We start from the raw sequence: 288,358 nt of genomic DNA on the forward strand, positions 1-288,358 counted from the left end.
AGCAATAAATAACCCAAAAAGTCACAATAAATAGTACAAATCACAGTGACAAATATGCATTGAACTATAAAGGGAATATCTGGCAAGTGCCCCAGAATCACCAAAATGCAATAATTAATCACAGCCATGATTGAATGTACTAGAGTAAACGATCTATGGTTAATTCATTGGTTCTAACATGGTTACCAAGCTCATGGTTTCTAAATCATGAATTCACATAATTTAAATAAAAGAACAGTATAATTTCTTTGAATCAAAACAAAAGAGAAAATGAAAAGAAGAAAGGGAGTTAAACAAATAACAAAATATAACTGAAAAAAGGAAGAAAGAATAAGCTGAAACAGAAGACAAAAAAGAAGGAATAATATCCTTTGAAAGTAAGATTGAAATAGATACCGCCAGGGAAACATGAAACAGATAGGTGTAGAGGTGACTAATTAACAAACTGCAATTCAACACAGGACATGACCATAAGGTCAAATACAAAGTTTACAAAAAATTGTGCAGGTCTTCACTCGTATTCATCCCATTTGGCATTTTGGTGTCAAGTAAAAGAATGAATGAGGATTCTAACTGACAAAGCTGTCTCTCTCTGTTACCCCCACGAATTGAGGGGGGCACTGCCCCAATAACAAAATATTTTAAGTCACAGATTTTGTTGGAGTGAATGGCTTTAAAATGACGGGCCACAGGGTATGTGGAATCCGAGTTAACAATCGCACGAAGGTGTTGCAAGATGCGATTGAAAACCGGTAATTTGGTGCTGCCCACATATTTAAGATGACAGGTGCATTCAAGCACATAAACTGCAAAGTCCGTACGACAAGTATAGTGATGTTTTATTTGTACTGGAATTGTGCTAAATGCTGTGTTGTATTCGGAAACATTGATTCCGAATTTACAAGCACGGCATGATGTACATTTAAAGAAGCCAGAACGTGACAACCAAGTGATTTTTTCCGTAACTTCAGGATTGGATTTAACCAAAGCATCCCTCATAGAGGGCGACCTCCTGAATGTAATATTGGGTAGTTCGGGCAGCAAAAATTTGAGAGTCATGTCTGTCAGAACAATAGGCCAATGTTTGTAAATAATACTGCGAAAGGTCCTATGTTGTTTACAGAAAGTGGTAATTAATCTTAGGGGTTGCATGGCCTCATTTGTTACTTCTCTCCCAATGGGTGTGGTCTGGGGTTGTTCAGTGGGAAGGCAGAGTTCCCGAGAGCAAAGATTGGCTTTGTCAAGAGCTTTTTTGAGGTTGAGTTGTTTATAACCTCGGGCAAGGAACCGGTCAAAAGCTTCCTTCTGACATTGTTCTAAGTCAGATTGGCGGCTACAAATTTGCCGTAGGCGGAGAAATTCCCCATAGGGTATACTGAGTATGAGATGAGGTGGATGAGCACTGCTGGCATGTAGGATGGAGTTGCCAGCAGTGGTTTTTCTGTGTAGTTTTGTTTCTATATGGTTGTCTAAAATGAAGACCTCCACATCCAGAAATTCCACCCTCTCATTACTGATGTTCGCCGTAAACTGTAGGTTCATAGTGTTGATGTTGATAGAATTAACGAAAGAGAAAGCCTCTTCCTTGGATCCTTCCCAAACGATAAAAATATCGTCAATGTACCTGCCATAATACCGGATATGTGAATCCCACATGGTCTTATGTGTGACTTTGAGGACATGTTCCTCCCACCAACCCACCAAAAGGCAGGCATAGGTTGGAGAAAAACATGCCCCCATAGCCACTCCCCTTAGTTGCTTGTACAAAACTTTATTGAAAAGAAACACATTGTTGTTGAGGCAGAGGTCAATCATTTGGAGAAGCATCATGTTGTGGTCTTTGAAGTTGATAGAGCGAGAATCCAAAAATTTTTTAACAGCTATCAACCCTTGTGAGTGTAAAATGCTGGTGTATAAGGAAGCAATGTCAAGCGTAATAAGCATAAAGTTGGGTTGCCAAAAAACAGCTTGTATTTTCTTCAAAAAATCACCTTTGTCCTTGATAAAGGACGGCAGAGCAATCATATGTGACTGAAGAAAATAATCGACATATTTTGACATGGCTTCCAAAAGACTGTTCCTGGCAGAGATGATGGGTCTGCCAGGTATGGGTTAAACCCCTTTGTGCACTTTGGGGATAAAGTATAGGGTGGCTGTAGTTGGGAAATCATTTTTGAGAAACAAGTACTCATTTTTGGAAAGAAGCCCCATTCTTTTCCATTGTGTCAGAAGGGAGGAAACAGATTTTTTGATTTCTGTGAGATAGTCTCGGCCTACTTTGCAATAGCAGTTCGTATCAGATAAGTGGCGTTGTGCCTCCTGAAGATAATCATTTTTAGGCCATAGAACTATGTTACCTCCCTTGTCAGCACCCATAACCACAATCTGACCATTATCACGAATCTTTTTGATCAATGCCCAATAGTTCCTTAGTTTCAAATTAGTTTTACCACACTTAGAGTAAGTAGACAAATTTAATTTTTTCAAGTCATCAATTACCATGTCAATAAACACATCTACAGAGTCTTTAGGCATAACTGGGTAGAAACAAGAAGGAGGACGAAACGGGCTGGCAGCCGCCATTCCCGTATTGATTCCTTCAAGATGTTCAGAGTCATTGTCAGGTACTGGATGGTCCGAGTTTTCCTTGGCCAAGGATTGCATCATTTGAAGCATATCTAAGTCCCGGACTTGTAGTACATCCAACATAGTGTCAGGGGTAGTGGCCCCTTTTGTAGATTTGTTCAGTTGGAAAAATTTCTTAAGCTTGATTTTTCGGATAAATTTATAGATGTCAATGCGAGACTGTTTATATGAAAAGTTGGACTCAGGACAAAAAGATAGACCCAGCATTAATAGTTGTTTTTCAGCTTTAGTCAATACAGTGTCCGTTAAATTAATAATGGTGTTGTCATGAGAGTCTAACGTTTCCATCTCCGTCCTCCTCTGCCCCTGTTTGATGGTCTTGAGGCGTTGCCTGCGCCTCTCTCTCCGACGCTGCCTGATACTGCGTTGGTTTGGCTCTGGGGATTTCTGGGGCGGAGGGTTGCTCGCCTGTCCATAGTTAAAAAATTAAGCTCTTCTCCTAGAGTGTGTCTAGTTACCAATGTACTGGGAATAGTTGATGTACCGGGGCCTTCATCCGAATCCTCGCTGGTGAGAGAGGTGGTATCAGATTCAACTTCAATAGTAGTGTTATCATTGCCATCATAGTTACGGTTATGTGGGACCTGATCAGTATATATATATATATATATATATATATATATATATATATATATATATATATTTATATATATATATATGTATTCACTGAAAAAACCATAAGTTTCAGAGACGTTATAGTTAGAAATTAGCATTTAAAAAAGCTTTGAAATTCTCTGAAAAAACCATAGGTTTCAGACACGTTATAGTTAGTAATTAGCATTTAAAAAACCTTAGAAATTCACAGAAAAAACCATAGGTTTCAGGGGTGTTATAGTTAGCTGGACATTTCACTCGTACAAAACCATAGAAATTCGCGCGCCCATAATGCACTGCTGATGATGTCACATATTACATCATTCATGACATGGTCAGTGAAATCACTGATGACATCACTGATGACATTATCCAGTGAATGTGGTTTAGTTTGAAATTTAAATATGTATTATATATATACCAATCTGTATTGAAGATTGAGTGAATATATAACTGGATGGAGGATTTAGTAGCTGTCTGACTGTCTGTTTAAGTGAGTAATTAAAAGTGTCTCACTTAAATACATGGATTAGTAACTAAACTATGTGAATGTGTGCATCACTGTCTCTGTTGTTGTATAACATGATGCATCAGTTGGTCACTAACTACATGAGTGTGTATATTAGTTATTGATTAGTTGGGTGAGTATTTGTATGGGACACTGAGTTTGTGTGTGGTTGGATGGGGTGTGTGTAACTCTATCCATAGATGTGTGAATGGTTGACTGACTAGGTGTATAGGTTTAAGAGTGCATGTGGAAACCGCTGTTTGGGTGACTGAGTGTATTTATTTGTGTGTTGGTGAGCGAATATATGTTTTAGTTGTACATCTTCAACAAAGTAAAAAAATAAAAGGCATTGTATGTGAGAGTTGGTGTATATAAATAAGTATATATAAGAGTCAGTGATTGTGAGAGTAACTATATGAATGAGTGTATAATTGTAATGGTGATTTTTTAACATATTTACTATGAGTTACTATGTGTTTGAATAAATGAGGTGTTGTGTGTATAATTGTGTAAGTGAGTAAATGTAAGTGTGATTAATTTTTTTCATGAGTGAGTAGGATGACTGCATAACCGACTAAGATGACTGTTGATGTGTCAATGTCTATATATGTGTATAAGTGCATTTGATAGTGTTCTATTAATTAGTGACTGCATGTATAAGTGATTCTGTTGTTGAATAGGTAGTTGTGTGTGTAGACTTAGGAATCAGTGAGTGGGTACGTAGTAACTGGTATTGGTGTGTCAATGGTTTCAAATATGATACTCTGTATTTTACAGTGAGTGATGAAAGGTTATACTAGTGTATGATGAGGTGCATCAGATTGTCACGTGGATGATGTCATCAGTGATGTCATCAGTGATGTCATTTGAGATGTCATCAGTGATGTCACTGACCATGTCATGAATGATGTAATATGTGACATCATCAGCAGTGCATTGCGGGTGAGCGAGTTATAGTTATCAGAACTAACTATAACAGAGGAATTTCTATGGTTTTGTGCGAGTGAAATGTCCAGCTAACTAAAACACCCCTGAAGCCTGTGGTTTTTTCTGTGAATTTCTAAGGTTTTTTAAATGCTAATTTCTAACTATAACGTCTCTGAAACCTATGGTTTTTTCAGTGAATTTCAAAGCTTTTTTAAATCCTAATTTCTAACTATAACGTCTCTGAAACCTATGGTTTTCTCAGTGAATTTCAAAGGTTTTTTAAATGCTAATTTTTAAGCGTAATAGTAGTTATACCTATTTTTTGTACTGATTTTCTACAGTTTTTTAACTGTTTATTTATAAATATTTTATTCATTAAATACCAATATATATTTTTCAGAAAATTGCAAAAAAAATAAAAATAAACTTAAAACTGAAATATTGTTTAATTTTTTTGTTTTATTTTTTTATTTTAATATATTTATATTATTTTCTTTTTGAAAAAAAAAATTCCAATTTTTTTTCGGAGTCGCGCACCCAAAGCGTACACATCATGGTGGGTGCCCGGATTCTAGCCGCCATTTTAGAAACGTCGTGAAGGATCTGCGTACGGTGAACGACGGCTGCGTGTTTTTCAGTTACATCATATACATTTAATATTACGTTGTGTGCGCGATTGGTATGCGACCAGTCCCCGACTCCTGCTCCCGTGCATTCGCGACACATGCGCATTACGGCATGCGATGCTTGCGCGGTGGCGGGTCCTGCGTGACGTCATATACGTGCTGGGGCGCGCTGGGTACTCGACTCCCGCGAAATTTGTTTATGTTCTAAAATGATATGTATGTGTATTTAATATACATATTAGAGCAAGAGACTATCTAAGATAGTCATAAAAATAATATATTTGTACTTATAATAAACTTATATTATTTTTAAATATATTTTCGCGAAGTCGCGTCGGGTGCGTGCTTCGTGAGCGCAGAGTGAGCGGATCCCATGTGCACTAAAAAAAAAAGATTTCATTGGTTCATAACATTTCCCACTGTAACTGTTGAAGGACCTCACCCATTTTAATTATTCTTGTTGGAGCATCTTTTTCTCCTACAAGAACCCTTTTTGCTTGTTTTTTTTGGTGTTTTTCAAAAAATATCAAACAAAATGGCATCTGGACAACAGCAGGAGGAAGTATCTTCTGAAGAAGAATTCTTGCAGGAGGCACCACGTCCACAGAGGCCGGAATCTGTCGTGTGGAAATTCTTTACTTTTCCACGTGGAGAGAAGAAAGTCAATGCGAGAAAGGTGACGTACAAAATTTGTGACCGAGTCCTGTCAAGAGGCAGTGAAAAAAAATACTCTTGTGGCACTGCTTCTATGTACAAGAATCTCCGGGCCACACATCCTCTCAATCTTGCTCGGGAGGAAATGAGGCGAGCTGCTTTGAACCCCTCACCTGCTGAGGCAAGTAGATCTGGAGCGTCCTTAGGAACACCTGCAATGGACATTGGGCCAGAATTCACCTTTCTCGAGCAACACTGCGTGAAGTGTAAGAAACTTATATGCTTCGGTGAGCAGTCGATGGATGCAGTTTGTGATGCGCAACGCAACCATCGTTGTTAATTTTTGGGTTTTTGGAATGATAAGTAATTCCATATGTTTCATGTTTTATTTGTTCTTTTTTTGTTCATTTTTTGAAAAAAACAAAAAAAATACAAAATTGTTCCATTTTTTTTTTAAAAAATACAAAAATAAAAAGAAGAAAAAAAGGTTCTTTTCAGAACTACCTTATCTGGTTATAGAAAGAACTATAATTGCAAAGTAATGTGTGAAAGTTTGGTTGAATATATGTATACAGCATGATTGACAAAGAATGCATTAGTAGTGTATGGTGAATTTATAGGTGAAGATTTATGAGGAAGTATTGCAGTGTGACACTGCAAGCTCTTTAGCTGCACTGCACTGTGGCCCTTCCGAAGCACAGGGATGTGACATATGTACATGAATATGTTGCAACTCTGTGCTTCCCTCTGCACTGCTGCACAAATTGCAGCCATGCGGTGACACAGGCAACCTTGCACCATGGTGCAAGGATGTCTGTGTCGTGTGAAGATTGTTTTTGTGCAGGAAGGGACACCTTCCTGCACAAAAACAATTGGTAAAGGCATTTTCCTCTTTCAATGTATGCTGTGGAATGCAGCATGCATTGAAAGAGGAAAAAATGAGGAGAAATGAAAACAATTCTCCTCGTTGCGCCTTGCTACACCAACTCTAGGATGGCGCAGCATTCACACACATCTCCAGATTTACGATTTCTCATAAATCTGGAGATGTGTCTTGTCTATGGGTGTTGCGTGGGAACACCCACAGCAACACCTATGAGACGCCCCTTCAACGCAAAGTTCTGTGTTTGAAGGGGTCGTATTTCTAAGGAGAGGAAAAACCACGCAGGGTGGCTTTTCCTCTCATTGTAAATTTGAAGGAGTGCCTGGCGGCATCACTACGTTACAAAAAGTGACGTACTGGTGGCGCAGGGTGCTTGTAAATCTGCCCCATAAGTGCTTAGGTATTGGCAGACTGATACAATAAGAACATAGTGCTGGATGGGTGATTGAAGAATTGCATGAGACTGACAGGAGGTATCCTACGCTGCATGGGTACTACTTCAGTATTTAATGGAGTGGACCAATAGTATGTATCTGCTTAGAGATTTGTAGGGATTATGCACAGAACATTTTATGTGTACTTGTGTTGGTGCCTAGGTCATTTTATAAGAATACCACTAGTAACTTGAATGATGACAGTGCTGCAAACAGAGTGAACACTTAATTTATAAGTGCTTACGTATTGGTGGAGTGATAGGATAAGTAGATAGGGGTAGATAAGTGTTTAAAGAAGTGCATGGGACAGACTGGACGATTCCTACACTGCATGAGTACTAACTGGGTATTTAGAAGTGTGTATCAATAGTATGTAGCTAGTTAGAGGTCTGCTTGGATAGTGCACACAATATTATAGATGTACTTGTGTTAGTAGCTAGGCCATTCCATAAGTTCATGACTAGTAACTAGAATAATTAGAGTATTACAAACAGAGTGTATAGTGAATTTATAAGTGCTTAGGTATTGGTGGAGTAATAGGATAAGTAGATAGTGCTGGATGGGTGATTGGAGAAATGCATGGGACAGACAGGAGGATTCCTACACGGCATAGGTACTAACTGGGTATTTAGAAGAGCGTATCAATAGTTTGTAGCTGGTTAGAGGTGTGCATGCATAGTGTACAAAATATTGTACCTGCACTTGTGTTATTGGCTAGGCCATTCCTTAAGTATATGACTAATAACTGGAGTAATTTCAGTGCTGTAAAGAGAGTGCATGCTAAATGTATTAGTGCTTAGGTATTGGCAGAGTGAGAGGATACGTAGATAGTGCCGGATGGTTGAATGGAGAAGTGGATGGGACAGACAGAAGGATTCCTAGACTGCATAGGTACTAAGTGAGTATTTAAAAGACTGTATCAAAGCTATGTAGCTGATTAGAGGTCTGCATGCACAGTGCACAGAATATTGTAGCTGTACTAGTATTGGTGTGTCTATGGTTTCGAGAATGGTAGTCTGTATTTTAGGGTGTGAGGAGGTGCATCAGATGATCACGTAGATGATGTCATCAGTGATGTCATTTGAGATGTCATCAGTGATGTCACTGACCATGTCATGAGTGATGTAATATGTGACGTCATCAGCAGTGCATTACTTTAATCCAAAAAGCTGGCGGCCATATTGGCCTAGTCACGATGTGAAAATTCAAGAATTTATACAATGAAGAAAAGATAACAAGTGTTAATATGCACACAATGTCATTTCAGTATATTTTGCCCCGTGACCGCCATACCTGTATGTTCGTCAACGTGACTTATTCAAAATAGACATACTTAGAATTGCAAGCATCAACATAAACAATGGACTACACATTACTTTAAAGTGAAAGGCTATCGGCCATATTAATCTGGGCACGTTGCGTATTCTTACACGAAAAAAAAGGAAAAAAAGGGGTGTTAATATACACACACTATCCCTAAATAACGATCTAGGGATTATAGTTCCATTCCATTCACAGCTCATTAGAGATGTCATGAGTGATGTCATGAGTGATGCAACTGACCATGTCATGAATGATGTAATGTCTGAGGTCATTAGCAGTACATTGCGGGGGCGTAAGTTATAGTTAGCCCAGGTAACTATAACTGCTGAATTTCACTGGTTGTGTATGAGTGAAATCTGAGTCTAACTATACCGTCCCTGTAAGCTTTGTTTTTTTCAGCAAATTTCTAGTTTTTTTTTAACGTTCAGTAAGATGCATATCACAATGGATGGTGGGGGGTTGGAAGGAGGGCCTGGCATTGTGCTGCCCCCACCTAAGCTTGCTGCTCCTGTCTTCCCTCCTCCTAGCCATCCATTGTCCAAGTCCATGTCCCTGCTCCCATATTACAGCCCTGTGTGGCCGTTGTTCTGCCACTGGCTTTCCCGCCTTCTCTGAACAGTTAGCTTGCTGTCCCATCCACCTCCTCCCTATCCTCTGTTGTCTGAATCCATGGACTAGCCTCCTCCCTCCTGCCATGCATGGTCTGATGTGCTGCCACTGCCCTCCATTTGTGTATTATACAGAGAAAGACCCCTTTACCAACCAAAGGGATGAGGTACACTTGGCAAGTTATAAGCAAATTCCCTTTAGAATGCACCTAAAAAATATATATATACGCTATAGCCCCATACAAAGCTAATATAGCATTCATAAAACGAAATGTCACAAGCAAATTTTTAAAACATCTTACACATCTACTTCAATAGTACACAGTATTTCTTTAATAAAATCACATAAAAAGACCATGCAATCGATCCAATAGAAAAAAGAGGGTTTTACATAAAACATTCCATATATTCCATAAAATCTCTAGAACATATACTGCATCATTGTACAGACATAAAAGACAAACACATGTACAAGAGAAGACACAGTTCCAGACTCCTAAATTAGTCTTTTATAAGGACATATCATCTGAATCAGTGAGGATCTGGTCTGGTTCAACTTTTACTTGCAAAATACCAAGACCATGATGTGTAAGATGTTTTAAAAATGTGCTTGTGGCATTTCGTTTTATGAATGCTATATTAGCTTTGTATGGGGCTATAACGTATATATATTTTTTAGGTGCATTCTAAAGGGAATTTGCTTATAACTGCCCTCCATTTATCATGATGTACCAGTCCATTCCTCCTGCCCTCCATTGCCCAATTCTATGCCCCATCATTGACCTCCTGCTTAGCCTCTGTGCTTAGCTTGCTGTCCCTATTCTACTTCCTCCTGCCCTCCGATGTCTTTGTGCATGCCCCTGCTCCATCCTTTTTGCCCACCATGTTCCATGGACCTGCCACTCCTATCTACTCTGAGTGTTCTGTTGAGCTGCCACTCCGCTCCCACCTGCCTAGCATTGTCATATGACTGTAACCTGTCCCTGCCACCTCCACCCTGCCTGTCCACATTCCATGCCCCTATCCCCTTCCTCCTGTCCTCCATGGTCCATTTTACTGCCACACCCTTCTGCCCTCCCTGGTCTGTTGTGCTGCAACTGCTCCTCCTGCCTGCCCCACGTGGTCTGTTGTGAGGCCCCTTCCCCTGAACTCTCTTGTCTGTGCCTAGGTACTGCCCTCCCTTCTATCCTCCATGGTCCTTTGTGCATGCCCCTGCACTCTCCTTCTTGCCCCTCATAGCCATTGTGCTGCCACTAACCCTCCCGCTTGCCATGCAATGTCTTCTGTGCTGCCACGGCCCCTCCCACCTTTCCTGTGTGGTCGGCTAGCTGCCCCTGACCCCCTCCCACCTTCCCTCCATGGTCTGTGTGTATGCCATCATAGTCTCACTGTTGCTCTCCATGGTGTGTCTTGCTTCTAGTGTCCATCCTGCCTGACCTCCATGGTCATCTTGCTGCTCCTGCCCTGCCCCCTTGCCCCCAGCCCTCTGTTTCCATGTGCAGACCCCTATTCCCTCCCTCCTGGCTTGTCTGTTCCATTGTAATGCCCCTGATCCATCCCTCCTGCCCTTTATGGTCTGTTATGCTGCGGCTTTCTCTCCTGTCTGTCCATTATGGTCAGCTAGCTACCATTGCCTCTTTCCCCTCTGTTCTCTGTTGTCCATGTGCATGGTCCTGTCCCCTCCCTTTTGCTTTCTATAGATTGTTGTGCTGCACTCCCTTCCCGCATGCCCTGTGAGGTGTATTGTGCTGCGGCAAACCCTGATGCCTGCCCTGTAGGGTCAGTTTGGTGCACCTCTCCATGACACTCCTGTCCTCTGTTATACGAGTCCATGTCCCTACCCCAATTCCTCCTGCCTTCCATGATACAATGTACATACTTGCGAACATTTTGAACATGGTAAGAGGGAGATTTTGAAAAAATACTGGGGAATTGATTTTCCCCTTTGAGTTACATTGAAAAAGAGGTGATTGTAGACAGGAGACAGATCAAATAAAGCCCATTTGAGCTTTAAAACATTGGACGTTTCCTGGCTGAATCGGGTCTGTTGGCGTGTATGGTTGTACTACCACTGCCTCTTCCTTCTTCCCACAACGGTCTATTATATTGCCACAGCCTCTCTTGCCAGTCCTGTATTGTTAGTTTGATGCCCCTGCTTCCCTTTCCACTGCCCTCCATAGTCTGTTGTGCTGACACTGCCCTTCCTGCCTGCCCAGGGTGGTCAAATTGTTGCCTCTGCACCCTTCTACCTGCCTTCAATTTTCAGAGTCCGTGCCCCTGGCCTCTGACTCTCAACAGTATCCTAATAAATAACTAGATTGCGAACATTCTATATTTATTACAAAAGTGTGGAACGCCTGACGTCATCTTGATGTAATCAAAACTGTAATACCTAGAGCATTTCCTTTAGAAATTACATATATGAAAGGGTCTTATTTGCATCAAAATTATGGTTAGTGCTCTAAAAAACTAAAATGAGGACATATTTTCTGAGTTTTCAAATAGCAACAAAGCACTTTTAAATTATTTGTTATCTTTATGTTTTTTTATCCAGTTGACCACTTGATTAAATGTTGCACTTAGGGGAGAGGATGTGGTGTTACTTCCAGAGCTGCAGACTTTACAACTGGGGAACCAGGTTGGAGTTTCTGCTTCAGCTCGACATTCTGTGATTCTGGTCAAATCACTTAATCTCCCCATGTCTACAACCAAAATGAATTTGTTCTTGTGTGATGTAACCAATGCTCATGTAAAGCACATCAATACCTGACAAGTCTGCACTATATAAAACTGCAAAAACACAAAAAATAAAAAGTGTTTTGCACACTTCTGTCATTGGGCTACATGTGGGCTACATCTGGGTGATATTTGTGCTGCATTTGGGATCTTTTGTCTCTGGTGGCCATCTTGGGAGATTTATTTGTTATGAAGTTTCCTAGTTTCCTCATTTACTGCAGTCTCCTAAGTAGGAAATGCTTTCAGTTTTTTACTTTGATTCCATCAAGAAGGTATTCAGATATGTCACACATTTGCCATAAATTCTGAATGTTAACACTCTAATTGCTCATTAGATCACTGTAGTAAAGCTACTGCTCACCAGGGAAGTCTGCTGCTGGTATTCAAAGTGCATGTTTCAGTCTGCATGTCAGAATTTTTAATGAAATAGAAGAGGATTTGAGTAGTCAAAATGTGCCCTAATTTTTCTTTCTGCAGCACTAATCATAATTTCTATGGCAAAATGAACCCCCTCATTTTTTTCCTTTGCAAATTAAATGTTTTAAGTGTTACCACTTTATTCCAATCAAGATGGCTTCAGGTGTGCCATACGTTTGTCATAAGTAAGACTGGTAGCGCTCTAGTTGTTCTTTAGAACACTCTGGAACATTCTGTCATTGGGCTATACTTGAGCTACACCTGGGTGATATTTGTGCTACATTTGGGCTCTTTTGTCTCTGGTGGCCATCTTGGGAGACTTAATTGTTATGATGTTTCCTAATTTCCTCATTTGCTACAGTCTCCTCAGTAGGAAATACTTTCAGTTTTTTACTTTGATTCCATCAAGAAGGCATTCAGATGTGTCACACATTTGCCATAAATTCAGAATGTTGGCACTCTAGTTGCTCATTAGATCACTGTAGTAAAGCTACTGCTCACCAGGGAAGTCTTCTTGGATGAAGTGCTGACAGCCAATCAGATCTCACGATGAGATGTGTGGTTAGGCTCCGCCCAGATATATATGTGATTTTACTTTTGATTTTCTCAGGAACTACTGAACGGATTTACACCATTTAACCAAAAGGAACGACTCTGAACCAAGGGCTACCTTTTTGCCAAATTTGGTGCAATTCCGTTCAGCAGTTCGGGCTGTAGCTGCGACTAAAGGTTCCTATGGAAAACTGCATGGGGAAAACTCGTTTTGGGACCGCCCTTTTTTCTCAGTCCCCACTTGACGAACCACCCCGAGACTTTCAGGATAGGAGCGGAACAGAGCTGGCCAAATGTTTTGAAAATTTCGCGAAGATTCGTCAACCGGCACCAAAGTTATTGGGAATAGAATGTTCCGGATTTCCTATGGAAAATAGGTCCTAACTATAACTACCTACTGGCGACCGCCAGTAGGTAATATGTATATATATATGTGTGTGTGTGTGTGTGTGTGTGTGTGTATGTAATGCGTGAAACATAGTTGGGTCACAGGGGATCCCCTATCCCCTTTAAGATTGATGCACTAGGTATAGAAACTGATGTACATTATACTACTCCCAAACCACTTCAAGATGGTGGATCCCTACTAAGGCACACAATCATGTAGTACCTAGGCAAGTTGTATTCCTAGTTTATGTAATTTCATTAGGCCTGTTAGGCCAGTTATTCCAGAAAGAATGCAATTAATGTTGGTTCTTTGTAGACATGTATATAGATATTTTATCCTGAATATGTGGACTAAATGGGATATTATGTACATACTTAGACAAGTATAACCGGCAGCATGTTATTTTTTCTTTTTTTACCTCTTCATTTTTCACCATTTCTAGATGGCAGTATCAGGATATGAAATGCATACAAGGAGGCATAGAAAAAGGTCATAGAGTCACATTTAGTTGCATGCCAATCAAAGTTGAGGGTGTGTTAGTAGGTGGTTTATTGTTAGGTGAAGGTAGGTGCTTACACTTAGTAGTAACACCACAATCACATATAAAGTCCAATCAAGTTTCAATAAATGAATCCTTGGTCAACCCTTGGTAGCACGGTTGTGATCAGTCAGGTTTGATTTAGGAGATAGTTGTGTGAAGCATATAATATCACCCAAAACAGTAAATGAGTGAGGCACAACACACAATAAAAATCCAACACCAATATATAAACATGGAAAATATTGTTGTGATCAAAATGACACCAAAATGTCAATAATCCAATGTTGAGAACTGGAGATATGAATTTTTAAAGATTAAATGTAGAAATGTGCTTTCTAGTACCAAAAAGTGAAATGCGCCAAGCAGCGCTATCTGGTCACGCTTGACCGGGAACAAGTCAAAGTTTCAGGCCAACCGCAATGGAGTGTGGTTGGGGCCAGTCAAGTTTTTACCTTCTGACTTAGTCACTTTTTTGGTTATTTTTCCCTAGAAGTCGAGCAATCCTCCTCAGCAAGCCAGGTTGCTGTTTGATGGCAGTGGGCTGCTTCAGTGCAATACCTCCGTGACTCTTGGAGGTCTTTCTCATCATCAGCGAAGAGCTCTGGAGATTTCTGCAGGGCAAACCTGGATCGCAGGTTAAGTCGTGGTTCCACGTCGCCGGCTTGACTCTCTTCATCGGGGGTCAGTGAACTTCTGGAGCTTTTTGACAAAAGTTGTCCAAAAGTTCTCAAACTTCTGGATCTTCTTCTAGAAGGTCTCCTCTGGGTGTTTGAGGGTCCACAACACCAGCCAAGGGCCTGAAGCACTAAATTGCCTCTTGGAGGTTTGGGACCACAATTCCCATAATTAATCTGGCTGAGTCCTCTAAAGTCCAGGTGACACCTGTCTTGGTGGAGTTGTTGCAGGTTACTTCTTGTTCTCGAAGATCTTTTCTACATGTTGCTTTCAGGGCATCCACTACTTAATCTGTTGAAGCAAAGAAAAGTCCTCTTTTGTGAAGCAGGCGCAGTCCTTGTGAGAGCAGTCCTCTCTTGGTGCAGACTAGGGGTTCAGCAGGGTAGTCCTTCTTCTCTTGATGTTTCAAGGTGGGGATCTGAGGTGCTGTGCAGCACTTCCATATTTATTTCAGTTTCTGAACTAGCAAGAAGGGGCAACCCCTGACCAATGGGTTCAATTTGCCATCCTCTGTGATGACGACTTCCTTAAAAGTGTGGCATATTTTGGTCCCAGAATGCACTATTTACTAAACATCAAAATGGAGAAAATCTCTCTCATGAGGATCAGGTGTGGCTAAATTGTCCTACACTCCCTTTCCAGCCCCCTCCTAACTGAATTACAGGGGCTGTCATCTGGCTGGTGGTGCAGAAAGTGGAGGTGGGCCTGGTTACTGTAACATCTGTCTATCGCTGTTTGAAGACCAATTTGGCTACCCAGCCCCCTTCCTTTCCTGGCATCTGCAGCAGCAGGTCTCCTCCCATCAGATGGTCTCTTTGTTTCTGCCCAGGCCACATCACACCTAATCAGGAGCTTGGCTCAGCCTGTCAATGGCTGGCCAATCAGAAGAAGCTGCTACAGGGCGGTTTTGGGTAGCTTAAGGAAAACAGGTTCTGTACCTTCTTTCCTGCAATAGTTATAATAAGTTTAACCTTGGCAAGTTGTTGGATTAACTGTAGCTATTATTTTGAAACTTTGAATTATTGTTCTAGATAACTCTTGCCAAAGGTTAAGCTTTATTAAATGTTAATAAAGCTCCCCCATGTTAGCCTATAGAGCTAGCACACTACAATTGGGGGGAAACGAAATTGGCAGTATTTCCCTCACTAGGGCATATAAAACATTTGTTATAATGTCCCTCCTTATTATAACAATGCGCCCCACCCATGGGGACCTAGGGCAGACCTTAGGGGTGACTTATATGTAATAATAAGGTTGTTTTAGGCTTTGGAAGTACTTTTTATTCCAAAGTCGGATTTGGACATCGTTTTATTTTAAAAGCAGCCTGCAAAGCAGGGCTGCTTTACATTGACAGCAGACACCACAGCAGTGCACACTTACGTGTGCTAAATCAACTGGGGTCTTTAAATCCACATGCCCTATCATGTACTAGGAACTTATAGGTAGATGATCAGTACCAATTGTAATTACACCTAATTATCATATTCCTTTTCGACAGAGCATTGGCCCTGGGACCGGTTAGCAGAGCCCAGGACACCGAGTCAGAAAACCAGCATTCAGTAGTCCAAATGGGGGCAAGAAGTGGTGGGGCATCTGTAAAATGCCCTGTTTCCTTACACAGTCCCCCCTCCCTAGCCAACACGCCCAGGATACTCAGCCCACCACTGGGAGAGAAAGAAAACTGGCTGTACTATTGAAGGGACTACTTTGCCTTACATCCTCCTGTTAAGGTCACTCCCTCTTGGCAGTTGATCTAGCTCCACATTAACATGATCCATTTTAAACTGAACCTGCACTACAGCTGTGTCGTGTTCTTACCCCCCTTTTATTTTAGGTAGTCAAGTGCCAACCTCTTCTATCCCTAACCTTGCTAGGGCAACACCTAGCTTACCCACAGAGGTTAGCCAACACTTGAGTAACCCCACAATGACCAGCAAGGTCAGGGGGCATTGCTTGATTTTGGCTATGGGGACTGCTTTCCATGCCAAGTACAGTGCTGCAATGAAGGGCAGTAGAGGCAACTGACAGCTGTCAGAATCCAAAACCTCTCCCTACACTCTCCATTGACAAGTGGCTAATCTGCTTTAGGGGCAACTGTATGTTCTTGGAATCTCTTCTGCTGTTTAGAGTGGGGCGCTACCACATCCTGTGGTAGAGACTCTTCTTCTACTTTCCCTTCTGTCACTGGGTGGGGGGGGGGCTACACACCATGCTTCTAAATAGTTACCTGACTGCTCAGGACTTCTTTGGGATCAGATGAAGCCTTTCCAGCGCCATCTTTAGTTTTCCCCCTTACTGGGTCAGAATGCCTCTTAGACCTGACATTTTTGACAGGTTTATCCCCAGACTTTTTGCTTTTTGGCCCCCTGTTTTTGACCTGTTAGTTTCAGGACTCTGGGAACTTTACCACTGCTAATCAGTGCTAAAGTGCATATGCTCTACATGTAAGTTGTGTTATGGTTTGGTGTATCCGTGATTGGCAGATTCGATTTGCTAATATGTCCCTAGTAAAGTACACAGGTGTGCTAAGGTCCTGTAAATCAAATGCTTCTAGTGGGCCTGCAGCACTAATTGTGTCACCCACACAAGTAGTCTTTCAAAGGTGTCTCAGACCTTCCACTGCAGTGTCCGCATGTGCAGTTATTAAACTGCCATGTCAACCTTGCAAGTGCGCCCAACTTACCAGGCACTAACCCTTCCCTTTTATCACATATATGTCACCCCTAAGGTAGGTCCAAGGTAGCTCCATGGGCAGGGTGCAGTGTATGTAAAATTTAGGACATGTGCTGGTGTGTTTTACATGTCCTGATAGTGAAACACTATGCATTTAATTTTTTTTCAATATAGGCTGCCTTTCTCATAGGTGATCATTGGAGCTGCCTTGTAACATTTAGAAAAGATAGAGAAATGGAGTTTAGGTTCCCTGAGCTCAGTAAAGGTAATTTTTAAATTGTGGGTTTGAAAATGCCACTTTTAGAAAGTGGGCTTTTCTTTGCTTAACCATCCTGTGTGCCTCTTCCCGCTTGTGGATTCACTTTCTGGTCTTAGACTAACAGGATCTGTTTGTGCCTTCACTCCAGACACTCACACAAAGGGAGTTGAGGTGTGCCCTGCATATGCTGATAGGCCATACTGGGCTAGAGTGATTAGAGGAGTTGTCACTTGCCCCTGAATAGGTCGTGGCTGCCCTGCACAATGCTGTCCCCACCCACTGTAGTGTGGCTGGACCAGGGAGGACAGAACTGGTTTTGCTGAGCAAGAGACTCTCTGAACAAAGACTTCAAAGGGAAAAAGGGGTATAAGTATTAGACCTAAGACCCCAGAATTTTAGATTACTTTGGATCAAGGAACCTGTCAAGAAGAAGAGCTGGCAGGAGGAGTACTGCCTGTTGCTGTGTGTATCTCTTTTGGATTGGCCTACAGTTGCTGCTTCTGTCTTGGGCAGAGAAAGGACTGGACTGAACTTTCTTGAATCCTGTTGCTAATGTTTCTCCAAGGGCTTGAAGTAGAACTTGCCTCCTGTTGAAAGTCTCAGGCACTCCAAAGACATCCTCTGGGTACCTGCACCTGGGACTGCATGTTTCAGCTGCCACAGAGGGAAAAAGCAACACAACGCTGTCAACGATGCAGCTGCCCACTCTGTGACCTGTTGACACTGCAACAAGCACCGCCTCACTTCCCACCGCAACCCTGGTCTCACTAACACACTCTGATGCAGTCACCAAGCCACTGCTTGCACCTTGACCAGTGAGCACTGCACCCCGCACCTCCTTGCTTCACACCGCTGCCCTGGTATCACCGACGAGGCTACAACCTCATCACTGATGTCACTGCCTGCACCATGACCTGTTAGACACCGCTTGTGGAGAACACAGAGCACCGTACCACTATGCACCGCAGCCCTGGTCTCACTGAAGATGGGGCTCCACGCTGATATTGAAGCCGCTGCCTGCACTGCAGCCTGGAGGCACCACTCGTAAGTCGCTTGACGCACCGCTCTGTCCTACAATGAAGCCTTCGCCCACCGGTGCCATTGGCTCCAGATTGTCACTGACACCGCTGCTCGCACCTGTGGGCCCCGCACACTGATTTGTCCTGTCTAACACCGCAGCCTTGGGTCTACCGAACAACAGCACCTCAGCAACGACAATGACGCTTCCAGCACTGTGGCCTGTGAACACCATGACGGGCATCGCCCCACTTCACACCACAGCCTGGTCTCACTCCCAGATAGGGGGAGGCTCGGCACATGCCGCTACCGAGCCACTGCCTGCACCGTGACCTGAGAGTGCCGCTCCGCTATACCGCAGCCCTGATGCCACCGACACTGGCACTCCTGACTTCAACCTCACAGGAGTTCGATCTGCAATGTGTGTGACTTCAAGGGCCCACCAACTCCTGCATCGAGGCCCAGGACCAATGCCTGCTGACGCCAGCAACGCTGCCTATTTGGAGCTCATCGCAGGGTCCACAATGCCCAGAATTTCCGAGGTACTGTTTGCGGGTCTCCCCGACCCTGTAGCTGGCCTGTGACCTAGCGGTTGGCCTGAACTGTTGGATTTGTTAGTTCACAACACCTTAATAGCCCCAGACAGAGATACTGATTCCAAAGAACTGTATTGTAAGCCTATTTGTTCCATATTCATATTTCGATTACTGTATGTTGGATTTTTATTCTTTTGGTCTTGTTTAACACAGATAAATATTAGCTATTTTTCTAAAACTTGTGTGGTGTCCTTTTGTAGTGTTGTCACTGTATTACTGTGTGTTATGTGCAAATGGTTTACACAATGCCTCGGAGATCAGCCTGACTGCTCGTGCCAAGCTACCAAGGGGTTGAGCAGGGGTTATTTCTAGAGGTGTAAATCCCCTTACCCAGACTAGAAGGAAGGGTCCCTACTTGGACAGGGTATAAACCTACCATCCAGAGACCCCTATTTCTAAAAAGGGAATGTATGACGTTACAATGCATACATTTACAATACATGCCTTCACAACGCAGTTTTTACATCGCAACATCCTTTACAATGCATTCTTTTACATCGCATGCTATTACATCGAATTTTCAGAAACAACCCCTTACAACGCATTCCATTACATCGCATTATATCTTTACAATGCATACAATTACAACGCATACCATTACATCGCATTTAAGGTAAGTGTTGGATAGTATAGGGGTAAAAATTACTATTCTAACTCCAGTGAGTGCAACAGTAGGGTAAGTGTTGGATAGTGTAGGGGTGAAAATTACTATTCTAACTCCAGTGAGTGCAACAGTAGGGTACGTGTTGGATAGTGTAGGGGTAAGAATTACTATTCTAACTTCAGTGACTGCAACAGTAGGGTAAGTGTTGGATAGTGTAAGGGTACTATGCGTTGTAATGTTATTCATTGTAATGACTTGTGATGTAATGCCTGCGTTGTAGTGACATGCGTTGTAGTGACATGCGATGTAATGGCTGCATTGTAAGGACATGCGATGTAAAGGATGTTGCGATGTAATGACTGCTATGTAAAGGTAGTGCGATGCAATGACTGCGTTGTAAAGGTTGTTTCCCCTAAAAAGGCAATTGGCTCACTGGGTCTCTATTTAAGAGTGGCTTCTCTTTCCTTTTCTATTTCTCTTTCTTTTGGGACCCCAGTCTCCTAACTGTAGGGGCTCGCTCCACAGAATCTTTGGGTTGGGGCACCCTGGGCAACCGCCCATCTGGGATCAGATCAACCTCTGTGAGGTCATTGCCTAGAATACAATATAAGGGGAGTTCAAAACTGACTACCATCTTATATCGGCTAAGGTTACCCTCTCTTTCCAGGGGAACTGTAGCTACAGGTTTGGTTGTGACCTCACCTGAGACTACCCTTACTCTTTTTGTCTCTCCTGGCACATACTGATCTGGGGACACCAACATGTCAACCACTATAGGGTGACTGGCACATGTGTCTCTCAGGCCAGAAGCAGGGTCCCATTAACCTGGATGGGGTGGAGGTGCCTATTCCTACACTCAGGGATCAACAGCTTACCATCTGGACCATTCTGCCAGCAAAATGCTAAGAGGACCTCCTCATCTGAGGTGTCCTCCTCTATGGCTACACTGGACAGCACAGTGTTAAACACCTTTTTGCAACAGTCTGGGTCGCCTCTGTAGTGACCAGGCTACTACAATCAAAACACACCCTGTTCTCAATGTTCTTATGCCCTGGATCCCTCTGCCTCTGCTTGCCAGAGTTGGGGTAGGATTTCCTCTTCTCCTTTTTAGGGCTCTGGGTATTGTGGGGGTCTCTTTTGTGGCCTTGCCACCTCCCTCTTTTGTTTTTTCTGGCTTGGGCCTAACCCCCTTTATTGGAGACACCTTCCCCACAACCCCCCGGGACTTCTTGGGTACTCCTGTCCTTACCTACTCATAAGCTTTTGTAGCCAGCTCTCTAGGACTAGAAAGCTTTGAATCTACCAGACTCAGTCTGAGGGACAACTAGCCAATATGTGCTCCTTCATGAACAAATTGTAGAGCCCCTCATAGGTACTTACCTGCGTACCCTCTGTCCAGCCCTCTAGATGTCAACAAAGTCTACTCAAGATTGGATGCTGACTTGGGTGTCCTTGAAATTTGTCTGGAACTGCTCTGAGGTGGGATCAAACTTTCTGATCAGACACTTTTTCAAGTGGAAGTAAGATTCCGCTTCCTCCCGCTATAGGGTCACAAGTCTATCCCTCCTAACTGCTTGGATCAACTCCCACAGGATTGAACCCCAGTATTGAGAGTGAGACCTCCTCATTCTAAGGGCCTTCTCAAATGCTGTCAGCCATTTATCAATGTCATTACTCTCCTGTTTACTTAGTGACAATCCCTTTGGGCAGCCTTGGCTCAAACCCGCCTCTTGACATTTCAAACTTTTCTTTGCTGCCACCATCTCTTCTCTCTTCCTCCTCTGCCCACTTCTTTTTGGCCAGGACCACCTTTAAATCCTCCACAGCTATGTAGGCTAACTGGCACTCAAGCTCTCTAACTCTGGGGGACAGTTCTGCTTCTTCTTTGGTGGATCCCACAGATCCTCGCTTTCCACTAGCTGTAGGCCGGGCCCTGATTAGTGAAGTAATGGACAGGCATTCATCATCCTCCTTCCTAAAGGTTGGAGGGGTCAATCTCCTCCCCCCCTTCTATCTCTTGAGCTTCCTCTGTCTGTTTCATCTAGCTGGTCTTCTGCCCAGGCTTCAAGGTACTTCAACAGCTCCCCTTTCCTACTGTTCGTAGAAGCTGGTAACCCCCAGCCCTACACAACCCCCTAAGCCAAAGGTCTTCAATCTTGGGGGAGTGACCCCCAAGGTGGCTGTGGAGCCATGGGAAGGGGGTTGCACATTCCTCCGCTTCTTCAGCTGAAGTGTCATTTAGGGACTCTCCTGTGCTGTAAAACAGAAGCCTGCAGACAGCTAAAAATGCCTTTCTGTCAGTGTGCTGCTTGCCTGAAAGAAATGCAAATGTGCACAAAGACTTAATCTGCAACTGTGAAGGGAAATCTGCAAATATAAAGGATGCTTGGAAGCCGGTACGGGTTTAATTGATGGAATCACTTGAAGCTTCTTTTTGAGTGGGTGTGCAGAGAGTTAGAAACTGAGCTGTGAAGTGGTGCTTTTAATTGTCATTGTATTTAGATAGCACTTACTATCCCTGAGGAGGTGTTAAGAACAGTTATGTAAAAAAGAAAAAGATTTACGTAGGGCCTAGGTATAACTAAAATCTTTGTTATGGAAGCACCATTTTATCATAAAAAGTTTCGCGCATTTGGTAGAAGTCTATCCTATACTGCATGTAATGCAATTATAAAATACTGACTCACATATTTACAGTGCTTTCTGTCACAGGCTCTTACCTCGTACCACTAAAAAAGCACAGGTCATTAGTCCCCACTGTACCAACCAAGATTTGATTCTGTGGCTCTTTGGTGCACACAGACCTCTGCAGTTCAGTAGCCAATACAGGTTTCACAATGTACTATAAATAGTGCATTTCCTACTAACAACTTTTTATATGTAATTTATATTTAAGCTGCCCGTTATTTTATATGTAGCTGCCTGACGGTGAAAAAACTAAAACATGTACAGAATAGTTTGTTGTTAGCCACATCTTTGACCCCGCCCCATGTTCAGACTCTCAAGGCCCTCTAGCTCTAGCCCCCCAAACATGACTGAAGTCAAAAGCAGCAGCAAACTAATGTAACCAGAAGTCAGTTTTTGCTAAAATAGAAGTGTCTGTTTTCATTATGTTTAAACTAAAAACGCTTTTAGGAAACTGGTATGATAGAAGATTAATGGAACACATCCTCCCCTGGAATTAAAGAAAGCATCCTACTTGGACCTTACAGTTCATCATTAATGATTTTATATGGTATTATTTAATTATGATGAATGATGTTTAGCAACCTCCAGTTCCATGCAGCTGTAAAAGCTAATCCGTCAGCATCCTAATAAATATAGTATGGTTCTCCTCGGACGCCTAGCACTAATGTTTGCAGCCCATGCATTTCAGCAATTATACCCAGGCCCACTGGAAATATACAATTGGGTGGTCGCAGTGATTTTAGCATAATTATAGATTTGCTGCATTTGACACATAACCCATCATCTGCCGCATAATCTGCTGATTTTAACAAAAAATATTTTTTCATTACTCAAACAGTTCAAAAGTTACGAAAAAGTAGTGACATGTTTTGCCACACAGTAGAAGATCCTTTGCAAAGCTGGACTGGCCACCTTTTTGTTGCTTGTTGCTGTATTTGGGTGTTAAACGTATACTAATGAGGTGCAACCAAAGATTGACCGTTTCTCTTGAGAAAAACAGGCACACCCATCAAATTAGTTCAGAAAGGTGTTATCATCTGAATAAGTTTTGGCAAATTATGTTTTGTTTGTGAGAAATAAAGTACCATTGTGCATTTTTAGGTAATTATTTTTGGCGACTTTTTTTTTAACTGTTAGGTAAGTCTCTGTTACTGAACCACAGTCACCCACAAACTTTTGGTTTGTTAAACATTATTTAATAATATTTTCCCATCGTAAAAATGATTTACAGTGGGAATTGGGGGCGTTTATGGTTGTCAATAGTTGTCGATGATGAGGAGTACCAGGTTTTATACATTTTTGTCAAGAGGGGGTCATTATACCCAGAAAAAAAGAGCTTCACCTAAATGCTGCATGGTGATACTAAACACAAGCAATAGAGCCCACAACTGTGCATTACATGTTGGAAGGTGGCTTATCAGTAGTTGTAGGTAAGTACCTGCATTTAGTAATAACACCACAATCACAAATAAAGTCCAGTAAAAACTCAAAAGATTAATCCTTGCTCAGCCCTTGGTAGCTTGGCTCCAAGCAGTGAGGCTTAACTTAGGAGACAGCTCTGTAAAGCACTTAATATCACCTAAAACAGTAAATAAGTAAGACACAACTCACAATAAAAGTCCAACACCAATTTACTCGCCTGCCCAGTATGTCTCCTACTCAGGTTGGTGTCTCCACTGGTGAGCCAACTCAGAAGGAGCCTCCCCATAGCCAGAGCGACCCTAGGGTATGTCCTGAGGGTGGAAGGTCGGGGTAGGTGTATTCACGGGTGCGGACATGAGTGTGACCACGGGTCGAACAGAGAGAGCCCCAAGGTGGGGACCCCCTACCTCGGGTGTCAGTTCCCCTCCATGGGACACTTCCTGGTTGCCGAGGCCCCTATGCGGCCATAGGGCCAGAGCCCTTTCCCAATGGTGGTGCAGTCTGGAAGTGCACCCACCCCTCCTACCTCTCGTAGGAAGTGGAGCTTGAGGGGATGAAATAGACTGTCCACCTGTCATGACAAGCGGTGGGTGCACTAGCACCAAGGTTGTGATGGGACTGGGTCCGGACGTATATCGCCGGCGGCCGGACCCCTTGTGCTTGTGATGCTTCTAGGTTCCCGAAACCAGTCCTAGGATGCCTGTTTCCAGTCCAGGGAGGACCTGGCCTGGCAGTTTGGGCTGGATTGTTCCCATTGGGCGCAGGGTCAAGACTGATTTGCATATGGCTGGGTCCAACCTGAAATGGTCTGGTTAGAAAAAAACCGATGGATTTAGGCCCAGATCTCTGTACTAGGGTGAATGTATGACATTGTTCTGCATTCTGTCCATCAATTGTTCCTTTTGCATTTCTCACCCAGACGTGGGTCCCGTGCTCTCCATCCCACTGGAGTCAAGCTATCCTGGCTGATGAGAGATGAAAGTCCGAAACCGGTCCTAGGATGCTTGTTTCCAGTCCAGGGAAGAGCTGGCCTGGCAGTTCGGGCTGGACTGTTCCCATTAGGCACAGAGTCAAGACTGATTTGCATACGGCTGGTTCCAAACTGGAATGGCATGGTGAGCAAAAAAACAATGGATTTGGGCCCAGATCTCTGTAGTCGGGTGAATGTATGACATTGTTCTGCATTCTGTCCATCAATTGTTCTTTTTGCCCTGCCACCAGCCTGCCAAGATGGGCTAGTGTGCTCTTTGGCACCAAGGAGTGCTTAGATTGAATCCAGACTGCCATTGTCGGCCGAATAGCGCAAGGACATCACAGGTGTCCCAGAGACCTGGACCACCGGCCTGCCACTGCAAGCCGGTGTGCGTGCTTGTTCTTGCTTCGATCCTCAAGGCTCTGGGCCCTTTCCTACTATTCTGCATTGTGAAAGTGCGTGCTGCCTTCTGACACATACTAGGAAGTGGTGAGGACAAGAAGTTTGCAAACGTAGGTCAGGCCTGCTCTTCAAGCCTGGGTGTGCACTTGCACCACTGGTGTGGGTTACCTATGTGTCTAACCTGCTATTGCACACCAGTGTGCACACTCGCATGGACTGTGAGTCTAAACATGTGTCTGACCTGCCACAACAGGTCAGCGGGAACGCCCTTGCGCATGTACTACAGCTGGCCTGTTACAAATACGATCCAGCCGGTAAGGGACCCATCACCTCCACTTGGATGGATGATCAAAAGGGCACATACCCATGGGTGTTCGCATCCCAGGTAGTATGGTAGACCCACAAGGGTTCCCCTACCAAGGAGGCTTGCTTTTCACTTAAGTTAGCATGAGGAGGGGGTCGCCAGTATTTAAAGCTGCAATAATGGATTGCAGTGGTGCAACCTTGTGATGTTTCCTATCAATGGATTCACTATTCCAAACCTGTTCCAGAGGTAACAGTGGGCTTGGAATATCTTCCTTGGAAAGGCCAGGTATGGAAAGGGGACAGTTCTAGGCATCAAACTGTTTGTGTGCCATAGTGTTTGGTGCCGCTCAGCACCGGAAGCTGGAGGAGCACATCTGGGCAGCGACAGCCCTAAACCATTGGGCGTGCAATTGAAATAGCCAACCTCTGCCACTTGGGGGCCTGGCCGAATATATGGGAGACAGAGATTGTGACATCTGGCTTCTGGGGCCAGAGCACGGCCCCCATAAAGATAGAGATCTGAATTCCGCTGCCTCATGGAGGACAGGACGGAACATTTTATGGACATATCTATGGTTCAAAGGAATACTCCTGAACCTTCACCCAACTTGAAAGGCCTAATGGGTGCAACTATCCCGTGCCACCCCACTGAGCAGGGAGAACTGCTTGTAGGGATACAGGACCAGAGAACCTGGACTGCGTGGGGCAAGTTGCCAGAGGACTCTGCTGTGCACATGGAGGATAACTTCCCAAGGAAAGGAACGCATGCCTTCCTGAATAGTGGCTGTCCTAGAACAACTACCTGCTGACGTGTGGTACCCTGAACTGAGCTCCCAAGGACCAATTGTCTGGTCTCCTATTCTCTTGGTGGGATCAAGGACATCAAAGATCTCCTACAAGGGGCCCACACCATCTACCGGAGAAACCTACATTGCCTGCTGAAAGCTGAACAGCGTGGTATGAGCTCAAAACTAGAGAATCATGCCTGGAAACCGGAGTTCCTAGTGTATAGCTCGAGACGTTGCCCACATCTGCACTGAAGTGGTTCCTGTACTGCAGGGACCCAGCACACATAAGCGTCTTATTGGTGGTGAGTGAATTCATTGGCTGCGGGATTCAAAGTGGCCCAATTTGTCGACTATGCCGCATTTCTCTCATGCGCAACACCGACAGCATAGTCATTGTGTGAGGTGTCCGATTCACAGGTTGCGACCCTCAGAAGTGGGGGACACACCCATTGCAGTCTCACTCTACTTCATACGGCCCTGCTGAACTTGTGGTACGGATTGCTACTCTACTTCGTGTAACCTGAAGCGTCTGGTGCGACCTATCACGTCTTGCACCAGACCCTTTGAAGGAAAGTAGGATATGCTTCTTATGTTTACCCTCACTTTTTGCTTCATGTTACACTGTTTTTGACTAGTCTAACTGGGATCCTGCTAATCAGGACCCCAGTGTATCTGCTCTCTCCCTAAAATGTTATGACATGTACTTAGATACACTCTTGATTGGATACTGGGATAGCCTTGTCAGTCCCTAGTATATGGTACCCATGTACCCAGGACATAGGTACCCCAGAGGCCTCCCATGGGCTGAAGCATGTATTATGCCACCCATGAGAGGCCATGCAAAATGGATCTACAGGCCTGCCATTGCAGCCTGTGTAAGTTGGTGCATGCACCACTTACTTAAGATATAGGTTTACTATATCTAAAGGTCACTACAATTAAAACCTATAAGTCACTCCTATAGCAGGCCTTGACAATCCTGAAGGCAGGGTGCTTGGTTCTAAGTGAGAGGGTGCCACTGCATGAGCAGGATACCCCTGCAGCAACAGAGTCCATTCTCCCGGGTTGTTAGTGCTGCAGCCATTTACGACATATAGAGTGGCATTATGCTACCGCATGATGACCAACTCTAAAATGGCTGAAAGTAACCCTATTGTGTTTGGTGTCAAACATTGTGGAATCATACCCCCACACTGGTGACCGGTGTGGGAGGTATGTTTCCACCCCTCAGAAACGAGCTTTGTGAGGTGTGGGAAAGTGGCTCTGTATATACTGTTCCCAAATAGGTACAGTGTGTACAGAGTCCACAGTCCCCAGAGGTTTGGCAAAGGCTAAAGTTAGATATAACCTTACTCTCTAAAGTGGTAGCTTGGTCGAGCAGTAAGGCAGTATCAGAGGACAGTGTAAAGCATTTGTTGTACACACTCAGTCAGCAAATGATCTCACACACTCAAGAACTGAACTCTATGCCAATGGTTTGTATATAAAAATATATGGTTGTTTTATTTTAGAACCAACAATAGGTATCAAAATATACTTTCTCATAATGAGATGCTTTAGTTAAATACTTTGCACAAGGCAATTGACTTGGAATGCAATAGTTACAGTTTGTTGCAATAGGCAACACAATTTCCAACACAATAATACATTGAGCTCAATGGGAATTTTAAGTTATATGCAATTGATTACTTTCAGGATTACTTTTCTAACTCCAGGACTGGATCCTTAATTCAGTCCTGGGACAGTTCTTGGAAACAAATGAGTAAATATGTTTTAGTTACTGTTGTTGTTTTTAAGCAATATTTTGCTATTTTAAAAGTTTACACTTTGAAACTTTTTCTAATCAAATTACCAATGTTATCCTATGGGAGGAAATTCACTTAGCAGGTAAGTGGGGTTATGGTTACTTTTTCTAGGTCAGTTTTGGATCCTGGATCCAGCACTAGTGTACCACCTGTAAGCAGTTGAGAAACTACATTTAAGTTATACAGGCAATTTTTAAAGAATATTTATAAGTTTGCTAAATCGGCACAAGAAATTTCACAGAAAAACAGTCAATGTTTACCTATGGAAGAAAATTCAAGTTACAGGTAAAGTATGTTCTCGTTACTTTTGTAATCCATTGCTGGGCTCCTGGCTCAGTACTGGGACATCTATCTAAAACAGGAAAGTAATTACGTTTTCACAGTTGGCACGATTTTTAAAGAATATTTGTAGTTTGCAAAAATCGACATGAAATTTCACAGAAAAACAGTCAATGGTTTCCTATGGAAGAAAATTTAGTTAGTGGTAAGTACGGCTGTAAGTACTTTTCAGGGTCAGTGCTGGGCACCAAGATCCAGCACTGGGATCTCTCCTAATAGCAGGTGAGTATTTCCGTTTTCGTTACTCGGTTGAATTTAGGTGAGTATTTTAAAGTTTAGAAACTCCACACCTAACAAAAGGGGTGGAGGCCTGGCTATTATTTACCATAGCACTTTCACAGGAACCTTCAAAGCACTTGCCTTCCCGGCCTGCGAAGCACTCGCTTTCAATCTTAGGCTAACTAATCATTTTTCATTTAAAGGTACCCTTATTTATAGACCTCCTGGGGACAAACATCTGTTTTTTCCCACGCTAGGAGCCATTTTAGAGGATGCACTACTGGGGACCTCTTACACTATACTGAGGGACTTTAATTTTTATCTTGAGTTGGCCGATGAGCCAGACACAGCCCGCCTCCTAAACCTTATGGAAACAGCCGAACTGATACAGCAAGTAACAGGCCCTTCGCATCTTGCAGGACATGCGCTTGATGGGGTCTTTTCTAACACCCCCGAACTTTCCTTCTCATCCCTGCTACCGCTGGCCTGGTCGGATCATGCGGGTGTCCGCTTTGATCTTACTCCACCACCCCATACAGCCAATGGCCAACATCACGCTGATCTGAAAGGAGTCAGAGCCTGGAACAGGGTGGATTCAGAGACTCTGTCCAGGGCTCTGACTACCATTTCCATACCTATTTCCAGTAACGTGGACGAGGCTGCTTCGGCCTATACTAAATGGCTGACGCAGGCCTGTGCGGATATTGCTCCCCCCAGGCAAGTCGCTTTCAAAAGAATTGTGCCCTCAGCCCCTTGGTATTCTAGCGATCTCAAGGGGCAAAAGTGTACATGTAAGAGATTGGAGCGGAACTGGAGGAAGGACTACTCTGATAAGGAAAGAAAGCTATACCTGACTAGCTTAGCAACTTACAAATGCATGCTACGAGAAGCGAAACAGAAGTATTTTGCGGCCCAGATTTTAGCCGCAAAAAACTCCTCGAAAGAGTTGTTTTCCACCATTACCAAGTTAACCACAGTGGTAAGGCCTCCCGTCTCGTCCAGTTCAGAACTCTGTGAAAGAATTGCCTCATTCTTTTCCACCAAAGTCAACAACATTTTTACTAGTCTTAGCGACTCAATAAGGTTAGAGCAGGAGTCCGCGCAAAGGACCAACGAGGGGGTTATGTCACCGATTATCCTGGAAGCTTTTAGTCCTCTTACACTACAAGACACTCTGAACCTTCTGGCTAAAGCCAACTCAGGGTCCCCTCTGGACCCATGTCCAGTGAGGATCATCAAAATGGCGTCTGTGCCCATAGCCAGCCACTTAACGCCTATCTTCAATGGCATGTTTCAGGAAGGAACCTTTCCCAAGGTTTGGAAGGAAGCCTCTATCCTTCCTCTGTTGAAAAAACCCAGCCTGGATCAGTCGGATCCTAACAACTTTAGACCGATCTCCCGTCTCCCCCTTCCGGCCAAGCTAGTGGAGAGGGCAATGAATCTTCAACTCACTGCCTTTGTAAAGAAATCCGCGCTGTTGGATGCTTCCCAGCATGGTTTCAGGGAGGGGCATAGCACCGAATCCGCTCTGATCACAGCCACAGAACAAATTAGGTCAGCAGTGGACCAAGGTGGCAGAGCAGCTTTGATCCTTCTGGATTTATCGGCGGCGTTTGACACGGTCCACCACGGATTGTTGATGGACCATTTGAGGAAGGGAGGAATTCAGTTAAAAGCATGGGATCTACTGAACTCCTTCCTCTCCGAGCGAAGTCAAACTGTAGCACTAGGAAATTTCTCGTCCCGCCCTTTTTCTCTGCCTTGTGGGGTCCCGCAGGGGTCCTCACTAAGTCCCACTTTGTTCAACGTATATGTAGCCTCCCTTGCCCACATCATCAGAGGCTATGGGTTTAGTGTCACCTCGTATGCGGACGACACGCAGATCGTGGTGTCTCTACACCCGGGACGTGAAGTGGGGATAGACCATAATTTCCAGGACTGTATGTCTGAGGTGGCCCATTGGATGGCCAGCAATTGCCTCAGGTTAAATTCAAATAAAACCGAGGTAATGCTGTTTGGGAATAACCCTAGTTTCTGGACCCCGTTATGGTGGCCCCAGGAACTGAGGACCCTTCCCAGCCCGGTAAATAAAGTAAAAAATCTCGGGATGGTGCTGGACGACAAACTCACCATGGCATTACAGATTAAGGCTGTAGCTTCCAAAACAGGTTTTATTCTAAGAATGCTGAAAAAGATCCTGTTTTTGCTTCCTTATGAGAGTCGACAATCGGTGGTCTCGGCCTTGGTAACCCCCAGGCTCGATTACTGCAATAGTCTGTATCTGAATATACAGGATAACTTGCTGCACAGATTACAGCTATTGCAGAATGCGGCTGCTAGACTGCTTACTGGTATCCCGAAATTCTCCCCTATATCCAAGGCCATTCGCGACTTACATTGGCTACCTATAAAAAGCAGAATCCAGTTTAAATCTCTATGTTTGGTATTCAGGGCCTTGAATGGAGAGGGCGCTGAATACCTCACTAAACGACTCTCTAGATATGTGCCTGCCCGGCGTCTTCGTTCCGCTGAAGCTGGCTTTATTACGGTCCCAGTTATAAAAAAAGCACGTTGGGGAGGTCGCAGTTTTTCTCATGGGGCAGCCAGGCTCTGGAACAAATTGCCTCTCCACCTTAGACGCATGGAGAACCTACTACATTTTAGGAAAGCCTTGAAAACCTGGCTTTTTAATAACTAACTCAGCTTAAAAATTTCGGAGTTGTGGACAGCGCCAGGACACCTGCTTGGTAATCTCGCGCTTTACAAATTGCCATAACATAACATAACATAACTTAGAAGAAATTTAAAGAGAAACCAGTCAATGTTACCCTATGGAAGAAAAGTGAGTTATCGGCTTTTGGGTAAGTACTCGACTGGCAGAGTTAAGGTTCTGGGCATAGACTCAGAGGTCTCCCAGGGTCGGGTAAGTACAGTTGTTACACCCTCAGCGGCACTGGGGCAGCCAGGTGCAGAGTGAGTTAGGCCCAATGTTATCCTATGGAAGGCAGGGGGCCCTTGGTTGGTGGCTGCTGACTAGCAGGCCACGCGGCTGTGGGAGCTGGGCTCCTGGTCACTTGCTCAGGGCAAATGGGGAATTAGGTAGGAGTAGAAGTTGCACTGCCAGGGCCACTCGGGCGGCTGGGTGCAGGGTGCTTTTGAGCCGTTGGGCGCTCAATGGATTGCAATGGAAAAGCTCAAGGACGAACAAAGGCTGTAAGCTCAGGGACGGAGATTCTTCAGTTGTGACCACCACTTCGAGAGGTAAGGTGGGTAGTTGGAGAATAGGTAGGTACCCAAGAGTTGGGCACAGGGTGCCGCAGGGCCCCGGGTGCAGGGGTGCCTTTTGATGTCGGGAAATCTTACCCTCTGTTGATCGCAGTTGGTGGGGTCCCTGGTTCTGAGGCTGCAGACGTCATCAGGAGCGTTGAGGTGGGTCCTTGGGTGCCGTATTCTTGGTCACAGTCACCGGGGGGGACGTCCTCAGTGTCTTTGTCCACTACAGTACAGGCCAGGCTTGGTGGGTGCTGAGTGTGCAGGGTTCGCGGTTCCTGGCTGGTGCCAGGGGTCAGTTACTTGCTTTGAGCAGTGCCACTGCTCATGGGAGTCCCAGATGCTCAGAGTTACAAGGTAGTCAGGTCCTCCGGGGTTTGTGAGGTTGCTGGCCACGGGAGGTGCCGGGATTTAGCAGGAGCAGGTGTCTTCCTCTTGTTAGCAGCTGCACGGCAGGTCTTCTTTCTTCTTGATCTTCTTTGATGTTTTGGAATCTGGAATCTAAGGAAGGAAGGTTCAGGGTGCCCCTAAATACTAAATTTAGGGGCGTTACAGGTACGTAAAGGGCAGGGACCACTGGGTCCCTGCCCTGGGGTGGGTACACCCCCTATCCTGCCACTCTCCTGTGGGAGGGGGGCAGTGGCCTAGTCCTGATTGGGTAGGGCTCCCCATCTTCAAGATGGCAAAAGCCGGGGGATGTGCTTCACCTTGCCCAGGGGTTGGCAGAGGCTGGCACACCCCCTGTCCTTCCTTGGGGTCTCTGGACAGTCTTCCCGCCAGAGAGGGGTTTAGAACCGGTAGGGGCCAGTTGCTGGGTACAGCAAGTGGCCTGGAGAAGCTCACAAAGGCGGCATGCCTTTGAAGATTCCCCTGCCCATCCTGGGGGAGGAGATCTAGCACCTCGCCCAGGATGTGCATTGTTGCAGGCCCAGGACAGCGGATGGCTCTCTACCAAGGTGTCCAGCAACATGTCTGCTGACGTGGATTGTAGGTTAGGTTCAGGGGGAATCTTTAAGATGCCCTCTGTCGTGCATTGTAGATTAAATCCTGCACTGGCATCAGTGCGGGTTTAATGTGCTGAGAAGTTTGATACCAAACTTCTCAGTCTTCAGTGAAGCCATCATGGTGCTGTGGAGTTCGTGTTGATGATCTCCCAGCACCATATACTCTTAAATGGCAGCACTGCACTCACAGTGCCCAGGAATGGACCTGGATACTGTAGGGGCACAGGGCTCATGCTCCTGTACCCACACCACTGGCATAGGGCACCCAGCTAGAGGGGTGGCTGATGTATGCCAGGGCAGTTTATGTTGTGGGCATGGCACACAGGGATGTGTGCCATGTCGACTCTCTGTTTTGTTCTATACCCAGACACTCAGCCTGCAAGGGCAGGGTGTTTGTGTCAGGGTACAGGGCCTCTAAGGGTGGCAAAATGAGTGCTGCAGCCGTTAGGGGCCTTCCCTGGTCACAAGGCCCTGGGTACCTAGTGTACCATTTACCAGCGGCTGACATGTGGCCAGGGTTTGCCAATTGGGGTTTTAGGTTTCAGCACAGTTTTTAGGGAAGGAACATAGGCCCTGGGCACCTGATTGGCAGGAGCCCAGGGCACACTCAGTCAAAGTACATTCAGCAATTCAGCAAAAAGTGGGGGCATACCATGCAAGAAAGATGGCACTTTCTCACATGAGGTCCCTGGTGTTCCTGGTACCAGCCGCTTGTAACAAATTGTTGCACTTGGCCCGTTTCTGCTTCGCAACTTGCTGGTGAACTTCCTGAGTGGCACCAAGACCACCCTTGTTTATGTCTACCTCTTGTTTATGCTTACTGTCTATCCCCACCACTTGTGGCCGAGGTGTGATCTCAGCCATGAGCGGCCTTGTGTTCGGAGAGAGGGGGTGGTAAACTTCTATCCGGGGTGTCCGGAATAGTGGGGATGAATTGGAGGGTGGAAGGAGACTTGGAGCCATGGGGTCTGAGCATGTTATCTATTGACCTGCTTTGTAACAGTTGCACTGCATTAGGGTGTCGGGTGCGTATGAGTGTGAAAGTGCTCACACAGAACGGGCTGGTACCAGTCACATTGTGTAGTGGTGCAAAGGGAGTGTGGGGGAGTGACCGTCTGTGGACTGCCTGTGCTTCATGACAGTGATCAGCGCTGTTGGTTTATACGTTTTTCTCTTCCCAAAAGCGCTTTACTTCTCAACAGTGGGTTTATCCACGTGGCCTCATCCTGTGGCGCTGCTAAAAGTGTTATAATTCTGAGTATGCACACATTACTGATATTGTTGTAGTCCAGGGTGCACCCTATATTCATGTGAGGATTGTGAGGGTGGCCCAGGGTGCGGGCAATGCATTGCACTGCATAAGGGTGCTGTGTGGGGTTCAGAATAGGACTTTTCCCAAGTGTGCATGTTATCGAGATCTGATCAACACAAATTGGGTCAATTACTGCTAGTAATATTACCAAATGTGAGTTATGCCCAGAACTCCATGATAATCATAAAACATTGTTTAATGTGAGTGTTGAATATAAAAAAAAATTCTTGACGCCGTGTGAAGTCTCTCATTTGTGTTGTGCGCAATATTTATTGTGTTTGCATGCCATGTTCTTACTTTACACATTGCTTCTGAAGGATGCCTGACTGCTCAGTGCCTAGCTACTCAAGCGTGAGCACAGGTTGTACAGTATGCCCTTGAAGGGAGCGGTGCGCTCTTCCTGGGTGGGGCACCCCCTTAGCCAACCAAACAGTGCCGGTTCCAACAGTGAAATTACGGTGCTTTTTGACAAAAGTTGTCCAAATGTTCTTAAACTTCTGAATCTTCTTCCATACAGTTTTATTTGGATCTTTTGGGGTCCACAACACCAGCCAACGGTCCAGAAGCTCTGAGTTGCCTCTTGGGGGTTTGAGACTACAATTCCCACAATGTTTCTTGTCAAACCCTTTAAAGTCCAGGTATAGCTGGTCAGCTGGGCTTGTCTTCGTGTTGGTGGAGTTGTTGCAGGTGACTTTGTGAAGCTCTTTTCTGCTTGTTGCTTTCAGGGAGCCCATTCCGTAATATTTTGAAGCAAGGCAAAGTCCTCTTTTATTAAGCTCAGAGTGTGCATTAGGTGAAGTTCTTGTGAGTGTAGCCCTCTCTTGGTGTAGACCAGGGGCTCAGCAGGGAAGACCTTCTTCTCTTGATGTTTCCAGGCAGTGATCTGAGGTGCTGTGCAGCTCTCCCATATTTATTGCAGTTTCTGGGCTGGTAAGAAGGGGGGCACCCCTGACCAATGGGTTTCAAGATACCACCCTCTGTGATGACCACTTCCTTAGACGTGTGTCATATTTGTGTCCCAGAATGCAGTATTTACTAAAAATCAAAATAGAAAAAATCTCTCCTGGAGGTACAGGTCTGGCTAACCCAAACCACAGATGTGGCTAACTTTTCCCCATACTCCCCTTCTATCCCCTCTCCTAATTTATTTACATGGGCTACCATCTGACTGGGCATGCAGAAGTGGGGGTGGGCCTGGTTCCTGTACTATCTGTCCTTCTCCCTTTGGAGACCACTTTAGCTGCCCAATACCCTTCTTGTCCTGGCATCTGCAGCGAAGAGTGATTAACTAGGACCCCCTGGGTAGAGAAAATAAAATTCCTAGGACAGGGTAATGCACAATGAGACAATAACTTCCTAGGCAATTAATTAATCATAAAAGCAAGAATAAAAATGTTGTGATTCTATGGGAGTGTCAAATTAGTGTAGCCACAACAGGTTAAAAATTACACAGTAATATATATTTTTTTTTAGATATCATGAAAATGAAAGAATTTTTTTTACAGTTACAAGATGCAAATATACAATATATAGTCATTCAATACACTGCAGCGAAGAGACCATCCCACCAGATAGTCTCTTTTTTTCAGCCTGGGCCACTTCACACCTAATCATGAACTTGGTTCAGACTATCGAAGGCTGGTACTTGAGACTCAGAAATCACTTTATTTGATCCGTATTCATACAGATCATAAAAGTTCGGGTATACATAATTCATTAGTTTTTCAGACTAAAATGTTATATTGTTCTATTAAAAGCAATCATTTAAAACAATTAAAAATGGTTATCGTTCATTTCAAACAAATGAGCAATTTCCTGGTCTTTAAAGAAAGGCATAAAAGGACGCGACACAATAGAAAACAAAATGATCAGATAACATTTGTAAGGAAAACATTCCTGGACAACATTGTCTACATTTATGTTTGCGCATAATTGGCAATATGAACCTTTTGCAATGCTCCAAATAAAATTTACAGAAGAAAAAAAATTGTAAATCGGATTGTTAGGACACACCATCACATTGGCAAAACGGGAGAACTTGTAAAGAAAACATTACTGATGGATGGCCCAGCATGCAGGGAATAAGGTTTAGCCGGATCCTAGATAGTATAAATCTTTGCTGTGAATTTGCCACAGCCAATCAATCAGGGTTGGTAAAGTGCAGCTACTCACCCAAATGGGTTTCAAGGCGCTGGGTGGGAGGGGGGTGCACGCTGCTTCTCCGTATTCAGGTATAGCGGCGGAGGCCAGGGGGTCGGAGGACTTCCCTGTCCTATCAGGCCGGGCGCTCATGGTGATTCATCGAAGAGCCAGGTCTTGAGGTCCTTCAGGAACTTGGACAGAGTTGGTGTCTGGCAGAGGTGGAGAGCGAGGGAGTTCCATGCTTTAGCCGCGAGGTAGATGAAGGAGCGCCTTCCTGTTCTGGTCTTCTTGATGTGTGGTACTGTTGCGAGGGAGAGCTGGGCTGAGCGGAGGGATCTTTGGGATGTGTAGAACAAGGGCTTCATGTAGGTGAGGCAGGTGTTGTGGAGGGCTTTGTGGGCGTGGGTAAGAAGCTTGAAGGTGATTCCCTTCTCGAGGGGGAGCCAGTGTTGTGCCCACAGGTGTTGGGTCATGTGACAGTGGCCCGGTAGGTTTAGGACTAGTCTAGCGACAGTGTTCTGGATGTTCTGGAGTTTGCAGGTAAGGTTCTTGTTGATCCTGGCGTAGAGTGTGTTGCCGTAGTCCAGTCTGCTGCTGATAAGGGCATGGGTGATGGGATTTTTGTGTTCGAGGGGGATCCAGTTGAGGGTTTCGCATAGGAGGCGGAGAGTGTGGAAACAGGAAGAGGTGACAGCGTTGAGCTGGTGGTGCATTCTGAGTTCAGAGTCCAGGATGATTCTGAGGTTGCGTGCCTGGTCCTTGGGTGGGATGTAGGCCTATGATGAGGACTTTGGTTTTGTCTGTGTTCAGTTGTAGGCAGCTATTCTTCATCCATCTGGCGACTGCTTCCATTCTTTCTCGAAAGTTGTGTTGCAAGATGTTGGGTTCGTTGGATAGTGAGAGGATGAGATGTGTGTCATCTGCATGCGATATGATGTTGAGTCCGTGTGATCTGATGATGGGAGCGAGAGGGGCTATGTAGACGTTGTACAGTGTAGGGCTGATGGATGATCCTTGGGGGACTCCGAAGGTGGTTAGCTAGGCTCTGAGATGAAAGGAGGTAGTCTGACCCTCTGCGTTCTGTCGGAGAGGAATGAGCAGATCCAGTTGAGGGTTTTGCTTCGGATTCCTGCATTGCGGAGTCTGCGGGCTAGGGTACGGTGGGAGACTGTGTCGAAGGCCGCAGAGAGGTCCAGGAGGATGAGGGCCACAGTTTCACCTTTGTCGAGGAGGGAGCGGATGTCGTCAGTTGTGGCGATGAGGGCGGTTTCTGAGCTGTGGCTTTTTCTGAAGCCTGATTGGGAGGAGTCGAGGATGTTGTTCTCGTCGATGAAGGAGGCGAGTTTACTGTTGACTGCTTTTTCAAGGACTTTTGGCGGAAAGGGAAGTAGGGAGATCGGTCTGTAGCTCTTGAGGTCTGTGGGGTTCGCCAATGGTTTCTTTAGTAGAGGGTTGACCTCGGCATGTTTCCAGTCGTCAGGGAAGGAGGCGGTCTCGAAGGATCGATTGATGATTCTTTGTCGCTCGGGGAGATGATGTCTGTGGCTCAGTGGTAGATGTGGTGGGGGCATGGGTCTGTGGGAGCCCCTGAATGGGTGGTTGTCATGGTCTTTAGGGTGTCTTCGATGCTGAGTGCGGTCCAGCTGTCCAGCGTCAGCTGTGCGGTGCTGAAGGCAGTGGGTGTGGGTTCCTCGTGGAGGTTGTTGATGTCGAAGTTGTCGTAGAGGGTCTTGAATTTGTGATGGAAGAAGGTGCTGAGTTTGTCGCAGAGGTCATGTCAGGGTGGAATGTCGGTGGATTCGTTGTTGGGTTGGGCGAACTCTTTAATGATGCCAAAGAGTTCCTTGCTGTTGTGTGCATGGGCAGAGATTCTGTCCTGGAGTGCCTTCTTCCTTGAATGTCTGATGAGTTTGTGGTGGGCAGTGGTGGCTGTTTTATAGTTGTCGAGGTTCACCGGTTTTTTGGAGTACCGCCATATTTTTTCAAGACGTCTGCCGGTTCATCTGGATTCCTGGAGTTCTGTGGAGAACCAGCTGGCCCTCTTGGTGTGAAGGTTGAAGGATTTCTTGAGGGTGGGCGACGGTGCTTACGCAGTCGGTGATCCATTTGTGTAGGGTGCGGGCGGCAGTGGTGGGGTCGGTGCCTGAGGTGGTGGGCGCGGAGTCGCAGAGGGTGGTGGTCAGTTGCTCGTCTGAACTTTTGCTCCAATTCCTGCGTTGGAGCTGGGGTGGGCATCTGCGGAGGATCTTTGCTTTGTAGGGGAAGTGGATGCAGAAGTGGTCCATCCAGGGGAGTTCAGAGTTGTGGCTGAAGGAGAAGGAGTGTCCTGCTGAGAAGATAGGGTTGAGGGTGTGTCCTGGAACGATCTGGTTGAGTCCGATGACGTGGAGGTTGTCCAAGAGGGAGATGGAGTTAGGTTGTTGGCGGTTGTTGAGGTGGAAGTTGAGGTCTCCTAGCAGTATGTAGTCTGTAGAGGTGATGGCATGTGGTGTGATTATGTCAGTGATGGAGTCGGAGAAGGATGCGCGGGGCCTGGCAGGTCGGTAGATGAGGGTGCCTCCTAGGATGGTGGTCGGGTTGACTTTTCCGGGGCTCTTATGCACAGTTTTCTACTTTTTTTTTTATTTGTATAATTGATTCTGCCAGTGCATGTGTGGTAGTGGGAGCCTGACCCACTATATTTAAATTAGAATCATGTGATTGACTGTATGCTCTGCTGGCAAACAAATCCCTGGGCCACATGTTTTTCGGTTGTTCGCAAACCGCCGACACAGACTTACTTTTTAAAAATGAATACATATTCATTCAAGCAATACACATTGTTTTTAGATCTTTTTGATAAGGCACGGGCATTCTGCGTGCAAACATGTATGATAATGCCCGGAGCAGAACGCTCGAGTCAAGCTGCATGCGTGTTCTGTGAGCGGTCTCAAATGGAAACATCTGTTTCCAAAGTATCTCGCTTGCTACTGACAACTACTGATGTGGACTAAGAGTTTGCTTTGTCAGTGGATATAAGCACTCACATGTTAAAGTTGTGGAAATGAGCTGCTCTGTCCTTCAGTTTGTTGTATTTACTACTGACTGTACCACAAAAAGTCCCCGATAGGCCAGAAGGGTATTCTGGCATTAGCTACATGGCATGCTTTTACAAAGTGTGGGTGCAAGCATTTGCAATGCAATAGATCTCGCATTACTGAAAGTTTGAGCTATTACCATTGCATTATTATCAGCAATACCAATACCTCAAACTTTCAGTAATGTGAGACCTATTGCATTGCAAATGCTTGTTTTAAAAGCAGCCTGCAAATCAGATCTGTCTTTTAAATGACAGCAGACACCACAGCAGTGCACACTTAAGTGCATTAAATCCACTGGGATATCTAAACCTACATGCCCTACCATATACTAGTGACTTACAGGTAGGTTGTCAGTACTGATTGTAATTACACTTAATTACCATATACTTTTCAACAGAGCACTGGCCCTGGGCCTGGTTAGCAGAGCCCAGGGCACAATCAGAGTCAGAAACCCACCAGCTGGTGGTCCAATTGGGGGCAAGAAGAGGAGGGACATCTGCAAAAATCCCTGTTTGTATACAGGGTGTTTCTCTGGTCCTATAAATTCATGGGTATATCAATATGGCACCCATCTAACAAAAACATAACAGGTGTATTTGTAAAGTGCACAATTACCCATAGGTGTCCTGGCGCTGAATAACAGATGTTTATTGTTATCCAACTCAATGGTACTCATTTTATCAACCTCACATGGATGAAAGGCTAAGTGGACCTGCTGGGATTTGAACCTGTGACCATGAGGTCGAACATAGGCCCCTGCAGTGGCTGCTTCAGTCCACTGAGCCACCAGACCCGGCTATAACAGGAGTGTAGGAATGGCCATTTTGAGAGCACGTACTGGCCCCGATCAAGCTGTATTCTTCCAATGTTCCACTTAATTTCTATGAGGGAACGCAAGACAGAGACAAACAAAAAGAGATTTGTTTAGTCCTCTGTGCTATATTTACATCGGAATAATGTCTTTCCCATTAACACCTTTATGGGGTAGAAGTGCCATTTTGCAACCAATATATATCTGATATTCAATGCGCCTCAACACATATGTTTCCTTATTGATTTATTCAATTTTGGTCAAGACATGGCTCATAGGCTTGATTTTTAAATTTGGAAGGGACCCAAGCTGTGATTCCTGTAAGTGGTTAACTTTCTTACAGTATGGTGTTGGGATCTGTTGTTACACTATGTCATACACATTGAGTGGGCATGCCCTCTGATGGTTACATGGATTGAGGGATCACTGTAGAGCCTTGTGACCAGGATGGGGCATGGGTTTTTTTACGCACTTTTTCAGATTTCTTACTTATCTTCTAACCACGTCTCGCTCTTTCCCTATCATGAGTATATCCCCAAGGCCTGAGTATTATGTGGAGATGAATCACTGATGGTTTTTGCTGCCCGTGCTCTACAGTCTACACTTTCCCTATACATTATAAATAGGGGTGGGTTCCATTGATTGATGTGCATACCATAGGTCCTTGTTTTGACCTCATGAGATCCATAGAAAGGAGTCTTGGTGGCCAAAACGCGTCGCCCTCGTGAGCTTGAAGGCTGCCTTCCATATAGCAACGGGCGCGATAATTTAGCTACGGGTGTTTATGAAAAAAGCAAAACCAAAGGGGATGATGGACGGAGTGTTGAACATTGTACGCACTCACCGGCAGTCAACTGATCTGAGTTTAATCCATCATCATTCTTTAGCTCTGCGCCACCCCAGTTCAGACATGGCCATATGCAAATCAGTCTGACCCTGTGCCCCATGGGAACAGTCCAACCCGAACTGCCAAGCCATGTCTTCCCTGGACCGGAAACAAGCATCCTGGGATCGGTTTCGGGTTCATAACCCTCATCAACCAGGCTATCTTGAATCCAGTGGCAAAGTGAGCAAGGGACCCACGTCTGGGCATACCCTGCCAACTAAGGGCGAACAAAGCAAAACCAAAGGGGATGATGGATGGAGTGTTGAACATTGCAAGCATTCACCCCCAATCAACTGATCTGGGTTTAATCCATCATCTTTCTTTAGCTCACTCCGCCACCACAGTTCAGACATGGCCATATGCAAATCAGTCTGACCCTGTGCCTCATGAGAACAGTCCAGCACGAACTGCCAAGCCATGTCTTCCCTGGACCGGTAACAAGCATCCTGGGACCAGTTTCAGGTTCATAACCCTCATCAGCCAGGCTATCTTGAATCCAGTGGCAAAGTGATCAAGGGACCCACGTCTGGGCATACCCTGCCAATTTAGGGGATGATGGACAGAGTGTTGAACATTGCAAGCACTCACCTTCAGTCAACTGATCTGGGTTTAATCCATCATCATTCTTTAGCTCACTCCACCACCCCAGTTCAGATATGGCCATATGCAAATCAGTCTGACCCTGTGCCTCATGGGAACAGTCCAGCCCAAACTGCCAAGCCATGTCTTCCCTGGACTGGAAACAAGCATCCTGGGACCAGGTTCAGGTTTATAACCCTCATCAGCCAGGCTATCTTGAATCCAGTGGCAAAGTGAGCAAGGGACCCACAGCTGGGCATACCCTTCCAATTTAGGGCGAACAAAGCAAAACCAAAGGGGATGATGGACGTAGTGTTAAACATTGCAAGCACTCACACCCAGTCAACAGATCTGGGTTTGATCCAGCACCGTTCTTTAGCCCACTCTGCCACCCCAGTTCAGACATGGCCATATGCAAATCAGTCTCACCCTGTGCCTCATAGGAACAGTCCAGCCCGAACTGCCAAGCTGTGTCTTCCCTGGACCGGAAACAAGCATCCTGGGACAGGTTTCGGGTTCATAACCCTCATCAGCCAGGCTATCTTGAATCCAGTGGCAAAGTGAGCAAGGGACCCACGTCGAGGCATACCCTGCAAACTTAGGGCGAACAAAGCAAAACCAAAGGGGTCCAGAGGAGACCTGGCTTGGCAGTTCGGGCTGAACTGTTCCCATGAGGCACAGGGTCAAGATTGATTTGCATATAGCTATGTCTGAACTGGGGTGGCAAAGTGAGCAAAAGAATGATGATGGATTTAACACAGATCTGTAACTGGGGGTGAGTGTTTGAAAAGTTTCAGCACTCCGTCCATCATCTCCTTGTGTTTGTTTATGAATAAAGGATAGATTGAAAGAGTCCCCTTGAGTTATTCACAGGTTTCGTTTTTATTGATGATCAGTAGAAACTCAACACATTGGTCTTCATCAAATCATATCTCTTCACAAGGGCTGTGTATATATCCACTAATTGTATGTATTTGTGTATATTGTATAGAGTATTGTGATCAATTATCATATATGTGTGTGTTGTGCTCATTGTTTTCGCAAAATGTTACATGTAAAGTAATGCAGTCCAAGAACTCGCCTGAGGTTGTGTATATAATACATGCAAAAGTAAACCAGAGTCTAGTCATTTAATAAAGAAAGATATGAGTGTGGATTGTTGTCGGCGGGACTATTCCAATTGGTGTTTATACCTCATAAGGGAAAAGTAACCCTGTATGACACAGGGGGTTCATGATTGACTCATGACTTGCTCTGGTTTCCCTTTGGAGTCCCTTTGAGTCATGTATATGTCTATATGTATCCCTCAGAGAGTTCTAGGCTTGTGCACTGCATTATTTGCTGTTCACTGTTCTAGGAGAATCCCACGCGCGTTTTGTAATATAATCTGCCTGCATGTATGCATCAACAAGCATGCCGCGGGCACCGTTCATCAATGGAACTTGATTTCCATGAATGAAACCTATCACCGAGCCAGGATCTTATGACCTCAGATATCATTCTGTCGATAGCAGGTAGACTGTCACGCACTCTGCCATTAAACAGGCCATTGCTCGTGCCTGCCAATGATCACATCCGGCGCTGCGCAGGTTTGGACTGGACACCGCAGTGCACTCAGCAACCCCTCTTGGAAATACGCCGCTTGAGTTCGCGTTACCTTACCTCTGGGCCGGAAGTTGGAGGACACAGACCTCCTTGCTCCATGATGCATAACATCCGGATTCCTGGTGCCACCTGACTGTGGTTTTACTCAGTCACCCCACAGCGCCGTGGTGGGGAGGGGTGGTGCAAACAGAGGAGGCTAATTCAAGCCGGTTGCCTCCCAAGACGTGTCCGGCGTCTGTGATTTACAGTCACTAGTTCCCAATGTGCTTTGCTCCTCTGGATGTTATCCAAAATGAGCAGATTAGACATTAAGATTGCTTCCGTTTTTTCTCCACGTGTGCGTCTTTTACGAGCAGTGGCTTTCGGCACGACAGTCTCCACGAGTCAACGCTCACCGCTGACATCTGCTGTGATTTGGTCACGAGCAGCGCTTAGAATGTGTAAGCCCCTGTCAGCTTCCACGCTGCTTTAATTTGAAATAGAGAGTGTCAGTTCTCCTGGGGAAGAAGTGCTGGGGAGAGTACATGCACTTCTGGGTCGCAAACTGGTAATCTGGGACAGTGAATACCTGCGCTTCCATATTTCCATTGGAAGCGCTGGTGTTGCATTCTAGTCAGCCTTTTAACCTCGTTCTAGTCAGCCTTTTAACCTTGTCATAGTCGGCCTTTCAACTTTGTTCTAGTCAGCTTTTTAACCTCATGGCATCGGGCACTAGTAACATTTGTTTCTGTACATGGGTCAGAGTAAAAGTGCTCTGTTCGTCATCACTGACGCGCGGTGTGACCGAATTTATAATGTAATAGGCGTATAAAGCAAACGGCTCATGGCTGCTACAACCAGAGCCTCCCAGTGCTAGGATTTTGTGTGGAGAAGCCCTTAGCAGATAAACGGAAGGAGTTTTAGACAAGCCAGGTTTTAAGGTGTTTTCTGAAAATCCCTTCAGAAAACACCTTAACACCTGTTTTGTTGTCAAATGTGGTTCTGTTCATCTGCTTCCACTCGAAAATGACCCGGGGCTGCGCTGCTAATGCGTCCCGATCCATTCCATGATATCCCGGAGACGGACTTAATAAAAAACAGAAAAGTTGTGCAAGAATCGACCTCAGTTTTGTGAATAAAATAAATAAACTGCGCGCACTTCAAGCTCCCGCCTCTGCGGGCTGCAAGCGGCTACCGAACAAGAGCATTGCGCCAAGTACTTGGTACTCGCACAACTCGAGATGCGTTAAGTCATAAACCCCCCCCCCCCCTCCACACACACACACACACACGCTCACCTCCACAAACCAGTTGAAAGTGGAATATTCAGCAGATTTTAGATCTGAACACTCCTGAAATCCGGTCCTGAACACAGAGGACGGTGCCTTGGAAGCAGCAGGGTTTAGGGGTGCGGTGGGGGGGGGGGGGGGGGGCTGTAGTGGCTGAAATGAGTGAGAGTGGTCTCTAGATTTACTGTGACGTGCATAAACCTCTCTGATCCACTAGCACACCTCCACATCGTGCAGCGCTACAGGATGCGGGGTGTGGGTGAGTGAGGAGTGAACACAGGGAAACACGTATGTGTGGGCCAGGTAAAGGTGGGAGAGCTGGCGGGTCCTATAGCAGCGTGCAGGAGGGGCTCGGAGGCAATGAGCGTGTGGATGGAGCCAGGCGCGTGTGCGCAGCGTTCAGTCCACAGGGGGTATACAGATGGGACCAGAAAGGGTTGTGCACCTGATGCAGCGTGTAGCCCACGAGGGTGCGTGGATGGAGCCTGAACGGGTGTGTGCACCCGCCACAGAGTGCAGCCACCATGTGGTGAGCGGATGGAACCCGAAGGGGTATGTGTACACTTGTTGCAGTGTGGCACACGTGGGTTTGTGCATGGAGCCAGAAAGGGTGCCTGCACCTGCTGCAGACCACATGGGTGTGTGGATGGAGCTAGAGTGGGCACCACCATACTGGCGGTGTATGGGGGGTGGATGGAGCCAGAAAGGGTGCGTGCACCTGCTGCAGCCCACATGGGTGTGTGGATGGAGCTAGAGTGGGCACCAGCTGCAGCGTGCAGCCCACTGGCGGTGTATGGGGGGTGGATGGAGCCAGAAAGGGTGCGTGCACCTGCTGCCGCCCACATGGGTGTGTGGATGGAGCTAGAGTGGGCACCACCATACTGGTGGTGTATGGGGGGGTGGATGGAGCCAGAAAGGGTGCGTGCACCTGCTGCCGCCCACATGGGTGTGTGGATGGAGCTAGAGTGGGCACCACCATACTGGTGGTGTATGGGGTGGGTGGATGGAGCCAGAAAGGGTGCCTTCACCTGCTGCAGCCCACATGGGTGTGTGGATGGAGCTAGAGTGGGCACCAGCTGCAGCGTGCAGCCCACTGGCGGTGTATGGGTGTGGATGGAGCCAGAAAGGGTGCGTGCACCTGCTGCCGCCCACATGGGTGTGTGGATGGAGCTAGAGTGGGCACCAACATACTGGCGGTGTATGGAGGTGGATGGAGCCAGAAAGGGTGCGTGCACCTGCTGCAGCCCACATGGGTGTGTGGATGGAGCTAGAGTGGGCACCAGCTGCAGCGTGCAGCCCACTGGCGGTGTATGGGGGTGGATAGAGCCAGAAAGGGTGCGTGCACCTGCTGCCGCCCACATGGGTGTGTGGATGGAGCTAGAGTGGGCACCCGCTGCAGCGTGCAGCCCACTGGTGGTGTATGAGGGGTGGATGGAGCCAGAAAGGGTGCGTGCACCTGCTGCCGCCCACATGGGTGTGAGTGCAGCCAGAAGGGGTTTGTGCACCAGCTGCTGCGTGCAGGCCTCTTTGGGGTGGGGTGGTGTGGAGACAGCCAGAAGGGGTGTGTGCACCTGTTGCGCCCCACAAGGTGTGTGGATGGAGAAGAAGGGTGTGTGCACACCTGCTGCAGGATGCAGCCAACTGGAGGTGCGCGCGGGGCGGGGCTGTGGCCGCGGTGTGGGCGGGGACGCACGGCACGTTCCCTTATATAGAGCGCAGGTGGAAGCGGCTGACAGCAGCGGCGACACTGTGGATCCTCGGTCAGCACAGCGGACAGCTCCCAGCGCATCCCGGACTCCCCGCCGCCGCGCAGACACCGGGCAGCGGAGCTCCCTCTCCTCACAGACCCCACCAGCCACACAAGCTCCCTCACAGACACTCCAGCAACTCAAGCTCCCTCAAAGACACCTCCAGCCACTTACGCTCCCTCTCAGACACCAACCGCACTGAGGGTTGCCCCAGATCACATCCTGAGCTGCTTCGTCTCTCAGACACCACCGTCTCTCTGAGCTCCTTCACCTGACAGATAGCCACAGCAGCCCAAGCTCCCTCGCAGACAGCGCCTGTACCCTCTCACCTCGCACTACAAACGCCAGCCCCTCACACCCTCTCAACCCGACAGCAGCATGGCAGAGACTCACCTGCAGGGAGTCGAGATCTCGGCGTCTCAGTTCCTGGACATCTGGAGACATTACGACACGGACGGTGATTATAGACCTACCTCTCTCTTACCCACACAGGTGGAACAGCAGGTGCACGCGCCAGTTTATCTGCCCAGTCACTGCTAACTTTATTTTTCTCTCAAATCAAAACCGTTGTGCATTTTATTTATTATAAAGTGCTGACTCTTCAGGCTAAGATGTTTGCCAGTCGGGTCGTGTATAACAAGGCTCTTGGAGAGGAACTTATGTTTACCGTATTAATAGATTTGAACTTGGAATGAAATCATTTATTAGAAGCATTGGGCAAAAAGCAACGAGCCAGCTGTGCTAGGTCAGAGGGGCTCGCTGTGCAGTGCGAGTGTGCATCGATCTATGTAAAGTCTTGCCCGGCTCTGACACCAAGTTCATTTTATGTTCCAGGAAATGGCTACATTGAAGGAAAAGAACTGCAGAGTTTTATCCAGGAGCTGCAGCAGGCGCGGAAGAAGGCGGGCTTGGTAGGTGCTCACAGTTTTCATTATTCTAACATGCGAGGTGCGTTGTCTCCTGTAATGCTAACCACTTTATTCCACTGGGTGAACGAATGAGGGGTTTGAATGGCGCACATTCAGAGGGACATCTCTTCTGGGCGCTACACTTTATTCTGGTGGTATAGAAAGTTAAGTACGCCGATATTAATTCGTGTGCAACCGATGACGCACTTTGGTCAAATGGGTGGTCGGGGCTGACACCCGGGTCTCATTGACCCAAGCCTTTCAGTGAAGTTCTTAGACCGCGCTTCTTGCTTGCAAATTCCTTTATTTTTACTCTGGCTTAAACATGAGTATACTACACCGTATTCAAATACTGCCAAATTCATAGAATTGCACGAACGGAACGACCTCTCCAGCAATAGAATCGTTTCACGTGTAGTGCACAGGTGTGTAAATCTGAGCGCCAAGCTATGAGTCCACCATGTGACACCGTACCCCGCAGGGGAGCACGGAAACGCGTTATGCGCACTGAAAAGAGCGTCTTGGATTTAGAGAGAGGTCTGTCAGGGCGTGGAGCCCGCCGAGAAGCCACTTCTTGGAGGTGCGCGGCATCGGGGGCGTTCTTTCCTTGACAGTCCAGAAAGAATTTGGCTTTTCGCACTGTCGAGCTACATTTTCCTACAAACACACACGGAAAACACACTTTAGTATGATAGCAGTCTGTTTCCATTCCAGGGTGTGCTAATGTGTGAACTGCCCGTGCACCTTCCCGACAAGTGTTTAGTGGGTTGTAAATAGGAGAAACTTTGTGAAAGCATGCGGCGCTCCTACACCGCACGTGACTGGTCATGGTACACTTTACAGGGCTGACTTACGGTTTATGGCCTGCCGGTCACGTGACGACAATATTCATTGGAGGGAAACTGATTACTGAAAACCTCTGAAGTGTATTAGAAGTACGACGCTTGCACACCATAAATTCATAGAGAAACCAGGGATGAGGCAGAAAAAGCAGTTAGAGGAAGATGTGAAGATGGGAGGGAGGAAGATGTGAGGATGAGAGGGAGGTGAGAGTGGGATGGCTAGACCGACGGATAGTATACAGACAGACTGTCGGACCAGATCAGAGGTGTAACAATAGCCCCCGCGGTCCGAGTGGGGGGTGAGTGGGGGGGGGGGTGAGGGCGTGCTCCAAGGTGCCCCCTCGGGCACTGCGGGCCCTTAGAGCTCCTGACTGGGCCCGGAGTTTAGGGGGCCCCTCCTTGCAATTTGCATGTTGGGGGGGGGGGGGGGGCAAATTCCGCTCCGCCGCTGTGACAGATGTACAGACAGAAGTACGCGCGCGTTTCTCGTGACTGCATCGGGTTCCTCTTTCCAATCAAAGAATCTCCTCGCCACAGTCCAGCCCACACATGAGATGCGCAGGCCTTCCCTGACCGGGCCAGGCGTTGGACTGGAAGCCGAACAAGCGTGTGGCCTGAAGAGCAGCAGTGCAGTTGATGATGGAATGTAACACGGCGACTTTGTAGCTTGCATGGATAAAAGTCCAGCCTGACCTGTGTGCCATGAAGTGAACAGTGCAACGTGGGGGTTGTAGTGCAAGTGCTGCAACCTGTGGGCCGAGCAAGTAGTGCAATAATCTGGCTGCAGCTTAAACTAAGAGGTCGGTGAGCTGTAGTGTAAACAGAGGCGCGTGGACTGTAGCTGCAGCAGCACAGTCTGCGAGCGATAATACAAGTGGGAACAAACAGTACCTGGGTTGTGGCCTCAAAACAACTCCCTTTGGGTCAGTAGAATGTCTGTGCGTTGCAGTGTGGCAGCGCAGCCTGTGATTGTAGTGTAAGTAGTGTAAAGATGCAATGAAGGGCGAGGAATCCAGCAGGTGGCAGACACAGCTCTCTCGTGCTGTATTCCTGAGAGCCTGTTAATCAGATTTCCAAGGCCCCGTCGGTCGCGTGGAGGTGCGCTCCCTGGCACGTGGCGATCAGTGCGGCCGGTGGCCGGATATGGACCGTACCGCCTACCCCGACCCCTACTACTGACCCCAGCAGACAGGCTTCGGAAGAGGCCGATTCTGGGCGCATGGCGCCTGCAGAGGCTACTAGAAGTCGACGCATAAGGCTCCAGGCACTCCTCCTCTGTGGGACATGGTGGCTCCCAACAACCTGAAATATTGATGGCGGGCGCCGCAGGCCAGGCCGTTTCATGTCCCACACACCGCCGAATACAACTTGTTGCCGGGGGGAGCAGGATTAATTGGCTGTCAGTACAAACACTCTCGGAAATACCACTGAAAATACGGGGTGTGTGAGCGTGCGGCTAATTGAGCTCGGCTCTGCGGGGGTCTGGATGTAGGTCACCGCAGATATCTTTAAAAGGGGAGTAGATGACAGTTTGTGTTCACTGATAGTCTGAGGCCGTGCAGTGCTGGAGCCCCACGGATGTGTGTCATGGACTCATCTGCGGACCCCCATGCAGGGGACACTTTTACTTACCAGTGAGTTTTTAACTGTTCGGATCCCCACGTCTTTCAGATGCGTTCACTTCTTACCGGCGGCTGCACATGACTGAAACACATGGATGAGTAGCCTGGCGAAGGTATAACACCAAGGTCACACGTGAACTCCGCAGTGCGCCTCTAAGGAGATCGTTGCACACAGACGCTGTAGGTGGGCGGGGGTGGGGGATGGGGTGTCTGCGGGGGCTGGGTCTTCACAAGTATGGAGCAGCAAAGCTCCACCCTGCATTTCAGAGGTGGGTACAGACACGGGATTGCGCGTCGGTGCGTCAAAGCAGGGGCTCTTGGCTCACAAGCACTCGTTTGTGACCGCACGTCATGGAGGTGGCTGCACACAGGGCCATGAGTGTGGGGGGAGGACTCTTCACACACATGCACTAGAGCACGACGCTGGTCGGATCTGTGTGTGATTGTGGGGTGGGAGGCAATGGGTGTGCACACATACACCAGGGGGTGGCAGCGCTGGACTCTATATCTGTGGTCTAGAAGTTGGCAGTGCACCCTTGAGGTGGCTCCATACACAGGCCTACGTGTGTGGTGACGCTCTTCACACACATGCACCACTGGATGCCACGGAGGGGATTGGGTGTGCATGGTGGGGGCTTGGGTGTACATACATATACACCAGAGAGTGACTGCTTCTCAGATCCCTAGTCTTACAGCAATAGACAAGATGCTGCAAAAGACAATCGGGGTGGTGGCTTCAGCCATTGAAAATACAGAAAAACGGCTGTCGATTACACCGGCATTCAATATGGCCCCCCCTCTTGATGGACTGTCTGATTTTTCTTCATACCAGGTGGATCCTGATGCTATGTCTTCTATGCTGCCCTCATTTACACAACTACCGTGCGCTCAGGCCCAAATAGATGAGCCAGCTCTAGTGGAAGAAGGGTTATGAACATCTTCCTTTGTGTCTATTGTGGCCCCTACAAAACAGGTTAAGACAAGGAAAAAACAAAAAAAACAAAAACTGAGAAAAAGGAGACTCTTATCAGCCCCTGTTCCAGATAGCTCTCCCTTTTCGGCCCCGATCCACCATCACCCCCCTACTTCTATCCCTCCGACCTGGGCGACCACCCTTTTAATTGAGCTCCAGTCACACATAGACCAATCTCTAAACCTTCTGGCTAAATCCCTGTCATCTAAAATGGACAGGTTGGTTTCCTTAGTTAACTCCAAAGGATTTGGGAAGATGCAGCCTACCCAGGACCCTAAGGTCAATTCGGGCAGTTCGGAGGGTGCTAGTTCCAAAGTAAATCTAACTAATTCTATCCCCCAAACTGAGTCACCTTTATCCCTGATGCAGGTGCACACGGATCTGGGCCAGCCCTCTATGGTGCATACAACTGCCCCTTCTCACAACGCTGGTCCTCATTTGCCCCTGACTGTGCCCCGAGTCCCTATCGTCGTTTCAACACATGAGCAGCCTACTCACTGCAGGGACTTAGTTTCTCGGATTACAGACGGGGTCGGTTCCCGCCTACCTGAGGGGGGGGACCGACCCCTCCGGAGCTTGGAGGATCCTCATCTTCTGGTCCAGCTTCCCCCGGAGGCAGCCCCTTATGTGATCGTCCTTACAGGAGTTCCTTCGGTTATGAATGGAAGGGGGGAATCCTATCTTGAACTAAAAAATAAAGTCATCCACTGGCTGTCTAAAAATAGACCACTAAAGGGAGTAGGGAGAGGGGAGATCCTGCATGTTCGGAGGGTTAACTGGCTAGGGACCCGCTCAAAAGACATAGGGGGGGACTGCGTCCTGATTAATTTTAGGGACCCCAGAGTAGTAGATCACATTTTGATGCAGGGAGGGCACTATAGAAGGGGTGCTATTGAGGCTTTTCATTTGGGGTACTTCTATTCCATTTCCAACACTTTGGTCTCAGCTGATTTACCTTATTTCCACCAGGCCCCACACAATTTGCACTTTAACATCCCGGTTGAAAACCGTTATGGTGCACTAAATGCGGTGGATTGACCACTACATTCGAGTCCTTGTAAGGGAGAGCTTATGCCCGTGGGGGGGAGCCAGGATGAGGATGTTTATGATACATGGACGTTGGTGCCCCTGGTTGCCCCGGGAGTGGTGAGTGGCCCTGGGCCCCCCTCTCCATCGTCTCTGTCCCCCAGCGCTCTGGTGGGTTCTCTAGAGCCGAACCCCCCTGTGCATTCAGCTTCCCACAGCCCCCCCTTTCCCATCCCTCCGGTTGACAGCTCACTCTGTATACCTCACCGGAAACCATTAGTTGGGTCCTGGAACGTGGCCGGTTTAGAGTCCAAACTCTCTGATCCCGAGTGGGGAGAGTTAATGGACAAATATGACATCTGTATATTTCAAGAAACCTGGCTGCGGTCTATACCACGGAGGGTGGGATATGCATCTTTTGCAGCCCCAGCAGTTCAGGGGTTCCGAGGGAGACCCTCAGGGGGGTTAGTTGTTTGGGTTGCATCTCACCTGGGGTGCTCAGTAAAGTCATTGGATTCAAAGTCCCCTGATATTCTATGTCTCCTACTATCCTTTCCCGCTAGCTACTCACTAGCAGTTATAAATGTGTACTTGCGCCCACAGCCGGTCCAGTTAGGTTTGTCGATTCTGGGCGCCCTGGAAAATGTTCTACACTCTCTACCACAGGCGTCCCATAAACTAATTGGAGCCGATTTTAATTGCCACTTCGAACCCCTTCCAGGGATCCCTTCCCCCTCCTGTGAGGTGGACGAAATCTATCTAATCCCTGATCTTATTTCCCACCCGGCTAAACGTCTCTCCCCCCTTGCCCTTGAGATTAATAGGCTTACCATTGCACACTCCTTGCGGGCCTGCAATGGCAGACTCTGCCCGGACGTCCCGGGGTCCTTCACCTTTAACAGAGCTGGGAGCTGTTCGTCAATCGATTATGTTTTGGTGAACGTAGAATTCTGGGGCCATTTGGCCTCTTTTTCTATCATCCCACGGGCCGACAGCGATCACAACCTACTGTCTCTGGAATTGATTAACAATCTAGGTGGTAGTGAATCTTCTAGGCCCCAATCTCCATTTCAAAGTGAGAATTTGGTCCTAGTGGCAGGTGGCAGACGGATTAGGTGGGAAAGGGTGGCGTCTGATGATCTAAAGCTGGCTGATGTATATAGTGCCGTGACCTGCTCCCTGGAAGCAGTTTTCCATCTTCTGAGTCCCGCTGGGCTTATTCCGCAGTCTTGTTTTTCCGAACTCCAGACTATCCATACGGATTTTCTAGGTAGTTTGGCCAGTTTTTTCTATAATCCCACGGCCTCAAAATCAAGGCCTCTTAGGCCCGAGCGCTGGTTCAATGGTACCTGCAGGCGGGCTAAGTCTGCCCTGCTAGTAGAATTAAAAGAGGGTACCTTGTCCAGTATTCGGGCAGCCAGGGCCACCTACAAAGACCTGATCAGGGAAGCTAAAGCCGAGTGGGAGGATCTAAGGTGGCAAAATTTACTCCAAGCTCTAGCAGACCGTGACTCGAGGGCGTTTTGGAATATTGTTCGTTCGGGCTCGGTAGCCAGTACCCCAGCACTACTTCCTAATCTTAGTGAGGAGGTCTGGCTCGCCCATTTCCAACCCCTCTTCTCGGCCTGTAACCCTCTGGTTAGTAACGATGTAGGCCTCACCCAGATTGATACTGCAATGGACTTGCTGAGCCAGGCAGAAATTGAGTCTAGCCTCTTTTCCATCCCAGAGATTGAATTGGCCCTCAATTCCCTTTCGGCAGGGAAAGCTCCGGGGCTCGACAAGATCCCCGGTGATCTCTACCGAAGTGATGTAAAAATTTGGGCACCTTATATATGTGTATATTTTAATGCTATTTTGCAGGGCCTTAGAATCCCGGACACTTGGTTGGGTGCAGAAATTATTCCCATCCACAAAAAATCTTCCCCACTGGACCCAGCCAACTACCGCCCCATAAGCCTGATTGATGTAATTCAGAAGCTGTTTGCTCGAGTCCTATTATCCAGACTGCAGTTCTGGATGGAGGATCAACATGTTCTAACCTCCCTACAGGCGGGGTTCCGAGCTAAGGTTTCTACCATTGATCAACTATTTAGATTACTTTTGATCTATTGGAAAACAGTCAGCATGGGCGCCGGTAATTTGTATCTGATCTTTGTGGACCTTCGGTCCGCTTTTGATATGGTGCAAAGGGAAAAACTCTGGGCCATTTTGCTAGAGATGGGTGCCCCCCCCTATCTTTGCCACCTATTCAAACGACTCCACCTAGGCACCTATGCAAGGGTGAGATATGGGAGAGATGGGGAACTTTCAAGGCCATTTCCGGTAGAGAAGGGTGTGAGGCAGGGCTGTGTCCTGGCCCCCACCCTTTTCTCCCTCTTTATCAATGGGCTGATAGAGTTTCTTTTGCGCTCCGCTAACCTGGACTCCCCTGTTTTGGCGGGTCGTAAGGTCCCGGCCCTGATGTTCGCTGATGATACGCTTTTGCTATCTCAATCTTACATGGGCATTCAGCGTACATTAGAGGCCTTCTGCTCTTTTTGCAAAATCAGGGATCTGGAACTGAACCTCTCTAAGACCAAATTTATGGTGTTTGGTTCTAATTCGCGTAATTGCCCCCACCCCAAACTGGGTGAGGTTGAGCTGGATAGGGTTGCCACGTTTGACTATTTGGGGGTGACCCTCAACGACAAAATGAATTGGGGTTCCCATTTGGCAAAGGCAAAATTGAGACTAGCCCAATCAGTGGGGGGTATCCTGAAGGTGTTTAACAACTCTTCGTGTAAACCTCTGGGCCCCCCGCTGGAAATTTATAAATCACAAGCCAGAGGAGGAGCACTTTATGGTGCTGAATTATGGGGATACTCCACCCCCGCCTCCCTCTCATCTATTGAGAATTCCTTTATCAGGAGTTTGCTGAAATTACCTGTCAGCACCCCATTAATCCCTCTGAGATGGGATTTAGGTTTGATTCCCATAGAAGAGATTGCCCTGAATCGTCCTCTTCAGTTCTGGAGGCGTCTTTGGTCAACGCCCGAGCTGGAAAGCTATAGGCTCGATCTCGGTGACATTTTGGCAAGGGGTAATTCGGATAAGATCCCCTGGCTTGCCCACATAAAGAACCTTTGCAACCTAATTGGGATGGGGAATCTATGGTCTGCCCCGGAAGTGTCCTGCTGTACACTTTCGAAGAACTCATTGAGGGAGGTTCTGAAATCTTTTAGGAAGGGTATTCTACTCCAGTCCTCCCTGGGTAGGCTCACTGACACTTTTTTGGATATTAAGTGTAGTCCCCAATTTGAAGTCTTCTTAGACGTGATCCAACCTCCCCTGGCTAAGAAACTCTACATACAGCTTAGACACGGTTCCCTTCCACTGAGAGATTTTACCTATAGATGGTCTAACGTTGTAAACCCCGTTAGTTCTTGCCCCCTATGCTCTGATACCCGCGAATCAGAGTTGCATGTTGTTCTCTTTTGCCCCTTATATACTATTGCACGGAAAAAATGGATTATCCAGCTATGCAAGTCTAGGGGCCTTAGGGACTACAAGGAGGTGCTTAGAATTTTGAAATATGACACCACCCCTTTGGTAGTGTTTGCAATGGCCAAATTCCTCCTCTCAATGTGGTTTGTTAGGTCCAAATTTTTGTCTCTTGCTACTCAGCCCCCTGATTCAGCACTACATATATCATCATCTTAGTTCTTTGAGGTATATGTGTATATCATTGGCCCTGGATCAATCTTAACTTTTCTCCCGTTTCGCGGAATAGTTCTTGTTTTTATTGTGCTTGTCCTATTGAACTGTTTTAATGTTTTAATCGATCTCACTCTATTCACTGTGATTTAATCATGTTTTTTAAAGTATTTATGTATTTATGTCTTTTTATGGTATTTTACCGAAATAAAAGTTTTGACTGACTGACTGCCCCTGTACACCGGCAGTAGATGCACAGAGGCAGGGCCGGACTGGCAACCAAAACCGGCCCTGGCAAAGTGCTCTGCTGGCCCCCCAGGGGTTGGGGGTGCAACCGAGCTATTTCCCATGGCCGGTTTCGGCCGATTTTGTTACAGGGGCCGATATTACAGCTATGCTGTAAAAACGGCCCTGTAACAAAAACGCCCCTCAGTGCCCCAAAATCGGTCCCACCCTGGCAGCCCACCGGGAAATGCCCGGTGCCCACTATGCCCAGTCCTAGGTGGACGAACAAACCGCAGTGCACTGGAGAGCAGCAGGTTTACTCTCTTCTGACACCTACAATCTACATTTGTACAGAGAACTCTGTACTTTGGCCTGCCAGCAGGAGCTCTGTGCTGACAGTCACTGACCAGGAGACCCCAGACACACATGTAGAGCACACGGAAAGCTCCCCTTTCTCGCATACCCTCGGACGCGGCTATTCGATCCTGCGAGCTCTGCCTCCTGCATCGCCCCAAGTCTCGCGATATCATTCGCTGAACATAACTTAAGCCTTTGGATAGTGTGCGCGATCTCGCGACGTGCCTGATATCTGATCTCACAGACTCAGTGTGCCCCCATACCACTCACCTCTCAGTCGCTTTAACGTGGGCAGGAGGCCTGGGAGCTCATGTCTTTGCGCACGTCAGCGGTTGTGGTGTGCACCCTGCTTCGATTTCAGGGCCCTCTGTCATGCTACTTAGTTCCCCATTGTGCCTCGCTGCCCCGGCTGTGATTCATAGCTGAACCTTTTAATTATTCATTGTTTCTTCTGCGTGTGTTGCTTTTCGTCAGCCCTGTCTTGTGAGCGTCACAGTGTCATAGATTCAGCGCTTGTTCGAGATGAGAGAATATTTCCGACCATTGCCTCTCTGCTTTCCATGCATGCCCCCCGCGAGGTGGTCCTCCCCTGTACCCTCGCCTTATTTAACTGAGAGGAACCTGCAGCATTTCTCTTTTACCGTAACCCACTGCAAAGACACGTATTTGATTGGCATGCAGAGACAGCCGTTCCCAATAGTATTGGATTGAAACAGCAAAGCTTGTCTCCAGTGCACCGCTTGGTTTTTGATGGTACAATCTTATCAGGTTTTATTTATTGACTATATAAACCAGCATGCAACTGCCATGTCTGCTTCAAAGCGCTAGGACCGAAAGGATGCAAGCAGAGAATTAGACGTGTGCGCCTATACCTCACCAGTGCTTTTTAAGGTCTGGGTCCTTGCAGAGGAAGGGAGGGAGGGAGATCGGGAGGGAGGGCGATCGAGAGGGTGGAGCCTTGGGTGTGGGTGATCCGCCCACAAAACGCTTCTACGTCACAGGCCGAGGGGGCAGTTGTTTCTGAGAAGCTGTCAGACCCAGTTCAGGTAGGGGGGCTACAGCGCAGATAGGGGCTGATGAGCCCCAGCCATGGTGGGTGGGGCATTTTGCTACTGGTCTCCTGGGGTGCAAAGTGAGTAAAGTACAACAATTTCCACTCTTGGCTCTGAGGGTAGAGAGTGAGATAAGGTACAGGGAGGCAAGGGCTCAGAACTCAACAATCAGCCAACAGACACAATAAAGTGTTGTCCCCTCCATTGCTAGCATTTTGAGTAAAAGTTCTTTCATCTCACAGCATTTCTTAATACTGCACTGTACAGTTAGGGGAATGCATTGAAGGATTACTGATCTTTTTGAGGTCCTAGGTGCTACACTCTTCAGTGGCCACCCACGCTGAGTTCCCCAGTGGCCATGGCTCCTGGCATCTAACCGAGAACATCCTGCTGGCTAGGCTCAGCGGCAGTCACTCAATCATCCCCTGGGCACACATACACCCAGCAGTTCACCTCACTTTTCCCTTCATGGAATACTGGATTGGAAAAGGCCTTAGGCCATGCATCAGGCCTCAGCCCAATTCGAAGTCTTCCGTTCACACTCAGTTCTTCTGCCCAGTGTTTACCTACTGTTGGCAGTCGGAGTCCCGCTGGGTGTAGGAATGATGTACGTAGCAGTCCTGCCCCTGAGGTTTCAAAGCTGTTGGGGCCATGGTGGCAGGAACGTGAAGACTCTGGGGATCTAAGTGTGATGGCTTCTTCCACTATTTTCTTGTCTTTACTAATTGTCGCCTCCTTAGTCCAAGTGCAGAAGGGACGTGGGCCACTCTTGACCTCACAAATAACACAGGCAGTTGCGGCCTCCGGGCCTATCAAGGTGAACACCTCAGTGTTGATGCATCACACGGGCTTCAAAGTTGGCAGTGCTAGCACTAGTCTTTCCGTTGTGTCAGACTGGTGATCTCACTTGAGCTTGCTTTCAGTAAAATACCTAATGTGGTTCAGATGAGAGGTGTTTAGAGAGACCAGGGTACCCGTTACACTCACCGGTTGCTCCTGATGTCACTCTCTGACAGACTCTCTCTCTTTGGCCATTCCCCACACTAGAAAAATGCTAAGCTTCTGCTACTGGATAGCCACTCTTCCTCGAGGGACAGGCACACGTCTTTCCTCTTGCTGCAAGAAGGCAGGCTTCTATGCCCCTAGCAGGCCCTCAGCTCCTCCAGCACAAACTGCAGACAGCAGGCCAAGTCCCCTCACCTCTGGGAGACTGGCTGTCACGCAGTCCTTCAAGTACTCTGCGGAGGTCTCTATTCCCTGGTCATGAAGAACCTGGGAGTAGAACAGAGTGGGGTGGTTTGCATCCCACATTTATACAAATCATCCAGATAGGAGATGTGGATCCACTGCCTAAGGTGTCAGACATGGGTTGGCTTGGTTGTCTATCAAATGTCGTTTTCAGGCTGATGTCCGGACATAGCCATTGTGCAAAGTGATGGTTCTCTCAGCAGGTAGGCTTGTGGCTGGGTCCGAACATGAGTATCTCAAACATGGGCACAATGAGGTGTGAATTTTCATCTTCCGACTGCTATCACCTTCCTGAAGCAGTAATAAGACAGATGGAAGGGCAGGCCCTACCTAGAAACCACCTCACCTTGAACAACAGAAACTGCAGTCCCAACCCTCCCCCCAGACATCTAATAAATGCAGTACTCATGGAGAACTAATGAGCAGCTCTTTGCTAACAAAGACCACATGGAGTTTCTGAACGTAGCTCTGTCTCACCCTCCTCACTGCAGTGTCTGGGCCTCCACCCTTCATTCACAGGAATGAAGTCCGTGCACTTACACTGTCTGGTGACGCTGTCCTTATCCTCCAAACCCAGATCTCTACACAAGAGAAGCCAGTAGACTACACTCTCACTGACACCGAGATAAAAGGTCTGGTCACACTAGAAATTCACAAAACATGGTATGCAGTCACCACCCTTTTATGTGCTGTATGGAGGGCAACAGCAGCAGTCCACTGCCTAGTATGAGTCTACACGCCGTACATCCCGGTAGGTCAGCCCCTCCAAGTCACAGGGCAGATGCTGGGCCTCACATTGTCAAGGATAGGCTGAGGCCTCTTCACTCACAGTAAATTAGGGCTACGCAAGAGCCAAAATATAAGTCAGCTACCAGTTTCATGGACAGTATGGCACTCAGGGTGGGGGCACTTGCTCTTCAACCATGCTTGAGACATTCCTCTCCCAACATAAGTTAACCGTAGACATCTGGTGTTCATAGTGTTGGTGGTGTCTGACGAGATGCTCATGTTTCTGTCCAAGTATTTCTTTGTGCTCTAGGCATCAGATTTTCAAGACTGACTGCCCCAGATCCATTTAATCTCTTTTAGAGCTGGAGTGACGGGGCCAGTTCTGTCCATTCCAAAGATATGTCAGGAAGCATGGATTTGTACTTCTTGGAGATTCATAATACTCTCTTTGCCGGGAGCCCAGTGTGTATGGCGTTACAATAAACCTGCCACATGTGTTATCCCTACCTCTAGAGCTAGCGCTGCCTGAGGCGGTAGCAGTAGCAGAGGGAGGAGCCCCTTGGGAGGATCGAATGAAGCAGGCATTCTTGTTATTGGCATCTATTTGCAGGATTAAGGGAATGGGTGGAATAGAACATGGAGGCGGCGGACGTTCCATCAAGGAGTGCTGGGAGTCAGAAGTTACCACGACAGCCCTAATAAGTTAGTAAGATATTTCTGGAAGAGAACCACACAAAACAACTCTTAACATACGGTCCAGCCGTGCCTCAAGCAAACAATATTGTTTCAGTATTGACTAATGCTTGCAGACTGTGTCCACTGTTGTGCTTTACATAGAGTAACTTAGACCATCTTTCAATTGTCATGAAAGACACACAACTATAATCATGAAAGAAAAATGATGAGTTTTAGAATATTTGCGGCTCCATTCCTGCCTATGTTAATTAATTCCACTGCACTGCTCCTTCCACCGATCTCTTTAATGATGGTGCAATACCCAATAATGTTCAATAAACACTGCAAGTGGGCCTATCCACTGTAGGAATTATGAAGAGGAAATGTGGGTGGAAATATAGAAGCGAGCAGATGAGCTATTTCAGTGCTAATAGATCTTTAGGGCTTATTTTTCTTTGTTATTCATTAAGCCTATGGTCACAAAAAAGGCGCATTTCCTGATGCCACCCTCACATAGGAGGAGGCATACATGGGTTACTGAGTTTCCGACTTTCCAACTCATACGGCCCCACAGTGCGTTTCACGATATGTCTCTCTTTGCACGGTCATCTGGTGGTAAACCTGGTGGGAGACAAAGTGAGCTGGAAATCCATGCACAGGCTATATTTCCAACTTATGAGAGGAGACTCTACACAGCGGATGTCAGTTGGGGGTTTTATGCCCCCCCCTCTCCCTCACCAGGAAAACAGCACCAACCTTAGAAGCTTCTTATATTATGTTTTTGGGGAGGGTAAACAGTGCTCAGCACAGAGCCATGCCCTTTCTCCATGACGCTGCCCCTCCACCCCCTCCATCACAACTGCTTTCACTGTGAGGGGCTTATGACCCCTCCCCAGACCCTACCCCATCCTCTGGATTCTGAAGCCTCGATTTGTATGGGTCTTGAAATCCTTGCCTACTGGCTCTAGAAGGTGGCCCCGCTTACTTAAACAAGGGACGTGAGGAATGATATACGCGTTTTAAATAAAACTAGTTCAATGAATCTTAAGTGTGTGGAAAATAGTTTTTTTTAAAAATCCTTCAGAAACTCAAAAAAACATTATGGCTTTTCTTGCCTATGTTATCTCTTCGGCCAGGCCAACTCTACCAGACCTTCCAGGATTTCGTGATTTGCAATAAAATTGTGAAATCAGCACTTTTTTAAAAAAAGCATGCGCTTTTTACAAGAGTAACAGCAAAATGTGCAGGTAGTAGGCCTCTGAGGAAGGAAAACTCGGATGTTGTGTGCACGAGCCAAATGTGTGATTCTCAACCACTTAAGGAGCTAAAATATGAAGGGAAGGGCCCTGAAAAACACAGGCGTTGGAAAGATAAGATCTAATTTTGAAGCTGCTGTTTTAAAGCTGTAAACACAGGATTCGTATACTCGGCAAACCAGAAGTGACGAAAACAAAGGAAATAAAGGAAACCAGTGTAACGCAAACAAAGCAGAATACAGTAGTGAATCTTCAAGAAGTATGCTGATAACATTAATTATTGAAATTGTGAAATACCATTTAAAATTACACTATAGCTTCCTTTTAACAGGCAAATCAAATGTAAATTTAATAAAATCCTTGTTTTTCAAAGTACTTAAATGAGTGTGCAATCACAAAACATTTTGTTTTGTTGACAGTAATTAAACATGTCCGCTTGCATTTCTTGCATCAAAGGTGACGGCTTGCTAGTCGATTTCTTTTGCGCCAAAAAGAGGCAGCACAGACCACATACTCGCTTAATGTGTGAAAAAGGCTGCTTTATTGAATACAGGTGCCCATCAAATAATCAAACCGTTGGCCTTCGCTTTACAAAACCACACCTCACTATACAATACCTCACCTACTTCCACCTACCTCAACCTCTATCACTCCTGCCCCCTTTGACATTTTTATCTTGAAACTGTAACTCCTACCCTGGCATTGAACTGTTAGCCTTTATATCCATTAACATTTTAACCTCCACCTATTAACATCTAACTATATAACTATCCTAATTCTAAACTTGTAATTTGTTGCTTCCTCCATGTTTAACTTTATTACCACCCCCAATGTCTTGATTCCCCAATGTTCACAACCATCAGCTTCATGTATAAGCATGGTGACTAAAACCGCCCCACCGCCTGCACCTGCTCCAAGCCACAAACAGATACAACCCCTGCGAACCTCTACTCATCAAACCACCCATCCCAGGAATCCCAATTAACTCCCAAGCCACGACAAAAAGAAAGAACCATAGGAACTGGGGTCGGGTGTGAGGGGAAAAAGTATGTGCTGGTTTGACGGCCTCTGTGTCACCAACAAAATCTTGCCTACCATTTTAAAATGGGCACATATATATGAGAACATATAGCTCAACCAATATAGCCCACAACCAGCCCAATGAAGCCAAATGCAGCTTGGACAGACCCATTGTTCCAAATTCCCAGGCAGGCACACCTCCCTTTGATCGTCTGCCCCCCAGGAGTCTATTGTTCTGCAAACTTGGAGAGCTCAAAGCTAGAACATGAAAAGTCCCACCGCTTTTGCCTAAATGCACATGGAATGCTCTGCGAGAGAGAAAATGCCTTCCCATTGTTTATATTTCAATATGACACGAATTTTAAAGACATAGAAGAGAGACTACAAACTGGTAGTACCTTCGATAACTTTTTTTTCCCTGCAGTTTTATAGACAGTGGATTTTCTTTTACTAATGTTTTTTTTGTTTGTTCAACTCCATTAAACTGAAGTGAACTAGGTCTATTAATCTCATAATGTGTATTCCCCAGTGCCGGCTTTTGGCAAGGGCGAGCTGGGCCTTGGCAGCCAATGTTTAGAGGGCCGTAAAGAGCTGTTTGCATTGGCATATATGCCAACGGACCCTATTACAGATCAGCAGCACAAACCATACCCGTGGGCCAAACACAAATAGGTGCACTTCGACTAGGAACTGAAAAGCCTAAACACTACAAATCCTGACCTATCTGGGGTGATTAGGCCACACCCGGCATCGGGCATTTCCCATGGAGGCTGGAAGGGTGGGGGGCTGGTTGTGTTACTGAGGACCGATTTTGTTATAGTGCAACAGGTTTAAAAGCACTGGCTGCAGAATCAACTGTAAATCCACATTTTTCAGGCAACAATAAGAGTTAAGATAACTCCAGTGATTAATGTATCTGCTGGAGAGAGATAAGACTTTTGTCTAGTGGCAGTTTTGACTTATCTAAAATAGTACAGAGGGTGAATATGCCTGCTGCAAAGAAGATGCACCATGCAAATCACAGAACAGTATTTCATGTGCATAGCTCAGTGGGTTACTGCTTTTCTTATAGAGATCCTTTTGTTGGTGTGCAGTTCACAAGTAACAATCATAATCTAATACAGTGAGCTATGATCTACCATTAAAGTGCTGCATGCAAACTGCATGGCACAGGTTAGAAAGTTATGCTTTTCCCCAGTCTTTCATTATCCTAATGTTGCTAAAAAGAGTTTGTTTGGGTAGAAATACATTCTTATAAGTAAAGCCAACCCTAACCACTGTGTTACGTTCTGAATCCTGAATTTATGCTTCTTCAAACTAAGCACCCTTAAAAATGCCTACCGGTGTGGATTACACGTGAATCCTAAACCTTGTAGTCCCCTTTGTCTTATGTAACATTTTCTATACACTGATTTACACACACATGATTTATTGTTTCTGTATGTGTGATTGTGACGTAAAGTGCTCCGACAACATACGCTGGTATGAGAGGCGCTATATAACAAATGAAATACATGTGCGAGAGAGGCTATGGGGAGATGAGAGGCACTGTTGGAGGGTGATAGTGTAGAATCATTGAAGAGCCCCAAAGATTGCCGTATCCTGGTGCACTGTAATGTCATCAGTTATGATGCTTTGGAAGCTAATACAATTAAATAAATAATGAAAAATGAGTTGTACAATTGCCATTTTCTCCACATTCTCTTGGGGGGCGGAGAATCCCCCAAACCTTCTTTATAGTCGGCAGGCGTACTCACTATGCACCATACTGGGGCTGGTGTGACAACTTTTGCCAGGGCTGCTTTGGGTTCCCAGTCCGACCCTGTATGGGAGTAGTCGTACCAGAAGAAGTTTAGGTTTTTCCTGCAAAACTATAGGGTAGGTTAGGGTTGTAATACTAGGAAAGGCCAGAGTTCAGTCCAAAATGAATGACCCTTGGTAGAGAAGCGATGTATCAATCACCTTTTCCTGTGAATTTCATGTCAGGGAATTTAAGCATGTGGAAATTGTCTGGTCAGAGGATACATTTTTGGGTCACTGGGTTTGTTGGTTGCAGAGGTACGCCAGAGGGTGGCATGGATTGGCATGCTACTTGAATGTAACCCTTGCCCTGCCAAGGGAGGTATCACCCATACGGAGCAATGGGTTCTCTTTTTAAAAGGCCAATGATGAGTCATTCTGCATTTTAAAGAAGGCTTACTTTGGGATGGCGGTGAAAGTAGAGCTTTGGTCTAAGATCGAGGACCCAGTGACAGGGGGTGCGAGTACCTGGCCATTACACAGGAGGACACATCAAGGATGGGGACAAAATATTGGGGTGCGGGTGGCATATTAGACTTGCCAGTACAGGCCCAGAGAAGCAGATACATAACTTTGGAGGATACTGTATGAGAGAACCCCCCCAATTGGTACATTCACATGGTGGCTTCAGATTGGAAGACTCCCGCACATCACACTGCACAGCGGATGATGAAGGTGTTGTGCTGCTCATTCTGGAGGGCAAAGCCTGGGTTTGGGGCAAACAGTGAATGTCACAGTAGTACCTGCCTTAATGAAAATGTAAACTGCCCGATCAGTTCAATTCACAACCCACAACACCTGATCCTTCAAAGTTACACTAGTGTTAAAGTCAGGCGTGCTTCTGATATACCGCATAAATTGCATGTCGCATAAAGCTGACTGGTTGGCTTTCTGGATGGCAGATGCAGACTAGATTTTAACTGTTGGAAGCCAGTGGCTTCTTTGCCACCCCACTTCCCTCAGCGGTGATTGGAAATGTGTTTGTGGTTTGTGTTGAGTTACATATTTGTTTTGGGAATTTGTGTATCTTGATTTGTTGAATTGACTCTTTGAGTTCAGCAGGATTCCTCCTTCCTGTACAGCAAACAAACACTCTCAGACACTTTAAACATGGCTATTTCAAAGTGGAATACTCTGCTAAAACAGTTTCCATTGATTTAAGACTGTAAAGGAATGAGTACCAGTAAAATAAAGTGCTGCTTTAATGCTGCAAAAGTTCAATTTTTGTGCCTCAAAATGTGCAAATCTTTGCCACAGTATCATGGGGGTCTGTCTAAGGACTCCAAACAAATTAAGGAGCACTGATGCAATTTAGGGGTAGCCATTGAACATGAATGTTATCTTGCTTTCAGCATCACTTGTTCTTCAACTATATCTTGTATGAACATGCCGTATTGTTGTTGTTATTATTATCATTATTATTATGTTTGTCGTCAGCAGTGCTGAATCACTGTTATCTTTAACCCTAGTTATGAGCACACCAGCCCTAAAGGCATTCTTTCAGGACCCAGTCTTCTATTTCTCACTGAAACAATTTGTCACTGAATCAGTTGGAAGATAGGTATGCAAAAATGTCACCTATGAGAACAAAATTCTTGATATCGGTTTGTAGAGTCAGTGTCGGGGGACAGTAGGACATGACATTTAAAGTTAATGCTGCAGCTGAACTGTCAGTACCAAAACGTTGTCGGTAGTCATACATTTAGAGGTTGGAGTGAGGAAGGGTGTAACAAAGGGGCTCGATAGCCATGCGAAATGAGTGGAAGATCAACTAACTCATAAGGTTGTGTCCATGCCGAGTCTCAGTCATTTTGGTAGCCTTCTCACCAACAAATTGCACATAAACTACGACTGCGAAAGGTAAGAGTAAATGCGTTTCCACTTTGTAAAAGAAAGCAATCATTCTGATGCTCGATGAGGGAATAGAAAAGCAATTTCTCCAAAGATAAAACATGTCCAATTAAAAAGGATGAAGAGAACTGCACAAATTCACATTTCTGCCACTCAGGTTGATTGTTCTTCATGCAGATAATCTACAGGAATATGTATGGAAGAACAGGAGCAAGGCTAGAAAGCTTTCATTTGAATACATTCCCATGCATACTCTAAAGGATTTTTATGAATAACAGATAGGTAAGAGATCTCCTGAAACAGAATGTGTGACTCCATGATGCAACCTAGCTGCATTGCGCTGCGCGAAAGGACAGGAATGCTCCGTATTTAACATCATGCAGTGCATTCCTGTACTTTCCATGCGCTGGTGCACTTTTGAATAACTAGCGCCAAAGCAGGCACTCTTGCACGATGGTGCAAGAGTACCTGCATTGTAAGGAGGATTGTTTTTGTGCAAGAAGGCACAGCTTCCTGCAAAAAAACAATCCTGAGATGCCGTTTCCACTTTCTATGTGTGCTGCAGGCTGGAGAGGCATAGCATTTTGACACATTCCCAAGTCTGTCACTAATGGTAAATCTGGGAATGCCCCAAAATCCATGGGTGTATGCATAGGAACACCCTCACAACACCCATGGAATGCCTCCCTGAGGCAGAGTAATGCAAGGCAGCGATGTGCGTAGCCATGCGTTACCCCAGATTTATGAAGCCATGCCGGGCAACGCAAGGTAGCCTTGCATGGCTTGAAAAATCTGACTTTTCTGTTGTGTCGCTCTTGCGCCACCTTGCACGGCACAAAGGTGACATAACACAATGATACATATGACCCCATGCTTCTTGGGGATGTATTGGTAAGAATAATTAAGGAGTCTGCTACTTTTTATCTCATGAATCACTTTAAAGAGAATTAAAAACATATAGCAGGTTGGCTTCCACTGTCTACTTCATGGTGGAGTTGTGTATTTACTATGAAGATGACTTCTGTGATATTGTATGATTTGTCATTGTGGCCTGGGCTCTTTAAAAGAATGCCCCAGCATTGTCTAATTAATTTGGGTCAATAAAAATCTGAGAATTCAATATACAAATTTAAAAATAACAGTGTAAGTGAGGCAAAACCATTCCGTATTCGGATTAAGACAGGCTTGGTAGTGGTTTAATGGGCTATTGCCTAACTTTTTGTTTGAATTAAATGCAAAGTGGAATTATTCTGCTCTTTCTTTGTCAAATCTAATTAATGAATGCCTACTCGAAATCCCTGTAAAGTTTAATGTAAGAAATTGGGTTATTAGTTGAGGGGGATAAGTATCCACCTCAAGTAAGAATCACAATCTTTGTCAAAGTGAACCACTAATGTCACGAAATACCACTGAGCTCCACCCATGGTAGCTATGGCAAAGAGCAAACAGGCTTAACTTAGAGTCAATGTGTAAAGTATTTATGCTGTACTAAAACAGTAATATAGTCAAAATACAAAACAATTAAAATCCTAAAACGAGTTAGAAAAACAGAGTGGAATGTAAGGAACAAAATTACACCACAATGTCAAAAATCCAACAAGGGGAACCAGAGATATGAATTTTAAAAGTCGTAAGTGGAAATAACGGCAATAAGCAGAAAGTGCTAATGATAGTCAACGTTCACAATAGAACAAAACCTAGATGAAATTCGAAGCTGACCGCAATGAAGTGCGGATCAAATATACCAACCAGGTTTCTCCTGGGCAAAATATTTTACCTTCTGACTTAGTACTTTAAGTCCTAAAGCACCACAGGAGTACACTTCTAAAGCCCACCATGACCCAAGGGGAGGTGCTTAGAGACTCAATGGGTGTCAGGAAGAAGCCAACAAGTGCGGTCCAGTTCAGGTCCAGTTCAGGTCCAGTTCAGGTCCAGTTGCCACTGGTCAGCTGGGCACTTGCAGGAAAGGCCTCTTGTAGCTTGTTGTTTCCCTGTAGCTTGAACAGGAAGTCTGCCTTATGATCCTTGGAGTCCATGTCTTTGTACTGGGTACACGAGGGCGAGCACGTCCTGCCCTTTTGTACTCTTCCCAGGCCTCAGACAGCAGGTTCAGTCCTCTTCTGAGCTTCCACAGGACCGAGAATTTTCTGAAAAGTGGTTGTCTGGAGATGCCACATTTATGCCTGGCATTAGCTAGTAGGTGGCAATGGCCCCTGGGAACACCCTAACTATTGGGGTAAAGGTTGTATTGTAATTGTATTGTAATTGCATTTATATAGTGCTTACTATCCCCGACGAGGCATCTAAGCGTTTTTTCGGCGCTACTCCGGAACCCATAAAGGATTAGTGGTGAATTAGTATAGTGAAATATGAAAGTAATTTGAGTGGTTGATATGTTAATCAGTTATTTGGATTCAGAAGGATAGTGGAGGGATAGAAGAGAAAAAAGGTTTGCATTTATATAGCACTTGCTACCCCTGATGGGGTGTTGAAGTGTTTTTTGGGCAAGTAGCATCTTACTCCGGAACCCATAAAAGATTAGTGGTGAATTAGTATAGTGAAATATGAAAGTAATTTGAATGGTGGATATGTTAGTTATTCGGAGTGAGAAGAATAGCGGAGGGATAGAAGAGGGAAAAAGGTTTGCATTTATATAGCGCTTGCCTCCCCTGATAAGTTGTTAAAGCGCTTGTTGGTGAGTAGCACGCTACTCCAGAACCCATAAAGGATTAGTGGTGAATTAGTATATTGAAATATGAAAATAATTTGAGAGGTGGACATGTTAGCCTGTTATTTTGATTGAAAAGGATAGTCGAGGGATAGAAGAGGGAAGGATTTAGACAATTCTTTTTGTTGTGGTTGTTGTTTGTTTTGGAGGTCATAGCAGTAGGAGGAGGCTTGGGATGAGTAAAAGGGATGTGATGGGGAAGAGTCAGAGGGAAGGGTTTTAGAAAGGCTTGTTTTGGGGGATCGGAATAGTAAAAGAAGTATGAGATGATGCAAGAAGGGGTAGAGTAGGGAAGAGTCTAGAAAGGGTAATTTTGGGGATCATAGCAGTGGTATGGGGTTTGGGATGAATGAGAGAGCAGAGGTAGAGGATATATATTTATAAAGGTATAAGGTGAGAAATAGGGTAGTGCATTGGAAAGAGTAGTTGAGAGAGGTTTGAGATGAGTCAGAGAGTTACGGTAGAGGATATATTGAAAGAGGTATAGGGTGAGAAGACAGCTGCTGAGAAGACAGCTGGAAGTCAAATAAAATACACGGTAAACATGGACATGCCAATATAAACAGACTGAAAACTTGGCAGCTATGTAAAAGGGAAACCTCTATTATTATACAACACAAAGATTAACAAATAAACAATACAACTATGCTAACGATCACGAGGAGGAAATTGCATAGGATACCCGCCCTATGTTATACATAACCCCACTGATTTCCCGAACTAGAACACACGTGTCAAAGAGGCCACAAAATGAGACTAAGGGCCTGCCATGTTAGGCGTGGATAAACCCAGGAGTTCATCTGATGCGCAAGGCATGAAAGGTGAATAACAGAACTCTGTGTGCTGCGTAATATGATTCAACAATGACAGATGGCGGTATATTTGAGTGTGGATAAGTCTATCAATTTACCCGTAGCGCCATGTATAATCTGCAGGCATATGGTAAGGCTGTTACTTCCACATAGCTTTGACTCCAGCTTGGAAGTCTTCAGCACTCACGTTGACACTGTACTTATGCTGTACCTGTTTCATCACTCTCTAGCTTTCCTTCATCAGGAGCTTCTAAAGGCTGCCTTTGGTCTGATGAGACATTGACTCCTGCTTCTGAAGTAGAAGCCAAGGTAAAATATATGCAGCATACTGACCATGACATGTGTGGGGTCCGATTAAGCCAAATGGAAGCCCCAGCACATGCTGTTCATGTAGCGCCTACAGCCCAGACTCCCAGCTGCCGGGCAGTGGGTTTTCTAAAAGTCTGCAATAGATGAGTTTGTAGGGCTTTTCTGCAAAGAGACAAAGAGCGATTTCACATCGCTTGACTGCTGTGGACCCGACCACTACAAGGTCAGGCAACTTGAAGCAAAATAAATGGTGCACGGTAAAGTGCTCTGACAACTTTTTAGTAAAGTTCTCGCTATATAGAAATTGCATTAAATAAATAAATAAACTTCGGGGGCCTGTGGAGTGGAGGTGTCAGTGGTGGTCATTGCAAAGCACAGGTGTCAGCGTGGGTCCCTGCACCGTGCAGCGTTTAATTGTGCTGTGGTTCCAGCCTCTCCTGTCCTGTGGTTGAGATTCTCGGGGGTTAAAACCCCTGGGCCTATGGGGTGGAGGTATTAGCGCTTGTCCCTGCACTGAGCAGGTTTTAGCGCTGGTCCCTGCATGGTGCAACGTTTACTTACGCTCCAATTAGAACACGTGTAGGCCAGCTCCTCTCACCGGTTCCATCTCCAGATTGATGCACTTCAGGAAAGGTTTGGTGGGTAGGCGGGACGAGTTGGCCTTGTGACCAATCACAATACAAGGCTGCTGCAAGGAGCCATAGATCTCATGAAAAAAGCTTTTCAAAAAGACCTCTAAGATACTCTATTCTGTACTAGAATGCAATATGTTGTTTAATACACAGAACTGCACTTTTAACATCTTGGCGTGTAACCCTCACCCTCCCTTCTTGAGTCATTATTTGAAATAGATCCATCCTAATGTGGTGCTTTATCTTGCACAGTTGTGGTCTGTGACACAGTAAGGAAAAGGACAAAAAGCAAGCTTGCTTGAATGCCTTCAGGATGGCAGATCACTGTCACAGTTTCTATGGGTGCATGTAGGCCAAAGCTGCTAAGGATACACTCTCATATTCTACATTCTGAAGTGGGACCATCACACTAAGTGAGGAAGGAGGCATTTGCACAGCCCACCAGCAGTCAGCAAGGTGAAGAGGTCACTCTGCAGAAAGTTATTCTTCTCTTCTTACCTCTATAGACAATAACCAAGACAGTCTGTTCGAATGCAAACACCCTGGCACTAACCCTTTTCTAAACTTTTAGGCAAGCATAAGGCAGCAACAAACCAATACACCATGATTACAGGAACAGAACTGCATCAATATGCATTGTAGCATTATGTACGGCTTACAATGAATGATATACAGTCATTCACCAGCTCACTATCCGCTTAACAGATTAGACAGATAGTAAAGGGAGGGGTGTTTTAACCATTGGATTATGAAGGTTGCTGACACAGTGGCTGAAAAATAATGTTTAGAATAAGCCTAATGTGGTAGTGTTGGCAACAGCATTAGTTGCTATACTGTGCTAGTGACTGCTTTTACTTATATTTGCATCCATCAGGTCCAAATCCAAAGTGATTAACTTTACATCGCTCACAAAGACGGTCAGTAATGCCAGGCTGACATTCGCACTGACCTGATTGGATATCACACTGCCCATTGGTTGAGCCCAGCGCACGGCATTCACACCTATCAAAAACAAGTTCCCGGGGCTAATCCTACCCACATTGGGTATTTTCAAGATGACAAATTCTTCAGCCACACTAAACCTAGGCTCTGAAGACTGGGATTGTTTTTGGGGATTGTACTATGGCAATCCTAGTGTCCCCACATCTTACACTAAAATCCAATTTGAAGCCGTCAAAGCCCCCCCAATAAACCCAGAGACAGAGGTCTGATAGAACTAAACATAGGGGTTTTAGCAACCACACAGTGTATATACAAGAATTGTCTTAGGATCCTGTTTCCCTCCTTTGAAGTGGACCCTTAGTGTTATATGAAAAACCCAAACAAACCTGTCAAGCAGGCTTTGACACTCCAACAGAATTTGACACTAATGTCAAAAATAGGCCCATTGTGATTGGAGCATGCATGGCTGGGGGAACAAAGGAAGGGAGCAGGCCTAAATGTTAGCTACATCTGCTTCTGACAGGTTAAAGCTCTTTGAAGTTAATCAAGTTTCTCAGCCCACCCTAGAGGCCATCCTGTCAGGGAACAATACCTCCCCACATGCAAAGCTTTTGTGTCAACTCTATGAGTAAGTTTACATCTCATCAAGAAGGCTATTCAAATGGTAATTACTGCCTGGCAGAAGCGGGTGAGCAAAATGCAGATTATCATCCATGAACTTCAGGTAGGGAAAATGAAACAATCTAAAAGTTGTTTTCTTTAATATTTAGTAAAAATCCAACTTCACTATTGAATTGAATTTTTTATAACTATTAAAAACAATTGTTTAATTATTTTTCTAGCTAATACCATTGTCAGGGTTCACGGGAGGTTTCCTCCGCGTAATTCGGAACCACCACTGTTAATAACATCTTCTCGGTTAAACCGAGTGATGGAATTCATGGGGCTCTCAGTTGGCGTATTTGTTGGCGCCGCTGGATTTCCAATATGGCCGCTGACGCATTCATGGGTCAGCGTTCTAGTCTTTATTGAATTCTAACGCAGCAGGTGAGGCGCGCCTGTCAACGTTCTCGAGCGCACTTCACCAGAGAAATTATCGAGGCAACACTTACCTCACCGTCGTGGAAGTTAGGGTAGGTCGCGTCGAGGATTTTCGTCGTGTTAATCTTCGACGGTCACCATACATACTCAGGTTAGTGTATCTTGATTTGTAACTAGAAAAGTATGAAGAATCTCTTCCTGACAGAAAGTAGGGAAGTCCGAATTCTAGTTAAGAAGGACAATGAGTAGTTCGGAGTCCGGTGACAATTCTGAGTTTATTCCGCAGGAGGAATAAGACTCTCTCAGCGAATTCATAGATTAAACCAGAACAACGCGAACCCAACCTCGCACTGTCCTTGTTTAATTCCATTTGGGTCAAAAGACAGATAGTGCATTCAGCCTTGGAGCTTCCGAGTAATCTACCATAGTATCTAAGTAGCGAACAGTACCTCAGACATTACAGAGAATTAGGTTACAAAACTAGGAAGTCCATTTACGCCTAGCTTACAGTTATCAGCTCCTGAATGCTGAAGTTCAACGATAAAAGTACAATATGCTCACGGCTAGAAGATGAAGTAAGTTAACAGTTACACCGCAACAGTGTAGTTATACATGATAGATAAGATTCACAATACTCACCTTTTAATTCTATCTCCAAGACCCGACACCACCTTCACTCCTGTAAGAAAAGAAGAAGAAAGGGTTAGCAAGAGCCAGAGCAAGTCAGTTGTTACACACTCAAGCAACTGAGAAATAGAAGAGAGGTTTGGCCCTGAATACCTCCTGGTAAGACAAGCTAATTTATTACCTCATATACAGTAAGTTAAGGTTTAAAGAATTGAGTAGTGAACAAATGTTAATTGTTGCAGAATCGTTTCTCTACAACGACGAAGATATCCAGGGCTGTCTCTTCTCTGTCCAATTCCCCTTTCCCCCGTTGACACTTACCCGTTGAGAGTTATACATATTCTCGCGGGAACGTTCCGATGGGGGCATTGGGAAATTAGCATCATTCTGCTCCCGTGTTAGTTGAAGACTGTAAACGCACCTGACAGAGTGAAGTGCCCACGTTGTCATCAACACCTGAGCAGAATGGCGGAAGGGTTAGATCTAAAAAATTTAAGTGAAATACTTGGAAATATACAAAGGGATCTAGGAGCTGTTAGAGAGGAGAATCAAATCTTAAGACAGGAGATACTGGGCATTAAGGGAAGGGAGACCATTTCTGGAACAAGTGTAAAATCCACAACTTTTGAAACTCTAGGACAAAACATAAGTTCTAGCTCTGTACCCTTGGGTACCACTCAGGTTGTGCACTCCTTGTCCCCAGTAATTCCCCTTGCTCCTCCGGAGCGATTTAATGGAGACACCCAAAAGGCCCAGATTTTTCTGACTCAGTGCTCCCTACATTTTATGTGCCGACCTGCGATTTTCCCTGATGCTCAATCTCGGGTAGCGTTCATTCTATCTTATCTTAGTGGGGACGCTGCCTCCTGGTCGATGCCCTTAGTAACACAAGATGATCCAATCCTTTACAATCTCGAAGACTTTAAGAAAGAATTTCTTCGTATATTCGATAGGAGAAAAGCTTCACAGGCCACGGATAATGAATTACTAGAGCTTCGTCAGGGTAATAGAGAATTGGTAGCTTATTTGGCTCAATTCAATAAGTTGGTAGTGGAGACGAATTGGCCAATGAGTAAAAGAGCAGCAGTGTTTTACAGGGGATTAAAAGATGAACTAAAAGATGCCCTGTCTCAGGTTCCAAATCGACCCTCTGAAATCTCAGCCTTAATAGACCTGGTGTTAGAGATTGATTATCGCCTAAATGAAAGAAAGGGAGAAAGAAGAAGAGATTTTAAATCAAATGTCCCTCGGTTTGATCGAATCAAGTCAGAATCAACACGAACTGTTGAGCAAACCACTGGAGAGGAACCTATGCAGATAGGTGCCATTAGAGGCCCATTGTCGAAGGAAGAAAAAGAAAAAAGACGTCTGAATAAGCTATGTATGTACTGTGGAGGAAGTGGTCACTTTGTTAAGGCCTGTCTGAAGAGACCTAAGATACAAAACAAGGAGAAGGAAAACTCTCAGCACCACCAGTAGGCGGAGTTGGACTGGTGGATGCAAGTAAAGACACAACTCCAGTGTATCATCAACTGGCGAACACCTTACAAGTCTCCACACCTCACCTGACCTTAGCCGTTACCTTGAAATTTCGAACAGTGATCTTGAAGGAAATCGCAATCATGATAGACTCCGGGGCAACTGGTAATTTTTCCGATCAAAAATTTGCAGTTCAGATAGGTTTACTGGCAATCAAAAAGGAGAAGAGCGAAAGGGTTAAGGCAGTTGATGGATCAGACTTAACTTCAGGACCAATAACCAGCCACCCTGAATCTGTACTGATAATTACCAAGGAGGGCCATCAAGAACTAATGCAGTTTGATCTAATAGATGCTCCTCAATTTCAATTCATTTTAGGAATTCCATGGCTCACAGAACACAATCCGTCAATTGATTGGGGGGCCAGAACCATAGCCTTAGATTCAGAATATTGTGCCAAACATTGTTTCTCTGAACCAGACACACTAGCTGAAAAAAGTGTGGCCGCGCAACTTTGTGACAATGGACAGACAGTATGCGTAATTCAAACTACTGAAATTCCTGAAAACCTTCAGGATTTCAAGGATGTTTTTGACGAAGCTGAAGCAGAAAGATTACCTCCACATCGGTCTTATGACTGCAAGATAGACCTGGAACCGGGGGCGAATTTACCATGCAGTCGAGTTTACGCCCTCACTGAAAAGGAGAATCTTCATCTAAAGGAATACTTAGCGAAAAATCTGGATAACGGTTTCATTAGACCTTCCCAGTCACCAGTATCCTCTCCTCTCTTCTTCGTGCCCAAGAAAGGAGGAGATCTTCGAACCTGTATAGACTTTCGAGCAATCAATAGAATAACAACAAAGAATCGTTACCCTTTACCTCTGATCTCTGTGTTGATTGACCAAGTTAAAGAAGCCAAGATTTACACCCATCTTGATCTTCGGGGAGCCTATCACCTAATCAGAGTGCGAGAAGGTGATGAATGGAAGACAGCCTTTAGAACTAAATACGGTCTTTACGAATATCAGGTGATGCCGTACGGCCTATGCAATGCGCCAGCGGCATTTCAGTACTTCATAAACGATGTTCTGAAAGACTTCATTGATCTATGTGTGATCGTATACATAGATGACATCTTGATTTATTCAAAGTCTGAAGAGGAACATCACGGACAGGTCCGAGCTGTTTTACAACGTCTCAGAGAAAATTCCTTATATGTGAAGCTAGAAAAATGTTTGTTCAACACCACCACGGTAGAGTTCCTGGGATTCGTGTTGTCACCTTCTGGAATCACCATGGATGAACACAAGGTAAAGGCAGTTGCGGACTGGCAATCTCCAACCACCATCAAGGAAGTCCAGAGTTTTATAGGCTTTGCTAACTTCTATAGGAGATTTATCCATGGTTTTTCTCAAAAGATTCTACCTTTAACCAGATTATTGAGAAAAGGAGTTCCTTTTAATTGGTCAGAGGAAGCTGAGCAAGCATTCACCTTATTAAAGAAAAGTTTCACTTCGGCACCTATTCTTCTACATGCTGACCCCACAGAGCCATTTTATCTAGAGACTGATGCCTCCGACTTTGCTATAGGAGGCATTTTATCTCAAAGGCACAAAAACACCGGCCAGCTGCATCCTGTGGCGTATCGTTCTCGTAAACTCAACCCAGCGGAATGCAACTACACCATCACAGAGAAGGAGCTTTTAGCCATTAAGGATGCTTTTAAAGAATGGAGGCATTATCTGATGGGTGCTAAGCATACTGTGACGATATTCACTGACCACAGAAATCTGAAGTTTTTACGTTCTGCAAGAACTCTTACACCACACCAGCTTCGATGGTCCCTCTATTTTGCGGAATTCGACTTTGTCATCACATACAGGCCTGGTTCCCAAAATGGGAAGGCGGACGCCTTGTCCAGATTGGATACTGACCATCAGAGTATCAGGGTCGAAAATCAGCAAATAATTCCGGCTGACAGAATCATTGGAACCATTTCCTTGGAACCTTTTGAAGATCAAATTCGAGAACACATGACCACTGCTCTTATCCACGACTGGGCCGCTGAAGACCCTTTACGAACTGTCCAGAATGGATTACCCTATCACGGACAGGCACTATTCCTACCCACCACAGACCTTCAAACTAAAGCCTTACGTGAATGTCATGATCACCCTCTAGCAGGTCATAAAGGTGTCCACAAGACAGATGATTTAGTTAAACGAAGTTTCTGGTGGCCACACATGACCAGTGACATTCGACAATATGTTTTGGGATGTGAGATTTGCACTCGGGGAAAATCAGACAGGCAAGCACCACAAGGCCTTTTACAACCTTTACCAACTCCCCCATATCCCTGGCACACAGTATCTTTAGACTTAATTGTCGATCTACCATCCTCTCATGGCTTTGACACTATCCTAGTCTGTGTGGATACTTTCAGTAAAATGACACATTTTGTACCTATTAAAGGCACACCAACATCACTACAATTATCACAGTTCTTTAACCAACATGTCATTCGCCTTCATGGCATTCCTAAGGTGTTAATCACTGACAGGGGGTCCCAATTCCTATCTCGATTTTGGAAAGCTTACATAAAAGGTTTAGGTATCGACCACCGCTATTCCATTAGTTTCCATCCAGAAACGGATGGACAAACTGAACGCACAAACCAAGAGTTAGAACAATATCTGCGGCTTTATTTGCTTGATGAGGAAGCAGATTGGCCTGATTACTTGTGGTCTGCTGAATTTGCTCACAATAATGCTCAAAATGTTTCCACTGGGTACTCCCCCTTTTTCATAACTTCTGGCAGGCATCCTAATTCACATATTCATTTGCCTAACATCGAAGTCCCTGTAGTTCAGGATTTTGCCCAACGCCTAGTTAACATCCACCAATCGGCTACACGAAATTTGGCCGCTGCTAAGGCGTCTTATAAACGTGGTGCTGATTGGAAAAGACGACCTACGCCCATCCTTAATGTAGGAGACCACGTTTGGTTGTCTACAAAGAATTTACGTCTTAAGGGCACCCGTAAATTCCAACCACGCTTTATGGGTCCTTTCCCTATTGAAAAAATCATAAATTCTGTCACCTATCGCTTGACATTACCAGCTACTACTAAAATTCACCCGGTTTTTCATGTTTCCCTACTAAAAAAGGTGCAATCAACCTTACGTCAAACATCTCCTCCTGCTCCCATTATTGTTGAGGGAGACCTTGAATATGAAGTAAAGAGAATTTTGGACTCAAAATGGAGTCGCAATCACCTTTTTTATCTCATTGATTGGAAAGGTTTTGGACCTGAAGAGCGATCCTGGGAGAAAAGTCCACGCGCCACGTTTGATCCAGGCCTTTCATGCCAAGTATCCTAATAAACCTCGCTTGGAGGAAACCCCGTTGAGAGGGGGTACTGTCAGGGTTCACGGGAGGTTTCCTCCGCGTAATTCGGAACCCACCACTGTTAATACCATCTTCTCGGTTAAACCGAGTGATGAAATTCATGGGGCTCTCAGTTGGCGTATTTGTTGGCGCCGCTGGATTTCCAATATGGCCGCTGACGCATTCATGGGTCAGCGTTCTAGTCTTTATTGAATTCTAACGCAGCAGGTGAGGCGCGCCTGTCAACGTTCTCGAGCGCACTTCACCAGAGAAATTATCGAGGCAACACTTACCTCACCGTCGTGGAAGTTAGGGTAGGTCGCGTCGAGGATTTTCGTCGTGTTAATATTCGACGGTCACCATACATACTCAGGTTAGTGTATCTTGATTTGTAACTAGAAAAGTATGAAGAATCTCTTCCTGACAGAAAGTAGGGAAGTCCGAATTCTAGTTAAGAAGGACAATGAGTAGTTCGGAGTCCGGTGACAATTCTGAGTTTATTCCGCAGGAGGAATAAGACTCTCTCAGAAAATTCATAGATTAAACCAGAACAACGCGAACCCAACCTCGCACTGTCCTTGTTTAATTCCATTTGGGTCAAAAGACAGATAGTGCATTCAGCCTTGGAGCTTCCGAGTAATCTACCATAGTATCTAAGTAGCGAACAGTACCTCAGACATTACAGAGAATTAGGTTACAAAACTAGGAAGTCCATTTACGCCTAGCTTACAGTTATCAGCTCCTGAATGCTGAAGTTCAACGATAAAAGTACAATATGCTCACGGCTAGAAGATGAAGTAAGTTAACAGTTACACCGCAACAGTGTAGTTATACATGATAGATAAGATTCACGATACTCACCTTTTAATTCTATTTCCAAGACCCGACACCACCTTCACTCCTGTAAGAAAAGAAGAAGAAGAAAGGGTTAGCAAGAGCCAGAGCAAGTCAGTTGTTACACACTCAAGCAACTGAGAAATAGAAGAGAGGTTTGGCCCTGAATACCTCCTGGTAAGACAAGCTAATTTATTACCTCATATACAGTAAGTTAAGGTTTAAAGAATTGAGTAGTGAACAAATGTTAATTGTTGCAGAATCGTTTCTCTACAACGACGAAGATATCCAGGGCTGTCTCTTCTCTGTCCAATTCCCCTTTCCCCCGTTGACACTTACCCATTGAGAGTTATACATATTCTCGCGGGAACGTTCCGATGGGGGCATTGGGAAATTAGCATCATTCTGCTCCCGTGTTAGTTGAAGACTGTAAACGCACCTGACAACCATTCCCGAAACACAGTAATAATATTTAATATTGCATCCCACTGTTTTCCTTGCTTTAGCCTTGCCACAGTGAAAATTGCTTTTGGGTCCCTTTCACTTTAGGACATGTGTAACAATATACTTTCACATGCCCTACTTTAAAATAGAATGCACCCTGCCTTGTAAGCAGTAAGGCATACTTGGAGATGGCCTATGAATATTTAAAAGGAAGATTTAAACCCATCTAAAGGGGTTATTTTGACATGTCAAATTTGCAGATCTAAAACTACACGGGCAGGCTACAGGGTCATGTTTACACTTGGTACTTAGTGGGTGAAACAATGGGTGCCAACATCCACTTGTGATAATTAACTTACAGGCCCCAGGGACATATTGTTTTATCACATACAAGAGACGCATAGGTAAGTTAAATGTGCCAATCAAGGCCATGCCAATTCCATCATGTTGAAAGGACGTGCACAGGCACTTTACCGCTGGTTAGCACAGGTGAAGTGGACAGAGTTCTACAGCCAGTCAAGAGAAAAACCTGGAGTACACCACACAAAAATGGTAATTTCCAAGAATGATTAAGACATTCATTTGGCATATAACAAGAATGGAAAAGGAAAGCCTTTGTATTAAAGAAGCTTAGCACATCTAAATCTCTCTCTAAATTATTAAGAGGATAGTCTAAGATATAAGAACTATTATTTATAAATCAATGCTTTTAGGTTATGTAAGTCCTTTAAGAATTCGTTTGGTCAGACACAACCAGCCAGTGCCTTAAAAGTGTTAGTTATTGCCTTTCACCTATATCGATTATTGGAGGCATTTGCAACCTATATAAGGCCTTTGGCAGTGATTTGGGTAGCACCAAATAAGACAGCTGGAGCTCCTTTAATGTATGCATCACACAGAAAACCAGCATTACTTAAGAAAGAGATATAAGGCAAAAATACAGAGTTGATGACACAAATCTATCGATCTATTGACTGCTGAAACAAAATAGAGTAAAATATTATTAAAACCTCAAATTCAGTCAGTTAGCACACACTTTATTCCTTATCATATTGTTAACTCCAACCAAACATGTTTTTTTAAGATACAATGAACGTCTTACTGGTCTGGTTCAGTTGTTCCCATGACATATACAAGTGACTATGTTTATCAGTTCTGGCAAAAAGAATGATGGTATTTCAATTAAATAATTCCTATGATTACTAGACTTTAATAATTCAATTGTGCATTATAAATTATTAAATCTGAAACTCTACTATGAGAGGGATAGTCTTACTATCCCTGTAGGCTATTAATTTTTATTTCACAATCTTACTTTAAGATTTTATTAAATTATTCTTTAATGAAAACCCAAATGCCTTTAAACAAAAACAATTATACACCAGCATGTCAATTGAACCTTTAAGCTATTTCAATTTCAGTTGTGCAATTGTAAATAGTTTCGACTCTCTCTGGTCTGATTTTAAGATACTCATTGATTTTGACTATGTGTCTTTTCCTTTCACATGAAATCCACATCACATTGTCAAGACTCTTTTCCGTCTCCTCAAATTAAACATAAGTTGCTCACAATCATCCTTATCTAGTGACCCTTGTTCACCATTTCTTCTGCCAAAGCTGTGGTCTGTTCTATATTAATAAATGGCCAATTTATGCCATTATTTATCTATAAATAAATCTCTGAATTCCTATGCAGTGGTATATTTATAATCAAACATCTGTCTTTTCCAGGCAAGTGTCCTAAAAAGTGTGCAGCCATGCAATTTGTAACCCACCTTTATCACATCATTGCTGTAGACCATTCTAGTCTGGCCCCTGTCCTTATCCTAGCTCTGAGATGACCACCATACTGGTGGTGGATCACATCATGTGTTTTGTGGATGATGAGCGTACCTGTTTTCTGCTGTTACTGGGTCTCTCTGCTGTTTGGGAAAATTCTCTTAATACATTGTTCTCCAACATGGGCATCCACATGGGAATCTGGAATGGTTAGAAGATTTTTTCATTCATGATCACAGTTTATTCTTAAAGTGGCCTCCAGATCCAGCCACATTACAATATCTTGTATAATGCTTAAGGAGTCGAGTTTAGCTCCAAAGTTACTCACTATTTACATGAATACTTTGGGGGATTTGTTATTTGGCTCAGTTATCTTCGTTCACCAGCGAGCAAATGAGATCTCGTTACTATCCAGGGTTTCATTAATGGAGAACAAGCATTACCCAAGATACTCCCTCAGTATCACTGAGGATATGATGACATAACTTTATGAAATTAAGTCCTACTAAGGCTGAAGCTAATCTGCTCACTTCAGTCCACTCTCTCACCGATGGTGCAGTGTGGGCTTCTGACTTTTCATGCTCGGCCCCTCTCTTCTACTCTTTCTCTAGCACACGCTCAGGATGTTCACCTTCAGTCTTTCATCCTTGCTTTTATAGACCCAAGTTGGTAATTAGATTCAAACCTGATGTTCTCATCTAGCCCTTTGGTAGGCAGTAAAACTATTGTTCCTTTCTTCTGTCTCTACTTTGTGTGTGTCAAAATTGGATTGTGGAAGTGTAGTATCTTTTGGTATTCACCTTCTACTCAAGCTTTTCACTGTCATCTTCATTGTTCAAACTGTGGAACAGCTGAATGTTGGTCATACAAATGTGCTCATGTTGCATCTTTCTTTCTTTAGTTACATTGGCTTCCTCTTCTATGCTGGATAATTTTGGACCTTAGCCTATTCATCATTGTGGTTCTTGCTGTTACCAAATTCATGGATCTGATAGAGAATGGGTCAGTTGCCCATTGATTTAGAGATACATGGTGTAAGTAGGTGCAGGGTGGATTTCTAGAAGCCACCATTCAAAACCCACCAAGCCTTCTTAGCCACTCTGTGAACTCTGGATGTATCTTTCTGTCGAAACAAATCATATTTTTTGCCTGTCCTTTAAAAAAAACTCTCAATCCTGTTTCTTTTAACTGGTTGTTTCTTTTGATTTGGGATGGGATTTTCTGGAGAAGATGCTTGATTTTCAGTAGAACAATGATTATTTAGTAATCACACTTGATGTGACCTCCTTATATACCGCGATTAGACATAAAGATGGCCTTAGAGCCTTACAGTATTATCTAACACGCAGGGGTCCTGATTACACTGAACATACCTATATGCTAATGAATATGGTTGAACGTTTTCTAACCAACAATATCTTTATGTTCCAGAATGCTTATTTTCAGCAGGCAAGAGGTGTTGCCATGGGAGCCAGCTTCTCCCCCAGATATGCATGTTTGCATATGTGCTGGTGGGAGGAGCTGGTTCTCATGCAAGAACACAGTGAGGCTATGAGCAACCATGTTCAGGCATGGTGGAGGTTCATTGATGACCTCTTCCTGGTTTGGCATGGCACACAGGATGAAGCGGAGGATTTCTTTTCACATATTAACAAAAATCAGCTTAATTTACATTTCAGTGCCTGTATCAGTAACAGAACAGTGAATTTCTTGGACATTGAAGTATATGTTGAATGTGACAAACTGGAAACAAGACTACATAGAAAACCAACAGCTGGTAACGCCATTCTATATGCCAGTAGTGCCCATCCTGAGCACCTGGTACAAAGTATACCTTATGGCGAGCTGTTGCGCCTGAAACGTATTTGCAGTAATGATCAGGACCTACACAATGCCCAGGGAGAATGTCTAACTAGATTTAGGGAGAGAGGGTATAGTAAAAAATGTTTGAAAACCGCCCTTATAAAAAGCAACCATGAATCCAGAGTGTCCCTCCTAAAATCCAAACCAAAAGTGAAAGAGATTATAGATCCACCCGAAACTTTCAGATTTATCTTGAAATTCAACCAACAGGAAGGTGCCATAAGAAAAATAATAAAGAGAAACTGGCACCTGATAAAACAGGATCCTGTTATTGGTGCCCTAGTCCCCAAACAACCTACAATATCATACAGAAGGGGCAAGTCCATGCAGGATACCTTGGTCAAAAATGACCCAGGTGGTCCTCCAGCGAAAAGTGCATGGCTATCACAAAGACTGGGGTTCCATAAAGGTAAAATCTGTAAGGCATGCCAACTTGGGGTATCAACGACAGAATACAAAACCGCATTTGTGGAACAGGTCATAATGATTGATAAAACATTATATTGTAAAACTGACCATGTTGTGTATGTGCTGGAGTGCTCTTGTAAATTTAAATATGTAGGCAGTACTATTCTACAAGGCCACAAAAGGGTGCTTCAGCACATATGAGTCATCAAAAACAATGATCCCGCATATCCGGTGGCTCGCCACTTTAAAGAGAAACATGCAGGCAAGCCTAAGGAATTGCAATACTATTTAATAGATTGCATTCCAATAACCAAAAGGGGAGGTGATCTAGAAAGGGCACTCCGTAAATTGGAGATGCAATACATTTTAAACCTCGACACTAAGTACAACAAAGGGTTAAATGCCACAGAAGAACTGCATGCTAGTTTGTACAATTAGAAGATTCAGGGCTCTGAATTTCTAAATGAGAAAAAATCTCTATTATTGTACTGATCAAATTGATGTATTTAAACACATATTTGAATATCTTTTCTCTATCTATACAAGAACCTTAAAAAATATCCCTGCTGCCCAACCCATCCCTATTGTTTTAATCTTATTTATCTAGTCTTTGCACAGTTGAGACAAATTAGTTCGCACACTACAAATCACTTTTTTTGCACAGGGTTTCAAATTTTAACAATTTTTGTTAATTGCTAACGGAATCAGAGATCGTAGGGTGACCACTGTTAGGTGCAATGAAGTCATCACTTCCTTCATTACCAGCATTTATTTGAGGATACTGTTATGCATTGAGACATTGGTTCTGGTATTAAAACTAAGATTTTGAGCAGCCAACAAACATGCTACATTTTAAATGGTATTTATGCATGTATTCAATTATGTATTTATATTTATATTTATTTATATATTTATATATTTATGTATTTATATATTTATACATCTATTTATATAGTTTGCTGCTTTGACAAAATGCATTTACGCATATATTTATTTTTGATCAAGTATTGTATCAATATCAATAAGCACAGTGGGCAAATAATGCCGATGTCAACCGCCTTTGATAGATCAAATGAATGTGGCTATCAACCGTACATATTATTATATTCCGTTATCCTTTTCAAAACAGCACTGGTCACTTTAAGAAAATAATCACATGGTATAAAATTCAAAAATAGAAAAAAAGTGCAATTTATTTAAGGAAACTGTCATGGCTAACAGCGCGTCATGTGATCAAGTCCCCCGTGAGGGACCAAACGCGTCATGACTGTTGCTTCATTTTGGGAATTTAAATAAAAGACAGCAACCGACAAAATTTGGTGGTTCGCGCTCTTTCTTTGCGCCTTCGAGTAACGGTCGAACGAAAAAGAGTCTTTCCGGATATATATATATATATATAGTATATATAGTATTTATTGTTACACACAACACCGGCAATTATCCAATGCTTTTCAGTCTGCCTTGGACCTTGATCTTGCGTGAATGCAGATAGTTTTCTTACGCTAATAGTGCCCACATTTTATTGTTCTTTATTCATTTCTGTGCTCCTCCTGGGATCTACAATTGCAAGGTATGCTGGTACTTGTAGGCCAATTTCCTTGAGTCAGCTTTTCGGTTGGTGATTCTTTCAAATTTCATTTTTAATTGTAGCATACACCTCAAAATTGGAACACTCATTAACCTTTTCAAGAAGTCGCATTTTCCTGCTTCAGTATTTAAAGCCCTGCAGTGTGCTGTGTTGTTGCCAGACTTATTGTTGTTTTAAATACTGTTTGATTTGCCCAATCATTCCGATTTGCCTTCCCCTTCCAAAGGCAGATGGACCCAATGATGGCCGTTCGGGCGGCAGCGGAAGCCAACGCCCTTCACATACAACATCTGAGGTCCTCTGTGGGAGATCCAGGGCTCAAATGTAGTATAATAATGCACAAAAAATGTATGCGGGAAGTTCACTCACACCCTGGAAACATTTAAGGTGATGGACCTTTTGGGTCCAGGCTCGCTTGTAGAGAATTTTAACAAATGGGTCAGGTTGGTGGTAGGAGTGGTTGTCTCCCAGACGAGAACCAGCTCAAAGGATAGGATAGAAAGAACCCATCTGCCCCGAGGTTCACAGAAGAGCTCAAGAAGCTCCAAAGGCAGTGTAGTAGGCAGGAGCAGAGATGGAAATTGGCTCCTGAGCTGGAAGATAAAATCAAACTTAGGGAGCTCATTCTCCAATACAAAAGCGCAATTAAAAAAGCGAAATCAGCATACTACTCCCAGAGGAAAAGGTTGGCCATCAATGTCTTCAAATAACGTTTTAATACAGTGCACACTCTGATATCACCTCCGACATACCAGGAGTTTCAAAACGTGCCATTTTTTTGCAATATTGTGGCATGAAGATCCATGCAGACTTCCCAATTCCTGCCAATGGTCCCGTCAATTCTGGGATTCAGTCGCTTTACGGAGAGGAAGGCACGGCTTCAGAGCAACTCAACCCCAGTTGTTTAGCCTGGTTCTTCCTGCTGCCTGCATCTAAGATCAAGACCCAGTTAGGTGTTACCACCTCGGGCTCTCCAGATGACCCCATGCTGTCTGGAGTACTGCAGTTAGTTCCGGACTTGATGCCTGAGGCTATGAAGAATATCTATTCGGAGGTCCTGAGTCTGGGATGTACTCACAAGGCTGGAAGGAAGCAGTTGTCATCTCTCTGAAGAAGAAGCTCGATGTAGACTCCAGTGATTTGAAAAACTTGTGCCCAATCTCTTTGTTGCCTGCTCCTGCAAAGAATTTGGAGAAGCAGATAAATCAGGAATTAGCCAAATATCTCCTTGATCACGTACTCTTGGACCCTTCGCAGAACGGGTTCAGGGGGAATCATAGCATTGAATCAGGACTTATTGCTACTATGGATTCTATTTGCAGGCAAGTAGATCAGGGAGGCATGGCTATCCTGGTTTTACTAGACCTGTCAGCAGCCTTTGACACCGTATCTACATCACTGCTGGTGCATAGTCTGCGGCAGACTAGGCTGAAGAACGTGGCCCTTGGAGTCTTTCCTGCAGAATAGAATGATCACTGTTAGTTATGGAGACTTAGCAAAAACCAAAGGAAATGATGGACTGAGTGTTGAACATTGCAAGCACTCACCCCCAGTCAACTGATCTGGGTTTAATCCATCACCATTCTTTAGCCCACTCTGCCACCCCAGTTCAGACATGGCCATATGCAAATCAGTCTGACCCTGTGCCTCATGGGAACAGTCCAGCCCGAACTGCCAAGCCATGTCTTCCCTGGACCGGAAACAAGCTTCCTAAGACCGGTTTCTGGCATTTCAGCCGTCTTCAGCCAGGCTTGCTTGAATCCAGTGGCAAAGTGAGCAAGGGACTCACGTCTGAGCATACCCTGCCAACTTATGGCGAACAAAGCAAAAACCAAAGGAAATGATGGACGGAGTGTTGAACATTGCAAGCACTCACCCCCAGTCAACTGATCTGGGTTTAATCCATCACCATTCTTTAGCCCACTCTGCCACCCCAGTTCAGACATGGCCATATGCAAATCAGTCTGACCCTGTGCCTCATGGGAACAGTCCAGCCCGAACTGCCAAGCCATGTCTTCCCTGGACCGGAAACAAGCTTCCTAAGACCGGTTTCTGGCATTTCAGCCGTCTTCAGCCAGGCTTGCTTGAATCCAGTGGCAAAGTGAGCAAGGGACTCACGTCTGAGCATTCCCTGCCAACTTATGGCGAACAAAGAAAAAACCAAAGGAAATGATGGACGGAGTGTTGAACATTGCAAGCACTCACCCCCAGTCAACTGATCTGGGTTTAATCCATCACCATTCTTTAGCCCACTCTGCCACCCCAGTTCAGACATGGCCATATGCAAATCAGTCTGACCCTGTGCCTCATGGGAACAGTCCAGCCCGAACTGCCAAGCCATGTCTTCCCTGGACCGGAACAAGCTTCCTAAGACCGGTTTCTGGCATTTCAGCCGTCTTCAGCCAGGCTTGCTTGAATCCAGTGGCAAAGTGAGCAAGGGACTCACGTCTGAGCATTCCCTGCCAACTTATGGCGAACAAAGCAAAAACCAAAGGAAATGATGGACGGAGTGTTGAACATTGCAAGCACTCACCCCCAGTCAACTGATCTGGGTTTAATCCATCACCATTCTTTAGCCCACTCTGCCACCCCAGTTCAGACATGGCCATATGCAAATCAGTCTGACCCTGTGCCTCATGGGAACAGTCCAGCCCGAACTGCCAAGCCATGTCTTCCCTGGACCGGAAACAAGCTTCCTAAGACCGGTTTCTGGCATTTCAGCCGTCTTCAGCCAGGCTTGCTTGAATCCAGTGGCAAAGTGAGCAAGGGACTCACGTCTGAGCATACCCTGCCAACTTATGGCGAACAAAGCAAAAACCAAAGGAAATGATGGACGGAGTGTTGAACATTGCAAGCACTCACCCCCAGTCAACTGATCTGGGTTTAATCCATCACCATTCTTTAGCCCACTCTGCCACCCCAGTTCAGACATGGCCATATGCAAATCAGTCTGACCCTGTGCCTCATGGGAACAGTCCAGCCCGAACTGCCAAGCCATGTCTTCCCTGGACCGGAAACAAGCTTCCTAAGACCAGTTTCTGGCATTTCAGCCGTCTTCAGCCAGGCTTGCTTGAATCCAGTGGCAAAGTGAGCAAGGGACTCACGTCTGAGCATACCCTGCCAACTTATAGGATGCTGATATGCAATGACATCATATTTGTATACATGTTTACATTGGGTTTCAGGACATAAGCTGGCCTGTTTCAATTGTGTACGCTAACTAAGAACCATGCTCAATGCAGTCAGCCACAAAATGGTATAAGGTAGTTCAATATGAACATTACAGACTCTTAGGAAACTGACAGCAGTGGGGTGAAACATCCCTTGTTCCAGAATAAGCATAAAAGTAAATAAAACAAAGAATTAGCTAGAATACCTATGACAATATGACAATTGCAAATGTGAATCCGGGGCTCTCCATATGAAGACTCAGAATGCCACTAAGGGACTGATTATGACTTTGGTGGTGCGGCGCCAGGTCCGCCCACTGCTGCACCGCCAAAGTCGTGTCCTGGCCGCCCACCAGATTAGGAGTTTCCTCCTGTCTTGCGAGCTTTTTTGGGGAGTTCTCACAGCGGAGCCTCTAAAAACGAGCCCGGCAATGGGAATGCAAAAAACAGTCCCTGCACAGCATGGACTAAAAAGTCCATGCCATGCAAGAACTGGTGTGCATGCACACAGGGGGGCACATTTTGTGACCCCAGTGTGCATCCACAGGGCGCAGAGGCACCACGGGGCCTGGTAGGGCCCCCCCCCTTGTTTCCTATCCACCAGGGTTTTCATGGAGGAGGAACTGCCATCAAAACCCTGCCAGAGAGGAAACTCCTAATATGGTTGGTGGGACCGCAGCGGTCCTGCTAAGCATATGGATGCCTCTACATCGCCACAACACCAACCGGGAACGGCGGTTGCCTGGTGGCTGCGGCAGGGTTATGGTGGTCTGACTCCTAATAGGGTGGTCGGGAGACTGCCACCGCAGCGCCCCCTCGAGGCTGGCGGTCTGTGGACCGACAGACTCATAATCGAGGCCTAAGTGATTTGTTGAGTCTTCAGACAACTGCATATGAGGGAGACACTAGCCATACTTCTGTGGGAAAATAGGACAAGAATGGATTTCGGATAAATCTTGTGTCCTTTGGTATTAGTGGGGTGATCGGGAGGTCGTCAATTTGAGTTCAGACTATCCATCGTAGGAGCCTGGCTTGATGCCTAGTCTCAGAGACATGATCAGTCCACACGTCAAAGCCTCATTGAATGACTGACTGGCTGGGTTAACAACAGGATGTATCTTGTCAATTTACACCACCTGAAGCAACTAACTTCAAAGTCTACTCCTGCAGACTCACCTTCCTTCAGTGACACAACATGTTGCCTGCCAGTTAGCTTGAGATGTACAATGTACCTCAGGTATTTGTAGCTGCTCCCGGGTAGATTGAAAGAAGTCCCTGTAAAGGAGTTCAGGACAAGCTTAAGCTCTGAAATGTTCTAATGTATAAGATCTGAAAAGGTGTGGCCATGATTGGAAGGATCCAATCCACGTGATTCTGATTTTCGATAACTGTATGTTGCCATTATCACTCTTAGCTGATTAGCGCATGCTCACAGTGCACATTTTGGTGTTAAAAAGGAATAGAAAGCACTTGGCGTTGGAAGGCGCTTGGAGAATGCATCCTAAAAACTATTACTTTTTCTAATATTAAAATAGTCAGGGTGATAAACAGCCAAATGAGCCGCATATGTATATTTTCACACAGGACCTTTCCTAGCTTGTTAAGAGAAATAGATGAAGGGCCGGAGCAAGGTCTCTCATGGGCCATGTAGCAATGCGCAAGGCAGACTGGAGGACAACAAAATGACTGGATGAGGCAGCAAGGCTGCCGGATGGGAACAAACACATATAAGCAGGGTACTTACACTTACCATCATGCTGTGCTCAGAACTAGATCTTAACCCCTTGCGTGCGCATGACGGAACCACGCCGTCATGAGCGACGGGCGGCGTGTGCTCATGACGGCATGGTTCCATCATGCTGTGGCCGCTCCGCCCAAGCGTCACTGATTCCCCGCCTGTGCGGGCGAAATAACAAGTGGGCGGAGTCGTGACGGAACCACGCCGTCATGAGCACAGCTCGCCCGTGACTCATGACGGCGTGGTTCCATCACGAACATGGCGGCGCCGCGCTCACCCCGCACCCCCCCCCCCCCAGCGCCGCGGTGGAATTTGCGCCGCGGCGAAGGGGTTAAATAGAGAAAAATCCTTCAAGGGCCACTGCTTAGTGACAGCAGAAGTCCTAACTATTCCCTGGGGAAGAAAGTGCTACGAATCGTAATGAGCTCCCTTCCTCACTTGGTGAGTACTTGGAAGTACATGAGAGTCTTTTTCATTCAGATCCCAAAAGGAAGTCAAGCTCATGTAAGCATATCAGTAGTTATAAAAAAAGTTACTAAGCACCTTGTTTTACAGTAAGTCTAAGCACAGGGCTTGTCTTAATGAATGAGGTGAACAACCAACAAAGGTATACAATAATAAAATTAAATATATGGAACCAGGCTTGTAGAAATTGAAGAGTAGAGGAATTTATCAGCTATTTTTCTGATAGTACCACGTCAGAGTGGGAGAAGAGACAGAATACTGACAATAATATTGAAGCTCAAAAACAAGGAGAGAGCTAGGGAAGGGGGTGCGTCCGTATACCCTGTATAATGTATGTTTAAACAATGATGGACAAACCCAAGTATGTGTGGTACGATCACTGCTAGGCAGTGTTTGGGAAACCACTGGGTTTGTTAAAAGACCCCTCACACACCAACCTAGTTGGTGTCATGCCTCATCATTGGGGTCCCAACCGGGTGGCCGAATGCCCCCGGTTGTGCTACGACGCCTGATTACAGCGGAGCTGATGTGGTGCAAAGGTGTGATGTGATGTGGATTAAAAATACCTCTGAGAATCCTTGCCTTTCTAATTTTATTGATGGCGGCTCAGGATATGGTTAAAACATTATACGTGATGCAACTAAAAAAAGAAATTATTATCTTGTAGTTGTCTATGTGGTGGGTCTACATGTTTCTGCCCACAAAGGAATCTGCGTGAGGCTTTCTTCAGGACCAGTGAAAGTGGTGAGTGGCAAAGTGAGTAGTGCCACGTGAAAGGTGAAAAGATATTTGTACCTACACACTCGCTAAGGTGTGTGGACTAGGTGTCTGCGTACTTACGGACACCAAAGCAAAAAAAGACACTATGGCTGAGCTTTTTTCGCTGATCGGGGCTCGGGAGGAGTGTGCTCCTCTATCAAACTTTGGTTTCAGAGCGTCACCCGCCTTGCACCTATTTGGGTCTCACGTCGTCCCGGATGGACGGAGGTACAAATATTTTTTCACCGTTCACGTGCCACTACTCACTTACTTTGGCTGAATATTGAAGATTATTTGTCAAATGTGGACTTCCCACTGTGTAAACACAGCGTTTTTTGGCTCATAGTTTTAGGATCAAAATGTTTGCTCTTCGTACTAAGAATTACTTTATTAAATATTTAAAAATGTGGATGGCTTTGAGCCATCACATACCAGCATGTACGGGGAAAAGCTTGGCTATAGCACAATCAATGCTTAGAGTCTAATTACGAGCCTGGCAGTCCACAGACCCCAGACCCGCGGGCACGGCGATGGCGGTCTTCCGACTGCATAATTAAAATTACGGTGGTCGGATCACCATTGCACCGCCACAGCTGCCAGGGAACCGCTGTTCCCTGACGGCGGTGTTGCAGCAGTCAGGAGGCCGCAATATGCTTGACGGCATGGCCGCAGTACCGCCAAGGATATTAAGAGTTTCCTCTCTGCCACAGTTTTCATGCCGGTTCCTCCTCCATGAAAACCGTGGTGAAGAGGAAACAAAGGGGGTGCTACAGATATCACTCGTGCTTCTGCACCATGGGGTGCATGCAGGAGGGCACAACCTATGCCCCCTGGGTATACACCCTAGTTCCTGCGCGGCATGGAGTTTACAGTCCATGCTGCGCAGGAACTGTTTTTGGTGTTCCCATTGCCTTGCCCATTTTCAGGGCACTGCTGTGGGAACATTAAAAAAAAAACTGCCGTACACAAGAAATACAGGCCCAGTGTCGCACCCCAAACTCGTAATAAGGCCCTTAGTCTGGATTATTTAGGAGATCCTCTCTGCCTGATCACTCAGAGCAACTTGATAAAGTCAATGTGGAGTAGATTTTACAATCAAAATTACCTGCATCCTTAAAAGGGATGATCGTGGGCTGGTCTCTGACTCGCCTTCTCAGAGCTTGTCCACTGCTAAGCTGTACAAAGGGTCACCTGTTTTTTACAAGCACTAGTTTCCCCTTCTTGGCTCTGTTACTATCTTAGCTGCACCAATCTCTACGGTTCAGCATGTATCATGGATCATGTGCACTTCTCTCATTTTGGAATTTCACTATGCAGAGGTGATCTTCTCCTTCTGAGATCTTGCCGATGACTTTTAACATCACAGGAGAGTCAGCAGAGTGGAATATAGCTCAAGAAGGAAAAGGAGCCGCTCGCTGAACCTGCCACGGACTGAGGAATACCTTGGAGCTGGTCTCTATCCTGTTGCTGGACCGGAGGGGAAGTCGCGCTGCCTGCGGAGAGGCCGCTGCGGAGCTCGTGAGACCGGGACTGCGAGGACCAGGGTGCTCTCTGACAACCTTACTCGGCACACCTGGTGTCTCTTCCCGGTCCCGCCCCTTTATCGACCCCTCCCCCCAGTTTAAGCCTATTCCCCGAACGCGCCAGTGGAACGCGCCCGGAGCGAAGACCGGGCAAAGAGCGGGCCGTTTGAGGCCGTTCGAGTACGGACGAGGGAGGGCGTGGGGCACTCCAGCGTGTCCGCAATCCACCACATATCAGGTGCCGTCGGTGACATTATGACCACGAGAGAAACTAGGAGCAAGAGTGCTATGGCGACGGCAAGGCCAACAGGTACTTTGGATACGTACTTTGCTAAAGCTGGGTCCCTTCTCGTGGATGAGATCTCCATTCTTGAAAGACGTATCTCCCAAGAAATAGACTGGGTGAGGAGATCCTCCCTGGGACCCATCGCACATGTTGCCACCCCCGCCAAGCAACCAAATCTCATAACACTTCCGGCAGGGGGGGTAGTTGGGCTGCCTGCTCTCCCAGACCTATCCGTTACTAACTGCTCCATTACCTCCTCTATTGACTGTGAAAATTCTGAGCATGCAGAGCTTAGCATCCTACCTCTCCCAAACTGTAAGGGCCCCACAGTACACACCACTGCTGAGGTAGCTGTCATTGAGCAGACCATAAGCAATACCAAGGCCCTGACTCAGCCCATACAGCAGGAGAAGGAGGGAGCAATCCCGAAATTGGATAAAAGGGCCTACAAAACCAGGGGGGGTAATTCTAAAGCTACTAAAGCTAATCCTAGAGCTAGGGGAACTAAACAGGACATAGTTAGCAAAGGGCCGGTCTCATCCCGTAAACACGAAGCCCTGCACCAACACACCCCGGCAAAAAATCCTCCTAGCCAACAAAACGCTGCCGGGATGTATGATAGTATGTTCTCTGATTTACGCACTCTATTGAGGGAACTGCTTAATCCCCTAGAAGACCGTCTGGCCAACATTGAAATCTGCCTAATAGATTTGCGTAGGGGATTACTAGGTTTAGTCTCAGACCAAAGAGCAGGTATGCACGCAGTAGGTGGGCACTCCATAGGGGCTCCCAATTTACCTAATCTACTTTTAAATTCCATCATCCCGTCCCCTGTACCCCTCACAGCCACCTCATTGGAAAATGTGCAGCCAGCTTCTTTGTTAAAATCCGCCTCCGCACTACCCTGCAACCACCAACCCGTCACAGGATCTACCAGTAGGCTGAACTCATCTGGTACGGCCTCTGGTCCTAATCAGGTAAAATTATTAAATGACGCAAGGAACCCTACAGACAGGCAAGACAGTCTACAAGATCGGCGCAAAGTGGTAAATTTGCCTCCCGAGGCTGCTGCCTATTCTGTTGTTTTGAAGGGAGTACCCCCGTTCGAGGGAACCGTGGTGGAACCATATGATTCTTTACATAACAAGGTCACTAGTTGGCTTAACACTCACAGGCCACTACCACCTTACACTAAGGGAGAAATTCTCATGGTTAGAAGAGTCCCTTGGATCAGCCATACCGATAAGAAATGTGCTGGTGACTGTATAATTGTAAATTTTAGGAACCCCAAAATTGTGTCCTATATTTGTAATTGGACCGGGAACAAAGGGTCTACATCTATTGAAGTGGTCCACCTGTCATACTTTTATCCCAATATTTTTAAGCCAATAATGAACATTGACAATGGCTGGACCCGGGTTGGAACGGCTGCTGATGGCCGCAGAGTCAGGCCCACCCGTAATGCTTCATGCACAAACTTTGGTAACCTTTTCCATCCCAATAGATATAGCTGTCTTGAACAGACAGATTGACTCTCTAAGGGCCAGGGGCATGGCGCATGCGAAATAGATACCGCCACTCAAGAATACGGTGCCCCCCAAGGGGAGAACTTGACATCCATTAACCCCCACGGTGAAGAAACTGTAACATCCAAAACTAAAATCATCTTGGGTTGTACTAATAACAAGTTAAAATTGTCAGTCCCAACGCATCATAATGCAGACCCGATGGAACTATCTACTGTGGAAAAATTCCTGCCCAGTCTTACGATTGCACCATTGGATGCTGCCCCGCTTAAAAGTGCTGGAAGTGTCCCTGACCCGCTTAACGTCTCCTTAAAGGTTCTTTCTTGGAATGTCGCTGGCATTGTCAATAAACTCGACACGAGCGACTGGGAGTCCCTGATAGCCAACAGCGACATCTGCCTCTTTCAAGAGACATGGGCAAGGGAACCATTATCTAGAGTGGGGTATGCTGTGTTCGAAATAAACGCGATCTGGTCAGGCAGAGGGAGGCCCTCCGGAGGGTTGGCGATCTGGGTGGCTAGCCACATTGGGTGTAATGCGGAGAGCTTACCGACGCATTCGCAGGACATCCAGTGCGTTCTACTCAGGTGGCCTAACGCTTCGAGACTAGCAATAATCAATGTATACTCCCGTCCCACCAAGCTGGCCATGGAATCTCCCACACTTGATGATCTTACTTGCTTTTTGGCCAGCCTCCCTAATGACTTTAAGATAGTCTTGGGAGGCGATTTGAATTGCCACTTTGAGCCCTTAGAAGGCCTCAAGGAAGGAGCCCTCGTAGTGGAAGACGACCTCTGGGGCGTACCGCGTTGTCAATCGCCATATGTCAAAATCTGGTCGCCCCTAGTAGTACAAATTCTGTCCTTAACGCTAAATTTTTCTTTAAGGGCATGTAATGGCCGTAGTACCTCAGATACTCCCTCTGCATGTACTTTTAACAGGGTGAACCAAGAATCTAGGCTAGATTACATTTTTGTAGATATTAGTCTCTGGCCTATGGTTCTGGATTTTAGAATAATATCAAGAACGGACAGTGATCATAATGCACTTGTAATGTATATGGCGCACCCTAAAGGTGCTGATCGATCACTTGCCGTTGAGCCCAGCAAAGATCCCGGGAACTTGACAATTAGTTCCAATAGACGTAGGATCAAATGGGGGAAACTGGCGAGCTCCGAAGAGTCCCTAAGTAAGATTTTTCGGCTAGCACTCCCGAAGCTAATAGAAACGGACAATCTAATCTCACAGCCAAGAAACTTGGAATTCAACAAGAAACTAGCCCACATACATGAGGAACTGGTGGCCCTTTTAGGTGAGGTTTTTTACCCAGTGTTACCCCCAAGGAAAAATACAACTCGAACTCCAACCTGGTATAATGCATCTTGTAAAAAGGCTAAGTCCGAACTCCTGAAGTGTGTTAAAAAAGGATCGGACAAGAGCAAACTTGTTGAGCTTAGACGAATCTACAAGAAAACCATGGCAGTGGCACGAGCCGAATGGGATTGGAATAAATGGCAGGATTTAACATCAGCACTGGAAGCGAAAGATCTGAGGAAATTTTGGTCCCTGGTGAATACTGGTATGCCAGACCCCAAAGCTGCAATAGAGCCAAATATTGCAGCATCCGTTTGGGAGGGCCATTTTGGCCAATTATACCAGGAACCACCTCAAATTGATGGTGGGAGGGATATGGTCTCTACTGCTGCTCCCGCCCCAGTACCAGCCCTGGAATTTACTCTTTCCGAGGTGGTCAATGTTATTCTAGCCCTTTCGAGGGGGAAGGCCCCTGGTCTTGACAGGTTGCCTGGCGATCTTTTTCGCTCATACGCAGACATATGGGGTCCCTATCTCCTTACACTCTTTAACGCTATTCTGGGTGGGATGGAGATTCCTTGTACTTGGCTGGGGGCTGAGATAGTGCCCATTTTCAAAAAGGGTTCTCCTCTGCTCCCAGCCAACTACAGGCCAATAAGCCTCATAGATGTCCCCCAGAAAATATACTCGCGCCTACTCCTAAACCACCTTTTGGAGTGGATGGAGGAAAATAAAATTCTCAGCCCCTTACAAGCTGGCTTCCGGAAAAACACGTCCACCATGGATCAGATCTTCCGCCTCGTACTCCTATATTGGAAAACTGTGATCATTGAGAGGGGAAGGCTGTACATGGTGTTCGTGGACCTGAGGTCAGCTTTTGACCTGGTCCCCAGGAAGAAACTATGGGAGACACTAACGGGGCTGGGAGTTCCACCCCATCTACTAAATGCCATTATTATGCTCCATGAAAACAACTTTGCACAGGTCAGGTATGGAAGGACGGGTGCGCTGACATCAAAATTCCCAGTACATAGAGGGGTCAGACAGGGTTGTGTCCTTGCCCCGACCCTGTTCTGCCTCTATGTTAACAATGTAATTGCATATCTTGACAATGTTCATGATAATGACGCCCCGTCTCTGGCCGGCAGGAGGGTACCGGCCATTATGTTCGCGGATGATACCCTCCTGCTGTCCAAATCCCCGATGGGGATTCAACGGATTTTAGATGGTTTTGGCCTTTTCTGTAGCCAATATGGCCTGGAAATAAATACAGGGAAGACCAAATTTATGATATTTAACCCCTCAGCCAAAACTAGACCAAACCCATCCCTGAGTTCAGTCACACTGGAGAGAGTAAAAACCTTTCAGTACCTAGGGGTAACGCTGCATGAGAACCTATCATGGGAACCTCACGTAGCAATTAGTCGCATGAAACTTGCACAACTGTCCGGGGGAATTCTGAAGGTAGCAAATTCCTCCACCTACAAACCAATTAGCCCGGCAGTTGTAATGTACAAGTCGCAAGCCAAAGCAGCCGCATCCTATGGTGGAGAACTCTGGGGATACACGGCGGGCACAGGAATCATTAATGTAGAAAACAATTTTTTAAGGCGTCTCCTGGCCCTCCCCCGAGGCACACCCCTTCTTCCCCTAAGAATGGATATGGGTCTACCCTCTATAAAAGAGGACCTGGAACTTATGCCATTAAGGTTCTGGCATAGGCTCTGGTCCACTGTTGAGCTTCTACACTATAGGCAAGAGCTTGTACATGTTATGAATCTGAATTCCTGCGATAAAATTACCTGGCTAGCCTCGATTAAGAAAGAACTCTATCGGCTGGGGCTCCCCGAATTATGGGAATCGCCAGAGCAAGGCTGTCTTGGGGTCTCCCGCAAACGCCTTGTGGGTATATATAGGGAGCAACGTTATGCCTCCCTGGTCTCTGCATCTAACAAAGGGTCCTTGACTGATCGATTTCTGACTTTCAAGGACCATTACCAGTTTGAGGGATTTATGGATATTATTTTTCCCATCCTATCCAGAAAATTGTTCATACAATGGAGGCTAGGGACTCTCCCTATCAAAATTTTTACCCACAACTGGACAATAAAGAATGATAAAATCTGTCCAGGCTGCTGCAATCATGATGAGGAAGAAATCCACATTGTGTTCTTTTGCCCAGCTTACAATAGACCAAGAAGATACTGGCTAGTCCCGCTATGCAGAAATCTGGGCATTAGGAGTCATCAGCAGGTGTACAGAATATTGAAAACGAACACTGATCCGCACATAGTCTTTGCAGTTGCAAAATTTTTAACGGCTATGTGGCACATAAGGTCTAATATAAATAAGAACTGTGTTGTTTAATGAATTCCATTGTCTAGATGTCCGTAACATTTGTATATTGATTTTACTGGTTTTATCATGCTTGTATTTTTAGTGACCGTTTTAAATGTATTGTGTGATTCTATCTTTTATGGCCTAATCGGCCGAAATAAAGAAATTTTGGATTGGATTGGATTGGAAAAGGAGCCTGGGAATTTTCCCACCGTCATGCCTCATATTCTTCCTGTCGCTCACACAAACCATTGATGCCTATGAATGAAATATCCAGCTTCAGTGTCAGCTCCATGGGGAGCCATTTGAAGAAAGCTATACAAAGCAATCTAAGTAAAATGTCTCTCATGGTATAGTCCTAAAAAGTAAATAAACTGTCATAGTATGTGTCACCACTGCAGACAAGCTATATACAGCCCATGGCTAACCACTAAAGAACATGAGACAACGACTGCACCTTCTCTTAAGAGAGAGAGAGAGAGGTAGTCTTAAGGAGTCAAAAGTCAACCTAAAGCTTGACAATGTTGTGGCTGATGCAAAGTGCAGATGCCAGTTTCACAGGAACAGAGCCCAGCATCAGCAGGTTCATCGTGCAAGGGGTGAAACAGAACTGAAAGGTTCTAAGAAGAAGCAGCAGTATCAACAAAGGTGCCTCCAAGTATAGAAACCAAAGAGCTCAACCCTGGCAGAGGTGATCTGACCAGCACCACATGCTCCCCAATGTGTCTGGCACCACCTAAGGATGTAACTATGTAATGGCAGTGGCTGACTATCTTACAAGGCGTGCTGGGGATTGGAGAGAAACATTGCTGCTGTCGGATGTAATCTTTCTCAACATCTTAGAGAGAATATTTAGTGGATGCAGAGCCTCTTACCATCTACAACTGCAGCCACTGCTGTCATCAGGGTCAGAAACTGGAGATGAGGGAACATCAGAGCACAGTTTGTCAGTGTGATGGGAGGTGTTGAAGGAGAGATTTGTGGGCATTTAAAATGAACTGTACAGTTATAAGGAAGCTTAGGAATGGCACCCTAAAGGGTGGCTCTGACTCTATGCTTTATTCGAAATCTGAATGTAAATAGGTGACTAAAAGCGCTGCTGCTGTTATATAGCGCGCTTGAAGGACAACTAACGCAGTGTTGGGTCCCAACATGGAGTTCACTCACAGGGACATTTAAATCCACCAGTATCCTCCCCGGCTTCTAAGGATAGTAAAAGGTTGTTAAGTCACAAAAGATATTTATTACACTATTCTTACCACTGTACTGCACACGTTAGCGAAGTATTTATTTACATTTATGTAGTGCATACATTAAGCACCTCGTTAGTTCAGTATTCTTATCTTGTAGTTTTTAGATGCTGCACCCAAAATGTCTATCATCAGCACTACACAAAAGTTAATACATTCAGAGGAGAAAAGTTGGATGACACTAGGTGAGATGGAGGAAGTTAACAGGAAACCTAATGCTGGAACTCACCTACCTAAACAATAATTCAATCTATTTGTATTGCATAAACATATCACAATTGCTCTGTATCTGTTTTGTAGCTGCTATGGTAGATTTTAGTTAGAATTCCATATCTCAGAATTATCACATGATGGTGTGCTTATGAAATATGCTTCCCGTAATTTTTGGGGGTTGGATCTCATGGTGGTGATACGAAAAATGCTGCTGAACAGAGATGTGTGCCTTCGTCCCTCTCACCCCCTGAGTGCCAGTAAACCCAGAACCCAGTGTCCCCCTCACAATGCGGCGCTCTCGAGCCTCCGCCCGGCCTAGGGGTGGAGGGCGAGGGATTCCGCACCTTGTCTGGTTATCAGTTGCTGTCAGCGGCTTCCAGTGTGGAACCCGTGCAGTGTGACAGCAGTCTTCAGACCCTGGTAATTTAAGGGCAGTCCATTCACATTTGATGAGCGGGTGTGCGCTCTGTCGGAAAACTAATTACGGTGTGATTGTAAATTTTAGGACCTGTCCGACAAAATGAAGGCTTTCGTGGACCAGTACGGCGACAACACCGAGGGCAAAATTGGAATCGTGGAGGTAAGCTACTGCTTTGCACATTTGGTTGTTTAACGTGCCTGTTTGTATCAAATGTCCCTGTTAAGACCGGTATTAATCAACAGAAAGACACTTGGCGTTTCTTGCTGAGTAGACCGTGGGCAGCTATTTCTTCTTGTCTATCCCGTGCAGCAGAAATCACAAGGCTTTTTTCCTCTCAGATCCTGGGGCGCGACGGGAGCGGTCTGTGCTGTTCCCCGCCTCTCTGTGGTGCATGGAACTGTACAGGGTAGGCCTTCTCTGCCCTCTCCTCTGAGGCATTCACCGCACGCGCTGAGCATTGCAGCTTCAAGCCAGAGACATTAATTGGGCGCGTTCACGGTCATATTTCAGGCAACTGCAGTATAATCCCCCGTTCTCTGAACTGATGTTCATCTCGGCCATGGGTCCGGAGGCCCAGCGCCTTCCAACTCTGTGCTATGATGGCTATTGTAGCTGAGGTGGTTATGAACAGGACTCCGCATGGTTGCACAGAGAATTAATTTCTCTAAAGGGTTTATGTCATTAAATGTTCTAAGCTGGCAACTTGCTGCTTCCAGCCCATTTCAAACATTGCCGACAGCAAAGTTTCTGAGCTGGAGGGATAGATTGTTTTTCTTCCCAATGAGCGCCAGAGCACAGAGGCCATTAAACGGTCGAATGTGACCTGTCTCTACGCCATTGGTTAGAAATTCAGAGAAAGACTTCCATGCGCCCCGTTTCATGTGCAAGCTTCTCAGCAACGCATGCTTTTGTCTTTGTACTTATGCTTTTACAAAACATATCTGTTAGAAATTGGGTTACTGGTTGACCGGGGTGTGAGCCCTGGTCAAGCAGCAATCACAATCCTAATCTGGCTAAATCACAAGTGAACCCCACATTTAGCTGTGCTCCACTCTCTAGTAGCTTGGCACAGGGAAGTCAGGCTTAACTTAGAGGCAATGTTTAAAGTATTTGTTGCAAAACTTCAAACATTAAAAAAGTGAAGCCACCTCACAAAACAATTCCACACCAGGTTAGAAAAATAGATCTGCATTTAATAAATAAAACAAGACCAAAACAACAAAAATATAATCAATAGAACAGGAGTTATGATTTTTTAAAGAATAAACTGCAATATAGCACCTAAAAGCATAACGCGCCAACCACGGCTATCTGGTTACATTGGACCAGGTCAAATCCAAAAGTTCAAGCCGACCGAGATGGAGCACGGTTCAGATATAGCCCCAGATTAGTCCCATTGAAGGTTTAACTTCTCAAGTTCTGTGTCAATAGTCCCGTTTGCGTGTAATACGATCGCTGGGAGTAAGGAGAGTGACGCTGGCGGCGGTCGGCATTGCGCAAGGAGCAGGTGGGGCAGTTGCCGACAGGTAGGCTGGAGCCTCGTGTTGGTGGTCCACGCAGGCTAGCGATGTTTGCTGTGTGAAGAGACAGACTTGTGGTGGCTTGTGCTGATTTTCCGTGCGAGCAGTGCAGTTCCAGTGTGAACGTACATGTTTGCAGTCACAAAGAGCTTAAAAGCTTGAATTAAAGAGCTCGAGAGCCACACCAAGGGCCCAGGACCTAAGAGGTGTCACTTGGGGCCAGGAACTAGGTGAAGATGGGTCCAGGAGCTGTGGAGAGCCTGTTAGGTCTCTGAGGCTCATATCAGGAAGCCGACAGAGTATCCTTTCAATCACTCTGGAATCCTAGGTTCAAGATGGGCTGCAGGTCTAATTCTTCTTCCCTGGGCAAGAGGGCAGCAGGTCAGCATAGCAAGCCAGCACTCCTTCAGAGCAACAGTCCGGCAGAGTCACAGTCCTTGAAGCAGTACAGCAGTCCTTCCTGGCAGAGTATCCACAGGTCCAGAAGCGTACTCAAGTTGTGGTGCCTGAGGCCCAGGATTCATACCCAGTGGTGCCTTTAAAATGGGGGAGACTTCAAAAGGCATGCTTTTGAAGTGCACAGATGTCTTGCCTTCCCTGTCCTGGCTCCAGACTAACTACAGTGGGTATACAGCTCTTTGTGTGAAGACAGGGAAGGTGTAAGTAGGGCTGGGTTTAGTTCCTATCTCCGATTCTGCCAGTGGTGGCCTGTTCAGTCACACCTAATCTCCCATTGTGTTTGGCTCTCTAGGAGGATTACACAAAGGCCAACTGCTAACTACACCCAGCAACGTGCGCAGAGACAAGCTGCTGGCACCAAATGGCTAAGGCTCGAAAATGACAACTTTTTAAAAGTGGCATTTTCAGACTTGTAATTTAAGAGGTTTTCACTACCAAGACAAATAACATTTAAAAGTACATGTCATGCTTTCAAATACATGGCCCTCTGCCCTCTGGGCTGTCCAGGGCCTACCCTAGGGGTGTCTTATATGTACTAAAAAGGAAGGTTTGGGCCAAAGTTTTATCTTGTCAGGTCGAACTGTCAGTTTATACTACACACACAGGCTCTGCAGTGGCATGCCTGAGACATTTAAAGGGCGATTTATGTGGGTGACACAGCCAGTGCTGAAGACCCACTAGTAGCATTTCATTTACAGGCCCTGGGTACATGTAGTAGCACTTTACTAGAGACTTATAAGTACAATTGGGTATAAGCAGGACCACTGGAATTATGCAGCAGCGGAGGGACAAATTATACGACAGGCTTAAGTAAATTATGCAACAATGAAAGGCAAATTTTGCAGCATTATGCAGCACATTTTCTGATAGTATTACTTCATTATTTTGTCAATTTGAAACTTGTTAACACTGTCTTGGCATTAGTTGAACCTCTTTAGTACCAGTTTAACACCCACATATAAGCAATAAGTAACGGAAAAGTGACCATTCCACCTTTGTAAAGGGCCATCCACTGCACGGCTACACGTGTCACTGCGTTTTTGCTAACTTTTGAACCATTTCAGATAGAAACAATTTTTTTTGTTGCTAAAATCTGCAGATTATGCAGCAGATGATGGATTATGTAGCAAATGCAGCAAATCTATAATTTTGTGAAAATCGCTGTGGCCGTACAATCGCATAATTCCAGTTGCCCTGGGTATAAGTCAGTATAACCATGAGGTGAGTACATGCACTGTAGCACTGATTAGCAGTGGTAAAGTTATCAGAGTCCTAAGGCCAGCAAAAACAAATTGAGAAAAAGTAGAGGGTACAGGCAAAAAGTTTGGGGGTAACCCTGAAAAAAGGGCCATTTCCAGCAAAATCTAAAGCCACATGCATCGTAATGGAAAGGAAAAAACAGGATCAAATTACCTAGCGATATCTAATGCATGTCACCTTGAAATCCGTTGTACATATTTTTCACTATGGAATGAGCATTCTCATAATCTGGGTCGTTTTCCAGGGACATACTCAGCTAGGTTTTACCTGTTAAATATGTCCTAGGAAAACCTTGACGATGATATAATAACACATACAGAATTAAAGCAAATCTCGGAATTCCCAGTGCTTAATTTTAACCAGTGGTTGTAGTTGGGGTCCACCAACACTCAGTTTTGAAGACTAGCGCTTATGTTTCCTCAGCAAACTTTGAGCCACAGCAAAAAAGAGAAAAACGCAAAAAGAGAGAAAGGAGAAGGAAGAGAAAGATGGAAAAACAGTGACAAAGAAAGTAGGGATAAAAATAAACCTGCAAGAGTGAAATAAAGAGACCAGGAGTGTCTGGTGAAAGTGGAATCAAGCCACAGCAGGCTTGGTATTTGGTGTCCAGAACTACGATAGCACCAGCGGTGGGATTCTGAACAAATCTGTGGGCACTGGCATTGATTCTGGTACAGATTCAGCACTGAGAATCCTGAATTCAGACCCTCACATACTAGTGGCGCGAGCAAGCTGCTTCAGTAATCCCACACCCAGCTCTACCAATTCAGTAAGCATTTCACAAGGTCCTCCCAGGAAATTTGAAGCACAGGTTTCCATCACAGAGCAGAGTTCCTATTCACCTTTATAGTTTAATGGTGTGTGAAATTGTGTAATAGTTTTCATGATATTTCCCAAAATTCCATAAAACTTTCACAAAATAACACTTTCACTGCAAAATGTGGTTTGCTAGTATCTTGCATGATTTGTATTCATAAACTTCAAGTACAATCATGTCAAAAGAAATAGCCTGGGGACTGGTCCGAACACCAAATGGCTTAAGGCCTCATTACGATGTCGGTGGGACCGCAACTGATCGGCCGCCAGTTGCGGTCCGAAGGACATCTGCCCCTGTGGTCTGACCACCGCATTACAATGCAGCCGTCAGAGGCAGCAGGCAGAGGGACCAACTGCTGCTGTTCCAATGGGCTCAAGAAGCCTGTTGGGCCAGCGGTCAGAATGTATTCCCTACAATAAGGGTGGTGACAGCTCAGGCACCGCCGTAGAGATTACGATGTGCCTTTCGGTCTGCCTTTCTATGGCAGTCCGACCTCCACAGAAAGGCAGATGAAAATGGACTTTGAGGGCCCCAATCCCTCCGCGGCCTCCACTATGAGGCGTAGGGGGCACCTGTGGTGCCCCCATAAACATCCCTGCACCATGAGGCAGGAACCGCATGGTGCCTGCTACATAGTGCAGGGATGTTTAAAAAGTGCATGTTTACTATTGCTGCTTGTGCCGCGGCCCGCAGCATAAGCCGCAATAGTAAACATACAGTGTACGACCGCAGTGAACGCGGTTGCATCGCATTTCAGAATGCGGGACCTCTGACTCCTTGTCGAGCAGTCCCGTTTCCATTACGATGCCGGTCAGACGAGTATGCCAGTCGGACACTCGTCTGACCGGCATCCTAATAGGGCCCTTATTAATTTTCTTCTGCATGCAAAATATGTGAAATTCCACAAATTCCTAAAGCAAAATGTTGACAAATTTTGCAACAAAAAATTACATTCTGGAACTTCTAAAAGTGACCACCACAAATACCATTACACCCAGGCCTACCCTACACACATATTTACCATAAAATCAGGATCTCTGTAAATCTGGTAATGAGGCTCACAGTTGGTAACTCCTGTTATCGTCCAAAGTTTAAGAAATTTAGAATTTAGGATGAGTCCCAACAATGAGTAGAATTCTATTGTGTAGTTTCGTTTCACTTTCATTGCACTAGACTTGTGAACATCCCCTAAGTAGTAAATATTGATACATACAAGAATCATGTGAATCATGCGCTGACGTGACCACTTCATTTCTAATGGATGTAGGAACTAGTCTAAGGCTGATGGCACTGAACATACCTTCGCCATGTATGTTTGGGTACACTTAGCACTGGAGTTACATCAACAGGACCCTCTAATATTCCTAAACACTTTAAAGGGTACATCACACTGGAGTCTCACGATGGAAAGCCCCAGGGACAGATGGTTACAGGTTCTTTCAGCTACATTCTCTTGAGGTTTGTGACAGGGTTACATTGAAACAGTTACACCAAGCTATCCTTTCATGTAAATCTGGGTCTCCCTTTGATGTATGGCCTCCTGCTGTACTTCATAAAATCATAGACATTGTCAACCCAGTAATTAACAACATAATAAATTTGTCATTTGCCTCAACGACGGTCCCCTTAGAATGGAAACTGGCAGTTGTCAAACCACTCCAGGAAAAACAAGTTATGGATCCCTCTATGCTTGCTAAACTTCGCAACATCTCGCTATTACCCACTCTTGGTTAAATTGTAGAAAGACTGGTCAATCAGCAGCTTACAATCTTCTTGGAAGAGGCCAGGATACTACACCTCCACCAATCAGGTGTCCGTCCTAAGCACTGGACCGAATCTGCACTATTGGAAATGGTGGACACATTGAAACTAACTTTAGATAAAGGAAAGAATGCGGTGCTGATTTTATTGGATCTGTCTGCCGCGTTCAATATGATTTATCATGATATTCTTCTTTTTCGAATGAAAGGCTGCGGCATATCTCGAACCGGTGTAGCCTGGATAAAATCCTTTCTTAACATCGCAGACAAACAGTTGCCTTAGGATAACTTCTCTCAACTGAACGCCCATCTCCTTGGCGTACCACAGGCCTCTTCTCTTAGCCCTCTTTTGTTCAACATTGTCCTGCTTATCTCGTTAATATCCTCATTTGACATCGAAACAACCTCCGATGCGGATGATACGCAATTGATCTTAGTCTTAGACAAAGACTCTAATGAATCAGTGCTTAACTTTAAGCAATGCTTAACAGAGGTCATCTGATGGATGCGACTTAATCATCTTAAATGCACTACTGAGAAGGATAAGATAATGTTAATAGGCAATGATAATCCCTTTAATCCAGCCGAATGGTGGCCATAAAACACTCCTGCCCTATCTACTACAGTAGAAGTAGTTAAGAATCTCTGGGTAAAATGTGATGCCTCTCTCGTTCTGACCACAGGCCCTTGCAGAGGCAGGAATGTGCTTCTATTTAATCAAATCACTTAAAACGTTTTTTGATCTCTCTCCTTACTCTTCAAGAAAGACAGTAGCATGTATTCTGTCCAGATTAGACTACTGTAATAGCGTATTTTCTGGGGTAAAAAAACAAGTGCTAAAAAAGTTACTGGTGGTACAATATGCAGCTGCCCGTCTAGTGTTGAAATTGCCCCGCCGCTCCTCGCCAGCCCATAAAACCCTTCATTGGCTGCCGATTATAAAAATAATTATATTCAAACTTCTTTTTATCACTTTTAGAGCCTTTAGAGAACCAGGGAAAAAATACCTAGCAGCCAGGTTCACACCGTATGTTACTACCAGATTTTTCCTTCACTGTTGGAGTAAGTCAAAGGTCGACTTCTAATTGTTAGCAGGCTTGTACTGATATGTACTGTGGACGTCAGATTTTTTAGAGTTATTAGATTTTGCACAGTTATTTAAAACCGTTGCAATGGAGATGCCTCCATAACGTCTACTGTGGACGTCATGTACTGTACTATATAGCCAGCCATTGGTTATTCCACCCGCTCCACAGCCTATCTTTACATCATCTGTGACACTTTCAGTGCTTCCTCACATGAGAGCCTCCAAAGCATGTTCAGGTTATTTTTGCATATAATTGCATGACCTGGATACGTATATGCATGTCTAGAATGTTTATGAATCACTCAAACAGCTAGGCATAGCAGTGTAGTTGATAGAGGTGAGTCACAAATATCAGATGAGGGCTTTAGAGCAGGTATGTTTTTTCTCTGTTTAACTTAGGGGCTAGTAGTCTGGAAGTGTTAGCAGATGTATTGCTGAATGGCAATCACATCATTGTTTAAGGGGATGATAGTGACACAGTTGTACGTTTTATGAAGGAGCATTAAAGGTTCGAACTGAATCTCAGCCTCCACATTCAGTACGTGCATGTGACTGTAATGGCAAAAGCAGGTACGATTCTCAAAACACTTTTGCACAAGTTGACAAAAAGTTGGATTTTATTTCCATTGTTTAGATTTTACTATCTACTGATTTCAATTATTAGAGAGAAAATGAGGGTTTGTCATGTGGTGAGGAACATATAACACCCCAATATTTCTGGTTGTCTTGGAGAAAAGGATTTCTCTGTCAAGAATGGTATTTTTCAGAGGAAGAAACCAATGACTATTCAAATCACGCGCACTCCTGCGGATTGTCTATCGACCAACCAATTGATTGGAGAAATGAAAGAGTAGGAGGAGTGGGCATGGAAACTAATGATCTGAGCAGATCTAGTCCTCTGAACTTCAGAATGTATGCAGCTGGAAAGATGAAACCTTCAATGTGTAAATTAAGCATTATCACAAGTTTGTGTTGTGAATCGGACCTTCATTGCTCATGTGGCTCTACCACAATGCTGGAAATTGCAATGTGTACTTTTTGTAACTGAACCAAAACTGTGTTGGGTGCTTTGACATGAAAGGCATTGCACTAGCCACCTGGTGGCTAATTACTGCTCTGACGTCTAAATGAGATCCATCAAGAGAGATCCAAAGAGGTAAATGTTTGATTTTAATTTGATTTACGTATTTGTAAAGCGTAACTGTCACTTTGAAAGGAGCATCCTGGCGCTGTGCGGAAGTGAGAAGAGAAATCAAAACAGGCGTAAGTTATATCGCAATTTAATCAAGTGAGGAACAGAGTGCGTTGGTGGATGCAAACATCCAAGTCTTAAAGCATTTCTTGAATTGAGTTTCTGATTCCACCAGTCTTAGCTGGATAGACATGAGGTTCCACGCTCTGGTTCCCAGGGTTGCCAAGCATTTTCCTCCTTTGGTTTTATATCTAAATGTAGGGGGCTTTAGTAAGTTTGCTGAGGAGGATCAAGTGTCCTGGTAGTAACATACGGTGTGAACCTGGCTGCTAGTTATTTATGCCCTGATTCTCTAAGGGTTCTAAAAGTGATAAAAAGAAGTTTGAATATAATTCTTTTTAGGGTCGGCAGCCAATGAAGGGTTTTATGGGCTGGCAAGGAGAGGCGGGGCAATTTCAACACCAGACGAGCAGCTGCATATTGTACCACCAGTAACTTTTTTAGCACTTGTTTGTTTACCCCAGAAAATAGGCTATTACAGTAGTCTAATCTGGACAGAATAAATACAACTGGCTTCCTTGCAGAGTAAGGGAAGAGATCAAAAAATGTTTTAAGTGATTTGATTAAATTGAAGCACATTCCTGCATCTGTAAGGGCCTGTGGCCGGAACAAGAGAGAGACATCACATTTTACCCAGAGATTCTTAACTACTTTTACTGCGTTAGGTGGGGCAGGAGCATCTTCTGGCCACCATAGGGCTGGATTAAAGGAATTATCAGTGCCTATTAACATTATCTTAGTCTTCTCAGTAGTGCATTTAAGATGATTAAGTCGCATCCATCGGATGACCTCTGTTAAGCATTGCTTAAAGTTAAGCTTTGATTCATTAGTCTTTGTCTAAGACTAAGATCAATTGCATATCAACCGCATCGGAGGTTATTTTGATGTCAAATGAGGATATTAACGAGATAAGTAGGCATGTAGATGTTGAACAAAAGAGGGCTAAGAGAAGAACCCTCTGGTACGCCCGCGGAGATGGGCGTTCAGTTGAGAGAAATGATCCTAGAGCAACTGTTTGTCTGCGGTTGTTAAGAAAGGATTTTATCCAGGCTAAACCGGTTCGAGATATGCCGCAGCTTTTCATTTGAAAAAGAAGAATGTCATGAGAAATCATATTGAACGCGGCAGACAGATCCAATAAGATCAGCACAGCATTCTTTCCTTTATCTAAAGTTAGTTTCAATGTGTCCACTATTTCCAATAGTGCAGATTCGGTCCAGTGCTTAGGACGGAAACCTGATTGGCGGAGGTGTAGTATCCTGGCCTCTTCCAAGAAGATTGTAAGCTGCTTATTGACCAGTCTTTCTACAATATTACCAAGAGTGGGTAATAGCGAGATGGGGCGAAGTTTAGCAAGCATAGAGGGATCCATAACTTATTTTTTCTGGAGTGGTTTGACAACTGCCAGTTTCCATTCTGAGGGGACCGTCGCTGTGGCCAATGACGAATTTATTATGTTGTTAATTACTGGGTTGACAATGTCTATGATTTTGTGAAGTACAGCAGGAGGACATGCATCAAAGGGAGACCCAGATTTACACGAGAGGATAGCTTGGTGCAACTGTTCCAATGTAACCCTGTCACAAGCCTCAAGAGAATGTAGCTGAAAGAACGTGTAACCATCTGCCCCTGGGGCTTTCCATCGTGAGACTCCAGTGTGATGTACCCTTTAAAGTGTTTACGATTATTAGAGGGTCCTGTTGATGTAACTCCAATGCTAAGAGTACCCAAACATACATGGATGAAGGTATGTTCAGTGCCATCAGCCTTAGACTAGTTCCTACATCCATTAGACATGAAGTGGTCACGTCAGTGCATGGTTCACATGATTCTTGTATGTATCAATATTTTCTACTTAGGGGATGTTCACAAGTCTGGTGCATATACCAATGTGGTAATATCGCCTGCAGAATTACTGATACCTCCACGAAGTGAGGTCATTACCAGGTTGGGTATGGCGGCACCATTATGTGTATCAAATATTGTGTAATACAGAATACGTGCAGCAATCGGAGTTTGTCTACCGATTTGTGCAGGTTCTCCCCTTATTCGGGGCTCTTTTAGGCATCTTCTGCCTGCTTTTAGCAGGTGAAAAGTGTCCTGTGGAAAAACGTAAGGGGTGAGTTTACCGCAAATCCCTTAATGCCGATTCAGTTAGTAAATGTTGTTTGTGTCTGCCTGACTTGAGCTTGCTGGCAAACATAATGAAGACCTCCGAAGGGTACTCATGAGACCTGCGTTTAAGAGGTATGTAAAGTGCACGTAGTATTCCTTAAATCAACTACCTTAAATCGTGTTTCTGCAGCTTGGGTCTTCTTTAAACGGCCCGCCGATGACCCAGGTCTTGTTAGTGGCACTCATATAGGTTTTGTCTTTACAAACTTCGTATAATCTCCCTTTGAGTTTCTGTGCTAACACGGATTTGTGGCGTCGGCGGCCTCTGTTGTGAGTCTCAAAGCGTCTCTTTGTGAGCAGACGCAACAGTAGAGTGATGCTGAGAGGGTCTGAGGACCCTCTGACACGCTGGGCCGATATCCTAGCATCACTGCCGACACTCCAGCGCCTCAAGAGTTAACTGTAATCCTCGGAAGACTCTGGTACAGCTGTGTAAACATGCAGCCTTTTAACCGCTGGCACTGCTGAGTTTTGCACTGAAGCAGTGCCCTGGCTGTAAGTGGAGCGTCAAGGCGCAGAGCTCTTTGGGTTTCAGTGAGTTGCCCGTGGCTCTACACTGCGAGCTTGAGTTGCCACTTACTCTCGATGTAAGACACTTTCATTTGATATCCTTTCAGGTCACTGCTCCCACGGACACGGAGATCTTGAAATCTCAGCTATTTTAATCTGAAACCAGGCTGCTCTGTATTCAAATGGCTTTGTAATGCTTCACCGCCACAGTGGATGCGAGACCTTTTCATGCTAAATATGCCCTTTTCAATTCGTTCACGTTAGGACTGCAGCAAAAGCACATTTGCTTTAGAAATATGGATATTTTTGGTGTGTGCTGTAGGTTTTCATATTTGCTTCAGGGGCCTGAAATGTTTCCATTAGCTGTGCCCATTCATCAGTGTTTCACTTCAAAAGACTTACAGTACTGTTTTTGTGTGTGTGTGTGTGTGTGTGTTTTTACCAGGCCACCCCTTTTGTCACTTTGCTTTAGTGATTGTTTAGACAGTCCCAGAGATGGAGAAGGAATGGCCATACACCATGCAGCACATGACAAGGTGCTAGCAGCAGACTGAAAAACAGGGCCGTGACATTACAGTTTGTGATGTTTATTATAGCCTTATAGACCGCGGTAGCAGGGCTATACCGGCTATTAAAGGCCCGCTGCAGCGTTAAAGGCCCGGTCCAAGGCGAGGGACTTTAACAAGGCAGCGGGACTTTAATAGCCGGTATAGCCCTGCTACGAAGGGCTATAAGGCTATTAGAACCTTCTGCCACTAGCGAGCAGAATGTTCTAACAAATAAACAAAGGCTTCAGGGAGCGCAGGGGATTGAAATCCCCTCAGGCTCCATGAAGCCTCTGTTCACAGCCACAAAGAAGCATTGGAATGTTGGAGCTCTGGGCTTATATAGTGCAATGCAACAAGGGTCCCCCTAATGTAGTTTCCTATATCAGGGTTTAAAGCAGTTGATAACAAAATATATAGGAAACTATTTCAGACAAAATGAGCTAATATACAAAAAAATAACGAAAAAAAAATATATATATATATATAAAAGTGCACTATATTGTCATAGCGACCAAATATAACCCCAACAACAGCTCTATTTTTTCTATGTTTTTATTTGTTGTGTATCAATCTATACATTTCTTTAAATATACGCTTAATGTCTCAATTCAACTTTCCCAATGCTTTATGTACAGTCAAATCAAATCAGATTTTATAGTCAATTATTTTCTAAGCTATGTGTACAATTACTCTTTGAATCATTCATTTGATTTGTGCATTGATTTACACATTAGTAATTATACCAATCTCAAATACATGTATATTTGTAGCTCGCATGGGAGAAAAAGACAAAAAGTGCATAAAGCAAAAAGATCTGCTTTGAAATAAACATGTGTTAAGGGTAATATATCGTTGCATATAGGTCGACAAAATACTTTACAATTGATATCAAAATTTAAATCAGGCTCTTTTGAATCACATCAATTACTTTCCGATTGATATCAAAATTTATTGCATGGCTCTATTAAATCACTACGTGCGTTTCGGCGTTCAGCCTTCCTCAGGTAGCCATGATTCCTTAGCTCCTTCTTAAAATTGATCTCGTGTTGTTAGTGTAGAATAATGGGTGAGACGCGAGAGGATCCGCGCGACCCGTCTGCTTATGCACGTGTGGCCAACCTCTACCCCAACGTGTCTCTTGTATGAAGCGGTCAGATGCAAGCGGAAGCGGCTAGAACGGACACTTTAATGTTGGATAACGGACAGGACTTTTTTTTGACGATCAAGGTGTCACGCCCCCTATCAGAAGCGGCATTTCCATAAAATAAGTTACAGGGGACCTCACAGCTGGAGAACTTTCAAGCCGTATGAGGGACCATAATATGGTTTGATGACTACCGATATACCGATATGATCCAATTAGCAGTGCCTAACTCCCCGCGGAAATTTGTAGTTCTTTAAGAAGATTGGGCATCTGACCGCTTCATACAAGAGACACGTTGGGGTAGAGGTTGGCCACACGTGCATAAGCAGACGGGTCGCGCGGATCCTCTCGCGTCTCACCCATTATTCTACACTAACAACACGAGATCAATTTTAAGAAGGAGCTAATGAATCATGGCTACCTGAGGAAGGCTGAACGCCGAAACGCGCGTAGTGATTTAATAGAGCCATGCAATACATTTTGATATCAATCGGAAAGTAATTGATGTGATTCAAAAGAGCCTGATTTAAATTTTGATATCAATTGTAAAGTATTTTGTCGACCTATATGCAACGATATGTTACCCTTAACACATGTTTATTTCAAAGCAGATCTTTTTGCTTTATGCACTTTTTGTCTTTTTCTCCCATGCGAGCTCCAAATATACATGTATTTGAGATTGGTATAATTACTAATGTGTAAATCAATGCACAAATCAAATGAATGATTCAAAGAGTAATTGTACACATAGCTTAGAAAATAATTGACTATAAAATCTGATTTGATTTGACTGTACATAAAGCATTGGGAAAGTTGAATTGAGACATTAAGCGTATATTTAAAGAAATGTATAGATTGATACACAACAAATAAAAACATAGAAAAAATAGAGCTGTTGTTGGGGTTATATTTGGTCGCTATGACAATATAGTGCACTTATATATATATTTTTCGTTATTTTTTTGTATATTAGCTCATTTTGTCTGAAATAGTTTCCTATATATTTTGTTATCAACTGGAGCTCTGGGCTTATACCAGCCATTGTAAGCCTGGAGCACTCCATTGTTTTCAGTGGAGCTTCCAACAATCCAATGTTCTAATCCTTCTTAAGTTGCTTTGTAAAGGGCGAAGGGCCAGCACACGAATCCCCCTAAAGTGCTGCTATGAAACATCGGCTCAAAGTCCGCAACTTTAACCTCGATGCATGTGTGATTACTCCACTGGGCCTTCAAGTTTCATTACCCTCTTCTCGTCAATCTACTCAGTATTTTATTTAAAACCAATAAAATGTGCGACTACTCACAAAGAAACACTACAGGCACACATGGCCATGCATACACAGAGATGCAAGCAGATGTAGAGCAATGCTGCTACAGGCACACATGCACATACATTCCAGTCCTCATTATGGGCATATGGGCACAGATCATCATACTCACTGGTGTCGATGGGTTGTATGACAGAGGCACACATGTTTAAACCACGTGTGCCTCTACAATGCAGCCCGAAGAACGAGTGCATCAGAACAACGCATTCCTTTGCCCCGCATGTGCCTTAACCACGCAATTTTGTGTTAAAGGCATGACTGGTAAAGGGATGTGTGGTAAAGGTCCCACCCCAGCACTTCACCCTGTGCCCTAAAAACTACCCCGAACCCCCTTGAGCTCTAAACACTACCCCAACCTGCCCTGAGCCCTAAACACTATCCTGACCAAGCCCTCAACACTTCCCGAGCCCTAAACACTACCCCGACGCTAAAGCCCCAAAACAACCTCCAACCCTTAAAAACTACATCCCAAAACCTGGCCTCACGCCCACTTAACAGACCACGCCCTCTCCCGATCTTTCCTCCTCCTGTAGCACCCATCCCAGCATCTAGACAGCACACTGCCTTAACCACGTGTATGCGTGGTTAAGACATATGCATGATCAAGGCAAGCGTGGTTCCGCTTGCGGGGACTCTGCATGAATGGTTCATCCTGCGTTATAACAGTCGTTTCCCGACTCACACTCACAGAGGAACCCACATGCAGACAAACGATCCACATAGAAAACACACAGAGACAATCCACACGCATGCAGACATACATACAGAGATAGAAATAAGAATACCAGGTCAATGCAGTAGTCCATACTGCAAATATGCTATTCTCAAGTGCTGTTAATAACGGATGCTTCTATTACCCAGTTACATGGGATTACATCTGTCAACCTGTAAAGGATGTGAGACTGACTTGCTTAACTGGTAGCCAGGTCCTTCCACGGGGACCCTGCTTGTACCCTGGACTATCTCTGCTGAAGTGGGCGAGAGTACAAGGTCCTTGAGGAAGAGGATGCGGAATCCATCCGGAAGGGATTTAGTAGAACTGGGACAAATGAACAATTCTTCAGCCAGGTCATTAACAATACTGCCCTGGCCCCAGGAGAGGGGACAAAGCTCTTCTGGTGAAGGGAACTGAAGCTGCTGAAAAATTAACCTAGAAAGGGGTTGCAAGTGAGCATTTTGCTGCGGAGGTGACCACGAGCTGCCTGCCACAATTTGAGCCATTGCCACGTCTCCAAGAATACTTTTGTAATAGTTTGAAGCTTTTGGGACAATAGGAAGACGTTTCAGAACTTTTCCTAAAAGTAGAGGCTTTTCAGGAGTGAACAAAAGATAATAGGATGCTTGAAAAAGATGTGAGTTTGCCAGCTATATTTTCTAGGCTTGTCCCACTCGTACTTTGGGACTGCGATGTTCACGACTACAGTGGGACTTTAAAGAATGATTACTAGACCTTCTAGAACATGTTTATCTACCACTTTTGGACTTGCCTGGCATGAGTTCTTCAACTCCCATAAAACTTTCTAAGCCTGAAGGTAAAACATTTGACTGGGATGAGTCAAAAATCCTTCTCCGATCTCACGCCATTGAGAGTCACTCGCTTTGAGTGCTTGGGTTCGGGTCCTCAGTGACCTTCACACGTCGTGACTCAGCCTTTCACTTTAGCCTACTTCTCAGTGAACTGCGCCCCCTTTACTTACTTTGACTTTCACCCCCTTTACTTACTTTGGCTTTCACCCCCTTTACTTACTTTGACTTTCACCCCCTTTGCTTACTTTGGCTTTTAGTTCCCATTGTTTATTATGGGTTCGTTTTTCTAAATCTTGACGTAATTTTAACCCCTGAATTGCATTCTGTTTAGCTAAACTGGATATTTTTAATTGTAAATTTGCTTTGGTGGTGATGTACATGTACCATAGGGAATCATTCCCGCAAGAAGTCTTGCTTTTGGGTAAAGTCACCGTGGGCGAGTAAGGAATTCCTCTCAAAAAACTGTTGACCTAGTAGATAGTTTTTGCTTTGGGTGCTCAGTGGTAGCTCACAGCTCACATCAATACTGCTCTCTCTGTCTCTCTGTCTCTCTCGCTCTCTCGCTCTCTTTCTCTTCGTCTCTCTCTCTCTCTCTCTCTCTCTCTTTCGCTGTCTCTCTGTCATAGCTTAACAACTTTGTTTCCTGCACGTATCAAATGCTGCAACTCTGTGATTCTGTAGAAGCCAGTATGTGCCCTTCCAAAATGTGCTAGGAGTGTTTAACGGACTGCTGAAACAGACATAAAAAATTACTATTCCATTTAGTAATTCTCTGCTGTTGTTCCTCTCGCAAAAATAGGTATACCTGCAAATTGATTATTAGTAAATTCCCTTTGAGCCCAGTAAATAAAACTTCCTTGCAAATCTTTGATCATATTTTGAGCAAAAAAGTGTTGTGCATATTACATTTCTGCCCCATAACTTTTCAAGCATAAATTATTTTGAGGGGGGATTTTGCCAGAGATATAAATGGACAGATAAATGATAATTTAGTATTTTCATGAATTTCATAATAATGAATTAAGGTCAGTTCATCTGGTAAAGTAAACAGTTTGCATTCTCTACCCCTAGTCCAGACATAATAAGGCGTATAGGGTCTGTCCAATTACTCTGCTTCACTCAACGCCACTCCACTCTGCGTCACTGCACTCTACTTTGCACCACTCCACTCTACGTCACTGCACTCTATGCCTCTCTATCTACACCACTCTACTCTATGTCAGTGCAGTCTATGCCACTCTACTCTGTAACACTCCACTATATGCCACTGCACTCTATGCCTCTCTATCTACACCATTCTACTCTATGCCAATGCATTCTATGCCAGTCTACTCTACTCTGTACCACTGCACTCTACACTACTCCAGTGTATGCCACTCCACTAGACTCTGCACCACTCCCCTCTATACCACTCCACTGTATGCCACTGTACTCTGTATCACTCCTCTCTATACCAAGGCACTCTATGCTAATTCACTCTCTGACAGTCTGCCTACTCTGTACCAATGCACACTACGACACTCTACTGTATGCCACTACACTCTATGACAATGTACACCAATGCCCTTTACCCTGCCACATTCCACTCTACCCTGCACCACTCCACTCTACGCCACTTCACTCTACTCTGACACAATCTACTCTGTGCCACTGCACTCTATACCACCACACTCTACACCACTCTACTGCACTCTAATTTACACCACTGCACTCTTCGCCACTGCAAATTACAGTGCACCACTCCACTCTACTCTGCACTACTCTAGGCCACTGCACTCTATGCCAATGCACTTTACTCTAAATTGATCCACTCTACGCCACTGCACACTACGCTAATCTACTCTGCACCATGGCACTCTACGCCACTATACTGTACAATGCAACACTCTATTCTGCGTCACTGCACTTTATGTCATTGCACTTTACGCCTCTCTATTCTACTCTACACCACTGTAGTCCACGCCACTGCTCTCTACTCTACTACTCTACTCTGCACTCTACACCACTCTACTCTATGCCACTGCACTCTACCACAATGCACTTTAAGCCACTCTACTCTACAACACTCCACTCTACACCACTCTATTCTACTCAGCACCACTGTTCTCTGTGCCAATGCTCTTTACTCTACTCTATGCCAATACACTCTATGCCACTCTACTCTACAACACTCCACTCTACAACACTGAACTTCAATGCCACTGCACTCTACTCTGCACCAGTCTACTCTATGCCACTCTATGCCAATGCACTCTACGTCACTGCACTCTACACCACAGCACTCTAGGCCAATCCACTCTAAGCCTCTCTAGTTTACTCTGCACCTCTGTTTCCTATGCCACTCTACTCTGTGCCAGTGCACTCTATGCCCATCAACTCTACACCACTGATCTCTACCCTGCACCACTCCACTCTATCCTGCAACCGTCCACTCTACCCTGCACCACGCCACTCTATGCCACTTCACTGTTTTCTGAAACTTTGCAACACTGTACTCTATCCCACGCTATTCCACTCTGTGCAACTGCACTCTACACCACTCCACTCTGCGCCACTCAGTCTACGCTGTGCCACTCCACTCTATGCCACTCTACTCTACTTTACTCTGCACCACTCTTCTCTATGCCACTGCCCTCTATGCCACTCTACTCTAAGCTACTGTACTCTGGCTACTTCGCTCTATGCAACTTTACTCTGTGCCACTGAAATCTATGCTACGCTACTCCACTCCACTCTATGCAACTCTACTCTGCACCACTGCACTCTGCTCCACTGCACTCTAAGCCAATGCACTCTACCTCAATGCACTCTATGTCACTTTACTCAAAACCAATGCACTCTGCGCTACTGTACTCTATGCCAATCTACTCAGCACCACTGCAATCCATGCCACCATACTCTACTCTGCAATACTCTACGCCACTCTCCTGCATTCTGCACCATGCACTCTTCACCACTACACTCTACACCACTATACTATCCACTCTATGCCACTCTAATCTACTTTGCACCACTGCACTCTACACCACTGCACTCTACACCCATGTACTCTACCCAGCACCACTCCACTCTACCTTGTACCACTCCACTCTACTCTACACCACATCATGCCATTTCACTCTCCACTGAAACAATCTACTCTATGCCACTCTACTCTACATAACTCCACTCTACACCGCTGCAGTCTATGCCACTCCACACTATGCCTCTGAACTCTACACCATTGCAGTCTATGCTGCACCACTCTGATTTACGCCACTCTATGCCCCTCCACTCTATAACACTCCTCAATGCTCTATTCAACTCCCTCCATGCTACTCTACTCTACTCAACACCACTCCACTCTATGGCACTCTATACCACTCCACTCTATGATACTCCGTAACACTCTACTCCACTCTATGCCACTCCACTCTACTACACCACACCACTTTATGCCACTCCACTCCATCTACTCCGCTCTACTCTATGACACTCAACTCCACTCTATGCAACTCCCTCCATGCCACTCCACGTTACTTTACTCCACTCTATGCCACTCCACTATGCAACACTGAACAATACTCTACTCTAGTCCATGCCATTCTACTCTACTACATTTCTCCACTCTATGCCAATCCACTCTACAACAATCTTCTTCACTCTACACCACACTACTCTAGAACACTCTACTGCACTCTACGCATCTCCCTCTACTCCACTCCACGTTACTTTACTCAACTCTATGCCACTTCACGACACTCTATGCCACCCTGACATTCTCCTGAACTCTACAATACTCTACTTCACTCTATTCCCTTCCACTCTATGACAATTTACACCCTCCAGAGCACTCCATGCCACTCCACTCTACGCCACTCCATCAGACTCCACTTCACTCCATGACAATCCACTCTACTCTACGCCATTCTATGCCACTCCTCACCACTCCACTTCAGTCTCCTTTATGCAAGTAACTTTTTTTCATTATGAACAGTATCCACGCTGATGTATAACATGGTTAAAACACATTGGCAAAGCCAATAGCTGTTGCATGGGCGAGAACAATTGGCTTTACCAATGCCTGTTCTCTTTACTTGTTTACCATTTGTAAGTCACTCAAAGATGTTTTTTATCCTGAATGCCCAAGTGCAGTATATTTGCACTTCTGTGGATGTCCTAGACAGGCTGGCATGGTTATAATAATATGGTGCTGGAGAGAGAGGCCAGCAGAGACTTAATGAGCATAACTGGGTGCGTCTTCATCTTTGACAAACATTTCTGAGAACCGAAGGAGCACTAAACTCCAATTAGAACTGCAAACACAAGGTGCTGTTCCAGAAATAGAAAATGTCTCAACTGCATAGGCATTTGTACATTTGATGCACATATTTATAAGAGGCATTTTATATTTTCCTTTTGCACAATATTTTCATGTGTTCATATATGTGGAACATTGCTTTTGTGCTTGGATTTATAGCTTTATATTGCTATGCAGTTTCCTAAGATAATATTAAATGAATGGTCCATAGGTCTGGCTGTTGAACAAATGAACCGTTCACATATAGAGGACACCAAAGGCGTGATTACAATTCTTCCATTCAAATTGTGCATCTTCCAATTATCACTGTTATAGTGAGTTGCAATTAGCAGGTGCTAAATGTTTTTATTTTATGTAAAGGTTTCATGTAGCACTGTGTCACCAGAGAGGAATTAGAGCGCTTTACATAGAAACATGAATGGACACGAATATTAAGAGTTAACCAAGGATTGCTCATGAGGATGGGAAGAGGCATTGGGATGGATGGGAAGAGTCATTGGGATGAGGTGGGGAAAGGGGGACGAGGACAGGGAAGAGGTGGGGAGACGGAAAGAGAAAGTGAATAAAATGGAACTACATCAGATGGAAAAACAAATATACCGAGCAATTATCAAGACTCAGTTCCTACACTATTGACTGTTCCAATATTCCAGGTCCCAATTCGATAGCGATGTCGGAAGGACCCAGTCCTCCAAGGTAGGTCCTGGAAAAGTGAATTTTCAGGCCTTTCTGGAACAACAAGAACTTAGGAACTATTCTCAAGCGGTGAGAAAGGTAGTTCCCAGACAGGGGCGTAACACAGGCCCCCGCAGCCACCACAGTGCGGGGGGTGCCCCAAGCTCCGGGGGCCCCGTCAGCAGAGCACTTCGGCTGGAGAGCTCCTGATAGAGTCCGGAAGGGGCCCCTTCAGGTACTTTGCAGGGGGGGCCCTCAATTATCGTTACGCCACTGTTCCCAGGACTTGAGGCCGCACCGGTGAAGGACTGTCAAGGCTTGAAAACTGGTGAATTTCGGTGTTTCCAGTATAAGAGACTTCTTACTTCTGGATTTTTTCAATCCACCTGATATGGATAGGAGAAATGCTAGGTAGCTGGGTCTGCCATAGTGTACATATTTGAAAGTGAGACAGCAAAGTTTAAATTTCACACATGACTCTAGTGGCAGCCAAGAAAGCTTCCTCAAGATTGATAAATGTGGTTGAATCTTTTTAGGTCGAGCCTGGACAGCGCATGAGCTGTTTGGAAGACATGCTGTATTCACTCTGTGGGTTTAGACCATGCCTCCAGCTTCCTCCAGCTTTTGATTGGCTTTTGTCAGTGTCCTTTAAAAATTGTTGCTTCTAATTTGATAATGGTTCTTGCTTGTCCCTCCTTTCTGCAAATTGTTAACTCCCCTGGAGTACTGCCCCAGGACATGTCGCCTTCCGCTTTTTGGATGTGTTCAGGAACTTATTTTATACAGCTCTACACATATGTGATCGTCTTTTATGTGCGTGACTTTTTAAAACTATGCATGGCATCCATTCACTGCACAGCAGTGGGACTACCTGCATTTCTATTTTAACGCTGCCCCATGTGCGAGGCCGCCAATGCTGCCACAACTAACCCCCCTGCATCTCAGGAGCTGAACCGATCAAGTTCTGTGTGTGCGACTCACCAACATGTGCTGTTCCACATTCTATATTTGTCTTCCCTTTTGCCATTGTTTCATTTTGTTAAGAAAATAATCATTATTCTCTTCAACTTGTTCTTGGAACCTTTAGCTAATGCACTAAATTCCACGAACATTCTCTTCCATATGTATGCGGATGATACGCAACTCTATCTGAAAATCTCCTCCCCGGATAACCTCATATTACTCAACACCACTTTAACCAATACTCAAACTGGTTAACTGAGAACCACCTCCTGCTCAACACCTCCGAAACAGAATTCCTTCTCATTTCTCCTCCGAATCACATCCCCAAGTTAGACCTTTGGATGAACCACCTCACTGCCTTCAACGGCTCCCCCCTCATTATTGACTCAGCCAAATCTATCGTAATCACCCTGGACAAGCATCTGAACATGAAGAATCACATTAGCAATGTGTACAAGGGAGTTAATCACCTGATGAAGATACTCAGGAATCTCAAACAGTTCCTTCCACAAGCTGACTTCAAGCAGGTAGTCCAAACACTTGTTTTGCCGAGGCTGGACTATGGCAGTGCTACGCTCTGTGGCCTCCCCAAATATACCTTGGCCCACTAAGGGCATCATTGAACGCTGCTGCCAGATTGGTTACGGGTACTAAAAGAAATTCCCACATATCCCCAGTCCTTAAATCCCTAAATTGGTTGCCCTACAAAGCAAGAATACAGCTAAAGATTGCCTGCCTGTCTCACAATACCCTCCATGTCAAAACCCCCAGTTATCTAGCGCAAAAGCTAGAATTATCCGGAGGTGGTAGACTTTCAAGAAGTGCTAACTCTTTCCTCCTGAAACTACAGATCTTTTGCAAAAAGAGAACGTGTCACCGAGCTTTCTCCGGCTCTGCCCCGAAGATCTGGAGCTCTCTCCCACCGGAAGTACGCAGAATCTCATCCACGGTTGCTTTCAAATTGGAAGCTAAAAGATTCCTTATGAACAAGTTCTTACCTTAAAGGGATTGGACTTACACCTTTAAGATGGGCACTGGGTGCTATTCTTCTTTAACTTATCATCTGCTCCCTTCCTAGTTCGATATGTACCAGTTCTGTCTTATTCTCTGTTGACCCCTTTTGTTTGTAACTGTTCTGTCTGGTATTCTTATTTGATGCCGGTACTCCATTTATTACCTTTCCTTCCCTCCAATTGTACAGCGCTCTGATATCCTTTCGGGATCATGTTCGCGCTATATAAAACTTTATAAATAAATTATATATTTATTTTATTTTTTTACGAGGGACTGGGAGAACCAATGCCAAGACTCACACCGTGTTCCCGAGTGGCAAAGTCAGCAGCTCTGGATGTTACACAACATCCTTGCTGCAAGTATTGCTAGGCATAGGTCAGTGTGTTTGGGTGGGATTGGCTGAGTTATGTTTTGCTTCCCCCCGCTTTGCATTATGAGCCCACCCTCCAAGCACAAACGCAGCATTCTAATGCGAGGGACGGAAAACGACTGCTGTCCATCTCTATGAAAATGTCGTCCTCTCCCCCCGCCTCTGAAGTCAGCATAGTCTGCCAGGCTGGGAGCAATAGCTATAAGACCCCCTCGTTTCGCTTGTGCACTGTTGGGCTGTATGCCCACGCAGAGTTGCACAGTAGTGGCCAGAGAATGCTTGTGGCCGTGGCTGCCACAAGTTGTTGACTCCTCAGCAAGCCTCATTCCTCGCATTGCTCCACCTCTACCATGCCTCACCAGTCAGCTTGGCTGCACCGTTCTGGTGACGTGGTAATCTGTGTCCAAACCGCTTGAATCTCCATAGCAGCAAGTGATCAGTTGTAATGCTCCACTGCAGGCACCACACACCTCCAGTGCTGACTGGCATTCCTTGTGACCCCTGACATCGACTCTGGAGGACCCTGTCAGCAAACAGAGAGCCGGCTCTCACTGCCCACTACGGAAAAACCAGCAGACGGCCATACAACTTGGGGCACATGCTTTTTTTCTCGATTTGTGGTTGGCATTCTCTGCCCATAGTGCTAGCTGCACTCTCCTTGTGCGCCAGCAGGTGCCCACCACCTGCCTCATAGCGTGAGAGGGGGCCTGGCTACCCAAGGACCTTTTGGGGATTGCCATAGCTGTGTAGTCATTTTTTTTTACCACGGTGCCTGGTACGGGTTTACCATTTACTGGGTATTGAGCCTTCTGCTTTCCATATATGTCCGAAGATGACATGTTACTATTTCTTGGAGATGTGAAGAGCTCAGTTTAAAAATACACTTTGCTCCCTCAACAGCACGTATTTGCATTTTAAGCTCTGCCATTTTCAGAAACAACTCCTATTTTCTAAAAGAGGGTTTGAGTGCAAGCGCAAATAATACAATAATGCACGTCCCTCATTGTAAAAAGAAAAATCGACCTTTCCTGTGCCAATAGCTCTAACTTTCACAAATGCGAGACCAATTGAATTGCTAATGCTTGTTTTCTTTGCAAAGAGGCATGCTGAAGAGTGGAAAATAGGCTTGAGAGTGAACAGTGTGGAATCAGTAAGCCCACTAAAATGGCAGCGCCTGAATCCTTAATATGATGAGCGCGCAGGCTGCTGTGTTTCAGTGTCTTTAATTGGTGAAGTGGAAGTCAGCAGAGTGTGCTGACTTATTCACTTGGGGCAGTATTGTCGATCGAACACACTTTAAACACCTTAGGGGTTCAAGGATCATCAGCACAAGGGGTCAAGTTCAAGTCATCTGTCAAGACGCTCATTTTGTATCCTGAAGGTCAAATAAGGACCTTGACCCCTGGCTGCCTATTTTTGAAGCTTTCCTGATTGAGCACAGTGCCTTGACTGGCAGATTGGCTCTAGCTATATTTACCCAATTCAACCTGACCTTGTTGACAATGTGTCTTGTCTACAAACACATCATCCCTCCTAAGTGATTGTTGGCCTCTGTGATAACAGGGTTGACCAAATACCGAAGAGATCTGAACTGCTACTTTGAGAATTTGTCAGACTCATTCATTTGGCTGGACCAATCGTTCTTTTTTACGTTAAGAAATACAGGTTTGCATCACTCACCGTCTCCTCACTTCGGACATAGAGCATTCCGAGGACTTCTTCTAACAAACGTGTTGTTTCTTCTGCAAATTAGCTTTCAGTACCTTCCATTAAGAAGAGTGCCATCTATGAAAGAGATAGCCAGGTCTGACTTTCATCACCAATGGCCATCAATTAAGTGCTGATCTTTTTAACTATAGCAGTGGGTCATTCTAAGATCCAGGAGGAAGGATGCTTCAGGTTTGCATTCCATTTTGTATTCAAACGGCACCCACAACCCAACATCATGTCAAATTGTATAGCCACACGTCTGTCCTGTCTTGGTGGAATGCGAACACTCTACATATATCTGATTACATACTAAATGACAACCAAGGTGTGACCCATCTCATGATCAGTGAAGGCTACCTACAGTGCCGGATGAAACCCTGTAGAGGCCCCTAGCAGTTGAAATGTCCACCCCCCCCCGCCCCCCCACCAAATTATCCCCTAATACTCAATGCACTTGGTTTTTTTATAAACTGACAGCTGCCAGAAGATAAGCCTTTAAGGGACAACTGTTATTTGAATGTGATCTCTCTGGTTTATGTACTTTAAGTTGTTAATGGGTACATTACATTAATACAGTATTTTCTCTATAGAGTATTTAATGTAAACTTTTCGTTTCTTTGAGTTGATTAATTTTTTTAAAACAATATTTAAAAAAGCATAAAATATACATGCACACACGTGAAATAGAGAACAAAAGCAAAGCAGAAGATAACACGAGCAGATGAAAGCAAGTCCCCGTGTTTTTTTTTATTTTTTATTCGACAAGTGTTGGAGAGTGGGCTCGCCATTAGGGTCTATCTCTACTCTTGGGTGTAACAGCACAAATGACCCAACTGGAATGCAGCACAGGGATGGCTAGGACATGGCAGAACACTTCTTCCTTCAGAAAGTTTCTCGCAGCATCACATGTTTTGGAGACTGAAGCATATGCCGATTAAATAATTTTTATCTTTGGACTCTATGTACCGTGAAGAAAAAAATCACGGTACTAAATACATGGTTTGAAAATATTAAATGGAACAATAAACAGCGTTAGGTTCGGTATCCTATTCGAAGATGCAACTGGGGTTAAACGGAATTTTCTGTACAGCTGATCATTGCGGATGTACTTCCTGGAAAAAGGTTCTGAAAGTGAGACTTCCTTGAACTGGACGCGTCATCTTACGATTTGTTTACATTTCTAGCTTGAAGTAAAGTCATAAACGTGTATGAAAATCTATGCAAATTGTGGATTTCCATGCATGTCTTTCCCTGCACTCATTTGCATAGGGCAGGACATACTCAGGAATACGTATTAGTACATTTAAACTTCTATTTTTGGTTTTCTTTTTTCACGTATTTTCTTCGTTGGGAAAACCTTGCCCCATACCACTATGCAATATGGGTGATTTGTTGTGAACTTTTCTAACCCTTTTGCATACTCAATCCAGTACCATTTGGAATAAATTGATATGTGAAAACAAAATGGAAAGCAAACACTGGGACAGTACATGTGTGACATTGCTGAGTGTTCCTACCTTCCCAACCCCAGTCTCTCATCAGGAAACGCCAATGTTCCCACATCTATTACTAAAGATACCAATGTTGGAAATCTGTAAGTCCTGCAGATTTTCCCCAGATGCAATTGGAGTTTGAGGTCAGAAAAATCAAAATCTGCAAATCCTTATTCTACAAACCAGGATTTGTGATTAATTGGTCACAACTTCCACATTTTGCACATCTAAACTACACTTGGGTGTGCAAAATATTTCAAGAGTGCAAAACATTTAGTAATTAGACCTATCTGTCCAAACCCTAATATATTACGAATTGTACCCTGTCATAACAATGGTAAGCAATCAACTTGAATTTACTGTGGAAATCCTCCAAAACAAAACAATGAACATAGGAATGTGCCCCCCACAGTTATAGTGAGACAATGGAGCAAACATTTAAGGAAACTGCATGGTGGAGATGTGCCAGGGTAGTCTAGGACTGTAGTACCACAATTGTGTATAAAATGTTTAGAGCATGCCATTACAACGCGGTCATTACAACGACTGCGTTGTTACTTCGCATAGCATTACAACGCAAGTCGTAACAACGACTTGCTGTATGAAAGGCGCTGGATTTTGAATAGTATAATTTACTATTCCAACTCCAGTCTGTGCAACAGTAGGGAAGGTGTTGGATTTTAAATCTGCCACCTTCTGCCCCCTACAGCAAGTCGTTTTTCCGCGGTCGTTGTAATGACGCGTTGTAATGGCATGCGTTGTAAACGCATGCAATGTAATGTAGCCTATGCAGTTTAAATTGCTGAAATCTTGAAATGAACCCAACAAGTTAGTGACAGAATTACTTGTGGTGGACTATTATCCACCCCAATCAATAGTTTATTTTCTTACACCTAGTTAGCAAGAAAGTCCAGGCACTGTTGTATCGCATGCGTGGTAAAGAATGTAGCCCCTGGTACCTAGGGCACAGAGTAGAAAATACTTAAATTAAAGAAAATGTGTAAAGAATTTAGAAGTACCAGAAGTGTTAAAGTCAAGGATACAACACAATAAAAAGAACACTCTTATGATAATAGAGAAAAAATAAAAAAGCAAAAGGACAAAAAAATGACAAAAACCCATTAAGGGAAACTGCGGGCATGAATTGGTAAAGATTTCAGTGGAAAAGCGCCCAGAAAATAAATCATCAATATAAGTTAATGGTTGCAGAAGACCAGGACCAATGTGCAATTTCAGGCCATCAGTGATGGAGCCCTCGTCGGATACACCAAGTGGGGGTGGTCCTGATGAAAGTCTGGAAGTAATAAAATTTTGAAAAGTTTCTACTTTTCTCTTCAGGAATGGACTTTGTCCAAGTTTTTGAAGAAAAACTATAATATTTCTTCTAAAAATCAAAACGGAATGGGACATCATCACTTTTTGAGAAGAAAATCATTTTTGATGGGAAATCACTGAAACTGAAGCCATTGATGTGGATCTGGCCAGATACCTGAAGCAGGTTGGTCCCACTGGCACTCTGGAGCTTTGCAGATTTGCACTAGAAAAATTACAAAGTCCCAACACAGAGTGACAACTAGCTGTTTCCTCAGAGGTGATGGACATCTGAGTGAGATGAAGCTGATATCCAATCAACGTCATGGAACTGCTGGTCGGATGCGTTTTCTGGTGGGTCTTTTTAGAACTCTGGTGAAAGTTTTCCAAAGCATTCAAACTTTATTCTGGTGCTAAAATAACTATAGGGGACACTTCTAAGACCCCTAGAACCTCAGGGGAAGACACTTAGAAACTCTCATGGTGTCCGGCAGAGGCCAACAGCAAGCTTCAGTCCACGTACAGTTGCTATTCGTCAGCCGGGCACATCAGGAAAAAAGGTCTCATACAGTTTGTTATGTCTCAGATTGCCACACAGCAGGTCAGTCAGCTGATTCTTGGAGTCCACTTCTTTGTCCTGGGTACAAGTGGGATCAGGCCTATCCCTTCAGGTCTCCTCACAGGTCTCAAATAGCAGGTGCAGTCCTTCAATTTTTTCACATGTCCAGAGAGTGTTCTGAGGATAGTGCCTTGGGTGACACATGTATGCCTGTCACTAGCTACAGGGTGGAGGTGACTCCCGACTCTTTGCAAACCAATGGTATAAAGGTTTCCAGGAACAACTCTTTCCTCTTTTGTAGCAGTTCCTGTTTGCCCTACTGCAAACAATCCCACTGTGAGCCTTATTTCCATCATCACAAAAGGGGAAACCCTTCTCCTCTTGTACAGAGCCTGTGTACCCACCCAGAGGTCTGGCCATTGCAGTGCTCTGAGATTACTCAAAACTGATTCCGTGGTTAGCTTTCCTCCCACTGGACTTGGTGCCAGCTGACTATCAGAACAAAGGCAGGGCTTTCACAGGTGTCACCTGACATTTACTCGTGAAAGGTCAATATCCTTTTAATTAATTAAGTTCCTGGGTCCACCCCTACTGGTCTTCCTGCCAAGGGTAGAAAACACCTTCCCACTCTCAGGCCATTACTGCGGCTCTGGGATCAATTTTCACACCTCATTAAGGTCAAACTCTTAAATCACAAATAATGAAGGTTAGCCTGTAGAAGCTTCAGGCAGGAAAAAGGTAACTTTCTAAAAGTTACTTTCCTAAATAATTATTAACAATTCAACTTCATCAGTGAATTTGTATTTTAATATATATTAAAAGAGTGGTTCAATATTTTTGTAGCTGGTCCCAGAGCCAAGACATAGTATCAATATTTTGATCTGTACTCCAGCATTCTCATAGGACAGCCAGGGACTTGCATAGTAGCTTTGGGGACTTGTCATTGCAGGCACATGTTAGCATTCAAGTTCTTCATGTCCTACTTTTAAATATTATGTGCTTTACCTTATCTGCTACAAGGCCAACATAGGGGTGACTTCTTAATACTTAAAAGGGAGGTCCCCACTGTAAAAATAGTTATTTTGACAGGTAGAGCTGCATGTATAAACTGTAGGCTATAATGGCAGACCTGAAGCCATGTTTTCTCTGTCACACTAGTGAATGTTACAATGAGTTCTGGCGTCCAGATGTGACATTTAACTTTCTATGCTATAGGTGTATTTTCAGCACCACATATTATAGCCTTACATACACCTATCAGGAATTAGCCAATTTCTATATGTTTTAGGGGTCCAAGCACATAAACAGGGCATTAGACAGCGAGCCCCAGTGTGCAGAGTTGTATAACCAGCAAAAAGTGAGAATTTCTAACACTATTTTAGCTATCTTAGATTAGGGCTGGTGAAGCATATAACTAAAAAGAATTGAAAAAGGTTACTGTTACAGGAACCTGCCTGCTGCTGTGCAGCTGCTTGCGTTTTTTAGTTGACTGTATTCCACTTCTCCTTTCCCTCTGCCAGAAGTCCTAAGGAAACACATCTGGAATCGTGGAGAGGAGATAATGGGCCCTGGAGAGGAGCTGAGGGGCCCTCGGACAAACATTGTGTTTGCCCAATACTATTCAGAGGACTGTAGGAAAACACAAATCAATGCATCCTGATATATTATTCATTTTGGACAGGACTTCCAGTTGAAGTGATGTTTTTTTTTTATTACAGCAGCTTTAGACCAATGCGGGAGACATACTTTTTTATGAAGTCTAAAATTTCCAGAATTTTCACTGGACTACAATGGTTTTATTAAAAAGTTGCTCCTTAATAGGATCTGCAGACAAAGCTGTAAGAAACCATGGAGCAGCTGCTTCTCTTCACGTGTCTATGTAGCTCTTTCTGCAGTGTATGCAGTAACTGTTAGCAGAGAAACGCAGAACGTGTACCTTCATTGCTCAAAAGGCTCACAATGCTGGTCTGTGCTACCCATACCTAGGTCAAAAACACAGCTGAAGCTATGGATAAACCATCATATGGGCAGTGGCCATCTATTTATTGACAGTGATTCTATCAGCTTTCATCTTCATAAATTCCCTAGAGGACACCTGTGGAGTAGAATTGACGCCATTATTATCTTTACAATATATCTAAGGGCATTTAGATTCTGACTGTGGCTTTCATCACATGTGATGTCAATGGTTACGCAATTGTTTATATCATTTGTGATGTCATCTTTGATGTCATGTGTGAGGTCAAAAGCAGTGGGTTGGTGGCATTACAGTTACATAGCTAACCGTACACCATAAACTTCAGTATTTATTTAGGTTTGTGATCACATCTATAACTTCTTTTCAACTTAGATTTTTTAGAGAACCAAATATTTAAGATTTAGAAAGGCATGCATCAATGGTTTGTGACTGCAACTGCGGTCGCAAACCATTGATTAGTTACCGACTTCCAAGGTGGTGTACTAAGTGATTTGGCAAAGGGTTCATTCACCTTTCTATTTGTGAATCATGTCGAGGGCTTATCGGGTGGAAGCAGGCAGTAGTCCAGAGGATCGCTGCCTGCTCCCCCATAGTCTTCCCACATGGGAAACTTTTTTTTAAAGCAAAAACTGTTCTTTAATTGGACACGAGTTGCTTTCAAATACATGTTTGCCATTTTGGAAAGCACATACAGGGATGGAAGTCTGCTGTGCCTAGCAGGCCTCCATCACTACATTTGCAGCCAATTACCTGGGCTCCCATATTGTGGCCTCCCTAAGTAATATTCATTAGACAGGTCGTTTTGCATCCTCCTGCAAATGGACAATTTGCAATGTGACCTATTAGTGCATAGGTCATACCACAAATTGTGTTCCCATTCCCAAACCAGCTGGTGTGCAAATTGCAGATCCTCCCTGGCTTGAGAATGGGAATGACACATCTGGCCTTAAGGCACATCAAGTCTCCAATCAATATCAACAGGCAGGAGCAATAACCTTTAATTGAAAATATGTTGTAACCTGCATGTTAAAGTAAATCAATGTGCGACGCACAACAAAATGTGCAAACTCATCATTTTTATGAAAAGGTCTAAAATGAACTTCTATGTAGTGGATCAATTGCTATACTCTAGAAGAGCTTGACTTTTCTTGATACTGTGTGTGCAAAAACAAAAACTAAAACACTCTCCACAAATGACACACATGCTAATGGTGGGGGATAGCATGCACAAGTGGAATTAGTACCCAATTTACATGCTTTGTGGTCACAGTTTGTACCAGCAAAAAGCTGGTGCTAATGGCAATCAGAAAACGCAAATGAGCACAATCAGAGTCTCAGGAAGCACTCACCCTTTGTGCAGACTTGAGCCCTCCCCCTTTAAGGTTAGAGTGCAGGGCTGTACTTAAAAGAGGCCCGCTTGCTTGTGCATCCCCCAACACCCTTTGGAAGCGGGAACGCAACAGTTGGTGACAATGTGAGGATGAGGGCTCCAAGTCTCCTCTGTGGCCACTCATAATGGGCCTTCAGGAGGGCATTTTGCAGTCTCATGGGTGACAGACACTGAGTACACCCCTAGGGAGTCAGCAGCACCAGTGAATTCTTCTGTATTACGAGGACAAATGCAGGCCCTACATGAGGAATTGTCATGGACTGAACACTCTGAAGGCCTTATTCTTATTTGCCCAAAAACATAAAGGTGCTACCAAACACGTAATGAACACTAGAAAGGTGTCAAGAAAGTCACAAAGTGAAGGGTAAACAACCTTTGGCAATCTTGATCATTCTTAATTGAAGGTGGTAATGGAATGTAGATAAGCAAGCCACCTAACACCTCCCTTAATTAGGGTGAAGAAGCAAGCCGAACTTTTTCTTCTCGGAAATACAATTTAATTTGAATCTTCCTGCAAAGAATGGAACAAAAATCTGGGACAACATAGAGCAAATGATTGATGAACAAATGTATTAGGATGCATCCCTCCCTTACTGTCACCTCAATATATATCTTAAACAGGAAATGACATCACAGGAAAAAGATTAACTCCATCTTGGTTTGGGAACTTCAAGCAAAAATCTGTAGAAAAGTCACCCTCTTGACAAGGGCCTTACATATGTCTAGTCATGCCTACCTCTTCTGTGGTATGGTGTTGTTCTGGTGAAAGAACAGGACTCACAAGTGTGACATCTCCATTTCCTTGCAATCTGCTATGCTCTAAATGTGGCCCTTCGATGTCAGAGTTCCATGCAGGCTAGGAAATATCCATCTGGATGACTGTATCTGTGGAAATGCCAATGCTGTCTGGGCAGAGCAGATGCTGACACTTGCACTAAGCACTGAGTCCAGGGACATGTTGTCTCACCATGTGGTGAGCACAGACCCCCGGGGCACACTGTCTTCTTCGAAGTGCTCACTGTCTCAGGAATCACTCACCTTTTTCGAGAGCATTCTGCTGCCTCATGGGTGTAAAACATTCAGGACCATGTTCATAACCCGAGTTGCGTCGCACTTGCACCATGCTACATGGTACATGTGCAACACAACTCAAAAATGAGACTTATGAAGCCACACAAGGCCACCTTGCATGGCCATCAGTGGCTTCATAAATTTCAAGTAAAGCAACGCATCACAAATCGCTGCGTTTCCTTACTCTGCGCTACGGAGTTGTTCCACAGGCATTGCATTGGTGCTCCCACGCAACTCTATGGTTTTGGTGCATGCCCAGAATTGGTGAACTGGTAAACCTGAGAATGTGCCAAAAAGATAAGATACTTCTTCTTTCTATGTGAGTTGCATTCTGCAGCACACATAAATAGAGGAATCTGCCTCTCAGGATTGTTTTTGTGCAGGAAGGTAGTCCTGCACAAAAACAATCCTGTATGCAACACAGCACCCTTGCACTGGGGTGCAAGGGTGTCTGCGTTGGTGCTAGGCAGCCAAAACGGCACCAGCGCAGGGGAAAAGGCAGGGATGTGCCATATTTTTTTTTAATACAGCACATTCCTGCTTTTTCCCTGTCACACAGTGCAGGGCAGTAAGGTGAATTGCTGCACAACACTACGTGACAAATCTCATAAATATGCCCCTCAGTATACCTGAGGTGTGAGCTGACCCGATCAAATCTTCAGCATTGGAAGGGCAAATCAAATTCCCTCAATTGCATGGGGAACTGTCAAGAACACTGTGAAGGTCTGTTAAGCTTCCTTCTTAATTTCTCAAAGAAAGTGCAACTCCTCCCAGTAGCCAACAAATAGATGTACAAATGTGAGTATTGAAATACCTAATACATAAGAAAACAGGAAATGGTCTAGAGGAACAGGAAGCAATTGGCTATAATGGATTGATAAAATGCTTCAAAAGATATTTTGGCTATAATTTTGAACAGGTCACGTGGGGTGTAGGTAACTGCGAGACTGGATCATATCGGTCATCAGGACCCCATTAGCCATATTATGTGCCCCCCAAATGCCCATAGGGAGCATTGACAGACGGTGCAAGTCCTGAGAAAAACCAATGTGAACCAAAGTCCTGCTGCCCCTGCCTCCACTGCCTCGGCGAGGTCACACACTCAAAACGTCATTGGCCAGAGGAAACCACTAAGCTGCAAGGAGAGAAGCGCTGACACTAAATGTGAGGTAAGTCTGTGCGGTCTCAGCCAACACCAAGCTGGTAACATTGACGTGACAAATAACCCGCCCTATGCACTTTGGGCCATGTTTATCAAATAATCACGCAGCACAGCAGATCACCTTGCTGCACTGCGCTGTGTGATAGGGAAAGGGCAGGAATGTGTCATACTTAACAATATATGGTGCATTCCTGTGATTTCCCCGTGCTGCCGCACAATGGGCTGCCTAGCACCAGCACAGGCATCCTTGCACCGGTGCAAGGGGGCCTGCGTGTAAGCAGGATTGTTTTTCCTGCACAAAAAGAATCCCCTGAGGCCTATTCCTCTTTCCATGTGTGTTGCAGAATGCAGCACACACAGAAAGAGGAAGTAATGAACAGAAATAAGGCTATTTCTCCTCGTTACGCCTCACCTAGGGAGGCGTAGCATTTTGACTCATTCCCAGATTTACTAGTAATGGTAAACCTGGGAATGCGCCAAAACCCATGGGTGGATGCGTAGGAGCATGCCATGGAACGGCTCGCCGGGGCAGAGTAATGCAATGTAGCGATTTGCACTGTGTTGCGTTACTCTATATTAATCAAGCTATGCAAGGCCACACAAGGTGGCCTTGTGTGGCTGGATGAATTAAACTTAGAAGTTGTGTCACTCTTGCACCCTGTTGCGTGGCACAAAAACTACACAACCCTTTGATAAATTTGCCCCTTCAATTTTCAGATATTGCTACGTATTGCCGCGCCTGCTGCTGTTCTTGAGTATTTAAAAAACAAAGTATATCCGATATTTGTCCTTACTATTGATTTCAAATTCTGGCTTAGTCTGTGTTCCTTGATGATCTGTTGTCTGCTCCTGTAACAAACTGCAGGCCTGATGTACATAAATATGGATTTGTCTTTGCTGATATGCTCATGAAAACCTGCAATCTAGGACCCGGCTCATACGTATGCAGTGTTCTTCTAACCTTAATTTACATCAGATCAGTTCTGCTTTATAGTTGCCGTTGTGCTTCCATGTGTTAACTCATGATTGATGGCTTCTTTACTGGATTTTACTCAGTAATACAGTGGTTTGTAGCTTGCGTTACATTTTGCATTGTACTTGCTGTGGGGATATACGTTTAGTCATTTGGACCCTGCCTTACTAAACTCACACATTTTAGGCTCGTTTTTCTCATTTAATGCAATGAATTGCAGAAGACTCCAGTCAAATATGTCCCTGGGGCATCTAATGCTGGGTGATTTTAAATTGATAAAAGCCGCTATTAGATCTAGTTATATGAAAAAACCCAAGGCATATGAACTGCGTTGGTTACTTTAAGAACACTCCCCAGTGCTAGTTACCCTAATGCCTCCAACCCCTCTCAGTGTAAACCATGTTAGTTTCTGTCATTGTCTGAAAACCCTACACACCTCACTCCCTTCTTCTCTGTGTTCTCCAGACCGTGGACCTGCCTGAGCCTGCAGTGCCTGCTCTGTCGCCGGCTGGGGGGGGGGCAGACTGGCATTAAAAATAATAATAAGGTGTTTTGTAAAGCGCACAGTTACGTCCCAAGACGTGTGCCAACGCTGCGGATCCCTATCCTCTGTGTCAAGCAGTGAAAACTGGAGGGCCAGGCTAGATGGAGCTAAAAAGCCAGGCTTTCTTCTTTTTCTGAAACGAGATTTCTGACTTCTCCTGAGTACAAGAGGTAGTGAGCTCCACAATTTTACTGTTAGGAAGCTAAAGAAGCATCCTCCAATGTGAGTTTTTTTTTATTCTACGGATGAGTACTAGCCAGGTGTTAGCAGCCCTCAGAGTTCTTTTAAGGGAGTAGGCTGAGGTTATAGGGTGGCGGTACCTAGGACCCTTGCTATTAAGAACTTTGTGGCAGTAGCAGAGGGCCTTGAAAGAGACTCATTCTTTCAGAGGGAGCCAGTGCAATTTGGCTACGGCAGGAGCTGAGGGGGCGCGACCGGGCAAATTCAGCAGTGAACGTGCTGCCATGTTCTGGACCCGTTGGAGTCGCATGACGTGTGCCTGCAAGACTCCCAGATATGTCACCTTGCAGTAGTCCAGTCTAGGCGTAATAAGAGACTGGGCCACTGTTTTTCTGGCATCATCAGGCATGGATGCTCAGAATTATTTCAGGGATTTCAAGACCTCAAATTTTAGAATCAAACCAGATGCCTAGATTTTTTATGGGACACAATTATACGGTGTGACATAGGACGTTGCAATAGGCGTCTTGATGTCAGGCACTGTCACACTAGTGAATTCCATAGAAAACAACCTAAATGATACACGTTTTTTGTTGCAATGTGTATTCCAAAGAACTTGGCCCAAGTGCTGTGGGTCGTTGGAGCTGCAGTGAATGTTCAGTAAGACCATTAGATCAAATGCTTAAATGTTTATGTTTTGCTCACTAACTCGATCACTCGTTGATCCCAAGTAACACATTTCTCTGCATGATTGAATACAGACATGCATGGGATATAGAGCAAAATCAGAAATAAAACCTTCTATATATTGTTTTCCTTCTGAAGTGTAGGGAAAATGGCATTTGTATTGTAACATCGAACTTACTGCTTTTTACATTATCTCTTTTAATAGCTAGCAATCTACATATAACCATACATGAAATAAATATAAAATATATTGGGTTGATTTTACATAGTGCAGAAGTATTCATCTCATAGTGGCTCTTCCTTCTTCCTTCACTGGCCATAGGCAACACTAATTGAGGCTATCTTAATAAAAAGTATACAGTTGGGAAATCAAGTTACACCTTCTCAGGTTAATAACGTAATGTGAACTAATTAGTAGCATCATAAGCCGGTTGCCACTTGAGATGTGAAATTAATTTCTAGGAGGCAAACGCCATGCTGGTTGTCATCTCCATCTTACAAAATATGTACATTAATCAAACCAGACTTCTTGCACACGCATGCACACACATGGGGCTATTGGTTGCATCCTCCTAATGAGAGCCTCCAAGCCACTCTGCAGAGCATTGCAATCGGCAGGGCTACCACTGTTCTGCAGCAGTGAAGGACCAAATAATGTAAAAAGGTTATAAATGATGCAGAAAGAAAAGGTAACTTATGCGGTACAGTGCAGCAAATATTCACTGGCACGATTTTGACTCACTTGTGTTAAAAAAAAAAATGTGTCAGTTGAAATCTGCTAACCATGCTAAATATGTGGAAAATGTTGTTGCAAATACGTTAAATCCATAATGAGGCAGTAAATGCTGCAACCACTTAATCACATAAATGAATAGGTCCTTACCACTTTCCATTGTTTTATCAATAATTTACTCAAGAAAGGTATGTAAAGCCTAAACATTTGATGATAATTATACTTCTGCTTTGTTGTTTGTGATGTCACCAGAAGCTTTCAACTGCATAATTGGCAAATATTTTACACTGTTGTCCATTGCCTCTCTCTTTCGCTCTCTCAACTTACACACACACACACACACACACACATATATATACTCCTACAAAGGTGCCCACACGAGTGAGAGAGCACTCAAACAGCGGTTGCCCAAAGAGCCTTTATTTATGCAGGTAGGTAAGCCACAAGCTGGTCCATTCCCCAGTTCAGTCCCCCATTTGCCTGACGCGTTTCGGCGAGATATTCCTTCCTCAAAGGCTGTGGGGTTGATTGCGCATTAGGACACCGCCCACTTTTTAAAGCCTATGGATAGGCCGCCCCCATGGGCATTGTGGGTGTTGTAGTGTTAGGGGGCCGTAGCGGTGAACATCCAGCACGCCGCGTGATCGGAAACAGCGATGAGAAAGAACCCGGGCCGGGTAGGCGAAGCCGGACCCAATAGGGGCCCGGGCAAAACGCCGTCCGGGGGCGGCGCCCCTCCCCCGGCCACCCCCTTCAGGCATTTACATAAGGGCTAGGCCAACGGGGGCCAGGATTGGCCCCCGAGGGCGCGAGCGAGCCCCCCCCCAATCAGGGGACGAGCTCAGGGGCCAAGGGGGGGAATAAAAGGGGGTCACCGGGTCCAGTGACCACAAATCCCCAAGGCACTGCGAGAGCCTCTCATCTATCTTCTAATGGGTTCTCCCCTTTCTTTTGTTAATTTAGTCCGTCTAGCTCCGCCACGCTCCCTATGGTTTCTCGATCAGAGGGAGCTCCCCCCTAGCCGACTCCTACCCTGCCTGACTGTCATAGGAAACCCCTCTGCTCCAGAACCCCTACAATGTTCAGCAGGAACATATCCATCCCCACCCCTGTGAGGTGAACTCCGTCCTCGCTGTGATACCCCGGGGATCTTAAGTTTATGACCCATGACGTACGAAACCCCAGCCATTCGCCTTGCATACTTTTGCCATAGTAATATTGAGTTTCTTCCTAGACTTTTCCACCGCCCCCAGGTCGATTGCCCCCCGCCAGGCGTTCCGCACTATGATTTCTGAAAAAATTATGTCTGCGGGGCGTACCATTCGTGCTAATGCTGTGAGGCCCTTCTGCATGTCTTCCAGGAGTGCCTTCCGCCCCATTGCTGCCAAGTCATTCCCGCCCAAGTGGACCACCACTGCATCTGGCTTGCTGCCCCGCTGTAGCGCATCCCGCACCATGGACAGCAGCTCTCCCCATCTCATCCCGGGGCGCCCCCACCATTCTATGTCGGTGTCCCGTAGCCAGATCCCGCCAAAGTCCCGTCTGGCCGCTGCCCACCGCTGTGCCCGCGTAACGTATGAGTGCCCCACGATCCACACCTTCTTGTGTGCAGCGTCCGGATCTGGAAGAGAGGGGGGGAGGGGGGGGGGGTCTTAGCATATTGCTGGGCGTATGTAACGCTTGTAAGCGCCGGATGCCCACCACCCTATCCCCTTAATAGCGCCCCCCCCCCCATGCCCAGCCCTGCCGCCGTGGTGGCCGCCCCAATCCTAAATGAGTGCGACCCATATTCCCGTGCGGGGAGACCCAAAGCTTCTACCGCCTTCCTCATTACCGCTATAAACTGAAAACGGCTGAGGAAAGATCCATCTCTGTGCTGAAATAGCGGCCCCTTCTTCCCCTGCTTGCTCTCTAGATGCCTTCTTAGTAGACATACCGGGCAATGATCTGCATTGTCCGTGCAGTGCAATCTGGTCCATACTCCCTTGCCCGTCTGGTCCGTCTTGGACCTTCTTAGCAGTATGTCCATGTGTCCCTCCTGCATGACCACCCCTTCTCTCTGTATGCATACTGCTCCTGCGTCCACCACTGAAGGGGCTACCACCTCGCTGACCCTATATGCCCCGAAGAATGCTACTGCGAACGCTGCCCGGAACAGTGCGACTTCATGCCTCGAGGAGCATATCCCGGCCAGGGCCCCCAGCATCGCCTGAAGTAATCTGAAGTGGATGGGGCACCTCGCGTCCTCTGGTGCCCGCTGTAACCTACCCCACCCTTTCATGGCCATGCGACATTCAAACGCCCCTGTTTGGTCGACGCGCCCTGCCAATTTCGTGTAATATGCTACCGCACTTAAATGCGCTTGTGCCCAGGATTTTGATTTCCCTTCCTTGAAGGCCCAGTCGATGAAATCTAGAATGTCCCTTTTCCCGGCCCATTGCCCCCTCTGTAGACCTGCTTTGGCCCTGAAAGTTTCCCAGCACCTCCGGTACCGGCTGTTGGTCTTTGGGGCCAGTGCATTCTCCAGCAACCATCTCAAACCGCTTCCACCCATGCCCACGCTTCCTCCGGCATCGGGGTCATCTTCCTGTCTGCGCCCGGGGCCAGCTTCCTGAATCTTTCCCACTGGAAACGAGAAATAGCATCTGCCACTAAGTTTTCCACGCCCGGAATGTGCCTGGCCCTTAATGCAATGTTCCCTCTCAACTGGCAGCCCACTAACTTCCTCAGCAAGGCCGCTACCGCTGGGCAACGCGCCGCTTCCAAAGGCTGCAGCTCATCTGTGAACTGTGATATTTACCAGCAGAATCACAGGCGCATCCATCCAGGATTTGAAATTTGGACACTACAACACCCACAATAACTAGCATTAAATTGAAAGTAATAAAATTACAACACATTATTTCCTCAAATTAAAATGTGTATTAACTTATATAATAGGTTTTTCATTTAGGGAGTACAAAAAATAATAGACCACAGGTTTTAAGGTTGCAGTCCTCTCTTCCTCGCACTTAAACATCTGAATAAAGTCCAACCAAACATATACATTGAAAAACAATAAGAGATTACTAAGTGTAAGAAATTAGAATGCTAACTTGTGGGGAGAGACGAATCAGTCATCTGTGGACCTCCCAGAAAGCCAATCATTCCAGCTCTTAAAAAGTGAAACCGGTTTCATTGAGGAATCCTGGGTTTACCCCTTATAGATGGGGCTCAAAGAGCAGGATTTCAATCACAGAAAAATTGATTCAAATATTTTAGCAGCACCAAAACAACACTAAAGTCAAGTGAACATTTTAAAACAATGTATTAAAAAGTGGAAAACATCAAAGACATAAAAAAGACCAAACATACAAGAAATCCATTCAGAAGAATAGGAGTTGTGATTTTTTTTTTTAAAGCAAATGTCCACTTCAAAAATAGTATTTCACTGAAAAGTATCCAGAGCAGAACCTAGAGGTCATTCATGCACCAAAAAACAAAAAAGTGACTGACGAGCTGCTCAGCCTCACAAAGGCAGTGAGAGCTGGGGAAGAGTCAGTTACATTGCTGGCTGATGCACACCTTTGTCTGTGAAATGAATCTGGAGTTTCCATCATCTCTTCCTGGTTATGAAGAGTATATATAGTACACTGTCATAAAAGATGACGTTTGGAGCACGTTCATAAGTCATTTGTTTGAAATGAGCTTTCCTACTTGAAGCAGGCGTTTAGACCTATCAGATCGGTTTGTCCAAAGTGATTGCTGCAGATGTGGACCTGCAGCTGCATACACTGCTGTGGAGGTCACGCAGGTCAACAGGTCTTCACTGCAGCCCACAAGGGACACCTGACCTCCCCCCAGCTCCACTTTCTGCGCACGTTGACACTGGTGCTGCAGAAGGGTCGGATATGCCAATATTTTCCCACATTTAGGGACGACAGCACACACACTAGGAGTTCTTAAGGACCAGCAGTCTATGTCCCCACAAATAAAACATATCAGACCACGTAAAATAAGCGAATCCCTCCCGTTTTTGCCCCTCGGTGTAGTATCGGGAGGATGCAAGGCTGAGTTGACCCGGCCTGCATTTCAACGTGCAAGTCACAACAGATGAAAGCAACGAGCGCGTGCCAGCCCGTCACTGGCGGATACAATTCGCGTAATAAAGATCGCTCGGCTCTTTAGATGAAAATCCTTTGCTGACAAGACCGCAGAATTAGAAAATGAACAGCAGAGTTTTATAATGGCACGTGGGTCCGTAGAAGCGACATCTACTGAGAGAATGTGCTGTAGTGTCTGAGCACTGCCACTGATGTACCAAGTCACATTTTCAGTGGTGCGTTTTTATTGCAGAACCAATCGTATGAAGCCGATGACGTGCGTTGTCTCTTTAGTGCTGGTACGCTGACCTGTCTAGGAACGTACAATCACGAATTCTATTAGAGAGACCAAAGTGGATGTCTCGCTCACTTATTGTGCTGACAGTGTTTATAATGGGTTCCTCGAGGGCTTTACGCGAAAGAAACGAGGGCCGCGTAGATGTCCCTGGCAGCCATCATTCGGAGAAAAGACCCACAAAAGGAAAAAATGTCAAATCTAAAACCGAGCACATGCAAATAGACAGAGAAAAATGTCAGTAGAGGCCAGAAAGGCCATTTACCTACAAAAATACATTTTTAGTTGGAATAAAGACATTTAAAAATGAAACGTTAAACTAGATTGCATGGATTGCAGTAGCAAAGTGTAAATGTGCACAGACTTTTCAACTGATTGATGATTGCAAAATAGAGTTTTTATAAATGTCACTTGGTGCAAGTGTTGTTTTGTGGTTGTCAGGTGGTTCACATGTTGGTGTAAAAATAAATTAGAAGGCGTTTTACAGTGGCGGCTCCCCCACTATGGCAGAGGAGCGTTGCCCACCGCTTTCAAGCAGTGCAAGACGAGAAGACGAAACATAAAATGATAATAACTGAAAGCTATTATCCTTTTATGTTTGTGCTGGTTTGCGGGCGGGTGGGTGGGTGGTGCTGCTCTGTTCTCGGAGCAGGATAGGGAAGGAGTGGTTGCCCACTCCTAAGAGCGCAATGACTGTTTGGTCGGCCCTCTGGGGCAGCCCAAACCAGTCAGGCACACTTTCCTGTTCTCCATGCAGGCTGCATTACAGCCTGCATGGAGAACAAGCCCAGGCCCCCATTCCCTGGTTGAGCGTCGAACTAGGATGCTCAAAACCGATCACAACGCTGCATTGCAGCATTGTGATTGGTCAGTGGGGCCTCGTTGTGCTTCCTGTTCCTTGAGGAGAGCAGGAGCAGAGAAGCTGGATCCGGATTTTTTACTATGTGCACCCTCTTGCAACCCCCCGCGCCCACACCCGCCACCCCGAGCCATGCCAACCGCCACTGAAGGAGTAAAGTCTGTGTGAAATGCTGCTGACATATTCCACCCACACCCGTGTAGCATTTTTGCTATTGATTTTGCTACTGATTTCTATTTATGATATTAGATTTTTTAGATGCAAAAGAAACCATAAAAGTGCAGAGAGCCAACCATAAAAAAGAAAAAACATAAAAACATATGAATATTATCAAGGTGCAATTTTAGTCAACATAGCAGCAGATCTCATAAAGATACAGTACATTATAATAAAACTCATGCATATGCATATTTACCAGGAATAAAAGAATAAAACATTATTCAAAGTGCATTGTGCTACGTGATCGCCCAGCGGCTCTCAAAAAGGAGCCGACATAAAAACAAGACGCATCATCAGTCCTATCAATCAATATGTTTATTTCAAGAGAATGTTCCATAAAACATGCAAACATAAAATACATGCTATTATTGTAATTACATAAGTAGAAAAAGCAAAAATGTCATCAGTCAATTGTTGCAGAAATCAAACACTCATAACCAGATGCAAGCGTGTCAAATGTATGTGCGTGACATTTGCTTCTTCCTTACTAATCTATCTAGTAACAGGATGACATAGATTGTGTTTGATCAGATGCAATTTGCCCGTCACTTCCAGATACCTTAGATTGCATAGGTGCAGGTACAATGTGGCGCCAACGTGTGCACAGTGCAATAACATTTTGAACCAGTCAGTCAATCCAAGGCCCTTATTTACGGGGTTTTGGTGTAGGGGAGCGCTGCAGGTCATCTTGCTGCGCTGCCCTAAGCCAAAGTGAAAGGGCAGGAAAGCACCATATTTATGCACTACTGTGCATTCCTGTCCTTTCTCCCTGCACTGGCGCCATTTCGGCTGCCTAGCGCCAACGCAGGAACCCTTGCACCAAGGGTGCCTGTGTTGTCAGCAGGATTGTTTTTGTGCAGGAAGGGGCACCTTCATGCACAACAATAATCATAAGAGGCGTTTCCCTCTTTCTATGTGTGCAGCAGAATGCCGCACTCATAGAAAGAGTAAAAAACAAGGAGAAAAAAAGATATTTCTCCTCTTTGCGCCTCACCTCAGGGTGTGTAAAGATTTGGCAATTCCCCAGGTTTGTATGAGCAGCGTCAAAATCTATGGGTGTTTCCAAGTAAAACCCACCGCAACACCCGTTGAATGCCTCCCTGGTGCAGAGTAAGGCAATGCAGCGATTTGCGCTGCCTTGCCTTACTCCATATCTATGAGGCCGTCCAAAGCCACGCAAAGTGGCTTTGTGTAGCCTCATACATATGATTTAGTAATCAGCACTGCCAGAGCGTCACAAAAGGTGATGGTCCGGCGTCACTGGGGGCTTGTAAATAAGCTCCCATATGTTAGTGCAAATGTGCACTAGCACCAATGTAATCTACATAATCTGAGGCTAGTGTTAATAGCACCAACTCACACATGGGCTGATTTACAAGCCCCTTGCACCGCCGGTGCGTCACTTTTTTTAATGCACCGGTTGGCGCAGAGTGCAGACCAATATCTACGAGGCCACGGAAAACCACTTTGCATGGTTTTTCATGGCCTCGTAGATAAGGAGTAAGGTAAAGCAGTGCAAATCACTGCGTTGGCTTACTCTGCGTCAAAGAGGCATTCCATGAGCGTTGTGGTGGGTGTTTCCATGCAACACCCTTGGATTTTGATGCATTCCCAGATTTAAAAGGACTTCTAAACCTGGGAATGTGTCAAAAAGCGAGAAAGAACTTAATTTCTCCTCGTTTCCTCCGCTTTCTTTGTATGCTGCATTCTGCAGGACACATAGAAGGAGGAAAACTACTTCATTGATTGTTTTTGTGCAGGAAGGTGTTCCTTCCTGCTCAAAAACAATCATCCCTACAAAGCAGACACCCTTGCATCATGGTGCAAGTGTGCCTGCATTGGCGCAAGGCAGCCAATTGTGCACCAGCGCAGTGGAAGGGAACAGGAAGGTGTCGTATCTCATAGAAAAGGCACATTTCTGCTCTTTTCTTTTGACGCAGCACAGCAAAGTGACTTGCTGTTCTGCCCTGCATCAAAAACTAGTAAATATGCCCCTCTGTGCCATCCTGCCTTTGGTGTCTCAAAGCAAGGCTGCCTGCCTTTGGAAATGACAAGCATGTTCTTAAAATGTCGCTTCTTCTCTGTGTTTCAGCTCGCTCAGATCCTGCCCACAGAAGAGAACTTTCTGCTGTTCTTCCGACAGCAGCTGAAGTCGAGTGAAGAATTCATGCAGGTACTGGCTGCGAGTTTATTTCATGTGGCACATTGGACTATGGGGGGCTGGGGAGCTGTGGGGGAGCTGCGGGGGAGTGTGGTATGCCTGACGCCTCTCTCACTTGTCCCTTGCAGACATGGCGGAGGTATGACACCGACCACAGCGGCTTCATCGAGACGGACGAGCTGAAGGTAATGCACACTGCACAGCACGCTGCATTACACAGCCTGTAATCAGTACACTCAGGACGCTGGGAAAGAATGAAGCTTGCAAACAGCAGAGTCTTTTTGGGGGCATTTAACAAAAAGAACTGAAGGGGCACTCTGCTGGAGGCAGCAGGACCCCACAGCAGTATTGCCTTTATCTGATGAAAGAGAAGTGACGGCAGTGTAACCAACTCGTACAGTCAGTCTGCTGACAAATAATAATTGGCTTAATGGATGGATGGATGGATAGATAGACAGACAGACAGACAGTGGTTCGGCAGCGATTACCAGAATAAATAATTAAGTGTCCGCTCGAACCAATAGTTCTGAAAACTAACAACATGACGAGAAAGCCTTAGAGGAGACCTAAGCAAAGACTTATAGGGCCTTAATGCTAAATCGAAACCCGAGCACAACTGTCATATCACACACTACTGTGTTATCCACAAATACAGTACAATATCAAAATATTAGCCATTTGATTGACTCTTCTCTTTATTTTCTCTTTCGTTGGTCCAGCCGAGGCTATGATATGACAGTTGTGCTCGGGTTTCGATTTAGCATTGAGTGTGATCTCTAGGGATCACGAATTGGGAAGGGTGGGTGACCCTTCTCCCTTTGAGCACCTACAAAATACTATAGATTCAGTACAGCACTGATAAGAGTGAGCGCCATTATCCACCAGGGACTTTCATCCGTTTTGTGTGATATCACTTATAGGGCCTTACTTAGAGTTTGGCAGACCGGATACTCCATCATAAATTTGGTATTACAAATACACTATATACTTTGGCACTTTTAATATGGAGGACGGGATATCAACCGTGTTTTGATGGCGTGTCCTGTTCACCAAACTCCAAATAACGCCCACAGTCTTGAAGTTCTCTTTGTCTGTCTATAGGATACATCTCACATGGTCAGTTCTTCATCCTCACAGGCATTAGATCATCATTCTATCATGTTATTAGGTTAGTTACTGGCTTTCTTGATAGTCATCAATTGCTAAATGAAGTAGGCCCTTCAGAGCACAATCTTTTAATGACACACATGGACTCTTAAGCTCTGCTGTACCAGAGGAGTGCTCATTGCATAGTGTTTTTGATCAAGGCAAATAAACCATAAAGCCTTGAGATCGCAAAAGATTTAAACATAGTGTGGAACCACCTTAAAATGATTCCGTGGCGGATTCCATTTAAAAATGTTACTTCGCGGTCATTAGACAACACCCGTTTATATTGGGAGAGATGTGAAGGATCTAATTAGAGTAAATACCTACGTCTTCACCAATAGGTGAGCAAGGAAAAGTCTTCCTTTTTGTTTATTTACCCTCACACACCCTAGTGGTGTCATGCTTCATCATCGGGTCACCCCGACGCCTAAAAGTCGGGGTGGGCTCAACCACAGTATTGGGAGCTCTTGATAGAAGTTGGTGACCTGGGGGGCTAAATAAGTTAAAATACCTCAAACAGATCCCCGGTTTCCCTTTATTCTTGGGTCTGTTTGGGTAACTAAAAATTAAAGATTGGGTCTTACAAGGAGTCTTATGGTCCTAAGACCCTAGTGCCAACATGTTTCAGTCCTATTTTGGCCATATAGGTCCTGGACTTTCATCAGGGCTAAGTATTGGCCTCCCTAGGAGACAGGATATAAGGGGGTTTCCCTATCCTGTATGCAAATCAAGGGCAGAGTAGCTGCTCCTTGTAACAATGATTGATGATTTACCAATCACGGGTAGTGATCCATCTGTAAAGATAAAAAGACAGACAACAGAGAAAAACGAAAAGACAAAAACAACATACATTTTATAGTAATGTCACTGTTTTTCTTCCAGATTACGTCCCACATTGCGTGCTCTGGAACTAATTAATAAACCACTAGTGCCAATATGTGTCTATGACATAGTGGTAATCAATTGCTTCCAAACCTGTGCCACTCATGTGCTTGTCATCATTTAATACTATTAAGTGACAGATGATTGGTGGGGTGGCTGTGGTACTCAAAAACTGATCTCAATTCGTGTCAGTACGTCTATGTTTATACTAGTGTAACACTCCATGCCTCACATTCATTCCACATTCATACAGTCTTAGTGCGAAGAATAGCCATAATCGTAATCATGTTGTATTTATGATTTATCCCTCCTGTTTCTGTGCAAAAAATTTTTTTAATAATAAAATCTTAGTCCCTTACCCGATTCTCGAATGGTTTCTGTATCTCAGGGGATCGTTAAGCATCTAGGGGTAGCTTTGTAGTCAAACCCTACATTAATGACCCCAGATGGTTAAGGGAAAACAAATATGGCGAGTGGTTATTGTCTGACCTAACAAAATTAAGTATCTCTCGTATTTCCCATATGGAGAAAAGGAGGATTGAAAAAAGCTTGGGGATCGTATTGAAAGTTATCCTACTCAGACTTACTTCATCAAAAGTCCTGCCCCGCATGCACACCTACTTGGCTCCGGTCCCCGGCTTTTCGCGTTTTGAAAAGCGAAGGGGCCCTGTTTTTGAACCCGTGGGTTGTCATGGAGACAGATTGGAAGGACGTGCGTCCTAGGCGCATTTCCGTATACGTCATCACATTAGTTACGTACGCGGATCCATGGGATTTGTAGTTCCAATGTATGTATGCGCCGCGGTCGGAATCTTGAAATAAGATCCAACCACTCAAAAATGTCAACCTTGCCCCACGTCTATAGATGCCACAACGCAGTGCATAAATACGATTTAAAAAAAGGGGGGGGGGGTTGGTATGCGGGCCGTAATTGGCGGCTTTTTTTCACAGTTATCGCCATGGGAACGTGGAAGCAACGTAGTTACGTATGTCAACGTGCCGGGAGATTAGGGTGATGTAGTTTCTTTTGGCTGATACATTACGGGCGGGTAAATAACACCAGTATCATTATACAGCGATCACTGCCTATGGGATACAAGGCATGTATTTAATAAACAGAGATGATTTTTTGTTCTTATTGAAGGACAGTTGAGGCGTACTTGGTGTGCTAACTTTTTCAGCTTTTTGCTTGCTCGTTGTTTAATGGAGCTATAATTAGAATTCAGCTCATGTTGGAGGATCTGCGAAGGAGTTATTTTTGGTATACTCCATATATTATAATAGAGGTGTGGGCTGCCTTTGTTGTGGCAATTGTTAAGTGTGAATAAAAATCAATCTTATTTATATATGTACATAAAAAGGGTGTTGTAATTAAAATTATATATACATATATATGTATTTTCCCTAAACGAAGGGAAAAAAGGCGGAAATACCTGCCTGTGCCCATGCTATCATTAGGAATACGAGCGAAAGCTCATGTTGTCACCAGAATAAAGCCGGTATTTCCGCCTTTTTTCCCTTCGTTTAGGGAAAATACATATATATGTATATATAATTTTAATTACAACACCCTTTTTATGTACATATATAAATAAGATTGATTTTTATTCACACTTAACAATTGCCACAACAAAGGCAGCCCACACCTCTATTATAATATATGGAGTATACCAAAAATAACTCCTTCGCAGATCCTCCAACATGAGCTGAATTCTAATTATAGCTCCATTAAACAACGAGCAAGCAAAAAGCTGAAAAAGTTAGCACACCAAGTACGCCTCAACTGTCCTTCAATAAGAACAAAAAATCATCTCTGTTTATTAAATACATGCCTTGTATCCCATAGGCAGTGATCGCTGTATAATGATACTGGTGTTATTTACCCGCCCGTAATGTATCAGCCAAAAGAAACTACATCACCCTAATCTCCCGGCACGTTGACATACGTAACTACGTTGCTTCCACGTTCCCATGGCGATAACTGTGAAAAAAAGCCGCCAATTACGGCCCGCATACCAACCCCCCCCCCCTTTTTTTAAATCGTATTTATGCACTGCGTTGTGGCATCTATAGACGTGGGGCAAGGTTGACATTTTTGAGTGGTTGGATCTTATTTCAAGATTCCGACCGCGGCGCATACATACATTGGAACTACAAATCCCATGGATCCGCGTACGTAACTAATGTGATGACGTATACGGAAATGCGCCTAGGACGCACGTCCTTCCAATCTGTCTCCATGACAACCCACGGGTTCAAAAACAGGGCCCCTTCGCTTTTCAAAACGCGAAAAGCCGGGGACCGGAGCCAAGTAGGTGTGCATGCGGGGCAGGACTTTTGATGAAGTAAGTCTGAGTAGGATAACTTTCAATACGATCCCCAAGCATTTTTCAATCCTCCTTTTCTCCATATGGGAAATACGAGAGATACTTAATTTTGTTAGGTCAGACAATAACCACTCGCCATATTTGTTTTCCCTTAACCATCTGGGGTCATTAATGTAGGGTTTGACTACAAAGCTACCCCTAGATGCTTAACGATCCCCTGAGATACAGAAACCATTCGAGAATCGGGTAAGGGACTAAGATTTTATTATTAAAAAATTTTTTTGCACAGAAACAGGAGGGATAAATCATAAATACAACATGATTACGATTATGGCTATTCTTCGCACTAACACTGTATGAATGTGGAATGAATGTGAGGCATGGAGTGTTACACTAGTATAAACATAGACGTACTGACACGAATTGAGATCAGTTTTTGAGTACCACAGCCACCCCACCAATCATCTGTCACTTAATAGTATTAAATGATGACAAGCACATGAGTGGCACAGGTTTGGAAGCAATTGATTACCACTATGTCATAGACACATATTGGCACTAGTGGTTTATTAATTAGTTCCAGAGCACGCAATGTGGGACGTAATCTGGAAGAAAAACAGTGACATTACTATAAAATGTATGTTGTTTTTGTCTTTTCGTTTTTCTCTGTTGTCTGTCTTTTTATCTTTACAGATGGATCACTACCCGTGATTGGTAAATCATCAATCATTGTTACAAGGAGCAGCTACTCTGCCCTTGATTTGCATACAGGATAGGGAAACCCCCTTATATCCTGTCTCCTAGGGAGGCCAATACTTAGCCCTGATGAAAGTCCAGGACCTATATGGCCAAAATAGGACTGAAACATGTTGGCACTAGGGTCTTAGGACCATAAGACTCCTTGTAAGACCCAATCTTTAATTTTTAGTTACCCAAACAGACCCAAGAATAAAGGGAAACCGGGGATCTGTTTGAGGTATTTTAACTTATTTAGCCCCCCAGGTCACCAACTTCTATCAAGAGCTCCCAATACTGTGGTTGAGCCCACCCCGACTTTTAGGCGTCGGGGTGACCCGATGATGAAGCATGACACCACTAGGGTGTGTGAGGGTAAATAAACAAAAAGGAAGACTTTTCCTTGCTCACCTATTGGTGAAGACGTAGGTATTTACTCTAATTAGATCCTTCACATCTCTCCCCACTGAAGTGCACCAATATCAACCACGGTTGATCCGTTAGAGTAATTTAAGTGAAAAATTGATTATATTATAGGAGGAGTTACTCTAACTTGACATCCTCTCTACCCCTCCAGGTAAAGAAAAAAAGTGTTTTTCGAATTTACCTTAAAGTGATTATAACACCCGTTTATAGCCTTCAAATGAATATGATTTAATGTGAAATCAGTGTGCCTGGATTATGAAAAACCTGCCCAGTGGCTGCTTTCTTTATATTGCTTATCTTCACTGTATAGCATGACATCATCAGTTTTATGCTAATAATGCATCTACGCAACCTATACAACCCTGTGATTCACCTCAGTGGCCAGTATCAAGTGATGTGCATGTCCTTGTACTTTTGAATGTTGTTTTGATTTGGAGGTTCACCCGATCGCAGTGCTGGACATGGAAAGGACGTACTCTAGGTATTTGTAAGAGGGGTGCTGGTGGCAGAAAGAAGACAGGCTCAGCAAGGGCATGAGGAACAGAAGCAATTACTCTCAGCCTGTGATCTATCAAGGCATATTCATTATTTTACAGACTACTCCCAGAGAAATTAGCAAGCAAAAATGTGTCTCTGGCTTACCTTACGTATCATCATTAGACCCATTTTAAGGTAGCTAGGTAGGCAAGGCACCTGCCATAGACATCTATGTGTGACCAGCAGATGCCAGGGTACAATGCTATCAAAGTATCTTAGATGGAGAGAGATCTGTGCAATCATTGGTCACGGGGAGGAGTCATCATAAAATAGGTTGGTGTGCTAGCGTGACCACAGCAGAGCATTGCGTGCAATGTGCAGATTGATGGTTTGTATTCTAGATAAACAAGCTTAGAAGGTAACAAGCTTAGAAGGTACAGTCTGTTTGTTGTGGAGGTGCTTGTGTAACTAGTAAATGCCGGCAGAACAGCTCCAAGCCCTATGCACCGGTTCCCAACAGTGCCATCTAAGCTGCAAGGCATACATTCGAAACCATGAAGGTTTTGACTGAATATTTTATTCTTCTAATGTTGCTGAAATAGATTTGTAAGAGTTGGGACGTTGTATGATTATTATTAAGTTACTAAAAATTCAGTTAGTATTGACTGTTATATACATGGCCATTATTAGTATAATTCCATAATTTACATACTTTACCCACATACTTTACATACTCTACTTACATACAAAGCTTACAGGAGGGTGACAGAGTTCTAGCTTTTTACTGAGTACACTATTGGAAGAAAGTCAAGCGTGGTCTAAACGCAGGTGTCAGTTCAATAAAAATCATTTTTGACATACAGAGTTTAAGAGAGTAAGTTTACTCTCAATATATCTCTTTGCCAACTTGTGAAACGACAATAATTTCTAACAGGAATGACCATGGCATGGTATACGGGAACGCACCCCTGTCCTGAGTGCCCAACTGCATGTGAATCTGGTATCCTGATATTTTGATAGGCCCAGCCAGCATGCTAATCTAGTGTGTGGGCTGAGGCCTAGGCCTGTCCATGGTAAAAACAAGTCCCATACTCTGCTCAGTGACCGGGCATACCCACCTTAGCAACACAGGGTTACTCTCCGTGTCTTGTGTTAAAGATAAATCGGGGTGGTGACAGTGTACCAATTTTTGAGGATTTACAGACCTGGGCAGAGCTCTTTCTGCCTTACCCAGAAGAGAGCAGCCCATCAGATCACTTGCGCAAAGCTTCACTAGGAAGTGATAATCAGACCTTTGCACTGTCATGTCAGGTATATGTCGAATGCACGTGTGCACGGTGGATGTATGGCTCATTTGTCCTAGCGGGACCCCATTAGTAGTGCAAGTGTGCTTGCTATGCCCAGTAGGATCCATTTTGAATGTCCATTGGTTTTAACGTGGCACAAAATGGAGAGTGGATGCAGCTTTCAGACAGTGGAAGTGTATTGCCAGCTTTCGTGAGGCTGGAAGGTGGAGACTAAAAACACTGTAGTGAGGAAGAATGGATACAGGGCTACCTTCAGAAAATCCACGAGGTCCATTCAGCAAGGGGGTGCTTATTAGTCCTTCCTGAACACTGTCACTGTGTGGGTGATAGGGGAGAGATGATGATTCTGCAGGTTCTGTTGCTAATTGTGTTAGGCCTTTTTATTTGTCCCTGATAACACTTTAGGAAGGTTGATGACAACCAGATGCAAGAGAACTTGCACTTATTGTGCTCTTGTTTTGGATACTCCTGCTTGAAGCCTGCATCATCACTACCTGTTGTGAGTGCCATCCCCTTGTACAAAGGCTACACATTTGTACTACTGCCAGGAAATACAATTTGAAAGGGAACCACCTCCAACCAGTTCCAAAATTTTACATAGTGGCTCTGGAAAATGAGTATAAAAGTGGGACTCAATTTACCAAACTTTGCTCCAGTTCAAAGTTCTTCTTGACCAAGGAACTGAGTGCTCTGAAGAGTAGTCGAAGAGCTGCTATGCAACCAGGGCTGGTGTCTGTCTGACAGCCAGTTTCTCGTAGGTGAAGGGACATCCCTGGGAGTCTGCATAACTTCAGGAGAAGCTGAGTATCTGCCAAGAGCCTAAAAGCCCATCTACAAACCTAGAAGCGTATTTGTCTGCTCACACGTGTAAGGAGAGTGCCTGGCCCTACAGGCCAAGATACTGTCCAATAAGAGCAGTCCAGATCTGTCCTTGGTATATAAAGGGAGACTTAACACACCATGTAGCAAGTATCATGAATTTTATAATCTACGGGTCTTTCTATATAATGGCTACATACAGATTTTTCAGGTTTAAAAACATTCTAAAGCAATAACCCATATTCCATTGCTATATATGTAAATTAGTGCCTTTTTGCTTTCTTTGAAGATCATATTTAATTCCCTAGTATTAGCTCGTATGACACAGTTCCTTATCACTTTTATGGCTTTTTCAATCAAGTCCTTTGAGGTGCATACCTACTCGAACCTTGTATTTTTAAAGGCACCTGTTTTATATTATCTACACTAGATAAAAAGGCAAACGTTCGTTCTTTTATTACATCATTTTAATTCATATATGTATGTATTATCGTCCTACTTATTGTCAAATCTACCCATACATAAAATATTCAGCTGTAATCACAGTTTGTCACGAACTCTCAGTTAAAGGGCATCTATACAAAATATTTGTCTCCTACATCCAAGCCATCACCATATCTAAAGTAGCATGAACAATATGTGTATCTTATTATGGTGGATATGAGCGCCATATTAAAGTGTCTCAACTCACTGTCAAGCGATTACCATTCACTATCTCTCCTTATCATAGATATAAATCATAAAAAGACAATGCATTATACAACTATGCAGGGCCCAATGTAAATCCTCTATCACCTACAGCGAGCACCCACGATCACTCAAAAAATATGCTGTTGCCTTAATTTGTAAATGAACTAAATCTACGAATACCAAGTCTGTTAAAACTAATGACTGCCATAAATAATCTTTCCATATCCGTGTGATTCCCACCCAAAATTATATTTAGGCCACCGTGAGTTATCATAAAATTGATAGTGATCAGGAAATGCGAACACATCGCATTAGTTTTAAACTCCCTGCCCTGCCAGAGGACTTAGAGTATGAAATAAACCTGCTTCATCCTGTTCCCTCCGCTAAGTGATGCACCATGTTTAACACACCTACAACGATTCAAAGACGCAAAACTATTCACACCTGTCACTTATCATCATTAAGGACCACAAGCGCAAGTATAAACAATACGATTACATACCCGAGTTGGAGTCACTCATTTTGAATGGCAGTCATTATAAATATTAGAAATCTGTTAATTACCCAAATTCATTGTGGGTCCAACATACACATTTTCGTGTTCCCCGTGCCCCAGGAAACACACGGACACGGTGAGTGGTAGGAGCACGTCTTTATTCTCCTACTGCTGAGCGCAAACTACCGCTTCATCCCGCGGCTCCTCCCCTTCCGGCCATGCCTGACCCTGGGACAAAGTCGGGACAGGTAATGGCGACACAACATCTCCCCCCTTTTGTATTTTGAAAGGTCAATGTCTTTCTCAGAGTTCTTCAATGACTCGAATGGGCTTTAGATTGTCCCTTCTCGGTTGGCCGGATTGTGATTGACTGGGAGGACGTTCTCTTCTCCCTTCAAAGATCTCGTATAGGTTCTTCGTGGCTGCTCTCTTCTTGACTTGACACGTCTGTGTCCCAGTCAGGTCTTCGAGCCTACGTGTAGGCTGTCGGGATGGTGGAGAAGTGTAGCTCACTGGTTAGAGGAGGCATACCCTGAAGCAGAGGTCAGACCCGGGACCAGGGTTCAATTCCCGACGCGGCAGGGTCCGGAGCCCAATTGTCCACGGACTCGATAATTCTCGCTTAGGTGCCCACTCTTCTAAGCACGAGTTCACACTATGCAGCTCTGGGCAACAAGCTTGCTTAATCTCCACAACGGCCCCCCCGCGGCGGGATGCCTGGCTTTCACCTTGGGGATGCCCAGTATGGGTTATCTCACAGGGAAAAACCAGGACGGGTTCCCAATGCAAGCGCCAAGATGCCCAAGGGTAAGTTGAGCGCTATATAAGAACACATAATAATAATAATAATAATAATAATAATGATGCATCTTTTGAAGTGTGACACATTCCTGGTCATTCTTTTGCCTTCAGCCCGTAAGGGTCTCTAGACGCTGGGGTCGTCAGGAAGATTAAGTAAGCTACTGCCCAGAGTCACATTGTGCTGGGCTAATCTGCCGCGGCGCCAGGGACCGAACCGTGATGCCCAGATTCCAGTGTCAGTCGCCCAGGCCGCGGCGACACACCTCTTCCTGTATGCTCGTAGTACTTCATTTAGTGCTGGCTGAATATCACGGTGAGTTAGTTCAGCTTGCTGCATTGTCTTTTTGATGGTGGCCATGAATCGCTCCACCATCCCGTTTGCTTGGGGCCACAAGGGAGTGATTTTCCGATGCTTGAATTTGAGGTGTCTCGCGAATTCTGTGAATTCTTGTCCATTAAATGGTGAGCCATTGTCAATCTTAACCACTGTGGGGATGCCCCATGCGGCAAATGCTTCATCAATTGCAGGTATGACAGCGGTCGCTTTGTGTATGAAATCTGATGAGCAATGGGGAAGCGAGAATTTTCGTCCATGATGACGATGATGTACTTCCCTGACTTCAGCGGGCCAAAGAAGTCTACCGCTACGTGTTGCCAGACACTGTCAGTTGGATCCGACATCTGCAGGGGGGCATGTGATTCTTCTTGCCCTACTAGTTGACAGTGTGGGCAGTCTCGGAGTGTGGTCTCCACCATCTGGTCAAGAGAAGTGAATCAGATTCGCTCTAGCAGCACTTTCTTCGTGGCTCCCACCCCTCGGTGTCCTTCGTGTGCCAGATTTACAGTTCCCTGTCGCAGCTGGTTGGGGATGACAATTCTCCGGCCTTTTGATAGTAGGCCATTGTCACTGATGGAGAGTTCATCTTTGACGTGTTTGAATGCCGCAAGTTCTTGCATGTTGATGGTGCCGCTCGTATTCCGTTCTTCTAGATGTCGCCATGAGTAGGTGCGCACATGATGCATGATGTTTTGGATTGTGACATCATTTGCTGATGCATCGATGATAGCCTCAAGTGGAACAGCCGATGGGCAAGCTCGGTCGATGGCGAAGTGGAGATATTCTTTAGCCACAGAGTGACGCACCCGCGTCAGAGCTTGGGGATGCCGTGAAATGTAATCTGCCGGATTCTCCATCTTCCCCGGTTTGTGGATAATGGTGTACGTATAGTCCTGTAGGTGGATGCCCCATCTTTCAATTCGCAGAGGCATCTTCGATCTGGAGTTCCCAAAGATGGTGATCAGCGCCTGGTGGTCGGTGATGAGTGTGAAGTGCTTGCCATACACGAAGAGGTGAAAATGCTCACACACCCATACGACTGCCAGGCTTTCTTTTTCTGGTTGGGAATATGCCTTTTCTGTGTCACTAAGGCTGCGGCTGGTGTAAGCGACGATGTGGCGTTGGTCAGCTTCATCATCATATTGCGCCAGAATCGCTCCTAACCCAAAGGGGCTGGCGTCTACTGTGATTTTGGTTTTCCGTTTGGGGTTGAAATACGCAAGGTTGATGGCTGAACTCACTGCTACCTTGATTGTGTTGAAAGCTTGGTCACACGCAGCTGACCACTGAAAACTATGCCCTTGTCGGGTTAGTTCTCGGAGAGGGTAGCTGATTGTGGCGTAGTCTTTGATGTAACGGGCGCAGTAGCTGGCCATCCCCAGGAACGAGCGAACATCACTGACGTTGTGCGGCTGTGGAGTGTCCGAGAGTGCTGATATCTTGTCGGGGTCAGGTCTCATGCCCTCATTTGAGAAGATGTGGCCGTAGAACTTGAGGGTCAACTTGTGAAATTCACATTTGTCCCGATTGAGTGTGAGGTTGGCGTTGAGTAAGGCGTGACACACCCGATCCAGCGCTTTGTCGTGATCTTTCTGGGTCTCTACAAACACCAAGATGTCGGCGCTGTAGTTGAAGGCATTCAGAATGTCTTGTATCACTCGTCTGACAGCCTCCTGGAAAATCTCAGCAGCAGAGGAGATCCCAAAGTTTAGGCGTTTGTAGTGGAAGAGTCGTTGGTGTGTGGTGAAGGTAGTGGTGTAACGTGATCGTTCGTGCAACTCAAGTTGATGATAACCCTTGTTGAGGTCTAGTTTCGAAAACACTGTTGCACCGTTCAGTCGTGTGATCATGTCACTGATGTGGGGTCCTTAGTGTCGCTCCTGTTCGATGGCTGTATTAGGAGCTTGCATGTCTATGCCCAGGCGTACTTTGTTGTCTTGGCCTCTCTTGGGTACGACTACCACGGGAGACACCCATGGAGTGGGTCCAGTTGATCTTTCAATGATGTCTGCTTTTAATAAGTCTTGGAGTTCATCATCTACCACTTGTTGTAGGTGAAAGGGCACTTTCCTGTGGTGTTGTGCCACTGGCGTCACTTGTTCATTGATGTGTAGCTTGACTTTGAAATGGACAAGCTTCCCTAGACCCTGGAATAGCTTTGGGAACTTGTCTGGCGAATCGTCCACTTTGTATAGGATCTTGACTAGCTTCAGGCGTTCCGCTGTGGGTAAACTGAGAAGGCAGTCTGCTGCTTCAGGGCCTTCGATGACGTGAATTTGCGCTTGGATTTTCCTATCTTTTTAAGTTAGTGTGGTACGAAATTGTCCTAAACATGGTAGTGGTTCTCCGGACATCCATGTGTAGACCCACTCTGCTGCTGGTTCTAACTTCGGCTTTGGATTCATGCTCTGGTATTCAGTGGCGCAAATGTAGTTGAGTGATGCGCCTGTGTCTAAAACAAACTTCGCAGAGTGGCTTCCCATTTGGATGTGTAGTCGTGAGTACTTCTTCAGTCTATCTGGGTCTGCCACCATGCATACATATTCATCACTGTCCTGTGAAATGGGAGTAAGGGAAGACGACTCTCTGGATGTTGACCGCTGAGATCGGTATGAGCTGTGTGACTGTGTACTGGATCTGGATGAGCTCGTCGAATGGTCTCTTCGATCACGTACAGCCCTTACATGGTGACGTGATGCTGTGTTCTGTTTGGTCTGTCTCGCTTCCGTGCGACGGGTCTGACATGCGGTTTCAAAATGGTTGTCTTTCCCACAGCGGTGACATTGTTGTCCAATAGCTGGACACTGACCCGTGTGAGGGTAGTCTTGGCCACACCTGTAGCATTGTGAAGGTTGTCTATGGGAGTGACTGTTCTGTGTCCCTCGGTGGGGTGATTTCATACGAGGCGGTCTCGTGACTCTTCCCGATGTGTGTTGGTCTGGGCAACGCCTCGGTTCCATGTGAGAGTGCACACGGAGGGCTTGCTCCTTTCTTTCAGGTTTGCTGGCCTCCATCTTCTTCGCGTGCTCCTCGGCTTGATCGTTGATGCGCGTAAGTTCTTCTACCTCATCTAGCGTGTAGTGTTTCTTCAGTAGTCGACGGTGTAATGACTCAGATTGGCATCCATCAATGAGGCGCAGGCGAAGAGCGTCTTTTGTGTTGAAGTTGTCGAATTCGCAGTGGCAAGCGAAGCGCTTAAGGCAGGATATGAAGTCGCCCATGGGTTCATCTCGCTCCTGAGACGCGAGGTTGAATGTGTAGCGCTCATAATCTAGGTTCCGCTTGTTAAGGAATTTCTTGTTCAGGGCTTCTCTCACGCTCTCATATGACGCAGCATTTGCCAGCAGTAAGTCTTTGATGATTTGTCCTATGTCTTTACCTACAAGATTGCGTAGGGCAATGAGCTGTTGGTTGGAGTCACAGACTTGTGACCCTTTCATGAAGTCTTCGAAATCTTCAAGCCAACTCTTCCACGCGGGCCCATACTGTTTCCGGACATCAGTGGCAGTGGTTCAGGAGGGCGTAGATATGATACTCCCATGAGTATCGGCCCAGGTGGCAAAGCATTGTGTGCTGGGCTGGGCACGGCTTGCTGCGAGGAGTCAGGGTCTGACATTGCGGGGTACAGCGTAGCTCCAGTGACTTTGGAGGCATCTGCGAGGCTGAAATGCGACTTTGGTAGGCCTTGGGGAGTCCTTAAGTGTGTTGCCTGACTTCAAAACGTCCGCCGAGTTAGAATTAAGCTTGGCCAATGCAGCATGCCGCCGAAAGGGACTCATGCATTCATGCTGCAGTCTTCACAGGCGGTAAAAAAACAGTGGATCGGGTGTGGCCAAAAGGTCCAATAATAAAGTGATCCTAAGGAGAGCACTTATGGTTAGAGAGTTGAAGATTAATTATTTTAAAGGAGCAAAAAAATTAATAATGTATATAGGGACATAAGTCAGTTCATGTGAAACATTTATTTCCACAACAATAGAATTCAGGTGCTCACACAATAAGTGAAAGAGGCGAGACGTGCAGAGTGATGGTGAAGTTTAAAATAACGGAATCACATTGACAACAATAGTGTAAAACTCCTCAAGCAACTTTATAAAATAGGAAGAGTTTTGTTGTAAAGGGTCAACGGCGTTTCGATCTCAACTGTTCGAGATCATCATCAGGACATATAACGGGTGAGCAAGCTGAATTGATGCAATTATTCGTAGAGCATGGAATAGCAATTGAGGGCTTTAGAAAACAGCTGAGGGTAGACGAGTTCACCCAGATTAATTCGCTGAAGGTACGAGCGTGAGAATATCACGTGTGTGTAAACTTGAAAGGCAGGGTCAGCTGTATAAATTGCGCATAATGATTTGCTTCCAATAAGTTTAGTTAAAGTCACTTCCAGTTCATATTTGGAAAGTCTTGGGAGAGGAGCTCAGCGCGTCATGCTGCTTGGGCTGTTCACGTTCAGTCTTCACAGGGGAATTTTCATTGGGCTTACCCCTGCCTTCACGCGCTGTTCTTTCGTGTGGTCCGGGTTCTGTCTTCAATATAAACCCTTCCTCAATCACGAGCCGCGTGGCTGTGCTGACTGTCGCTTGTGCTTTCCTCTGGTAGCTGGGACGCTCCGCTTTCACTTGCGGCAACGCGCTTCGTTTCTGCTTGCGAGAGGTGACGGTAGAGGGGGGTGTGACTTCGCATCCCACCCTCATCGCCAGTTTCGTGTTCCCCGTGCCCCAGGAAACACACGTACACGGAGAGTGGTAGGAACACGTCTTTATTTTCCTACTGCTGAGCGCGAACTGCAGCTTCATCCCGCGGCTCCTCCCTTTCCGGCCCTGGGACAAAGCCAGGTCAGGCAATGGCGACACGACCAACATCACATAGGGATCGGCAGCGTGTGTATTATGCAGCCACGTTCACTCCTCCGTTTTTCTAACCCAAAACAGAAAGTTTAATGTTAACACGGAAGTTGCACCTGACTCGGTTTCTACTATTGTTTAGTAAAAGTGAGAACTATAATAGAATTTCTTAAAGGTGAATTGTCTCGAATTTTACAGCAGAGCTGTTCCTGGCAGATCTGGCCTTTATTCCCTCTTCAAATCAATATGAGGCAAGTAAGCGGTGACTCAGTTATTCCTAACTATGATCATAAGTGTCGGCATGATGTGATACCCACGAGAGGCATACCTCCCCCGCATAGAGCCACCCACGTAAAATGGTAAACATGAGAGTCATCAAGCGCTACATTCCCATTAGCACCTCAGTTGGAAGTGTCCTTCAACAAACACCTAAGATACACTTGGGCAGTACATGATGCAACCACCATCACTCATCATTGATAGGTCGAAAAGGAACTGACTGCGCTTCTACAGTCACATACTTATTCGGATAGGAAAATTAGAGCACTCTATCACCATGCGGGGACAGAGGAGTTTGTGGCGGAATCTTTCACCACAGCTGCAGGGAGAGAAGTAGGCTCTGGTTACATTCTGCCCCAGAATCTGCATTGGCTGAAGTGTGCTGTGAGCACAATCTGCCACATAATCTGCATTGGCTGAAGTGTGCTGTGGTTACATTCTGTCCCAGAATCTGCATTGGCTGAAGTGTGCTGTGAGCCCAATCTGCAACAGAATCTGCATTGGCTGAAGTTTGCTGTGAGCCCAATCTGCGTCAGAATCTGCATTGGCTGAAGTGTGTTGTGAACCCAATCTGCCTCAGAATCTGCATTGTCCGAAGTGTGCTGTGAGCCCAATCTGCCTCAGAATCTGCATTGGCTGAAGTGGGCTGTGAGCCCAATCTGCCTCAGAATCAGCATTGGCTGAAGTGTGCTGTGAGCACAATCTGCCACAGAACCTGCATTGGCTGAAGTGTGCTGTGAGCACAATCTGCCATTGAATCTGCATTGGCTATAGTGTGCTGTGAGCCCAATCTGCCACATAATCTGCACTGGCTGTAGTGTGTTTAGAGCCCAATCTGCCACAGAATCTGCATTGGCTGCAGTGTGCTGTGAGCCCAATATGCCTCAGAATCGGCATTGTCTGAAGTGTGCTGTGAGCACAATCTGCCACAGAATCTGCATTGGCTGAAGTGTGATGTGAGCACAATCTGCCACAGAATCTGCATTGGCTGAAGTTTGCTGTGAGCCCAATCTGCCATTGAATCTGCTTTGGCTGAAGTGTGCTGTGAGCACAATCTGCCACAGAATCTGCATTGTCTGAAGTTTGATGTGAGCCCAATCTGCCTCAGAATTTGCATTGGCAAAAGTGTGCTGTGAGCACAATCTGCCACAGAATCTGCATTGGCTGACGTGTGATGTGAGCACAATCCGCCACAGAATCTGCATTGGCTGAAGTTTCCTGTGAGCCCAATCTGCCTCAGAATCTGCATTGGCTGAAGTGTGCTGTGAGCACAATCTGCCACAGAATCTGCATTGGCTGACGTGTGATGTGAGCACAATCCGCCACAGAATCTGCATTGGCTGAAGTTTCCTGTGAGCCCAATCTGCCTCAGAATCTGCATTGGCTGAAGTGTGCTGTGAGCACAATCTGCCACAGAAGCGCATTGGCTGTAGTGTGCTTAGAGCCCAATCTGCCACAGAATCCGCATTGGCTGAAGTGTGCTGTGAGCCCAATCTTCCTCAGAATCTGCATTGGCTGAAGTGTGCTGTGAGCCCAATGTGCCGCTGAATCTCCATTGGCTGAAGTGTGCTGTGAGCCCAAACTGCCACAGAAGCTGCATTGGCTGAAGTGTGCTGTTAGCCCAATCTTCCTCAGAATCTTCATCGGCTTAAGTGTGCTGTGAGCATAATCTGACACAGAAACTGCACTGGCTGAAGTGTGCTGTGAGAACAATCTGCCATTGAATCTGCTTTGGCTGAAGTGTAGTGTGAGCCCAATCTGCCACAGAATCCGCATTGGCTGAAGTGTGCTGTGAGCCCAATCTTTCTCAGAATCTGCATTGGCTGAAGTGTGCTGTGAGCCCAATGTGCCACTGAATCTGCATTGGCTGAAGTGTGCTGTGAGCCCAAACTGCCACAGAAGCTGCTTTGGCTGAAGTGTGCTGTTAGCCCAATCTTCCTCAGAATCTTCATCGGCGGAAGTGTGCTGTGAGCATAATCTGACACAGAAACTGCATTGGCTGAAGTGTGCTGTGAGCACAATCTGCCATTGAATCTGCTTTGGCTGAAGTGTAGTGTGAGCCCAATCTTCCTCAGAATCTGCATTGGCTGAAGTGTGCTGTGAGCATAATCTGCCATAGACTCTGCATTGACTGAAGTGTGCTGTGAGAACAATCTGCATCAGAATCTGCATTGATTGAAGTGTGCTCTGAGCCCAATCTGCCACTGAATCTGCGGGAACAGTAGTCTCCACCAATAAATACATAGGTAAATGTCATTTCATGCAGTTAAGAGTTGTTTCTCTGCTTCTGATGCCTTACATTAGCTTTCAAGTTGTGCTCGCGTGAATTGATTGTAACCTGAAAGGGTTTTTACCATGTGGTGGATTTGCGTTTATCTGCCCCTTGTGTCTTCCGGTGGGTGGAGGTTCCAAACAAAAGCTCCTTATGGGTGCATGATGGATGGAGGCACATCTTGTTATAGGTGTCGACTGACTATCTTTGTTTTCAATCAGTGCTGAGAATATCACGTGCAGAATCAGAGACTTAAATAGCGATAAGAACCAGCATGCTTATGGGGTCCACTGTTTGGGACGTGGGGAGAGGGGACAGGGGTGGAGGGGATTGCACGTCTTTATGGTGCGTTTGGTGATTCTGAACTGAGGCTCGCGATATGAAAGTGTGATTTCTACATCAATTAGAGTATGCGAAGGCCGAACGTTGCCTCCAAGTCATCTTTCAAAAACAAAGGGGCATATTATCAAGGACGGCGTTAAAATTATCGCCGCTTTAGCGGCAGAAAACTGCAGCTAAAGCGGCGATAATGGGCTTGATAATATGCACTTGAGAATTCCAATAGAAGCCCATGTTGACACCAGAACATGGGCTTCTATGGGAATTCCCAAGGGCATATTATCAAGCCCATTATCGCCGCTTTAGCGGCAGTTTTCTGCCGCTAAAGCGGCGATATTTTTAACGCCGTTTCTTGATAATATGCCCCAAAGTTCCTCATGTTTTCTAAATTAAAAAGACTCTAGTTAAAACGAATGTTCCCCACCAGCCAGTGGATGTAGGTGACAGCTAATGTAATGCTTGTCTTCTCAAAATCAATAAAAGGATTTAAACCATAAATTAAAAACACAAGTATCATGCTTGGTCTTTGCCTCTTTGGTGAAATACCTAGGAACTGAAGTTCTAAAGATTTGCATAGTAGAAGGTATGCAAAAACATTAACATTGAATGGAAGAGGACAAAGAAAGAAGTGCCATTCTACACAATGTGTATACTCTACGTCTATATTTTATTTAGCATAAATGCTGGTGTTAGGTTTTGGAACTGGCTGAGGACGAGGCTTTTCCTGTTTTTACTTAGTCTTTTTAGCTCTCACCAACTGACAGCTTGAGATGAGTGGTGAGAGCGACTGTCATCATAAAACGCATGACAAATGACATATACAACGTATACAAAAGGGGCATATGGTCAGCCCTAGTCAGCTATTGGGTACTATAGTTCAGCTAGCTTTGGGTGTTGACTCACAGAGCTGTCTATCAGTGTTGGAAGCAGCCAATGGTATTGCTGGATGTGAACATCTGAGCAGCAGAGCCCCTCTTCATTCTGACACACACACAATGTACGGCTGCCCCGCCCACACTCCTTTGTTGCATTACAGTGCTTCCCCACCCATCCTCGGCCCACCCCGCTGTGCTCTCGCCCATCTACCTCCTGATTTTTAGGTTGAGCATTCATGACCTCTTGTATATACTTTAGTATATACGTATATGTGTATGTACTTTGTGGGCTCTGGAGATCAGCCCTAGGACTTGTCTGCTTCGCTTAGGGGCTTTTTTTCTGTTCAACTGCCTCTACTTAACTGCCTTAATAGAAAGCGACCAGTAGAGGTTAGTAAAATACCAGAATTGCTTTCTGCTGAGGGACTTTTTTTTTTTCTGGCAACTGCCTCCATTTAACTTTCTTGATAGAAAACGACCAGCAAAGGTCAGTAAAATACCAGAATCACTTTAGCATTCTCTAGATTCCAGTCCATAGAAATTGTCTTCCACGAGCACCCGTAGACAATAATATTTTTTTCAAATCTTGTATTTTCAGTGATATGACCACCGAAGGCCCTGATTTTATATTAAAAACTGAGCTTTGGACTAAACCATTTCCCGCTGAAAGGCAATATTTCTCTCCATGTATTCCAATACCTGGAGTGTCACGCAGTTTGGTGCTTCCTTTCCCTCCATGTTAAAGAACAGTTGATGTTTCAGCACCCAGGCTAATGTGCTGCATAGCTAAATACATAGTACAGTACAGTACAAAAATACTTTATTCGATTTCGTAAAAAAATCATAAAAGGGTGGAAATACCACCACACATAAAATTTACATTTTAGAAACCTTTTTTTTTTTTTTTTTAATGAAGCGCACACTGGTACGCTCTACAGCGATTAAGTTAAAAATGTAAAACATGCGATCAATACCGTGAGAAGATTTCAAAACTGAATGTACTAAAACTTATTAAATCAGTTAGCGTTTCCTTTTTTTACCAGTTCTTTTGCCACAATTTTCAGGAAGTTTATGGCTCTACAGGACAGTTGGATTAATGGTCCTCCAAGGCATTGGATAACAGCTACTCTGCATGACCTTATTTGTTCCTTCCTGAAGGTTTTTCGAAGAACCGTTCTTCGGGTTGCTGCCAGGAAGGAGCTGATGCATAAAAAGTGCAAAAAAGACTCGACCCATCCTCCACATAAGCGGCATTCCTTGGATTGCCAAAGATGTTTCCATTTCGGCATCAGGTCCTTTGATGGAAATGACCCCAGCCGTAGTAACGTCAGGTAGTGCTTTTTCTGGTGGGAGAAGTGGTCTAGTAGATATGGTTGGGGTTTCACCGCTGATATGCTTGGATCACTGCCCAAGCGTGGGACTATTTTTAAAAGACTGTGTTGTATATTAGTAAGGTGGACCGTTTTATTGCTTTGTTGGCTACAGTTTTGAAACCAGAATAGGTGGGAAGAGTATGCCTCCTATAGCTGCAATGTCTCGAGGGATTCCTTCACAGAACTGAATGTTGAGATATTTAGTTTAGCCTGGGTTTCTATTTCCACCCAACAATGGTGCGCAACGGTATTGTCCTCTGCACCCCTCATTCTCCAGTAATACTTAGCTAGTGCCCCTTGTCTGTCAGGGATCTGGTTTCTTAGTCCATACTCTAATCGAATTTGGGATTGTGAGATGTGTCGGGGGATCGAGAACAAGTTCTTTAAAAAGGTTGATTGTACTGTACTTAAAAAGGTGGCATCTTTCAGGTATAGAATTTCTGAGCCGTATGAGATTGAAGGTAGAAATTGTGCTTCAGTGACTTTTAGCAAATGACCTGTAGAACAACCTATAAGTTTGGTTTTTAGAACTTTGAAGGCAAACTGCAGTTGTTTGGCTTTAGTACGACCTTGTGGCAGTTGTGATTTAAAATTAAGATTGCGGTCTATTTGTATGAGTCAACCTGGGTCAGAAGTTGCTTGTCCAAGTACCAGTGAAGTTTACGATTTGCCGTTGTTTTGGGCTGTCTGGCGAAGCACATCACCTTTGTTTTTTGATGGTTGATGGTTAGCTGAGCCGAGAAGGTGTAAGCTCCCAGTTTAGTGATGAGTTGCTGCAGGCTTACAGGTGTTTGATCAAGGAGCACAATGTCATCCGCATATTGTAAACTGGGTGTGGGGATTTTGCTCAGTTTTGGGGGGTCAGATTGAATTGACCGGAGATGTTTACCAAGGTCAGCAATGTAGATGTTGAAGAGGCAAGGTGCCAGCACACATCCTTGTTTTAACCCATTGACAGTTTGGATCTTTTTGGTTATGCTGTGCCCGTCTCCTTTCCTGACCTGGACCCATGTCTGGGAATACAGATTGATTATGGCCTTCAGGAGTTTGTTTGGGGCACCCCAGTTTAGCATTTGTGCCCATAGCTTGGCTCTCAGGACTTTATCAAAAGCTGCTTTAAGGTCTATAAAGCATGCATACAGGGGCCTTGATTTTGCGAGGGCTTGGTTGGCTAGCAGGGTGACCGCGGAGATGTTCGTGAGTGTGCCCATCCCTGCCCTGAATCCTGTTTGAGTATAGGGAATGAGATTACATCTGCTGACCCAGTCCTCTAAATCAACCAACAAGTTTGATGCTTACATTTTTGCCTCCACATCAATCAGGGCTATCAAACGGTAATTGAAGGTGTCAGAGCAGGCGCCCGACTTGTATATTGGGTTTAGAATACTACCCCTCCAAGAATCTGGGATAGTGCAGGACGCTAAGATTGAAGAGAAGAGTGGCGTAAAGAGGCCAGACCAGAATGGAGGCTCGTGGCGAAACAAAACGTTTGGCAAGCCGTTAGGACCAGGGCCGCCCTCAGTTCTAAGTTTTTTAATAATTTTTAGGACTCGCTCTTTCCGAATCTGCGGTGAATATTCGGGTGCTTCTGAATTGGAGGTGACTTTGTCACGGCCTGCAATGAGTGCCCCCTCGCCTGGCTGGAGCCATAAATTGCGGGGCCTGTTGGTGGTGTTTTGTTGTATAGGAGGCCGATGGGAACTCTACAGGCATCCTCCATTATGTCTGAGTTATGGTCCCTTTGTTTGCAGGAGTGATGGAGTTTGGCCCAGAGGTTTTCCTGTTTTTTTGCCACCTTTATGTCTCTTTTTAGGTCTTTTCTGGCTGTAGAGATTAGTAGCAATAGTTCCTGGTAGGGGGCAGAGCCCTGGGTGCGTAGTCATCTCAGGTATTTGTTCAGTTGTCGTTTTTGTGTCCTGAGTTGTTTAGCAAACCAATCGGCCCCTTGGTGTCTTCTCACTTTTTTCCTTGTGCCCTGATTGTGGAATTTTTGATTTAATTCTAGGTTAAAGCACTCCCAGGCCTGTGTGTTTATGGGTTCTGTTTGGAATCTTTCCAGAAGACTGGTGCATGTCCCCATAATCTCGCCGATCCTGTCGTTTTCCCATACTAAGCGTTTTAAATTGTGGCATTGTATTTGTTGAGAAGTTACGTTGAGTGGCACCGAGTTTGCGATGTTTCTTAGTAACGTGAAGGATTGTGGTTGGTGGCTGCTTTCTGTCCTATCCATTATTTGGAAATTCGTGATGAACGGAAAAAGATCTTGATCCGTAAAAGTGTAGTCTATGGTTGAAGCTGAGTTTTGAGTGTTCCTAGTATATGCTGCAGGGCTGTCGTGCTGCTTCCATTGAGCATGCTCATTGAAAGGTCAACCAGCCAAGCCACACATCTCTTACCAAGGGTATCAAGTCGGATCGGGCCTGTGTGTACTCTTTGGTCTCTTTGTTACCTTTTTGCAAGAAGTTCATATTGAAATACCCTGACAGGATGATGTTCGTATCCAGATGGGCTTGTTTTAATGTTGCCAGTGTTGCTAATAAATTATCAACTCTTGCCCATTTTTGTTTGAATGCTTGTTGAATGTAGATATTAAGAATAAGCAAGCAATTAAGGGACGGGACTTCTAGTTTGACACATTGCAACCAGGAAAACTCAAGGTCAATAGTAGAAACTTGCCAGGGAATGTCTGTTGAAATGAAAATCGAAAGACCCCTTTGGCTCGGCCTTGGTTGGTAACCTTTTTGGCCGGCATCAGGAATTCCTTGTAGCCCGTTATTGAAATAGGGTTTACCTGCCAGGTTTCCTGAAAGAGAAGAATATTGTACTTTATAATGAATTCCATGAAGCCTGGATCTTCTAGTTTAGTGCTGAGGCCGAACATGTTCCAGGAGCAGATGTTGCAGTCCGGGAACATATTGGTGGCTACATGAAATTTAGTTCATGCTGTGTCTATAAACGTTCCGGCCGAAATTGAATCTCGAGATCCTGGTGGTTTTGTGGCTTCTGGGTGAGCAAAGGTGATGGTGATATTTCTGGTCGTGGGCTCTTTCCTCTTTGGAAGAGTTTGGTGGTCTGGGTCTTTGGCTCCCTTTAGCAGCCCCGCTGGTTGGGTGGGTGGTTAAAAAAGGTTGGGGTAGCAAGGGGGGTCTATTTTTTTTAACTTAATACCCATTTTGCAAATTGGTCCCTCTGTTGCTAGATGTTTTCAGTAAGAGAGTTGGCTACGAACGTTGCTGTTGTTAATTCTTGGCCCATAAAATGTGGGTTCTGTTTAAATTCTATGCTAACAATGTCACAGGTGTTTATGTGACTCAAAGGGGGCAAGGCCTTAAAGAGTATGAGCAGGGCACTTCTGTTTAAAATGTCATGGTTTTCCCTTGAGACGTAGTGAGGGATACAATCCAGTTTGTTGTAGTGTGAGGGAGTGTCCCTCTGCGACTTTTGGTGTGCACCCCTTACTGATACATTGTTGGCCAGCATAGGCTCTATGATATTCGGTGGAATGGTCGGAGTAACGATGGTGTTGTTTGATGTACACAGTTCATTGACCCTTGTCCAACTGGCACTGTTGCTTCCCGGGTTTGGATCATGGGTTAAATTGAGATGGCAATTTTCTTTTCTCCCATTGTCGGTGGCCAAATTTACTACCCGTGAGCAGGTTGTGCTGATTTCTTTCATGACATTCCTTGGTGTAGTTAGGGGTTTTGCAGTTTGTGTGGTTTGTGTAGCCTGGGTGGATAAAAGTTGTTTCTCTTTCCTTGGGGGCTTAAATATACTGTATATTTTCCCAGACTGCGGTAGTTCCCTTTTGATGTCATTTAGACAGCTAGATGTAGTGGGTGGATGAGAAGGTGGATGAGGGGTACAGTTGATCCTTGTTTGTTATTGCATCCAGGGGAGATAGAACTGCGTCATGGTTGCTCTTTTTCGTTCCCTGGTCAGTATTGACGAGAAATTTGTTGGTTGCCTGTTTAGAGTGTCTTCTATTTCTTGCTTTTCTAAGCCGTTTTCTCTCTTTATCTTGGTCGCTGATGATGGCTGACCTAGTGATTGCTCACTTTGATCAGTTAATTGAAGAGCCAAAACTTTTTGATTGTCAAGGGTTCTTACTGAGCTAGGTGCAGTTGGATCTGCCTGTATTTGTTCTAAGTTGGATTCTATTCCACTGGTGGTGTGCCCCCCCAAGGGGCAGAGTTCTACGATGTCCATTGCACATGGTACCTCGTGGTCTATCTCTGTTTGTGAAGTTGTCTTTGGTGGCACTTCCCTGGTAGTGACTAAGAGATCTGACAGTAAGTGGGGACCGCCGCTAATTTGTCGATTATTTGGGTGCAGTGACAATGGCACATTTGGTATGTTGTTTCCCGGTCTCGCTGTACCCTCAGGATCATCTCATTGAAACTATTCAGTTTCTGTTCTACTCCCTGAACATGGATTGCTAGGATGTTTAGGAGGTCCACTTGGGTGTCCAGCTTGTCTGCATGGTAAGTCATTACTTTGGCGATTGTGTCCATTGTTTGTAGAAGAAGCTGCCAGGCTGAAGATTCTGGGAAACTGCCTAGTTCACTTGAAGATACCTTGGTGTTGTGTTCCCAATGGTTTGAACGTACTGACAAGGGAGCTTGTAGGAGACCCGGGGTCCCGCTGGATTGTTCCCTTATGTGGGAAGGGGGCGACAGTTGGGTTAGACCATGCGTATCAGGGTAGAGAAATTGCTCATCCTGTGGATTGACCTGGCCAGGGTTCTGGCTATTATGTTGTTCTACTGGCACTTCCGACGAAGGCGAAAAAAGACCAGGCTTACCACAGTTGTTTATGATGTGGTTAGAGAAGATTGACTCCTGGGCTTCGGTGTGCCGATCACCACGGGGTTTTGTCGGATTCCCAATTAAACTCGGGATGTTTATGGTCATCAGGTTGGCGGGAGTCCCTTTATTGAAGCCTTGGGGGGCATCATTTCTGGGGGAATTTGAAAATTGTGTCTGCTGGCTGGGGAATCGGTGGAAGAGTGGTGGTGGTGTATTTGTGCCTTAAAAACTTGATTGTTTTCCCTTCATCTGCATTCTGGCGGGAGGAGAGCTTTAGATGATAGGAATTGGAGGCTTGGGACTGCATTGATTGCCTCGTGCGGGGTGCCTGGAAACTACCCCCCCCCCCGCACTCACAGCTCGTGGTCCCTTTTTCACTGGAAAGGCTTGTGGTGGCCTCACTCTTGGAGATTATGTTAATGCTGCTTTCAGCTCTTGCTTTGAGGCCCCTGAGGTCATTGCGGTGTCGATTGTCCGAAGTGGACTTTATTACGACTTTTAAGAAGTCCGAGATCAGTGCCCGTTTGCTGCTGTTTGGTGCTGAGTGATGTCTCCTCGTTTTGCCCCACCGAGGCCGCCACAGTAGATGTTTTTGGTGTGGCCTTTAGCCAATTGCTTGCGTTTGTTGAGGTAGTGTCAGTTAGGACTCCAAGTTCTTGACCGCCGTTCTTTACCTTCTTTGGCTAGAGGACAAGTGACTGGGGAAGTCATACTGGGGAGATCTTTGGCTGCAGCCTCTTTGACCTTTTCTTTGTCCTTTGGCGGGAAGCTCCTCTGATTTTCCCTGATCGCATTACCCCGTTGCCACCACCACCCCAGGTGATGGGGGAGAGAGGAAGAGTAGACCTTCGGTTGGGATGAGGGGGTAATGCGAGATTTACGTGGGGCCAATGGCCCGGTCTCAAGCTGGGTGACAGGAACAGGGGGAGGGGGAGCGAGAGCAGAGCACGCTAGGGGCCTCCGGCTGCACCCGACCTAGTTGGGTCGCGTTTGAGGGCACTCCCTGGCACTTCATTTTGCGTTCTTTTTAGAGCCCGCATGTGGCCCTCGCAGTGCACTTGCCTGCATGTGCCTTTGCATGTGTCTGTGTCCGTCTTCCTGGCCTCTTGGCTCTTCTCCTAGCTCTTCTCCGGGCCGTCGCCACCACCACCGCCGCCACTCCGCCTCCCGATGCACCGAGGGCACTCCCGATGTTTGAACGTAAACCCTGCTGGTGCGTGGATTCTAGAGGCGGGGTACAGACGGGGGCAGGCTGTGAGCTCCGGGCTCGGGCTGCAGAGACGGGGGCGGAAAGGGTAGAAGCCAGAAGTGGCGGTTTCTGCGGTTTGACGTTCCCTTCACGGCGGCGGTTCAGCGTCTTCCCTCGCGGCCGACCGCTGAATCTGCTGCTGCGGCTTCGGTCAGCTTGGAAACCTGGAGCTAAATACATATAAGGTCCCAAAGGCGAGACCAATTGCATTGCAAATGCTTGTTTTTCAAGGGCCTGGAAGCTGCAGAGTGCTACCAACTGACTAGGGGGTGTGCGGTGCAGGCTACTTCACCATGGTGGAACATTTAAGTAAAAAAAAGGTCAAATGGCCACCAGTGTGCCACTAGTGTGCCACAACACGCGTGCACAAGGGCTGCAATGCGTATATCAACACACATGGCTGCCCCTTTGAAATGTTTTTCTTACCATTGCAAACATATGCATCATGATATGTGCATGCATCATGACGTGGGAGCACCAATGCAAACAAGCACTGGCACAGCCAGTAGGTTGGCATTCACCTTTTAAAGTATGTCTCTGCCTTGGCATATGGCACCAGGTAAAGGCAATTATTTATTTAGGCCTCATTCATTCTGCGATGGGCAGAAACACTCAGCCATGCTTGCCACTGAAACTTGAGAAAGTGACCCAGTATTGCACCTAATGAACTGACTCTATTCAAGCCCTCTTAGATCCAATTTGTCAGAAATGTGTCACTTCCACGCAGCCTGCATTGTGAAGAGCAGCGTTAATGTGACTTGCATATTTTAACTGCTGCATCAATCTTTTATGGGCTTATTTGCAACTTTCAATATGTTTTTCTGACACTTAGTAAACAAAGGAAGGGCTTTTTTAAATTAAATTTGCCGTGCGAGTGCGGTTTAAGGTGCGCTGGGGAATGCAGTCGTGTTTAGTGCCGCGACGGGTACATGACTTATTTATAAACTGCTCCATATTTATCAGTGCGCTTCTGTGTTACCTAGAAAATGAAATCGGGATGTTATGAGGCCCCGCGCAGAGGCGAGCACGGCCTGGGAATGGAAGCTATTTCAGTACTGTGGTGTGAGCGCTTTAATGCACATTGTGCTGCTGTGACTCTGCTGAAAGCCAGGCCTGATTACAAGTGAGCCATGCCCATCTTTAAATCACCAAGCGCGGGAGTCCACCAGTCACTGACCCTGTTTCCTCACCCCTGCTCTGCTTGTATCATTCACTCCACGCCTCTGTTTCACTTAAGCTCAGGGAGTCCAGTCCTGTCTGTTCTTTTCTGAATATGTCTTCCTTCCCAACTGACATCATTCGGTCTCAGCCCTGCTGCCACCTGACCCTAATTTTCACTGCTTCTGCGTGTCTCCCATTTCACATCCCAGGGCATCTCACACTCCGTCCTTTCCCGGTTGCTGCTCTATTTGTCCAAACCTTCTTTGCGCCCCTGTCCATTCTCCAGTGTGTGGGGGAAGGCGCGGTGCAGGGGTCTCACCATGCAACCATCCAGTGGTCTGTCTACCTCTAGTTGCACCTGGCAGTGTTTGCATCTTATTCATCGTCTTACAGTGTTTCTTTCTCTGTCTTTGCATTTTCCTTTCTTTATGTTATGTCTTTCCAGCTGCTGTCAGGTCCAGTGCAGTGCTTAATTTGTAAAAAAAATAAGTGCCAGGGCCTATCTCGGAAGGCCACTGAAGTCTGCGCAACGCATTGCTCCTGCCAGCGCTGCCACTGACTGTACCAACATTTTTAATATATATATTTTTAAAAACCTTTATTTATCTTTATAACAAAGTCTCAGCAGGTGTACAGTTTCGGCCTTACCAGACAGTTGAAATTTACAGCAGAGTACAAAGATACTAGCAGGGCATACCAACTTATGGCAAAACAAATGATCATATATTATCGCGTATATCATTCCGTCTCCCTCACGGTTGTTCCTCCACTCACGTCTGACTCATACTGATCACTCACATTAGATACAGAGTTCAAGAAAGGGTCACACAGTTCCCTACATGTCCTGAATCCTCTTCCAATTTTTCATCCAGGGCCGGACTGGCCATAGCGGGCACCGGGCAATCCCCCGGAGGGCCGCACGGGTGGGGACCGTTTTTGTTACAGGGCCCTTTTTACAGCATAGCTGCAAAATTGGTCCTGTAACAAAATCGGCCGAAAACCGGCCCTGGCACAGAGCTCGGCGGCACCCCCAAGCCCCGGGGGGCATGCCGAGCACTTTGCCAGGGCCGGTTTTGGTTCCCAGTCCGGCCCTGTTTTCATCCCTCCGACTAGCTTTCATGTGGCCTTCTTCCGCCAGTGTCACTCATGTACATCCCTTATCCACGCATCCACATCAGGGGTGCGCTTCCCCATCCACGTTATTGCAACCCTACGCCTTGCCAGCACTAAAAGTAGTTGCAAGAGTTTGTAAGGTATCTTGCGCTTTTTGGTACAAACTATGATTGATGAGGCGGTGGCAAGGGCCGTGGCTACCAAACCTTCTCATCCCAAAAAGAGAAAGCCTTCAAATGTACAATATGATACAGATAGTGACTCTTTGCTGGATAAGCCCAGTACCTCTGGAGGGAAGTTTTCTTGCTGTAGGACTCTTCCCTCAATATTAGTAAACCTACTCCAGTGGCTCTTCCTTTTCACCCTAAGATTAAGGAATCTATTTTCATGAGTTGGAAGGAGTCAGATCAATTCCAGATTCTGAGTTTCCTGTAGAAGTTCTATCCTTCGGAGAAGCAGATGCTGTGCATCCGCAGTACACTGAAGTGGTTCTATTTTGGCCCTTACTTGACAGATTATCATTAACCCCTGATGACTGTTCGTCATAGGATCAGACAGATAAAAAGGTGGTCAGTGGCTTCTTTTGGGGCAGATCATTTGGTCTTGCGTGCAATCCTCATATACGGCTCTAACTTCACAATCCTTATCAAAGGATTTTGACTCTCTTGTGGAGGCTCTGCAGAAGGGTGTAGATGTTACAATCATCCTGGTACAAATGAAGCAGCAGTTGATATTTCCTCGGATATCATCAAAGCGGCCTCAGTCACTTCCAGTTCGGTGGTGATGGCTCGTCGGAATTTGTGGCTCCGGGAGTAAAAAGCAGACTTCATGGAAAAGTCATCTTTTCTGAAATTACCCTTTCAGGGCAAGAATCATTTTAGTGAAAAAATTCCTGGTCGTACAAATCATCTGCTGCAAAGTCTTTCAGACCCTGGTCTAGGGATTCCAGGGATTATCCCAAGAAAGACTCCAAGTCTTATGCGGCAAAGCGTCGTAAATACCAACCCCTTAAACCAGGGAGGTTGCAAGAAGGATCCAATAAGGCAGGCCCATCAACACAGGGTTCCTGACTATTCCAGTTCTCTGGCCTTGGACTTGGTGGGAGGAAGGCTCAAGGTTTTTTTCCTAAGTGGAAGATCTCTATCATGGATTAGTGGGTATTTAACATCATTCAGAACAGGTATTTTAAAGAGTTCAACTTTCTGCCTCCAGACTCGGGGTGCATCCCTACTCCCATCCCCAGAGATCCTGCCCAAAGGAGGGCCTTGTGGGATGGGATTTCAACCTTGGTCCTCAAAAAGGCAATACTCCCTGCTCCCCAGGACGAGCAGGGTCAAGCGGGTGTATTCATCCTCTTTTTGGTGCAGAAAGTGTTAGGGGGCCTTCATCGTTTACTCGATTTAAAGAGACTCAATCAATGGATCAAGACTGTTCATTTCTGCATAGTAACACTGCAGGTCCTACTTCCTCTGATTTCTGTTCCGGAATTCCTGCCCGGAATCGATTTGCAGGACTCTTGCTTGCACATACTTATTTATCAGGCTCATTAAAGTTGTATTTCTATCGAGTTGGGTAGGCCCTTTCTTACGGATCTTCGAGGATAGGGTGGTTTTGAGGCCAGGGTGGGGTTTGTTCCCACAGTCAATTCTTCCTTTCATTTACAGCAAGAAGTTATTTTGCCCATTTTCTGTCCAGTGCCTCAGTCTCCTGATTTTGTTAGTCTTCATTCCATGGACATTCAAAGAGCCATTTTGTTTTATCTCGAAAGAGTAGAAGATATTGGATAGACCTGGCATCCTTTGCATGGTTTTCCCCTGTATTTTTGCCTCTGCTTCCTGTGTTTTTGCTGTCTGCGGGACCTCGTTTTTGCTGGTCTAAATGCTATGGGCACTTTGCCACTGCTGATAAGTGCCAACGTGCAAGTGCTCCCTCTGGGGTTGAACACAGGTTAATTTAGGGTTGACTTGTGCCTCACCCCAACAAGGAGTGTCGTTGCTGCTTGACCAGGGCTAACACCCGGATCAACCAACAACCCAATTTCTTAGAAATAACATTTCATTTCTTGGCCTCCAAACCTGAGAACCTACTCTTATTCACCAATAGGTTTTCTGTCAGAAGATTGTGTACCTAAATATTGTCTGGCATGAATATGGTGCGCATAATATCATTTACATAAACATTGTCCACTGGGTAATGCTTTTCTAACATTAGCTCCAATGGGGTGATGTTTGTGTAGACAATAATTAGGCCATGATATTTATGTTAGATCTATTCTGACACTGATATACTGTTACAACATCCATCAAGTAGCAAATATAGTTGAGTAAAGAAAAGAAAAGAAAAGAAATGATTAACTAGCAACATAGAATGTGGATGCACATGGCCAAACCCACTGAATTTGGGTCACCTCCTGAGAGTAGGTTCATAACATCTGCCAAGAATATCAGAATCAGATTTCAAAGGTTTCTGCCTGATGCTAGTTTGGCTGCGATTTACTGTACATTTTCTCTAGAAAAGCAACCCCTGTTTGTGGCACACAACACCAGGGAAATCAATCTTATAGTTAATGAAAAACGTTATGACCTAATTAGCAAAGAAATGAAGAATCTGCTTTGAGTAAATTAAATTCAATCAAATTAACATAATCTAAAACGAGGGAATCCATGAAAGCATTTTTGTGGTTTGTAGTGAAATTTGTTCTTCATGCAGTGTTAACATATCAATGGGATTCACGACAGATAAATCAAACAGGTCATGACTTGATATGAGATCTATTTTGCCCTCTTATGTTGCCAGGCCACAGCATCTTTCCACAAAGGGTGAGGCTCACAATCTTGAGCACCTAATGTTGCACGTATCACATGGCCATATTTCCAGGAGCCTGGGGATCATTCACCTCTGTGTCATCAACATACCTTCAACTATATTATGTGACAATATAAAAAAAAATACGAAATACTATCATATAGAAAATAAAGTGATGAAATGTGAAAACATGTTTATTTTTGAGAAATAATGGTGATGATAATAACCATATATTTAGCTACTATTTAATGTATGTATTTTTTAGGAAGTTTTCTAAAGCACTACTTTTCGCCTTTTAACTTCACAGTGCTTTACCGAATGAAGGAAAGAGAATGCAGTAGGTGTTAGGAGGGGGAGGGTAGAGTTCAGTGGACAACCCTGTCTGAAATTTGTCGATTGCAACTCCTGCAGTGAAATGAGGATAGATAAAGGCAAGGCTGAATAATCTGGCTTTCACAGGTTTCCTGAACTGAATGTAGTTTGGTTCAGATCTAAAGTTCAGGATGAGTGCAGTGCAGAGTCCAAGTCCTTGGACACTTAGGCCCAGAGTTGCGTCAGGGTTGCATCACTTTTGTGGTGCAGCCCGATGCCTTTCCTTTTTGGCATTTACTGAGTCGCACAAAGCCACAATGCTTGGCTTTGTGTGGTCTAGTAAATACACAGTAACACAGCACAGCGCATAGCGTTACTTTGCACCGGGTAGGTGTTACATGGGTCAAGCATGGATGTTCCTATGTATCTACCCATGTATTTTGACGCAACCCCAGATTTACAAAGGTTTGTAAGCCTGTGTTTGCGCCAAAATGGTGCACCTATGTGATAGAGGCATAACAAGGAGAAGTGTCTTTATTTCTACTTGTTGCTTCCTCTTTCCACGTGTGCTGCATAATGCAGCACACATGGAAAGCGGGCTAGGCCTCTAAGGATTGTTTTTGTGGAGGAACTATCCCTTCCTGTACAAGAACAGTCCTGTCTGTTACGCAGGCACTCTTGCACCATGGTGCAAGAGTGCCTGCGTTGGCGCTAGGCAGTCTCAAGTGCGCCAGTGCAGGTAGAAAGCTGAAGAGCAGCATATCTTTTAGATATGGTGCTGTTTAGCTCTCTACCAGTCACACTATTCAGCAACTTTGCTTGCTGCACTGCGCTGCATTAACTTTCAAAGCACTGCCAGTCGGCCATCAGTGTTTCATCCTCTTGACAGGAAATCAATCAATCAATCAATCATAGCATTTGTAGAGCGCGCTACTTACCCGTGAGGGTTTCAAGGCGCTGGGGGGTGGGGGATGCTGCTACTGCTCGAAGAGCCTGGTCTTGAGGAGTCGTCTGAAGGACAGCAGGTCTTGGGTCTGCCGGAGGTGGATGGGGAGGGTGTTCCAGGTAAAGGGTACACCGGAAAGGGTTTTGGCAAGGGCATAGTGAGGTGCCAGTATCTGCAGGTAACCAGGACCTTTACTACAGAAACCTTTATGGACATTGCACAAAAACATACATTTAATGCTGGTATCCACTGTAAGCCAATGGAGTACTTTGAGTGTGGGTTTGAGCTACCATCATAGCAGAAATTAATATGAGCTTTTCAATCCAGGAAGATAATTCTTCCAAAAAGAGTGTCCACTCTTTACTATGAGGACAGTTCATGCATCAATATCAAAGCAGCATTTCACACCTGCTGTGAAATATTGGGGTGCACCTGTTAACGATCTTCTTATTTTAAAAAATAAGTTGGATACTTGTTTAAGAGTGCAAGGCACCCTGAGGTGAAGCATTTAACATTGGGCTTTACCTGGCTAATTCAGCATCAGTTTTAGGTGGAGTTCTGCCTGAATCACTTGGGTGAATTACAAGGGTACAGTATCATATGCCATGAGTGGGTGGAATGTGTGCAGGCTTCAAAGCACCACCTTGTTACAGCTGGTGCTACGGCATCCTTGTTCATCCAGTGATGGTTGGGTGCAATTCCTGTTCGAAAGATCCACTTGCAGCCAGAAAGTGCAGTACAGGAAGTGATGTCATTACCACTTAAACTTCTCCTTTTGTTAAATGCTGAACAGAGCAACAGCAATACACGTGGCTGCGCCGTAGACCATAGGGAGGGCGTGCTCCAACACCCACATTTCCACATTAACATTTACTCCTCTAACTATATTCCTCCATTACTACTGGCTAAATGGCAATGCCACTCACGGGTTTCAATGATAATAGCAGTTACTGAGGCCCTGAGTGCATCTCCTGTATATTCTGAAAGAAGCAGGTACGGGCACCCCGATATTTACAGGTGTAACCTTAGGGACATTGGGAGAGTACCTTTACTGTGAGTATCATAATGGTCTTGCTCGTTAAGGTGGCAGAAAAGCTGCTTAGGGTTCAAAACATTACATAGAAGCCACCAAAAAAGATGTTCATCTTCAACTAAGCGCGCGAGGCCGGGGATGCCTGGGCAGGTACAGCACTGGGAGTGAGAACAGAGACAGAAGCTGCAAACAAACACATGCCTGGACCCAGCAGCATGGGCAGAGAATGCACCAGTGCTGTACTTGCTTCTGAGCTGGCAGGGGAGGAGCCTGTTGTTACTGGAGGGCCGCACTCTTCAGGAGCTCACTTGGAAGGGCTCGTGGCTCAAGCGAGCAGCCGCTCACTGTGGCCAGGAAGAGGAATCAAGACAAAAATATGCAAGATTAGAAACAACAGGCAGTGTAAGAAACCCGCCTTTGGATTTCAGGGGAGTAAATATAGGCAAAAGCAGTACAGGGAACAGCTCTGTAAAAAAACAGCTGGCATAAGTATGATTTAGGGAAGTAGATAAAAATCATAAAATACTTGTTAGGCCTTTTTGTGAATAAAAACTTTGTTTTGTATCGTTCATGAAGTGGCGTTTTGCACACAAAAATAAATTATTTTCTCGAGAAAAAAAAATGCTTGACAAATCCTTTAGAATATTTACGTATTATGTGAAGCCTTTTTGCCAAGATGGCTTGTCCCTTTGGCAAAGAGTTCATGAGAGGTGCTGGTACTCCACCTTATGCATTGCAATGCCAGCACGCCCTAGGAGATAGAAGATTGCATTCCATAGCCTATAGCATGACGGTGAAATAGGCCCTCTGCCCTGATTTAAGATGTATTACATCGTCTCAAAACAATGGCTGAAGTGGAGCCACTCAAAGTAACCAATGACTAAAGGGCGCTCACGCGAAACCCGCTAGGCTCTTGTTCAGCAAAGAGTCCTTTGGCTGCAGCCAGACCTAAAACAGGGATTTGGGAAAGGAAAGGAGCTCGGCAACACATTTGAAAGAAAAAGACCTATTTCTCCATAAGAATGTTGCAAAAATCTAAAAACGGTGGTGTGCCATTTTCCATTTAAGTGCTTGCTGGCTACATTACAAAGTTGTTACTCCTTCTACTTTCATGTATATAATTACAGATTTTTTTTTTTAATATACACAAATTACAGAGCGGAATACAACTACACTTAAAGGAATCCTTAGGATTCGTCCTTGATTGTTATGAGTCATATGCAATGTTTCCTTTTGTTAAATTAAAAACCGCTTTTGTTTTTAAATGTGATTTCGGTGCAGGGGCCATAAAAGCACATACACATTAATTACATAAAATCATATAAAAGCACAGTTTGTCAAGGCATCATAGTTCCCCTGAGAATGTAAATACAATCTGTCAAAACATTTAAATTTCCCTGAAAATCTGTGAGCAATTACCGTGATTAAAACCAGTATCAAATTATTTGGAAAGACATATAAATATTCAGCTTTGCATCTTCCGCTGCTCAAGCTATTAATATTAAAACATGGATGAGCATAATGCACGTTGGGTAAATACCACAGGCTTATTTCTCTAGGGGAACACACATTTTTGCCTAACTCTCCATATTGCCATCAGGTACAGAGTTAGTGCAAAAATCATCAGTTTACTAGTATCTGATCACATAATCCTTAGGGCCTCCTTGTATTCCCTGACACCCAAGTTCCGGCACAGTGGGATTATCCAACACCTCCGACTGCTCGTGTAGGCCGGACAGAAGAACATGACATGCGCAAGAGTTTCTTTAAGGTCGCCACAGGACGAGCACCACCAATTCCCAGCCCTAGCTGCTCGTGCCCATTTTGCAGTAAAATTGTGGCGGGGCAATGTCCCATACCAAAACTGCAGGTTTTGCAGATGCCTGGCTAAAGATGGCTCAGTCTCGTCCAGGAAGTCTTTCTTTACAAAGGAGTCCTTAACTGTGAGGAACGCATCAGTTAATGGGCCACATTTCATCTGAGTATGTAAAAGACACTCTTTGTGATACCAATAGGCTGATTTGATTCATGTCTTGGGGGTCATCCCAACCTCATCAGAGGCTTTCCACCAGCTTTCTATCCCAATCGCTATCAGGGGGACTTTCACATACTTTAGCCTAGGTATATTGCAGGAACTTGAGAGGTCTAATATTTCCACTAAGCCCTGATGGTAGGAACGTAACTCTGGGATAGCCCAAATTCGCCTCCTGCATAGTACGGGGTGCAAACCAACCCTCTCAGAATGTGTTCTAAGCCGAAGGTCCAGCTTGAGTGGGAACAGGGGGGGTGCTTATAGTTTCACATAGGAGCTGGCGCACAAATCAATTTTCTACTGCGACTAAAGGAGTCACATCCCCAGGCCTCCAAAAGCCCTGCACCATACAAAGTTTTCCCAAAGGCCTAATGAGTGTAGACCTGTATTGCTGCCAGAATGGTCAGAGCTGTGAGCTTAGTGACAATTCAGTTATTTCCCCAACTATTTGTTCAATTTTGTATCTAGTCTGTGTAATGTGGGAAGGGCACCCAAGATGTTCTGCTAGGGAAATACCTAGATACGCAAAAGTGCTCACACACTCGAGTGGCATCCATGCTAGCGTTGGGTTTTCCCTAGTCGAGTGTCCCAGGTTCAGGACCATGTACTTGGCTTTACCCACAGTAATCTCCAAACACCCCTGCTTACAAAAACACTCAAAACGATGCAGCAATGTTTGACCCCCCAAAGAGTCTATGATAGATGCTCATACTCCTGAAAATAACATACCTTATTCATTGCAATGGCAGAATGCCATAGGACAGAGTTCTTCAAAGTCCTTTCTGGAGGGCCGGATCCATGCCAGATTTATAAGATAACTACATTTATCTAAATGGGCATATGCAAAAAATCTGGTATGGAGCCGGCCCTCCAGGACTGACATTAGAGAACCCTGCCCTTAAAGATAGAATATTGTATCCAGTAACCTATAGCATGATGGGCGAAATAAGCCTTCTGCCCTGAGTTAAGATGTCTTACATCGTCTCAAAACAATGGTTGAAGTGGAGCCACTCAAAGCAACCAATGACTAACGGGGGCTCACGTGTAACCCTCTGGGGCATATGTACAAGCCCCTATCACCACGGGAACGTCACTTTTTTTTATATGCTGCCATGGCGATAGGGGCCTTGCCTTATGTACAAGGCAGCGTTAAGCCACTTAACGTACCTTAACACTGCCTTGTACATAAGGCACCCTTTCACGCTATGTTTAGCGTGAATGGGGCGTGCAGTGGGTGTTGTGGTGGGTGTTCCACCGCATCACCCATTGTATTTGACGCTGCCCCCTATGTACAAGGGTAGCGTACATAGAAGGCAGCACCAAATTTAAGACCAGGAAAACCCTGGTCTTAAGGTGGCGAATCGAGGAGAAATGCATTATTTCTCCTCGTTTTTGCTTTTTCCATGTGTGCTGCCTTGTGCAGCACACATGGAAAAGGCAAAATGCAAGGTTTATTTATGTACATGAAGGTGTCCCTTCATGTACATAAACAAACCTTTTTGAAAATGCCATTTTGTAACTTTCATGTGTGCTGCATGAAGAAGCACACATGTAAGTTACAAAATGGCATTTTAGGATTTCTTATGTGCAGTAAGGGACGCCTTCCTACACATAACCAATCTTGCCCTGCACACAGACACCTTTGCACTCTGGTGCAAGGGTGCCTTTGTCGGTGCTAAGTTGTGAAACTTAGCGCCATCTCAGGGGGAAACGCAAGGCTGCGCCACATTCTTGTAAATATGGTACAGCCACCCGTTTCCGAAGTGGCGGAGAGTGTCATTAAGCCCAGGAGGCTAACGACACGCTCTGCCACTTCGTCGTACATATGGCCTCTATGTTCATGTTCAGCAAAGAGGCCTTTGTCTGCAGCCAGACCTATAACGGGGATTTGGGAAAGGAAAGGAGCTCATGAACACATTTGGAAGAAAAATACCTATTTCTCCATAAGAGTGTTGCAGAAATAGAAAAACGGTGGTGTGTCATTTTCCATTTTATGTAATTGCTGACTGCATTACAAAGTTGTCACTCCTGCTTTCATTTATATTATTACACAAATATTTTTTCTTTTTCGGAAAATATACAAAAATTACAGATTTGAATCAAACAACACTTAAAGGAATCCTAAACATTCGTTCTTGCTTGTTAGAAGTAATATGACATGTTTGTAAACGTGGAGCCGATCAATGAACAGGGGTACGTGGTTGTTAGCATACTTAAGACTGTATGGTAGTTTATTTTATCATTCAGTATGTATTAGCACTAAAGTGTTCAAATCCATTGTTGGCATTAAGGAAGACTGTGGTAAAATAAATGTTTATTCCAGCTAATCTTAGCTATGAAACCCCTTTGTTTTGCAGAGCTTTTTAAAAGACCTCCTGCAGAAAGCAAATAAGACGTATGATGACAAAAAGCTTGAAGAATACACCCACACAATGGTAAGTCTTTTTCCTGTCAGAGGCGTGGTACATGAACTGCAAAAGGTAAACACCGCAACACCACCAGCTCTTCTTTGGGGACACATACTGCCAGTCATTGTAAAACCAGAATCCTTTTTCCTAAACAAGTGCTAAGCGTGCTGCTTGGTAGTAAAGCGTCCGCTTCACTCTCTGCGTAATTCCAAAATCTATAGCATGCTTCAAAGGGGGTGTTTGGGGTGTAACACTCCCCTAAAATATGTATAATTTAATAAATAGCTGGGTACAGGAGCTTGCAGTCGGCTGTGGTAAGGTGTCTGTCGGATTTTACCTGGAATTTTTAAATACTCACCTCGCCAAAAACAAACACACACACACACTCTCTCTCTCGCTCTCTCTCTCTCTCTCTCTCTTTTCTCTGTTTGAAGGTCTTAAACATGGTTATTTTACGTAATATGGTTTTAAGTACCCCTTCGCAGTTTGCACTCCTTTCCCTTTCCACTGGCCCTTAAGCCCCCCTCATGCGCTGCTACACATTTATTGTTTCACATGATATTCCAGCATGATTGCCGGAAAATCTGAAGCTCACACGCCCCTAGTCTTTCTGGCCAAGCTACGCCCCTGCATGCTATGATCTCTACACAGAAGTTGCTCTCAGGGCTCTTTGGGGCCTACAATTTGAAACAAGGGGCTAGATGTACTATTTAATAGTCACAATGAGTGACCAGCATTTTAGGGACCAGTGAATAACAGTCGTGGCCGGTGGTGGGAGTGCTGCGGGGCGGGGTGGAGCAGGGTGGGGGTAGTAAACTATAGAATACGGCCCAACGGAGGTAAGTAAACAAATAAATAAATAAAACAAATTTCGTTGCGCGCGCTGCATCGCATTTGGCAATGCAACACGCGCACTGAAATTCGTTTTATTTATTTATTTGTTTACTTACCTCTGTTCGGCCGTATGCCGTAGTTTACTACCCCCCACCCTGCTCCTCTCCCACCCCCTCATACCGCCCCGCAGCACTCCCACCACCGGCCGCTACTGGTGAATAATTGTCAGAACTGACCTATAAACAAATGGGTCATATTGGAAAATTCAGATTCAGAGTGGGTTGCAATCCAGCCTACCTCATTAATATTCATGAGGTAAGTTGCAAATTGTGACTCACTCTGATTAAAGGCCATCACAGGGGTGGTGGGCTCAGCAGATCTGTGATTGCCTTTCAATAAAGTAAAAAAAAAAAAATTCACCCCATAAACCTTAAAGGAAATGGGACTGCATTTCAAAAGGAAAGTGAACTATCTTTTTTAACGATAATATTAAGTGTAAGGCAACTTGACACTTTATTGAGACAATTTACTTATTAATAGTTTTCAGTTACTACTGTTTATGGAGAATGATATTTTAGTATAAGGATATGTTAACAATTTGCGTAATTGCTGAGCACACCGTATAATGATTACCTGATTTGCTATGCACAAAAGTTTTCCTCTGCATGAGGTTGTAATCTGGGCATATTTATATTATTTTGTATACAACTATTATGTATTCCAATTTCGTTATTTATGTTACTTCCAGCCCTGAAGTCATTTGGGTTAATCCCTATAGCGACGAAACGCGTTGGGAGTGGAAGACTTTACTGAAAATTAAGGGAGTGGAAAACTTTATTGAAAATTAAAGAAGAACAGAAGCCCATCAGATTATTGTTCTTTTTGATTTACTGTTATACTGTGTCCTTAATATTTGGCGTGTGCGTCAACATGAGTAAACAGTTTAATCAATCTTAGATTGAGCTTTTGGGGAATTGGGTGATATTCCCTGAGTTTGAAAGCACCGCAGGTTACGGTTGGGAACACGAATATACATTGTGGAATCTTGTAGGAGCGCTAGATTTTCCCTTACACCCAATCTGTATATCATCTCTTTTTTAAAGTTTAAGAGTTGGCAGTGGTCTTTTGAGCCACTGCCTACTCCCAACAAACTTTTTTTTAAAACATTTACAAAAAGGAAGGGGTACTAGAGGGCTCCCTCCCTTTTACGCATAGGTTACCATCCCAGGAGTCGGCAACTTTTCAATGACTTAGGAATGCTATTTCAGTTCTAAATCCCGGCCGGCTTGCTCTCAAGATGGCGGCAGCCCTCGGAAGATAAATCGCCGAGAGGACATAGATCCTGAAGGCAGCTGAAAAAGTGGCAAAATCTGCGGAGAGAATAATGCGGATCTGGAACCAGGCACCAGGCAGCATAAAACAGCGAGGGGCAGACTGAACCTGGAACCGAGACGGGTGAATGCTGCTAACGGAGGAGCGGCGGAGATACAGCTTCGGAGGAAAAATAGAGAGGAGCTCGCCATCGGGCTGAGAACTCGAGGTTGAGGGCTGTGGCTCCCGAGGCCCGTGGCGGAGGTGACTGAGTCTCCGTGCTGTACCCGCAGGAGACAAGATTCGATAAGAGGGGACTGGAGCTCGCACTGCGTCCGCTGGCGGCGAGGTCCGGTATGCAGAAAGGATCACCACGGAGGCCCCGGCAGGTAGTGGTGGGACCCTTGAAAAGACGGCAGGAACCAAGACGTGGCAGCCCATCTTCGGGCGGGGAACAAGGGCAGCCTGACTGGCGGCAGTGAAGGGCAGGAAGTAAGGTTAGAAATTAGCCTTCCTTAGGGGAAATGGGGGGTGGGGTTTGGGACACAGGTTTTTTCTTCCACACTTATATATTCAGCTTTCACCAGTTTTTTGGGGTTTGGGGGGGAGACACGACAGGGGGCGATTACAGGCATAATGATTTGGCTAGGTAAACTAGTATCTCTAAAGCTACAAAATGAGTAAAATTAAAATTTTAACCATTAACATATGCGGTCTAAACGATCCAAATAAAAGACAGAGAACAGCTGTAGGTCTCAACTCAACCGGGGCAGACATAGTCTGTCTCCAGGAAACTCACGTTGAAAGGTCACAAACTGCAGTCCTAAAAACTCTTGGATATAAATTAATCACTGCTACAACTCAGAGCAATAAAACGCGGGGAGTTGCAATTTTAGCTCGTAGCGTGGGTCTCCAATTTGGCAAATCAATCGCAGATAAATTTGGGCGATGGGCAATTACCGAATGCAATTATGGCACGGGGAAAAACTAACTATATGCTCTGCATATGGGTGCGTTGATGACGACCCAGGTCCATTAGAATTTCTATCTAACGAATTGGCCCATTGGTCATTACCATTGATTATATGTGGCGATTTTAATCTAAATCTCCCTTCAAATTGGACAACGGGGTACAATAAATTTAAGTATTTAGGCAGAAAACCAAAAGTTTTCAGAGCGCTTGAAGAACTATGTAATAAACATGGTTTATCCGATTGCTGGCAATTGATGCACCCAAATAACCCAGGATATACTTTTTTCTCAAATCCACATCGTAAATTTGCAAGATTGGATTACATTTTTGCATCACATGATATAGCCATACATAGCTCCATAGATCTACTACCTAAAGCATTGTCTGACCATAACCCTTTAATCATTTGTCTCGACACTTGTAAAATAGAATCAAAATACAACAGATGGACTTTCGAAAGGGCACTTTTGCTGAATGAAGAATATTGCAAAACTATAGAGAAATGGATCCCCGAATTTATAGACAATAATCTTGGCAGTGCATCACTGGAAATCGTCTGGGATACCCTCAAGGCGGGAATTAGAGGAGAAACTCTGAGATTTTCTATTAGAAATAATAAAGAAGAAAAATTTAAATTAAAAAAACTCCAAAACGAACTAGCCAAAAAAGAGGAAATGCTCATTATGGCAATTCGGGATAATACAAACATTGAAGCAGCAATCAGAGAAGTAGCCATTTCAAAAAATCTAATTATAGAAGTGTTCTCCAGTAAAGCAATCAGTAAAGCCACCCAATATAAACAAAAAGTTTATCAGCTGGGGGAAAATATTGGCCATCAACTCGCTATTCGGGCTAGACAGGAACAAACGGATAGCAATATTAAAGAAATAAACGATCATATTCAAGGCCTCACCCAAGATCCCAGAGAAATTAGAGATTGCTTTAAAAGATATTATTCTGATCTGTATACAGAAACTTGTAAAAATCAATCCCAAATTGATGACTACCTGGATACGGTTTTATGGACTCAGCTCTCCCAAACTGACAGAGATAGCCTGGCTGAGGCCCCGCAATGGATGGAAATCTTACTATCCATTAATAGTCTTCCTCCGGGTAAAGCAAGCGGGTTTGACGGAATTCCTTCAGAATTTTATGTTAGATTTAGCAAACAGCTAAAAGAGATTCTTACAATGTTAATGTCCCAGGTCTTTAATGGTGGACAGCCACCAGGATCTTGGGCACTTGCAAAAATAATTGTATTTCCAAAGAAAAACAAAGATCCAACCGAACTAGGGGCTTATCGTCCAATTACCTTAATCAACAACGATTCTAAAATTTACTCTAAAATGCTTGCCAGCCGGATTGCCCCACTTATACATAAAATCATATTGGTTCGGCAACACGGATTTGTTCCCGGTAGATCTACCATCGATCATATACAGAGAGTGATTACTCTCTTTGACATGACCGAGGTGGCAGGAGACCCTATGGCATTGATATTACTTGATGCCGAAAAAGCATTTGATAGGGTCTCCTGGCAATACCTATGGACAGTCATGTCAAAGAGCGGAATCGGGGAAAATGTTATTAATGCAATTCGCATGTTGTACCTTAACCCAGAAGCAGCAGTGGTGATAAACGGGGACATATCAGAAAACTTCAAAGTAACGAGAGGAACGAGGCAGGGTTTCCCCTGCTCCCCATTGCTTTTTGCTATTTTCATAGACCCTTTTATTCGGAGGCTAGAATCAAACCCAGCAATAATACCTGTGAGGACGCCTCATGGAGACACCAAAACATTAGCCTACGCTGATGACATCGCCCTAACTACCACCAATCCCACTAACGCTATAAATCTAATTGAGACAGAGGCTAACCATTTTGGTGAAATCTCAGGTTATAAACTAAACCAAAACAAAACTCAAATAGTTATCAATAATCAAATTAATTGTGTTGATGAACGGATTGTCGAAAATGCGACCTACCTAGGGGTAAATATCACAGCTAATCTTAATAACTTAGTCTGTTTAAATATTAATCCACTATTGAAACAAACGAACTTATCATTGAGGAGACTACACAATTTACATCTGACAATTATTGGAAGGTGTAATTTAATAAAAATGGTATTTTTTCCTAAATTCTTATATTTTTTTAGAAGCATTTGTTTAATTTTCGACCAACATATTTTTACAGAATTGGATCATATCTTTTCTCGTTTTATCTGGGGGTATAGCAGACCGCGAAGAGCAATGAAATGTATTAATCTACCAAAAGATAGAGGTGGACTCGCCCTACCCAACTCTAAAATTTACTGGTGGGCCTGCACACTTAACTACAGCCGAATGCTACTAACCCCAAATCTAAATTTTGCATCTAGAGTCCCAACCCCACAAGAACTTATCCTCGGGGCCTCAACCGGAGACCATCTTTGGCGTTTGACCTATGACTGCCATTTTAAAAAAGTTCGGTTTAAAACCCTTAAAGGAATTTACACAGTTTGGAGTAACGTACGCAAAATATTGGGGATTGGTAGATTTTCGTATTACACAACTATCTACGGCAATCAAAACCTCCCCGCAATTTTTACAGATCCATGTATGAAACGTTGGGTTACGTCAGGAATTACAAAACTAGGTTTTTTTTTCAATATATCTGGGCTTAATACATTTGAGTCATTAAAGAATAAATTTCTATTAGAACATCGTGATTTTTACAAATATTTGCAAGTCAGAGACTTTCTGTTGAAAAAAGGGGGTGGCAACATAGCTTTTCAGACGATACAGATTATAGATATGATTATAAACAATAATACAATAAAAATTGGTGAAATTTATAACAATCTAATCACTAATTTACCTGATGAGCTTGACAAACATTTTCAGATTTGGCAGGATAAATTAGAAATAACCAATAATTCTATTCAAACCGCATTTAACTTCTCGCAATCAATTTTAATTTCAACTAAATTACAAGCACAATTTTATAAGACTTTCTTTCAGCTATATTACACCCCCAAAAAGATTGCAAAATGGAGCTGTGGAAAGGGGACGAAATGTCCAAGATGTGCTCTCCCCGAAGTGGACTTAATACACATGTTTGCCACTTGCAAAGAACTCTATACTATTAAACGGGATATTTCGATCTTTCTCTCAAAAATTTTTGATAGAGATATCGAAATAACAACTGCAGAAATAGTTTTGGGCGTTGAGGGGGAGCTTCGTCCTACCCCATCAAGGGGATTCATATTTATTTCAATGTCAATACTAAGAATCTGCTTAGCGGCCGCATGGTTAGATCCACAACCTCCCTCGTTTCAACAATGGCGTGCACGTTTACTTGCTACCTATAGCTTTGAAATAGCAATATATAGATGCAAGGGTTTGAATAAGAAAAAGAAAGGTCTAGTCATTTGGGATCCTCTAAGAGCATGGATAGAAGGTACCGCATAACCCAGATTAAAATGTAGCTATGTTATAACTTTCGTCCTTTTTTTTTTTTTTTTTTTTGTAAAATGTATATATATACAAATCAATTGTAATGCCTGTAATCTGCTGGGTGGCGGGGGGGGGGGGGGGGGGAGGCGGGTTGGGTGGGGTTTTGTAAAATAAGTCATAAAAGCTCAATAAAGACTTGTTTAAAAAAAAAAAAAAAAAGAAATTTTACAAGAAACACTAGGCCCCAAAAACTAAAAAAAGGAGAGTTGAGGGTGAGCCGCTGAGAAGCATTGTGACCCCTACCCCATTGAGAGAACTGGGGGCAACCGAAACCATACCCGGTAGACCTGGAGAAATTTACGGTAGATGATGACGTGAATCTGAGCCCAAGACTACATTAATGAGGAAGCTCTGATTGTGGCGTTGAGCTGGGATCACTAAACATTGCGGCAAGCCTGTAGGGGTGGCCTGACACCGTGAAGGCCCCAGGGGACACTAATCCCATATCCTAAGACATATCAGGAGAGAGGTATTAGCAGTGAAGAGAAGGAACACTGTGATGGTGACTGAGAACATTGCAGCCCGCCTGTAGGCACCCATGAAAACCCAGGGTTTTCCATAGCAAAATACAGAACCCTCTGACTGCCCCGAGGACAACAGCACGATATGGCTAGTCTAAGAAGGGGAGCCCATATCTAAAGATCAAAGAAGCTGTGGTGTACACTCTGGAGATATTCTGCATTGTGCATCCTATCATGGCTGTCCTTCGTTACCCACGTTTTGGAGCCACCATTTTGTTGTTTCTTTTCCTCTCCCTCGGTCCATTGGACCTCATCCTGCCGACCCTCAGACATTGCTCCTCGGCTGGACTGCCTTCTATCTTTCTCACCCCCCAGGCCCCCATCTCTCCTACCACCTATCTCAGCTACCCCTCCCTCCCTCCCTCTCTCTCTCTTCCCCCTTGGATGTCTTGTTTCTCCGTCCACTCTGTAGATACCGTTCCCTCCTATCACCTATCTCATCTCCCCCTCCCTCCCTCTCTCTACCCCCTTGGATGTCTTGTTTCTCCATTCACTCTGTAGATAAGTATTATATAATCATTTTTAGGCTAATCGTTGTGAAAATTGAATCATGAGTGAATTTTTTATTTGCAGAGACATCTAATAGTTCTTTGTACTTACTAGAACTATTTTGCGATTTTGAGCTTACCCGTTTGCATCTCTCCCCTGCGTGACTCAACAACTTATACATTTCCTTTTCTTCTATCTGTATCTCTTCCTTGTGGGACTCTACAACTCGCTGACTCCCTCCCTTTGTCTCCCGTGTCTCCCTGACTCTTGCCTTTCGCAGACCCTGTCTTTGTCTGGATTGCTAACTTACCCTGGTACTGAATGTGTTCTATTTTTGTAATCAATGTGATTTTTTCTTGTCGTATGTTCCCCCTCTGTTGACCCGCCAGTTCCGACCCGCCTCCTAACCCCCTGTCCCTTGTGCCCTTTGACTAAGCACTCCTTCTTCCCTTGTTGGGGAAAGATCCAATATTCATACCCTGAAGTCTCAGTGACCCCTCTGAGAGAGTCCACAGCGCCAAGGTAGCCACTGACTGTTTGAGGTATGGTATGGCACCCCTTGCCAAAGCACTCCCTCTCCCCTTGTTGGGGAAGGATCCAGTAGTTAGGCCTTGGAGTCTCAGAGACCCCTTTGAGAGAGTCCACTGCGTTAAGGGAGCCTCACGCAACGGAGACGTGGGAATGATTCCACTTACCCTGGGATCACAGCTTACCGGACTTTGGACGCAGCTTTTACTCGTCTACCGGTTTGTGCCCCATCACCCATCCCGTCCTCTTTCATGCTCTGTCTCTTACCCTCCCCCCACATCTTTCCCTCCTCATTCTTTGTCTACTTCCCCTGCTCCTACCCCCTCTCCACTGAATCTCCCCCATGCCTGCTCTTTCCCTTACATATATGTCCTTGTTGTTTTTCTCGACCTAACATGTAACTATGTAACTATGCTCTGGAACTGTGCAACCTTGTAACGATGTATCCTGTTCTAAACCATTGATACATATGGATGGGAATCCCTTTTTGGGCCTACAAAATACCCCTTCCAAATAGTGATTCCTTATCCACTTCTAAACCCATTTTAGGAGTCAGGGGGAGAAAAGATAGGTACTCCAAATATGGCATTAGTACATTACAAAAAGCATTTTTGAGGTTTCAAACTCAGGATTGGAGCGTTTTGACCACAAAAAAGTTTTGTAATCTAACCCTGCTAGGTTCCTCTAAATTTTGTGTGAACAAATCACTGGCTTAAAAAATTCTATATCAGTGAGAAACGTAAAATACAGGGTGCGAAGAAACATCGCCTGAAACCTCGTGTTATTGTGATCACCAATCTGAGTCTCAGGTATGAAATAAACCGCCTCATTTAGGTTATGGCTAAATTGGGCAGTACAAGCCAACAGCACAAATATAGTTTATGCCGCGTTTCACGGTATTTCGTTACTAAAGGAACAAATATATGCGAATTACCTTTTAAAAATATATATATATTTTTGCAAGTGTTATTGTTCAGTTTTGCCTCTAGCTTTCAACTGGTGGCAAAGCAAAACATTAAAACGAGCTCTTGGAGCGGCGCCGTCACTGGCATTTTGGCAACTGCTACATTGTGAAACATGCAGGGCCTTATTTTAGGTTTCTAACATACTCAAAGAAGGTAACAGGGAAACACAACGTTGAAAAAGGCCAGAGGTATATACAGTGCTGTAAATGGAACGAAATAGCTCTGGGATCCCAAAAATTTTGAACCAAGGTGAAGCAGCAGAAAAGGGGTACTGTCTGTCAAGAGGGGTGGAGTCACCTGACCACCAACACATAAGTTTATGTTTCTACTTTATGAGCAGGGTTCCAGCTTGAGTTGATGCCAAGAAAGGTGCGTATTGATTCAGCAGTCAATGAATCAAACAAAATGTCGACATATAAACAAATGAAAAATCGTTGATGCCAAGTAAAAGACCATTAAAGACAATGTTTATATCAGTGTAAGCTTGTGATGAATGCAGCCTTCTCCTTTACACAGATGGACGGCACATATTATTTTGTTTTTTCAAAGTTTTATAGGTCAATCGTCGGTCTCTTAATGTATTGAAATTTCCCCAACAGGTAACTAAGCCGTTCTGCACAGCTTCCATGCCCGAGGCAAATACAAACACACTTGTATGATAGTGTCTCTTTAAAATCCTATGGAGCAAACTTGAAATAAAGGCACATTCGGCAAAGCGCCAGCCTCTTGCGTAAAATAGCCATAGGGTAATGGAGAAGTTTACGAAGGGTGACTGTAATGTACATTGTCAATATATACTGAAGCACGTCCCTTAATACAAAATCCAAACACATCACATAGTTCGACTTAAGCCACGCCAGCGCCCTTCCTGTAGGGCTTAAGGCGGTTCTAGTGTGAGGCAGTGAACAAAAATCATAACCGCTTTTTCATATTTGATAAAACTGTGTATGGTTTTGTATGTATCTCTAAAAGCACACGTGTTCAGGGTCTGACTTACAAGGGATGTTATGGTCGATCTTCAGTGAGGGGGAGAGTGACAGGTGGGAGGTTCATATACCTATCCAAACAATGTATAGAAATGGTCTTTGGTTCCTTTATCATAAATCGATAGCACATAGATAAAATAAGATGCACCACACTGAGATATTGTGATAACTATTTCACAGACCTGTACACGTTTTAGATCTAAACCCTTACATCTATGATAACACACGTTTTACTAAACTGTTCAAGTTGCGTGGAGGAGTCTGCACCCATCAATGAGGTAATGGAACATCTTAGAAAAGGGAAATGTAGGCATTCATAACAATTGTATCCAGAATAAATATTGGCACCAAGAAACATTGAAACTTTCGGAGGAAAGGTTACTCGGGCTGGTTGCTGAAAAGGCGTTATGAAAAATCCTAAAAAACTATTCCAACCACGGTTTTTCGCAATAAATCATTTCTATAATCTGATGTGATTTGACAGTTCTGGTGAATAAATATAATTAAGAAATTTGAAACAAATGTCCTTATTGATTGGCTTTTTCTGAACTGATTTGTACTAAGCAATAGCCTCTTCTAAAGGAAGGAAGACTCGTGTAGTGCAAACTCTGACTACAGAGCTGCAAAGAGCCATTTGAAGGGGGCAAGAACAAAGGGCATCATTTAGGACTCAGCAACAGCCTTCTTTTTACATGAAGATGCCGAGAGAGGCCTTTCCTCCAGGAAGATTACTCAGACCCACGTCTCTGCCCACAGCAGGAGAGGAGGCTGATCCCAGACCCCGAAGATGGGGTGGTTCCTTACTAACATAGGGGTGGACTTTGGAGGCGACTCGGAGCTCCTGAAAAGGAATTTTCTCTTCAGACACTTTGAATGAGAGACTCTAAAAAATGTTGCAGAGAGGTGAAAAAGGGGAGTGAGTGCTGGAAACGTGGATTAGAAATTGTCCGAATTCTGCTGTGACTCAGCCTAGGGAATCCGGAATCTCTAATCACTGGCTAGTGTGCTGGACAAAAATGGTACCTCATACTGACTCCCCAGAATATTCATTGACCTGAAAAAACCCGTAGAGGATCTGTGCGTGATCTGCTGCAGGAAGACGTCTGAAGGGCTTTCTATCTCCACTTGCACCGAGGGGCTAAAAAGGCCCCCTGCCTCAGAGACACAACAGGCTGAAGAAGGGCTACACCTTGTATGAAAGAACCTTTGGCCCGTTTAGAAGTAAAGTTCACTGGGCTCTCTAAGAGCCTTTGCTGAAGCGATACCGCGACCATAGAATCCTGCCCTGAGCTCCTCGAAGCTCTAGAGACACCAAGAGTGAATGTCCCACCATCAAGAAATATTGATACTTAGTCATTTCCTGACTTCTGGAGGACTGCTCCAAAGCTTGCTCAGAAAAGCACGACTTAGGTAACCATAGGTTGCCTGGTTCTACTGGGAGCGTTTTCACCCGTCAATCAAGGGCACTGTGAGACTACAGAGAAGAGCTATCTTATTATGTCAGCTACAGCCTCCTGCCTCGCCCCGAGGACAGAAATCCAAGAACCAAAAAAGTAACTCAGTCCATACCTAGGACTTGTCACTAGGCTGAGGTGAAGAATTCATCCCAGCAGCAAAGTGACCTCAGCAGCTACTAAATCTGTCCCTATGGGAGCTTTTGGCCCCAACACTGAAGTTTTAAGTGGGAGCTTGATGAGGGTGTATCTGACTTCAAGAGAGCCTTGCCGGCTTTAGCACCCTGCCTTATCCGTCTAGAAGAAACTAAAAATCTGAAAAGGTAAAAAAGCCTATGGAAAAACCTCAGACCACTATGACCCACAGGGCTTACACAACCCAAAATTGCACCTATATCCTGGTCTGCCGTGACTATTTGATTTTGATTGGAGTTTTGCTGTTTCTTGGTGCTTTTTACCTTTAAAAAAATCCATATATCCCTTTCACGAAATCTGTTTTTAACATTTCTATATAATCTTGTTTATTAAATCTTTCTTTACTTTTCTAGATTGGTTTGGGAATTGTGTTTTGTTTTGTTACTGTTGTTTATAATGCTTGAACTTAACGGTCGTTATCTGGGGTCAGCAGCTTGTGCCCTAGCTGTCTGGGGGATATGTAGAGTTTTTAATTTGTGTTGACCTAACAAGATTGTGTCCGCAAATCGGGAGATTTTCTGTTACCATCAAAATCTGATCTCCATAACAACAAGGCCATGTGACGATGAAAAGCGGTCGGATTGTACTGTTCTGGAACATATAAACATGTGAAACATAGTGGAAATAACTCAATCCTCTTAATAGGTAACGTTAGTAATATATTTTTGGAGATTAGATGTTGTCAAATAAAACACAACGTGGTAGTTTAGTATCTTCAATTAAAAGCTTGGAGACAATATATGAGTAGCACATTCAGATGCCTACGGAACCATATTGGAGCAAGCGGGTAATGTGTAGCGCATCGCACCGAGTGGTGTTACCAAGAGGCCAAGAAGGAAGATTGTTATTCCGAGACGCCTCCTTCCCAGAAGGCGAGGACTGCACAAGGCTGGGAGGTGATAGAAATGTTAGAGATGGGACGATGTTCAGCACAATGGTCAGACCAACATGAGAACTACTATTCGGAAGACTAAGGAATCTAAATGTACTCCTGTTTCCGAGATGGTTTTAGTGCCTACCAGCTGAAACAGGATGCTAGAAGGAACGCGAAAACAGACAGTAAAGATGGTACATAGTTTGCATTGTAGTTTGTAAAGTAATCCTCGTAACGTGGTACTAGCTATAGTAAACAGAAACAAAGAGGTCATTATTCATACATTAGAAAAGTAGGTCTTTCTGTTTTGCTACTTTATTAGGAATCTTACATTGAAAAATTGACTTTCACCTCCTTTAAGAGGGTTTGAAGACTTGGCTGTCTTAGAATGTTTTATATTCTTATGGGCAGCGCCGAGATACTCCTCTGGAGGTGAGTCATGCGCGATACCAAATGTCCACAATAAGTAAATAGAAACTAGTTAAGTGCTTTTGAAGCCATTGCGTATAAAGAGACAACACAGTGTCTCTGGGCTTCTGAAAACGCTTCCACCGATCAACTTGGACTGCCAAACGTCTCATTATGTCCAGTTAAGCAGCGGAACGCAAAACAGTATACTCAGTCCCTATACTGACTGACGCCTCAATCTCGCTCTCTCTGATGAGGTTTAGCCTAATGAGAGACGTCTCAGCGACCGGGGGCTCCTGGTAGCCTTGAAACGTTCTCTAAAAATGTGAGATATATTCTCTTCCATCAGTCTGGATGCAGGATCCCTGATGAAGGAGCCATGAACAACAGCTGCAACACGGCAGCGACTGAAGAAGATTCTTCTCCAACAACCTTTGTTAAATGAGTTGATCTAAAAGTGTGCATGGTCCCCGCTCCCACCCCCACTAAGATAACTCTTGGCACTTTGAGACTGATGCTCTAGGTCTTAACACATGCTTTACGTTGCACTTTATACTCCTTTTATACCGGCGTGGGTGTGTTTCTTTGCCACAGTTTTCTTGGCATCTGTCTATTCTCTCATTCTGTGCTTGCTGAGGTCTAGTGATTCTTTGCTGACTACAGAGGGTTCTTTATGTTATATTCAAAATATTTCTAGAGCTCACATTAGTCCTTGGCACTGAGAAGGTTAACAGAAACCACCAGACAAGAGCATAGCCTACGAAAACAGAGCGGCTGATCCACAAAAGCATTTATGAGTACGGGCAGTAGTACTTCAAGTGCATTCTTTTATCTACTCTTACCTGTCGTTGTGAATCGCCCTAAAAACATCCACCTTCTTATTAGTAAAAACGCAAAGAGGACACAGTCGGTTCTATTTGTACAAAATCTATATATGAATATTCCATGGAAACCCCCCTATTGACAAAGGCATGTAAGAGTATGTAAAAGAGTACTGCAGGAGTACTACTTTATGTACTCCAACGTGCCTTGTGAATAAGCCCCAGATTCTAAAGACCCGTCTGAAGAGGACCAGACAACTTCATGAGGACAAAGGAAGACCATTCGATGATTTGTTTGCCAAAAAGAAATGGACCGGCCATAGAGTAAAAACGATTAGATTTGCAAAAAGATTAGCAGAGCCTGGTTCACAGGTCCGAGTTTGAGTCCCTTTGTTTATGATAGGGACTTCTCCAGCCTTCAGTGTGCCTTTCCTGCCCTGAGGAAGATGGTTAATATGGTATGGCCATGTGGTTTCAGTTTACAGTGGTACTTGGCAATGAGAGCCTAAGGTGTTTGTGGAGGAGTTGGGGTGCTATTTGAGCTCTTTTCCTTTAGATCCCAAACTAAGATGCGCACTCCAACCTGATATCAAGACCTAGTGAGCTACGTGGTAGGGAGCCTATGCATTCAAAGAATACTACTCTAATCACCCTGATTCACCCTGAATACAGGATTTAAGGGGGAAAAGCATTGATACCTGTCTCCCCTCAACGCCCGCCACTTTTCTGTCACGTACCCCACATTCAAACAACAAAGTCTGTATTTCTTAGAGAAGAAGACCTTCGTCATGTTGAAACCTGGGACTTTCTTATGCAAGTTTCCAAACAGGGTTGTGGTGTAGTTAGTATATAGAATACTATTCACCATCCTGTGGGAGGGTGTGCAGAGGTATGCATGGAACCCTCATCAATCATGCGCTGCTGTACCTGTTTCTCGCAGAATCTCTGTGCCAACTAGTGTCCATGGATACCTGTGTGGATGTCCCATGTGACTGCACTGTTACTCTGTGTTCTTGTCTCTCAACATATCTCCCTTCAAAGTGTCTTTCTCTTTCCCCACGTTCAATTCTCTGAGTATCTCTGTCTGCTTCACCTTACGTCTGTATCTTTCCAGTATCTCTATGTTTCTATGTTTTCATGCTTCTGAATTGCTCCACGCATTCTCCCCATGTCTGTTTTTACCATTATCTCCTTTTGTATCCCACATCTGTGTCTCCCCATAACGTCCATTGTGTGTGTCCCCTTATCCATGTCTCACTGGGTGTCACTTTTGTATCTATCTTTTGAGAATTCTCAGCATCTGTGTAGAACAATAATGCATGCCTCACTATTTTCTATGTCCTCTCAGTATTTATCTCCCGGGTTCATGTCGCCCCAATGTGTACGTACCCCCAGCATCTAAGCTCCTAGAACATACGTGTTCCCAGAGTATCTGTGCTTTTCAGCGGTTGTGTCGCCGTTGAGTCAATGTTTCACAGTATTGGCTTGTAGGGGAAGAGGTATGGCATAGTGGCTAGAGTAGTTGATTTTGGAACCTGGAAAACTGGGTTCAAATCCCAGCCTCAGCTCAGTATCCTGTGATTCTGAGCAAATCACTTGATCTCCCTGTGCCTAAAAATGGAAAATAAAGCAGATGTAGTCTGGTTCCTTTGTGAAACTCTCTAATGCCCTTGGTCAGCCATTTTCCCAAGTCTGTGTCTTTACAAGTCCATGTCTTTCCATAGTGCCCAGGTAGAGGAGATGCATACATGTGTCTCCGTTACTGCTTGAAAGAACCTAGCCAAGGACATACGGGTGGTTCATCAATTTGGTGGAAACCAACCTCTGTTAGCCGAAAAGAAACATTTCTTTTCTCGAGTCCCCTCACTCACCCAGGGATGCCCCTAGGTGACATGCGTCATCATTGGGGCCATCCCAAGCATCTACTGCTTCTGACGTGCTGCGACTTGCGGAGTTACGTAGGAGCACATATTTTGTGAGGATATGTGTAGTGCTGTGTAGGGGGAGTGGTGTAAGTGATATTTAAAAATGTTACCTAACTAGTGAGCCAAAGTTTTATTCCTGCTCCCAGTTGGCAAGGATAAAAAGGGGTTAATAAAAGGGAAAAATAACCGTTATGTAATTATAATCCCTAGTATTGTGTTGACATGTTTCGAGGTATCCCCTAAACCTCTTCTTCAGGACAACAAAGGTATCAGCCCCTGGTGTACCACTGCGTGCAGGACCTATAGTTAAGTGAAAATAAAGACAATGAATGCACTCCTAGTGTGTGAGCATTTCGAAAAATACATACGGTTGATTCTGAACACGTAGTATTTAGTTTATGGCCAAATTGCGCCTCATGGTCTGTCTGGGTGGAGGGGCCTGTAGAACCTGTGCTCAGCAACCCTCCCTCAATACGACTTACTCGTTCCCAGATGCGGTCCGCTGGCCTTCGTGGTGTTATTCTGTCTGCCTGTGAGCAGCCTCTTAGATCTCATTAAACTATGTAAAACATATAAACAAGTTAAATTAAAAGCTATTACAATTTGTTTAATTTTTAGGTCTCGCTGAGTTAGCGCGCAGGCGCTGCTCGGAGAGACATTTAGTAGATGAGATTTCAAAGTGCTGCTGGCTGGCGACAAGCTTGCGTTCACGCGAGTGTGCACGCGCGCAGCCGGCAGCTTTCAGCACCCGAGGCGCCATCTGGAGCTTTCACTTTTTCTGCCGTCGCGTGCGCACCCCTGCTTTCACTTTTGCCGTCCCACTCGCATGTTTGCCAGCGCGCACCCCTGCTTTTATGTTTTTCGCACGATCACTTTCCTTTTGCTTGTTACTATTGAGTGCATGTTTAACTTGCTGCTTTCATCTCCAACTGTTATTAACCCATTACAATATGGAGCCTGTTTTAATATGTACCTTGTGCGACACTACAGTTCCGTTTCTATTTATTTACACATAATTGGCCACTCTGATACTGTTCCTTTTGTAAGCCAGAATCATTCAGATCGCGGTCTGCCACAGACTTGTCACTTGTATTTTAATGGGTTGGATAATATCAACATTTCTTATTACAGCGCTCGGATGCACTGATGGTGTCAGGTGTAACTTGACCAGTGATTACGCAGGTTCGTCTTTATAGCCATAGACAAAGGACTCGAAATAGACCCGATTGTATTAGTGATTGAAGGGAACTCTTCCTATGGCAGCTGCTATGGTGCTCTTTGAAATTGACAATTTTAATGCTATATTAAGTGCATTTGTGAGGATAGCACTTTCAACCCGTTTGTAGATTCCTTTCGTTCTCAATTCATTGCTTTCAGGTTTTTTGGCCCAATTAGTGCGGTTTAAATTAACGAAGACTACAACTCCCAGAACTCAGTAGGTTGTTGAAGGAAAGTCCAGACTGGAAAATGTCTCATCCGGTAACTTTTCTATTTGGGAAGCCTAGTTGTTGTGTGCAAAATCCTTGGCGATATTCTGAACTTGTCAGCATGTTGTGTGCTTGGAGAAGTGTGGCTCAATGATTAGAGCGGCAGACCCTGATGCAGAGGTCTAGCCCGGGACCAGGGTTCAATTCCCCGCCTCGGCGGGTCTTGGGCTCAAAAATTCCATGGACCTGATAATTGTCGCCTCAGTGCCATTCCAATCATGGAGTCCCACTCTGCAACTCTGGGCAATAGCTTGCTTAATCTCCACAACGGCCCCCACAACGCTAAGGATGCCTGGCCTCCACCTTGGGGGTGCCCAGGAGTGGACGCCTCACAGGGAAAGCCAGGATGGGTTCCACAGCGGTATTCATACAAGCGCCTTGAGACCCTTGTGGTTGAGTAGTGCGCTATACAAGTATCCATTTACATTTACATTACATTTACATTACATTTACTATGTATGTAGCTCTAGCCTGTGGCATCGAGGTCTGAGGCGGGCAAATTCTGCAGTTTCGCAGTAAAACATGTCACGTCGAGCTGTAGAAATTGCCATACCATTAACAGTGTTTAGTAGGGTTGCATGTCTGAATATCGTTAACAAAAATAATGCTTACATAGCCCTATCGTTTACAAAATATACCGTCATTGAAGATTTTCTACATTTAACTCCAGTGCGGAGATGTTTTTATAAATAATGTTTAGGACACACCATTTTTGTAAGGCGATATCTATTTCACTATATTCTGCTACCATACAGGTTGGGTATGGAATTGCTGGTGAGCAGAACTTCCTTCCTTTGGCAAGGACCTGAAGCCCTTTGTATTTGCAATTGTATTTACTTGAGGAACAATGTGTGTGTTATATGCCCCGTGGCTTATGTAGGCGTTGTGCGTGAGGACTGGAGTTGTCCTCTTTCTTATTTTTGTCACTGCACAATATTCTTTGTCGGGTGATTTTTATTTCACAATATTCTGTTGCCATGCCAAATGGGAGTATTGTAATGCTGTTACGAAGAGTTTCCTTCCTTTGGCATTTGGAGGGAGAATATGTGTGTGTGTGTGATATGATCGAAAGAAGTGAGAAATAGCACAATTGTGCATAGGAGACACTGCCATGCAGCTTCTTCATGCAATCTGTCAGGCAATTGGTCATGCAAGTGTGCATGGAGGCATTTACTGCCGCATGATACTGTAACATAGGTGTAATGGTTGAGCTCTGCCGAGTAGAGAATTAAGGGCTTTATCCATAGTTTGGGGACTCTGGCACAAATGTGGACTATGGCCCGTCCACCGTTTTAACAGTGCATTTTGATCAATGGCACTTGCAATATGGTGGATGGGATTATCTGTCATGTTTTGACAGAGTATTCTCAACCTCCAAACTCTAAATACGGCCCATAATTCCTACAAGTCACAGGCAGTTTAGCTACTTCTAGGGTAATAAGATATTTAAAAAAAACAACATGGATTTGCAATTCAAAAGACCTCACATTTGCGAGAGTTTGTTATTGGCATTGTAAATGACAATGCCTTTTATTTATGTGTTTTCAAAACCAACACATATGTAAAAGGCTCCGTTATTTATAATGCCAATAGCTCAAACTCTCGCAAATGCGAGACCACTTTCATAGTGGCTGCACCCCTTTCTTTAGACGCTGCTTGCCATATTCAGATTACAGTGAGCCATGTCTAAAGAAAGGGGCGTGTCCACCATTAAAGTGAAAGCATGTCATGGGGCACCTTTGCCCCCCAAAAAACCATTTGTTGTTTTTTTTTTCCGTAAAAGCGCCCCATGCCGTACTTTCACTTTAATGGGGTGCATGCCCCTTTCTTTAGAAGAGGCTTGCTGTAACCTTGATATGGCAGCAGTGTCTAAAAAAAGGGATGCAGCCACTATGAAAGTGGTCTCATCCGCTGAACATGTAGGATGCAAACTCGCGTATTCTATCCACGACAACGTCAGGAGACTTGATTGGCCAAGGTTCAGGAATCTCATGTTTTTTTGACTCCGGATTGTCCTGTCCTACCATATTTTTTATTGTTGGTGTGGGGTTAAACCCGGATCGTACCATTAGGTCCACGGCACTGGATCCAGGACAACTGACAGGGACTGCATTCGGTCTCACACTAGATCCACAGGCTGTGGTAGCTCTGTACTAATATGCACAGAGAACTAGTAAACAAGCACTGGCATAGCCAATAGGTCTTGCTTTTGGGACCTTAGAAGTATTTAGTTATGGAGCACAATATCCTTGGTGCAACAACATCAGCTGTTGCATGGCTAAACACTTATAAGGTGCCAAAGGCGGGAACCTATTGGCTATGGCAATGCTTGTTTAGTGTTCCCAGACGGTAGACAGAGGGGAAAGAGATTGTTTCTTTAGCTATCGTTAGTGCAGCAGGTGCAGTGGCTCCGGGGTTCAGGAGTGTAAGGCCCCCTGCACCCCAGTTACGGCAGTCTTTTACTACCCAGGCGGGTGGCAGGGGACATGTTGGTATCGTTTGTCCAGGGCACCTTTTCTGTCATTACAAATATTCAAATATTCCAATCCTGACACATTTTGCACACTAATCTTGTAAATGGCTGGACCTCAGCAAAGACCTTAAAGTCGTAGCACTGAAGGGAGCGTGAACAGAAGTGTGGCTCAGTCTGAAACTTGAAGTGTGCAAACGCTATGCTGCGCCGCTTCTATGCAAGATATCTGAACCATTGTCACAAAATGTGTCACATGCATCTGATGGAAGGAGTTTGTCATTGAAACTCAGCATTTCCCTTAATCACAAACCCGCAGCAAGCCTATACATACGAGGAGCAAATCTCTGCACCTCTATGATATGAAAATACTTTGGAATAAACATACACTGCACCTAATTGGTGTTGCTCATCATTTCTTAAGTGTGGCACCTTTGGTACGGATGGAAAAGTTTCTCTTTTTTTAATGTCTCTTCGAAAACTGCACAACCCCAAGTGCAAATTCAGCTTTTACCTCCTCCTTGCAATAAGTTTGCAGTAATGTAGGGGTGTCCAGCATAGGCCCACGAGGTTTGCATTCAAACCAGATCTGGAGCATATCCATAGAAGATAACTTTCTATACAGTGAATGTAAATGGGAGGTATTTACATAGTTAATGAATATCCTCAAAATATGGCATGGATATGATATTTTTGGCTTGACGTGTTAATGCAAATTTCCTACAGATTGCTTAGGGTGACCACGTAACTTAAGGTCATTAATGGCACCGTTTCCAGTGCTGGACATTGGTGTGATCGCATAATGCATTCAGGGTGTTGTGACTTTTTTTCCGTTCAACTAATTAAACTTGCACACCCTAAATCACTGATTTGCAGGTGAATAGTTTGTGACTGGACATATGGGGCTTGATTCATAAATATAAAATTATAGTTTTGGGTAAGTTTACGTTTTTTGGTATTCACAAACTATGACTTAATAGTAAGTTTAATACTGCGGAGAGTCCGAAGTTGGGTCGGAGAACTCCGCAAATAAAAGAGAGAGGGCGTGTCTATCTTTTAAAAGGTGGAACTTTCCACCCCAACTGCGGAGTGGTAAACTTACTATAAACTCGTCGTTTGTGAATACCAAAAAAACCCAAAAAAGTTGCACTAAAGTGTAAGTTTACCTTTATGATTCAGGCCCATGATCTGTCACAGCATAACATGACATAAGAACACATAATCTGGAGTGCGGTGCGGTTATTTTAAGGGCCAAACGTTGCTTTTATAGTCAATTAAATACAAGTGTAATTTAACTTTCCGATGCTTGAACCTGAATCCATTTTTTTCCTTTCAGCTCAGAATGTTTGATTCCAATAACGACGGGAAGCTGGGCTTGACAGAACTCGCCAGGTAGGATTCGCTCTGGCCTCACACAAGGTCTTTGCAGGTTGCGGCCAGTGTAAGGTCCCTCTAATCCCCTCCTTTCTCAAACACCCTTTCCCTTGTTCTGTGACTGCTGCCAGACCCTGGTCATATGATATCGACCTCATGTTTGCTGCCGCAGATTTAAGGATTTCTCATGGCTCTGAACTGACCCTGACACAAGAAACGGTCAATCCTGGTTCATCCGCGCAGGGTTATTACCGTAATCCAATCCAACTGTGTAGGAGTGAGCAGGTGGCAAGCATGGAGTTAGAATCTTGAAGCCTGTGCATTACAAGCGAAGGAACCAGATGTTAGAGTTCGGGAAAGAATGGAGTTCTACCTCCACAGATACGATCATATATATTATTAACCCTGTATAATGGAATGCATTTAAGACGTGGCAGTCTTTAATTTTGTTACGTAACCTCGCCCACATGGTTTTTGGGTTATATTCATTGACTGAAGACAGAGCATGATTGGTTTTTTTAACTTATAGTTTTACATAGTGCTGTTCAGGTAGGGAGGCGAGAAAGTATAGATGTTTAAGTACAGCCTAGACAACAGGGCGTGTTTCAGTGAGAGCTCAGGCATGCACGCGCAGGAGGGTCGAGGCCAGAGGGGAGAGTTATTAGCAAAGAATGAGGTGATATAAGTACTGTGCAGACCTGAACAAGGGCATGCCAGGGTTAAAAAATCATCTTCACAGAAAAACACTGAAGTGCAAAAAAGATGGAGACTCTAAGGCAATAGAGCACAACAGAAAAGAAACTGTGAGTGCAATAAAGAGTGAGGGGAGGGAAAGACCAGGGAAAGGAGGGACTTTACAAAAGAGCCACAGAGAGTATGAGGTATGTCACTGCAGGTTCAGCGCTAGGGGCAATAAGGAGGAGAGTTGATGGGTGGTCAGTACCTATTTGAGTCATTTATAAATGTCAGGTTTGATGGAGTCAAGTGAAGGTCACGTGGGAGCCGAGGGCAGGGCTATAGGCTGTGGGCATTTGATGAGAAGGGACTGAAGCGAGATCTGCTACTCCAACAACCAGGGATTTCAACTTGCAGTTTCTACTCTTCTTATTTCTTTCCCTCCATTTGAATATTTTTCAACCATTTCTCGTTAAAGAATGATATCCTTAATTTGGAATACTGTGTCTGAATCACCAACACTCGAATGCTTCTTAAATAATTTATAAATGTCAGGTTTGATGGAGTCAAGTGAAGGTCACGTGGGAGCCGAGGGCAGGGCTATAGGCTGTGGGCATTTGATGAGAAGGGACTGAAGCGAGATCTGCTACTCCAACAACCAGGGATTTCAACTTGCAGTTTCTACTCTTCTTATTTCTTTCCCTCCATTTGAATATTTTTCAACCATTTCTCGTTAAAGAATTACATCCTTAATTTGGAATACTGTGTCTGAATCACCAACACTCGAATGCTTCTTAAATAATTGAAACTTATGAATAAACCGCCTGAGCCCTGGCTTACTCCTGAAATATCTTAATAGCGTAGGTCAGTGCGTTGGAAATGGTGCTTTGACCTACGCAATGAAGATATTGCAGAGTGTAGTTCAAAACATGGTGCAGAACAAATAAAGTTCTATTAATCTCTAGGGTATCCTATCATTCAAGCCATTATAAAATATGTAGGCATTTGTGCCAAGCTTCCTACAACTATCTTCTATCGCGGCTGCAAAATAACTAAAGCACCCCTCGCTCAACCATTGCACAGAATTGGGTAAATGCTTGACTGGTGGCCCGGAAAATAGGATTTTACTAGGGAAGGTGGCAACTGGTTCACCTTACTCTGCAGTGAAGTAGTTTTGGACTATCTAACCGATTTTCAAAGCTGGCAAAATGGCTTATTGATATAACACTGACCGCTTGCATGAGCGGTGCTCTCGAGGTCAAAAGGTCAAATCCATGCAAAGCCGACTGAGAATTTACCCTTCTGGGATTTGTAAATTGAATGCCTTCTGTTTGATAGAGATAAAAAGTTAATATTTACAGCACTTAGAAAGAGCAGTCATGTGGTGTGAAGTGCTGTAAAAATCAAGTTATTGTTTTTATTATTATATGAAGATGAATATTCAATTAGTCCTAGTGGGACTTGAAGATCATAAAAAAACATTCTATATGACAAGAACAAACAGTGAAACCTGGTCTGACAACACATTTGCATTGAACCGTTTACCACAAACGAATGGCATTCATTGGGTATTGAAACCAGCCTGGTGAATGTTCTTCTCAATCAAAACGTCTAAGCTCAGTTTCGTCCTCTCACCCCTACCTCGTGGCCTTTCTTTGTTTCTGCCCTTCCTGAACAATCCATTTTCTTTTCACGGGGGGTTCCCTCCATGCAACCCCTTTTTGTTTCCTTGTCCTTGTTTTTCCTCCCGCACAGTATCTAAACACCACTTCTCACATTACTTCTCAACCAGTCTGGAAATCATATACTGTTCCACTGAATTCAGGGGTCTGAAGTTCTTTTTGACTCTAAAATGTTCTAAGCGCACAAAGACCATGTGTTACAGGCACTGCATGTCCCATCATGCCAAGCACTTTCTCGCCACGTTGGTGTCACCCCCATCCCAGCGGTGCTGCAGGCATTTTCAGTGAGCCCTGGCGGCGTTGTTGACATACTTGTGCTGCGCTGGAGGGTCACAGAGGAGGCCTGCTGGGGCCCCGGAGCAGGGGCAGGTGGCAGTGTAACACGGTCTTGGCTGACCCCATCTTAAGCAGCTGCTTCCACCTCCTCCTCCCTCCACTCCTGAGTTCTCCCCGGCCCACTATGGCCACCATTGCCCTCCCGGACTCACACTGCGAGGGCCGGAGTGGTTCGTTCGCGGCCTCAGGGCCCTGGGGCCCCTGACTGTGCGGTTGAGCCGGCGGCAGCTGCGCTGCTTCTTATTTCAATTACTGGTTCCTTCTGCTTTTTCAGCAGCCTGCAATTCTAAATACAAACAGGCATCACTGGTGTCTGGTTATACACCGCTATTGAAATGCACCACCAAAGGCTCTTCAGGTGCAAAGCTAGGATAGGACGAGCGAAAGGAGACAGGTTGTCATAGGAAGGAGACAGTTAACTAACCATCCCGTGGCACCAAGTAGACCGTAGCCAGGCGCGTAGCTAGGGGGGGGCGGTGGGGGCGGTCCGCCCCAGGCGGCACTATTTTTAGGGCGGCAGCCGCGCGGGCGCGGCACTTGTTGCCCGTTTACGGCGGCCTTTATAATTTATTTGGGGACACTGACACTACTGTTACAGTAGTGTCAGTCAGTGTCCCCAAATAAATTATAAAGGCCGCCGCAACGGGCAACAAGTGCCGCGCGCGCGGCCCTGTTTGAAATGTAAGCGCATGCGCACCGCCCGCCACCACCTAGCATAGGCCCGTGACGTCGCAGGACACGAGCTTCTGCAAGGTTGACAGCAATCCGGGCGGAGGTGGTGGCAGGCCGACGGAGCTGCAGGCAGAGAGAAGATAGATAGGTACAGGCATGCAACACCCATTGGACTCGCAGGGCTTCAGCCCCCCCCCCCGTCGTGTGTGGCAGCCCGGGATGAGACACCTTCCCGGGCAGACACACAGCCGCGCCCGAGCACTTCACAGGTCTTTTAAAGACCATTTGCATATTAATGAGGCCTCGCTGTTGTTTCACCCCTTCTAAGAGCCCCTGCAGCTCCACTCTGCCTATTGCTTAAAGTTCAGCCCCCCCCCGAAATTTTTGCTCAGCCCCCCCCCCCGAAATCTTTGCTCAGCCCCCCCCCCCCCCCCGAAATTTGGCTCTAGTTGCGCCTCTGGATAGATACAATACAAATCTGCGAGTCTAGGCTCGAAGCAGTTAATTGTTCGGGGACGTGGACTACAGCCAGGCAGGGCAGAGACCAGAGGACCGTCCACGGCACTTTTTGAGAACGCCGGGCGCAAGTAAGTGATTTTAAATGAAGGGGAGAGGATGTGGTCCCTCGGCCGGCCTAAACTGCCGCCTTTGGTGCTGGAAACGAGAGTTCGAGCCTCGAGGTCACCACACCAGGTGCTGGCTTCCTGGCGGCGCCGTGTTTGAAAGTTTTATTATGCTTTTGAAGCACCTGCTGCAGCGTTTCTCCCCCCCCCCCCTCCCCATTCCCCCCAATTACCAGGCCTTACATAAATGTCACCGTGTGATTAATTACCTTCCTGGTGAGAGATCAGCATTTTGTATAGTTGAGGTTTTGATTTAGGTGAAGTTAGTGCAGAGGGTTAATATTCCTGCTGCAAAGAACATGTACCACGTAGATTACAGAGTGCGTATGATGCAAACAGATCAGCAGGTTACTGCTATCAAAAGAGACATCCTTTTGTTACTTGCAATTTATAACTTAAAGTCCTAATATAGTATAGTGAGCTATTAACTTTCATCCTGGAACTGCATACAGACTGCAGAGTATACATTATTATAACATTAATTAATGTTGCAAAAAGGGTTAATTTGGCTTGAAATCGATTCTTATTATTAAAGAAAACTCCCAACTACGCGGTTTCATTTTCGCCTCGGAGTTTGTGCTTCTCCACACCAAGCACTCTTAAACTATACTGCCTATCAGTATGGATGACATGTGACTCCTACACTTTTAGTCCTTTGGCTTATGTAACATTTCCTATACACTGATTTACACGCGTATGATTGATTGTCTCTGTGTAATGTGTGTGTGATGCAAAGTGCTCGGACACCCTACACTGGTATGAGTGGCGCTATAACTAATTCAGTGCATCTGAGAGAGTGTGGTTATGGAGACTTGGTCACTGTTAAAGGGTGCTAGCGAGAGATACCTGTGGTGGTGGAGGTGGTCATTGGGGGGGCGCCAACAAACGTCGCACAGGGCGCCACCAGTACTTAAGCCGGCCCTGGCTCTAATACCTTCGGGTCGAGTTTGCGCTATATAAATATGCAAAAAAAAAAAAATGTCAAAGTACACAAGTTTTGTGAGTTCTGCTATAAGCACAGTTGCTCCAATGTGCTTCCGTGTTCACACTCCACTGAGTGGGGGTGAAGGAGGGTGTGTTTGTGATATGTTTATAGCTTCTTTAGTTTCTTGAATTAAACTTGCCATGGGTTTATGGTGAGCCTGTGTGTCAGTGTTCAGCTGTGATATCTAGCAACCATATGCATGACGTTACACATTCTGCAGTAAACATATGGTAGGTGCATAACATCTTGAAATAGTTTTTCACGTGTGATGCACTGGACAGTCCATGAACTGATTGGCTACAGACCGCCACTGTTTCACAGCCTAGCTAATGCATGCAGTAGATGACCCGAGGCCTGGTGATTGCGTGCGAGTGAGCAGGTGATAGTGTGCGAGCAGGTGATTGCTTGGAAGTGAGATCACAGAGAGCCATCACTGGGTCTGATCTGTGGAAGTTCTGCATGCTTTCACAGATACACAGCACCAAGTGACAATGGCTGTCTCTTCAAAGCACCAGCCATAGTCTGTGCCTACCTGCTCCACAGGGTTGTACGTGATTTCATAGAAAAACGGTTAAATGCCACATAAACTGACTGTTGGAAACTTTCGGGATGAACTGCATTTACCATTTCATAGAAACCGATGAATAGATTTAGCATGCTTATTGTTTAAGGTGTAAATCAAACCCTTCAGGATGTCATGATTGCAAAAAAAATCACAATATCAACACTTTTGTAAAAATGCCTCGCATTTTACAAAAGTGCCTGTGAAATTTTGATAATGCTTAAACTTTTGCCCTCCCACTGCCCACTCGTGAGGTTGGATCACTGCATTTCTAAAATGTTTTAGTGGCGCAGGCCCTGCGTCTTCTGCAGCAAAGCAACTCTTTCTCTCCTCTTCAGCGCGAATATCCAAAATCAGCCTTACCCCAGCTAATTTAGCAGCAGAAGTAGGCTCCAGCCCCTGAAGGTGGGGCTAATATGTGCGTTCTCTCTCTTTAGTAATATAAAACCTGCGGGACTGTGAAACTGAATAGCTCCTCCGCACTTCTTTCTGGACTGATTAGTTATGTTTCAAAATGTGCACACACTGCACTACGATGCCGAAGGAGTGGGTGGAGGAGTGGTAATACGTCAGCAGCCAGCAAGAAGGCCCAGCAAGTTAAGACCTCTAGTTTTACCTGCAGGTCAGAAGTTTGAATCGCAGTAAAGTGGATCTTAGCCTTTCATCCTTTCAAGGTTGATAACCAGAGCACTCTGTGAGTAATTATAGAATATGGTATTTAATTTGGAAAAAAATCCAATTTACTTTTATTGTAGTAATGCTTCAGGTGCCAATAACTCTTATTTATTTGAAGTTTTTGAAAAGTGCTCTTACAATTGTCCTTTCTCACATACATTCTCCATGTATCCAAGGCTGACATTCAGTTCTCCAGTGTGCAGCATTGAAGTAACAATTACCATGCAGCACTGTACCCTGCCTTCTCATCACACCTCATTCCACCCTGGCCCACTCCTTCCTGTCCCACCCTATACCACAACTCTACCCTGTCCCATCAAACCAAACCCCCACCATGCCCATCTCACCCCTTTCCCTCACATCTCATTTCTTCCCTCACATCTCACCCCACCCCATCCCATTTGCATCAAATCCTACCTCACCATCTTCTCAATCCATCCCATCTGAACGCTACAAGATCAAACCCCAACCCCACCTACCCTCTCCTCATCTCATCACATCACCTCGCATCATAGCCCATCCCAAAGACCACCCCATCCCTTTTACTTTCCCATCCCCTATCCCATTGCATTCCATCCCACCACTCTCCCATCTCTTTCCATCCACGTACATTCCATCCATTACACTTCAGTCACCATTGCATCTCCCTTCCCCACCCTCCCTTTTCCCATTTCATCCCATCTTCTCACGCCCCATCTCACTCACCTGATTCCAGGGGCGTAGCTAAGAGGGGGGCGGTCCGCCCCAGGCGGCACTATGTTTGGGGTGGCGGTCGCGCAGCACTGGTGGCCCGTTGCGGCGGCCTTTATAATTTATTTGGGGAATCTGACACTACTGTTACAGTAGTGTCAGTGTCCCCAAATAAATTATAAAGGCCACTGCAATGGGCCACCAGTGCCACGCGCGCGGCCCTGTTTGAAGTACGAGCGCTTGCGCACTGCCACCTGCTGCTTGCAACTGCTACCTGCAGCGTACGCACGCCGCCACCACCACCTAGCATAGGCCCGTGACGTCGCACGAGCTTCTGCAAGGTTGACTGCACGCTGGGCGGAGGCGTCCGAGTTCATTGTGCGCGCCGCCTGGGGTCTGGTCCGGGTCGGGACACAAAATAGTGCTTTCGCTTCCTGTGGACGGCACTGTGCAGAGGAGCTTGGGGTGCCTAGGCTTGGGGTCTCCTGGTGCTTGCGAGGACGAGACAATTAAACCTGGAGCACTGTTTGTGGAATGTAGCGTGAGGGGAGCTTCATTCAGGTAAGCCCCGGCGCAGTTCTTGTCTATTAGGTTCCTCTTGTGAGAGAAATGGGGACAGAGACAGGGAACGTTTATCCTTGCACACTTCGTTACTTTTTAATATAATTATGTGAAATGGTGACAGGCTGTGCCCTTACAGCCCTAGATGATGCAGACTTGATACATACAACAGTGTATTCCTGGTGTACCTACATAGAAGTTTGATTCAAACTGTTTGAACGTCAATATTCAAGCTTAATTTGGGAAATTTTCAAAAAAAATAATGGAAACACAATTGTAAGCAGCTAAATATAAAAAAAATTGACAAGGACAGTCATTTTGATTTCTTTTGTTTTTTTAAGTGGAACGGTCTCTTAAAGCTTCGCTAATTCACACACAGCATAGGGACAGTATGGACAGCTGGTATTCACACACAGCATGGGGACAGTATGGACGGCTGGTATGCAACGTTTCCAAACACACAGAGAAGAGGTTTAGCATGCGCAGCAGCAGTTCTGTTATGTTGACCTGCCAGATATGGTTCAGAGTCAGCCAATTACTTGGCCTCGGCACTTTATGCAGACATCCGTCTGCGTTTGTGATTCATCCGTCAGAGGTTTTCCAGTAGAGGAACTGAATCACATTAATGTGGGTGGCTGGCTTGGAAGACATTGGTTATCCTCATAGAGCTGTTCTATAAAGGGAGTGGGGGGGGGAGGAGAGACTCTTGACACTTTCCAGCCTAACCTGTGTTAATGTTGAGTGTGTTTGGGGGTTCTGCATGGTGGTTCACAGTGGAGGTTAGGGCCTTGAATCCTTCCCCCTAATTAGTGTCAGCTATGGTAGTGTTGTTTGAAAGTAATGCCATGTGCCCTTCTAAATGACACAGGTGGTTGATGTAAGAGTCATTCTAGTGCAATATTTGTGGATTTTATGTTTCTCCTTTGGTATGCATTGTTCCTCATCTAGGTTCAAATTCAAACATTCCACCCTAGGTTCTTATTTGCCTGTATCCTTGTAGTTGGAACTGGCCTGTCTCTTGCTTTCAATGTTTCTGTTGTCTTGTTCTAGCCTTCCATTTCTACTCTGCCTGATGTTTCCCAGCCTAAAGCTGCTCAATATTAAGGTCTCTCTGTCTCCAAGGCCTATCTATTGCGTCTCCCGGTTCCTTTGTTTTACCTGTCCCACTAAAGTATGAGAGGCTCTCTTTTTCCAAACGCCATCCTGAAAGCATTAGTTCCCGAACCCCTCTTGTTCACTGGTTCCCTGTTCCCTAGTTGCTTAGACACCGTGCAGACAGATTGTCAGAAGGACAATCGCCTATTCAGGGATAGCTCAGCTGCTATTAAGGCATAGCTTTGCTCCCTGTAACTTGTTTGGGAATGCTCTGTTGTCTGGTGAGAGTAGCTCTGCTGACAAAAAACTTAAAGGATAGATTTTCTGTTTGTACTGAGTAAGAAATTAACCAGAAGAGCAAGGGATTGATCAGATGAATGGTACTAATCAGCTGCCTTTGACATGTGATGATAGCTGTGGTCACTGTGGCACGTAAGTAGTACTTTTGCTATCTGTGACATATGAGTGATACTTGTACTATAAGCGCTGAGTGTGGAATAAGTCTTCATCTGAGCTAGTGGTGGCTGTGCTGTTAGCGCCAGTTAGACATGTGGGCTATTGCACCTGTCTCTGGGTAAATGTCAGTCTGTACCCTGCCCTTATGTTGATGTCTTCTTGTAATTCTCCTCAGGAAACAGCAGGGATAAACTGACCTCTCTGCTTCCATTCTCTCATTGATACATTTACCTGCGAGCACAGGCAAGCCTTTCTACTCTCTCTTCCTAAATAATGCATTCATCTGTAGAGCCTAGAGTTCTAGAGAGAGTTGAATGTTGTGTGAGCTATTTACCTTAAGCATTTTGGCTTGTGAGAGGAAAGGAACACAAAAGATTGAGATACAAGATACAAGAGAAGAACCTGGTATTCTCTGATCCCAGGGCACCAGGGCCTAGGTTACGAGAGCTCCAGTTGTGATCGCAGGTTGCCAGTGTGATTGCTCCAGTTAGTCAGCAGTTGTCTAGGCGCATCCAGGTCTGTGTCCACTAAGGTTATGAACCTTTTGAAATGCGTAAGGGATCTGATGAAGGGCTTTATTCCTGGATGTCTGTGAGTAGAGCGATACCAGTAGTAGCAAGCTACCACTGTCCAATGATTGAGCCGTGGACATTTTGAAACACACATGCGTAAAAGCACACATAACTTACTTCATATTCGGACTTCTTTTAAGTGGTTATTTTTCTCCAGACCTTGGTTCTGCCATGCCTACATTCGGGTCTGGGAGGCAGCTGAAGACGTGTGTTACAGGGACGTGTGTTACACAGCCTTGGCGTTCCATACTAGACACGTTATAATGAGTTTACTGTTTTTGCTGACTTTTAACACTGTTGGTTACCATGAAAGTAATGTGAAAACAAAACCGCAGAAAAATGTAATGTTTCTTGTTTCTTCTGATTATTCACGGAGTCCCTGGATAGGGTTGAACATATTCCCATGGCCCCCACAGCTGTGTTTAAGGATTGTGATGACAATGTGTCTCCACTCCCTGTATTTTAGCTTTGGGCCCCCTGAGTAGGCTGTGCACCATGTGTGTGCTGAGGCTGCTCTGAAAGAGAGAGGCACTATTACAAGCTGGCTTTGGGTCCCAGGGAGTTGGTTGCTGCTGCTTAGAAGTAATGACAGGGCGTGATCCCTGGTTGTTGCCTTTAGGCCACCAGAGCGGGCTTTGTATCTGGTCTGTGTTGGCAAGGTTGTGGAGCTGACTGACCCCTTTGTGCTGAGTTTAGTTCTAAGGGCACACAGTGAGTCATTCCCTGTGAATAATTAATTTGCTGTTTTTGAAAGATAAAGAATTACAGGCTTCGACACTGTTAAGTTGGCTCTGGGTCCTCAGAGCACATCACGTTTGTGCACGTCCCCACTGCTTTAATGGGGGGGGACCATGATGTTTGGTCATTTATTGTCAGCTGTAAATGACGGATCCCCGAACAGTGTCATGTATGTGCATGTTTACATTGTGCTGAGGTGATTACCAGGTAATCGTTCACGCAGCTTTCTGATAGATGTCGCATGTGGTTTTTCTGAGTCCCCAGATAGATCATGCAGTCTGTGTGTCCTCCTTTGTACTGCCAGTCACTGGTGTATTCAACTGTGTAGCCCTGGACCGTGTCATGTATGTGCATGTAACTTGCATGATCGAGGTAACTATTAGCGGCGATGCTACGTGTCTCTCGGACCTCTTTCAAGTGCGTGCTGTCCTTTCTCCCCCCCCCCAACCCCCCCCCCCCCCCGCACCGGGGCGGCAATCTGAGGGATAGCCCCGGGCGCCACAAGCTCTAGCTACGCCACTGACCGTAGCTGATATCTATGGGACTGTTCGGTGTCGATGTCACCACTGCGCAATCACGCGTCGTTCAGTACGACCGCAGAGACCCTCTAGACAAGGCTGGGGGGACTCGAAGGATTCCAACCTTTGCCTCCGGATGACGCAGGTAGGAGCATGCCCTTCATGTGTAAACAGTCCAAACGTAGCGCTTGATTCAATCCTTATGTATCCAGGCAGAATGCTGGCCTTGGCTGAAAGCTGAGCTGTGTCCGATCTCTAATCCCAGCTCGTGACACAACACAGGAAGTGGCCTTTCACCACCAGGATTACAGATAAGACATGCAGGCAAACCGACTGCACTTATAAAGGGCAAAATGGTGAGCCTCGAGTGGTGTGTTTTTCATATCATGTTCTTTCAAAACAGCAGACTGTGTGGCCATGTGTTGGAAATGTTTTCATTTTGGTGGTTGCTTCAGAGCAAGGCTGCACCAGATAGATCAATTGCAAACGATGCTATGTGGAGAGAACTAGTGTGAAAGGTCCTCGGCAGAGGTGCAAGTCTCTTCTCCCAGCCGGACACAGTGCTAAAACATGCCTAGGACTGGGAAGAATATTCTAGTCGCATTGTCTGTGGAGAATGCCAGATTTATCCACCACTGAGTGCGGGAAGGTCGTTCTGTACACAGTTAAAAGTTGTGAAGTCGCTTTGGGATCGTGGTCAAAATTTTCTCTAGTACTTTTAAAATGTTCAGAAGGTCTGTTTGCAAAACGTTGCATGCAGGCCTGGAGACACTCAGAAAGCATTCCATACAATTCCAACACCATACATGTTTAACACATCTTCAGTGTCTGACCAGTGAGTGTTGTCAGTGTATTTATCCTTGTGGGTGTTATTAGTCAAGTATGTAAAGACACCGTCTGCGCCATCGTTTCAATGAAGTAACATTTTCACTAGAGAGTGTGTTTTACAGAGCAGACAACCTGACACAGTACTATAATGTGAAGATTTCTCAGTCTAGATAATAACTCCACTCACGTATTGAATGTTTGTAGTTAGAAGTGCCCCCAGCACGCAAGACACCTTTTCCCAAAAAGTATAGCTTAGGTGGGTATGAGACAGCTTTTTGTTTATGTTTTTTTTCTCGTTCCATTCCCCTTCTCGACTGCCACTTGACTTTTGTTACAGCCCTGAAGAAGCTATAGGCAACCTCTATCGAGCAACGGAGGTGTTGGCTATGATCCTACCTTTGATCAATAAGTCCTCTATGGTCATAGATACTAGGTAGCTTTTCAACAGAGCTATTAAACAGCTAAAATCACCCACCAGGACCTAAGATTCATACACAATGGCAGATATCTTCTCCCAAATCTGATTTAAAGAACTTGGAGACTATCACGGTCAAGTCATATTAAGAATCAAACACAGCAGTGCTCTATTTAACGGCTTTACTAAAACCTGCATTGCACAAGTAAAAGAAGTTCTTAACACAGAAGCCACACTCTTCTCAAAAACTAGAAAAGTCAGCCACATTAAATCAGTTCTGGCATCACAGAACTGGCTACTATTACAGACAGTGAAGCGGCTGGTATACTGTTCCCCACTGGCTATGGCAGACTCTCAGTTGGGACTGAATTTAGTCACTGGAGCATGCGCTCATATGAGCAAGTTCCCTCACCCACCCGAAGGTGGCATGCTTCTTCATTGGGCTTGCTCGTCGTTGGGCTGGCGCTGCAATGTATTAAATGTAATCAATATATAACTAAACTCCGCAACATACCACTCCAGCACACAAAATGCCATTCCACATAATCACACTCTATGACACACAATCCTACTCCACATAATTCCAGTACACTCAATAACACATAATTACTATCCACGTTTCCACTACACACCCGGCCACATAATTCCACTACACAAATCCACACCACACCACACAATTCCCAAACTAACAATTCCAATCCAACCTACACAATTCCACTCCACACCACATACATCCACTCCAATTGAAAACACATGGGTCAAAGACTACTCTAACTCTCAAAAATGCTTGACCAATTTGCATTACAAATGCTTGCTTCTTTTTACATTCGGGCTCCTCAAGGCCACTCTTTACTTTTTTGTGCTTGACTATTCCCTCCCCTGCCCACTCTTCATGTTACTCCACCCCAGCTCGTCTGCTGCTTCCCATGTCCCATCTTGTACCGCTCAGATTTTTTCTTCTACCCCACCTACTTTGCTACCCACCCACTTGTACGTGCTAACCTTGCTTACCCCTTCTGTTGCTCCTCTGCCCTTCCCATCTTTTTTTGAAAGTTATTATGCATTTTTTCAGAGGGCCCAGCAGCTGCAGTTTCTTAAGGGGCGGTTTATTTTCTTGAAACAGTATATTAAAAGTTAAAAAAACAAACCTGGCGCTGCAGTGCCAGGAGGCTTACGTGTGCATGTGTGGTGAGGGGTATACATCATCACACTGGGGCAGCAATGCTGGCACTTTTGTTTCTGCAGATACTGTTCAACATCGGCAACAGCAGTTTTATTTCTTTTTGCCGATGACTTACATCATCGGCAACAAGCACTTGCAAAGTCAAAAGATCATCCTTTGATACATTGGCCCGAACTAGCCTATACATAACCTTGCAGCCCTCACGCCTGGTCACCACTTGCTCTTCGAGGATCTTTAACCTAAGACTGCATGAATGGAGCAACATATTTGTGACATCATGGAGTAAGGACCTCACTGAGCGATGCTAAGAGGTTCCCTCTTATAGCAGGAAGTAATCTTGATTCATGATTGCGTGGTTTCATGCAAAGCAGAGTCTAGTAGCATATAGCACTGTACCAAGGATTCCAATCAGCAGAAACAGAAACCTCAGAGTCTCCTCCAGTTCACGAAAACACCACAACATTCGTGGCAAGTGGCAGAAAACCACATGCAAAGGTGAACAATGAGCGTATTACAAAGGACAAAGTGGATTACTTCCAGCAACCAAGCAACACTAGATTGGCAGATCGATATATACAGTTGTAAGATTTCTGTATTCACCTTTTATAACAAGTTACTAACATGCTTCCTTTAATTTAAAACACCCACTAGACAGAGTAACGCACTCAAATTTAAGTGGATGAAAAACCATTTGCATGGAAGACATTACTGTCTGTAAATCAACCAGCGCCTGGGCATTCACGTGCGATCCCCACACCAATAAGGAATTGTAGTTAACTAGCATTGTTTTGTATGTTTGAGCAAACAGGGTAAATCCTCTCGGTCAAGCAGGCTTGTACATTTGTTTTGGTACACTGTTTTTTAAAGATTCATGGCTGTTAATATATTTATTTTCATGTTCACTCTTAAGGTTACTACCAGTGCAAGAAAACTTCCTTCTTAAATTTCAGGTATGTGCCCATATATTGTCACTGAAAATCTGAAGTCTAGTAAATGAGTATTTTGTTTGTGACACATTAGGGCATTTGACTGTTCGAACTGAAACGCCAAGCCACAGTAATGTGAGTACTCATATAAAATGCAATGATATGTTTGCGATGTCACCGCCATGCGTTGTGTAGCCCATGTCACCTGCAGTCATCCTCTATTGGATCAGGAAACCATTTGAGGGAAGTAGACTTTGTCAAACCTCTACTCCTCTACCACAACCCTGAATACCTTTGAATCATCCAGAATTCAATCAATCAACCAGGTGTTTGTATAGCGCTTTCGGGAGGAGCAAAGGTATCTGGTGGGTGTCTAAACCCAAACAAGATGGAATATATCTTCATCGCTAATAATATCAAACTAGCTGATAACCTAGATATGGGTCTCCAGTTTGAAGTTAGAGGGATTCACACCAATGCGATTGCTCCATTGGTTCCCATATATCAATCCATGTACACTCAATTATTTTGAATATCAGAAAAGTTCACTGAGTTTACTGTAAAATGTATTTTTATTTATTGTGTTTCAATTGGTGTTTCACTGTTTGTGGCTAATATTAGAGAGGCATTGGAAATAATTGAGTGTACATGGCAACCCGTGCATGAATCGCAATTTATATCCGGCTTCAAGATTGCTGTTGTGTAGTAACTTTTGTACCTGGTAAAAGTATGTTGTTTGTGTTTACATGATAATGATATAAAAAAGATGAGCAATATGGCGTACAATGTCGTGAGCAAGGCTGTTTCGTGGGCGCAATGCATGGACATTGTTCCCTGTTATATTTTTTATAAATATACTGCAATGTACAACTTCCATGAGGTCCTGTTCTTCCTTAGGATGTGAGGAGGAGATTGGGCACTTTAGGCCACTGACTGAGTACCGACAGCGAACTGGAGCACGCGGACATGACACAAGCCAACAAGGAGAAATATAAATATACATATACACACATATACACGCACACATATATATAATCTTTATAAACTAGAAATGTGTGCACAAAAATGCCAAAAGTAAACCTGTGGTAAAGACATGAGATTCAGTTCTCATTCAGGGGAGGTTTGCTGATATCTTCCAGAGATTGGGGCTGGTGGAAAAGTTATCCTCATGCTGAGTCAATCTTTTAGGGATACCTTCAAACTTTTCTCATCTGAACACTAAAGGTAGTATGTCAAGTAATGATTCCAGGAGAATGTCACTGGCCACCGCCCAAGTGTTGCTTTCAGTAAGCACTCATGGCACTTACAGGGATCGGCTGTTGTTGAGTAAAGTGTGGCAGAACAGTCCCAAAAAGTAATCTTAGTTACTGCACAGTTGTAACTGCCAGTCTTTGCAAAAAGAAAAAAAGGAAAGCTCAACAGAAAAAAAACACCTTTTTGCCAGATTTTGCACAGAGGGACCTGCAAATTTGTACACTCGGTTATTAACACATAATTGGGGTAATTCTTCAAAAAGATCCCAGGAAGTAAGCATTGGTCTTACTAAGCTCGGAGCAGGTGGTCAGATAAGGTGTCAGATCTCCACATTGCAGATTCTCCCTGTAACTATTTATTTCTCAGTAGACATTCAGGGTCCCTCTAGTAATTCCCGTAAACTCTTCTGCACCCTGAAGTTATGGGTACCCCTGTTATTGGTAAATGTGGGGTCAAGTTAATGCACCAAACTTTGGGCACTCATGATTGACCCATAGAGGACTGCCTCTAACAGGTCCACAAGTGCCTTTGCAGCCAAGAAGATCTTTGATTAAGTGCTGCTAGCAAATCCCCACATATAAGCTAAGATCCAGTATTTGGCTTCCCTGCCATTTCCTATCCCCACAGCATTACAGTCATATCTGGTGATTTTGAAGTGATGTAGTAGTCGGACAAGGTGGCAGATCTCCAGTAACCAATTAATAAAGAACAATGCAGCCAAATGCAAAGGTATCGACACCAACAGAGGTTGTAAAATTGCGGCCCTCTTCTTCTTTTTTTTTTTTTTTTTTTTTTTTTTGAAACCGTTTATTACAATCTCGAATATATACAGGTATGGGCCTACAACCTTCCGGCCGGCCGCTAAAGTGACAGCAATTAGTGACATATATACAATAAGGCACTTGGCGTTACAGAGACGCTAGCAGGAGGTATCAACAACGTGGGCCACATGACTCTGAGCCCACAATACGGTTTCGTTTTATACAACACTAACAACATAAAACCACACCCGCAAGGCAACCCGAGAACAAGAGTGACAACATAGGCTCCTCAAATGGGGGGACCCCAACCCTACACTAAAATCGAAGGAGGGGAAGGGAAATAGGTCCGGGACTGGGAAAACACTGTGCCCGGGATTGGGGGAGGGGGTCATCTAGGGGGACGGAGCTGGTGAAGCGGGAGGCAACAATGGCGGCTCGCAAATACCCCCGCGGTAGGCGTTCCAGGGGCCCCACACCTTCAGCCACGCCCCAGGCTTACCCCGCGCCACATACACCACTTTCTCTCGGAACATGCACCAATCCATGTGTTCTTTCCAGGCCGACACTGCCGGGGGCCTCTGGGATCCCCACAGTTGAGCGATGTCACGTTTAGCGATCATATAACCCAGCGTCACCCATCGCGTCTGTGGAACCGAGTAGTCGGTTGGTTCCCACACATTCAGCAGGCATCTCCTTGCTTCAGGCACCAGCACGACATGCATGACCGCTCGCAGGACCTCATGCACACCACGCCAGAATCGCTCCACCCTCGGACATTCCCACAGAATATGTAAAAAAGTCGCCAATGCACCGCACCCACGCCTACACAGTCCATCCTCGGCATAGCCCATACGCAGAAGCCCTGGCCCCGTCATGTACACCCGGTGAAGTATCTTAAGCTGGACGAAGCGAAGGCGAGCCGGGATGGCCACCTCCTTCGGGGAGGCCACCGCGGAAATCCAGTCCTCGTCGTCCAGCTCCAACCCATCGGCAACCCAAGCCTCGCGGAGCCCAGTCAGTAAGCCCGAGCGGTCATTAATCAACTTCTTGTAGATGAGGGAGATCGTGCTGTCCGGAACGTGGCCATCTAGCACTCTATCCTCCAATGGGGAGGATTCCGGGATGGCGGCCACGTCTGGGAAGACTGAACCCAGAGCGTGACGGACCTGCAGGTATCGAAAGTATTCACTGCCCTGCAGCTGAAACTCCGCCTGCAGTGTCTCAAATGTTTTGAATCCTCCCCTCGTCCAGAGGTCCCCCACTGTACTAATGCCTATCGTGTCCCACCTATCGAAGCCCCTCGAGGTCCATAGAGAGCCCAACCTCTCAGACGCATACAACGGTGACGCCCGGGTCAAACGGTCCTTCCATCCCATAGCTGCATTGGCCGCGTGCCATACTCGCACCATGACACGCGTGGGTCCCGTAAGGCGGGAATCGGGCAAGCTAGTGTAGAGCGCTCGATTATAATCGCCACCGGGCAGGAGCATCTTGTCCATTTCAAATGCCGGGTTTAAGGCGGGCCCGTAAAGGCCATGATTAATTGCAGCTAATTGGGAGGCCCAGTAATACCGCTTAATATCCGGGAGGGCAATCCCTCCGTTATACCACGGGAGCGTCAACTTTGCCAGGGCTATACGCGGCCTCCCGTCCCAGAACAGGCGGCGCTGCAAACTCTCCACCTCACGGAAGTAACGCGCCGGGACCAGATCCATCGAGTTCTGGAGAGCATACAAAAAGCGCGGCAAGGACATCATCTTGAACAATGCCGCCCGGCCGAGCGGTGAGAGCGGCAAGCGCCGCCAGCGCGCGACGTCCTCCTTCAAGCGCTGGAGGGGGGGAAGCAAATTCCGCTCGTAGCGGGCCACCGGGTCCAGCGTAATATAGACGCCCAGGTAACGAAACCCCTGCGAGGCAATCTGGATCGAGCAGCCCCGCGGGAGAACAGGAGCCTCCCCGGAAAGCACATAGATACAGGATTTAGCCCAGTTGATGACAAGACCTGAGTTACGGCCGAAGGAGCGCAGAACATCGACCAGGACAATCAGTGATTTACGCGGGGAGGCTAAGTACAACAGGATGTCGTCGGCGTAGAGGGACACGCGGTCCTCATACTCAGGGGTCCAACGGAGACCACGGATAGAAGGGTGCCACCGCAGCCACTCCGCCAGGGGTTCCAAGGCCAGTGCAAACAGGAGCGGCGACAGGGGGCAACCCTGTCGCGTGCCCCGTCCCAGCACGAATGGGGCCGAGACTCGACCATTCACCACCACCTGCGCCAATGGGTCAGAGTACAACAATTTGACCCAGCTGATGAATCCCGGGCCAAATCCAAATTTCGCCAACATCGCCCAGATGTACGGCCACTCGAGCGTGTCAAACGCCATGGTGGCGTCCAAGGACGCCAAGATGGCCGGCTCCCGCACGAATGGAACACGCGCGAGCACCCCGTGCAAGCGCCGCAAGTTAAGAGCCGTGTTGCGATGGGGAATGAAGCCGGACTGGTCTTGGTGGACCAGATCGCCCACCACGCCGACCAGCCGGTTGGCAAGCACCTTGGCGAGGATTTTAGGCTCCGCATTCAAGAGCGAGATCGGCCGATAGGATGTAACCCGGTCTCGCGGTCTCCCCTCCTTGTGGATAACCACGATGGTAGCTAGACGCTGGTCCGGCGGGAGGGAGCCCCGCGAGTGGGCCGCAAGGAACATCGCACGGAGGTGAGGTGCCAGTACATCCGGTCGCAGCTTATACAATTCGATAGGAAGGCCATTCGGGCCCATGGCCTTGCCCGAGGCGACCGAGCGTATGGCGAGGGCGATTTCATCCGAGGTGGGAGCGGCATCCAACGAATCCCTGTCCTCCACTGAAAGCGAGGGCAGCGCGATGTCCCGCAGCAGGGCATGGGAGTCCTCCTCCGAGCAGGGAGAGACCGGAGAATATACCTCGCGGAAATAATCCGCGAAGCAAGAAACAATGCCTTCCGGCTCAGTAATTCGTATACCATCCATCCTCTCAATCAGCGGGACCACACGACTAGCTCTCTCCTTCTTATCCAACCACGCAATCAGTTTGCCAGCCTTATCACCCACATCATACAGTCGCCCCTGTTGCTCTCTGCTAAGGCCCCTGGCCGCCTCCGTGACGAGGGCCCTATAGGCCGCCTGTTTAAGGTGTAGAACATGCAGCGCCGCGTCAGTCACCCCACTCCCCAGATCGCCCTCCAATTCAGTAATTTCGGCCTCCACCCGGGTCACCTCCTCCTGTGCGCGTCTGCGGGCATGGGAGATAAAGGAGAGGGCCTCCCCTCTGAGAACTGTTTTAAAGGCTTCCCACAGGGAGATAGCCGACGGAACGGACCCCACATTCTCCTCAAAATACCGTTGCAATGATTTAATCAGGTCAGCGCGAATAGTGGGGTCACGCAGGTACCAAGCATTGATTGGGGCTACCCTGCCCTCTCCCCTCGGGAAGACACCCAAGTGCAACAGGAGCGGGGAATGATCTGAGATACCCCGCGCCAGATGGCGCACCTCTCCCACCCTCCCAGCATAGGCCGCAGGGACAAGGACATAATCAAGCCGCGAGAGGCTACCATGGGCACCCGAATGGAAGGTGTACTGCAGCTGGGTGGGATGCTTTAAACGCCAGCAGTCCACCAATCCCAGTGTGTCCAAAAGGCCCGCTAACCACGCCTGTGCCCGGGGGAGGTCCCTAGGGGGATGACGATCCATAGTCCCAGAAGCCACCGCATTGAAGTCCCCCCCAACCACCAGAAGCCCCCCCGGGAGGTCAAGAAGGAGGCGTCCCAGATCTGCAAAGGTGGTGGACTGTAGCCCCGGTGGGACGTACACAGAGACAAAGACAACTACCCTGCCCTCCATCCTCCCCACCAAGACAGTGTAGCGTCCCCTCTCATCATGGCGCACCTCGTCTATTTCTAGCGGGAGCGAGGTCTTGATCATGATGCCCACCCCCCGCGAGCCTGATGTGAAGCCCGAGTGGGCCACCAAGCGAAAGCCACGGCGATTCATGGCACAAAAGGAGTTACCAATAAGGTGTGTCTCCTGCAGAAAGACCACATCAGGCGAAATCCGTTTCAAATACTGCAGGACCACACCCCGCTTGATCCTATCACCCAGTCCGTTAACAATCCAGGACAACAAAGTCAAATCCCTACCCCCCATCACATAACGAAGCCATCATTTGTCCCCCCCAGAGCATCTCAAAAACAACAATACAATAACGGGTTTGCCTTGCGGTAGAAACGAACCACACCCCACCCCAACCCACCCAACCCAACAGAACTCCCCCCACCCTGCACCCCTGCATGAGCCCAAACAGCCCCCCCAAAGTGCAGTGTGCCTGTCGCCCCATAGATAAGAAAACTAACTAGTCCCCCAGAGGAGGAGGGAGATCCCCCAAGAGACCCCACACGACCTCCACAGGAGGGGAACTTACCCTAACAGTCAATAATGACAACAACGCAGTCCAGAGCAAGGCCTACCATTAGTCCCTCAGTCCTGATCCGGCGGGCCCTCCCCACCAACCGCACCCCCCCCACCGCCCCGGTCCCGATCTCCAGGCAAAGTGTCTAGCCAGTCCCCGGCCACTTCGGGTCGATCAAAAAAGTGCGTGTGGCCATCCACCTCCACTCTCAGCTTGGCTGGAAAAAGCATCGCATATTTGAGATTCAGGTCCCTTAGGCGACGTTTAACACCGAGAAAGCTCAGTCTCTGCTTTTGGACTGCCGGAGTGAAGTCAGGATAGAAATTGATGTCCATATTGTCAAGTTTGACCGGCCCTTGTAGCCTGGAAGTCTGTAGGATAGCGTCTCTGTCCCGAAAATTGAAGATCCGGGCGATGAGAGGCCTCGGAGGGGCTCCAACCTTAGGCCTACCCCCGGGGACCCTGTGGGCACGCTCCACTGCAAAGAATTTACTCAGCCCCCGAGGCTGGAGATGGGTGAGAACCAGGTCCTCGACAAATAGATCCGCTGCCTCCGCCTCGCGTCCCTCCGGCACCCCGATAATGCGGACGTTGTTCCTCCGGGCCCGACCCTCGGAATCCTCCAGCCGACGATTCATCAGGGCGCTCGCCTGGCCAAGCCTGCGCACCTCCTGTTGGAGGGCCGCTACGTCCGTTGTGAGGCCCGTGGTAGAGTGGGCCAAAGAGTCGACCCGGTCGTTGGTTTTAGACAAATCAGCCCTCACGAGGCCCACGTCCACGAGGACCGAGTCAATCTTCTGCGCCAGAGTGTCGAAGCGCTGGTCCACCGAGGCCTTCATCTCGGCGATGGCACCCATGACGTCTCGGAGGGTCAGGTCCGTGGGCAGAGCGGAAGCATCAGTCGGGCCCGTAGGGGACTTACGCGGTGCCTCTGGGGATCCCTTCTGGAGGGTGTAGCGGTCCATACTGTTGGATTGCTGGGCCGCGCCACGGCGGGTCGATTTTATCTTAGCCCGATCGCCATCTTGTTTTGTGGACATAGTTTCAATCCCCAAGACGAGTCAATCTCCTCAAGAAACGGGGGGCCGACAATCCAGTTCAAGGGGTCCAGGGGGGAGCGACCACCGCTCCGCAGGACGGACCGCAGCTGGCGGACCGGCAGGGCACCCCAGCGAGACCACACCACCGCACACCGCCCCGCAACCCAACCTCGCCTGGCAGCAAGGAGGGCGCAAAAGCGAAAGTGAAAGTGCGGGGTACGCGAGTCACCCAGCCTTGCCCGCCGCTGTTGTTCACTTTGTGTCCGGATCGCCCCACAACTCCAGTACGGGGGGCCGGTGTGGAGAAGGCCGCAAACCTCAATCGATGCTCCTGACGGTGTCCGAGGTCCGATTTAAAAACGGAAAACGGGCGTCACCTCTGCTCGGGCTCACAAATACAGTTCCCTCATCTGGGACAGGATTCTGTCAGGATTTATGCAGGAGGTCGCGGAGGTCCTCGGGAGCCTCGCACCTACGCGGCCATCTAGGTTGCGCGCTAGGCTCCTCCTCCGTCGGCCCTCTTCTTCTTGATCACCCTTTCCATGTTCGAGCTGCACTGCAGCAGGTCACAGAGACTTCACTACTTTAACTGGTGAAAGTTCAAACATTTACTCCCAGCTCAATTCTGACATACCAGGGCCAAACCCAAAGCACTCCTTAATTGAACCTCCTGTCATAGTTTCAAAGACAACATTCAGTCTGCATTCAACTTGCACAGTGCCCTCGCATGCTTCCCACCTCAGTTCCTTCTTCTAAAACCCAGATCGACCCGCCATCGACTTACTCAAAATACTTATGCACAAAAGCTTTCAATGGCAGCAGAAAACTAGAAGCCCTAGAACCTGTGACATACAAATTGAGAGTTACTATTCCTACACTGATCACTTATACTGCTGCATCATACTAATATCTGATCCCTGCATGCAACCTCTATCAAACCAACCCATCTACTCTTCTGAAGTTATAACTTTATTTTACACAGCACTTCTACCTGCACTTCCACTGTTTCTAAGTGCTGTAAATCACAGCTGTACATTTTAACCACTTTATGGAACTCAGATTACTGACCTCAGAAGGATGGAAAGCTGAGTCTTACTTGCCCGGATTTCAAGTCATAGCCTTCAGATCACTGCATTTGTCAGCGCTGAACAATCAGTTCTCCGAGTCATCGCCTCTTTACCATTAATGTATCCTTCTCAATTGTACAAAGTCCAGTCCTGACTCACTGTCTACTTCTGCCTCATTGCTGCCTATATTTACGCCCTTTCTTTCTCTAAAACATTCCTATTTAGTCTTAAAAACCTTCTGACTGTCTCATCTTTTGTTTGCTGCTTAATGCACCTCTTTCTTCCCCATTCCCCCCCACAAAAACTATACTGCAGACAACAAAACCTTCCAGTGATATGTCTAACCCACACACCCCCTTATTCAATACCGTCTATATAAATCATACCTGCAAAGCTTCTAATCCTACGATTGCTAAAATAAACCTACCACTGACCACTCCTCACTCTCTGACAGCTATTATTATAGCTTCCCGTGTTCTCCAAAAGGTGATACAACTCTTCTCTCAGCACCCTTCACTCTGGTAGCTGAGTTTGTCATTAAATTGAGTTAGCAGTCATGCATGCTTTTCAGTTCATCACTTGCCTATCCTCTCTTTTTCTTAGTCGTGCCTGCACTGTTTGATACTGTTGATCACTCCCTGGGTATAACAAGTTTGCTAACCTCAGGGTGATGTAATATGCCCTTATCCTGCCTCTCATATCATTACTCTCGTCATTTGTTGTTCCTCACTCCCTGCTGCTAGTGATTTGAGCCCCTTAAGGCTCAGCCCTGAAACTTCCTGATTTACCTAGTATGCTGCTTGATTCGCTCCTATTAGCCACTGCAGTGCAAAATGCTCCACCTTCCTTTCTACACAGCCCATTTCCGATGAACAACCTTGTAAAGAGAAATATCAATGACTGTAACAGTAGTAATACAAGTCCACCTTTGTAGAAACAATGTCCATTGAACAAGAGCATAAATGCCACCACATCTACCACCTTCAACTATCACTCATTATAGTCAAGAACCTGACTGCTTCTCCATGGAGGACCGAGCCATCAACAAGCTTCTAATTTTGCTAAGAAAAGTATTCTATAACTCAGGTCTTCTATAGCTCACACAAATACTAACTAAATGCACAACCTCTCAGAACCTTGTACACCAAGTCTAACCCCTAATGCTACTCTAAAACCATTTTATCTTTCCAGATGTTGACCCTTCAGCCTGCTTAGATACTTCATTGAAGCACTTTGGTCTACTTACCGGAGGCCACACCTTCTCTCCCACAATTAAAGTCAGCTTTAAGGCTCACCTATTTTTAAATAAATTTTCTATTGCTGACTGAGCTCTCCCTTGATACCAAGTTCGCCAATCATATATTTGTCTTTGCATGTGTCCACCCACACTATTACAGGGTGCCTATTTGAGTGTGTTTCTACAAGAAGTGATGTTCAATAAATTACTTCTCCAGATTCAAAGGAGCTGGGCTCCCCAGCCAGCCACAAGGAACTGATCCAAAATGCTTCAAGTCATGGGGAGTCCAGCAGGCAGACGGCTCCAACCATTGCTGCAGAGTATCACCCTGCTCATGCTGTATTCTGGGAATAGGCACTTCCAGTTTGGAAGCTTTTAATTAGAGAGCAAGAGCAAACGGTTTTGTGAACTGCAGGGGCAGATTTATGAATATTTTTTTAATCAGGCCTAAGTTTCTGCTCTTCAGAAAGCAGTACAGTTGAACTTTACAAATCTCTGTATTAGAAATGGGGTTGATACTGCCAGACACCAGAACTGTTGGGATGCTTGTGACAGCCACTACCCCAAAGTTCTCTTGGCACTATTGGGTCCCCGTCAGCGGACAGTCTCCTGGTACAGAGCTGGCCCCCCTCCTGGTGCTCCCTTTGGGAACTATCCAGGCTCTGTGACTGAGTTTTGGGCATCCTGGGCCTCTGCCCACCCCCACCTCTCCTCCTACCATGAGAAGGGACATGGGACGCTGTAGCCATGCCATTACACAGGGACCTATTTGGGCTTTTGTGAACCTCCCCCATCTCCCTCGATTGAGTGAAATCGGCGCCACTCCCTTTAGGATCGCTCCCAAATGCATTTCCAGACCCTCTGGCACTCACCCAGAGACCTGACTCCTTTGTAAGCTCCCTGTGGTCAGAGAATGTACACTCAAACAGGTGTCAGCATAGCCCTGGAAAACAACAATGGAACATGTTCTCTCTGACAATCAGATTGAACAGCCCTTCAAAATTGTTTGCTATCCTACCCTTCACCCATCCCTCTAGTGCTTTTCAACAATTCTCTCAAAATTCCCTCAATGCTGGTGAGACAGTTTCTTACTGCCCCTGAGCCTCAACCTATACACTTCAGGGGTGAATCCATTCCTCCTTATCAACGTTTCTTTAATGGGGGGACCTCTGCCTGTTACTCCCTTCTTAGGGCCAGTAGGGCATCCCTCCCATCCTCAGGAATATAACTTCCCAGGCCCGCCCCCAATCCTCCTCAGGGATCCTGCACACTATCAGAGCTTCCTCATATTCCTGCAACCACTGACATATGTCACCCCCCTCCTTAAATCTAGGCACTAAGTCTGTGGGTATGTGGGTGGTGTTCCTAACACTATATTCACAATTGCTGCCACCACTGGACCCGACCACCAGTGCTGGTGAGTCAAGAACTCTCAAACTACTTTCATGGGCTAATCTTTTCCTCAAGAGCTAGTTTCTCTCTGGCAAAGACCCTTTCTGCCTCTGCCATCCTCTCCTGAACTAAAATCTTTCAACCACAGACTGTCTCTCCAACACAGCCAGCTGCACCAGTTGCATCCTCAGGTCCCTCTCCTCCCGTCTATCTATGAGCTACTTAGTGGACAGGGAATTAAAGGTGACACTGCTCCCTGGCACCCAGCATGGGCCTCCCTATCTCCGGGGCCCCCAGTCTTCTACTGGTGTCCCTGCTTGGTCATTTTCCCCCCTCCTGCTCAGTCTCCATAGGGCCACTACCCTTTGGGGGTTCAGATTCTCAACCTTTTTGGAGGTTCCACGGCTTAGAATACCAAAGGGGTCCTCTTATTCCTAGAGTCTTACCCAGAACTATCACCCTCCTTGAACTCTTCCAAAAACGACTTCCCATCTGGTTCTCTGTTTGGGACTCACTCCGTCCTACCACCAAGATCCATTGGCTCTGACGTCCAACCGAAGGGAAGGTGCCACACTGTAAGGCTCAGTGGGGAGACCGCGCTGGGTCCACCGCGCACCAAGTAAAACCCCAGCAGCCTTGCTCAGTCCAGGAATAACTGCTCTGGAGCTTCTCAGACCACTGCTAAAGACCGCAACGGGAAAACCTCCCAAAGGACTAAAAGGGACAGACTCCCAAGTCACAAAGAACTACCACCAGCTACGGCCGCCCTCACTTTGCTGTGTAATGTCGGTGCTCCATCAAAGACGCGGAAGCCCACAATACCTGCCGGATGTGCCCTCAGGAATCAGCTGGGCCCGGGCGGTGACAAGACTGCTGCTTTGCGGACTCTGAGTAAACCCAGAGGTCCACCCGCCCCCAGCTAGGAGATGGGCAAATCAGTGCAGTGGGGCAGAAACTTGGGCGTGCTCACTGTGGAGCGACCTCTCTGTCGAGTAGCGAACATGCCTGGGTGAAGTTCCCTTCTTCTTGAGAGATCCCAGCTTCCCGGGGCAACTGCGCTTGACACGTGCTGCTTGCTGTCACAAGGGGAAGTGAGAGAAAGGAAGCACTCACCACGCACTTCTCTTTGGGGCAACAAACAATTCCCAATGAAGAACTATCCATGCTGGAATTGCAGGTGACTGTGGAGGCCAGACTCAGAGTCCCATGGCCAGTTCTGGGCAGTCACACAATTGGGGGGCACAAAAGCAGACAGGCAGTCAGTAGGCCAGCACACTGGTTTTATCAGCAAAGTGGAAGTCTCTCTAGTAGCCAAGCAGGTCAGCACAACAAAACAACGTCCAAGTGGTGGTTTTAATGGCTGCACAGCAATCCTCTGGTGCAGTATGTAGATACAGCAGCGTCTGGTTACAAGTCCCACACAGTGTCTAAAAACATGGGGTCACAGCCCCTGCACTTGTACTCAAAATGTCTTTGATCTGGTGGAACTTCAAAAGAAACTTTAGAAGTTCACAACACCCCCTTTATACTCAGCCCAGGCTCCAGACATACAGCAGGGGGTAAATCAGCCCTTTGTGTGAGGTCAGGACACAGCCTATACAAATGTAAGTGTGCCCCGCCTCCCTCTCTCCCAACCCAGGAAGACCATTTAGTATGTAGATGGATGCTACCCTATTACACCCAACCCTCCCTATTTGACGTCTGTCTGTAAAATATGCACAACGTGTAGCTGTCAACCATGCCTAGATGTGGATTGGAGTCAGGCTGCATAAGGTCATAAGCACAGAGAAATGCCTTCTTTTTAAAAGTGGCATTTCTGCAATAGTAGTGAAAAATCCACCCAAAACAATAAGCAGGATTTATCACTACTATTCCAAACATACCAAACATAGCAACAAAACTCTTTTCAGATCAGGAATTACCACTCAAACATATACAAGAGAATTCTCAATGCGATTCTATGTGAGGAGTAGGCCTACAGTAGTGAGAAAAAAAAGGAGGTGGTTGTCGATACCAGGACATGCCACACAATAAAGCCACATGTCTTTCATTCTACAAATACAGCGCTATGCCCATATGGCCACATAGGGCCTACATTAGGAGTGACCTATATGTAGTAAGAGAGAAGTTTCAGGTTTGGTAAGTAACTTTAAATGCCAACTCAGTGTGGCAGTAAACTGGACATGCAGGCCCTGCAGGAGCAGGCATGAGACAGGTTTGAAAGGCTATTTCTGTGGGTGGCGCAAGCAACGCTGCAGACCCACTAGTAGCATATAATTTACAGGTGCTGGGTATATGAAATACCACTATACAAAGGACTTACAAGTAAATTACATATGCTAAACAAGTGTAAACCAATCATACCATGTTTAAAGGAGAGAGCACATGCACATTAGCAGTGATTACTAGTGCTAAAGTGCCCAGAGTCAACAAAAGGAGGATCAGAAAAATACAGGAGGAAGGCAAAATGTTTGAGGATAGCCCTGCTAAAAGGGCCAGGTCGAACACTTTGTTTCAATAATGAAGCTGCCTTGAATCCTGTCAGGTCTTTCCTTAAAGGCATGCCATTTGCACAAACCAAATGGTATTTTCCTACAAAGCAAGAGGTCTAAATGCTTACTGGGTTCGAAATGGAAATACAAAAAAAGAAACATGGGATTAAACAGACACAACATCGATCTCCCACATAAATGAGCTAAAAGCCATGTGAGTGTTAGGTTATTGATGCATATTCTAACAAGCAGTGCCTTCTCGTCCATCTTGCTGTCCCAGTTCATGCATGATGAAGTATGTCTGGATATGCAGACTTTATGAATCTTACCCAAAAATTAATACAAGGCATCCCTAGGCTTCTCACAACCAGGTACGACCTCTGTGCAGCTACCCCGACACATATAACCAGTACTGTTAAAGTGCACGCTCATCCCTTGGGACATCTTGGCAGTGAATAATAGCTATGTGAGGTTATCCACATTAATGGTACTAATGTTATCGGCCTCAGAAGAATGAAAGGTTAAGTAAAACTGCCTGGATCTGAATCTGTGACCATGAAGTCAAACATAAGTTCCTGGAGTGGATGCATTAGTCCGCTGACCCACCAGACCTGGCCTACCTCTTCCTGTATGACATAAACCAGGATTCTATCCTTACCAATGTCTGAATAGTCAGCTTTTCTTTGAGTATTCAGTGGTTTTCTCTTACATATGGCTGGAAAGGAACCTACGACTGTGTTGAGGAAGACCAGGACTCAGAGTAATGAAGATAACCAGTAAGTAATTAAGACGTTAATTAGACTCGTGCTGTTTTTGAGTTTGCGGTTTTACTATTCTCCTATTACCTGCATATTCACACGAATCCATTGACACAAGCTTCAGTTCAAAGCGCTAAGATATTTAACTGCTTTTAAAATGCACACCAGCTAGTAACTCACCCAGACGTTCTTTGAGGGTCTTTTCAACTGGTAATCAGTTGACAAAAAAAGTAATGTTACTTTGTGACACCATTTCATGAAAGAACGTAGTAGTGTTTTTCTAACACCACTTCTACATGTGTTTTTCTGCAGGGAGTCAAAATGTGTGGGAAAGAATTTAATAAAGCTTTTGAGCTATATGACCAGGTATGTGCATTTGGAATTGCTTCAGTCTTATAGAATTCTTGTTTCTTAGTTGTAATGTAACCCTTTTAAACGTACGAATTATTTGTTAATGTGAACTGGCAGGAATGTGACTGCATGGGTAGCAATCCAAAAGGTGACATCTCATAAAGTTCAGCAAAATATTAGTTACCAAAGAGAATGTCAGCTGTACTTAATAACTTCACGAGGGCCTCGATTTTGTCCCACGTTCCCAGTGACCCTTTCATTTGTATAGACTAGGTTAAAAAAAGTTATCCATCCCATCATAATTATGAGATCCACAGAAATACTGCAGATATGCTGTGTTTCACCAAGAGAGTTGACTACTTACAGCAGGCAAGATCTCCAGGCGAAACTGGGGGAAAATTAGCAACTACCAGGAGAATTGGATACAGAATTATTAATTCTCTCTTGTAATTCCTAGTTTCTCAGTAGACCTTCGGGGTCTCACATGAAGTCATCATAAACCTCGACCCTCACTGAATTTTGTAGTTCTCTTTGTATTGATTAATTTGAGGGACAGAGTTAATGCACCGGGGCACTCGAGGACTGTTTCCATAAAACTGATTCAGCCCTCCTAGCTAATGAGGATCCCACTTTAAACCTTCTGGCTTTTGCGCCATAGATAAGGAAATGTCTAGATATTGGTTTTCCCTGACATTCTTTAATCCCCAGAGAAATTTCAATCAATCAAGGGTTTGTACAGTGCTGCTACTCACCCGTGAGGGTCTCAAGGCACTGGGGAGAGGTGGGGAGTAGATCCGTCTAAGTGCTGGAATAATTCAAAGAGCCATGTCTTGAGGTCCTTCCTAAACTGGGTAGCATGGGAGATCGTCTGAGGTGGAGGGGTAGGGTATCCAGGTATTGGCAGCAAGGAAGGAGACAGACTTTCCTCCAGTTCTGGTCTTGGGGATCCATGGGGCAGTGGCCAGGGCGAGCTGAGCGGAGATGTCTTTTTGGGTGCGTGGGAGAAGAGGTGGCTGGTCAGGTTTGCTGGTCCAGCATTGTGGAGGGCCTTGTAAGCATGGGTAAGGAGTTTGAAGGTTATTCTTCTGTCTGCCAGGAGCCAGTAGAGTTGCGGTAGTGTTGAGTGATGTGGCTGTGCCGGGGGAGGTCGAGGACCAGTCTGGCTGCAGCAGTCTGTACATTCTGGAGCTTGCAGAGGTTTTTCTGGGTAACACCAGCATAGAGTGTGTTGCCAAAGTCAAGTCTGCTGCTGATGAGCATGTGAGTGGCGGTCTTTCTGCATTTGGTGGGGATCCATCTGAGGGTCTTTCGCAGCAGGTGGAGGGTATTGAAACAGGCCGAGGCTACTGAGTTGATCTGGGGGTCCATAGTGAGCTATGCGTCTAGTATGATGCAGAGGTTTTGTGTGTGGTCCATCATGGTGAGGGGAGTTCCTAGCGAAGAAGGCCACCAGGTATCATTCCATGCAGAGGGGCAGGATCCCAGGATGAGGAATTCTGTCTTATCTGAGTTGAGCTTAAGGCAACTGTTCTTCATGCAGGTGGCGACGGCTTTCATCCCTTCTTGGAAGTTGTGCCTGGTGACGTTGGGCTCGTTGGTGAGGGAGAGGATCAGCTGTGTGTCATCAGCGTAGGAGACGATGTTGAATCAGTGGTACCTGACTATGTTGGCGAGGGGGCATGTAGACGTTGAAGAGGGTGTGACTGAGAGAGGAGCCCTTGGGCACTCAGCAGTTGATCTCTGTTGGTTCCAAGAGGTATGGCGGAAGTCTGCCCAATTGTGTTCTGCCCGTGAGGAAGGATCAGATTCAGTCGAGGGCCTTTTCGTGGATGCCGGCATTGTGAAGTCCAGTGTTTAGAGTGCAGTGGGATACGGCGTTGATTGCTGCTGAGAGGTCCAGGAGGATGAGGGCCGCGGTTTCGCCCTGGTTGAGGATGGAGCGGAGGACGTCAGTGGTGGCGAGGAGGGCAGTCTCTGTGCTGTGATTGCTTCGGAAACTGGATTGGGAGATGTCCAAGATGTAGTTTATTTTGATTAAGTTGGCATGTTAGTTGTTAACAGCTTTTTTGATGACTTTGGCTGGGAAGGGGAGCAGGGAGATGGGCCTGTCGGGTCCACAGAGGGTTTCTTCAGGAGTGGGTTGATTTCAGCATGTTTCCAGTCGTCGTGGAAGGAGGCAGTCTTGAGAGATCAGTTGATGGTTCGGTGTAGCTCGGGTACAATGGCGGGGGAAGCTCTGTGGAAGATGTGGTGCGGGCAGGCGTCCAATGGTGCTCCAGAGTTGATGTTTTTCATGTCATTAGGGTGTCGTCCGTGGTGAGTGGGGTCCAGCTGACCAGGGTCTATCAGGGGCGTCGGTTGAGGAGGTTGCTGGTGCGTTGGGGAGGTCCTCGTTGTCGATGTTGTCATAGATCCTCTTGATCTTGTGGTGGAAGTAGGTGCTGAGTCTGTTGCAGAGGTCTTGGGAGGGTGGGACGTATGTGGTTTTGTTGTTGGGTTTGGCGAATTCCTTGATGATGGTGAAGAGTTCTTTGCTTTTGTGTGCGTTGGTTTTGATTCTGACTTGAAGGGTGATGTTTAGGAGTTGCAACAGTAATAACGGCCATATCATCAAGAGGCATTTGTTGCCAGAGGACATATGCAGTTATGACCAAAAAAATATGTCTCTGCTGATTGGTACCCAACATTTCTGAACCTGTTGAAAATACCATAGATTCTGTGAATGATGACAATGGACCAGCCATTTCCACAATATTTTCTGATTAGACTGTACATCATGGCCTGTGTAATTTTAATCTTGGGCTGCGAAGGAAAGTCCATAGATGGTTGTCTGTCTTCAAAAGTACTTCTGTCAAGTAGCCCCATAAGTGACATGAGCAGGAAATTGCCTCCCACCCCACAACATCAAACCCCATTTCTAAACGTGGCAGTATGTTCCTCTGACATCTCCATAGTTGGTGGTATCCGAAATTGCAAGAAAGGAAACAGAATGTGGGCATAAGAGAAGTGGAGGATGGCAGCGGAGCTGTGGGCGCAGATAAGCCGAGGATTTCAATTTTAAAAGACTTTAGGAGAAGCAAGCAAAAAGCTTAGAGCTGAATAATAGGTCACTCGTCAAAAATCTGAATGGGCACCACCAGCTGTGAAAAAGAAGGGGTGGAAAAGAAAATCTGCCATTAATCACATACAAACAGGAGTGGGAGCCAAGACTGGCTCGCAGTGCTATGCTCAGGACACGTATCCTACATCAAAGGTCTTGTTCTAAAGTACCTGATTTGACAATTCCTGCACATCATCCTTCGTCACAGAAGTATTATAGCTTCTATACTTGAAAGTTTTCTGATTTTGATCCATACACATTCATTTTATATTAAATAGAACCTCACTGCGGCCCTCATTTAGAAGTCAGCACTTCGCCAAGTGGGGATACCTCACTGTGATAATGTTACTGCAGTTCTGAGGTATAGTTTTGCCGCTGGATAGAGGCAATCTGCACACAAATGTGGAATAACGTGCATGTTTTACTGCATTTGTGTACACACAATTAAGAACAACATTTTGCTGGTACTTGGAGTCGGGCATGGACTTCGGATTCTGTAATGCGGTATCACCACATTTAAGAGAAACATTGCACACAAAGGGGCTTCGTGTTTACTTCTGCCTCATTAAACGTGAGGAGACACAGTGTTGATGTGACAGTAAGTAGAGAAAATAGGGCACATCACACACCCGACACACTCCCCTGTGTCTCCTCAGCATGGGGGGCAGGTAAAGGTTCTCTGATGGAGAAGTGCCAATGATTTTATTGATAAATTCCATATGAGCTTTACAACGGGACAAGTCAGAAACTTAGCAGAAATACATGTGAGCAGTAAAAGACATACAGCTCCAAGCAGCCTTCTTCAAAGCTCCCCTCTCTCTCTCTCTCCCCCCGTTGCTCAGGACGGCAATGGATACATTGATGAAAACGAGCTGGACGCCCTGCTGAAAGATCTGTGCGAGAAGAACAAAAAGGTAATGCGTGAGGGTATTTTTGGAGCGGCAATTTGCAGCCTAAATGAGATTTAAAACATCTAACCCTTTTACACAAGGAGCTAAAGATAGAGCAGCCGGCGCTAATTCCTGAAGTGCTCTAAGACGTCTTAGCAGGAGTTATGTGGATGTAAATCTCTAATTGCATTAATTGGCGACATAACACCAGGGATGCGCTGCACGACTGAGACAATGGCACAGAATAATTAAAAAAATGGCAAATATGTACGAATGGTGATAGATTTGTAATTTTAGGGGGCTTTTACTGTTAGCTGGCTTCCTTTATATATGGCAAAGTACACATTGACTTGTATAATTTAAATGGATTATCAAGAATGATCTGTTCTTTAAATAGGATTTAGACAGCAACAGCATCCCTACATACAAGAAGAGCATCATGGCCCTGTCCGACGGAGGGAAGCTCTACAGGACAGAGCTGGCCCTGGTCCTCTGCGCCGACGAAGACTAGGGACGCGCACTCAAGTCCGCCAACAGAGGACTCAACCGTAGCTTCACATCAACTGTGCACTATGAGGAGTGGGCTGTGCTTTCTTTTTATATCTGTACATTTGATTGCAAATAGAGATACGTAGCCAGGGTGTGCGGAAAATTCTTTTTGGTTTGTTTCTATACTGTTTGTAATGTACAGTTTTTGTAACAATAAGGAGAAAACAAAAGAATGTCTGCACATAGGCCACTCTGTATATTCAATAAAGAAACTTTACTTTTTTTGCTTTCTTAAACACAATAGCGACATTGTTCATCTCGTACATGTCACTTGAGCTGCACCATTCCCAGGTATGGCCTCCCAGGGCTGTTTTTGAAATGGTCCAGATAAGCAAGGAGTTCACAGCCACCCTGTACCCTAGAGTTCACTAGTGGAACCTGAACGCAGCACTGTGAGTTAGTCTTCCTATTGATCAACATGTTAACTATGTTTTTGGTATTTACTTTACATAATTAGGTACCTTCACACTGGTGCATTTACAGAGCTGTGCACCCCATGGTTTTACATAATCCTAGAGTGGCTCCAGCTACAAAGGGTGGGACACTCCTTAAGATACCCCTGAGAGGAATGGTGAAATCCATAGGTTTAAATCTCGAGCCTTGCTTCCCAAGGGAGTGGCTGCACGCGGGTCTCTTCTAGCTTCCAGTTTGCAGACCACTGAAGCATCTCCCCCCCCCTCAGTGTCAAATACTGGCAGGCGGGACACAGATTCCCTCGGTATCACTGATGAGAGCCACTCTGCCTGGGGTGGGGCCAGCCCTTTGGAGAGTGCATTCCGAGTCTCACCTCAGTCCTTTTCTCCACACTCGCAGGTGTTTCTTGCATTAGGTACGTGGATCCCTGTTTTTTGGATGTGTTACATATTGTCACTACTGTAAGAAGTAAACATCTGTTTCAGCTTTAGAAAACAACAATACATGGCATTAATCAGCTGCCTGGTGTCTGCATCCAGTGTGATATCTGCTACCACTGAGGACTTCACCTTTCTGGCATCTACATATGATGTGATGAGTGCCTTTTGCCAGTATTGTTTCCAGAGTTACACAGACGCCTAAGCTCATTCTGTGACTGGTCAGGTGGGCAAGTTACACTAATGAGGTGGCTACCTTTCAGCACCCTGTATACATGCATCGTGATAACCGCTCTAACAGAGTACGTCAACTCTATACAGCCCATGACTTTCCCATGTTACTGCTGTATTCTCACCATCCGCTATGTAGCCAGCAGGTCTGCAGTCTAGTTTATATTCTTCCGATATTTAATTGTGATGAAAGCAATAAACATGTTATCCAAAAAACAGTCTCGTAAATGTGTAAATGTGCGTGTTTGTGCTGTAACACAATCGAAACTGCATGCTGCGTCTGCATTCTTACAGCAGAAAAAAGCCTTTCATGATGAGGAACAGGAGACAAGGGGCCGGATCAAGTAAAGCGAGCTTTGAAAGAGCTGCTCTAAGGCAGGGTCTCTGGCAGAGGCTTGGGCTGACTGGTGTCTTAAGAGAAGAGACAGGCAGTGGTATGGAGAAAACCTAGAGAGTGGTAAATGGATGTTTCTCATTGAGACTTTGAAGGAAAATATTATGCTTTTAACACAAAGCATATTACCATACAAATGTAAATGTAAATGTATGGTTTTTTTATATAGCGCCGATCACCACTACGGGTATCTCAGCGCTGTATTCATACCGCTGAAGGAACCCTTCCTGGCTTTCCATGTGAGGTGTCCACTCCTGGGCACCCCCATGGTGAAGGCCAGGCATCCCAGCGCTGTTGGGGCCGTTGTGGAGATTAAGCAAGCTATTGCCCAGAGTTGCAGCGTGGGACCCATGATTAGAATAGGCACTGACGCGAGAATATCTGGTCACACATAGACATAGCTGATCACAACACCACACCACAATCACAGTATAAAACAGTAACAGCACCAGGCAATACTGTGACACAAAAGCTCAATTGTGTAAAAAAAAAAAACAGAACTTCACCAAAACTACAAAATGGTACACAATAGGACAAAGCAACAACACACCTCCATGACAGAGTAGCTTAACCTAAAACATAACAACATAGTGCAACACAAAAACACCACAACAATACAAAACAATATCACTGCAACAAATGTAAGCATCAGAACAGTGAGACAATAGAAGAAAGTAAACCAACAAATAAACCATGGAAAAACAATAGCTCACATTTACAGCAGCATAACAATGTGCCACAAAGAAACACAACACACCAACAAAACAGAACAAATGCAGAACTACAGCACAGCACAGTGCTATTGAGTTTTATTTTCATGTTGCCCCTATGTTGGCACTTTTGTTCTTTTGTGTCGGTGAATTGTGTTGTATACTTGTTGCTGTGTTATTGTTACATTATCATTTTGGCGCTGTGTTGCATCGTAGTACTGTTATTGTTGTTTTGTGTTGTAATAAGGTACGTGTTATTATGGTGTTGCTGTACCTCAGCTGCAATCTGTCTGCTTACATTTGCACAAATATTTCTTGTCCTACATTACCACCTCCACAAATTTGCTATTGTGATGCTGTATTTCATTTTTTTTGCTCTAACCTCAGCTTTACATACAGCCAAGGATTTAATAACGCCGGCCAAAATGTTTAGCCATGTGGCCTGAAGAATTTAAAAAATGATTATGGCGAAGCATGTGCGTGTGTGACCTTGAATTATATAGAATGAAACACTACTTCCATACGTTTCTGGATCTTATAAAGAATATTGGTTTCAGGTGTTGCTTTTCTTCATGGTAACAGAACTGCCAAGTGTACTGGCAATATCCAGTGTATGCACAGGAGCATGTCAAAACACCTTCGTAAGTACTCCCCAAAGTGCCTTCAGCTGGATTGCATGTATAGCTGCTACATTAATAGGAACAAAACCAATATGTTCGCTTTTCTTTTTTCTGTAGTATGGAAAACTTGGGACCTGGACTTAGTTACATGAACTAATATGCATGCACACTGAAGAAAGGACATGATTCAAAGGGCTCATGCTATATCCCACGACTGATGGGAAATGTCCTCAACGGAAATGAGTCGGCAAATGCAGCAGCTCATGATCTGGAAACATTTTAAATCCAAACAGTGAAAGATGATGCAATATCAAACCTAACAAGAGCTGGATGTATTGATAACTCACCCTCAAAAGGTTTTTAGGTCTCGGCTGCGAAGGCTGCGCTTGCGCAGTCTAGCTCCGAGATTTAATGACTTGGAGAAGAGGGGCTTGAACCCGCCCCTCTTCTCCTCTGTTCTCCATTGGCTGGCCTCTTGAATGCTGGCCAGCCATTGGAGAAGAGGTCTGTCATTCAGATTAGGCCCCGTCCTTTTCGGATCGGGGAGCGTGTTTTTTGCAAGAAGTCTCAAGGAGGAGTTAACAGCAAAACACGCCCCCGAATCCGAAAACGACGCTGCCTTTCTCCGAGGCATTTCTGTTTTGCCTCGGAGAAAGGCGGTGGTGTCTTCCGGTGCCCTCGGCTTGTTACAGAAGAGATAGGAGACCCCGACATGAAGGAGCTGTTTGGTGCAGTCTGAGTCCTCGTGTAGTCCGTTTCTAAGGCCTTGGCTTGGGGAGTGTGCGTAGTTTTGGGGGCTTGGCTGTAGGCCTGTCCAGTCTTGGGGGGGGGGGAAGGGGCACAAGCAAGGTACAGAGTGTCAACTGTTAGAGCCGGTAGTAGGCAATGAAGGATGTGCTTATATTCATTAGATGGACTGAATAGAAAAAGCGGCTGCGTCTTCCCTGCAGTATAATGTAGTTGGAGCCCAGGCGTGTTGTTGGTGGTGTCCTAGAAGCAGAACCGTACGAGATTAACTTCACACAGCTTCCACCAGGAATGGCAGGGTGCAACTCATTTCCTCCTTCTGCCACAAACTTTTCCCTCTTAGGGGGTCTTACTTCCCCGCTCTCCTAGGGGTCTGTTTAACTTCCTCGGGTGACTGAGAATATTTCCTGGGTTGCCTCGCGTCACTCCCTTCCACCGGGAGTCTGACATTTCTCAAGTGTCTCCGCTCCCATGGGTCTTGACACCGCCGACGGGTTTGGGGGGGGGGGTGATTTGCACCCCTGGCTCCCAAGATTCTGGTCACTCTGCCGCAGGGCCCGATTGCGACACCCCAGGGGGCCCTGGACGCCCCTGATGCGAGCTGTGTGCTGGCACTCTGGCCTCCCCATAACCCATTGTATACCCGGTGGGGGCACTCACTGCCTGCGGCGAGGGCGCCGGCTCTGGCGGACCTGGGTTCGGCTTTAGTCTCGGAGACGGGTGTCGTTAATGACGTGCAGTTTAACAGACGCTCATGCAGCCTCGTGGCGCCTCTTTGGTCTTTAATTTTCCCCTCGGGCCCTCCTTTCTGCTGCAGGCCCTCGGCAATGCTTGATAGCGAGAGACTCCCTCAAGAGAGAGGGGTGTCACGAGAGTGAGACCTCGCCCCCTCACCTAGAAGTGAACGTGAGAGAACCGCTGTGCAGACTGTTAATATGGCAGCCCAGAGCCGGTTATTGGTACGGTGGGTTCAGCGTGTGTAAGTGACCTTTACCCTTGCTTACAGCAGTGCTGTACCGGGATCGCCACGAGCCATAACGCACGCGAGGGGAGTGTCCACTCCCACGTCACTTGGTTTGGTAGTAATAAAATGGTTATGTTTGGGGTGCAGTGGGCCCCAGTGCCACTGTACCTGCTGCACCATCGATAGCTTCGCCTCTGTCCACTACAAACCTCTTTACAACTGTGGAATTGAAATTTCAGCCGGGCCTGCAGCTGCGGTCACTTCTAGGCCGTGGTTTCATGTTTCGCCGGCCCCCTGACTTCTCTTGCAGAAATGGCGCTGGATTCACTGCCTGCACCGGCTTCCCTTGCAGTGAATCCCTTCAGGAATCGACCCCGGTCTCGCTGCCTGCTCCGGTTTCCCCTGCCCCACTGTGGAATGCGGCCGGGCTCGGACGCCGGGCTCTCAGCTGGCTCTGGCCATTAACGGGTGGATTCCAGGAATACCTGTGGCACTTCTCACCTGCTGCTTCCGCCCTCCTGGGGTGGGGGGTGGCTTGTTCAGGGGTTTCATTTGTACAAGGCAGGTCTCGGGATGCTGTGGGCAGTGGAGTGACAAGCAGAGTCCATAAAAGCGGCCTAATTACTAAATGAGGTAGCTGAATAAAGTGCCCCATGTTTGCAGATAGTAACTGGTTTGAACTTGTAAAGACAGTGATGAAGTGTTTTGCAAGGTATGGAAGGCCGCATGCATATGTGCTTGCTGCAGGCTGTTTGTTGAAATATCAGGTAAATCAACAGTAACAAGCATTTACAATGCAACGGTCTCGGCATTGTTAAAGTTAGAGCTATTGGCATTGCTCATGACAATGCTGTTTCTTTAAATGTTTTAAAAACAAAAACATAAACAAAAATAATGTCATGAGCAATGCCAATAGCTCTAACTTTACCAATGCCGAGACCATTGCATTGTAAATGCTTGTTTCTAATTCAAAAGAATGACTTCTGTTGGAGTGCACTGAACCCGAGTGTTATCTATCACAATTACAGCCGCTTTGTGTGGTTACGTACGTTAGTGAAGGTGTAAAGAAATGCTTTACTTGTGGAATGAGCAACAAAGTGATGGCAGGAATACTTGAATTACTCAGACACTGGTGATCGCTCAGGGCCACATTCCAGACAATTATTTTTTTGTCAATTATGTCACACTAGAAGACCAGATTAAACAAAACCATTTAAAATAGGGTCCAAGGGATATATATATTTTTAAAGACCCACACCTGATTTTATCCCCAGCACCAACTGAATGTATAACACATGAAACACAGGGGGTCTAACAGCCAAATTTGAGAGGCTACACTGTCGATACTGAGTCAACAAGATCTCAAAATATCTTTATCGCACACACATAACGTATTAATAAAGATAAAGAAGGAAAAAAGGCTAACACTACATGCATAGAGGAGACCGGTACATCATCGATTATTCGTAAAATGGCTGATTAATCCACAACAGATTGTAAAGGGTTTCCATCAAATTAGACTCAATGATCAATGCTCTAATTAATCTCATACACTTGCAATTGTTCAGGCCCATGTTTCTTCTGTAGCAGGATCATATTTGCATACGGCTGTTCTATGTCTAGAGTGGCATAGTGGAATTAAAACAATACAATGAGGTCCAAGTGATAGCCGTTAGCAGAGATTAAATCAATCATTATTTTTTTCACATTTTGTTGTTAGAATTCTCATGGAACAAGCCATCTGATAATTTTGGTTAATTGGCTGCTGAGAATTTTTGTATAAGCTTTTCAGTCACAATCAGTTAACAAATGGAGCAGTATATGAGCGGTGTACCTGTCTTTATTTTCTTTCAAAGATTGCTGTGCTCCAGGTTTCTGGATTCAAGTCTTCTGTTGCTGCGATATCGACAACTTAAACTAACTTTCGTATAAGATAAGCTCACATTTTGGGCAAATTTCTGCTGTTGAATGAAAATTTCCAGCAGCTTCATTATAAATACATATCATACAGAAGATAAGACTTTGGGCCAAGTGTATTATTGAACCTGCCCAGCATTCTGCTATGCGACTGACGTGCTCATCAGTCACGTTGCAGAATGTAAATTTGCAAGAGGTCCCAAAACCTCTAGCCAGAGGCATTGTGTATAGAGGATACATACACATCCAAAGGTTGAAATACATCTTCTTTATCAGTTCAATGTAAACACCTCAGCCAACACCAATAGTAGCATCTCATCCCCAGTCTGGCTTCTCTTCAGCCCTGACATTTCAACCCCTAGGTTCTGAAATATGATGACATGACATTGTAAGTGATTACAGTACATGGTGTAAGATGGAGTAAATACCAAGCATCTCCTTTTCGATAAACCAAAAATCTATATATAAATGCATACATAAACAGTTTAATAGGCTGATAAAATACTCTTTTGTGTTAGATAATCATTTACACATAATATTGTAAATAACTTGTGTTTTTTTCAACTCCTCCTTGGACCTTTATCGCTTCTCATTCTATTGCTTTTATCAGTTATCTTACACCCCTTTCCACCTGATGTTATTGGCAGTTTTGCTATTCTGTTTAGGTTCCAAATCCTGTGACCCTCTGTCTGCACTGTGTTCTTGAATATTTTAATAACTTCCACAGGCAACACAAATTTGGATTTGGATTGTATTGGATTCATTCTAGCATTCTTCACTTTCACCACATCACCTACTTGTAATACTGTTTATTTCGAGGCTTTCCGAATGTTAAAACGTTTCTTATTGATCTCTTTTTTTCTTTTTTTCCAATTCTCTAACTTTATCCAAATCTTTCCCAAGATTCAAACCACCCTCCGTTTTTTGTTTATCCGGGCTGGGCGTGTGTCTTTCTTTTAAGAAACAGCTCAAATTAAGCTACACCTGTGGTTGTGTGAGGAACCAATCTGTAATTCTTTTTATCTTCTTTAAAAGTTCTTTCTTACAACATAACTGCCCGGCAATAGCTCTTTGAATGGTCTCCTTTATCACTCTGTTAACCCTCTCAAACATTCTGGTTGATTTAGTGCAGTCTTCTCGTGTCTAATGCCCCTATCAGCAAGAAATCTCTCCATTTCTCTCGAGACCAATTGTACACCATTGTCCGACAATAATGTTAAGGGAAAACCCTCTCTCTCAAACACTTGGGGCCTGAATACGAGTTTGGCGGTGCGGGAGCAAAACTGCCCTGCCACCGCACCAAACCTGTGTGTGCACCGCACCCCAGATTTTGACTTTTTCAGTCACTGGCGGGCAGTTCTTTGGCGTTCACATGGCGGTGCATATAAAATAGGCACTGTCGTGGGAAGGTCAAAGGCAGTACCTGCACGGGCCTGTGCATGCATACCATGGCCCAGAGGTAACAGGGGGCCCTGTAGGGCCCCCTTTGTTTCTTCTCCACCACGATTTTAATGGAGGAGGAACTGCCATGAAGACAGTGGCAGAGAGAAAACTCATAATATGCTTCGCAGGATCACAGCCTCAAGACTGCCGTGCCACCAACAGGGATCATTGATCTGTGCAATGGCAGTTCGACCGACCTTGAGGTAATAGAGCAGTCGAAAGTCTGCTGCACCCCCGTGAGTCTGGAGGTCCATAAACCACCATATTCGTAAGCAGGCTCTTGGGCAAGAAACTCAACGACGTCACTGGTTTCAATAGTGTTTGTAATAGCCACTTCTGGCCACTCAGAAAACATGTCTAGAAGTACTATGACATATTTATCCAAACCAGTGAATCTGATGGGACTGAGAATATCTAACATCCCATCCTCCCATGGACGTTTAGATAACTCTCTCAGTATCATTGGTTGCACCCTACACTTCAATGTTTTGTCACTCTCGAAACATTCAGAACACTGTCCTACCCATCTCTCAATAAGAATAACCATGCCTGTCCACCAGTATGACAATCTCAGTCTATTTTTGTTCTTAGATATCCCTGGATAACTTTCCTGAGCCAGGTTGACGAGATCCTCTCTCAATGAAGAAGGAGGAATGAATCTGGTTCCACGAAAAAATAAACCCCCTTGGAAAAGGAGTTCATTTTTAACTCTCCAAAATGTACTCAACTCACTGTCAAATTTGTCATTGCACATTCACTCAATCTTTAATCTGTTGAACACCTTCTTTAGCACTGCATTATTAACACCTTCCACCCACTCATCTTCTTTGAAAACTTTGTCTCTGAGCAAGCACCCCTCAAAGTGCTCTACTTCTACCTCATCATTTTCATTTACATCTTTCTTTTCGTCTTTATCTATGAGACGGGAGCAACAATATACAAGGTTATTTCTCCCTCCAGGCACATATGTAACATCAAACAGGAACTCTTGTAAAGATGCAATCCATTTTCTAATCCTACCAGAGATTGCATCCAGTCTGCTTCTCTCAAAAACGTCTTTCAAAGGTTTATGATCTGTTTTAATTTCAAACCTATCCCCCAAAGTTCGTCAGATTGAGTATAGTGCAATATACTGGCAATGCCTCCTGTTCTACAACTGAATAATTCAGAATTGTGTGAGTTACTCCATCACGTCGTTGCATCAGATCTGCTTTCAGCATCTGACATAATAACAGTATCCTGACTCGGTTCAAAGCTTAGTAAACTAGAGGCACACTTCAAACATAACTTGATGCTCTGAAATTCAATCTTATACTCGTATACTCACTTGAATAGAATACCCTTTTTCAACAAACTTAATTGGCAAGAAATCGAATCCAGCCCGAGCAATTCACCGCACCGTTGGTTCCTGGAAACATCCCTGCGTACTTTCCGGGCAAGGGATTTATAGAACCAGCAGGAGTCCCAGAAAGCATTTAAAAAATGGTTCTTTATCACACCCACAAGGTTAGGAACTTGGAGGATAAGAACGTACGAGCACAGCGAAGGCACACCTGGATGGTGTTAAAGACCACCAGGTATTTGTACGCACAAACTACTTGAAGTATGTTAAACTGAAGTTTATGCATTATGAATGAATGAATGAATATTAAACTTATAGAGCGCTAACTTAGCCCAAGGGCATCAAGGCGCTATAGCAAGACAAGAGTGCAGACATAAAATGAAATGTTAAGACTGAAGGCTGTGTAAAAAGCCACGTCTTCAAGGCCCTACGGAAGAGAGAGTGTGAGGCCTGACCAGAGAGATCTTCAGGGAGGGAGTTCCACAGCTTAGCGGCAGCAATAGAGAAGGCTCTGCCTCCCCATTTTGCCTTTTTAAACCTCGGCAGTGTTAAAAGATTCTTATTTGAGGACCTGAGTTGCCTAGTAGGGACAGAACGCTGAAATATTGCTTTAATACCGTTAGGGCCTAGGCCATAGTATGCTTTAAGAGTCAGGCAAAGGGTTTTAAAAAGAATTCTACGGTCCAGAGGAAGCCAGTGCAGCATGATGAGGGAAGCCGAGACAGAGTGGTATTTGGGAAGATCCATCACCAGCCTGGCAGCTGCATTCTGCACAAGCTGCAAACATCTCACCAGTCCTTTGTTAATGCCCAAGTAGAGGGCATTACAGTAATCTAATCTGGACGATACTAGGGCCATAACAGCTTGTTTGCGTGTGTCAAACGAAAGGAACTGGGAGATTTTCCTAAGGATCCTGAGTATCTCGAAACAGGTGGACACTGTCCTACTAATCTGCAGGCTCAAAGAAAGAGAATTATCCCCTATGACCCCTAGATTTATCCCATGGGATACAGGGCAGGGGCAGCTGCCCAGCGAATCCGGCCACCACTTATTGGACAAAATATCCTGCTGGTTGCCAAAAATCAGGACCTCGGTCTTTTCCCCGTTCAGTTTCAAGAAATTTTCCACCATACAGCAGGAGACTGCCTGCCTACATTTATTAAAATTAGTGGCGGAGTCCCAAATACTGTGAGTGATGGACACCATTATTTGGGTGTCGTCGGCATAAGACAACACCTCCAGCCTAAAGGATCTCACCACCTTTGCCAGCGGTGCCACCTAGATATTAAAAAGAGTCGGGCTCAAGGAGGAGCCCCGAGGAACTCCAGATGACAGGGAATTTGAGGCCGAGTAGAACTGGTCCATTTTCACTGTCTGTGCCCGCTCACTGAGAAAAGATGCAAGAAGCCCCAAAGCCGAGCCCCAATCCCTATCTCCTGATATGTTCAACCAGCCTCAGAGGAGATAGGGTATCAAACGCTACAGTAAGGTCAAGTAGGACCAGCAATGTGGTGTGCCCTGCATGCACCCGAGTATGGATGTTATTAAATACCGCAGTTAATGCTGTTTCCATACTATGGTGGCTTCTAAAGCCATGTTGTGAACCATCCAGTATCTGATGATCCTTTAGGTAGCCACTAAGATGGAAATTTAAATAGGTTTCCAAAATCTTGGCAGGGACTGGTAGCAAAGAAATCGGACGATAATTCTTCAATTCTGTGGGGTCCAATGAAGGCTTTTTTAAGAGTGGCTTTACCACTGCAGTCTTCCATGAGGTAGGATACTGCTCCATTGAGATCGCTATGTTCAGTACAGCGGTAAGATGGGGAACAATAACCTTTCTGCCAATTTTTAGCACTTTCAGAGGGCACGGGTCCAGAGGAGAGCCAGATGTAACTCCTTCTAATAGCAGGTCAGTAACATCTGATGACATGCAAGGGAAAGTGAGTAGCCTGGATGTCTCCTCCATAATTGCACCATCATTAAGGTGGAATATAGGCTGAGCTGGTAACCCCGCTTTATAGTTAGACGCCTGCAACAAGGTGTAGATGTCTGTGATTTTGATACGGAAAAAATCTGATAATCTATCACAGAACTCCTGCGAGGTCTCTGAAGGATCTGTGACGGGGGAGAAATGAGGAAATTGATATCCTTAAAGAGTTCTCTAGAGGATTTGATCGACTCTGTGATCTTAGAGTAGTATATCCCCTTTTCTTCCATGATAGCCGCTTTATATTCTTACAGACGCTGTTTATGTAGCTCTCTACCCGTCGGCGCTAAATCTATATGCCATAGCCTCCCCTGCTTACGACATACCTGTCCCAGCTTTCTGAGCCTATCAGAGAACCAGGGAGCGGAGGGATTTTTTCATGGTGCATAGTGCTTTTTAACGGGCGCTAAAGAGTCCATGACTGCTAGCAACTTTTTAGATAATTCTGTTGCAGCCAGATTTGCGTCCAGGTGCTCTGAAAGCTAAAAGTTCTTAAGGAGGTTAGTGAGTGCCTCCTTACTAATGAGGCTGAAATTTCTACTTTCCTCCAATTTCCTGTTTTCCGCTAAAACAGTCCCTGAGACTGAAGTCTCTAAGTTAAAAGGAATGGCAAAATGATCTGACCAGGCGAGAGGTATAGGCTCTCCCACCTTTATTCGAGGATCGTTAGAAAAAATGGCATCTAGAATATGCCCCGCCACGTGGGTGGGACGCATAACCAACTGCGGAAAACCGCAGCAGCTCAAGGTTTCCAAGAGAGTATGCATGTCATTACATAATGTTTTATCTAAATGGAAATTAAAATCCCCCAGCAGTGTGAAATTAGACCTTTCAAGGTAGGGCTCTAAAAGACTATTAAAGTCCTGACTAAAGGATGCCCTAGATCCAGGTTGCCGATAGCATAGGACACCAGAAAAACTTTCAGTGGGTTTAGTATTTATTGAAAAATATAGAGCCTGGTAATGATCGGAGAGTGAGGTGAGTGGCTCTGTACGGCAGATAAAAGACTCCCTATGGAGAATGCCCAGCCCCCCACCCAGCCTGCCTACCCTATCCAATCTGACTAGACTGTATCCAGAAGGGATTGCTTCTACAAGATCAGGACCCGAACAGTCCCTAGCCCATGTCTCTGTAATGAATACCGAATCTGGCTTCCGTAACGAGACAAAGTCTCTGAAGGCCACTTTGTTCTTAATCAGGGATCTGGCATTAATGAGATAACCTTGAACTGTGTGCTCATTAAAAGGAGAAGTAGCTGCATGTTTATCGGCGGTGATGCTCCCGACTCCTGCCTGTGTCAGGAAAAAACTGCCAGAGGAACAGGCAGAGCGCTGTATATCAACTAAGACCTCAGGGTCCATAGTATGGTGACAAGAAGCTCCTACCTTCCGCAGGTATAGAAGTTCCTTCATGGTATGGAAAGTTTGTAACATCCGATCTGGCAGAAAAACACCCGCATCCCTAGCGCAAGACGCAGTCTTGGCGCAGACGGGCTTGCCTTTGGCGCGCCCACTGCGTGCATCCGCAGCTCACGTCCGCTGCGCGACGAGCAAGCCATGCTGGTTAAATAGGCTCTGAGCGCTAGAGTGCTGACTGCCTAGCCCCGCCCCCAACAGACCGGAAATAGAATTTGGAAACCGCCGAGCACCCTCCACAACAAACGGGAAAACCCGCGGTGGAATGGGGTGCAGGCGGGAGCACTTAGAAGCGCTACAAGGGAGCGAGGTCCCAAAGAGGTAAGAGCAACAGAGCAACAGTGCAAAGTGTCAAAGTAAAACAAAACACAGGCTCAAAACGAACTAAAAATAGTTAAAATCACTCCACAGATTTTGTAAAGCTTTTAAAAACAGAATCACCCAAACAGAAACTGTCTCAGCATGTAATTGCTGTTAAATAGGCTCTGAGTGCTAGAGCGCTGACCGCCTAGCCCCGCCCCCAACAGTCCGGAAATAGATTCTGGAAACCGCCGAGCACCCTCCAAACCAAATGGGAAAACCCGCGGTGGAACGGGGTGCAGGTGGGAGCACTTAGAAGCTCTGCAAGGGAGCGAGGTCCCAAAGAGGTAAGAGCAGGAGGGAAACACTGCAATGTGTCAAAGTAAATCAAAACACAGGCTCAAAACGAACTAAAAATAATTAACATTACTCTACAGATTTTGTAAAGCTTTTAAAAACAGAATTGCCCAAACAGACTGTCTCAGCATGTGATTGCTGAGACAAATTATCAATTTGGGGTGTTTCCAACATCGGACTTCCTACCCAAGTGGCCTCTCCATCCCACAGACTCCACTTGTTGGCTGTGTGCAATCGCTAAAGAAACATTTACGCATATAGTCAGTTTGTGCCCAACCCTCCTTCACAAGTGCAGAGACATCTTGCGTAGAGCTTTCAATTTCCTTAAAGTGAGGCCTTGCAGACAGTCTATTATGGCATCAATGAACCAGCTCAACACCCAACTAAATATTAGGCTGGTAAAGTTTTTATCTTAATTTCATTAAATGTTCTTACACAATGGACATTTGTCATAAATTATTGTTATGTTCAAAATTGGCCTATACATTGCATTTTAATAATACCCTTATACATAATTTATTACAAGATGCACTTTATTGTGAATGTGATTTAAGATTTTTAAAGTTGTAGAGAACTTCTAAGTAATTCATGATAATTATAGATTACGCACTTTATCTTAATGGCTCACAGTTATGTAGCCCCATATGATAACTACCTTCTGGGGTAGCAAGTTGTGATTTCACACCCTCAACAAGAGAATTTAATGTTTGATCCATATGTCCTGCAAAAATGTGCACTCTTGTATCCATTGTGATTTTAAGTGTTCAGTAGTTCTAGTGAAGTTTTTATGTAATATGACTTTTGCAAAGATGTTACCATTACGCCCTGAATTACACCTGTAAATCAGTACATCATTGTTCTATACCATTACGCCCTGATTGCCTCTCAATATATTCTCCATCGCTTTTTGAAATACAGCAGCCATAGATATAAGTCCACAATGCATCCTCAGAAACCTTGAAGTGTCAAATGGAGTTATAAAAGCTGCTAAATCTTGAGATTCTGTGTGCAATTTATTTGATAGTAAGCTGAGGCGAAGTCCATGGATGAAAAATACCTTGCGCCTTTTAACATTGTCAACATCTCATTCATGTGGTTGTAGACTACCTTCTACCTAACATTTTTATTGAGTCCCCGTAGATCAACACATAACCTCACAACACTGTTAGGTTTATGCTCCATCACTGCTGGAACAAACCATTTCATTATTTCAACCCTTTCAATGTTTCCACACTCCATGAGTCTCTCTACTTCCAACTTGATGTTATCCTTGACTCCTAATGGAACAACTCTAACTTTACTCACTACAGGAAGCGAGTTTCTTTTCATTACAATTTTGTGAACATAGCCTTTAAGACAAATCAGCTCTTATTTAAATACTTCTGGAAATGTCTTTTAATAGTCAGGAATACTGTCTACGATTTGGCTAATCTCACTTACTTCCTTCAGACGCACAGACAAGCTCTCATTGGGAATCACCTTTCATGAATAGATATACTTTCTCAGCTGTGTATCTTCCTTTAAAGTGAATCTCCCCTATAAAATAGCCCAACAATCTGATTGGTCCCCCCTGTGACTTTTGGGTCGAATGTCAGGTTTCATTAATGTGACTTTTTCTTTCAATTCTGTTTTATATACCTCCCTGGTAATAAATGTTATTTTGGCTCCTGAGTCAAACAGCAGTCTTACTGGTACCTTTCCAATCTGAACTACTTCTGTCTCCTTTCACTTGTAAAATAATTTCTCCACATCCATCATCAACCTCACATGTAACTTCTCAGATTTCTTTTTAGGTTAGTACTCCTGCAACATTTAGCTAAATTACGTTTTCTCCCACACGCTCTGCAAGTAGCTTTCCAGCCAAGGCACTCTTTGCATTTGGCTAAATTATCCTATTTACCACACCTGAAGCACACCCCTAGAAATTATTTACTCGCTCTTTCTTTAACACTCCTGTCTCTAAAAGATGCAGTTTGTTGTGATGAGGTTTGAGAATTTCCACTATGATTTCCACTAACATTTTTAGTCTTTGCCTTAACTACTTGTATGTCTTCTTAATTCTTTGTGGTGCACCTCTTCTCCTACACAAGCTTGACCATGTTCACATGCCTTCAAAATAGCAATTACTTGACCTAGAGTGAGATTATCTTTCTGCCAAAATATATCTTTGGCATTTTCTACACTGCACCCTAAAATAAACTGATTGCTCAGTCTTTCTTCACTATTAATTCCAAAGTTGCATGTAGAAGCTAACTTCCTGAGTATAGTTATATATTCTTCTACGTTTTCTGCTGATCTTTGCATCCTTTTCACAAAGTGATACCTTTAAAGCACAGTAGAGACTTTCGGTAGATAATGTAAATCAAGTTTCTTCAAACATATCTCAAATTCGTTCCAACCTTGAGCATCATCACTGAACAAATTGGGTAAATGCTCAAATACATCTTGACCTTCTGGCCCAAGGAAATGTAATAGTAACAACATTTTTCACTCGGCACTCAAAGGCGCCACACACACATGTGAATAGTGACAAAATCAAATTTTTCCACTTTCCTCTATTCAAATAAGGCTCTCCTGGATACATTAAAAGAATGGAAGTGGTGATACATTTAGCAACGTTTTAACCGTAAAATAACACAAATCAAAAAATAAACTTTACTCCAGTATCTTATCTAATATCCTAAACCCCTACAGTATCTGAACTAATAACCAAAATCCCTTACCTGTGAAATCAATAAGTTAATAACTTGCCAATACTAGTATGGGAGCAATACCAGTTGAAGTACTGTGTCACATTTAGTCCCTCCCTACTGTGTTAAAGTTGATTTTTTACTAAAGATAATTCCAGTTCAGTTGGCCTTTTGCTAAAGAGAATTGATTTTTTTTAAGACTTGCAAATCTGTGTCTAAAGGAAACACTCAATAAGTTGATACTGCAGTAGTATCCCCTGTTTGCCCGCTGAGATGGTGTTGTGCTGCTCTCAAACCCATTGTTTGTTGACATCAAACAGCTGAGTTTACACCAGCAGACTAAACTGTACAGCTGGGTTTATGCTGGCCTCTTCCAAAGCAATATGGTGCTGACATGCAGCACATCGATGCGTCAGTACATCCCAGAGTTACACCTGACTGCGGCGCACCTACTGGCAAAGACGTGTCTCTGAGTTCTCTTGTGTTATAGAGCAGCCGCTGATCAAGCGGCACATCGACAGCTGCTCTGGTGGCTATATTATAGTTTATGGTTGCGTTCAGAGCTTGTGAAGAGTTGCACTTGTGAGTGCTTTGTTATGTGCTCCAGAATGTTGTGCTCGAGTCAGACAGAGTGAAAGGCCATGCGCTATAAGGGTGGGGATTTTGCGATTCAAATAATATAAAGACGCACATTTGGATAAATAGTTGTCACTACTCATGGCAGCACAGCACAAAAATTCAATTTGATCCTTTGCCTGGTTCTGGGTCACATGAAAAGTCTGTTCCCAGGAACTCTTGTTACTATTGTGCTTCCTTTTGATTTTGAATGATGTTGTTGAGCTCATCACCAATTTAAAGAGGAGACATACACATTTAAGGGTTGAAGCTGCATCTCATCCCTAGCCTGGCTTCTCTTCAACCTCTACATTCGAACCCCAAGTTTACAGAATATGAAGACATGTCTTATGACATACTAACTTGCCATAGTACATGGTGTAAGATATAGTAAATACCACATGTTGCTTAGTCAGTAATATTGGGGGGGGGGGGTGAGATTCAAATATTCCCACAATCATGCTGGCCCACAGTACTCAGATTGCACCAGTGTGCAGATCTCCAAATGGAATCTTTTTGGTATGGATCAAAGGCGTATATTCCACAGAATGGGGAGGAAGATGGCTTCTGAGGAATCTGCAGTTACACAGAGTGTCCACAAGAAAAAGGGTTACCGTAGGTAAGTAACTCGGTCTTCTGATGGATACCTTTAACTGCAGATTCCTCACCTTGCCAATAGATACAAAAGCAGTAGCTCCCCAGGTGGCGGGTCTGGGGAATGGCTCAAACCAGGAAATTGAGCAGCAATGAATGGGCAAAGTGCCTCTCCTACTTGACCCAGAAATATGCAGGCAGTAGTGGTCTGTGAACATGTGAACTGACACCCACGTAGCAGCCTGGAAGATATCCAAAACAGGCACCTTGCATGCCAGCCCGTTGGTATCAGCTTTGGCTCTAGTGGAATGAGCCTGCAGGCATAGCAAATCTTCTTCAAAGGCCAATCCATCTAAAGATGGTACGTTTTCCATTTCTCTACCCATCTTCACTACAGAAAAATCGACAAAGAGCTGATCGTTGACCTGGTGGCCTTGGTTGATCTACATCGAAGCTCATAGCTCTCTTAGGGTCTAGACGATGGAGTCTCTCTTCCTCGGATGGATGAGGATAAGAAAAGAACGTGTGAAGCTTACAAAGAGTCAAAGAGGCCTTAAACAGATTCACAAGCAGACTATCCTGCAAAAAGTCTTAAGAAAATACTAATGACTCACAGGAAGATTTAAGTTCTAAAAACAGATAGGGCTGCATATCTAATATCTAAACTAGATAATAAGTACTCCGATTTAGGTAACAAATCAGGTGAATTGTTTGCAAACTTGTTTATGGTGCATGGGATGAAAAACACTATTGAGGAAGTTAAATCACTGGATGGTCGGAAGACACGTAAGACACAGAAAAGGTTTAAGGCCTTCATGATTCTATTACCACCTATACGCAAAGGAACCCACAGAATCCCAAGCCTGAGGCACTTACCTGGCTGGAGCTACCCTAAAACAATGATAATCTAGAAAACCTATAACAGAAAAAGAGACCCTCACGTAATATCCAAATTGTGTCCCTCTAGAGCACATGCCTCAAAGACCACCTCAATATGCCCACCAGGACCCGAGTGTATGTATTTCTCACTAAACAATGGTCTTGTGGGACTATTTTAAAAGCCAGAGACTGTGATCTATACATTATCAGCATACTGAATTAATCAAACCATTTACTAACCGTAATTAATGCACAATATGGGCCCTCTTTACACAAAGTTTGTTTATATTCATATTTTCATTGTATCATCATGTAGTTTGAGAACATGAGACTGTTTCTTAGAGTGACAATAGTGCAGATAATGCAGTGTGTGAAGGTGAATTGTAATCCCTGTCATATTCAGTCATATTGAATCCTTGTGCACTTCACAGTTGTTCCTAATACACAATCAAAACTATAGACCATGGGATTTTTTTAATCAATGTTTTGACCACAAAGGCATTTAGAGGGTCCTATTAGGACAAGTCATCTGAATATTGTAGTCTCGTATAAGAGAAAATAAGAGGCCCGAATAAGAGATGGACTACTTATTCTGTGTGTAGGTGTATTATTACACACTTATTTACTTACCACACAGGGTTTCCCTCAAGAGGTCAAACTGAGAAATGTTAGAAGAATACATTAAATTCGACCAACTTGGGGTTGTACACTTTATCTATGTCACCTAAAAAGTGCCAAGGACAGTGTAACTGGTACGCGACTCAGCTATATTCGTCCACATCTATAGTGTTTGATATCAGTCTGCTAGTAAAGCACATATCTATGAAAAAACATGCAAAATGCCACCAAAAATTCCAAATGTCCATGGATAGTCATGACATAGTAAGCATGCATAAAGACACCCAGTGTAATTGTGAAGTTAATCAATATGATACCATCCAAAACATGGAAATAAAATTACCAATCTATCATGTGCATAAGTTGCATCCAAACAATTCTCTGTAGTTCACCAGTTGTAATGTTCCAACCGGATACTAGAAATAAGGAACTGTCTTCTAAAATCCACAAAAAAAGTCTATAAGAACCATGGGTAGAATGTAAACACAACCGGTCTGGAATTCTTGATGGAACACTTACTGATTGCTCGGTCCGAATGTGCCTCCAGTAGCTGCTGCTGCGCCTCACAGAATGCAGATGTGCGGGAAGCTCCTCCCAATATAAGAAGGTGTCAGCGATATCCTAGACAGTCAGCCTATGAGCCCGGCTGCCATCATGGAGTGGGTATGGACAGTGGAGCTATACCACTCCTAATAGACCATCCTGAATGCAATTACCACACGTTGTATACATTTTAAAAAAGAGATCTGTGACAATTTATTGCTGGAATTATAGCCTAGATCAAATATCACTGCATGTCTATTTTGAAGGCCAAAGGAGAACAGTACTGTGTAATATAGCCAAACCACAAGAATTCTTGCATTGCCTACTTACACTCTCAACCAAATTCATGTTAAGCTAATAGAATATGCACAATAAGGGGAACCAGTTTATGGAATACTGTGGTTACACCTCATGTTCACTGAGAGAGGATTTACAGTTCATCACAGTATACCAAAAGGTATGTATACATACATCACATATTTACACCATATATGAAGCGAATACATCAAAATTATTATTTCTACATTGGAAAATCGAAATTGTTCGTCTGAACCACTAGCTAGGTAATCCCCTTTCAAACAACATGTCAACCGACTATACCAGTCATTTCACTGTGCCAAGTCCCACAACATGCATGTCTGGCTGTAAAAAGGTTCATTTATTTAATGTGGCTAAACAGCGAATATCATAGACATCATTCAGACTTTTGATGGTGCTTCGTAGCCTAGCAATTTATATGAATTCCCTCAAATTGAATTTGAATGCCATATCTCCAACTTGGATTTTACGCACAAATAAAGGGAGTTCCAATGGGGGCATGGTTTGCTCCAGACATAGCAAATCTCTATGTTTGAGTTTGGGAAAGTCATAGTCATTAACATTAATAATCCTCATAAACAAAGATTTGTTAGCTAGAAGAGGTATATCGATTACGTGTTTGTTATCTGGCATAGATCTGATGATCAGTTCATTGAGTTTGTGGGGTGGCTGAACAATCAGAGTCCCAACCGTAAGTGCACGGCCAACGACAAAAGGGATTTTATTAACTATTTGGACCTCCTTATCAAACACAGAGATGGTCCACCTTATACCACATTAAACAATAATCCTACAGACACTAACTCACTACTAAGATATGATAGCAGGCATCCTCGAATGCCCAGGGATAATCTACCTTATGGGCAATTTTTTGACAATAAGGTAGATGCAGCTACTATAGGGATGACTACTTGAAGGAAGCTGAGACACTAAATGGCAAATTAACAGAGCTAGGTTATCCCAAAAGTGTGGTCAACAGAACACTTATGAGGGCATGGTTCAAAGGAATCACTTTTGACCCTTTGGCATAGGGGTGATGAGACTGGGGAGGAGATAGTCATTGTCAACACATTTAATCCTGTGAGCAACCAGATACAAAAACTTATTAGAAGACATAGGCACCTGTTAGAAGAAACAAGTAACCAGTCCCCGTTGCTTGCTTTCCAATGTAATATAAATAGAACAGAACATGTTGTGAGGGCACACAGGGAGCTCCCTTCCACAAACATTAAGGTCACTTTGGAATCTACCTGAGCTCACAAAACACAACAGGTATAATACTTGTCAGGTATGTCAGCATACTACCAGTACTAAAGTGTATGAGAAAGGGTTGGAAGAATACAAACTTAAATCCATATCAAATTGTAACATAAGAAATGTGATTCATGTTATCTAATGTCCATGCAACTTGATATAGGTAGGTCAAGCAACAACAATGAAGAAACAGAGAATTTGCCAGCAGAGAAGCCAGGTGATAGATAAAGTGGTAGGGGCACCATTGATCAAACATGTTTTAGAAAAAAATCACAGAGCTGACAAAATATGAAAGCAAGTGATGGACAGCTGAGGTGGAGATATGGCGACCAAACACAACCAGAGGAAAGGCAGATGGATTGATATTCTACAAAGCACCGTGAAAAGACTGAATGATGTCTATGATCTTCATTGTTTAGCCACATTGGATAAATGAGCCTTTTTACAGCCAGAAACCCGTATTGTGGAACTTGAATGCACTGACATAACTTGTTTAGTCAGTTGACATGTTGTTTGATGGGGAATTTCCCAGGTAGTATGTTCAGATGAACAATTCAAATTTTGTGATGTAGAAATGATAATGTTGATGTATTCTGCTCCTATTGTGGCATAAATACGAGATGTATGTATACATACCTTTTCTTATACTGAGTGAAACTCAAATCCTCTCTAAATGAACACGAGGTGTAAGTACGGTATTCCCATACATGGAGTGGTATAGATCCACAAGCAGTATCCAGTCCAAAATGGCAGCCGGACTCACAAGCTGACAGTCTAGTATCTCACAGACACAGTTTTATCTTATGAGGAACTTCCTGCTCGTCAGCATCCTGTGAGATACACCGGCAGCTACTTGAGGTATGTCCGGACCATGCAATTAGTAAGTGTTCCATCAAGAATTCAGTTGTGGTTACATTCCACCGAAGGTACTTATTGTAGGCTTTTTTGTGGGTTTTAGGATGCATGCCTTGATTTCTAATATCCTGTTGGAACATTACTACTGGTAAACTCTGTAGAATTATTTGGATGCTACTTATGCACATGATAGATTGGCAATTTTGTTTCCATTTTTTGGATGGTGTCTTCTTGATTACCTTCTTAATTACACTGAGGTTATTTCTGCATGTTCACTACATGGAGGCTAGCCCTTGAAATCTGCATTTTTCTGTGGCATCTTGCATGTCTTTTCATGAATAGGTGCTTTACTAGCAGTTGGTATTACACACTCCAGAGAGGTCCCTGATTTGTTTTGAAAGATTGGTGAGCCACATGCATGAGGAACCCTGCCAACAGTTAGCCCATGTATAAGGATAAGGACAGATATCGTTCAATCGTGCACCAGGTACAAAGTCTTTGACACTTTTCAGGTGACACAAATGAAGTGTACAACCCCCAGGGTGGTCTATCTAATTTACTGTATTCTTTTTTTCGAACATTTCGCTGTGTGTACTCTTGAGGAAAACCTTGAGACTGATTTAACATAGTTGTGTGGTGAGTAATAATATGTGTAATAATACACATGCACACAGAATAGGTAATCCTTTCCTTATCGTGACCTCTTATCTTCCCTTGTGGGCGATTACAATATTGAGACAGCTTGTCCTAATCAGAACCTGTAAATGCCTTTTGGGTCGAAATATCAACAATAAAATGCCATGATCTTTAGTTTTGATTGTGTATTAGGAATGACTGTGAAGCAGACCAGGATTCAAGAAGACTGATGTAATATCAGGTATCACAATAGGAAGCTTTAATTGAATATAGTCACTTTTTTTGCGCCATCACACTCTGGGTCATCTACACTATTGTCACTGAAAAAAAATCATGTGTTCTACACCTACATGATATAATGAAAATATGAATATAAATAACAAACAATTGATAAAAATGGCCTGCATTTTGTATTAATTATGGTTACTGAATGGTGTGATTAATTATGGATACCAGAGAGCTTTACAGCAGCTTTTTGTAAATGACTCCCACAATTACTGCGTCTCTCATCGCCCTTATTCTTAAGCCTGCCAAAGTACCAAGTGTGTGCAACTCATTCCGACCAATCTTCTTTCACAATGTTGATGCAAAAAATGTTGCTAAAGTTGCAAAATTGGGGCATAATGATAAAGAACACAATGGTCGCTAAAGGGGAAATTGTAAACCTCAACTTTTACAGGGACACTAGTAAATGACCATCAGAGGATTGATTATACTAGAACACATACACTTTTATTCAAATACAAATTATTTACAAAGATAGGAAAGCAAACTCCCAGAGCTCTGATAATATCACAGATTGTAATTAGAGTGGTGTTTCCTAAATGACGCAACGGTGCAGTAAGTGTGAAATAAGCGACTGAGAAGTGCGCTAGTGCTATACAATATATATGAATAGTGATGGTAGAGGATGCACAGTTGTTTAATCTATACTCTAATGTAGAGTTGCAGGCTACCGGATTGAATATACACAGTACCCTATTATAGTGTCAACGTTTCGACCCTCTAGTGTTGTTTGTACAGGGTCATCATCAGGACAGAGAAAGGAAAACACCTGTGTGAGGGAAACCACATATCAGCTGGTTTAAATGATAATGAAAGGTATGAACCTATCAAGATTTAACATTGAATTGGAAGGGAACCTACTCATTGGAAAGTGTTCATGGAGTAAATATCCAAAGTTAGATTCAGAAAAGGATTCAGATGCCATAGGTCAAGAAACCTAGATTAAAACATACAAACATTAATGGCTATTTTGTTGTTACAATGTAAATAGATCCACGACACAGCTGTGTATACATGCTAAGGTTAGCCTAAAAAGTCTCACCTAAAAATAGATAAGTCTCCTTTAAATAGGGGAAGGGTCCATTAATGGTTTAAGGCTGTGGGATAAGTATCAGTATGTACATTGACTTTTAAATTGTTCTAAGAGGAGAACGGGGGAATTATGAGAAAATAAGAACATGATGGCCTTTAAAAGTGAGGACTCATCGCGCAGTGAATAGCAAACATCTGGGGGTTGGTATGATTGGAGATTTACAGTATGTGATTTCTAAAAAGATACCTTTAGCAAGTAAGAAAGAATTTTTTAGGTCCAAAAACCTTAAACAATTCAGTTAAAATTTGGTCACATAGTGACAGCCAATCTCACCGATTTGAGATCAGATCACCTTGAGGTACTTGGTGTACTGCAACTCAAGCAACTTTTAAATTCAATAAAACGCTCAAAAAGGCTAACAAATTCCCATCTAACATAAAATGCATTAAAAAACATATCATAAATCACATAACAATTTATAGTTCCCTGCAACAGGGGACTACAATGAAAATAGAAAGCCAAGGCTAACTGGGAGGATAAAAATGTGCCCTGAAATAAAGGTCTATGGTGTTCTGATCCCAGAAGGGAGTAAAGCAGCTGAAGTGGTGTGAAGTCGCCATATAGGGACAAAATGTAAAAACTCGTAGTTCCAAGGGACTGAACACTGCAATTGAATTAGAAAACCATGACTAGTTAGAACGGTCAAAATGTGCCCTGGAAGAAAGGCCTAAAGTGTCCTGGTCCCAGGAGGGAATGAAGCAGCTGAATTGGTGGGAGGTTGCAATATGGGGACAAAATTGGATCCTAACAGGGTGGAGAGCGGCCATATAGGTATCATTAGTATGTGAGTACAACAAATTTGTACCTGAACCATGTAATAGGTATAACAATGCACATCACATAACATGAGTCAAATGATTCGAAGTATATAACACAAATACAATGACATCGGTGAAATTAATGTATAGTCACTTCCCTCCAGTCTTCCACAGTGTTTAACCCATGTGCTATGGAATCCACTTTGTCAATCCAGTGCAGTTCTCTGCGAGATAGGGGATTGTCAATGGATCCTCGGCCAGAACCGAATGAAACATGTTCAATCATTTGCCAGGTGATATCTTAAAGTGTTTGCTGCATTTGTTGAAAATGTTCCACAAGAGGCGCTCCAGCAACTTGCCATTTGATCTTGCTGCAGTGCTGTAAGATCCAACATTTGATTTTTGGAGTAGTCTGCCGAATGTAGATGAGGATACAAGGGCAGATTATTGCATATATTACATTGCTAGTGTTGCAATTTGTAGACAAATTTAAATTGAAATATACATTCATATATACAAAATGTTTTGTGTTCAAACAGTACTTACAAGCCAAGAACTGGCCACATTTGGAATGACCTAGTAGTGGTATCAACCCTCATTTGAGAGTTCAACTCATTTTGGGTGGTGCAGGTAGGGCAGCTCTGACGAGGGTGTCTCTAAGGTTATTTTCCCTCTTGAAGGAAAACATTGATTTCTTGACAAGCTCTTTCATTGTGATGCTATCTGGATTAGACGTGCACACACAGATAATGTGGTCACATGTGTTGTTTCTTTGTTGGGGTTCTAAAATTATATCTCTGTAGCTGTCAAGCCACCTAGGATACCCACATTCCATCAATTTCTTGTCAATGTATTACTTCAAGAGAAGAAATAACTTGCTGCGCTGGTACATCATTTGGGAAACACCACTCTAATTACAAGCTGTACATGTTATCAGCGCTCTGGGAGTTCATCTTCCTATGATTATTGTAGGAGAGTAGGGTCTGCTATCCTATGGTCACCCCAAAGTTTTGCTTTTTGCTTCACTGGTTTTTGACATATTGAGGCTGTGGGCCTGCCAATCAGACCCCCAGCCTGCTGTTCTCTCTAACTAAATTGACACTATGCACCCTAGGTGCATAGTGTGCAGGTGTGAGTCCCTGTACCAGTGTACACTAGGTACCCAGGGCATTGGTGTATCTAAGGCCTGCCAGGGGCTGAAGCATGTATTATGCCACCCCAGGCTTGGCCTAACAAATTTGACACAACTGGCTGATCACTCAGCTGGGGTAAGTTGGTGTAACCACCTCTTACTTAGGTGTAGTATACCTATACCCAACCTTAAATGGGACACCTGGTAACCTATAAGTCACTCCTATGGCAGGCCTTGACAATCCTGAAGGCAGAGTGCTTGGTTCCATGTGAGATGATGCTCTGGCATGAGCTGCAGTGGTCGGAACAACTTCCTTCTACCGTTTCCAGATATCGTCATACCATATACTCTTAAGTGCATTATGAACCTCGCGGTTAAATGCTATCTTTGGTTTGGCTTTATCAAAACATGTCGAGTAAGGTGTCATATGAATTGGAATACTAACCCCTCGCCAATTCTGGCGACGGGGTTAGCATTCCACACTTCTAGAGGGACACGACATGTACAGTACCTGAAACCCGGGTAAAATCAGACATAGCCTCAACTCCACAAAATGGATGCTGCCACCACAGACACAAGTCTGCCCTCCTGCTGCTGGGAGTCCTTCCAGCTTGGGAGACGTGGACAAAGGGTTTCCTGCCAGGGGAGGTGCGAGCACCACCCCAGACAGGATTTTGTGTATTGGTCAGGTAGGGCTTGAAAGGAAACAGACATGCCGAGGCTCACAAGGAGCCTCGGTGCATATGCCAGTTCAAACCGGTCCCGGGGCACACCAGCCCCGGACCTGGGGCGAGCTGGACAAAGGATTGGGGGTGTAACCACCCCCCTTCCTGGTCCCACCCTTAGGGAGGGACCTAGCAGGTAGTCCGGCCCCTAGAATCCGCTTAAAGGTAGGAGCTGTGTCCTAAGACTTCAGACATCCTGGAATCAACTTAACCACAAGAAGAAGACGGGAACTTCGACGCTCTGCTGCACAGAGGACAGAAGGAAATCTCCCCTATGGTCAGGGAGTGACCATCTTGCTAACGCAAGCACCAACCAGCTATTCGACGTCTGCTTTGCCGCCGCCTCCTGCCAGAGCCCGAGCCTAGAGCCCGACAAGACCTGGACCTCCAGACCTCTCACCGCCCGATCCACAGTCCCTGCAAAGAAGGAACCCGTGGAGGCACCGAGACACGTGGAGCCAGCCATCTTGGAAGACCAACGACAAGCTGCAAGCGCAACAGCAGAGGCTCCCTCCAAGTTGTGCTTTGGGTCCTGAGAAGCTCAACCACCGAGCAGCATCTGCACCAAAGGTGAGCCCTCCAGCATCTCCACGATCTGCGTGGGGCCCCTCTGCACTTTGCATCTCGACGCGCCTGCCCGGTCCCTGGCCCGTTGGCTAGTGGCCATTTTGGCGACCTAACTTGAAATTAACGATGCTGGTCTGGTTGCTCCAGACTGGCCCCAGCTGCTCTCCAAGGGAGCAGCCCCTCTGACCTTGCTGGTCAGAACAATCAGCTTTCTTGACTTTCCACAACTCCTGCCTTTGCCAAGGCTTGATTGCTTCTTTCGAGTCGCCGACACCGCCGACAGCGAGAGCCTGCGTGGGACAGCTCGTGACTTGACTGCTGGACGTCGTCAACCTTCAGGGACCACGTGGCTGCGGAGACAAGCTACACCTCATCACCTGTTTGCACCCGACATCGCCTGGTACCTACCTGGTGCCACGCCGGTCACTGGCTAGTGACTGTGAACACTGTCCCCTCTGCTTTCAGGTCTTCTACAACTCCGATCCACCCTTGGATCCAACTCATCTCTTCTGGACCGACCGCCTGCAGCATCTTTGTCATCAGGCTCCATTGAATCGATAGAAGAAACCCGACGCACTTCGAGACCTATGCACCCGCTTCCTGTGGGTGAGGTAAAGCTGGCACTCCGGTGCCCAAGTGTAGAGAAACATCTCTAGTGTCTGTGTTTTGAATCTTGAATTCGTAGTCCATCCAGAAGACCCTTTCTGCAGTAACGTTTAAACTTTTACGCACCCATTGAAAACCTATGGGAGCCCGCGTGTAACTTTCCTCACTGCACACGCGACCCGTGGACCTCCTGGTCACTAACTGAAGTTAGCTCCTTGTAGGCCCAGCGATTCTAGAGGCCCTAGGCCTTTTCCCTTTCCTGTTCGTGGTACTTATACCACTATTTTAGTATATGGTTTGAGTGGCCACCAGGGCCCATCCATATAAAGTGCAACTTCTGTATATTATAACGTTGTCTTGTTTAACGATTTGTGCTCCTGTGCTCATAAAGAGTCTAGGGGATACTTTGAGTAATAAATACATATATATTTTGAATATATATCTGTGTGGTGTCCTTTCATTGGTATAAAGGGGGGTTACATTTGGTAAAACAGCCTGCTTAACACGCTTTAACGAGTTTAGCCTCAAAGACTGCTTAGCCTACGCTACCACTAGGGCAGCTAGTCCGAAAAGGTTGACTTACAACCACACCATAAGGGTTGCTTGGCATGGTACAAGGTGGTCACTTTAACTAGTGAACATCATACACCAGGCCAACTTCTCACATTGGTGAGCAGCGGTTGGATTTGAGCTTGCTGTGTTTTACCTCTGTAATCTCTTTGTTACCAATTGAAAGATCATACAGGTACCTTTAGGTACATATAAAACAAGATAGATATACTTAAGTTCTACTGAACTTAGTTTTTGTTGAGCAAAGGGAGTAGCACACCCTGACTACAACTACTAGATAGGTTTAGTAGGAAAACCCAAGTGTAGGTAGATTGCAACACATCCACCCACACTTAAGAGCAATGGCTGGGGCAGAGGGGTCCAATGTACCCATCTCTGTTGAGAGTGACCCCCAGAGGGCACCATCCATCTTTGCTACCCTAAACCAAAAGGAGCTCAGGCAGTTGGCAAATATCAGGGGCCTTAAACAGCCCAAGAACCCTACCTCTGCTGAACTCAAAGAGCTTTTACAAGCTGATGAAGATCAGAAAGCTCTCAAGAAAGCCTCCCAGTTAGGCCCCTTAGGGACTGGAACAGGAGGCCCCCCCTTCTGAAAATGCTACTGAGGTACCCCTTTCCAATAGTCACCCCTTAGATGAGAATCATACTACAGAGGATGAAAGTGATAAGGGTACTGATACAGAAGGTAGTGGGGATGAAGGGAGAACTAGCCCAGTGCCAAGTGTTATACGTGGCCCAGCTAACCTAAGGCTACTGGGGACTGACAATGGGGTCACCCCATTGGATCTCCCTAGTGGACTTAACCAGGGGTTTGGGAGGCAAAGGAATCACTCAGGTGAATCTAATGCTTCTCATGCCTCTAGAGGCTCTCAAGGTCACTCCAGAAGAAGGATGACCACCCCTCAGAGGAGGGAACATGAGGCCAGAATGCAGGAAGCTCAGCTGAGAATCAGGAGGCAGGAGCTAGAAGTAGCTCTGATGGAAGAGAAACTGAGTAAGGCTAGGCAACCTAGAGAGAGTGGGTCTATACCCACTGGTGGCAGCATTGTCCCTAAGGACAAAGATAGGGTCTTTGACAATAGGAACCTGTCCAAGGTTGTGCCCCCCTACAAAAGTGGGGATGATATCCACAAGTGGATGACTGCTCTTGAGAGAGCCTGCAAAGTGCAGCAGGTTCCTGAAGACCAGTGGGCAGCAATCTTATGGCTCTCCTTTGAAGGTAGAGGCAGATATAGACTCCTCACTGTTAGAGAGGAGGATGTCAGAAACTACAGAGCCCTGAAGAGTGTCCTAGTTGATGGGTTAGGCTTAACCACTGAACAGTACAGGTTAATGTTCAGAGACACCCAGAAGACGCAGACTCAGGACTGGTCTGAATACATTGAATGTGCCACTAAGGCTTTGGAGGGTTGGTTGCTGGGAAGTAAGGTATCTGATTATACAGGATTGTACAATTTGATGATGAGAGAACAGATTTTAAATAACTGTCAGAACCAGCAACTGCATCAACACTTGGTTGACTCAGATCTGGCCTCTCCCCAAGAATTGGGAAAGAAGGCAGACAAATGGGTCAGAACCAGGGTTAAGCAAAAGAACCAGAACCAGGGCCAAGGGGGTGATCAGAAGAAAACAGACCAAAAGGGTGGAGATCAGAAATCTAAAGACCAGAAGTCTTCAACAGGGCCCCAAACTAGTACTAACGAGGGTGGGTCCCAGCCTAAAGGGAAGAAGAAAGAAGGTCCAAAGAAACCCTGGTGCAAATCTTGCAAGAATACAACTCACTGGACTAGTGATTGTAAGAAGGGTGGAGCCCCCAACACTGTTGCCCCTAAGGCACCTGCTCCCAGTACTACTGTTAGCAGTGTTGGTCCCCAGACAAAGGGTGTAGTGGGAATCACTATGGGAACTGAAGGAGATTCTGACTTAGACAGAACCCTGACACAGGCAGTCTTGATCTGTGATGGGGACATGGATTTGTCCCTGACTGTGAGCCCCAGTAACCTGGGCAAGTACAGACAGACTCCTTTAATAAATGAAAAAGTGTCTCAAGCCTACAGGGACACATGTGCCAGTGTCACTATGGTGACACCAGGCTTTGTGGACCCTGGACAGTACATACCAGGTGAGAATTACCTGGTGACCAATGCCAGCAATGCCACTACTTCACATAGTGTGGCAGTTGTTAACTTCTCATGGGGAGGGGTAACTGGCCTCAAAAGGGTTGTGGTTAGTGCAGACCTCCCAGTAGAATGTTTGTTGGGCAATGACCTAGAGAGTTCTCTATGGTCAGAAGTGGAGTACAGGACACATGCAGAGATGTTAGGTATATCACCACATGTCCTTGCTGTGACCAGGTCACAGGCCAAAAAGTGCCTTACTGAACCTCAGGTCTTGGATCCTGGAACAATGGACCAAGCACCTACCAAGAAGAAGAACAGGAGAGTTAAGGCTGTGCCTTCCCCCCTGCCTACAAGTGATGATCAGCCTTCCCAGGAAGATGATCTAGAGAACCCTGAAGGAACTGTCCCTGAAGAGCTTGAACCTGATCAGGTTGAGTTTCTGGGGACAGGGGGACCTTCCAGGGCTGACGTGGGGCAGGCTCAGTTATCCTGTCCATCTCTTGAACCCCTCAGACAGCTGGCTGCTGCTGAGGCTGCTGGGAATGCTCAAGGTACCCATAAAGTGTATTGGGATGATGGGCTCCTTTATTCAGAGGCTAGAGACCCAAAACCTGGTGCAACCAGGAGGTTGGTTATACCTCTGCAATTTAGGGGCTTCCTTCTTACCTTGGCCCATGATATTCCTCTAGCAGGACACTTAGGCCAGAACAAGACTTGGGACAGGCTTGTCCCTCACTTTCACTGGCCTCACATGAATGAAGATACCAAGGAGTTTTGTCGCTCCTGTGTGACCTGCCAAGCCAGTGGCAAATCAGGTGGCACAACAAAGGCCCCCCTAATACCACTACCTGTGGTGGGGGTCCCCTTTGAAAGAGTGGGAATAGATATAGTGGGTCCCATGGATCCCCCCACTGCATCTGGGCACAGATTTATACTGGTGGTAGTGGATCATGCCACCAGGTATCCAGAGGCAATTCCCCTTAGGACCACTACAGCTCCTGTTGTGGCCAGGGCCCTGCTGGGAGTATTCTCCAGAGTGGGGTTTCCTAAGGAGGTGGTTTCTGACAGAGGTACCAACGTCATGTCAGGATACTTGACAGCTATGTGGAAGGGATGTGGTGTCAACTACAAGTTCACCACTCCTTATCACCCCCAATGCAATGGGCTTGTTGAGAGATTCAACAAGACCCTAAAGGGTATGATCAAAGGATTACCTGAAAAGCTCAGGCGAAGATGGGACATCCTTCTACCCTGCCTTCTGTTTGCTTACAGAGAGGTCCCACAAAAAGGAGTTGGCTACAGCCCCTTTGAATTGTTGTTTGGGCACCCTGTAAGAGGCCCACTGTGTTTAGTGAAGGAAGGATGGGAGTTACCTCTCAAAAAGCCTAAACAAGACATAGTGGACTATGTACTTGGTCTCCGCTCCAGGATGGCTGAGTATATGGAGAAGGCATCCAAAAACCTTGAGGCAAGCAAGGCCTTACAGAAAGCTTGGCATGACCAAAAGGCTGTCTTGGTTGAGTTTCAGCCAGGACAGAAGGTATGGGTGTTGGAGCCAGTGGCCCCAGCAGCACTCCAAGACAAATGGTCTGGACCCCATACAATCCTGGAAAAGAAGGGAGAGGTTACCTACTTGGTGGACCTAGGAACTCCCAGGAGTCCCCACAGGGTACTCCATGTTAACAGGTTAAAATCATATGTTGACAGGGCAGACATGGGCTTGCTCATGGCTACAGATGAGGGACAGGAGGAAGAGAGTGACCCTCTCCCAGTCTTGTTGTCTCAGAACCCTGAAGATGGTTCAGTTGAAGGAGTGACCCTTGGATGCAACCTCACTGAGCATCAGCAGATTGAATGTAGACAGGTTCTACAATCATTTCAACACATGTTTTCATTGATACCTAGTCAAACTGACTGGTGTACCCATGTTGTGGACACTGGTGACAGTCTGCCTGTAAAGAACAAACTTTACAGACAACCTGACCACGTCGGGGACTGTATAAAGGCTGAGGTACACAAAATGCTGGAACTGGGTGTCATTGAACCCTCAGAGAGCTCCTGGGCTAGCCTAGTGGTTCTGGTCCCAAATCTCACACCAAAGATGGCAAGAGAGAGATGAGGTTCTGTGTGGATTACAGAGGACTCAATGCTGTCACTAGGACAGATGCACATCCTATTCCAAGGGCAGATGAGCTCATAGATAAACTGGCTTCTGCTAAGTTTTTGAGCACCTTTGATTTGACAGCTGGTTATTGGCAAATCAGGTTAGCTGAGGAGTCCAAGGCCAAAACAGCATTCTCAACCCCAGGTGGGCATTATCAATTGTTGGTGATGCCCTTTGGTCTGAAGAATGCACCTGCCACCTTCCAAAGGTTGGTGAATCAAGTCCTTACTGGGTTGGATGACTTTTGTGCAGCATATCTTGATGACATTGCTGTCTTTAGCTCCACCTGGGAGGATCACCTGATCCACCTGAAGAAGGTACTTGAGGCTCTGCAAAAGGCAGGCCTCACTATCAAGGCTACTAAGTGCCAGATAGGGCAGAGTAAGGTTGTGTATTTGGGCCACCTTGTAGGTGGAGGCCAAGTTCAACCACTGGAGAGTAAGATACAATCCATCAAGGACTGGTCTCCTCCAACCACCCCGACTCAAGTTCGAGCTTTCTTGGGCTTGACTGGGTACTACAGGAAGTTTGTTAAGAACTATGGGTCCATTGTGACTCCTCTTAATGATCTGACATCCAAGAAGATGCCCAAAAAGGTTCAGTGGACAGTAAGCTGTCAAAAGGCATTTGATGACCTGAAGAAGGCCATGTGCTCTGCACCTATCCTGAAGAGTCCTGACTACTCCAAAGAGTTTATTGTCCAAACAGATGCTTCTGAGTTGGGTGTGGGAGCTGTGCTGTCACAACTTAATGTAGATGGTCAAGACCAACCCATTGCTTTTATTAGCAGAAGGTTGACCCCCAGAGAGAAGAATTGGTCAGCTATTGAGAGGGAGGCCTTTGCTGTGGTGTGGGCCCTGATGAAGCTGAGGCCATACTTGTTTGGCACTCACTTCAAGATTCAGACCGACCATAAGCCCCTCTTGTGGCTAAATCAGATGAAAGGTGAAAACCCCAAACTGCTTAGGTGGTCCATTTCCCTACAGGGGATGGACTTTACAGTGGAGCACCGGCCAGGTACAGACCATGAGAATGCAGATGGTCTCTCCAGGTACTTCCACTTAGGACATGAAGACGAGACTGGTCAAGGCTAGTTTAATGTCCCTGCGTTTGTGGGGGGGGGTTGTGTAGGAGGGTAGGGTCTGCTATCCTATGGTCACCCCAAATTTTTGCTTTTTGCTTCACTGGTTTTTGATATATTGAGGCTGTGGGCCTACAAATCAGACCCCCAGCCTGCTGTTCTCTCTAACTAAATTGACACTATGCACCCTAGGTGCATAACCAATTGGGATTGGATCACCCTGTGAGCCCCTGTACACGTGTACACTAGGTACCCAGGGCATTGGTGTATCTAAGGCCTGCCAGGGGCTGAAGCATGTATTATGCCACCCCAGGCTTGGCCTAACAAATTTGACACAACTGGCTGATCACTCAGCTGGGGTAAGTTGGTGTAACCACCTCTTACTTAGGTGTAGTATACCTATACCTAACCTTAAATGGGACACCTGGTAACCTATAAGTCACTCCTATGGCAGGCCTTGACAATCCTGAAGGCAGAGTGTTTGGTTCCATGTGAGATGGTGCTCTGGCATGAGCTGAGCCTGTCTGCAGTGGTCGGAACAACTTCCTTCTACCGTTTCCAGATATCGTCATACCATATACTCTTAAGTGCATTATGAACCTCGCGGTTAAATGCTATCTTTGGTTTGGCTTTATCAAAACATGTCGAGTAAGGTGTCATACGAATTGGAATACTAACCCCTCGCCAATTCTGGCAACGGTGTTAGCATTCCACCCTTCTAGAGGGACACGACATGTACAGTACCTGAAACCCGGGTAAAATCAGACATAGCCTCAGCTCCACAAAATGGATGCTGCCACCACAGACACAAGTCTGCCCTCCTGCTGCTGGGAGTCCTTCCAGCTTGGGAGACGTGGACAAAGGGTTTCCTGCCAGGGGAGGTGCGAGCACCACCCCAGACAGGATTTTGTGTATTGGTCAGGTAGGGCTTGAAAGGAAACAGACATGCCTGAGGCTCACAAGGAGCCTCGGTGCATATGCCAGATCAAACCGGTCCCGGGACACACCAGCCCCGGACCTGGGGCGAGCTGGACAAAGGATTGGGGGTGTAACCACCCCCCTTCCTGGTCCCACCCTTAGGGAGGGACCTAGCAGGTAGTCCGGCCCCTAGAATCCGCTTAAAGGTAGGAGCTGTGTCCTAAGACTTCAGACATCCTGGAATCAACTTAACCACAAGAAGAAGACGGGAACTTCGACGCTCTGCTGCACAGAGGACAGAAGGAAATCTCCCCTATGGTCAGGGAGTGACCATCTTGCTAACGCAAGCACCAACCAGCTATTCGACGTCTGCTTTGCCGCAGCCTCCTGCCGGAGCCCGAGCCCAGAGCCCGACAAGACCTGGACCTCCAGACCTCTCACCGCCCGATCCACAGTCCCTGCAAAGAAGGAACCCGTGGAGGCACCGAGACACGTGGAGCCAGCCATCTTGGAAGACCAACGACAAGCTGCAAGCGCAACAGCAGAGGCTCCCTCCAAGTTGTGCTTTGGGTCCTGAGAAGCTCAACCACCGAGCAGCATCTGCACCAAAGGTGAGCCCTCCAGCATCTCCACGATCTGCGTGGGGCCCCTCTGCACTTTGCATCTCGACGCGCCTGCCCGGTCCCTGGCCCGTTGGCTAGTGGCCATTTTGGTGACCTAACTTGAAATTAACGATGCTGGTCTGTTTGCTCCAGACTGGCCCCAGCTGCTCTCCAAGGGAGCAGCCCCTCTGACCTTGCTGGTCAGAACAATCAGCTTTCTTGACTTTCCACGACTCCTGCCTTTGCCAAGGCTTGTTTGCTTCTTTCGAGTTGCCGACACCCCCGACAGCGAGAGCCTGCGTGGGACAGCTTGTGACTTGACTCCTGGACGTCGTTGACCTTCAGGGACCACGTGGCTGCGGAGACAAGCTACACCTCATCACCTGTTTGCACCCGACATCGCCTGGTACCTACCTGGTGCCACGCCGGTCACTGGCTAGTGACTGTGAACACTGTCCCCTCTGCTTTCAGGTCTTCTACAACTCCGATCCACCCTTGGATCCAACGCATCTCTTCTGGACCGACCGCCTGCAGCATCTTTGTCATCAGGCTCCATTGAATCGATAGAAGAAACCCGACGCACTTCGAGACCTATGCACCCGCTTCCTGTGGGTGAGGTAAAGCTGGCACTCCGGTGCCCAAGTGTAGAGAAACATCTCTAGTGTCTGTGTTTTGAATCTTGAATTCGTAGTCCATCCAGAAGACCCTTTCTGCAGTAACTTTTAAACTTTTACGCACCCATTGAAAACCTATGGGAGCCCGCGTGTAACTTTCCTCACTGCACACGCGACCCGTGGACCTCCTGGTCACTAACTGAAGTTAGCTCCTTGTAGGCCCAGCGATTCTAGAGGCCCTAGGCCTTTTCCCTTTCCTGTTCGTGGTACTTATACCACTATTTTAGTATATGGTTTGAGTGGCCACCAGGGCCCATCCATATAAAGTGCAACTTCTGTATATTATATCGTTGTCTTGTTTAACGATTTGTGCTCCTGTGCTCATAAAGAGTCTAGGGGATACTTTGAGTAATAAATACATATATATTTTGAATATATATCTGTGTGGTGTCCTCTCATTGGTATAAAGTGGGGTTACATTTGGTAAAACAGCCTGCTTAACACGCTTTAACGAGTTTAGCCTCAAAGACTGCTTAGCCTACGCTACCACTAGGGCAGCTAGTCCGAAAAGGTTGACTTACAACCACACCATAAGGGTTGCTTGGCATGGTACAAGGTGGTCACTTTAACTAGTGAACATCATATACCAGGCCAACTTCTCACAATTATGAATAATTTGCATTTGAATAAAATTGTATGTGTTCTAGTAAAAACAATCATCTGATGGTCATTTACTAGTGTGTCTGTGGAAGTTGAGGTTTACACTTCCCCCTTTAGGGACCATTGATTCCTCTATCAATATACTACCCAGGTCCCAGGGTTACTGGATTGCTCCTTGTTCTACAAACATAGACATTGATGAGGGAGCTCAAAACATCCTGATCAGTCGGGTTTTATTCAAGGGCTTCAGGCAGGGAATAATACAAAAAGGCCCTTCACCTCGTGGACATAGGCACCGCCGGAACCAAACAATCCATCCTAGCTTCCCACGATGTTAAAAAAGTGTTCAGCAGAGCAGTTCGGGACTTTATGATGAATACATTATCGGCTAAGGGAATTGGGGACAACATTCTGAACCAGCTATTAGTGGGATACTGTAGCCCCAGAGGCAGGATCAGGATTAATGGGTAAACAGAAATAGGGGTATGAGACGGGGTGTCCATTGTCGCCCTCCTCTTAGCCCAAATACTAGAACCCCTTGCTCAACACATTTGAGCCAACCCCCATTTGTCATATAAGATGTAAAATTAACCATGTTTCTAGATGACATACGGCAGTCAATAACAGATCCTCTTCACTCTCTCCCCTATGTCCTGGCAGAACTCAAAGCATGCAAAAAGATCTCAGGGTTTTAAATCACCAAGTCAATGATCATAAACATTTTGGCTCCTAAAACCGCAACTAAAAAAATAACAGAAACTCACCCTGTTATGCTGGACTTTTTCCAATATCAACTATCTCAGATTAACCCTTGCTCCAACCCTGACCAAAAAAAAAAAGAAATACATCTCCAAAGCCCAAAGAGTGGGGTGAAGGCTGGAATCAATAGTTGGAAACATAAGACACTCTCACTCCTTAGCAGAATGGTGGCATAGAAGATATTGATTCTGCTTAGGATTCTCTACATTTCTTAAACACTGGTCCTGCACATCCCAGCGACCTGCAAGCATCATGTCACTCATACATCTGGAAGGATAAAGCAGAGTAGATTTCTAAGTGCCAGTGCACAGTGCAACCACATCTAGGTGGATTGGGAATCTGCGAGTTATCCCATTACTATGATGAAGCTCACCTGCAGTTCATAATTAGTTATACACAAAGGTAGAGTGAAAAAGGATGGTGCATGATTGATCATAAAATGGCTGCAGGGCCACATTGGGAAGTTCCCTGGAAGCACAAACCACAGCACACCAACACACTAAAAAAAACTCCAGTCACAAGGGTCATCTTAGAAGTTTGGGACATAACAGCAGTCAGGCACACGCTAACTTCTTTCCTATCACCATACAGAGATATGTTTCATTTTAGTACCATTAAATCATTTGAACAATTAAAGATAGACCAGACTTCGTGAAGTGGAATACTTCTGCTACCTACAATTGTGTCATTTGTTGCAAAACCCTAGAATCGGGCAGCTACCAGACCCCTAACCCCTTATGAGAAATATTTAGAAACTTTCACAGGTGACAGGCATGCTATCTCGAAAATGTATAACATTTATAACATTCTAAATGTTAGACATGAAGGATAGAAATTTGCATTTTATTAGGTGTAGTAAAAAGAGCTCGAAATTAAACTTAATTGGGTGCAATGGGAAGATATTTTACAGTGAACAAACAACTTTGCTTCACATGCTGGTGGTACGGAAGCAATGCTTAAAATTCTCTACCAGTAGCATTACACTCTGTCATGTTTGGCAAGACTGAGCAAGGATGATTCTCAAATTGCTGGTGAGGGTGTGGAGTGTAGTGTAGTTCCTATTTCCCTAATAGGCTCTGCGCATTGGAATAATATACCCTATAGATTTAGCATAGGACTGAGGTCAGTATGCCCCTATCGAGTATATTAAACTTAATTACTTTGTGCCAGCTAACTCAGAGGCCACTAGAAACTCCTTGTAAACATGAAGGGAGTAGTTTCTGGAAACCGCATAAACATGACAACTTAGTTTCCCTTTAGAATCGGAACACTCTCAGAATCGTGGAAACAACAGATAACAGTTTCACAGAGCTAATCGAGCATGCTTAGTTACACAGAAAGAATAGACGGGCGTTTCAATAAAAGTATTTATTGAACAGTCTTGTTTCGCGTGTAAGAGATATGAGCTGTTACAATCGTAAGACAGTATGCGAGATACATTATGTACAGCGTAAGCAGTAGAAAGAAATAATACTGCGCTAGCATTATCTTTTAGTTATGACACATATATTCATATACATAAATAACATAAGCTAAAAATGCGAGTACTCATAAGATGCTTCTCTAACTAGTTCTACCCTAGTGTACCTAACCTAACTGTAGTGCAAGGTAAGAAGTAGGTGATGTATTCTATAGTATGGTATGCTATAGTATGGTATGCCAAGTCTGGTATGGAAAGAGTCCCTCTAGGTTCTAGTCAGCTCCATATCTTGAGAATGAGAGAGGTGAGAATCTCTTTCTGGTCTCGAACTCTAACACCCCGCGAAGGTAGTCAGAACACTGGAAGCTGGATTCTCTGCGAGCAGGGATGACAGCGTCTCTTGTCAGTGCGTCGGGCCGGGACAGGGACTCCTCTAAAGTTGAGGTCTCCTCCTACTTGCTTGGGCAAGGGAAGGTATATTTATACCTGGTAGGTGCCTTGGAATGTTAGCATTGACGTAAAGTCGGGCAGAGGAATGAACCCTTAAGGAATAGTGGTTCATGCATAATAAATGAGTTCTTGGAGAAATCAATAATCCTGTGCTAGAGGAACTCCCAAGAGCTTAAGGGTCTGGTTTCTAAGAACTCGTTGTGACGTTGGGGTGGACGGATGTAGGTGACCATGCCTGAATTTGGATAGCAGGGCTGATGCCTAAATAAGGACTGGGATCTTATGCCTATATAAGGGCAATGCGAATTGTGCCTATATAAGGACATGTATCAGGAAAACCTATATACGGACACCTAAAGCAGAATACAACACCCACTCCACTTTCCAATGAACGATAATACTAAATGCTAAACATTAAATGCTAAACATTAAACAGAGTACCACATGTTGTAAAAAAACATTTGTAAAAGCATACTAAAATAATTTTCTTTTTTTTAAACTTTTGCTAAACATGTAATGCAAAGGTACTGTACATTTTAAAGCAGTTTTTCATTCTCAGCATATATCGGAAATAAATGCAATATGAATGAATAGAAATATATACATAAGACGAAATGGTTGACAATTATTCAAAAACCAAAGCCATTTCATAACATGGTACTAAATGAAAAAGTGGTAAATAAGGTGACAATGTGTCCCTGGAAGTATTCAAAGAAGTCCGTTCTATATGAATAGTTCTACTGTAAGCAGATTGAATTGCCATGTATTTTCAAATTTAGAAAAAAAAATCAATTTTAGGAAGAGTTCCAAGTTTTGTTCTGTTTTGAAACTATGGAGGCCAAATTCATAGCTTCCCCGATACACTGTGAGTCAAATCAAAAGTCAGTGTATGAGTCCGGTGTAAACATGAAATCATCTACTCCTGTAGACAAAAGATCATCTACCGATGTCGGTGACAGTTGGAACACCTCGTTTAGAAGGTTAACTGCACAGAGATGTGAAGCATCGCCTTCAGCATGGGATGTCGCAGCAATGTTCGCGTCCGTTGTTACCTGTGTGCCTGTTTATCCATCTCGTACCTCAGCAGGAAGCGTCTGTGAGATCTCAATGCCGTCATCAGGATTGGTAGCCTCTGGGGACAACACAGAGCATGGGCCGTTATCGGGTCCAGCAGAGTATCGATATCCGTTGGAATGACTGATGGGAGTGTTAGACAGATGTCTAGCACGCATTCTTCACCGCAAAGCAGGCAGCGTAGAACAGGTAAGATGCAATCTTGCCAGATTGGTCTAAATGACAGAAACCATGTTGTATTAAGTTCCCATAGACGAGGTATGCCCAAAAGTTGCACTATGCACTCACAGTAGGAGTAGTAGTAGGAATAGAAACAGGATTCCCGCAATGAGTGCTACAATTAATGGCAGACCACCAAACACCGAATGCACAAAGTTTGTAATAATTCCGAGGACAGCCAGAAAAGGTGTTAACAGTCCTGAACATATGGTCTTAAACACATTTACAATCCTGCACGTATCAGACATGTTTAAGAAATGTCCCATAATGTCTACGAAATGTATAGGGCAATTTGTACGAATTAGAGTCTGTATCTCAGCCAAAGTCCTTGCAATTTGTAGAACATAGGTTTCTTTGGCCGAGGTCAAGGCACGGTCTGTTGCAAAAACATGGCTTTCATTCTGCTTAAAGTATCAAAACGTAGAAATTAAACATTCAATGAAGGCCATAGAGGCGACTCCCTGACTGTGTCTATTTGGGGGAACAATACTTGCATACAAGTAACCCTGGAGCTAACCGTTACCAGATATGGGATTCCTGGCAACAATTGACAGCAACTTTGATCATTCAACATGAGGTAACTCCTGTTAGAAAGTTGGCCAAACGTTGGATTAATCACAGCAGCTGGTGTACCCTACAGGTGGCAGGACAAGTTTGCCACAGAACCATTACAAGTCCTGTGTAAAGAAATGTCCTGACATATGAGTGACCCGCTCAGTGCATTTTCACAGTGTGTACCGCTTACAAACACCTTACGACCCCCACTCCAGCATCTGTATTCGTAAGGTAAATCCCAGGACGTCTTAATGTATTCCTTACCCAACCTTTCATATTTGCCAGCTTGCCTTTGTTTGAGGCAATACTGAAAATGAAAAGTAGTGACAGGCAGAGTTATTTTGCCATGGATAAGCCATTCTGTAGCTGGTTTTTCTGCTACTGTAAATGGTCATTTTTCCAGTTTTTCAATGCTCAGCACTGTATACTTTGCTCCCCTTTGTGCCAGTTCGATCTGTTTATCTGTGAGATTGTATTCTGAAAACAGAGACAACGTGTTGATAAAACGCCAAGGCACATAGCCTGCATGCAAGGATTGCTGCGTCCAGCCTAATAACATAATAGAACTTAACTGAGATTGGCCTTGTTGTAACATTGCTAAATCTTGTTCCAGTATGTCAATAGCAGAGGATACAATGTTGTTCAGTGAATATATTCTGGATGACAAAGTTGTTAACCCATTGTCGACCACAGTGAGAGATTGCTCTAAGTTAATACGATCAAGCTCATGTATTCTTTATACGGCCTCTGCCTGTGAAACCTTCCATATTTCATTATAAGCAGCATAAATGCCGGCATATATGAAACGTTTTTGACGCGGTTTTCTTGGTCCTAGCAAGAAATCCCTAAGGTCTGCGTCTTCTTCAAGTAAAGATAAGTGTTGTTTCACATCCTCAAGTGTTGATTTTTGTAACCAGTCGAGGCACAATTTTCCTACACTGTATGTTATTACTACCCCCGGGTGCTGTCATTGAACATAACGTGGGTCTGGTCTATGGATAGTAAAGCCCTGTATTCTATTCAGGAATCTTTCTTGACAGATGTTTGTGTCTGTGGGCCAAAGCAACCATTTTTTCCAATCAGGATCTGATCTGTTGTTTTGTAGTATTGTGTCTACTGTGTCCGCTCCCTGTGTAGTGCTATTACTTGCAGGTGTTGATACAGAAGGTGTGTTCATGTCTTTGATCTTGGGTAATCCAAGGCAAGACGTTTGCTGCACAGTGTCATTCAAAAACATTATTTGCTGTGGGATGATACAGGCTCTAAACAAAGCTTCTATCCCCTGCACTTGCCAATCTTTAGAACCCCAGACAGATTTTGTGTCGATTGTGTCTTTCCAAAAGTCAAACCCTTGTCTCGACAGTTGGGCAATAAGGCTGCAGAATAAATCTGTTTTGTATTAATTAACATATTTTTTTGTCCTCTTATGTTTACATTTCTATAGAAAAATGTTTCTGGATCAGATGTATTGTACCCTGAAAAATATGGAAACATATTTGCAAACGTATTTGAACTACCCTTTGGTGGTGTAGTACAATGTTCCCATTGCTTAAACATAAACACATTTCTAGATTTATGCAAGAAATGATGACCATAGTGGTTGTAACAATAACACTGTTCATAGTTTGATGAACCCTCTAAGTTTTCATTGTTAGAGAATGCAGCAGACCTTTCTAGATCAGACATCATGTTATTAACAGTCTCAAAGTCCCAATCATCAGAATAGGTACTGGAGGTAATAAAGTCACTTAATGAAATTTTAAATAAATGTGGAATCTTCAAAAGTTCAGTCGGGCCAAATATGTCGAAATCGGTTTTGTCCCAAACTATACCATCCTGTATAGGAATGGCTGTGATGTTCACTGTTGACAAGTCTCTTGCTTCACAATGGGAAGATTTGTGTGGCTTTAAAAGTAAGTTCACATTTTTACTTTCAGTGTCCAAACAAATGTATCTCCCATTCATAAGCACGCTAAGAGTCATTACCAAAGCTGGTCAAAGCAGAAAGAAAAATATTCCAGAAATAATCCATAGTTCAATCCATGGTGAAACCAGATAAGTGTCTTTCAGAAAATGAAAAAAAAGTCTTGTACTTGTTGTTTGAAAGTTTTTAGGGTTGGCGTCGTTTCAGGCCCACTTGGATCCTCAGAAAACTTATCAAAGTTAATGAAGTAGCCAGAAGCAGTTCGGTCAATTGTTGGAATTGCATCAGGATTCGTCGAAATCGCTGGAAGCAGTTGATCACGTGTTACGTTGGTGTAGACAGGTGTATCTGGACGAAGTGTTACTTGTGTTTCAAGAGGGATGAGTTCCATAGCATTGTTACTTAATCCTTCATCTCTTACTGCTGAATTCTCGATGGTTATGAGTCTTTCAGTCTGAACCTCTTGGATAGTAGAGAGAGGAGAGCATCTGCTACTAGGTCGGAGTCCACGAGGCCTACTATTTAGTATTGGCCACATAGTGTGGTTTGATGAGGTCAATTGACAAAAATCTTTTCTCCTTTTTTCCAGCAAGGGGCGGCAGAAGTACTGTTCTTGTTCCGTGGATGGCTAGGACAGGTACTGGTTGTCTGTAAGAAGGTCCAAATTCCTCCGTGTCCGCAATCTTCTCTTTGACTAGGTCCCCAACTTTTGGGATCCAGACAGGCCTTGCTGGGACTACCGGTTTTTCGACAGTGGTGGTTGGCTTCAGGAACACGTTGCTTTGTTTCGATGTTAGTTCATTTAGATCCTGTAAAAAAGCCAAGCGATCTTTGATATCAAAGGGTTTATTTCCACCACTGTGCCTTTACATTCGAGATCAGGAACCCACATTCTTGTCCCAAATAGGACCTCATATGGAGTGACCCCCCCCAGAGAACTTCTTGGCAAATTATTTAATGAGCGTTGGACTCCATAAAGATGTTTGACCCACCCATCACCCGAACCTAATACTCTAGCTGTTATAGACTGCTTTATGTCCCGGTTTTTCATTTCCACAACAGAATTTCCCTCAGGATGAAACGGAGAGGAGTACCGCAATGCTCCGCCCAAACTGGCCATGGCTTCTTTGTAAGCCCGAGAGCTAAACGCAGGGCCCTGGTCAGAATGTAGTGTGCCAATTGCGTATGTGCCGATAAAGACTCGCAAATCTTTTATAACAGTTCGAGCGTCAGCCGAGCGCTGAGTCCACATCCATAGGAACCTTGAGCACAAATCTACTGCGAGCATTATATATTTATAGTTACCGTCCCTTTGCAAGAGACCGCAGTGATCTAGGTAAACACAAGCTAATGGTTTGTCTGAAATCAACAGGGGTGTCTGCGCAGGACGTTTCACTGTGCAGACTTTCATCTGTTGGCATATTTCACATTCCAAAACATAGTTTGTGGTCTGTTTCCTAATAACAGGCCACCAATATCTTTGTTTTAGTAAAGATACTGTTGCAGAAACACCTGCATGGGCAGAGGCTATCCCTTTGTGTGCTGCTAGGATGAGTCCTAATCCAAGTTCCATGTTTGGAATTACCCTATCCCCCACTCCAGGGATTCGAGCAAAAGGAACGTTGTTCACATCAATTACATAAGAGTACTTGACTGGAATTTTCTTTGGCAACGCTGCACCACTGCCTTTGCTTGAAGCATTGACAGCCAACAATATCTCACTGCCTATTTTCATTTTTTAACGAGTGATCGCAGCTACGGAAGCCGTCTGAACAGCCCCCTTTGTGGCTTCATCAGCCAATGAATTTGCTGCAATGTGAACGCCATCACGTTGATAACTCAGTGTGTGTATCACGTGAGCTTTTGGTAGTTCGTTTCTCAACTGAACTACTTGTTCCCAAAGCATTTTATGCTTTATTGTGCCACCTTTTGCATCTTTGAATCCGTTTTGAAGCCAATTCTGTAAATATTCATTATATGTCTGAACACAGTGAAAGGAATCGCACACTATAAGTGTGGGGAATTCGCGATCTGTACTTTCAAGTGCCAGTTTGAATGCTTGTAGTTCAGCTCACTGAGCTGTACAATCTCCTAGAGATTGAGTTTTAGTGACCATTGGTGTGAAGTTACCATCGCGCACGTGACCTTTAACGATTGCGCACGCTGCACTGTAAGCTTGATTACTCCCTGTAGCGGGTTGTGCTGATCCGTCAGTATAAATTATAAATTCGTACTGATCGAGAGGCAGAATTTCAGTGGGCAGAGGACATTCATGTTCATATTGCAGGAACGCTTGTGTTTTTAAATCAGGATCAAAAACATATTCAACATCTGTTGCAGCAAGAGAATTAACCCATTGTATCCATCTAGGAAGTAAAGCTTTTGCATTTGGAACGCTCGCTTTTGTAACCGCCTCTAAGGCTGGTACTGGAGTCATGACAATAATGCGTTTCCCCTGAGCTAGTGCTCTTTCTTTTGCTAAAGCGGTTTGAACTGTTGTCAGTATTTTTTCTGTTGAAGTGAAGCACATTTTTGCTTGTGTATACAAATGTGATTTGTATCCTATTGGTACTTTTTCACCCTCATTAAAATGTTAAATAGGTGAATCCGCATTGACCCAAAATTATTCGGATCACTAAATTGCGTTTATTTACGCATGTTTGCAAGTGATTTGTTGCTAACGTGTTAGCTTGGAGTGAACGCAGAATGTCTGTGTGTTCCTGTGTCCAATGTTTTGTTGAAAAATCAGGTTTGATTAATTCGTAGAGAGGTTTAACCCTTGCTGCGTAATTTCGAATGTAAGTTCTTCCAAAATTTAGGAAACCTAAGATGGATAGTACATTTTTCAGCATTTTTGGAGGTTGGAGAAGCGCACACTTTTCTAAAAAGTTAGCTGCCAAGCTTTTGCCTTCACTTGAAAGCTCATATCCTAGGAAAAGGACATTGAGATGAGCAATTCTGGATTTTTTAAAGTTGAATTTATAGCCCTCAGAGGTGAAGCCCTGTATAATGGTACTCACCCTGTTGAAGTGCCTATCTAAGTCATCTTCAGTCAGATAGATGTCATCGACATATGACAATGCTTCATCATCATAAATTTGTAGTAACTCTGTTACCCTTGCTGAGAATAACCTTGGGCTGTTTTTGAACCCTTGTGAGAGTCGACAAAATTGACGCTGGTTCCCCATTATTGAGAAAGCCGTTAAGTACCTGCTTTCAGGTGCTACGTTTTGACATAAGAAACCATTTGAAATGTCCAATGCGGTTTTATATTTTTTACGCACAATGTTATTCATTAATGCTGTACTATGTGCATTTTGCACAGCAAATGTTTTGGAACAAGTGTTCAAATGTCTGCAATCCAAAACTAGACGATATGTATTGTCTGGCTTGGATACAGGAAACAAAGGATTGTTCATTGAGGAGGTGCATGTTTCAATCACCCCTTGGTATTCAAGTTGATCAAAAGATCTCCCTGACCTGTTTTTTAGCTTCTTGCTTTATTGGGTACTGCCTTTGTGCGGTAGATTGATTTTTTAGCTGTATTTTGTGGCGAGGTGAGTCCTCATCCCATCCTACATGATGTTTGTATAATGCGGGGGCCTGGGCAACTGCCCATTTCCTGGCATAAGTATATTTTAGGTGAATTGGAATATAGTTGGAGAAAGCTGGCATAATGATGTCCTCGCCATGTGGGCACTCCCTGACAAATTTTCAGGGCCAGTCCTGTTCTGCTAGAAGTATATCATAACCCCTTGAAAGTTTCTCCCAAAAGAGTGCTTTCACTTTTCTTGGTATGTCTCCCTCCATCCGGAGTGTTATTTCATATAACCTTTGTGGAGTACTAACCCTGGTGTCTACAGTCTCTACTGTGATGTACTCATTCAAGTCCACTATCTCCAGAAGTTCCTTCAGGTTCTGGCGAGCTATTGTTACTTCTGCTGCACTGTCCAGCATTCTCTGAGCCCATTCTCTGTTCTTGAGCTGTGTTCTCAGTATTCTCTGCATGTCTGATCTTCAGACCTGCTACCTTCTTATTGGTGAATTGAGGTTTTGATTTATTTTTCTGAACGAGTTGATCGTCTTTGGACTTCACGCGTTCTTCTTTGGGATCTGACCGTCCTCTTCTTTCTTATGTCTGTGACGATATCTGAAAGGTACGGGATGAACATGTATCAGTATCCTGATACCTGTCAGGTTTTCTTAAATTATCCCTATTCCTGAGGTTATACCTCCTGTCAGGGGGCTCCTTTTGAGGAGACCCACCTCTGGATTGAGAACGCTTCTCTTTTAAATTTTGTTTATTAGTTTCCCACTTCTTTTTAGAAGATGTAGGATTTTGTTTAATAGAGTCCTTCTCAGGACCTTCAGACAGTTTTGGCTTCAAAGGTTTTCCACCCAAACTGTCTCTGCCTAATTCTGCATAAGATTTTTCTATTATTCTGGGTAGTTCATGTTGATGTTCTGTTACATCAAATTCCCTTAAGCATTGGCGGATCGCCACTGATGCTGCCTCCCCTTTAATATTAGATAATATTATTGTTGAGACCTGGTCGAAGTTTTTCAGTAATTTCATACCTAAATTCAGAGCAGGCTCTGCACCGTATTCGTTTTGAATTTGTTTCAGGACATCTGGTATTACTGCAATTGACGGTACACCATGTGTTTTAGTATAGATGGCAGCAAAGACTGTGCCCCAAGTGGTGCAGTCCTCCAGTTGTGGTGTGATCCCCATTGGTAAACAGATTGTTAGGATTCTGTGTTTCTCATAAGGGCTAGTATTTGGAAATACTGCTTCGATTTGAGTAATTTTTTTAGCTATCCAGAATGGAATTTGTTCACGTTTTGTGGGCATTTTACCCATGACTGCGTGTAAAGTCTGTGGAGTTATTTTTAGTGTATACCCCTGTTGAGGGGTTTGATGTGGAATGGTCATTGGTGGTTGGACTGTGAAAGTCCACATGACATATTGGACTAATTGTCTGTAAATTTTTATCAACTCTTGTAGTTGAGTGAGTAACTCCTCGTCTGACATCTCTTCGATGTCAGGATGAGGTGTGTAGCCAGCTAGAATCGGCCATGTTGCTTCTGGTCTACCTAGTGGACCGAGCCTGATAATGTTTTTGTGATGTTTTAGGGCACCTTTAAACCAGAGATTATGCTCCTGGTATGTGAGTGGAATTTTAATATCCTCGAAAGGAATATATTCCTCAGGTGGTTCATCTTCTTTAAAGAAGTAAAATACTTGTGTTACTGAATTTGATTCTAGGAATACAATCCATGAATAGAATACCTCTGTCTGAAAGGATTTGTGTGCCTCTATTAGGAAAACTGCTCTACCACCTCTTGGTGTTAGGCCATGTTTTATAAGTTTTAGAGTGATGGCTCTCCTTAGGTTTGGAGGGATGTTTATAACACCCTCATCGGTTTCATTTAAACCTGTAAAATTCAAAGCTGTTACGACTGGGTCAGCCGCAGCTACACCGTTCTCGGTGTTAGTATCGCCGTTAAGGGACATTGTTTTTGAAAAATGTAGAACAAGTTTCAAGGAAACAAAGATAAGGTGCACAATATTTTGTAACACTGTATCCTTCAACGTTGAACAAACCAAATAGCTAATATATAGGATTTTTGTCCTATTCAGCTTTGGCGGATACTTAATCCTACCCACTCCGGACGTCTTATGGAGTATGTGAGTAGGGGTCTCTGAGAAAGGCACGACTGAGTAACTCAGTATCTAGCGTTAAATTAGTGCTTTACCAAACGTTGGGCGCCATGTAGTGTAGTTCCTATTTCCCTAATAGGCTCTGCGCATTGGAATAATATACCCTATAGATTTGGCATAGGACTGAGGTCAGTATGCCCCTATCAAGTATATTAAACTTAATTACTTTGTGCCAGCTAACTCAGAGGCCACTAGAAACTCCTAGTAAACAAGAAGGGAGTAGTTTCTGGCCACCGCATAAACATGACAACTTTGTTTCCCTTTAGAATCGGAACACTCTCAGAATCGTGGAAACAACAGATAACAGTTTTACTCAGCTAATCGTGCATGCTTAGTTTCTTCAGAGTTACACAGAAAGAATAGACGGGCGTTTCAATAAAATAATTTATTGAACAGTCTTGTTTCTCATGTAAGAGATATGAGCTGTTACAATCGTAAGACAGTATGCAAGATATATTATGTACAGCGTAAGCAGTAGAAATAAATAATACTGCGCTAGCATTATCTTTTAGCTATGACACATATATTTATGTACATAAATAACATAAGCTAAAAATACGAGTACTCATAAGATGCTTCTCTAGCTAGTTCTACCCCAGTGTACCTAACCTAAGTGTAGTGCAAGGTAAGAAGTAGGTGATGTATTCTATAGTATGGTATGCTATAGTATGGTATGCCAAGTCTGGTATGCCAAGAGTCCCTCTAGGTTCTAGTCAGCTCCATACCTTGAGAATGAGAGAGGTGGGAATCTCTTTCCGGGTCTCGAACTCTAACAACCCGCGAAGGGAGTCAGAACACTGGAAGCTGGATTCTCTGCGAGCAGGGATGACAGCGTCTCTTGTCAGTGCATCAGGCCGGGACATGGGCTCCTCTAAAGTCGAGGTCTCCTACTACTTGCTTGGGCAAGGGAAGGTATATTTATACCTGGTAGGTGCCTTGGAATGTTAGCATTGACGTAAAGTCGGGCAGTGGAAGACATCAGGAATGAACCCTTAAGGAATAGCGGTTCATGCATAAGAAATGAGTTCTTGGCGAAATCAATAATCCTGTGCTAGGGAAACTCCCAAGAGCCTAAGGGTCTGGTTTCTAAGAACTCGTTGTGACGTTGGGGCAGACGGATGCGGGTGACCATGCCTGTATTTGGATAGCATGGCTAATGCCTAAATAAAGACTGGGATCTTATGCCTATATAAGGGCAATGTAAATTGTGCCTATATAAGGACATGTTTCAGGAAAACCTATATACGGACACATAACGCGGAATACAACAGGAGAGCAAAGCAACTTGAATCACAAACTTTGGTCCTGTCCTAGACTGAAACACTTCTGGACCTCAGTGTTGACACTCATAGAGCAGATCACCGGCCAGATGCCCCAAAGTGATACTATTGAGTCACTCAGCCACATATATCTACCCTTGTCAGAAACCCTTTCAGAGGGCCACGGGGCAAGCAGGAGTTACTGGGCCCAGCCGTGGTGGCTGAGGCCTTTTACTCCGAATGTACCGGGGCCTGCCCTACTATGAATCCTGCTCAACTGGGCCAAGCACCCCTTCTTCACCTGACTCTCGGTTAGGTAGCGCCGAATGAGCAGACAAGGCTCCTTGAAGGGGAGTGCAGATACAGATCAGTGAACACAACTCATAACTCAACTTGCAAGCAGTGTTAATCAATAAATCAATGCCCAGTTAAATACTTGTTTTTATATAAAAAGACGTATTTTAATTCTAATTCTACACATGCAAAGATGAACAACTTTCACAATCAATAACACAATCCCCCCTGGAGGTCGGGACTCTAGTAGTTGTGCAGCCACTCCCTGTCCTACAAACTTTAGTGCAACAGGTTTGATGCTATTCCCCATTCACTAATGACCACATCCAGGGATTGTAAACTATTAGGCTATTCTCAAGAGTCCTCCCCTATTAGGCCGTACTCATGAGTTCTCCCATCTGTCTCCTTCCAGAAGTTCAGTCACAAGAGTCTACGGGGTCACAGTACTGATTGCAGTATGTCCCCTGGGCCCCAAAGGCCCATTTCATGGCATACCTGCTCTGGTGGTATGGAACCCTTCATTGTCGAAGCAAAGTCCTGTCCGGACCAACAAAGTCGGGCTGCGGCTGGGCAAAAGGAACAGCACCAGGCAGGTGCAGACTCTCTCCTCAGAGCCATGCTACCTGCTGGTTCTAGCATTTGGGGTTGTTCTAGCTCCAGTGATCACACGGTAAGTCGCACTTCAATTCGCAGGGGTGGAGAGGTTGATCTCCTTACTCCGACGTGGCTCCAGAGATGTCCTTTTATCCTCATGCTTCCTTTGATGTAGTTCATATTATGCGGGCTGGATCTGCTTTGGTCACAGCAGCAGCTTCTCAGTCCCAGGCAATGGCCCGAACCTATGGTCTCAGTGGCACCCGCGGCCCCTCCTGGCATATGCGGTCACCCCCACAGGACTCTCAAGTTCAGTCACACTGACCTTGCGTTGATGTTCACAGTGCCCCCTCTCAGGCACACAGGGACACCCACCACGAGGTCATTCAGGCACCACACAACCCTTGGTCCTCAGCTCAGTCCACGGCAGCCCCTACTGGCACACACGGGTCACTAAATCAATCCAGCAAACAGGCTATGGCCCAATTGGTGCAAGAGCAGATTCCTCACACTTCACACAGGGAGTCCTCACGATGGAGCGCCTTGGACTTTGCTCCTCCCAACGACCTCTCCTTCTTCACATGTCACACTGGTATTGGTGAGCAGGCACTCAGTTGTACTCCGGACTCCAGGGGAGGTGGTCTTGGTGTCCCTAGGTGATATCCCCCTGCCCAGCAGCGAGACCAGAAGGCATGGGCCCCCAGTCCTGGTCACAGGCAGAAGTCTTGCAGAGCTTCCCCTTATCACGCAGCCCGTCTGGCCGCTCAGCAGATGACAAAGGTTGGGGTCTCAAACTCCCCTACGTATAGTCCTTTTCCAGACACAAATTGTAATTTAGTGCCTCAGTCTTTTAAGTTTATGTTGGTGCTCTGCTTATTTCAAATGGACAACTTTCCCCTTTCTTCTTCTTCCTGAAGGATGTCTGTCATAGCAGGCAGGACTCTGAAGCTGATTCACCCACAAGAAGATTCATGGGAGTGACCAGAGTTCACACCTGAATGTCAGCCAGAGTGATATGTGTATCAAAATGTTAATCCTGGGCTCCCAGCCCTCATCTTAATGACTTCCTTATCAGCCCATAACTCTCTTCCTGAAATGTGTCCAGGTCCCTTCTTTGTGATCTTTCATTGAATCAAGGAGCACTTTGAAATGCACCATGAGAGCACAGTTCGCCCATCCTCAAGTGCATGTCCCTCCCAGCTGGAATGCAGCATTATACAGTTCTGTAAGGGGCAGTGGGGGGACGGTGGAGGGTCCTCTACTCCTTATGTTTTCACCAAGCAGGTCTGGTCTTCCTAAAATGGAAACCAAGGTAGTCAATGTGATGTACTAGTACAGGCACACTTGAACTCAGTGTACATTTACAGCACACTTACTGCACAGCACT

The 288,358-nt window shown here is 45.0% G+C and overlaps 1 protein-coding gene across 1 annotated transcript; it reads left to right on the forward strand.

Annotated features, from left to right (window-relative positions):
* Window positions 1-46,294: 46,294 nt before the first annotated feature.
* On the forward strand, window positions 46,295-237,812 carry CALB1 (calbindin 1). The gene is made up of 11 exons (XM_085605305.1): window positions 46,295-46,765; window positions 47,143-47,219; window positions 99,551-99,625; window positions 143,513-143,593; window positions 143,710-143,766; window positions 181,829-181,906; window positions 202,954-203,009; window positions 217,168-217,207; window positions 231,943-231,996; window positions 235,924-235,995; window positions 236,369-237,812. Exons 1-11 carry the CDS (start codon window positions 46,687-46,689, stop codon window positions 236,480-236,482), a joined length of 783 nt encoding a protein of 260 aa, XP_085461431.1. The 5' UTR covers window positions 46,295-46,686; the 3' UTR covers window positions 236,483-237,812.
* Window positions 237,813-288,358: the final 50,546 nt, after the last annotated feature.

The sequence above is a fragment of the Triturus cristatus genome, chromosome 5_1 (genome assembly GCF_964204655.1).
Source record: "Triturus cristatus chromosome 5_1, aTriCri1.1, whole genome shotgun sequence".
Classification (NCBI taxonomy): Eukaryota; Metazoa; Chordata; class Amphibia; order Caudata; family Salamandridae; genus Triturus; species Triturus cristatus.

Bases quoted from the DNA above. Each gene is read 5' to 3' on its own strand.
- CALB1 (XM_085605305.1), top strand. From the start codon at position 46,687: ATGGCAGAGACTCACCTGCAGGGAGTCGAGATCTCGGCGTCTCAGTTC. The intron at 46,766-47,142 runs GTGATTATAGAC...TTTATGTTCCAG, and splicing joins GAGACATTACGACACGGACG to GAAATGGCTACATTGAAGGA. The intron at 203,010-217,167 runs GTAGGATTCGCT...TTCACTCTTAAG, and splicing joins GGCTTGACAGAACTCGCCAG to GTTACTACCAGTGCAAGAAA.